The sequence below is a fragment of the Schistocerca cancellata genome, chromosome 2 (genome assembly GCF_023864275.1).
Source record: "Schistocerca cancellata isolate TAMUIC-IGC-003103 chromosome 2, iqSchCanc2.1, whole genome shotgun sequence".
In the NCBI taxonomy this organism is placed as follows: Eukaryota; Metazoa; Arthropoda; class Insecta; order Orthoptera; family Acrididae; genus Schistocerca; species Schistocerca cancellata.
The window spans coordinates 597,775,441-598,063,798 of record NC_064627.1 but is presented as its reverse complement, the minus strand read 5'-3'; the positions used below and the strand labels follow the sequence as shown (position 1 = coordinate 598,063,798).

General features: G+C 41.8%; 1 protein-coding gene across 1 annotated transcript; it reads left to right on the top strand.

Moving 5' to 3' along the window:
- The first annotated feature begins 135,424 nt into the window (after positions 1-135,424).
- Positions 135,425-263,064, top strand: LOC126147098 (cholinesterase 1-like). Its single transcript, XM_049915668.1, has 11 exons — positions 135,425-135,543; positions 163,123-163,263; positions 179,078-179,218; positions 182,324-182,486; positions 184,910-185,095; positions 202,619-202,821; positions 218,238-218,403; positions 229,990-230,177; positions 246,786-246,918; positions 256,940-257,072; positions 262,432-263,064. The coding sequence occupies exons 1-11, from the start codon at positions 135,436-135,438 to the stop codon at positions 262,598-262,600; spliced, it is 1,731 nt and encodes a 576-aa protein (XP_049771625.1). The 5' UTR covers positions 135,425-135,435; the 3' UTR covers positions 262,601-263,064.
- Positions 263,065-288,358: the final 25,294 nt, after the last annotated feature.

The window sequence follows — 288,358 nt, the reverse complement described above, 5'->3', positions numbered from 1 at the left end:
AGAGCCACGTGTTATAACACATCTTAAATGTAACATCCACTGTTCAAAGTACTGTCAGTGCGAACGAGAGGTGACCGAGACGTGTAACCAATGGCATCCCATACCATCACGCCGAGAGATACCCCAGTATGGCGATGACGAATACACGCTTCCAATGTGCGTTCACCGCGATGTCGCCAACCACGGATGCGACCATCATGATGCTGTAAACAGAACCTGGATACGTCCGAAAACATGACGTTTTGCCATTCGTGCACCCAGATTCGTCGTTGAGTACACCATCGCAGGCGCTCCTGTCTGTGATGCAGCGTCAAGGGTAACCGCAGCCATGGTCTCGGAGCTGATAGCCCAAGCTGCTGCAAACGTTGTCGAGCTGTTGGTGCAGATGGTCATTGTCTTGTGAACGTCCCCATCTGTTGACTCAGGGATCTAGAAGTGGCTGCACGATCCGTTAAGCCATGCGGATAAGATGCCTGTCATCTCGACTGCTAGTGATACCATGCTGTTGTGATCCAGCACGGCGTTCCGTATTACCCTCCTGAACCCACCGATTCCATATTCTGCTAACAGACATTGGATCTCGACCAACGCGAGCAGCAATGTCGCGATACGATAAACCGCTCCCACGCCCGGGTTCCCGGGATCGATTCCCGGCGGGGTCAGGGATTTTCTCTGCCTCGTGATGACTGGGTGTTGTGTGATGTCCTTAGGTTAGTTAGGTTTAAGTAGTTCTAAGTTCTAGGGCACTGATGACCATAGATTTTAAGTCCCATAGTGCTCAGAGCCATTTTGATAAACCGCAATCGCGATAGGCTACTATCCGACCTTTATCATCGTCGGAAACGTGAGGGTACGCATTTCTACTCCTTACAAGAGGCATCGCAACAACGTTTCACCAGGCAACGTCGGTCAACTGCTGTTTGTGTATGAGAAATTGGTTGAAAACTTCCCTCATATTAGCACGTTGTAGGTGTCGACACCGGCCCCAGCCTTGTGTGAATGCTCTGAAAATCTAATCATTTGCGTATCACAGCATCTTCTTCCTGTCGGTTAAATTTCGCGTCTGTAGCACATCATCATCGTGGTATAGCAGTTTTAATGGCCAGTAGTGTATCTTGATGGCACGATGACTGCCAAACGTACGTGAAGGTTTTCGAAGATAATTTCATCCTCATTATCCAAAGTGACCCCACCGAAGTAGGAGAGTGTTTGATGTCCTGCAGGAAAATTTAGCCGACCTCATTCTGGCTCTGGGGTACCCATAAGCCACTGGCATGGGCCTCGATTGGGCACCATATTCTGTGGATCTGAACACATGCGACTCCTTTTCTTGGGGCTATAGTGAAGGCAAGGTGTACAGCAATAACCCCAGAACCATTGCTGAGCTGAAAACAGCCATTCAGGAGGCCATCGACTGCATCGATGTTCCGACACTCCACCGCATTATACAGTATTTCGCTATTCGTCTGTGTCACATCATCGCCAATGATGGCAGGCACATCGCACATGTCATAACCGAAATCTGAATATACACTCCTGGAAATGGAAAAAAGAACACATTGACACCGGTGTGTCAGACCCACCATACTTGCTCCGTACACTGCGAGAGGGCTGTACAAGCAATGATCACACGCACGGCACAGCGGACACACCAGGAACCGCGGTGTTGGCCGTCGAATGGCGCTAGCTGCGCAGCATTTGTGCACCGCCGCCGTCAGTGTCAGCCAGTTTGCCGTGGCATACGGAGCTCCATCGCAGTCTTTAACACTGGTAGCATGCCGCGACAGCGTGGACGTGAACCGTATGTGCAGTTGACGGACTTTGAGCGAGGGCGTATAGTGGGCATGCGGGAGGCCGGGTGGACGTACCGCCGAATTGCTCAACACGTGGGGCGTGAGGTCTCCACAGTACATCGATGTTGTCGCCAGTGGTCGGCGGAAGGTGCACGTGCCCGTCGACCTGGGACCGGACCGCAGCAACGCACGGATGCACGCCAAGACCGTAGGATCCTACGCAGTGCCGTAGGGGACCGCACCGCCGCTTCCCAGCAAATTAGGGACACTGTTGCTCCTGGGGTATCGGCGAGGACCATTCGCAACCGTCTCCATGAAGCTGGGCTACGGTCCCGCACACCGTTAGGCCGTCTTCCGCTCACGCCCCAACATCGTGCAGCCCGCCTCCAGTGGTGTCGCGACAGGCGTGAATAGAGGGACGAATGGAGACGTGTCGTCTTCAGCGATGAGAGTCGCTTCTGCCTTGGTGCCAATGATGGTCGTATGCGTGTTTGGCGCCGTGCAGGTGAGCGCCACAATCAGGACTGCATACGACCGAGGCACACAGGGCCAACACCCGGCATCATGGTGTGGGGAGCGATCTCCTACACTGGCCGTACACCACTGGTGATCGTCGAGGGGACACTGAATAGTGCACGGTACATCCAAATCGTCATCGAACCCATCGTTCTACCATTCCTAGACCGGCAAGGGAACTTGCTGTTCCAACAGGACAATGCACGTCCGCATGTATCCCGTGCCACCCAACGTGCTCTAGAAGGTGTAAGTCAACTACCTTGGCCAGCAAGATCTCCGGGTCTGTCCCCCATTGAGCATGTTTGGGACTGGATGAAGCGTCGTCTCACGCGGTCTGCACCTCCAGCACGAACGCTGGTTCAATTGAGGCGCCAGGTGGAAATGGCATGGCAAGCCGTTCCACAGGACTACATCCAGCATCTCTACGATCGTCTCCATGGGAGAATAGCAGCCTGCATTGCTGCGAAAGGTGGATATGCACTGTACTAGTGCCGACATTGTGCATGCTCTGTTGCCTGTGTCTATGTGCCTGTGGTTCTGTCAGTGTGATCATGTGATGTATCTGACCCCAGGAATGTGACAATAAAGTTTCCCCTTCCTGGGACAATGAATTCACGGTGTTCTTATTTCAATTTCCAGGAGTGTATGTAGTGACGTTTACATGTTCAATAATGTGTGTGCACGCCGTAGTTAGTAACTAATTTATTCTTTTTTTATATATAACTCAACAACTGTCATCCAGTATATGTACCCCCATTTATGCTGTAGCGAATCATCAAAAAAATATTTCATTTAATTTGTGCCATGTTTGTTCGTAAGTTTGCAGGAAAATATGAAAAGAATAATGTTCTGTCCTTTTTTTTTTTAATCTCAGGAGTGAAGAGATTCTTCTGACATACTAGGTCAGCACTGTTTCTCAGATGACATCACGTTGTCAATGATACCATCAGTTAATTGATGTATCGTATTATAGATCGGACTGAGAAACTACATCGCCGTGTCGAGAAACATCATGGTATTAGGGACACTAAAATTTTAAAATTTTCGGTGCTTTCGCTAAGAATGCCATCCACCGTGGAACAAAGGAACCTCATTAAGATGTGCAGCAGCAGATGGGTACACTGAACAAAAATGCGTGACGCCTATCTTACTGTTATAGAGGAAGACATTATGTCGCTGCACTACCAGCATCCCAACACAAGCATGACACTCGTTTGCTATGTACCACAGAAAGTTCCTGGCACCATGTTCCACCTCCGCGATAATCACGGCCGGTTACAACTGCATCTCTATTGACTACAACTTACTGACTCACCCGTATGATACTGCGACACTGAGCAAGACCTCGACCATATTATTTTGGCTATCCACTGCGACATCATGGAACAATCTGTTTACTGCACTGCTTAGTCTCTCTTGGACAGCAGCTTCCCATCAGAATACAGACACTACTTACAAAGTATTACGTGGCACTATACAAAAACATGCAGAGTGTATCATAGTTATAGGCGTAAAAGCATACAGCACACGATATATGCGCCAAAGAAGTCCAGTAAACAGCGCTAAAAAATGTATAGCTGAAGTGTTATGGGCACTTATTCATCTTTGATACTATAAAACACATCATGATGAACGCTAGATATTTTGGATAGACACATCCTACTGTGACTGATGTAATGACAGTAGGCTATCATGCATCTTTTAGTAATCCGACTGTGATTCAGACACTGTGCGCAGCCCAAGTATGGACAAGGAGAACACGTCAGAGATACTCGGGCTACTTACTCTGGCCGCAGCTTACAAACATGCGCAGCGCTTACGCAGCCGCCAGCATGTCACATGGAGCCGGCAGGTGACTCGACTATGTCTCTAACTATCGCGGTCCGGCTCGGGCTAGCCGCTCTCTCGCTTGTCTTTGAAGCCTTTCATTCCACTCTGTTAAACAGTAGGGTCTGTTTGTGATTTAGAATACACCCTGGACTGTTGTATACGCTTAATACGTTTCTACTACGCTCTTAATTTGTTTCTGGTAATCCACTCACCTTGTGAACTCTTTCGTCACTTAAATAGGCGTCCGTATGTTTCTAATAGCCAGCCTAACTCAAAAAATTCATTAGAAGATGGATGCTCCATTAAGACACAAGCTGAATTACTGTGCACAAACGAATTAATTAACACGAAGAAATATTAAGGCTCTAACTGTGGTTCCTAAATTTGAAAACAGCGCAATATTAAAAAAAGATTAAGTCAACGTATGTACAGAAACAAGGTTTATACGAACACATTAATTTATTCAGTTAAAGAAACGGACATGAAACAGACTGTCCAGCATTACTAAATTAACATCATAAAACTACACAGTATGGTTTACGGTAAGTGAACCAGATAGTTATCAGAGTTATTTGAAAGAAGTTGTGATGTGCCCTATAGACGCAACTGACGTTCTAAAATGACAAGCATGTTTCTAACTAAACGAATCTAGCGAGTGTTTGTCTGAGTGTTAAGCTGAGAAACGCATGCATCTAAGAAAGCACTTATTGATATGGGAAAGCTAACTGCAATGATCTGACTATATTCTGACCAAGGATTGTCCTAGGCTGCCAGTGCTGCTCATAATACACTCCGCAAATGACTAGTATGAGACGTGGAGAGTGTTGCTGCCGCGACAGCCTTTCTGAAATGCCGCCAGCAATAACACTGGACCCCCAGCTGTCTTCTCGAGCAGAGAGCGCGGCCCACAGTGATGCATTCAACACCGAGACCCACGCTGAGCTCTCCCGATCTTCACACCATACCATCCCCGGACGAACTCTCAATTTTCTGTCTGCATCGTACAACCTGCTCTTTCCTTCTTGCCGAACACGAGATGCCCAAGAGTCGTCGTTTAGGAAGTCTCAGTCTGTCGATGGTGTAATTTCTTCTTCCGCAGAAATCCCTCCAAGGAAGAAGTGCTCCATTAAAATTCTAATGACAGTTCGATTCATCCCTCTTTTCCAAAAAACTTCTCCCTGCGATCAGTCTTCGTGACATTAAAAGTATTTTTCACATATTTTGATCCTCATCAGCTAGTCTTACATCACAGGTCCTAAGAAAGTAAGAGACTGTGTTTGAAACTAGGCTTAGAATCTCTGAGCGCTGGCCTCTCACTGTTACAGTTCTTTCCCTCAGCAGTGCTTGGCCTCTAGGCTGTAGACATAGACGAACAACAGCGCTAGCCTCCTGAGGACTGGCATGAGGTAACTTTCACGCACAAAAAGCATCACACTATCTGCCCTGTCCTCCGCGAATACTGCAGTCCTGACTGGGTAATCGGGCGTGCTTTTTTCCTTTACGCTGGAGTCTGCCTTGCCTCTTCCAAATCCATCAAGCGCCCTGATCCCAAGCTCTCTCAAAACCCAAATAAAAAGACGTTTCTTACCATATTAAATGAAATTAGGACAAGAAGTTACAAGTCAATACATACAGACACTGCACTCCAATTTTCATTTCTAATCTATTATTACTGTAATATTCCGCCTTCTCGTTATCCTCGTATTCGAATATAACTTTCAGATAAAATGGAGACACAAAATGGCCTGCGCTTTTCACATCGACCTCGCAAACTGTCACTTGTTCCACTGGTCTTTGCGTTGCCGACAGTGCGACTGATCGTAAACTTTGTTTTGTCATTGCGTGGTAGGATAGAAAATATCTCACTACTAAATTAATGCTGTATAGGAAGCAGAGATTTTACATGGCAGAAGCATTGAAGCGGCGCGATGATGCTTCCAGTCAGAAATGCTGGGACTCAGAGTCATTACATGCGTTTACTGCAAGACTGGACGCTCGCATGCTTTACTGAACCACCAGTGTAGTGTGAATCTCCAGGATCTCGCGGTCTACTGAATAATTCATTATATTCCATGGTTGCAGCCAGTCCTCATTACCAAACTTGAAATCTCATCCGAGTATCTCACAGCCGTCTTCAGGAAGAATATCAGATGAATTATCACGCTTGAGAGTGAACTTTGTCTGGCTTCAAGCCCTGATCGACAGTGAGTATTCAGTATGCCCGGAGAAATTCAAGGTTAACATCAAAGTATGCAGTAAAAGAGCAAGATTACTACGTTCCCTACTCATTCTAACGTAAATGTGTTTTCGTTAGAATTTTCAGAAGGGTGGAATTTTTCCTCCGAGATATTGGAGATGCTATTACGTCATGTCACAGTGTGCACATTGTTTGCTTACCTTAAACACTAGCAGCGTTTCCGCTTACCGCTCCAAGATAATTATGTGACAGTGCGGCGTACATTACAATAAACGGAATTAGAATAAAACAGCAGCGAAACCGTTCGCGTGAATAACTCATCATTTAACAGCTGTTCGCATTTTTACTCAAGTTCATTTTACCACGAATTTCCTCGGCTGTAGCTGCCCATTTTACAAAGTTGTATGTTCATTAAACTGTTAAGTTCATACTATTTCTCAGCAACAATCACCTACACTATCACGATGTTTTTTGGGCTTCATGATGTCTGAAGAAGGTGGCGAAGCAAGAAACGAGCGTATGTCTATCAGAAACAATGGGCAGATATCAGAAGCGCCATTTGGCTCTGTCTTACCAACAGCAACGAACGTTATAGTCGGGATAAATTCTCAGGCAATGACAGACGACTACAAGATGAAGCTCGATGCTGAAAAACGAAAAAGGAATAAAACACACGCCGCCAAAGTATCAGACGACAAGTGACATGATAAAATTACAACGAAGACTACAAGAGGAGACGCAGACAGGAAAATCTCTGCAACCGACAAGTGACTGCAGGGAAAAAAAATGATTGAGATAACACGCGGGATATGTTACAGTCAACTTTAAAATAACGACGAATTTGTCAGAAAAGATATAAGAAGATAGGTATGGGTCGATATGTAGTGTAGCTCTAAAGAATCGACAGAAATATTGCTCAACTGCACCCGGTGTCTATTGTAAGAAAATTAATTCACAAGTACTGAGGATGAATATTGATATTTTGAATTTATGTGCTAGCGACAAGAATTCTATTAACCGTATTGAAATAAAGTTTACGAAAAGTGAGACGATAAATCAGTTAGTACATGATGACAAAGCCTTGAAAGAAAATAATTCGTGTGTGTGTATTTCCAAACATATGATGTGCAAACAAAGTATGATGAACGATGTTGAAGTTTCAATAAGCGAATAAGAGATATTGGACGTAATTGTTTTTGAATATTAAATTACAGAGTCACACAAGTTTTCGAAGCGAGCTAAACAGATTAATCTTGACATGTTGTAGAAACAGAAAACTTGCTGAAATCTTAATAACCAACTGTATCGGTATTTGTGTGCATTCACATAATGAGATGTTCTGTACAACCATTCATACCTCCTATGAGATAGTGTTCCAATATGCAAAATAGTATAATGCCAAAATTTTTACAGTGGGATGCGCGTCAGAAATTCTCACTTAAAGAGACCATACCCTGACTACCTAACCCATGTTAATTTAGGCAAGTATTTCACCCGTTTCTGAAATAACTATTTGATGCAGGACCTTAATATTTTTCCTGTATGTTACGTGATGATCATAGAGTCAACAGTACTAAAGTCTACTTTATCCATTTTATAGTTTTTAAGAAATACTTTTTTTAAAATTTATTAAGAAAAAATATTAAGTTTTTTCTGCAGAAAATATTTTTTTGAACTTACTAATGGGGAATATTAATGAATGTAGTACCAGAGGTGGATTTTTATGTTATGCAGAGTATCTGAAAGTTTCATTCATTTATCTATAATAGTTTCTGATATAATGGGGCATACGTACGGTACTGTCAATTTTTGTTTGCAGAAATTAGACTATAAGAAAAAACAATTTGTTACTTACAGTTAATTAAAACTGTCCTGCTGCATATGATGGCCCTTCTCTGGCCTCTAGAAGGTCTTTCAGCTTCTTTTTCGCCTTCCTGGATATTTGTCTTGCTTTCCTGGCCATATTAGATGCAGAACCGTCTGCATCGGATATCCTCATTTTATCGCAGTGTTACAGCCCAGTGACCATATATTCACCAGAATTAATTCCCAGTTTTTCAGTACCCAACACTATCCAATATTACCACAATTGAATGCAATAACAGCATAATGAACTCCTAGTTTTATTGTATGCATGCCTACAAATACAATTTTAGGAAGGCGGTTCTAAATTATGCTGTTGAAACATTCATTTGCGTACTGTGCCTGCCAATACAGACATTTCCTTAGAAGGTCAGGATGAGCTTAGTCTCTGAAAATAGGTTTAGTTGCTGTAATACCAGCAGCAGGAAGAGAATTCTGGTGAGAATAAGATTCACCAGTTGCCTGAGCCCTATTGTATTTGTATCCCGGATTTTCTCCTGATGGACTCAATCCATGACATAGCTTATCATCAGTAGAGGACTTACAGAAGAAATGGCCCAAACATCTCTCTTCATTGCCTCCAGATTTTCTTTATTTCTCCTAATTGCCTGCCCAAAGTATACCTGCAAGTTTTCTATTTCCGTTTTAGTTAACCGACGCTGTCCGATCAACAATTTTCCATCTTCTAAATTTTTTCCTCTCATATCAACTGTTAGTTTGCTCAACCTTGTTCCCAAACGTTTTTGAACATGGCCTACACATTCTATTTTGCTAATAATGGCATCTCCATATGACTTAGAGTTCACCACATTGTTGTATGTCTTACTGACACCATCGCCCAAATATTTGGTGTTCCGTACGCCTCTTGTTTCTACGGAGCGATGAAATGTTTGTTGTACTCCATGAACTTCCATACGACCATTTGTTCCTCTAAAATTAGCCACACAGTTGTGTTCTTTATGTTCATTGACTTTACAACATTTGCAGACATTATCTCCACATCTAACACTTTACTGGTGTCTACACTCGTGGCAGTCACTACTCCATTCAGAGAAGCGTCTCTTCTTTTCTGCAAACTTCAATCAAGTGGAACTGCAATATCCGAATATCCATCATTTTCTTCCACTGCTTCCCAAGCAGCCAGTTTCATGCTTTCCTCACTGACCTCACATACAGCTTTCTCTAATATTGCAGTCAGTTTTTCAAATTTATTTGGTGGTTGATGTAAGTTCATCACTGAACGAAATGTTCTGCCTGCAGCCATGCCCTTGCCAATGGATCGTAAGGCATAAACTAATCTAGTATTGATTTCATAAGGGCCACTTGCATCTGGTTTTGAAAAATTCATACATGAAATCACAGCTGAGCATTTAGTGCAATTTAAATACAAAACAATTGCTAGGCCTTTTCTCCCACTGGCACTCTCACAAATTTTCCCACTCTGTGACTCACCACACTGTCTACATTGTACAAAATTAGAAATTACATCTGATAATTCTCAAATTTACAATAATGTTACTGCACCACTTGTCACTTACAGTAAATTCGCTGTAACTCTCTTGAAATGGTGAGAGCTTCTTTGCTGATGCACTTGTTGAAGAATTACAATTAGAAACATCGTTGCCAGGCGTCATACACCTTGTACAGAAACCTTTCTAAACTAATTTCCTCTAAATTGTCGTTTCTTGATATTGCCTTTACGTTTCGCCATCTTCAATAAACACAACAAAACACACATAAACAAGCACTACAAATGTAAGTACAACAACTACTCACAATCACACTTGAACAAATCTAACCGCGTGTTTGAAAGAGTGTTGTTTACAAACAGCAGAAACAAAATAATACCGACCGTTGCATTCCAAGGATAGCCAACACACTCGGGAGTAAAAAAAAATCCCTAACATGCAATGTAGGAGATGTTGTTGTGGTCTTCAGTCCTGAGACTGGTTTGATGCAGCTCTCCATGCTACTCTATCCTGTGCAAGCCTCTTCATCTCCCAGTATCTACTGCAACATACATCCTTCTGAATCTGCTTAGTGTATTCATCTCTTGGTCTCCCTCTACGATTTTTACCCTCCACACTGCCCTCCAATGCTAAATTTGTGATCCCTTGATGCCTCAAAACATGTCCTACCAGCCGATCCCTTCTTCTAGTCAAGTTGTGCCACAAACTTCTCTTCTCCCCAATCCTATTCAATACCTCCTCATTAGTTACGTGATCTACCCACCCTATCTTCAGCATTCTTCTGTAGCACCACATTTCGAAAGCTTCTATTCTCTTCTTGTCCAAACTAGTTATCGTCCATGTTTCACTTCCATACAGGGCTACACTCCAAACAAATACTTTCAGAAACGACTTCCTGACACTTAAATCTATACTCGATGTTAACAAATTCCTCTTCTTGAGAAAAGCTTTCCTTGCCATTGCCAGTCTACATTTTATATCCTCTCTACTTCGACCATCATCAGTTATTTTACTCCCTAAATAGCAAAACTCCTTTACTACTTTAAGTGTCTCATTTCCTAATCTAATTCTCTCAGCATCACCCGACTTAATTTGACTACATTCCATTATCCTCGTTTTGCTTTTGTTGATGTTCATCTTATATCCTCCTTTCAAGACACTGTCCATTCCGTTCAACTGCTCTTCCAAGTCCTTTGCTGTCTCTGACAGAATTACAATGTCATCAGCGAACCTCAAAGTTTTTACTTCTTCTCCATGAATTTTAATACCTACTCCGAATTTTTCTTTTGTTTCCTTTACTGCTTGCTCAATATACAGATTGAATAACATTGGGGAGAGGCTACAACCCTGTCTTACTCCTTTCCCAACCACTGCTTCCCTTTCATGCCCCTCGACTCTTATAACTGCCATCTGGTTTCTGTACAAACTGCAAATAGCCTTTCGCTCCCTGTATTTTACCCCTGCCACCTTTAGAATTTGAAAGAGAGTATTCCAGTTAACATTGTCAAAAGCTTTCTCTAAGTCTACAAATGCTAGAAACGTAGGTTTGCCTTTTCTTAATCTTTCTTCTAAGATAAGTCGTAAGGTCAGTATTGCCTCACGTGTTCCAACATTTCTACGGAATCCAAACTGATCTTCCCCGAGGTCGGCTTCTACCAGTTTTTCCATTCGTCTGTAAAGAATTCGCGTTAGTATTTTGCAGCTGTGACTTACTAAACTGATAGTTCGGTAATTTTCACATCTGTCAACACCTGCTTTCTTTGGGATTGGAATTATTATATTCTTCTTGAAGTCTGAGGGTATTTCGCCTGTCTCATACATCGTGATCACCAGATGGTAGAGTTTTGTCATGACTGGCTCTCCCGAGGCCATCAGTAGTTCAAATGGAATGTTGTCTACTCCCGGGGCCTTGTTTCGACTCAGGTCTTTCAGTGCTCTGTCAAACTCTTCACGCAGTATCTTATCTCCCATTTCGTCTTCATCTACATCCTCTTCCATTTCCATAATATTGTCCTCAAGTACATCGCCCTTGTATAAACCCTCTATATACTCCTTCCACCTTCCTGCCTTCCCTTCTTTGCTTAGAACTGGGTTGCCATCTGAGCTCTTGATATTCATACAAGTGGTTCTCTTCTCTCCAAAGGTCTCTTTAATTTTCCTGTAGGCAGTACCTATCTTACCCCTAGTGAGACAAGCCTCTACATCCTTACATTTGTCCTCTAGCCATCCCTGCTTAGCCATTTTGCACTTCCTGTCGATCTCATTTTTGAGACGTTTGTATTCCTTTTTGCCTGCTTCATTTACTGCATTTTTATATTTTCTCCTTTCATCAATTAAATTAAATATTTCTTCTGTTACCCAAGGATTTCTATTAGCCCTCGTCTTTTTACCTACTTGATCCTCTGCTGCCTTCACTACTTCATCCCTCAGAGCTACCCATTCTTCTTCTACTGTATTTCTTTCCCCCATTCCTGTCAATTGTTCCCTTATGCTCTTCCTGAAACTCTCTACAACCTCTGGTTCTTTCAGTTTATCCAGGTCCCATCTCCTTAAATTCCCACCTTTTTGCAGTTTCTTCAGTTTCAATCTGCAGTTCATAACCAATAGATTGTGGTCAGAATCCACATCTGCCCCAGGAAATGTCTTACAATTTAAAACCTGGTTCCTAAATCTCTGTCTTACCATTATATAATCTATCTGATACCTACTAGTATCTCCAGGATTCTTCCAGGTATACAACCTTCTTTTATGATTCTTGAACCAAGTGTTGGCTATGATTAAGTTATGCTCTGTGCAAAATTCTACAAGGCGGCTTCCTCTTTCATTCCTTCCCCCCAATCCATATTCACCTACTATGTTTCCTTCTCTCCCTTTTCCTACTGACGAATTCCAGTCACCCATGACTATTAAATTTTCGTCTCCTTTCACTACCTGAATAATTTCTTTTATCTCGTCATACATTTCATCTATTTCTTCATCATCTGCAGAGCTAGTTGGCATATAAACTTGTACTACTGTAGTAGGCATGGGCTTTGTGTCTATCTTGGCCACAATAATGCGTTCACTATGCTGTTTGTAGTAGCTAACCCGCACTCCTATTTTTTTATTCATTATTAAACCTACTCCTGCATTACCCCTATTTGATTTTGTATTTATAACCCTGTAATCACCTGACCAAAAGTCTTTTTCCTCCTGCCACCGAACTTCACTAATTCCCACTATATCTAGCTTTAACCTATCCATTTCCCTTTTTAAATTTTCTAACCTACCTGCCCGATTAAGGGATCTGACATTCCACGCTCCGATCCGTAGAACGCCAGTTTTCTTTCTCCTGATAACGACGTCCTCTTGAGTAGTCCCCGCCCGGAGATCCGAATGGGGGACTATTTTACCTCCGGAATATTTTACCCAAGAGGACGCCATCATCATTTAATCATACAGTAGAGCTGCATTTCCTCGGGAAAAATTACGGCTGTAGTTTCCCCTTGCTTTCAGCCGTTCGCAGTACCAGCACAGCAAGGCCGTTTTGGTTAATGTTACAAGGCCAGATCAGTCAATCATCCAGACTGTTGCCCCTGCAACTACTGAAAAGGCTGCTGCCCCTCTTCAGGAACCACATGTTTGTCTGGCCTCTCAACAGATACCCCTCCGTTGTGGTTGCACCTACGGTACGGCCATCTGTATCGCTGAGGCACGCAAGCCTCCCCACCAGCGGCAAGGGCCATGGTTCATGGGGGGGATGTAGGAGATATAAAGATCAAATATATATTTGCAGATAAGTGGGTGACAGAAAAATGGGCGTGTCACATAAACACACGTGTTAGGAAAATGTTATTTAAATGCTCGAAAAAATTATTTTTCAGCAAAAGCCTTTTAAGAGTACTTAAATAAAACCTTCTTCTATCGAAATATGACGAAAACCGAAAATCGATTTTTTTCGACCTGAACCACGGTGTGGTCCACTTAAGTAAGTTTGCTATAAGAATTCTACGAAAATGAGGTACACATCGAAGTACCAACGGGAACGTAGTTTAAGCCTCTTTCAGTTGCAATGTTTCGTGTGGACGATTTTATAAGAAATGGGAAGATGGATGGCAGCGAAGGAGCAGCGATTCTTGTCCTGAAGGGTACTTCAGCTAAATTTTCACTTTAAAACACCACATGGCAAAGAGCAACGATTTATAGAAGACAGAATTCTTTCACGTATAAAACATTTCTCCCTAATCTCTAGTTACTGCGCGTCCAGAACTATAATTCACGGTGGTATATGGAGAAATACTTTTACCCAGACGCAGACGCCGTACCTGGTGTATGGTGACTTTAATGTATGCAATGTTTTATGGAGATGTGGAGCTACATACAGCTATTGGACACAACTGGAAGAGTCAAATGACGACTACGGGTTAGAGTTACTTAACGACGATAAACCACAGTATCTAACCCATGTAACACACAGGGTAGAAAAAAATAAAACTGGGACGGAAAATATTCATAAAACTGACGCGGAACTGACACTTGTTAATGAAACCGCCAGCAAAGTCTGCGTTCCGAAACATAGTGGCAAAATGGAGCGAAACGGACTATGAATCGAATAAAATATGTAACTATCAGAGAAAATTTCGAAAACAAGAAAATAGGGCTCGTATCCAGGAAAGTCTGGAACAAAACCCGACGAAATCTCAACGCCGTTTACTTGTGCAAGTGTAAATCAGGAGACCGTCGTATCCAAACGTTATAAAAAGGACCTGCATGTTTATTCTTAGAAATTTACTGTTGTTTATGAATTAAAGCGTCCAGAAAAACTTAGGAATGTTGAATTCTGCCGGTGGTTTCTGAGTGAAGTGGAATCAGGACTTTCGGATCCTCGTCTTTCACTTCTCCATATTTCCTCTTGGATCAGCTTGTTAGGGTAAGTCAACTCATATGATATACGTAGATATGCATCAGAAAATCCCCATCACTTTGTGGAACGCTTGCATAAACTCAGTACTGGAGAGCAGTTTCTGGTGTCCACATTCTAACATAGCCCATTCGACAAACTGTTAATGCTAATCGGTATATCTAGAAACTTTTTAAACCATATTTCAAAGAACTCACAGAAGGTAAACTACTGTATAGACATTTTCTGCAAGACGGAGTAACAGTCTTACCAACTTCACAACTTTGTCACGAGAGTGTGGGGTGTTCGGTGAACAGAGGACCGTCTTTTCGCCACCTCGATCGCCTGCTCTCTCCTTCTGTGATTGTTATCTGTGGAGCAAACTAAAGAGTCAGGTGTACTCAGATAACCCTTATACGCAGGAAAAGTTAATTTTAACGGGTAGTAGAAGCTTGCTCGAATATAAGCACACGCCAGCCCTTCTGAAGGAAACTAATGTACCCGTAATTGTGATTACGGAAGCCACCAAGAACATAATATTGAAAAGAAGATGAAATTTAAATGGATCAAGGCATACGCTAACATTAAATGTAACGAAATAGTGTGTTACTTAGTGAACACCGCCGCTCAACATTCCCTACTCACATTCACCAAATACACGTTTGAGGAAACTCTCATCGTGGATGCGACGGAGTGAGAGTAACAAATATCATTTACTTTTTTAGTGTAAACTGTATGGAAACCAGCAAATTGACTTCATACAATAATTAAGTAGGTCTCATTAACTAATTTTAAAACTAATTATGAAATTTTTCTAATGAACGTACCTTATACTGTAAAATACTAGAAAATTCTTAAAACATTAAGAGATAGCGGTACTGACTTTAGACTAAACGCGAAAAACTAGAAATGAACAGTTCCATGTCATACTTCAACGCTCTCACACACATCTTTGCTTTGCTGCTCGTGCTACGAAACGTTGCGTTTTACAGTGTCGGGAGTTTTCAAGCAGCATGAAGCGACTAGTATGATGACACTCCTTCTGTCGCTGTAATTAATCTTAGTAGTGCTTAAATTTTTGAATATGTACAGTAAATGTATCATATTCTGGTAGGTATCTTTCACGGTAAGACAGACATTGCGAAATCATCAACTTACAGGGCAAAGCTTTCGGAATGTGGCTGTTAGTTTCATATAGCCATCTAAGAGGCACTAACAGGAAAATATGTATGCTGATCACACGACAGGGAAAGTGCGGAGTGGTGTTTTGGAGATGAGATTGAGAAGTTTAAAACATTATCAAAACTGTTATGATTTATTAGCAATTCTCACGTTAATTCTGATGGGCATTATCCTTTCCTTAACGAAAGTATGCTAGAACTAAGTAAACTAGAGCTGTTCGACGAAACCAAATAAAATTTGCACTTCACTTACATATGAGTGGTGCTCAAAAGAAAAGGTACAAAACAACACTGTGTGTGTAACTGAAGCCTTTATTCAAAAGTAATCACCAGAGGCCTGAGCGCAGCTATCCCACTGTTTCACGAGCCGAAGGACTCCCTGTTCCGAGAATTCCTGTGGCTCTGATAGCACCCATTCCTACACCGCCGTGTAATTCAGTTCGTCGTCCGAGTTGAAGAGCTGCCCTTTGCGATCTTGTTTTTGCAGCCCAAACACAGGGAAGTCTCAGGGCGATATGTGCTGGCTGTAGAGCAGATGCTCAGGCGGCTCCCCCTTGAACTTGGCCATTACAGTTCGTGTGACATTGGAGACATGTGGACCCGCATTATCGTGAAGCAGAATTGCTCTAACCGTGAGCAGCCCTCACCGATTGCTCCTGATAGACCAGGGTAGTCCATGGAGTGTCTCGCAGTACACGTCCCTCTCGCAGTGCACGTTTCCATGTTCGAGGAATTCGATGAGTATCGGACCTCGGACGTCAATAACGATGATGAACATCGACTTGTTTGCTCAGGGTACAGTTTTAGTTTTCAATTTCTTAGGTGAAGGTTGGTGCCGCTAGATGTCTCACTAAGTTATTCCAAAGTGTCATATGCAAATCCTTACCGGTTTGGTTTTCATAAGGTTTCATACCCTCTCATTTGAACACTATCTATTAATAAAAAAGACAGTTGTAATTATTGTTACAGCAGGAAATCAGACATATTTTTGGAAGCTGAGGGCAATCAAAATCTGCACCGGAAACAGATTCTCATCCTCTTCTGCGTGTGACTTGCTCCTACATGAGGTTGTAATTAATCGTACACAACTCAGTGTCGTCTTTTGTTTTTTGTACATTGCAATTTGCAATTTGTGCTGCATTAAATTTTACGAAGACTGTTTGTATAACATGATTCTGAAATACACTGTGACAACATGTCAACATGTACTAGCTTATTATTGTCAATATTTAGTATAAATTACAAAACTTTTTCATTGTTTTATTTATTTTTCTGTTACGAATGCACGTGTCTTGCTTATTCTCTTCGTTACTGTGAAGGAAACAGAGCATCACCAATGAAGTCAGATTTATTATTAATTACGGAAAGCATGTCATTCTGCAACGGCTACTTTTTGTTAAATAGTGCAACGATCGGAACTGAACAGGTTCTAGTGTCTCCTTTCATTACCACTAACAACTTGCATTTTAAAGCAGGTGCAGTTGCCATGTTATCGAATTTAAGATGGTATTTGGAGTATCGTCACTTCCTTACTTGGCATCAGATAAAGTCCTTCTGCAAACAGATTACTGCATTTACTTCAGTAGAGATATACAATAATTAAATGCTATATTGGAGCTGAAGATATAAGTGCATACTAAATTACGATAATGGCCAGTGGATGATATTATAAAGTAGTATTAAAGTGTCTTTATGTTATTTCTTCTGATTATATGCTTCACGGAAACTTTTACATAAAGTAGCAAGCACAAAATGAAGTTCATACGTTGGGTAAAATCAGCTAAACTAGACAGAAAGGGTAAGTTTAGATGGTACACTTAATGCCCTGGAGTATCACTACAGTTAACGTACTGAAACAGTATAATACGAGAAAGGAATGTGGGTATTTAGAATCTGTGTTATCCTGAAACTGTTGCCTGATGCGCTTCCGCACATAGGGCCACGCCTGGTAAAACACAGTGGCGTTCAAATCAACCTTTGGGTTGATGAAAAGTTTATCTTTTATTGCAGATTACTTCTCATCTTGGGAGTAGCACTCGACAGAAGTGGTCCATTGGCACTACGCTGACTCTGAATTAATTCTTGTTTCGAAGATATTAAATTTCTGGTAAGATACACAAGTGCGAACCAGCCCAGATCGTCGTGCATGTTAAGGAGCGGCTTCTGGGATGGAAAAGCGCGTCGGCTCTGGATCGAATCTGTCCGTCAGATTAACGACAAGGGCCGACATGGATGTAGTTTTTACTTGGTTTCCCAAGTCTCACTAGGCGAATCCCGGGCTGGGACCGACCTCTTGCCTCACTTACACGATTCGCCAGCATTCAGAAGACTTTCGTGCACTTTCACATGTGTAAAACGACATGCAGACAATTGGGATACACACACGTACTGAGGGATAACTATATGGTGACAGGAAGGGCATTCGTCTGCCGCGCGGAGTGGCCGAGCGGTTTGAGGCGCCGTGTCTCTCCCGCCGGAGGTTCGAGTCCTGCCTCGGGTGTGGGTGTGTGTGTTGTTCTTAGCATAAGTTAGTTTAAGTAGTATGTAAGTCTAGGGACCGATGACCTCAGCAGTTTTGTCCCTTAGGAATTCACACACATTTGAACATTTTTGGCATTCGGCTACCCCTTAAATTAACCACATCAAATCTGTTAACAACAATACCGACCCTGCTCTGATGCAGGACAATTGAACAAAGAGATAAGAAGTATCTAATGGTGTGTATTACAACAATAATAATTCCTAAGGTTGTCTTAGCTTTTGAACCAGAGTTTCCTGTACGAAATTTGCTTCTCGAATGACGTCCTTAGTCATGACTGTATACACAAATTACGAATATTGCTGATTTCCAGCCTATAACACTCCTAATGGCTATTGTTATACCATAACCTCAAAACTGGAGGCAATTTGCAAAACAGAATTATTTTGTTGGATTAATAATGGTATAAAGCAACAGAACAGTGTTACCCTCTGAGAGGAATTTTGCTAGTTGGACCGTGTTGTTCCTAACGGAGGTGGCTTATCGGAAATGAAAGTCAGAATTACGTAAATATTTGAATAGTAACAAACAAAATTTTGCCTAGCTATACTGTTTATAGAATAAGGGAAACGGTCGCCAGCCTAATTAGGCAAGAGAAAGATTAACGTTCTCGTTTAAGAAGTAGGTATAAGTAACTATAATGGACAAACACAACCTAGACTTAACCACACGCGAGTGCAATGAACTCTGACACACACATACGTTTTAATATTGAAGCTAACAGTTAGAGCAGCACAAACTATTTGCAAAATTATAAGAGATAGCGAAACACACTTTTACTTTCAGGGCTTACGCAAAGTGAATGGTCTTTATAACATTACTATTAATATGCCCTTCTAATACACACGAGAGACAAACACTTAGCAATCATGAACATATAGTTTTCTACTATTGCAGTTTCCCAATTTTACTACAGCGAAACACACTGTTGACAAAATTGCAAGAAACTAACTAACCTTTTAGAATTTACTACAGACAATAATGCGATCATTTGCCTTATAAGCCTCAGTCTTAAGAACTTTTAATATTGAAGTTAGCAACAGCACTTTAAATAGCAGTTTTAATAGGAAAATTATTTTGAGCAAATAACATTTACTTTAACTCACTCTATTGCCACATTAACTTTAACTTTCTTTTTACTAAGTTCAAGAGGCATTAATTAGCAAAACTCTAGGCTTTAATTTCTTTTAGTAAGGACACTCGGATATCACTTTAGCTCAAAACGGAGAGGAACCTGAGAGGTGTTATGATGAGGAGGAAAGTCAAGGTAGGTACATCAATTCAGATACAAATTACCTTATATTTCAGCACATTAGCACGTCCATTAAGCTGATCCTTCCCTGTACATCATTATAGTATTACGTTACAGTGATTGCGCAACGTGGTGGCAACTGCATGTTGGTAGGTGGATTCGCAGACAGAATTGCTGGACTCTGTCATTTCTTGGTGGCGACGACAGATACAAATTCCATAATAGTTCCAGCTATTTATCCATCCATCCGAGGCATTGGAAAGCGGCAGGAAAAGCCTCTCTCGGAAACATCACAATATGCATCTGTTACATGGCAGTGCTCCGACTCATAGCTCGTCTCCGACTGCTGGCTCGTCCCCGACTCGTAGCTCGTCTCCGACTGACTATCAGTTTTCTACCTAGGCCAACCACAATTTGCGCACGCTACATAGTTCCGTTCCTGAGGGGAACCATTACACCTTTTACATACAAATTAACTAAGAATAATAAGTGAGGATCAGCAGTTTACATAACAGCAAACAAATACATTAAATAAAACAGAACATTTGCACATATTGACATTTCTACAAAAAATTATTCACACAGAAATTACAATTATATATGGTAAGTTTTGTTCCTTCCAAATGGGACAAAGATTTTAAATTACAGATACACTACTTTGCATTGAAACAAACCACGACATCAAAGTTTTAACAAAGAAAAGAGTATACAATTTTGTGCTATCTATTCAATCAAAGACATTTACAGGAGCTTACCGATGTAATATTAAATGAAGAAAAAAGCAAAATAAGTAAGTACAGCATTAGAGCTATGGTGTTACAAGCCGTTCTCGGTATTCAACATGAGACACCATTAGGTCACCCCAGATTGAAGCACATGACAACTTCCTTGCTGTATGTATCGGCTGGTTTCCTGGACCCTCACGTTCTTGCCGTTTCTGTTAGGAGTGTCACTGGAGGGGTACTCTACACTCTGGTAGCCTTACAGTTGTTTATGCCCTCTCTGTTCACCTCAACACGACGGGTCGCTTCACAAACCTACTTACCGTGCTGGAACACAAGAGTTGTTGTGGTCTTCAGTCCTGAGACTGGTTATATGCAGCTCTCCATGCTACTCTATCCTGTGCAAGCTTCTTCATCTCCCAGTAACTACTGCAACCTACATCTTTCTGAATCTGCTTAGTGTATTCATCTCTTGGTCTCCCTCTACGATTTTTACCCTTCACGCTCCCCTCCAATACTAAACTGGTGATCCGTTGATGCCTCAGAACATGTCCTACCAACCGATCCCTCCTTCTAGTCAAGTTCTGCCACAAACTCCTCTTATCCCCAATTCTATTCAATACCTCCTCATTAGTTACGTGATCTACCCATATAATCTTCAGCATTCCTCTGTAGCACCACGTTTCGAAAGCTTCTATTCTCTTCTTGTCCAAACTATTTATCGTCCATGTTTCACTTCCATACATGGCTACACTCCATACAAATACTTTTAGAAACGACTTCCTGACACTTAAATCTATACTTGATGTTAACAAATTTCTCTTCTTCAGAAAGGCTTCCTTGCCATTGCCAGTACACATTTTATATCCTCTCTACTTCGACCATCATCAGTTATTTTCCTCCCTAAATAGCAAAACTCCTTTATCACTTTAAGTGTCTCACTTCCTAATCCAATTCCCTCAGCATCACCCGACTTAATTCGACTACATTTCATTATCCTCGTTTTGCTTTTGTTGATGTTCATCTTATATCCTCAAGAGAACGTATATAAAATGTAAGTTCGTAGGACGTCACGTTCAGTAAAATGCTTTTGTACATAACTTACTATCACATGTAATGAAGTAGTTAGAGATGAGCTTTTGACTGGCTTTCTATGTCCATCTTCCTGTGATCTCAGCAGCAGTTTCATTCCACAATATACCTGAATGCCATAAAAACTTAAGTTGAAATGAGATACAAAAACAACACAGTTGTGGTCTTTGAATCGCAGAATCGTCAAGTGGAAACAAATACCAACAACAGATTTCATCTCTAAACTGTTATCAATAAACTGAAAAAAAACTTCAGTGGCGTTACGCTAAATCTTTCGATGAACGACTGGGGATCTTAAAAGTCCTCTCAGTTTTCCGTTTCAGAACTTAGAGCTTCGGTCGTCGTCTTTTTCTTGTTACAAGGACAGTTAGTGTATTAGCGTGTAAAGCTTGAAAAAGAGTAATTCGGGTTTGGTGCTCGTTTAAGATATGAGAATATCTAACTGAGATTTGAAAATTAAAACCTCTTCGTGAACATAAAAGAGCTTTCGTTGTAGATGTCAGAGTCGAAACAGTGTGTCATGTAATTTAAACCAACTAAGTTATGACAACGAACTTGGAGACTAAATAACTGACGCCATCAGCGACCTGGTGTTGTATAGGGGAACTAACTGAGAAACCTGACATTGCCCTGATATCTCCTATTACGTCATCCCCTTCTGCCCCTCTCTCTTAGTCCATCTCCTCCTCTCCCCTCTCCCCTCTCCCCTCTCCCTCTCTTCATGTCCTCCTATCCCCTCTCTCTGTCCGCCTCCTCTTTCACCCTCCCTCTCTCTGTCCATTTCCTCTTACCTCCTCTCTCTACATCTCTTCCTAGCCCTTCTCAGATCCCTCTACTATCTCTCAACCCATCTCCTCCTCCTGTTCCTCTCTGTATCAATCTCCTTCCACCTTTCTCTCTCCATCTCTTGCTCCTTCTCTGTTTGCCGATCTCCACATCCCCCTCTCTCTGTCCACCTCCCCCTTTCCCCCTTCTCTGTCCATCAGCCGATTATCACCCTCATCCCCACCCCAGTGGCAGGTTGGCGATTTTTAGCTCCACAGTATTCCTTCCAAAATAGTAATAATATGTCTGTCAAGTTTGGCTGAAATCAGTCAAGTAGTTTATGAGATGTTGGACATAATACATAGAGATGAGATCGAACTGCTGTCAGCCGAACTGTTATGTTCAATTGTTATGAAATAAACGAAAAATTGTTTATCTCCATTTTTTTCGGTACATTCCTGATGAGCGGAGGCAGCAGCGTCGTAGTTGACCGATCGATTTCTGAACAGACAGTTGAACTTGAACAGACAGTTGCTAAGCGATGTGGTACGTATTTGTTAAGTTTCAAACATCGCTAAGTTTTACTAGCAGTTTGTCTCTGCTGTGTCAAACTTTCTCTTATTCTCCTACAGATACTTTGGTGCCATTGAGGGTATCAGTCACCAGGGTTCAGCAGCAATATTAGAAAGGTATTACACAAGCAGAACTGCACATCAGCTTTAAACGAAGTCGAGCCCTTATCGACCAACAAAATCTGAATGAACTCGAAAGAAGGTTAAGGACACCTATGCACAAAGCATTCATCGAATTCAAAACCGAAACCCTGGCAACTTACTGGTGAAAAGACACTAAATACTTTCGGTCTTATGTCAGATTAGTTAATGGTTCAAAGTCAGCTATATGAAACGATCTAGTGTCGTTATGATTGACGGGCATTTGGAGAAGTGACTTTGATATATCATGTCCTGCTAGGGTGCCCGTTTAGAGTTTATGTAGAACATGCGACGGACCTGACCTCTCTTATACCGACTGTTTACCGTAGGTTGCTGAAGCTACGGATCGTGCCACTTGACTGCAAAAGGATGCAGGTCGTTACGACCTATAACGTAAAGTACCCCCTAGACGGTCAATAATGCTGGCAATATTTCCTGATGCGTAATAATATTGAACATGCAGATGTGAGATAAAGAGATTGCGCAATCGTACTGAGAACATTAAAAACTTTTGAAATATATTGCGCTGCTCGGAACTATTGAGCCGCTTTTAGGCAGTATTGACAATATTCTTGTGACTCTCTCGCGTGCGTGCCCGAGTGATACAGACTGTTGCGTTCGCTAATCGTTGTTGCTGTACTGAAAATAAGCTCAAAACATGAATAAAAAACTTTATTATTAGAGTGTATCAAAATGTGTGACTCATTGCCGCCGTTTTGGGGTAGTTTCTTGGGCAGATGAGTACGACAACAGAAATGTTAAGAATGAATCGTGTGATTTGTTGCTCAGAAAATGAAGGGAATGGTACCTTTCACACACGAAGCACGATTTTTTTAAATTAATTAATGCAAAATTATGGATAAAATTATGGATATGTGTGCGTGTGTGTATGTGTGTGTGAGTGTGTGTGTGTTCAAATGGCTCTGAGCACTATGGGACTTAACATCTATGGTCATCAGTCCCCTAGAACTTAGAACTACTTAAACCTAGCTAACCTAAGGACATCACACACATCCATTCCCGAGGCAGGATTCGAACCTGCGACCGTAGCAGTCGCGCGGCTCCGCACTGAGCGCCTAGAACCGCTAGACCACCGCGGCCGGCTGTGTGAGTGTGTGTGTGTGTGTGTGTGTGTGTGTGTGTGTGTGTGTGTGTGTACACATTACGTACATAATCCTTTACTGCACGCATTGCTGCACTACACGTTTGCATCAATGTGCCTCAAATATTTTAAAATGAAACTGTACTTGCAAATTTCGAGTCTTCAAAATAATTGCCAGTTATAGGGTATATAAAAAAATATGCGCTGACTATGTGGAATTGCGTCTCTCATTGCAATACTTTGTGCTTTTATCGTGGGGATATGGTCGTTGCAGAAATTTATCCAGGGAGGGAGGAGGTTAAATTGCCATTTTTTTATGTAAATAAGTTGATCGCTTTCGATATGAGTCATATCATAGGAAATTCTGAGGCAACAAAAAAATTATAAAAAAAACTATAATCCCGAGAACTGATTATCCGCTCAAAATTTGTTATAGATGGATTAGTTTGATAACTAAAATGAAAAACCAAATAATATACAGTTATTTATAAATCCGTAGTATTGTCTCGCTGCCATCAGCCACTCAGCCATGTGGTGTCACATTTGGCAAAGCGAGACATTTATCACACTCAAGAAAAATCACTTCCGGAAATATGTGAGAGTTTCGTAACGAAACAAAATTCAGTACTCCGGATTCTAATGAAAGGGGTGGTGGAGGGGAATGACAAACGTATATGTTTAGGGACAACTAATTCCAACAATGCATCAAATGTTGGATCTTCAACACAAAATAATCCTATTTTTCCTTAACAAGTTCTCGTGAGTGATCTTCGACGCTTTTGTAACCATTTTTTCATCCGCATTTTCTTCGGCTTGCAACAAAGTAGCGCAATTATCACAGCAACAGCGTCTTTATCGTCCGACATTCCGAAGCACAATGTAATTGGGAATATTACTGAGCAATCTATAGAGCACTTCCGTAATACCGCACAATATTATTCTACATTATTATTGACCGTCTTGGGCGCTTAAGAACGGTCGCAAGGTAAGCGAGCAGAACTATTGAGGTATTTGTATATCACCGACACAGCTTTTTTGTAGAAATATGGAACTTGTTTTCCGATTGCGGATGGTGTTTTTCAGAAAATCGAGCAGTTCTTCAGAGGAATCAATGTGTTTTCCACAAGTGCCAGTCGTATGAAACTAAGCTTGCCGTGTTCCTTTATGACATCAAAAAGGCAGTGCATAGCTGCAGAGTTCAGGTTGGTTCCATCTTTGACGTCTTTCAACAAGCCTTCGACACGTTTCAGTCCTGTCGCCTGGTAAACGAAATTCAGGCATACGGACTATGTCGAAAAATGTCCAGTTGCATTAAGAGCTTGTTAGAAAATAGAACTGAATATGTCGTTCCCAATGAGAAGGCATATTGGTAGGCAAGGATACTATCCAGCGAACCTCACGGTAGTGTTACAGGATTTCTGATGTTTGGTATAGAGGGTGGGGGATTGATAGTGACCGGGTCAAATATCTCACGAAAAAAGCATCAAACGAAAAAACTACGAAGAACGAAACTCGTCTAGCTTGAAGGGGGAAACCAGTTGGCGCTATGGTTGTCCCGCTAGATCGAGCTGCCATAGGTAAAACAGTTATCAAATGCGTTGTTTTAAATAGGAACCCACATTTTTATTACATATTCGTGTAGTACGTAAAGAAATATGAATGTTTTAGTTGGACCACTTTTTCGCTTTGTGATAGATGGCGCTGTAATAATCACAAACCTATAAGTACGTGGTATCACGTAACATTCCACCAGCGCGGACGGTATTTGCTTCCTGATATTTTACCCGTGTTAACATGGACCGTTTACCAATTGCGGAAAAGGTCGATATCGTGTTGATGTATGGCTATTGTGATCAAAACGCCCAACGGGCATGTGCTATGTATGCTGCTCGGTATCCTGGACGACATCATCCAAGTGTCCGGGCCGTTTGCCGGATAGTTACGTTATTTAAGGAAACAGGAAGTGTTCAGCCACATGTGAAACGTCAACCACGACCTGCAACAAATGATGATGCCCAAGTAGGTGTTTTAGCTGCTGTCGCGACTAATCCGCACGTCAGGAGCAGACAAACTACGCGAGAATCGGTTATCTCAAAAACGTCGTTGTTGACAATGCTACATCAACATCGATTGCACCCGTACCATATTCCTATGCACCAGGAATTACATGGCGACGACTTTGAATGTCGTGTACAGTTCTGCCACTGGGCACATGAGAAATTACGGGACGATGACAGATATTTTGCACGCGTTCTAATTAGCGACGAAGCGTCTTTCACCGACAGCGGTAACGTAAACCGGCATAATATGCGCTATTGGGCAACGGAAAATCCACGATGGCTGCGACAAGTGGAACATCAGCGACCTTGGCGGGTTAGTGTATGGTGCGGCATTATGGGAGGAAGGATAATTGGCCCCCATTTTATAGATGGCAATCTGAATGGTGCAATGTATGCTGATTTCCTATGTAATTTTCTACCGATATTACTACAAGAGGTTTCACTGCATGACAGAATCGTGATGTACTTCCAACATGATGGATGTCCGGCACATAGCTCGCGTGCGGTTGAAGCGGTATTGAATAGCATATTTCATGACAGGTGGATTGGTCGTCGAAGCACCATAGCATGGCCCGCACGTTTACCGGATCTGACGTCCCCATATTTCTTTCTGTGGGGAAAGTTGAAGGATATTTGCCATCGTGATCCACCGACAACGCCTGACAACATGCGTCAGCGAATTGTCAATGCATCTGCGAACATTACAGAAGGCGAACTACTCGCTGTTGAGAGGAAAGTCGTTACACGTATTTCCAAATGGACTGAGGTTGACGGACATCATTTTGAGCATTTATTGCATTAATGTGGTATTTACAGGTAATTACGCAGTAATAGCATGCGTTCTCAGAAATTATAAGTTCACAAAGGTACATGTATCACTTTGGAACAACCGAAATAAAATGTTCAAATGTACCTACGTTCAGTACTTTAATTTAAAAAACCTACCTGTTACTAACTGTTCGTCTAAAATTGTGAGCCATCTGTTTGTGACTATTATAGCGCCATCTGTCATAAAGCGAAAAAAGTGGTCCAACTAAAAAATTCATATTTCTTTACGTACTACACGAATATATAATAAAAAATGGGGGTTCCTATTTAAAAAAAAACGCAGGTGACATCCGTTTGATCTATGGCAGCGCCATCTAGCGTGCCAACCATAGCTCCATCTGGTTTCCCCCTTCATGCTATACAAGTTTCGTTCTTTGTAGTTTTTTCGTTTGACGCTTATTTCGTGAGATACTTGGTCCGGTCACGATCAATGGACCATCCTGTATACAGTGTGAAAAGTTCAAGGTGTCGAAACGCGGTTCAATAATAAATGATGGTATAGAGTTTGCCACGTGATTTTGTTGTATGGTTAATAAACTCTAGTATAAACGGGGTTGTTGAAGCAAACACCTTAATGGTACTATGCACTTATTTTCAAGGAGTTGGCAGGTTCTTGGAATGACAAGTACAATGATGCAAGGCTTCATAATATCAGCGGTGATATTTTTCACAAAAGTATCCAAGAAATAAGCTCAAATTGTAAGGCGAGGTGACGGCATCGGCTGCTGCGCATGCAAATACTGCGAAGTGTGTCTGTCACACCACGCTACCCTTTGATATGCATCAGTAAGAAAGGCCAACGCTGCTGAGATCAAATGAATTTCTTTTTAACCCTACGTCATACAATATACATGCAGGGTCAGATATTTTTTTCTAAATGGCACTAGACAGCCAGGAAAACAATAAATAAATAAATAAATAAAGTCTCAAGCATCCAGAAGGTGGGTGAGGTGGGATAGGGAGGACCCAAAATGAAATTTGACTGGTAAGAGCGTATGTCATGTTGTATTATTGAGTACAAAATCTAGTCAGATTTACAAATAATTTTGCGCTATGGGCCAACTTATGAGTGTGAAGGTATGCCCCGTCTGGCCTGGATACATGGACTGCATCGATTGAGACGGTAGTAGCAAAGCTGTCGTATCTTCTCTTCTCCTGAGGCAAACTGGTCTACAGTTACAGTAACTGCTCCTTGATATCCTGAATACTGGTTCTAGGACAGAGTTGACGTCGACTGGTCCCCACACATGCTCTGTACGGAGCAGATCTGGAGATCCAGCTGGCCACGGGAGTTACTCAACCGTCACGCAGGTAGTTCAGACAGACACATACCATATGTGGAACAGTACTGTGCTGCTGAAAAATGGCGTCACGATACTGCCGCGTGAGAGGTAACACATGAGTAGCAGGGTGTCTGCGACCTATCGTTGCACCGCCACAGCTCCGTCAATCACTGCCAAATGCGACCTGAAGTCATACGTCATGGCTTTTACACCATCACTCCAGGAGTAAGACTGCTGACGATGGTCATCTGGCCTACTGTAAAACCGCGATTCATCGCTGAACAATGATACGCCATTCATCACGTGGCCATGCTTCCTGGTCACCCAACATGGAACGTTAATTCTAGCTACTAGCCTCCGAAAAACGAAATGTAAATGACGGAATGTTGCAAGGAACCTAATATTTGGTCTCGTATGGCACATGTAGATGCGAATGGTTGACGATGTGGTTGGTGCATAATACGGCGATTATCCCTCGTGTGATCAGATGTGGTCGACTAGGACCTTCATGACGAGGATGCTTGGTCTCGCTGTCCCATGCAGTCTAATGTCGGGCCACTGCCACATCCGAATACTCCACAATTTGTACGATTACACCAGCTGACAAAATGGAGACTCACGGTGAGCCCCTTTGCAAACTCTGTCAGGTGCTGATAATGTTGTCTCACACGCGTACTGGGCACCTCCGTGAATTTCACATTGATGACTAACCATCTGACGCTGTTCACGCCTCTTATAAGCCTTACCGGGCCTCATAGTTGCAATTATCGCCAATAACACTGATGCGCTTCGCTGGCCGTTCCAGCAGCCACGAAGAATTGAAACTCTTCATCATTTACCTACCCGTTGTTTTTGTACCCAATTACATTGAGATCCGTTCGTGTCCCCTGCGTGCTTCATTTTTTTTAGTCACTCAAAGCGTAGGCTTGCTTCTAGAGTACGGAATGGAAAATTGCTTCAAATGAGGGCAAGTTCTTATGTGTAAATGAACAGCTTTTGAGGAAACAAAACAAGATCATGACGATATTGTTACAGTGATGTAGCTTGGTACGAGGGCGCCACTTGGTGGTGATTACACTGCAACCGAAGTTAAGCGCTGCGTATCACCTGCTGAGTGGCTCGTGTCGGTATTCCTCAACTGCTCACGAAATGAGAGTGGCGTTCCAACTTACGCGACTTAACCAGAACTCGAGTGTCTTGTGGAACAATGCCTGTGGTCCTATAGGGCTGCTCGCTGACGACTAATTGGTGCGCGTGGAAATGACAACAATAGAAACTTGTTTTCGGAATACAATCACTTGTGGTGCAAAGATAGAATGATTCTTAACGTAAACATGTGTAATGTAATGCCCGTAATTAGGCGAAAAGACAAGAAACGTGTAATACCCAGGATTTTTTGTTAGAGCGATTTAATGTACGACGACCGCATAAATCTACACGAGAGATAGGTATATTGAAATAATTCAGGTGAAATTTAATTCAAGCGCGATACGTATTCTTTATACTTAAGTCCGTCTTTTGACCATTTCTGGAGTATTTCCATCAGTCTATGAAGTTGGATGAAAGAAACAGATAGAAAAATTGGAAGAACAGCTGCACCATTCGTCACGAATTTGTATCTTTCGCCTGAGAGTGTGAGGGAAACACACAATGAACTGCTGTGCCGCAGGCTGCAACAATGTCGATGAGCGTCGCGGGGAGCTTTATTCAAAAAATCCTGAGAATACATATCCTAAAAAACGAGCGAGGTGGCGCAGTGGTTAGACACTGGACTCGCATTCGGGAGGACGACGGTTCAATCCCGCGTCCGGCTAACCTGATTTAGGTTTTCCGTGATTTCCCTACATCGCTCGAGGCAAATGCCGGGATGGTTCCTTTCAAAGGGCACGGCCGACTTCCTTCCCCGTCCTTCCCTAATCCGATGAGACCGATGACCTCGCTGTCTGTTCTCCTTCCCCAACACAACCAACCAACCATATTCCAAAATAACTTGAAAAACGTGCTACTCCCTCCACATTTACCGTAACGATCCTTAAAATTATGTATATTCGAGCGTATACGGGGGCTTATTGGCCGTCTTCCAGAGCACCATCTCTGAATTCAGTAATAAACGGGAAAATGAGACTAAGGTACAATGTAAGCTCCACCACTCACAACACCACGGCACGTGGACTACAGACGTAAATATAGGTGTATATTGCAAGGAGCGGAATACTCAATAAAAGACAGAAGGATGAAAGTATCAGTGCTATGTTGATGGATCTCAGGAGTAATAGATGTCTACAAGAAAGCTCACGTGGCAGGTCGCTGAAAAATCGGAACCGACGTCCTTCCCCATTTTTTCCTGTTTGGGTATATGGTCTTAGTGCATTATTCATGCTAATCTTTTTGTATCAGGATAGTTGCGCATTGTTCCTGCAGCTTGCCTACACCGCTTAATTATAGTGCCACTGCTATTATATGGACAAATTTGTGGAAACACGGTGGTAAAGTACTGATGCAGCCACTGGCAACTTACTGGCCGACGTGAGGTGTTACCATTCTGATTGCATTACCAGGCACACAGTGAGATGATCCCGGTTCGGTTCAGTAGAACATTCCTACACAGCGTTAAGATACGATTCTTGGAGGACAGGGAAGGACCTTGTAATGGTCGCCTGGTCGTAGATATAGCTAATTGCTATAATCGCACTATTTCACTCCCATTTACGGATTTTGTTAGCACTTGATGTTAGGTTGGCGCCATTAAAATGCGTTGTGTTGTGGTAATCGCTGCTACTTACTGGATCGCTGCTGTGTCTCGATGCTGATGCTGGCTCTAAATCTGGTTGTCTAGGGTTAAAAACATGAGGTCCCGTGTTTTTTATGTGCTTTTGATGATAAAGAACGAGCGAAACCAACAAATATGTAAACTTCAAATATTTATTACTCTGGTGGCCATCTTAATTCCACTGTCCACAAAAGACCATGACACAACACAAAGTAGTATTTCCGTTACATGTTCTTTGCATTGTTTATCCACCTCAAACAATAACACACAAACACACTTTACCAAAGTGACATTCCGACTGCCTCCCGACCGTTCTTGCTGCTTGTATTTATAACATTGTCAAAGAACTACTAAAAAGAGATATAGTTTACAAGTCACATGTACATCTGTTATCATAATTTGTGCAGAAAAGTTATTAATTTGCATCGAGTGACATAATTTAACATGTTATTAAAATGACAGACAGATTTGTTGACTTGACAGAATAATTCTTTGTTACAAAAAGGCCGTTTTTTAGAAGTTTGTCAATTGACTTCTCTAATTTGCATAAATAAGTAAATAACATGAATTATTAAGAATTACATTGGTTTTCGTCTAAAATAGGATTGATTTCGTCTAAAATAGGATTGATTTTGATTGGCCACTATTTTTCGTACTTCATATTAATTATTTAAGATGAACTTAGTGTTTTTACATGCTGACATTTGCTGTATCAGTGATCAAGTGATATTAACTTTTGTGTGGGTCAGTTATTCAATATAATTTAATGGGTTGACTGTTTATGGAGACATGTTATGCAATCATTGTTAACATACACAATAACTTTTCTATAATCATAAATACTTGTTAAACTGGTTGAATTTGGAGGGTACCGCATACTTCAGTAAAGTAAAGCCTTTAATATGTTCTGTTACAATACCCCCCTCGGGTAGTATCATTTACAGAATGTTAATGATATTAGCCGACTAGGACAAATGTGTCAAATCGTTAAAATTTGGAAAGTACTACTTTAATAATTTTTTTTATTTTTCTATGCATAATGTGTATGTATACAAGGACTGTTACACCGTTTCAAAATGACTTTTTCCTGCAAATATTTTAGTTGTGTTGTTTCAAATGCACTTTGTGTTATGGCTCTCAGTATGACAGCATAATAAAAATATCTAGTAATATATGAAAGTAAAAAAAATGTTAATCTTTGCTCCCAGTGAGCCACATGGAAAATGATCAAAAACAGACACAAATATATCACATGCGATTTTAAGATATATAAAAAATATATGTAAATTATTTCAAAGTCAGTTCTCATTGAGTCACAGATTAATCAAGATAATAGAAGGAACATAAATATATTACATAGATGGACAGGTCATATGTCCATAGGAAAATATTGCAACTGTCTGTTCTTTTTGAGTCACATAAAAGAAATGAAAACAAAGAACATAATTATAAGTATGGACATGATATATAAACACAAACACTAGAGAAGCCACATGTATGAATATAATATGCATTTGGAAAAAAAGGAATTATTTAAAGAACTTGTCTCCCATTGAGACACATAGTCAAGACCGTACAAGAACATATTAATACTAAAATTGGACACTTAAATTGGTCACAACATAACACAAACATCAAACTTGGTGAACATCTGATTAGCTGTAGAAAATTGTACACAAATCTTATGCCTAAGAACACAATAGTAACAAAATGATGGGTCTTGCACAACAATTTTTTCATTGTCTTTTATTTGGTGCAAGTATGTCCCATATTCAACAATACAAAAGGAAAGTAATAAATGTTTGTCACCTTCTTGCCCATTGCAAGTAAAGAAGATGTCTCAGAATTTAATATTCAATACTGACAATAAAAATAGAAAACCATTCTCTCAGAGATCTGGAACTTTTCCAGGGTCTGTAGGATGAGTGGTAGTTGCTATTTGACACACCCCGTAAAATCTTTGCTGATAACATGCTTTACGGAAAATGGGTAACTGTATTCAAACAGGGAAATGTGCTTAATCATGTTTATATGGTTTCAATTCAGTGATGTTTCTTAATCCAAATAACCTTCTTGATCTGGGAAAGATAAGTCTATACGCATTAAGATGTGGGCTTTCTTTTATTTGAAATGGACCAATGTAAATATCAAAAAACTTTTTAAGTTCGGCTGACAATAATTTTGATTTCTCTTGTGTCTTGACGAGTACAAGGTCCCCTGGTTTGAACTGTGTAGCTTTTCCTTTGGCTGCATGTCGCCTTTTTCTCAATTCCCCTTGTTTTTTCATGGTTTCCCGTTCACAGTCTTCTCTTTCTTGGGGTGACATAATTTTGCACGGTGGATACTCTATGTTTTCAGTGAAGAAACTAGTGGGGTATTGGTTGTACATTATTTCGTGTGGGGAAAATCCAGTGGAAGAGTGCTGTAAGCTGTTCATTATTTCTTCAAAACTATTTATGTACTCTAACTAATTAGTGTGGTTCTGGCTACAGTAGGTTCTGCACAGTCTTCCAATCTCTCTCATGTATCTCTCAGCCGGGTTGCTTGATCGGTGGTAAGCAGATATTAAAATGTGTTTAATTCCCGTGTCTTCAATAAAAGTTTTCCAGTAATTAGAGGTGAACTGAGACCCATTGTCTGAAAGTATTGCCTTAGGTTTTCCCACAGTGTTGAAATAATTACTTGTAATTTTTGAAACTATCTGTTTGCTGCTAGCTTTCCTTAAGGGATAAAGCTTTATAAATTTGGAGAAGATGTCTACCATGACATAAATATAACTGTAACCCCCCCTTGTCTTGGGTAACGGTCCATAGATGTCAGTTGCAACGAGATCGAGTTTATTTGTGGGTAATATGTTCTGCATTATTCCCCTGGTGGTTTGGTTAGTCACTTTTACCCTCTGACATCTGTCACATGTTGATAACTTTTTCTTTACTCTTCTGCTAATGTTGTCAAAATAAATGTTCTCCTGTATTTTCTGAATACACTTAGTGGTGCCACAGTGGCCAAAGCTTTCATGTACATAAGTAATCAGCGTATCTATTTGTTGATCAGGCCAACACAGTTTCCAATAGTCTAAATCCGGTTTAGGTCTTCTGAATAGTATCCCCTTGTGTACTTTATAATATGCTTCTACCTTTTCTCCCCCAGTTTTTCCTATGTAACTTTTGACTAGTTTCCAGTTGTCATCGTGGTTCTGAAACCTCCTAATGTCGTTACAGATTTTTTGTATTTCCTTTTCCTCTTTAATGCCCTTTAGATACATAATTTTGAAAATTCTCTCATCCTCCCCACTACTTCCCTCCAAATCACTTCCCAAAGGTAGTCTTGATAAAGCGTCTGCTACCACATTTTGTTTTCCCTGAATGTACCTCACTTCATAATCAAACTGCTGGAGAAACATGGCCCATCTGGTGAGTCTGTTATGGTATAACCTGCACTCTTGGAGATAGCTTAATGCTTTGTGGTCTGTCTGTACTATTACTTTATGTCCCAAGAGGTAATTTCTAAATTTTGTAAAACCCCAATGTATAGCTAGTAATTCCTTTTCTGTCACTGTGTAGTGTTTTTCATGTTTTTGAAGAATTCTGCTGGCAAATGCGATTGTTCGGTGTTCCATTTTTCCATTTACTTCCTTTTCTTGAAATAAATGTACTCCTAACCCTGCATCGCTGCTGTCAGTAGCTAGCCAGAAAGGACTTGACATGTCTGTCTATGTTGAAGTTGGCTGTTACATAGTTGCGTTTTGATTTTGTTAAAAGCATCTTCACATTCTGGTGTCCAATCCCACACTACATTTTTCTTAAGTAAGTTGTACAAACAAACTGCATTTAATTCTTGATTACTGATGAATTTTCTGTAAAATCCTGTGAAGCCGAAAAATGATTTGAGTTGTTTCTTGTTTCTAGGTGTTGGAAAATTTTCTATTGCTTTTATTTTGTCTTTATGTGGCAAAATCCCTTGTCCTGTGATGATGTGTCCCAAAAATTTTAACTCCTCTAGCCCAAATTTACATTTTTTTTAATTTTAATGTCATTCCACCCTCTCTGAGTTTCATAAATACCTCCCTTAATAGTTCAAGGTGTTCTTCCCAAGTTTTCCCAGTGATTAAAATGTCATCTACATAAATGGTTAATTTTGAACTAGTTTCATGACCAAGTACAAAATCTAATGCTCTGATGAATTCTGCAACTGATACATTGAGACCAAATGGTACGACTGTATACTGATAACATTTACCATTATATAAAAAGTCTGTATATTTTCTCGAATCAGGACTAAGTTCAACTTGATGAAAACCAGCGGTGAGATCTAGGCTTGACATATGTTTGACACACTCAAATTTACCTAACAGCTCATCGATACTTTCTGGGTGGTCGTTTTCTCTGATGAGATACTTGTTCAGATGTCTGGAGTCTAATACAATCCTAACGCTATTGTCTCCCTTTTTTACGATGACCAACGGATTGTTGTAGGCACTGCGACTTCTTTCTATAACTTCCCAATTTTCCATTTTTTGTATTTATTTTTCCACAGCGTCTCTTTTTGCAAATGGTATTCCATATGGTTTTATAAAGAAAGGCTCATGAGGTTTTAACTGTAATTTACATTGATAATATTTCACTCTACCAGGTCTATCATCAAACACATCCTGGAATTCCCATAATAACTCTTTTAATTTTTCCTTCTGTGTACTATTTAGGCTTTCAGCTTCCCCCAGTTTTTTCTCTACTACCTTCTCAAACTCTTGACCCTCTGCATCTTCCTCTAAGTTCTCATCCAGGTAATAAACATCCTCATTTTCATGATACACTGATTGAATGTGGTTACAGCTGTCATCACAGTTTAAAATTAACAAATCCACTACACAGCTTTGTTGCGTAACAGGTTCTATAATACACATTTGTTTTGCTGTAAAATTAAACCCAGCATTCACTTTTAATATCCAATCCATACCTAAAATGAAATTTTCATTCAGGTCATCTACTACTAAGCATCCATGTTCAAAATTTAGGTTATCAATTTTAAAAGTAAGTAACACTTGTTTCTTAACTACCTTCCTGGCTCTGCCTGTAGCTCCTTTCACTTTTAATACAACAACTGGCATCAGGAAAATGTTGAGAATTTCTGAGCTTATCTCTAAGTCTAGAAGTGATGGCAGAAACAGGACTTCCTCTGTCTACTAACACTCTTCCTTCCCACTTGTCAATGTTTACTTTAACATATGGACAACCTAACTCAACATCTTTGTCTATTTCTGTATTTTCAAACAATAGATCATTTTCAATTTCTTTAGTTCCTAAGTCTAATGTCTCTTTCCTACACTTAGACACATCCCTCTCTGTTTGCAAAGCATTGACATTTAAACATAAACCTTTGTTTTCATCTGCTCCTTTTAACACTGTGTTGTCACTTAACAACCTACTGTTTTCACCCCATTTTTTATAAAGTCCACTACGGATTCTTGTCCACCATGTAGGATACAAGGTTGCACTTACCTTTGTTAATTCTTTCCAAAAGGCACCTTTGTTTATACAGTTTCCATAGTTGTTCCACAAAACTTCTAAAAACTTTTTCCCTTTTTCTTGAAAACACACATTTACATTCCATCCCTTTATATTTTCTTTCATATTATTATTATTACCATTCTCATAGATTAGTGTTTCATAGTTCCCAATAGGCAATAGCTTGTCCTCAGATACACATTCCCTAGTCTGCATTTCACTTACATTAACCTCATTATTACCCATGTTTGTCACATCACTTACCTTTACCTCATCATCACTTTTCAATTCTACAAATACTTTTATTTCTTCCTCCACACTCTCATCAATAACATCACTTGATTTAGGATCATTATTTAAATGTCCCTCTATTCCTTCTTCCTCCTCCTCCACAACAACCCCATCTTCAGTTTCCCCCCTATGTATCTGAATCTCAGCAATTGAGTCTTTGGCTCCATTAAACACTTCGTCATCCCCCTTCTTATCAAATAAACCCCCCAAAATAGATTCTATTTGTGGTGTGTCTGACTTGTTATTAACACCAGTATCTTTTTCAGCCCAACTATGGAACTCTGCAATACCTTCAACTTCTGCACTTTCACTAACTACCTGTGCTTGAACACATTTTTCATTAACTGTATCACTTTTACTCATAGTATCCCAAAACCTTTTATTAAATTCTAATTTATTCATTCTAACAACATCAGTATTTTCATGGTACTTACTCTTTATATTGTATCTTCTCCTTCTCCAGTTTTGGTTATGTGTTGTCCTGTCATAATATTGTCTAGCCCCAAAACTACGGACATCTAGTGGGACTGTCCACCGTTTCCTGGCTGGTTCCCTCGGTCTGTCTGTTTATAGTTGTCGTTTTGTTCACTAGTTTCAACAAACCCCCTTCTATCTTGTTCTCTTCCCCAATACCTATTTCTATCATTCCTGTTATCTCTCCTCCATCCTCCCTCATGTGTATTGTTTCTGAAATCATTTTCATATCTCCTATCTCCCCTATTTGGAGCATTATTTCCAGAATTTTCAAAGTCTCTCCTCCCATAATAATCTCTATTTACATTCCTGTTCCACCCCCCCATACTGGTTGTTGCCAGAGCCAAAACTTTGGTTATTTTCTCTTTCCAAGGCCCTATCTAATCTATCTACAAATTTCAGGAACTCTTCCATTGAATCGTCTGGTCCATGGACCAATTCGCACTGCAGTCTCTCTGGTAACCTTCTTTTTAAAACGTCAATTTGTGTCATAATATCAAAAGAGTTATTCAAGTGAGCAAGTTTTTTCAATTGATCTTTGCAAAATTTTTGCATTCCCCCTACTTTCCCTCTATACACTGGTCCATTTAGAAATTATGACTTTAATCTGGCTTGTATGGATTGTGACCAAAATTTGCAAATAAATTTAGCTTCAAACTCTTCAAAAGTATTCCAAGAATCATTATTCTCATTTGCTCAGGATAGGGCCTCCCCTTCTAGAAGCTGTTTTACTAACTTAATTTTTATGTTATCTGACATTCCTACAACAAACATATCCTTACATTGGTTAATAAAGTCAATAGGGTGCAGATTTTCACCAGGAAAGCATTTCACTTGGATGTGCCCATACATTGTATTTTGATTGTAAAACATTTGTTTTGACATCAATGCATCTTCCAATTGTGTATATTTAGTGTGTATATTTTCTACTTTTGTATCTACATTAGTGGTATACAGGTTGTATTCTTGTTTAAGGTTTTCTGATGTTTTGTCTATTCTCTGATCTAATCTTTCAACTTCAGTATCTACTCTGTTGTAGATGACAGCAATGCTGTCTGTGTTAGTTTGTATGTTTTCATTTAAACTTTCAACTTTAACTTGAAATTCTTTTCTGAAGTGTATCAACTGTTCTCTAGTGTCCTTACTGAGGGTAGTTTTAATTTCCTCACACTTCTCATTGAGATGAGTACTTAATAGATCAAAATCCAAACTTAACTTATCCAGTCTATCTGTGTTTTCTTTAAGTTTCAAACTTACTTGTTCACTTGATTGTTCAATTTGCGAGCTTATTTGAGTTGCAAACTCTGCTAGCCACTCTGTTAAGTTTAATTGTTCACCATCCCCTGGTTCAATTTTTACATTTCCTACGATCTCATCACTCTCAGGTAGAGACATGTTAACTATTAATTATTTTAAATGACAACAACAAAATACCTTGTTTATGTAGCTATGCTATGATGTCGTGATCGGTGTTCTTGCTGGCTTTCTTCACTTATATTCGGATTTATCGAAGCTGAAGTCTTGATTGATGAATTCCATTGACATAATCCAGATGTTAATCTTCCGAGCGGTGTGATGATGGTTTTTGGTAGTCGCACAAACACAATTTATTTATTTTTGACATATTTTCACTCTTGCCACACTGCACAAATAAACTTTTTTGGAATGCTAAGCACTTACGAAATTTATCACTGCACTATTGTCATCGATGCACTTAAAGATCCCGGCTGAGCCCCCACTTTTGTAATGGTCGCCTGGTCGTAGATATAGCTAATTGCTATAATCGCACTATTTCTCTCCTATTTACGGAGCTTGTTAGCACTTGATGTTAGGTTGGCGCCATTAAAATGCATTGTGTTGTGGTAATCGCTGCTACTTGCTGGATCGCTGCTGTGTCTCGATGCTGATGCTGGCTCTAAATCTGGTTGTCTAGGGTTAAAAACATGAGGTCCCGTGTTTTTTATGTGCTTTTGATGATAAAGGACGAGCGAAACCAACAAATATGTAAACTTCAAATATTTATTACTCTGTTGGCCATCTTAATTCCACTGTCCACCAAAGACCATGACACAACACAAAGTAGTATTTCCGTTACATGTTCTTTGCATTGTTTATCCACCTCAAACAATAACACACAAACACACTTTACCAAAGTGACATTCCGACTGCCTCCTGACCGTTCTTGCTGCTTGTATTTATAACATTGTCAAAGAACTACTAAAAAGAGATATAGTTTACAAGTCACATGTACATCTGTTATCATAATTTGTGCAGAAAAGTTATTAATTTGCATCGAGTGACATAATTTAACATGTTATTAAAATGACAGACAGATTTGTTGACTTGACAGAATAATTCTTTGTTACAAAAAGGCCGTTTTTTAGAAGTTTGTCAATTGACTTCTCTAATTTGCATAAATAAGTAAATAACATGAATTATTAAGAATTACATTGGTTTTCGTCTAAAATAGGATTGATTTCGTGAATACTGAGTGAAAACGCTCCTAGTGAACAAATAGGTTTCACTGGGTGATTTTTATTTAAGGAGATCCAAAATACCTAAGTTGGCCACTATTTTTCGTACTTCATATTAATTATTTAAGCTGAACTTAGTGTTTTTACATGCTGACATTTGCTGTATCAGTGATCAAGTGATATTAACTTTCGTGTGGGTCAGTTATTCAATATAATTTAATGGGTTGACTGTTTATGGAGACATGTTATGCAATCATTGTTAACATACACAATAACTTTTCTATAATCATAAATACTCGTTAAACTGGTTGAATTTGGAGGGTATCGCATACTTCGGTAAAGTAAAGCCTTTAATATGTTCCGTTACAACCTCTATCCAGTGACAAGTGTCCGTAATGTTATTGAAAATGTGACTGGAACCGGCGTATTAACGTAACAGATGCGCTGCTATCCTGTGTAAGTATTAGTCATCCTTGTGCCAGTGTCATTTGCAGCCTATCAGTTCGACCAGGACTCGGGGGCTCCGCCAGGTGAAAGCGCGCCATGTAGCCATCAGCAGAAGTCACAGGTTCGAGTCTCCATCTTCTGGACTCAGTGCCAAGGTGCGATGGGACCGCTCCAGGCCCACTCCATCAGCGAGCAGGACTTCTGCCCAGATGGCAGTGGGTCGTATCCTGCACACACCAGTCGTCTTCCGCCATCGCCGTTGGTTGCAGAGGCGCGGTCATCCTCTGCAGAGCTGGCAGCTGCTGACCTTGAAGCGCAGTCGACGCAGTGTGCTTCTGGCGCGACGGTAACCGGTTTGTGAGTAGTATACCGAGCGCTCTCATAAAAAAACCGGGTTGCCGAGTGCTGCAGCCAATCACCCGGAACATGTCCCGCCCATTCACCCCCCTCCACGCCTATCCATAGCGTAAGGTCCTCCCCTAAACAGTCGCCAGTTCCTCAAACTGGAAGCTACATCGAAGTTGTTACTGTCACAGTCAAACATATGTTACACTGTGATGAAATTCAGTAATGATAAGAAGTTTAAGTTTTTCTGGATAGAAATAAAATGTAAATGTGCATTATTAAAGAAATAAAAATATCTATAGAGAATTGAAAGCATCGCCAGCAATAGAAAACAAAAAATAATGTGATGTTATTTAAGGGCAATAAGGACAAAATTTCATTAACTAATTCACTTATTATAATGCGTTTATTTGACGGAAACAGCAGAGCAAACATACAATGCGAAAACAATGGCCTTGAATCTGCATTTCGGTAGTAAAGCCACGGATGCAGTCGACTAACTCTGTTGTCTAAAATCAACTTATATAAAAATAAGTGAAACTCGTTTTATTTATGTAGGCCCTAATAGTAGCTCACGAAAATTAAAGAATATAAGACTGCCATAAAGTAGAAATGCCTAATGAAAGCAGTAAGATATTTGCTTATATGACATATTTCATTAGTATTTGTACGGGTAATGGGTGAATTTTAACTTGTAAATTCTTCCAATGCCATACCTGCGCATTATAAACGAGGTTATAAAGAATTGTGGCTGTTTCTGTGCGATTAGTATCCTATACGCTGTTGCAAACGTCTCAGGAAATTAATCTGTCGTTATTCTTCGCCCTGTTTGTTTCTAAGCAAAAGATTTATTAATTTCGTAAATGTCATTCAAACCATTTAAGAAAAAATGATGATGTGTATTTTTGTCACAGAGCAGCTATGAAGGAAATAAATGCTGCTGTGTTTCACGGCTGTAAAACGTCTTTCATGCTGTACTAGTTCTTCTTCCACCCCTAAAACTTTTCAGCAAAACTATTCAGTGAGTAACACGCAAAAACAGGTTGGAGCCACCTAGCAAGAACAAGGTAATTTTGATGCCATCTGGATGTATAGTGAACAGTGGTGCTTGTTTCACATATTCTGTCTGAATTCTGAAACTTAAGTGTCAAGTATACCGTGGTTCCCATTTCTCTAAGCAAATTATTCTTTGAGGGTTTGAGGGTAGGTTTTTCCTGTTGTAGCTTTGGGTGGCTTTTCTCACATAGAAGTATGTTTCTTCATAGGCTATTCATCTGAATACTGAGTTCTCTATTTAAATAATTCAGTGCTAAATTGTTTTCTCTTATGTTTGCTGTGGAAGAGCCTGGCACAGCTGAGACCAATTGTGCACGTTTTTGTAACGTGTGTTTTAACTATCTGGCAAAATTTACCACCTAGCAAGATATTAAAATTCACTCGAAGTGCAGCCGAACGCGGTAAACCACATGGCCCAAATGAAATGATGCCCAGGCGCCGAACAAAGACAAGGAAAACCAGGGGTGAGTGGGCGATTCCTCACGTTGCCTTTTATCGCACTGGCCACACCTCCTGCTACAGCTTGGGGGGGGGGGGGGGACTCTGCGCTGACATGGCGCTCTATTTTGATTGGATAAAGTGTTATTCTTGACAGCCGACTATCATCCAGCCACTACTAGCCTGCAAGCCTTCATCTACTATCTGCTTCCGGCCATGCTACATCATGGCAGTCTCACCACCCCCAGTCTGCTACGTAATGGTTTTCCTCAAGTATGTGATGCCAACTGCGAGGCTACAAGTTATACACTCCTGGAAATTGAAATAAGAACAGCGTGAATTCATTGTCCCAGGAAGGGGGAACTTTATTGACACATTCCTGGGGTCAGATACATCACATGATCACACTGACAGAACCACAGGCACATAGACACAGGCAACAGAGCATGCACAATGTCGGCACTAGTACAGTGTATATCCACCTTTCGCAGCAATGCAGGCTGCTATTCTCCCATGGAGACGATCGTAGAGATGCTGGATGTAGTCCTGTGGAACGGCTTGCCATGCCATTTCCACCTGGTGCCTCAGTTGGACCAGCGTTCGTGCTGGACGTGCAGACCGCGTGAGACGACGCTTCATCCAGTCCCAAACATGCTCAATGGGGGACAGATCCGGAGATCTTGCTGGCCAGGGTAGTTGACTTACACCTTCTAGAGCACGTTGGGTGGCACGGGATACATGCGGACGTGCATTGTCCTGTTGGAACAGCAAGTTCCCTTGCCGGTCTAGGAATGGTAGAACGATGGGTTCGATGACGGTTTGGATGTACCGTGCACTATTCAGTGTCCCCTCGACGATCACCAGTGGTGTACGGCCAGTGTAGGAGATCGCTCCCCACACCATGATGCCGGGTGTTGGCCCTGTGTGCTTCGGTCGTATGCAGTTCTGATTGTGGCGCTCACCTGCACGGCGCCAAACACGCATACGACCATCATTGGCACCAAGGCAGAAGCGACTCTCATCGTTGAAGACGACACGTCTCCATTCGTCCCTCCATTCACGCCTGTCGCGACACCACTGGAGGCGGGCTGCACGATGTTGGGGCGTGAGCGGAAGACGGCCTAACGGTGTGCGGGACCGTAGCCCAGCTTCATGGAGACGGTTGCGAATGGTCCTCGCCGATACCCCAGGAGCAACAGTGTCCCTAATTTGCTGGGAAGTGGCGGTTCGGTCCCCTACGGCACTGCGTAGGATCCTACGGTCTTGGTGTGCATCCATGCGTCGCTGCGGTCCGGTCCGAGGTCGACGGGCACGTGCACCTTCCGCCGACCACTGGCGACAACATCGACGTACTGTGGAGACCTCACGCCCCACGTGTTGAGCAATTCGGCGGTACGTCCACCCGGTCTCCCGCATGCCCACTATACGTCCTCGCTCAAAGTCCGTCAACTGCACATACGGTTCACGTCCACGCTGTCGCGGCATGCTACCAGTGTTAAAGACTGCGATGGAGCTCCGTATGCCACGGCAAACTGGCTGACACTGACGGCGGCGGTTCACAAATACTGCGTAGCTAGCGCCATTCGACGTCCAACACCGTGGTTCCTGGTGTGTCCGCTGTGCCTTGCGTGTGATCATTGCTTGTACAGCCCTCTCGCAGTGTCCGGAGCAAGTATGGTGGGTCTGACACACCGGTGTCAATGTGTTCTTTTTTCCATTTCCAGGAGTGTATAACATGGAAGGCGGGGTAAATTCGACGTAGTAATTTCTTGTGACTATAAAACGCTTATCCTTTAAATTATAGGTAATATAAAGGAGCAACTGTTTTCAAAATATTTTGGTTATACCGTCAATAGTTTTGCTTATTTTAAGAAACGTGTTATTTTTGCCAATTTCAAAAATGATGGTGAAAATAGACCCCTATTTGTTTGGCTGATTTTGCACTTAATTAGTTCTAAATGAACGGTTTTTTGGGAAATAATTGTAAGCAATTATGTTTTCTTACATAAATGAGCAAAATGTATTAAAAAAAATAATATTTAGAGTACTAAATCTACTGAAAGTTAAATGAATGTAAATTTTAATTGGAAAAACATGAATTCATTGCACGACGGTGCAACAGCAATGTCGATCTCGGAATGTTAAAATCACAAGCGACAGCTCGTAAAGACATTCCCATTTGCATTGCAGCAACTGCTCAGCGAATATCGTTTTGATTGCGTTTTGTCGTTTTTCGTTTGTAATTTCGTACCATTTTCCTATAAATAAATAAACATTCACTTTGTTCACATAAATAAACAATTCCATACACATAAACGATAAAAAATATGCGGCCGGATTTACCCCACCATTTAGCGGTCGGATTTACCCCACCATGCCATTTTTCATTTAAACAATTGAAACGACATTTCCAACAAAAACGATACATACACTGTATAGTTCACTAAATACACTACAAAAATCACTTACCGTATGTTTTGCCTTCGTTTTATTTATTAAGGTAAATCTAGTGATGCAATTTGCACAAAACTTAAATTGAAACAATGGAAAACACACCTGTTGTCTTTTGGGTGTCTAAACGTCAAATGCGGCAAAGCTGTCAAGGCGACATTTTCGTTATTTCGAATTCTCTATATGGTAACACTAATGCGAAATCGCTCCGCTTTGCCGTTTCTCACAAATAGAAGGCGGTCGGGTTTACCCACCCAGTCGAATATACCCCACCTTACCCTACACTTTTAGGGAGACATTGATCATCTCTATTATGACAGCAGACCTTTAAAAACAACGAAATTGTGTAACAACTCACATTTTCGTAAAAATATCGACTCTTTATAGTGTCCATGATTTGTTGGCCTGAGTACCCCTTCCATAGCAGTATTACCCATAGTTGTAATAATTCTTTGTCATAACTTTCTTCAGCAGACGCTATGCTCTGTTTTTCTCTCCACACGCACATATCGTAATTTGTTTCCACAGAAACATATTGGCTTGATACAGGAGTATTTCACCGACTCTCAAATTGTTCCACGCATAAACTGGCCACCAGTAGTGATAATGTACTCTATCACCAAATTGTTACCTTTAAATTGACTCATAATTATTGAATTCAATAATAATAAAATATCTGCAAAAAGGCACGAGCCACATTGGGTAGCGAATGTGCATTATGACTGCAGAGTACTATTAGGAAATGTATTTACTTTGAACAGTAAGATAGGATATAATAACAGTTTAAATTTCTATCTGGAGGTGTAAAATCTCTGAGCTCTTGCTATGTCAGCAGTACATAGAAGAAAGTAACGGAAACATCTAATACTGCTGAATATATCTTAAGAGGTCATACAGAAGAAAGAAATCAGTCCCTCATGTTGGTATCCTTCAACTTACGTTTGTTGATACAATTTGTTCCCTGCTTGTCTGAAATTTTTCTGCTGCATATTTACGTTTTGGAGTAACGCACTATTTCTCAACGATAGGCGAGGGGGTGCGCAAATAGATCTTTTCGGTGTCTTGGATGCGCTGTATGGAAGTATGTGTTACGTTAGAAACTTGTATGTTTACACCATAACCTCATGCGAGGACAGGGTGAGAAAGTCCATCTTATTAATTGAGTCTCTTCGATTTTCTGTAATTAAGATCACCTACGTCCGATATAGTAAACGGAAGAAAGAATGTCACCCTTCTTGTCTATACCTCTATATGGCAATACAAATAAATGTCGAAACATATTGTAAAGTTTCCATATCGGTTTTCGCTTACACATATTTACTGCACGGAAACTCCCACAATTGTGTAAATACGTTCAAGCAATAGCTTTGGTGGAAACTTTACATAGTTCTTCAACAAGTATACAGCTGTGACACAGTAAGAAATGGTTAAACATAAAACTGTGCAAAATTGTAAACTTTACGTGTATCACACACACTGATTGAACAAATTATGATTTCATAGATACTGAAACTTGCAGGAGCTAATATGTCCCTCTGTTACATCTAACGACTCCTCATGGAAAACAGTTTGTAAGAACCCTACTAACCTCTGCGGTCTACATTTAAAGTGGTCTGCACAACGCTACTCTGTTTGTAACCCTTTTATTACGAGTGGCTAGTCGCGCCAGCAAAACTGTGTGACCTCGTGATGACTGGGTGTTGTGTGCTGTCCTTAGGTTAGTTAGGTTTAAGTAGTTCTAAGTTCTAGGGGACTGATGACCGTAGATGTTAAGTCCCATAGTGCTCAGAGCCAAAACTGTGTGACCATGCTGCAACCTTGAACGGATTTTGTAACATCTCACTGTGGACACATGAAGATTGGAAATGTAGAGTGTGATAATTGTGTAGGAGTAAACTGAACTCCCAATTATTCACCACTTGTGAACCTGTTTGAACGTTATTAGATTACATTACTTATTCCACGGCGTCCAGTGGGAATTAGGGGTTAGTTATAAGCAAAAACATAGTTAACACTTCACTAATTACCTCTAATTATCGATCTGATAATGTTTCTCGCTAAAACAAACTGCCTGTATTTACCACTCATCCCGGAATCATTGCCAACTCACTTTGGGAACTTTCCTTCTGAAAATTATGCCTTCTGGTACCGGTCGCCTGTCCAGATGAAAGGAATTTTGAAAGTAATTCTGTCCATCGAACTTGAAACAGTTAATAAACTTATTTTCGAATAATTGTACTTTCAGCTTTTCATACCACAATGAAACTTTTGATCTTTAACGACTTCTATTTTTACATCAACTTTCTGAAACAATTCAAATAAAAATGAAGTTGGTTATTATTTCCGGACGGAATTTAGTTCAGTCTTGAGAGACTACGCAAATTCATTTAATCAAGTACTGTTACAAAGAAAACGTTCGAAGTCGTCTGTCTCAATTTTCGTACTTATCTGTAACACGCAAACGTAGCATTAAATGCAATTACTGTTTCAGTTCACTAATAATAATTTGAAGATAGGATTTAAGCAAAGGAGAAATAAAGTGTTTGAAATGAGAGGGTAACACTTTTGAGAATTAACTATTACTCTATTGATCCAAAGGTACAATCATCACGGTTCCTGTAAAGAAAAATCTGTTTACCCGTTACATTAATAATTACAAAATAAACTGTCAGTAACTTTCCTAACTGAAAGCCGTGCAGCTGAGAGTATGATGCAAGCACCAACATAATTTTACCTGCAAATATCTTGCATCCATGGCAACGGTTTATATGAAACGACTCATTTCTGAAAAAGTACTAATTATCACTTTCCTCCATAAATTGTACCAATGTTAGCACAAAATATTAAAATATTGAAGAGTAGACCGTTACATGACCTCATTCGACCATTGGTAACTGCCTGCTTCGGCCTGTGTGCCGTACCCCTCATTCCAAAGAAAAGCTGTTCCAGGGAGAAGCTTTTCAGTTCATAATCCTAACTGCTTCTGATTTCGTTATCTCTATACCACTCTTTACACTATAATAAATTATTTCTTCCTCAGGAAAAGGCCAAACTTCACGAATGTGACTGTTAGGCATAACAATGAAATAAAATACTCAACTGCTAAGCGCAATATAAGTTTAAAAAAACCTTGAATTTTTTGTTATTTAGGAGCCCATTAATTAACTGGAAAGCAGGAATCAAAGGTCTCCAATATAGAATGATTCAGTTCAGCTATTAATCTCCGAGATCTTTCGAACCATAAAGGACACAGTAAACTGTGTTCGCCCATAAGAATTGTGAAAAACTCCTCATTAAACGGCCTTCAGTCTCGCTTTGTAGCCACATTAATTGCAGTGAAATCGGTATCATCTATGCTTTTCCAAATACAACTGTACTTATACTGCTGCTATCGTAAATCTGAAAAGAGAACACTCCAACTGTCTTTCATTATTCAAAATCAAAATACTAGTTCCAGAGAGATAGTAATATTTGGAACTTAAGACTTATTTTCTTGAACATGAAACCGATAGCTGTCTCTTGGGCAAAGTTTGTGACCTCATACCCAAGTAAGGAAATGTGTCACATCAGATAAGGAGAACTCAATGTGTTGCACTGCCCGAAAGGGGCTTAGAGGAAAGGTAGCTTTCATTCTGTTTGTGTCGTTCACGTGTGTCGACTGCTGGTTAGTTTGAAAAAAGAAAAAATGCCTTCTGAAACACTGAGCCAGTTCTGAAATCAAAATACAAATTTGGAAGTAAGGTATAGTTACTGGAATTAGCAACCCCTTCGCTGTTGAACCCTTTTAATACAAAAGTATTGATTCTAGGTGTCACCTTTATCTAGTTATCCTTTCTTCCACAGGTGTGTCATCAATTGAATTGAAAGGTGTCCGTCAGTTCCGGATCTGATATCTCCTTTTTATTCTATAACTTCCACTAATCACAATCATGTTTGTACCACTAAATGTTTACTGATTGCTAATTGTGGTACGTAATGATATTAGTGATTCTGAAGGTCATGCCATCGCCTCCTATCTATTGACCTTCTCCATTCTGATTGAGAACTCCTACATGCGGAATAGTAAACGTGACTTGTGAGCCTTGGTGCGGGGAACTAGCTGTATGCCATAGCAGTGGCTGTGGGCTCAGATGCCTACAGAGATACTTTCCAAAGGACAGCGGCTGGCATCTAGCGCCCTGTCGACAGGAGGCGCCTATGGTCATTCAGCACACTGGGTCTCATCCAGTCAACATCGTTGTGCTCAGCGCTCATTGGTCGTCCCTGCAAATTTTTTACGTGTGCCGTAGGTGGATAGTGCACGCAGCACGGATTCGGCTAAAACGCTAAGACTGATGAACCACGGAGAGAGTCGCTCGTAACAAGCACATGGCCGTTTTACATTCAGGCCCTGGTCGGACAAAGCAAGCTTTGCTGAAGGCGTTGTACTCAGCCCAGTGACTTCTCAGAAGGTATGTGGAGTAGGAAGAAGTTTGAACAAGACCCTCATCTGCCGATTTTCCAAAGGAAGCCACTCTATTTAGGTTTTTTAATGTGTTTTCGGTCCTCCGATGAAACTGACACTAGCCAAGACTGCTTTCTTCCACCAAAAGGCAGGAGATAGTTTTAGTGGACGTACTTAAAACATGCTTTGGAGTTGGAGACAACAAGCTGGCATTCAGGATATTTTGTACACAGGAAAATCACAGATCAGTTGCCTAAAAAATATATTGGTTAAGTAGGAAATCGACTTAGAATGCTTTAGAAACGCCGTCATTGGGAGAGCAATGATTGGAGGATTATTACACTGTTTCTTTGGCGGGAGAACAGACACCGCCTTAACAACTACGTCTTTCGCTAGGATTGGAAGATTTTGGCGTGGACTATGTACAGAAAGCGGTCTGGAGAGGAAGTTTTTTGTAGACTGGGAACAGACGGGGGAGCTCAGAGCTAAGACTGGAAATTTCCGACTTCAGTGGCAGGGTGCAGCAGTGAGCGGAACTTATGCTACGAGGGGCAGCGTGTGGGTTAAATGACACGTGGCACCACACGCTGCTTGCATTCCTACTTACAGGCTGTGGTGAGATTATGTGACAGCATCGGCTGGTTAGAAAGGTGTGAAAGTAGGTGTTTTTCGACGCTTCATTAAATTCGTGACGGGTCATACATGACCAGCCGAGCAGGAGCGGTTGTATGTACTTTCCCTTCACAATTCGCAACGATGTTACAATCACTGTGTGTTCACCAATACACATGTTTCTCTTGATTAAGTTGCTAGGATGTTAACTATTTCAGATGTCCACGGCTACTTTTCTTAAAATTTTGGCAAGTTAATCAGTGCATGTTGTATCTAACGTATGTCTTCTACTTACATGTTGCTTTTCCGTGTGATAAGTTATCGTCCATTTTAATGTTTTTTTACTCGTGCCCACTGAAAATTGTTATAATAAACTAAGATTAACTGGGGCCAAGATTTCAATTCATTCCCTGTCTCTCTGCCATGTATCTATAATGATTTTCTCGAGCCCGACACCTTGGACTCATTTACTAGGGCCGCCCCTATGGTATCGATACACGCATTACGAGCAGTTCGTACTTCAGCATCTGAGTTCCTTGGGGAGTAATCTGGCTCTCAGTAGCCCAGCTGATACAGAACCTTGTAGCAGCAGGAAGGCTCTTGTCCGTAACTCAGGTGCCGCTTAGCACAATGGATGTCTGATTCTTTCTTGGATAACAGCAGCCTATTGTGTAAGGAACAATGTATATTACTCTCGAACATATCATCACGAGTACATAACTGCATTGTATAGTTTTGATTTTCTCGTGACACCTAATACAGAGCACTACAAATGTAAATATACTGCGAACGACAGGGAAATTTGACAAAATACGTAGCTATGACAGTGTTAATGTCTTGTAGTAAGAGTTGAATAAGTACGAGAAAGATTACTTCACGGCGTAAGAATATACATATTAGATTCTTAAGAGTAATAAAACTATTCAGAAGAGGTGAAGGGCGAAACAGATATACAAAGTGGGTTCAAAGTAGATAGACGGATAGGTATATTTTTAGTTTCATAGATCCTGAGTAAATTAAAAATTTTATTTCGCTGCTCACTCGAGGCTACATCAAAGGCTGCATTAAACTGCACAGAATTCGTAACGAAAACATTAGACAAGAACTAAACATTTCTTAGTAAATGAGAAAACAGAAGAACATAAACAAAATTGGAAAAACAGTCTGGGAACTGTGGTAGAAACAACTACTCCAAAGACGACCTCACAGTGCAAATCGAAAGTAGAGTGACACTGACGGCGAGTTACAAGCCGAACTGGGGCCAGAACTGGTCTGTAGGACTCTTCTGTCAAAAGAAGAAGAAAAAGATCTGATGAGGAGGCCCGCCGAGAGGATACTTTCAGTGATGTAGAGCTTGTCCTACTGTCGACAATAAATAAAATACATTTACAGAGTTCTTTCTAACGCTTTTTGTCAAATGGTCCTCAAGACTTGAATAAGTATATAACTTGAAACACATTTTCATTTAACAATTAACACCAAACTCACAAAAACATGTAGATATGTAGTCATAAATAATGAATTGCAAAATGTTACAGCCAAGTGTCATTATACAGGAAACAAGTAGAAAATATGCGTGCCTCTTGGTACTTAAACGTTCAAGTAATTTTGAAGACGTAGCGGAATGACGTCTTCAACAACAGAAGAGAATGAGTAACAATCCCTGAGGAAAAGTTCCTTGTCACAGGAGACTATCAAGAGTCTTAATTCTTATTCTGCTGCGCCCCCCCCCCCCTAGATTATATGGCCTTCCAAGATCCAGAAGGAAGGATTACCTGTTACACTGATTGTGAGCAACACTGCTGCCCTGACATATTGTGTAGCTAAACATTTTGCTACTCTGCTGAAGCCTCTAGTAGGTTGGTGTGAGCATCTCATTAAGAACTTGGATTTCTTACGCCGATAAGAGGGATGTCGTTTCAATGACTGATATTTCAGTACGTTTCTCACTTCACTCACTTTCCACTGACTGATTCGTTATGTTAACGAAGAAAAGTTGACAAATGTTGACTACCACTTATTAATCAGTGACCAGTTCTATGACTGAGTTGCGATGGGGAGAACTTTGTCACTTATCATTGTCCACTTGTTTGTGGAAGACTTCAAGGAACGTTCCCTGGAATTGACGGCATTGCAACCTTGTAGGCGCTATTTTTATTGTTTGGCCTCATTTTACAATTTAAATGGCTTTGCAGTACGTCTGAATTCAATTCACCATAATTTTCGTTTCACGGCAGAAATAGAAAAGGATGGTTCTCTTCCTGTTCTTGATGTGATGGTCAGTAGGATGTTGATCGTACGTTGGGACATCTACAGGCTGACAGTTGTCACCTTCCGGCTTAGCGTGGATATGTGGATGACATCGGAAGTTCACGGACGCTTTTTGCGGATGATGCTGTGGTATATCGAGAGGTTGTAACATTGGAAAATTGTACTGAAATGCAGGAGGATCTGCAGCGAATTGACGCATGGTGTAGGGAATGGCAATTGAATCTCAATGTAGACAAGTGTAATGTGCTGCGAATACATAGAAAGAAAAGTACTTTATCATTTAGCTACAATATAGCAGGTCAGCAACTGGAAGCAGTTAATTCCATTAATTATCTGGGAGTACGCATTATGAGTGATTTAAAATGGAATGATCATATAAAGTTGATCGTTGGTAAAGCAGATGCCAGACTGAGATTCATTGGAAGAATCCTAAGGAAATGCAATCCGAAAACAAAGGAAGTAGGTTACAGTACACTTGTTCACCCACTGCTAGAATACTGCTCAGCAGTGTGGGATCCGTACCAGATAGGGTTGGTAGAAGAGATAGAGAAGATCCAACGGAGAGCAGCGCGCTTCGTTACAGGATCATTTAGTAATCGCGAAAGGGTTACGGAGATGATAGATAAACTCCAGTGCAAAAGTCTGCAGGACAGACGCTCAATAGCTCGGTAAGGGCTTTTGTTGAAGTTTCAAGAACATACCTTCACCGAAGATTCAAGCAGTATATTGCTCCCTCCAACGCATATCTCGCGAAGCGACCATGATGATAAAATCACAGAGATTAGAGCCCACACAGAAGCATACCGACAATCCTTCTTTCCACGAACAATACGAGACTGGAATAGAAGGGAGAACCGATAGAGGTACTCAAAGTACCCTCCACCACACACCGTCAGGTGGCTTGCAGAGTATGGATGTAGATGTAGATGTAGATGTAGACGTACTTCATAACTTGGTTCACAGGGCCCACGTCACCTCAGATCCTGAAAGTATGTTAGCTGAGACAGCGCGTCCCAAAGTCACCTTTCGTCAAAATGGTTTTAGTGGAAGACAGATCAGGAGTGGTTATGCTGCGACCAACAGAGCACAGGGTGAGTAATCATAATATCGATGTGTACCATACTTTACGGCTTTTTTGCCTTACGCAGGAAGCATTTCCAAAAGGATAGATCCTATTTTGCGGAAATATGATGCGAAATGTGTTTTAATGCCATTTAAGGTTACAGGCTGTTTAGGATCCTTAAATACTGATCTTTCTTTGTGTGGGGCGAGTGTCTATTGTAAACAATTGTGGCATGTCTTACACTGAAGAGCCAAAGAAAATGGTACACCTGCTTAATATCGTGTAGTGCCCCTGCGAGTACGCAGAACTGCCGCAACACGACGCGGCATGGACTCGACTAATGTCGGAAGTCGACGTTGACGGACCCAGACGAGGAGTAAAGCATTGTTTCGTGCAGTCATCAAGGGTACACGGGTGAGCCTTCGGCTCCGAAAGCCCATATCGATGCTCTTTCGTTGAATGGTTCGCACTCTGACCCTCGTTGATGGCCCAGCATTGAAATCTGCAGCAATCTGTTGAAGGGTTGCACTTCTGTCACGTGACCAGTTCTCTTCAGCCATCGGTGGTCCCCTTCTTGCAGAATCCTTTTCCAGTCACAGCGATTCGGAGATATGATGTTTTACCGGATTCCTCATATTCACGCTACACTCGTGAAATCGCTGTACGGGAAAATACCCACTTCATGGCTACTTCGGAGATGCTGTGTTCCATATCTGGTGCGCCGACTATAATACAACGTTCAGACCAACTTAAATCTTGATGACCTGCCATTATAGTAGTAGTAACCGATTTAACAATTGCGCCAGACACTTGTATTATATAGGCGTTACCGACCGCAGCGCCGTATTCTGCCTGTTTACATATCTCTGTAGCTGAATACGCATGCCTCTACCACTTTCTTTGGCGCTTCACTGTATATTGGTCAGACCACCAGCACTGTGGAGAACCGGTGCTGTCAACATAAGCGTCGCATTCCCTTACAATTGCGAACAAATCCGCTGTTGCGGAACATTGCCTTGGTCCCAATAATCTTGCAGAAGATAAGAACACGAAGATCCATGCATGCACCTCCTGTGTTATTGAGGAAACATAAATGAAAATGGAGGCTTTCGCTTCAATTCAGTGTGAATTCTGTTCCCTTCTCGGGCAAAAAAACCAGAGGGGAGAAGTTAATGTTACCTCCCCCATTACTTATTACACTCACTGTCAACAAGTGCTGAAGTCGACTGTCTTTGGTTGTGTGTTGAAGGTAGTGTTTACAGAGTAAGCGAGTGAGTGAATGAGTTAACATCTAGGATTACTGCGCTGAAGATATGCAGGTGTCAGATTTTTCATAACAATCTAGTTGTATGATGTTGTAGATGACATGTAAATTAACATCTCCCGTAGAAAATTGGGCTGTGAAGTGGAATCTGTCCACCAGTAACTCTTTAAGCCTTTCTTAAGTGGTAGTGTATTAGTACTTAAATTTTCATGGCTGTCGGGAGGATAGGAAAAATGTGTTCCTGATTGAAGAAACCTTTCTGGACGAAAGTATGTGACATTAAACTTCATATACATTATTATTTACAGTACCGATTTGATGAGCTGAGCTGTCATTTTGTTAAGAAAGCATATTACATTGGTGAGCAACAGTTAATGACAAAAACATCTTCGCATGATGTGTCACTGCTAAGTAACACAGCTGGGTGAAACTTGGACCGCACAACGAAAGAACTGCTGCTGTATGGTACAGAAGGCAACCGAAAGAAATACGCCATGAGAATAACAGAATGACACTTATCGAAAGACAGTAGTTTCACTGAAGTCAGAGGGACGGGTGATAATCCCATCGGACATTACGAATGGCTGGACAGCACAGTACATGTTCTATAACGTGCTTCCATGCTGGGCCGCGACATTGATAAGGAGTTTGTAACTTTTCTAGTGCTTCATTTTGTGCTCTCAAACCGGCGTAAACAGAGCTGCTGTTCTTTGTACCTGTGTCTCTGTATTGTTGTCCTGAAAATTACAAATAGTGTAATCACGGAACACTGTCTGATAAAGTAGTCACCAAAAGTGAAACAGAATAACGGCATTTTTTACTACCTTTAGCAATACTATTGGATAACTTACTGTATATTAAATGAGACTGTTCTGTGAAACTACGTATAGCGCAGGAGTGTACACTGCTACAACGCGTGACATCACGAATCAATACGTGGCTTGTAATTCCGCCCTTCCCCACACACACACGCACACACACACACACACACACACACACACACACTACATAAAATTACTAACTGAATTTTGAAAGAATGAATCACGCAAATGTTTCTCTGCAAATGTTCCCTAAATTTGCGTATGCAATCTAACTAAGAAATTTCTGAACTGTGAATAATGCACACGCAAATGTCCAACATTGCTCTGCGAAAACAAAACTGTCTGCTTACGAAAGCGAACTGAAATAAACTTTACCTATACTGACAGTGATAACGAATTCTCAAAAGCTCTCTGCAAATGATCTAACTGTAACCTGACTTTATCATTGCTCACAGATTTGATCGAGAAATACCTGTCTAAAGTGTATTTTATCGTTAGTCAAAATGCATTACCTAATGAATGTTTCATCACACGCAAGATGAATCTTTCAGTGATAGGTTTTTGTTAGATATATTAATTATAATATACGAGGTGATACAATTAATAAAATGTTCTGGGCTATTACGATGTGGTCGAATGGAATTCACCTTAAAACCCAACATTTCGTCCCCATCTGTAGAGGACATTTTCAACAAGGGACTGCAGCTTTTTCGACTTTCCGATTCACACCCGGGCTCACTAGGGTAAAATCCATTCGACTACAGCATAATAACCCGGAACATTTTATTAACTGTGACATTTCCAGCCGTGAAAGCTTACGTTTTACATGTGAGGTGGCATCCAAAAAAAATCCGAATTGTTTTTAGAGGGTATATATTTTGAAATTGTTTGCAAAACAATCTTAACACCTTCGAAATGCTCTCCATTACAACTAATACATTTGTCCCACCAGTGATTCCACAGTTGGAAACATTTTTTGTAGTCAACCTTAGAAATGGCTGACAGTTCCTCCCCCTCTTTTTTCTTGATTTCTTTAGTGTTGTCAAATCTGTGTGCTTTCATGCGAATTTTCATGCGTGGAAATAAGAAAAAGTAGCACGGAGCCAGGTCAGGCGAGTAAAGTGCGTGAGGCAGCGGAACCATACCATTCTCAGCAAAAAACTGTCTAACAGGGATGGCTGTGTTTGCAGATGCGTTGTAGTGGTAGAAGAACACTTTTCATTCATAAATCGTCCGTTAAAACTCTCTGAACCGAGCTCCAAGGTAAACCACTAATCTCTGAGAGTTGAACAACTGTCTGCTGACGCTCTGTGAGCCCACGCTCTCGAATTTTTTCACTACCTTCGCAGATTGGGCAGTTGATGGACGTTCAGAACGAGGTTTGTCATCAATTGACATGTCGTCATTTTTAAATCCAGCAAACCATTCACCACTCTTGCTAGGCTGTTTTCAACATTAAAAAGTTTCAGCAGAATTTTTACCTCGTAGAAAACAAAATTTCATAGCTGCACGTTATTCACTTAAACTTGCCATCAAAAAACGAAACAAAACATGAGTGAGCCACATGTCAGCCTCCCAACTTAAACTTGAAGACAATGGATTTATCTCTCCTTTTATTCGGTTTCCTGGGAACGTGTAGGAAATGAACCCTGCTATCAGAAACATTACATTCTCTTCAGACCACCCCACCACTAACGCAGCTCACATTGATAATGAAAGTTTCTCTCATAATATCAGCAACAGAGAATGACAAGTTTAGATTAAAACAGCATCAGTTCTCGTTTCGAAGGAATGTTCAATAGTTCACTTTTCAACTCCCTTTCATAGCCCGAATCAGTAAAATGTACAAAGCAGACACGAGCTATTTCAAATGAAAAAGACCCTGCACATCTACAAGTACTTAACTGTTTTTACTTTCGTTTCATTTTTTTTAGGAAATACATGAAACTGAATTCCTAACTTATTTAGTTGTTTGCTGTGATTTGTACAACTGGCTATCGTGGAGATAATTATTATTCTTTTCTTAAAAACTTGCTCTAAAAAATCCCTCAGTACACTGATAATTACGGCATAGGTCTGAAGTCAATTGCCAGTCATTAATAAAATTTCACTCTGCCATAAACAACGTTCTCTTCATTCGCAAATGCAATGACATGACAACACGTCATGAGAATTGCAGGCTGCCGAGCGCTGGTTAGGTTCGCTCTAACGTCGGCGAGGCGTCTTGCAACGTAGTTCCTTTGCTATTTACTTCAAATTTTCCCACTTTACTTTAACGAACATTCAGACGGACATAGGCTGCATACTTTTATTTAAAAAATAATGTACGGGTTTACTGTTACAACTAACTGTGAGAAAAAAATGCTGTGATGTGCTGGCAAAATGTACAGCTTATTTTTCTTTCTCGCACTCAGTCTTAGCTACGATATAAGAGTATTTAAATAATTAGAGAATTTATTACTCTTCTATATCCTTTGTTCTTGTTCATACTTTTAACCAGAGTTTGTATATACAACAATCTGCTGTTCCGTTTTATTGCTCGAATTCGGTATTAATAGAAAACAAGAAAGTTGTGTTTATGACTCATCAGCTTCTGATTAGAACACCACCGTGGAATCTAAATTGCTCGAAACTTTGTAATCCTACACTTTCACAGATTAAAACCATGCGAATGTTACTTAAGTTATCTTCAAAGATCCATCATCTGGAAAGGTATCTCTCATAACCCGTGTATCAACCATCTCAAGCGATTTACCTGTTCATTTTAAGCAACTTCAGTTCCTGATTAAGATTTCTACTGTAACATCAATAAACAAGACTCAAAGCCTGGAAGAGGGGGAAAGAAGACATGAATAGGGACGGAGGAGGAAATGAAAGTAGAGAGGGGAAATGAGATGGACATAGAGAGGGAGGAGGAGGAGGAGGAGATTAGGTTGTACAATCAATTTCCATACATATTTAGCAGTTTCGAAGCTTTGCTGGGTTTGCTAGTACAATATAAAAACGAAGTAGTGTGCGAACTCTGAAATGCAGTCAACTCCCTCACAGCGGCTTGCTTCGAAGTCCCTGTAAAGTTCCCTAAAGGAATCTCTTCCATATGGTTCTGCATGGTTCTGACTGTTCGCATAACTGGCTGATGCAGCTCATTTCGTCCGTCGAATTACTGAACAACAACTTTCGTAGCTGCTCCATACGGTCCCTTCTTCTCAAATTAGAAAACTACATACACATGACAAGAGTGATAAATGTACTTCGTATCACAAAGGTAAAGTGGAACGATAAAAGTGTCATGTCCGTTTGCTGCGAATTGTTAAACGAATGTTAACTGAAAAGACCTGTCACGTCAATTAATGTGGAATACGTAGCGGCTTTTTAGTTGTCAAGCCCACCACTTAGCTACGCTCCAAGGTTGATAAGAGTGGACTTTATCAGTGATGTGGTACATTATTAAATACCCTAGTCACTTTGGAATGCCAGCAACAACCACAGTCATTTTTCAAGAAGGTGGCAGTCGCGCAACGCTATCTGAGGAACGCCACATTTACGAGCTGTCAAACTAACTATGGATACGTACAGGAATTCTCTGTAAACATTTATGGACACCTACAATTACAGCACTGATTAGTGTCTAAACATTTACTGCATTTACACACATTCATTTGTAATATTCGGCGATACACTGACAGAATAGCAAATACTCAGTTTTAAGGAGGAAATAGCTGTTATCATAAAAGTGGGTCTGACATTTTTAATAAACATTAAATTTCATTTATTACGAGCCAAGTGTCGGTGTACTGAAGAAGTGTTTTATGTTCAGTGTTAATCGTTGAAACGATGTAAACATATTTGTTTTAAAACAGCTAAGAGAAATAACATATGGCCAAAGAAGTTCGGTAAATTTAGTTACTCTCTATTTATAAAAGCCCTTGTTTGATATGTCTTATGGAAGTTTTCCTTAAATTTGCCCTAGACTATCACAGAAAATATAGATTTAGTTTCACTATTGACTTACTTTTATGTGCGTCGTTTGTTCTACTACTTACGTGACAATATCACCTGCAGCAAGTAGTCACGTACAGTGCTGTAGGGTCATCACAAACGTTATTAGAGAGAGTAAATTATGCCATTTGGAGTCGTAGCTCTTCGATTATAAGATGCGCATTCACAGTGCCGGGGTGAGACATTGTCGAGCTCCATACGAATCCATTTCCAGTTAACTGTGCCTGTCTACTGCATCAGTCGCCCAAGCTGTCACATGTAATGGCATCAGTTCCCAGACCTTCCACCCCTCTGCAGAACAGCCACAAGGCACTGCTTTCTTCCGTTTCCTATGCAGTTTTTGTGTTGTCAGTTTGACTCAACACCCTCCTGCTGTCGAATGCAGACCGTACGATTATGATGTCACCATTTTCCTAGCCCGATATCCCACCTTCTTGAAGTAGCAACAGCTGTATACAAACAATTTCATCTTCAGGTGCTATCAAGAACAGTACATCAAAATGCGGTGCAGCATTTATGGAATGATCCACCTTCAGTTGCTGCCTCCATGGCAGTTAGCTAACGGTTTACAAATATCGTTCCAAGTACAATACACATTCCTTGGACTAACTCTCTTCCAGGGACTAACTTTTTAACCCTTCTGGTTATTCCCCAAACAGAATTATCAATAACCTCAAACAGCTAATTATCGAACATTAAGATTGCATTCTCCCACCATTCTGCACATCCACAAAGCTATAATACGACTTATCCGTATTTAAGTCAGTGGTGTTCGAAATCCTCTTCTTTCAAGTTCTATCACTCCTTTGATATCTTTTGGACAACATGCATTCAGTCTTCACTTTTCCACATACTTGTCATCTCTTTCACAAATCTACACTCCTGGAAATTGAAATAAGAACACAGTGAATTCATTGTCCCAGGAAGGGGAAACTTTATTGACACATTCCTGGGGTCAGACACATCACATGATCACACTGACAGAACCACAGGCACATAGACACAGGCAACAGAGCATGCACAATGTCGGCACTAGTACAGTGTATATCCACCTTTCGCAGCAATGCAGGCTGCTATTCTCCCATGGAGACGATCGTTGAGATGCTGGATGTAGTCCTGTGGAACGGCTTGCCATGCCATTTCCACCTGGCGCCTCAGTTGGACCAGCGTTCGTGCTGGACGTGCAGACCGCGTGAGACGACGCTTCATCCAGTCCCAAACATGCTCAATGGGGGACAGATCCGGAGATCTTGCTGGCCAGGGTAGTTGACTTACACCTTCTAGAGCACGTTGGGTGGCACGGGATACATGCGGACGTGCATTGTCCTGTTGGAACAGCAAGTTCCCTTGCCGGTCTAGGAATGGTAGAACGATGGGTTCGATAACGGTTTGGATGTACCGTGCACTATTCAGTGTCCCCTCGACGATCACCAGTGGTGTACGGCCAGTGTAGGAGATCGCTCCCCACACCATGATGCCGGGTGTTGGCCCTGCGTGCCTCGGTCGTATGCAGTCCTGATTGTGGCGCTCACCTGCACGGCGCCAAACACGCATACGACCATCATTGGCACCAAGGCAGAAGCGACTCTCATCGCTGAAGACGACACGTCTCCATTCGTCCCTCCATTCACGCCTGTCGCGACACCACTGGAGGCGGGCTGCACGATGTTGGGGCGTGAGCGGAAGACGGCCTAACGGTGTGCGGGACCGTAGCCCAGCTTCATGGAGACGGTTGCGAATGGTCCTCGCCGATACCCCAGGAGCAACAGTGTCCCTAATTTGCTGGGAAGTGGCGGTGCGGTCCCCTACGGCACTGCGTAGGATCCTACGGTCTTGGCGTGCATCCGTGCGTCGCTGCGGTCCGGTCCCAGGTCGACGGGCACGTGCACCTTCCGCCGACCACTGGCGACAACATCGATGTACTGTGGAGACCTCACGCCCCACGTGTTGAGCAATTCGGCGGTACGTCCACCCGGCCTCCCGCATGCCCACTATACGCCCTCGCTCAAAGTCCGTCAACTGCACATACGGTTCACGTCCACGCTGTCGCGGCATGCTACCAGTGTTAAAGACTGCGATGGAGCTCCGTATGCCACGGCAAACTGGCTGACACTGACGGCGGCGGTGCACAAATGCTGCGCAGCTAGCGCCATTCGACGGCCAACACCGCGGTTCCTGGTGTGTCCGCTGTGCCGTGCGTGTGATCATTGCTTGTACAGCCCTCTCGCAGTGTCCGGAGCAAGTATGGTGGGTCTGACACACCGGTGTCAATGTGTTCTTTTTTCCATTTCCAGGAGTGTATAATCAGCTCCGCACATCCTACACGTCCTGCGAGTTCGGCTCAGAACTCGCCATCTTGTCACCTCTGATTTCCAGTCCTGATATACCGCCACATTTGTAGCAACTCATCCGTCAGACGGTACACCTACGTACTGTTCATGTAGTTTTCTATCAGACCTTCACAGACTCCCACTCATCCCTTACAGGTTCAACTCCAATCACCGCATCTTTCTTTCGTCCTGTAATTTACAATTCTGCAGGCTGCCACGAGCGTAGAAACACTTCCTATCGACCCCATATATACACATTCTGATGATAAGAGCATCTACAGACTCCCACTCTAAGGCAACTGAATCCCCCCTGGCATTCAATACTTCTGCCAAATCTAACGTACTCCCTCCTTCCTTTTCCTCAAATAAGTACTCGCCTTTCTCATTTCCTGTTTCTTTTTGAACACACTGAAATAGCAACGTCGATTTACTTTTATAAAACTTGTTTATTGCCTTTCTCTGGGAGTAAAATATTTAATAATTTTGCGACACTGTTGTCTGCAGTTTTATATTTGACCGTTATATCCAGGCCAGGGCGTCGTATGTGTAATAGTTCAGTAAAACAGAAGCAGTGAATTCCAGTTCTATTTACCTTCTTCGAGAGCGGCTCCATCCAGCTGCACGAAGAGAAAAGTGCTGCCAGTAAAAGTATCTTCTCATTGTAATTACATATTCCTTTTATCACCAATGTGGCAAAAGACATGATTATTTAATCCGTGGGTTAATAAAGAATACGAAGATGGAAAAATGCTCTGTAATGCCACGATAAAATTTTCACAGTTAGCCAACTTAACTTTTAACTCTATTAATTTCTTGAAATTATGTCTGAAAGAACATTTAAGAAATTGAACTATTTCCTTCCTCTACAACGCCGACAATAGGCCAGAATTACTAAACAAGACTGAGTTTTATTTAAGAGGAAATAGTAATTATGCTTATCCATTACGTATATTTTAGAACCGTGACTGTATATTAATGTAAATAAGTTATACACAACTGCAACCAGTCACTTTTTTCAATAATAATGCTTTATTACATTAACCGGTTTTCGAACGCTTCAAGGTTCATCTTCAGATGATTTCGGGAGGATCCGGGAAGTTACATCATTACTGGTAGTAGCATAATGCTGGGTGCTGGTTTGTGACAGTATAGGCGGCTTTTTTCGTATCTGTCTGCCTCCATTTTGGTGTCCTGAACACTTTCACACGAACTATATTAGTTCACACTTTAACAGTGACACTTTACCAGCATCCAGCATGCGCTTTACATTTACGAAAAAAGCCGCCTATACTGTCACAAACCAGCACCCAGCATTATGCTACTACCAGTAATGATTTAACTTCCCGGATCCTCCCGAAATCATCTGAAGATGAACCTGAAAGGGTTCGAAAACCGGTTAATGTAATAAAGCATTATTATTGAAAAAAGTGACTGGTTGCAGTTGTGTATAACTTATTTACGGAAATAACAATGTTTTGATATTTTATATTTTCTTTGAAACACCATAAATAAAAAATCGATATACTACCTGTCTTACATTACATGAGAGAGAGAAGCAAAGATACTTCTTACACTACATATCTCTCCTATACTAACAATGTCCTCATGAGTTCTGTCTACATTCTTTTATTAAATGTCATTTTTTAACAGAATGATGCCACACAAAAGGTACCACTCCTTGTTGCACATTTTGTTCCTCTTATGTTATCATATTTATTTCGCTAGCTTACATTACTATTTACATACTGCCACCTGTCGGCCAAAGGCTACACTTAGTCCTAGCTTTCAATCGTAGTCACAATCTTTCCCAACACAAAGCGCCATCAAAAAGTCTCATTGTTTAGCCAGCACGAATCAGGCAGTTAATGAAGAAAGTTGAGGGTATCTGCGTATCAGAATCTGGCCTTGTAGGAGGGGACGGGGAACCATAGCCTGTTAGCACTAAAAAAAGTAAAATAATTATGGGCGGATAAAGTCCCTCAGACCATCCTTGTCTCTGCTTCTCTGTCACCACCAATGTCCCAACCACAATGCTGGTCAGTCACTTTGCGACATTAAACACATTACTACGTCCCAGCCAATCCAGCCCACTAGTTTCCCATATCCACTACATCAAAAATTTAGTCATTCTTCCATCCTTTCTCGGTGTAGATTTCTCCTGTGCAGTTTAGTGCTGCTTTTAATAATTTCACCCCTCACCACCCCACCGCCACACCATCCTTTCCCCAGAAGTCTCAGTTTAAATAATGCTGGGTCACTACACAGAGTATAAAGGGAAATTAATGTTAGACATTTTACTCTATAATCAGCATTAACGAATATATTATTCAATATTACACAGGAATATGCACATACAAACACTATGAGATAATGCTAAATCCCAAACAGATTATAATCTACACAAACAATGATATACATACTAAATTGAGGCTAGCCATTCATGTCCATTTTGATCATTACACTGAACGATTAAAATAGAAGAATTCAGAGCAGGGACAGAAGGACAAGTAACAAGTCAATAAGATGGTAGGCATTAATAAAATGTATCACTGAGGCGACAACAGAATGTACCATGACAAGAGAAACTGAATCGTATGATTCTATGAGAGACTACAAAGTATCCTAGTAGTCCCTGTACCTCTAGGTCAAAATGGTAATTGGAGTACTTATGTATAAAAACGGTGTGCCCACCGAATGTGTATGCCCTTCGTCATGGCTCACAAAGAGATTTACGTATCTAAACGGTCCTCGTTGACATCTTACAGGGCATCTCGGGAGTGATAACCTGGAAAACACTTCAATTCTTTTGCGCAGTTCTCTCTTAATAACGTGTAATGAGAACCTTCTGGTGTGGTAAGGTTTACGATTCGCAAAGGCCTTATTTGAACCATGCACATTTCAGTGGCCGCGAAACTATACATCAGTCAGCAGAACAGGGACGTGTGCGGAAGCTCCGTCCTACAGTAACCACTGATGATCCGTTATTCCTCTGTCTTCAATCTAAGATATTAATCACTTTTCCAGTGTGTCCCAATAAGAACTTCCGTTCAGGTACCGTGCCAAAATATACTCTATGGAAAAAAACCGACCTTACGGCAAGCTATCCTAGGCTTATATTTCAGCAAGATAATGCCAGCCCGCACACAGTGAAGAATTCATATTGCTTGTCTTCGTGTTCCCCAAACCCTACTATGGCCATCAAGGTAGCCTGATCTGTCTCCTAATGGACAACGTTTGGAGTATCGTGGGCGGGGTGTTCCAATTGTCTCGGAATTTTGACGATCTAATGGGCCAGTTGGACAGAATTTGGCATGATATCCATCGGGAAGACATCCAGCAACTCAGTTAAAGCCAAGCAAAATAACTGCTTGACTAATGTTAAGAGACGGACCAATGCGTTATTGACTTTTACTGAGAGTAGACCCTTCATTCTGTGTAGATTGCAGGCTAAAGTCTAGATCAGGGCCAGTGGCAGTTACGGTGCTGCGTATGTACTACTCATAGGTTGGCAACACGTCACTCTCGCGTAGCCAGTAGGATGATCTTTCGATGTAACCAATGAAAGAAGAGAACAGAGGTAATGTATTTCTAACGCCGAAATTGTTGTTTTTTGCTGTATTGGTGAGTTTAGAGATAAATATTATCTGGTTATGGCAGCGATTGCTATAAAATGGACTGATTTAAAAGATTTAATACTGCACGGCGATTTCGTCCTTCGTTGTATTTCTCATAGATTAACTGCAGAGACACGGACATGTATCAAATGTGGTGATAAAATGACTCTTAAAGTGACAAAGGTTTTTTGAAGATGGAATGGTCTGGAAGTGCAGTAAGAGCCGCCACTTTGAGTATGTACATCAATGTTTTTAATTTAATCATCGGAGAAGGTAGGTAGATCAATGTTTATTAATAACAGAGTACACGTTCGATACATTAATACACATTGATCCATCTACCTTCTTCTATGATTAATTAGGAAAACATTGATCCACCGACATTCTCCCTCGATTTGATTAAAAAAATTCATCCATTTATTCACTGTGCTGGAGCAAATCAATTGCATAGCAATACAGAACTGAGAAATACTTCACTACTTTTTCGAATACGTCATGGGCGGCGATGCTGCCCTGGGTCTGCAGATACTAGCACAGTTTAAGTAGCTGCGACTCAAACAAGGAGCAATTAAATTTATAGTCCTCGTTTACAACAATGTTTCACCCCGTCTTCCAAATTTATTATTTCAAAACGCGTGATCTGCCTCGTCTGCCTGTTACTGTGTCATCGGCACCGTAACACAAACAGCTGACACACCTTCGTTTGGTCCCATCATGCCTCTCTTCAAGCGCTGACAACATTCCTTTAGCAAACACATAAGTACGCCTATGACCTCATTCTAGACTTTTACCTGAACTGCGTTATCTCGTACATTCAAAACAAAATAACGCTTTCGTGTGCGACATTGCCAAAGAACGGCAGGCGGCAACTTACTGATCCACGTCTACGTACGACTGGCACCGGACTTAAACAGAGCTCGTTTTTTGTGCATGAGTGTGCAAGTCCGAGGTTAACGACTTTTCCCTGAAATTCAGCCTCAAATAATGACAATCGAATAATGTTAACCTGAATTGGATGTTGGTATGTTGCGACACCAAGTTTCTCGTAAATGTGCAAAAAAAGTGGGACAAAGATCTTTTGCAAAACTTGTACAAATAAAAAATCCTTCATATTAAAATACGTCACCGTCGAGATGAATGGATGCATGATTTAGTACTTCAAAACTGTTGTGATACAAAATACAGACTAATGTGTCGAAGTAACTCAAATTCACAACGGAAACAGTGCACGAATGTGACAGTCACACAGTCTAACTACAGCTCACAGCAGCTGAATCAGTTGCCGACGGCGCTCTGCGACAGAAACCGTACCACACCAGCTCAAAAACAGTAATTATCTGAAAAGAAAGCCGGTTTTCCAAAGGCACGAATTACATACACGTGCTTCCCCACACCACTACCCTTACACGCAAGTTAGCGTTTCCACACGCCAAAGTAGGTAACGCTACTCAAGCGACTCTCAAGATGGCGACAAATGAAACTGTTTGCAAGGACAAGTCAGGGTCACCTGAAACTTACTAGTAAGCTTTGGGTGAAATTCTCTTCTTCCCTTACGCATACGGGGGTTGATATGGTTGCTAAGCTGTTAGCAGAGGAGCTTACAGCAACGTTTACGACGAAACAACGTTCACAGATGTTTGATACGGAAATTCGTATCTTTGAGAAATCATCCAATATGCTAATAACCAATCTATCTTCCGGAAACCACTGTGATTTCCGAATGTGTAAGATCAAATCTGATTTCCTATTGAGGCACATCTCTGGTTCCATACAAAAATCTAGTTCGTAAATGTGAAATGCCATCCCAGCTCACATTAAATTACATCTAACATTGTAATATCGGGCAATTGGAGGAACTATTATCACCAGGCCACATATGTCATTCTGAAGAGCACGGTCTCTGAATCTTTGTTAAGTACTTGGATACTGTCTACCATACACTGAAGGTCACAGCAAAGTAACGATTTTGCCATAACAGTTTTACTTTGTTTTTATTTTTAGTTAATATCCAGGTACGCCACAGTTGCCATAAAAATAATGCTTCCTTTAGCGTTACAATACTTATCTTAGTAACCAAACTATGTGGACCAAACTATGCAGCTACGTGAAGAACAGTCACCACTCAGTGATTGCGACAATACGAACATTATTATGTGTAGAGAGTATTTTAATTAGGGTCAAGAGCAGCTTCCGATCTCTCCATGCAAAAAGAAATTTTAATTTCCAGTTCACTGTAATATTTATAGTTAATGACTAAAGCATAATATCATTACACTTATATAAAAATATATTCGTGATATTTTCTTGTTCCCAGTATTATGAAGCTCAATAAGTCCACATTCTCACTTACAATATTTATTGAATCCACACGTCACTTCAAACGATGCTGCGTCAGTTTGTTGCAAATGAATGATAAAGAATTGATGAATGCCAGAATAAGATTCCAATCATGCGTTTAATAAAATTTTGCCGCTTTACAAGGAAGTTATTTGTTTAGTTGTAGACTGAGATGGTTATTTTGTCACGGCGCTAACTATTCACCTACGTAAACAACGGACGAGAGCGGAATGAGATCAGAGCCACCCAGCGGAAACTGCTGAAGCTCGTAGACGATAATGGGGAAAGACACATCGTGGAATAAAGTTAAATGCCTTTTATCTTCTGTACTTACGTGTTTGTTGGCATGTTAGCATGCAATCAGGGCTTTTCCACATGCAGACTGACGTACGCGAGTCGTCGTTGTGACGTGCACCTGTAAGCAAATCGTGCCTTTGGAAACATGGCTTAATTATCGCTATCGCAAGGTTGAAGCTCGTATGTAGAATAAAAAAGTGAGGTAAAATTGCACTTACGGTGTCACCAGTTTTTGCTGTGCATGCTGCAGCTGATAGCCGTTTTCGCGGTGACTGATAGGAATATGGTTGAACCAAACAGAAGGTAGTGTTCGATAAAAGTCTTCATGATGTGGAGAGTATTAAATTAGGTGGTGGCATAATGGAATATGATGTGCGGAATGTTGTCATATACAACTGTTTCAACTGTATTCTCAGGTTCCTGCGCAACAACAGGCTTAGAAATCCACACGTTTCGTAAATTCCCCTGAACCATTGGGCTAAACTACAGATCACTCCGTCACCACGACCACATCTCCTCCTATCACATTCGATGGTTTCGCCAAATCACAACCAAGCTATGACACTGGAGTACCAAAAGTCACAAGAAATCCTCTCATACTCTGAGAAACATACAAGAAATACATAGGAAAACTAGTAACCAAGATGGTGGTAAAGAAAATGTATTGACCAGCGTTACTTTAGACTACAATGATTGTACATTTATTTTCCCAATACCAGTTACAGATAACTTTAAAAAATGAAAGTAAATGTGGAACTGTGACAACGACTGGACTTCTGTACAACATAACGACTTCAAAAGTGGGAATCTAAATCCACCTGAAGTAGCCATGAAATGAGTAAGTGGACTCCGTTTTTAAGCTCGCAAGCCAACATTCCCATTGATCAATAAATGATCTCGATGAAACTTCGTAGGTGTCTAGAGAGAGCAAAACAGTGCAACACTTAGTTTTTTGTTTGTGCCCAATTTCACTTTTAAGGGGTAAAACACACCCCTAAACTAATTTGGCATTTTAGGTTTACAGGAAATATCATCGAAACGATGATGTGTACGAAATGTTTTCATTTAAAAGTTGGTATGTAATTAAAGCTGTTAAAACAGTATAGAAAGCTTTTGTAATAATTATAAATTTTGCAAAATACCACACCACAATTAATTTTGGAAAATGAAAACTTTTATCACAACAAAAATCAAAGAAGCCTTCAGTCCACATACATCCCTGTATATGCTCATTTCTGAAACACCATTTTTGGAAAATAAGCTGTACACAGTGTGATGTCTGAGTATTTTTCAGCATACCTAATTAAAATATCTAAACATTCATTACTATTCTAATTATTTAGTTCACTTATATTTGTGTTATGTTTAAAATTGTCATTCAACGTTTTACATTCATGGCTTTTTGTGTTTTATTTTACCGTTTCACATACGTTTATTTTGTTAACCGAAAATAATAATTAACTCATTACTATGATAGAAAGTAATAACAACAATGATACTGTGTAAGCCAATGCTTAAAACTTTAAGTTTTTTTACACCATGCACATAAAATGGACGAAATTTCTTGACGTAGTAAACACGTTGGAGAAGACAATATAAAACAAAATTCAGCAGGATTTCGTATTAACATGGCTTATTTTTATCAAGCACGATTCAGTACATTGGTAATACTTGGCGAAGAGAATTGATTGTGTACTAGTGACTGCCGCTTGGTTGTATTGATTCCCAAGTGGAGATTGACATTGTAATCATTCAACAGAGTTAGATCTGACGATCTTCTCACCGAGTTCTTCCAACTTCGAAAGCCGTATACGTTCCACGGCTGTACCTGTGCCGTCGAGCTCTTTCGGATAACCAGATGTTTCCACGGGTACGACGCTCAGTCTTTTTTCCACACTGATCACCTGCCTTCTCATAGTTTTAATGGAAACTAATGGTGAGTTTATACCGAGAAATCGAAAATCTGTTTTTGAAGTCCTAAATGTCCTGGTGGCAGCATCAACATCTAGCAAACAAACGTCTGACCAGGTAAAATGAAATGAAATGAGCGTTTGGCGTCATTGGCCGGGAGGCCCCTTACGGGGCAGGTCCGGGCGCCTTCGTGCAGGTCTTATTACATTCGACGCCACATTGGGCGACCTTCGCACCGGGTGTGGATGAAATGATGATGAAGACCACACAACACCCAGTCCCTGAGCGGAGAAAATCCCCGACCTAGTCGGGAATCGAACCCGAGTCCCTTACGACAGCAGTCCGTCACGCTGCCCTTTTTTTATTTTTAATCTCATTTTGTTCGTTTTCGTTCGTTGCATCTGCTCGGGGCGGACGTCGCAAGACACCCGTTTCAGTTCGTCGTTGGTTCATTAACTCAGTTGTTTTTTTTTTTAATTACAGAGGTTAGCGAACCCTCTGACTGAACACGCTGAGTTACCGTGCTGGCATCATTCAGCTATCGGGGCGGGCGTCTCACCAGCTAAAAGGATGTTTAAAAGGTATTTTTGTTCCCAGTTATAGAGAAATATCTGTATTATTGTTAGATTCTTAGATTCTTGCTCAGAGTGAAAGAGCCATTTAGAACGTCGTACCTGAGGACAAGGAACTTCCTCATCTCGTTCAAAAATGGTTCAAATGGCTCTGAGCACTATGGGACTAAACTTCTGAGGTCATCAGTCCGCTAGAACTTAGAACTACGTAAACCTAACTAACCTAAGGACATCACACACATCCATGCCCGAGGCAGGATTCGAACCTGCGACCGTAGCGGTCTCAAGGTTCCAGACTGAAGTACCTAGAACCGCACGGCCACACCGGCCGGCCCTCAACTGGTGGTTTGGAAGGCCTCGATGGCCCAGGTATAGCCATGGGACGTACAAAGCTTCCCATGTTGGAGGAATTTTGTGAGAAGATCATCAGATCTAGTTCTGTTGACTAATTATGATATCAGTCTCCACATAAGAAACAATATAATCAAACTGCATTCATTAGCACATAATCAATACTCTTCGTCAAGGCTTACCAATGTACTCAAACATGCCTGATACAAATCAGGATATTTAGAAAATCACCCGTGTTAATATGAAATCCTGCTGAATTTTGTTTTGCATTGTCTTCTCCATCGTGTGTATAGAAATTTCGTTCATTTAATGTGCATGGTGCAAAGAACGTTGTGTTTTAAGCATTAGATTACACGTTACCAATATTGTAAGTATCTTCTTTCAAAATAATCAGTTTCATACTATTTTCAATTAACAAAATACACATGTGTGAAATGGTAAACTAAAACATACAAACAAACGTGACTCCCTAAAATATAAAATAACATTTCAAAACATAAAACAAGAACAAGTAAAATAAACAGAATAGCAATGAATGTTTAGATACATTAATTAGGTATTTTGAAAAATACTCCCATAGTACAATGTGAACAACTTGTCTTCCAAAAATGGTATTTCAGAAATCAGGTCTACTACACACAGAGATGTATGAAGCTCGAAAACTTCTTTAATTTATGTTCAAACAAAACTTTTCATTTTCAAATTTAATTAATAGTGGTGGGGTATTTCGTAAAAAGTTGACTTTACAGTTTTCAAGAACATTAATTACATATCGACTTTTATACGAAAACATTTTGTACATATCATTGTTTCGAAGATATTCCCTCTAAACCTAAAATGCTAAATTACCTTTCAAGGTGTGTTCTACCCTTAATACTGAAATTTGACACAAACAAACAAATGCGTATTCCGCTATTTCGTTCCATCTACACACCCGCCATGTTTTATCAAGATCGTTTATTGACACATAAGAATGTTCCCTTACTCACTGTTAGTAAATCATATCCGTTACCATTTAAGGTAGACCAGGAAATTCCCACATAAAGAGAGCTGAGGAATCACACATGCTGAAGTAATGTGTAAGCGAGCAGATCGATTCGCTACCATGAACTCACGAAAATGTTTTTAAACAGCATTAAGAGAAACTGCAGTCTCACGCGTATTGGAAACGATTGGAAGAATTGCGAGGTTCCTGCACCTTACCTTAATTTGACCTGATGGCAGCGGCACATAATCTTAGCACCAAACTTCCAGGCCAGAATTACAAAAAGCAGAACGCAGATCTTTCAGCTCACCGTTTGGTTCATGCTCACAACGAAAACGGTCGCTCACTGCTGATTGGCTGGTTATAAAAGTCTGTGGTAATCAACAATGCAAAGATGCTACGACTCATCCTCGTAACAGAGTATTTATATCCATGGAGTGAGCATCGTCGACTGCATATGTTCAAAACATCAAACCGGTCTACTCACGTGATTCTGGGACGACGCTGCTTGTCTACATTCTGCGATAATAGCGAAATTCGAATATTACACGTATTCGTCTGGTTTTATATACGCTTCTGCACATTTGAGTTCGATTAGCAGCTATGGTGCTGTATTTTCGTTACTACGTACGTAAAGAGAAGTGTGTGGGGAAGTGCAATCAATTAATTTTATAGGTATGTACAACAATTTGTAATTGTAAATGTCCCATTGCTCTGTTGAACAATATCAAGACTCGATATTATGAAATCTTGTATTATAGAGAAAGTCTTTAGGAGACAAGTGCTGCATAAATTTTCAAGTTTGTTTGAGAAATCTGCCAGTCAGTATATACATATTCGTGCTATTTTCATATGCAGGTAAAATTTATACCTGACAATCTGATCTACTCTCCCAGATTGTTCAAGTTGTCAAAACCCTGTCTGTATCTATTTATTGCCCCGTAAGACACTTTCCTATACAGTGTCATAGTAACGCAGTTAATTAAAACAGAATCGACACAATTCATTAGTGCAACTAAAAACCTAAAAAATATTATTGGCTGTTACTTCCTTTATGACTCTTAAATACGAGCATTGGTCTTGTAGTTCTTGTATTTTGTGGTTATTGTATGGTTTTATTTTCCTGGTGAGAGAGAGAATAAATGTTATGGATATTTTATTGATCTATGAAAAACAGAAGAGTAAATAAAGAAAAACTAAAAATAATAATGGACAGGCAGATGGTGCAAATCGCTTACGATATTTACTGCAACAATTTAATAATTCCGAATGCGTTGTTTCTTCGTGACACCTCGGCGCCGTCTACAGTGTCACTGTAGCGTGATTAACCAGAACAGAGATTCGACCGTATCAGTAAGTGCAATCGAAAACTTTAGAAAATGTTGTTGGCTATCTCTTCTTACCCCAAACGTGAACAAAGTTGAATCTGGATTGTGATACTGTGGCGTAAAAACACAGTACCATTGCTCTTCACATCTTTAAGCTAACCTCTGTTCCGGGGATCAGGTTGTTGAGATGCCTGTAAAACGCATGTACAATGTTTCATGGTTCTTCTGAAAGTGATCACTCAAAATACTGGCCAAAATGCGTCGTCCAAAATAACGTGACTTGAGCTACAGGAGATGTTGCGCGCCCGAATACTCACTCAAAGATGTTTATAATCCATGATTCCCCCTACAATGTCGTGGAAGGTGAGGTGGCGCTACAAACCTGCGCTGTACATTGCTTTGAAGGCGGCGCCGCCATGTTAGTATCCCCCAAACATTGGCAGAAAACTGTTTGCAACTTCTTCTTGTTCTTAATGTCTATTGTGTCCACGCAACAGTTGTTTTAAATTATAAACATCAAAGCTCTTTCGTGAATAACGTAGTTTTAGCAAGGTATTTTCAGCCTTTGTTCTGTTCTTAAAAGCACATTTGATTCACTAATACGGCGCATTTGGCCTCGTTAATGTAACTTTCTTTTTGGCACACGTTTCGAACAAACCAGAAGCGAAGTACGTGATGCGAAAAGGCTGCTTTCGTAATCCAACATTTTCCTTAATACAGCATAACGAAACTGTTTTTCCGTCTACGTTCTGTTCCCGAAAATGCTGCGTGTATATTTTATTATGGATGAACGGTTTGCAATATTTCCTTCTCACAGCGTTCAGCCAGACTGCTCTTCGAATCGTATTGAAAGGAAATATAAAATATAATTACAGAAATAAAACCACTACAATAGAAGTAACCAGCGGAACTAAGATTTCATGTACATAAAATAAAATATCGTTTGAACCAGTCCAGTTATGAAAGAAACGTGATTATTTTACACTTTAGACCAGTGGTCGTCAAATGTTTCTGCTCAAGAGCCAATACTGACATTGTGGTGTGGCACCTCGGGCTGCATATGTACTGATCTTGTTATTAATAGGTAAACTACAGAAATACGTTATGATTCACCAGTAGACTAGCCATGCTAAGTGCGAGATAAGTTCGCATTAGACACCCACGTACTGACCGCTAAACTTCACTTCGTGTCGACTGAGTCAGTTTCAGAGTTCTGCCACCTTCAGCGACCCCAAAGTTGTGATACTGTAATTGTCCGAGAAGCGTTGTTGAACTTTGTACGCGGGCAGTAATTGTACTCATACTTAAATGCGTTATGCTGTGTGAGACACGATCATAAATGTTTACTAAATGTCAGAATGTCATTTTTCGTCTACTTATTGCATCGTATTACAACAGGCTTAATTTAATTTCATATTTCTAACTACAGAGATGTACCGCATTTAAAAATGACCATCTCTGTAATGCTCATTCACTTGTCTACATTAGTTACGTAACGAAATTTATTCTGATCATCACGGGTCGAGCACGCCAGTTAATTGTCGGTATTCGAAGAGAAGCAATGAACCACGTTGTCTAACCCCGTAGTGACTGCATTACTCACCCCTCTGCCCTTGAGGAAAGCGGCCAACTGCACTTGGCTCAGGAGTAAATTGTCAAATGTCAACTAAAATTAAGCACGTCTTAAAATATTACCTTCTATCTATGTAATTTTACTCGCTACTTATCAAGTAACCTACACCCTTAAGAGACTCTTAACGTAATTTAACAGTTTTGGTTTCGGCTCACAATTGTCAAATGCATATTGTTGTAAAAAATGGCTGAGAACCACGGGCTGCGGGCTGCTTTTTGATGGTCGCTGCTTTTGACTCTTAATCAGAACAACTAATACACTTTTAAATGATGCATTATTTATTAGATCATTTCCACTAGGAGTTAATGCTTGTGACTTCTAACATGTCGGACGTCGTCTTCAAGTCAGCGACGTTATGACAACTCCCGGTAGCACATCTCCGTGAGAGAAGTGTACATTCGCGCTGGTATTGAGATTAATCCGGTGGATAACATCTAGTATTAAGGGCACCCATACGATAGTTCGCAGGGGGTATTTAGACCCGAAGGTATGGAAAATTCTAAATATTTTAGAAGACAATTGGTGACTTGTAAGTACCCATAAAAACGTTCCGGTCCCAAGTCTGTTAAAAACCTGTCTAATGCCGACTTTTAAATGATTTTCTTGAAAGAAAACCGCCTGACTTCACTATAGCTTTTCCTTTCCCTGAGACCTAAAGGGGCACCGCCCCTCCCCCCCCCCCCCACCGCCCCCCGGAGTGTGGGTGGACAGTGATTCGTCCCGCCTTGTCATAGTCCTCTACTTCTTCAAATCAAAACATGATTCAAGCAATCACGTAGGATTGTTCCACGAGCTGGCGTTTTGGCAAAGCGATCTCTAAACCGACTTACTGTCCTTAGCAATGTTTCTTCTGCCTGTGGACGTTCGTGCATCCATACACACGCTACAAATCGCTCTTCAGAAGTACAACTGTGTCCTCGCAGATCAGCCATGGCTTCATAACTGAAACACTACAGTCCTGGAACAACACAGTAGAATAATGGCCACAATACAGGATGTATCAAAAAGAATCATCCGATTGGAAATGTCTTTATATCTGAAACTAATAAACATATACAATGAATTTTGTTTCTTTCATGAACAGGAAGCTTAAAATGTTTTCTACTTTCATAACTTTCCAAAGGCGTTTCATATGCCCCCCTTGAGATGCACGGCATATGTCAGTGCGGTTTTCAAATTGTTCCCACACTGCAGTGAGCATGTCTTGAGTTACAACTTCCACAGCTGCTGAGATGCAATGTCTCACTTCCTTCACTGTTGTTGTTAACGGTGGCACATAAAGAGAGTCTTTTATAAACCCCTACAAGCCCCCCCATGAACCATGGACCTTGCCGTTGGTGGGGAGGCTTGCGTGCCTCAGCGATACAGATGGCCGTACCGTAGGTGCAACCACAACGGAGGGGTATCTGTTGAGAGGCCAGACAAACATGTGGTTCCTGAAGAGGGGCAGCAGCCTTTTCAGTAGTTGCAGGGGCAACAGTCTGGATGATTGACTGATCTGGCCTTGTAACATTAACCAAAACGGCCTTGCTGTGCTGGTACTGCGAACGGCTGAAAGCAAGGGGAAACTACGGCCATAATTTTTCCCGAGGACATGCAGCTCTACTGTATGATTAAATGATGATGGCGTCCTCTTGGGTAAAATATTCCGGAGGTAAAATAGTCCCCATTCGGATCTCCGGGCGGGGACTACTCAGGAGGACGTCGTTATCAGGAGAAAGAAAACTGGCGTTCTACGGATCGGAGCGTGGAATGTCAGATCCCTTAATCGGGCAGGTAGGTTAGAAAATTTAAAAAGGGAAATGGATAGGTTAAAGTTAGACATAGTGGGAATTAGTGAAGTTCGGTGGCAGGAGGAACAAGACTTTTGGTCAGGTGATTACAGGGTTATAAATACAAAATCAAATAGGGGTAATGCAGGAGTAGGTTTAATAATGAATAAAAAAATAGGAGTGCGGGTTAGCTACTACAGACAGCATAGTGAACGCATTATTGTGGCCAAGATAGACACAAAGCCCATGCCTACTACAGTAGTACAAGTTTATATGCCAACTACCTCTGCAGATGATGAAGAAATAGATGAAATGTATGACGAGATAAAAGAAATTATTCAGGTAGTGAAGGGAGACGAAAATTTAATAGTCATGGGTGACTGGAATTCGTCAGTAGGAAAAGGGCGAGAAGGAAACATAGTAGGTGAATATGGATTGGGGGGAAGGAATGAAAGAGGAAGCCGCCTTGTAGAATTTTGCACAGAGCATAACTTAATCATAGCCAACACTTGGTTCAAGAATCATAAAAGAAGGTTGTATACCTGGAAGAATCCTGGAGATACTAAAAGGTATCAGATAGATTATATAATGGTAAGACAGAGATTTAGGAATCAGGTTTTAAATTGTAAGACATTTCCTGGGGCAGATGTGGATTCTGACCACAATCTACTGGTTATGAACTGCAGATTGAAACTGAAGAAACTGCAAAAAGGTGGGAATTTAAGGAGCTGGGACCTGGACAAACTGAAAGAACCAGAGGTTGTAGAGACTTTCAGGGAGAGCATAAGGGAACAATTGATAGGAATGGGGGAAAGAAATACAGTAGAAGAAGAATGGGTAGCTCTGAGGGATGAAGTAGTGAAGGCAGCAGAGGATCAAGTAGGTAAAAAGACGAGGGCTAGTAGAAATCCTTGGGTAACAGATGAAATATTGAATTTAATTGATGAAAGGAGAAAATATAAAAATGCAGTAAATGAAGCGGGCAAAAAGGAATACAAACGTCTCAAAAATGATATCGACAGGAAGTGCAAAATGGCTAAGCAGGGATGGCTAGAGGACAAATGTAAGGATGTAGAGGCTTGTCTCACTAGGGGTAAGATAGATGCTGCCTACAGGAAAATTAAAGAGACCTTTGGAGAGAAGAGAATCAGATGGCAACCCAGTTCTAAGCAAAGAAGGGAAGGCAGAAAGGTGGAAGGAGTATATAGAGGGTTTATATAAGGGCAATGTACTTGAGGACAATATTATGGAAATGGAAGAGGATGTAGATGAAGACGAAATGGGAGATAAGATACTGCGTGAAGAGTTTGACAGAGCACTGAAAGACCTGAGTTGAAACAAGGCCCCGGGAGTAGACACCATTCCATTTGAACTACTGATGGCCTCGGGAGAGCCAGTCATGACAAAACTCTACCATCTGGTGAGCACGATGTATGAGACAGGCGAAATACCCTCAGACTTCAAGAAGAATATAATAATTCCAATCCCAAAGAAAGCAGGTGTTGACAGATGTGAAAATTACCGAACTATCAGTTTAATAAGTCACAGCTGCAAAATACTAACGCGAGTTCTTTCCAGACGAATGGAAAAACTGGTAGAAGCCGACCTCGGGGAAGATCAGTTGGGATTCCGTAGAAATGTTGGAACACGTGAGGCAATACTGACCTTACGACTTATCTTAGAAGAAAGATTAAGAAAAGGCAAACCTACGTTTCTAGCATTTGTAGACTTAGAGAAAGCTTTTCACAATGTTAACTGGAATACTCTCTTTCAAATTCTGAAGGTGGCAGGGGTAAAATACAGGGAGCGAAAGGCTATTTACAGTTTTTACAGAAACCAGATGGCAGTTATAAGAGTCGAGGGGCATGAAAGGGAAGCAGTGGTTGGGAAAGGAGTAAGACAGGGTTGTAGCCTCTCCCCGATGTTATTCAATCTGTATATTGAGCAAGCAGTAAAGGAAAGAAAAGAAAAATTCGGAGTAGGTATTAAAATTCATGGAGAAGAAGTAAAAACTTTGAGGTTCGCCGATGACATTGTAATTCTGTCAGAGACAGCAAAGGACTTGGAAGAGCAGTTGAACGGAATGGACAGTGTCTTGAAAGGAGGATATAAGATAAACATCAACAAAAGCAAAACGAGGATAATGGAATGTAGTCGAATTAAGTCGGGTGATGCTGAGGGAATTAGATTAGGAAATGAGACACTTAAAGTAGTAAAGGAGTTTTGCTATTTGGGGAGTAAAATAACCGATGATGGTCGAAGTAGAGAGGATATAAAATGTAGACTGGCAATGGCAAGGAAAGCGTTTCTCAAGAAGAGGAATTTGTTAACATTGAGTATAGATTTAAGTGTCAGGAAGTCGTTTCTGAAAGTATTTGTGTGGAGTGTAGCCATGTATGGAAGTGAAACATGGACGATAACTAGTTTGGACAAGAAGAGAATAGAAGCTTTCGAAATGTGGTGCTACAGAAGAATGCTGAAGATAAGGTGGGTAGATCACGTAACTAATGAGGAGGTATTGAATAGGATTGGGGAGAAGAGAAGTTTGTGGCACAACTTGACTAGAAGAAGGGCTCGGTTGGTAGGACATGTTTTGAGGCATCAAGGGATCACAAATTTAGCATTGGAGGGCAGTGTGGAGGGTAAAAATCGTAGAGGGAGACCAAGAGATGAATACACTAGGCAGATTCAGAAGGATGTAGGTTGCAGTAGATACTGGGAGATGAAGAAGCTTGCACAGGATAGAGTAGCATGGAGAGCTGCATCAAACCAGTCTCAGGACTGAAGACAACAACAACAACAACAAGAAATAATCACGTACAGTCAAGTCCGGTGATCTTGGAGGCCAGTAATGTGAGACTGAATCATTTGGTCCAGTGTGACCGATCCATCGCTCAGTAGTCCTTTGATTTAAAAATTCCCGCACTTCCAGATGCCAGTGCCTCGAGGTTCCATCCTGTTGGTAAGTGAATTCGTTCGAATCAGTCTCCAACCATGGGAAAAGAAAATTCTCATGCACATCGAGATGTGTGCTTCCTGTAACAGTGTTCTCGTCAAAGTAAAATGGGACATACGCCTTTTCCCGTGAAACTGCACAAAACACATTAAATATTGGACAGTCCCTCTCAAGTTGTACAACTTCATGTGATTGTTCCGTACCCCATATTCTCACATTATGACAGTTCACCTTCCCATTTGAATGGAATGTGGCATCGTCACTAATCACTAAGCTTGGAAGAAAACTTGCCAAGAACGAATGTGTTGTTTGTCACCTTCACGAAGAGCCTGAGGTAGCTGAATTTCGTATGGTTTCATGTGTAAACGTCGAAAAATTTTATAACTGTGATAATAGCATTAAAGAGGAAACACTTCGTCATTTTCTACAATATTACAGTTATTTGCTCACGACCAGTGTTCGGCTTGTTAGTACATCTCCAGGTGGCAACCGAATGGTGCAAACACACAAAACGACGTACGACTTTCACACATTCCGCAGATATTATCTTTATAGAAGACACCAAACACACATAAATGATGATATGTGGAGGAAACTATTACATTTTTTGTCACCGAGAAGTAGTTACATTAAGTAAAAAAGGAAACATAAAAATTTCTTAACAGTTGATAAAGAAATGAATTAATATTTTTAATCTTGTATTTGTAACAGAACTGTGACAATTGTGTTATCTGAACGTAACTGATCCTGGAGATTAAGAAAGAAAGATGTCTACCAGAAAAAATGGAAATCAAAAAACAGAACACCAGCTAAGAATTAAGTAGCAAAACTCTGTTTCCTTTTTCCCCTATGTTGAATTAAATTTTAGTTTGCAAAACCACTAGTGCAACTGTCTCTTTCCAAATCGCCCCTACCGATGCCAGTCTCACTGTTAATGAATCTGCCAGTCTCACTGTTAATGAATCGCTTGATTTCACTTTTTGTCGATATTCGCATAAATCTCGGCTTTTGCTGTAGTGCATATATCTTCTAAATAACGAGTCATAGAGTTATTTTTACGTTAAAATTCAACAAAAGCGGATAAAAATAATTATTAGTGTCAGTACAAATTATATTTTACAGCAATACATGAACCTATATTTTTCTAACGTACAAAGTAATGTCACGGAATCGGTTAGTGTAACTTCCTTGGAAAAATCATCTCTGACATAGGACACTCAAGGGTTGTATATTGTTTCCATGTGGTGAGTATGTGTTATATTACGGTTATGGAGCCACCCTGTTTCAGTTTCGTCTCTGCCTTGTGAAATAATGTCGAACATAAATTTGATTTGAAGAAACTACATGATGAAAGATTGAGAAGTATTGTGCTTGAATTCAAGGGCACCAGAGAAAAATATCAGTTCCAGTGAAAAAAAAATTGTGTTTCAGTTATTTAGTAAGAAAAAAAAACTGATCTCATTTACGGCATGTCTGAATGACGTTTAACTGCCCTTGGACACTGATGCCCCAACGACGTAAGCTGAAACGATCTTTATACGTATGTTTTCTACCACTGCTGCTGCTAGAACATCCGCGTTATTGCTGTCATAATGGGATACACGTACATTGAGGCGCCAAAGAAATTGGTATAGGCATTCATATTTAACAGAGATATGTAAACGGGCAGATTATCAAAATTTCAGTGAGTTTGATCGTGGTGTTATAGTCGGCGCACGGATGGGGGACATCTCTGAGGCAGCGATGAATTGGGGATTTTTCCATACGACCATTTCACGAGTGTACCATAAGTACACCAGTAAAACATCAAATCTCTAACATCGCTACGGCCTGAAAAAGATCCGGCAGCAAAGGTACCAACGACGACTGAAGAGAAGAGAATCGTTCAACGTGACGGAAGAGCAATCCTTCCGCAAATTTCTACAGACTTTAATGCTGGGCCATCAGCAAGTATCAGCGTGCGAACCATTCAAAGAGGCATCATAGAAATAGGCTTTCGGAACCGAAGGCCCACTCGTGTACCCTTGATGACTGCACGACACAAAGCTTTACGCCTCGCCTGGGCTCGTCAACATCGACAGTAGACTGTTGCTGACTGAAAACATGTTGCCTGGTCGGACGAGTCTCGTTTCAGATTGTATCGAGCTGATAGACTTGTACGGGTATGGAGACAATCTCATGAATCCATGGACCCTGAACGCCTGCACGTCAGCAGGGGACCGTTCAAGCTGGTGGAGGCTCTGTAATGGTGTGGAACGTGTGCAAATGGAGTGATGTGGGAGTCCTGATATAATTATATGCGATCTGAAAGGGGACACGCACGTAAGCACCCTATATGGACACCTGCTTCAATTTATGTCCATTGTGCGTTCCAACGGACTTGGGGAATTACAGCAGGACAATGCGACACCCCACACGTCCAGAATTGCTGCAGAATGGTTCCATGAACACTCATCTGAGTTTAAACACTTCCGCTGGCCACCAAACTCCACAGGCATTAACATTATTGAGCATATCGGGGATGAATTGCACAGAAGAGGTCTCCGTCTCCTCGTACGGATTCATGGACTGCTCTGCAGGATTCGTGGTGTCAGTTCCATCCAACACTACTTCAGACATTAATCGAGTCCACGCCACGTTGTGTTGCGGCCCTTCTGCTTGCTCGCGGGGGCGTTACACGACATTAAGCATGTGTAACAGTTTCTTTGGCTCGACAGTGTAGTATGCAGTGCTAATAATTCATCTTAAGAATTCAATATCAATAACAGCTCAACAGTAGTGGTGGCTTTAGAAGTTACAAATAGTAAATTAAACTTGAAAATTCAACATTATTTTTCATCAGTTGTTAAAAGTATCTCCACATAGAAACTTTGTTTCTGTTGTGGTTGGCAGGAGAGCCAACACCGTGTTACTAGAGGAGGCCGAAAGGCACGCGTTTTATCTCACGCAGGCTGGCGCGAGGTCTGGAACATGACAAGGAAATTAGAATTTAGAAAAACGGACGTAGCTGGTGGAATACTTAACTTTAATCCATTAATGATGAACGTCGGTCTTGACGGTACATGATTCACAATATCAATAGTAACTGATAATGGCGCCTTGCTAGGTCTTAGCAAATGACGTAGCTGAAGGCTATGCTAAACTATCGTTTCGGCAAATGAGAACGTAAGTAGGCAGTGAACCATCGCTAGCAAAGTCGGCTGTACAACTGGGGCGAGTGCTAGGAAGTCTCTCTAGACCTGCCGTGTGGCGGCGCTCGGTCTGCAATCACTGATAGTGGCGACACGCGGGTCCGACGTATACTACCGGGCCGCGGCCGATTTAAAGGCTACCACCTAGCAAGTGTGGTGTCTGTCGGTGACACCACAGTTTCCATTATTTCCGTTAATATTGCTATTTCTGCGAGACGGAAACTGTAATGTTTTGGTTCAAATGGCTCTGAGCACTATGGGACTTAACTTCTGACGTCATCAGTCCCCTAGAACTTAGAACTACTTAAACCTAACTAACTTAAGGACATCACACACATCCATGCCCGTGGCAGGATTCGAACCTTCGACCATAGCGGTCGCGCGGTTCCAGACTGTAGCGCCTACAACCGCTCGGCCACTCCGGCCGGCGTAATGTTTTCCTATGTAAACAATCTACATCACATAAGTTTTATATCTTTAATATCTTCTGTAAAAATTATATCTGTGTAAGTAGAATGTCATTTTATGTTTATTTTCGAGGTTCAGTTGGCACTTGAAGGTGGTCTAAAAAGCTGAAAGCCGGTTCGTGTCCAAATAAATACAATTCTGCAGAACATTAGGAAGTGCTTCTTATTTAATATTTAAAAAAATAATAGTTCTTCTCGGGTATAAGGTATTTTTTTATTAATATCATGAAAATTCGGTACATTTCGCTAGCTTCAGTTGTAAAGAGAATGCTCGGTGGCTTAGTGATTAACTGCCAAACACCGGATCGAAATGTCTTGAATTCGACCCCTGGTTGTTCCTTACAATTTTATTTGTCGATTGTCACTTCTGCCAGTCTTTCTGTGGCAGCCAACAAGTGAGGACATCTACATCTACATCTACGTGATTACTCTGCTGTTCGCCGAGGGTTCAATAAACCACCTTCAGACTGTCTCCCTACAGTTCCACTCTCGAAAGGAGAGCATGAAAAACGAGCGCTTAAAATTTTCTGTGCGCGCCCTGATTTCTCTTATTTTATCGTGATGATCATTTCTCCCTATGTAGGTGGGTGCCAACCGAATGTTTTCTCAATCGGAGGAGAAAATTGGTGATTGAAATTTCATGAGAAGATCCCGTCGCAACGAAAAACTCCTTTATTTTAATGATAGCCACTCCAATTCACGTATCATGTCTGTGGCACTATCTCCCCTACTTCGCGATAATACAAAACGAACTGCCTTCTTTGAACTTTTTCGATTTCATCCATCAGTCCCATCTGATGCGGGTCCCACAGCGCACAGCAATACTCCAGAATAGGGCGGACAAGCGTGGTGTAAGCAGTCCCTTTAATAGACCTTTTGCACCTTCTAAGTGTTCGGCCAATAAATCGCAGTCTTTGGTTTGCTCTAACCACAACATTATCTATGTGTTCGTTTCAATTTACGTTATTTGTAATTGTAATCCCTAAGTATTTAGTTGAATTTACAGCCTTCAGATTTGTGTGACTTATCGCGTAATCGAAATTTACCGGGTTTCTTTCAGTACTCATATGAATAACTTTACACTTTTCTTTATTCATGGTCAACTGCCACTTTTCGCACCATGCAGATATTTTATCTAAATCATTTTGCATTTCGATTTGGTCATCTGATGACTTTACAAGACGGTAAATGACAGCATCATCTGAAAACAATCTACGATGGCTACTGAGATGGTCTCCTATGTCGTTAATACAGATCAGGAACAACAGAGGGCCTGTAACACTTCCGTGGGGAGCGCCCGATATTATTTCTTTGTTTCTCGATGACTTACCGTCTATTACAACGAGCTGTGACCTTTCTGACAGGAAATCACTAATCCAGTGGCACAACTGAGGCGATATTCCACAGGCACGCAGTTTGGTTAGAAGACGCTTGTGAGGAACGGTGTCGAAAGCCTTCTCGAAATCTAAAATATATGGAATCAATTTGACATCGCCTGTCGAATAGCACTCATTACTTCATCAATATAAAGAGCTAGTTGTTTTTCGCAAGAACGATATTTTTCTGAATCCGTGCTGATTACGTGTGAATAAATCGTTTTCTTCCAGGTACTTCATAATGTTCGAATACAGTATATGTTCCAAAACCCTACTGCAAATCGACGTTAGTGATGTGGGCCTGTAAATCAATGGATTACTCCTACTTTCCTGTTTGGGTATTGGTGCGACTTGAGCAATTTTCCAGTCTTTAGGTACGGATCATTCTGTGAGCGAGAGGTTGTATAGAATTGCTAAATATGGAGCTTTTGTATCAGCATACTCTGAGACGGACCTGACTGGACCGGAAGCCTTTCTTTTATTAAGTGTTTTAAGCTGATTTGCTACATCGAGGATATCTATCCCATGTTTCTCACCTTGGCAGTTGTTCTTCATTGGAATTCAGGAAAATTTACTTCGTCTTCTTTGGTGAAGGACCTTCAAAAAATCGTGTTTAATAACTCTGGTTTAGTGGCACTGTCATCAGTGACTTCACCATTGTTAGAGTGCAGTGAAGGTATTGATTGCGTCTTGCCACTGGTGTGCTTTACGTATGACCAGAATCTCTTTGGGTTTTCTGCCAGATTTCGAGACAGAGTTTTGTTCTGGAATTTACTGAAATCATCTCGCATTGAAGGACGCGCTATATTTCGAACTTCTGCAAAACTTTGCCAATCTTGGGGATTTTGCGTTCTTTTAAATTTGGCCTGCTTATTTCGCTGCTTCTGCAACAGTGATCTGATCCGTTTTGTGTACCATGGGGAGTCAGTACTATCACTTATTAATTTATGTGGTATATATCTCTCAAATGCTGTCGATACTATCCCTTTGAAATCTTTCCACAATTTTTCTACGCTTGCATGATCAGATCGGAAGGGGTGTAGACTGTCTCTTAAAACGGTTTTAAGAGCATTTTTATCAGCTTTTTTAAGTAGATATACTTTGCGTTTCTTTTTTATGGTTGCAGGAGTTACGGTATTCAGCCTAGCAGCTACTGCCTTGTGGTCGCTAATCCCTGTATTCGTCACGATACTCGTGTCGTTTCGTGTACTTGACCACGAGTCGGCCTGGTAATCTAGTGGCAAACCTCGTGTCTGTCGTGGAATAGGACCCCAGACGGGCCTAGCCTAGGATTCGTTTGTCAGTGATGTTGATATTCGACGAGAATGATATGCAATTCGGTTTGCACTTTACACTGTAGGTCCCCTTTCGGCAGTACGATTACTGGGGTAAATTATGGACACGCAAGTCGCCTAAATGTCACCCGATTGAAAGACTTTCGACAGGCCGTTGAGGCACACTGAATTATTATTACGACTCCATCAGGTGCTAGTGACCGTCAAGTGAAAACGTCGATCACCATCTGGATTCCGCAGCGAGAAATATCAACCGCTTTGATTTTTCCTCACTATAACCTTACAGGCAATTGTGTGAAGAGCTTTGGATTTCTTTTGCGGGGGAGATGTGGGATTTTTCCATTGTTGGCCTTGCCGTTTGCCCTTGGGCTATAGAATGCTGTCGGAAGGAATCAACCTGTGGGCCGCCCACACACCGCCAATTGGACGATGGCTGTGCTATAGTGAATTGGACGGCAAACACTGCAACATCTCCGTAGAGGCCGGATCTACCACCGTGCGATTTTCACCTCTTTGGCGACCTGAAGAAAAACATGCGTGGGCATCAGTTAGACGAGGAAGTGCAAGAGTGGGTGCGGTTGCGGACCTGTCAGCGGCGACAGCGTTCTATGAAACAGGAATAGATCATGTCGTCTCCCAGTGGCATAAATCTTATAACGCGTGTCGTGATAACTTTTGAATGGAACCATTCTAGGTCTTGTGGTGGTGGGTCTTCGGGTTTCATATGTCCACTCTTAATAAGTCACAGTTTAACGGCGATGTGAGCTTTTCATCGTCCTCAGCCAAAATCTGTGAATTTTGAATTACTCATGTTCGTGTACGACCAAGCACTATAACAGTATATAATTTTCTTTTTGCGGTGGCGAACAACAGAATTCAGGGTGCGTCAGGCAAACATGGTATAGTATATCGGATACAGCAGAAAAACAGTAGCATAACTAGGCTCCTTTTAAAGTTCCTAATGGTGTACGAAATTTGAGAATGGACATCCCTAAACACATTCTCTCGTACGTACATGTGGGAGGGGGGGGGGATTCCGGGCTTTGACAGTGTACGAGGATCATCTCCATATGTGCGCCGATTGTGGAGTAGCAGATCGTCTTAGTGCAGTGTTCAATTAACGGCACGCGGAGGCAAAAAGCTGTTGCTACTAGAAGACGGGCATTCCTAGACAGGCACGCGGCAAGGGCATCGTTAAGGTAACACTTTGCTCATAGACCTAGCACAGCAAGGAGCGGGCATCAGTGGGATAATAAGTACTAAAAAATCCTTCACTACCTAGGAACTCAGGGCAGAAATTACCACCCGATAAGGAAACTGAGCATCCGCAGTAACAAGATACGCATTGTTTGGGGGTCTTTCTAGGAGACGATCTGAATGAGCCCTGGATAACTGCCCACTGAGCTATTCACCGTTCCCAGCCAGAGTCGAGATGCACAAACAGTGTACAAACAACTATGAGCGTAGAAGTTACAAATCCTGAAAGACCCAAAAAAATCACATATTCCAGCCGCATAACAAAGTCGTCCAAACGTGCTCTAAAGAAGAAACAAGTCAACGAGTACAAACCGAGGAAACTCACATTGGTCAAAATGAATAAAGGTCTGGACGAAGAGTCTTAGGAAAATTACGCTGTCGGAAGCACGTGCTTCAGGATAACGGCCGCCCTCAGACAGCTGGGTAAAATCTTGATTACAGCTACTGGAGTAGGTTCTAGGACCTGACGGAGCTTCACATGATTATCTTGTTTTAGGTCCGATGAAGCAGGTCCTGAGTGAATCTAAGTTTCCATAGGATGACACTGCAAGAGCGGATGTGAACGATGCCATAAAGATAAAATAGAAAGCTTGTCAAGAGGTGAACCAAATGCACTGAGCTCGAGAGACATGATGTAGAGGAAAGATTTTACCGGCAGCGTTGTTTTCTAAAGAAAGGTTTCTTTTAAAAAAGTGCCTTATTTTGTAAAAACTGTATTTACTGCTTTTCTTTTTACGCAGTTGTTGGGTTCACGAACTGCCAACAATCTTAGTTTCGAAGTATGGCTAAATTTTACTTTTATATCAAAGACGCTCTCTTAGGTACAAAATGTTTTAATATACACTCCTGGAAATTGAAATAAGAACACCGTGAATTCATTGTCCCAGGAAGGGGAAACTTTATTGACACATTCCTGGGGTCAGATACATCACATGATCACACTGACAGAACCACAGGCACATAGACACAGGCAACAGAGCATGCACAATGTCGGCACTAGTACAGTGTATATCCACCTTTCGCAGCAATGCAGGCTGCTATTCTCCCATGGAGACGATCGTAGAGATGCTGGATGTAGTCCTGTGGAACGGCTTGCCATGCCATTTCCACCTGGCACCTCAGTTGGACCAGCGTTCGTGCTGGACGTGCAGACCGCGTGAGACGACGCTTCATCCAGTCCCAAACATGTTCAATGGGGGACAGATCCGGAGATCTTGCTGGCCAGGGTAGTTGACTTACACCTTCTAGAGCACGTTGGGTGGCACGGGATACATGCGGACGTGCATTGTCCTGTTGGAACAGCAAGTTCCCTTGCCGGTCTAGGAATGGTAGAACGATGGGTTCGATGACGGTTTGGATGTACCGTGCACTATTCAGTGTCCCCTCGACGATCACCAGTGGTGTACGGCCAGTGTAGGAGATCGCTCCCCACACCATGATGCCGGGTGTTGGCCCTGTGTGCCTCGGTCGTATGCAGTCCTGATTGTGGCGCTCACCTGCACGGCGCCAAACACGCATACGACCATCATTGGCACCAAGGCAGAAGCGACTCTCATCGCTGAAGACGACACGTCTCCATTCGTCCCTCCATTCACGCCTGTCGCGACACCACTGGAGGCGGGCTGCACGATGTTGGGGCGTGAGCGGAAGACGGCCTAACGGTGTGCGGGACCGTAGCCCAGCTTCATGGAGACGGTTGCGAATGGTCCTCGCCGATACCCCAGGAGCAACAGTGTCCCTAATTTGCTGGGAAGTGGCGGTGCGGTCCCCTACGGCACTGCGTAGGATCCTACGGTCTTGGCGTGCATCCATGCGTCGCTGCGGTCCGGTCCCAGGTCGACGGGCACGTGCACCTTCCGCCGACCATTGGCGACAACATCGATGTACTGTGGAGACCTCACGCCCCACGTGTTGAGCAATTCGGCGGTACGTCCACCCGGCCTCCCGCATGCCCACTATACGCCCTCGCTCAAAGTCCGTCAGCTGCACATACGGTTCACGTCCACGCTGTCGTGGCATGCTACCAGTGTTAAAGACTGCGATGGAGCTCCGTATGCCACGGCAAACTGGCTGACACTGACGGTGGCGGTGCACAAATGCTGCGCAGCTAGCGCCATTCGACGGCCAACACCGCGGTTCCTGGTGTGTCCGCTGTGCCGTGCGTGTGATCATTGCCTGTACAGCCCTCTCACAGTGTCCGGAGCAAGTATGGTGGGTCTGACACACCGGTGTCAATGTGTTCTTTTTTCCGTTTCCAGGAGTGTATATCACACTCAGCTCAACGCTGTAAGTGAACTCTGAGTAACAGAAATGTGGTTGTAACACAAAGTACTTATGATGGCTTTTGTCCATTTTTGAAAATAATATTCTCATGCCTCTTTCATTTGCTTTTTTTCATGTGTTCCTTCGTACGTCTTTCACACAGCTGATCCAAACTATTTGTTTCATTCCTGTTAAGGTAATCAATAAGATGTAGCCCTTTTGTATTTCAGACCTCTGCAGTAAAAGGAATCGACTTCATCTTTTTAATAAAGTGTCACTCAGTGTTTGACGTATCATTTCTGGCTTATCAACTGCGCTTTTTAATTGTAGAACAATATTTGACTTTCTTTAAGTTTCAATAGTCACGTTCTCATAGAGTACCAAGCTCTCTCGTAGCTAACTGATCATCTAACGTGGGCAGTGCTCTTTCATCTGAAATATGTACGAAGGTTTTAAGTTAAATAATGGCAACTATTTATTCACAACTGATACAAAAGAGTTACATGTTTGCACCTGATACTGTCCTTCAAAGTAGCCACCAGCGTTGTGTAGAACCCGCTGACAACGATGAGGATGGCTTAGTATACCGTTAGCAGAGCCTGTTCTGTCGATAATGCGCATGGAGCGGTCTATTGCCTGTCGAATCTCTGGAACACTTCCGAAGCGAATGTTACGAAGTGGTTCCTTCATCTTCGGAATCAAATCAAAGGTGCAAGGACTTAAATCCGAAGAGTATGGTGGATGGTACAGTACTTCCCAGTCCCATCGACCGAACAGAGCAAGCACAGCTTGGCTGTATGTGCCCGCGCATTGTCGTGCAAAATGATGGATGGGTTACGTAGAAAGTTTTGCTGCTTCTTTCTCAAAGCTGGTCGCAGATGATACTCCAAAAACGAACAGTAATACTGTGCACTGACGGTCCACCGTGGAGGATCGTAATGCGTTAGGATAACACCATCACAGTCGTACACGAGAATCACCATAACTCTAGACCGCTCCATTCGCACCATGAACAGAATAGGCTCTGCTAACGGTATACTACGCCTTCCACATTGCTGGAAACGGGCTCTACGCTACGCTGGTGACTACTCTGAAGGACAGTACCAGGTGCAAACATGTAACTCTTTTGTATTGGTTGTGAATAAATAGTTGCCACTCTTTAAGTTCCAACCCTCGTGTAGAGGCAGCTATTTCATACGACTTTGCGCACCAATCATATGATACCACATTCTTCACTTTTTCGAATTTGCAGTGTCTGTGTTTTTACGGTGCACTATACAATACCCTTTAGACGCGCATGTATGCATGTATGCCTGTCTGAAGGACACCATAAGAACACAGAGAAGCAAAATAATATTACTTGCCTAAATCGACCGTGACAGCAATAGTAAGGATTATCCCTCTGCGGGAATCACAGCAACTGTGCGAGTGGAGGACGTGGACACACGGCGACATTTGGAGGTTTGGGCCGCTCCGGGAGGCATTTTTGGATATCCGAAGTGGTTAGAGCGACCACTCGTGTAAAGCAGGAAATCCGCGTTCGAGCCCCAGTCCGGTATATTTCATTTATTTCGTACGGCTGTAGATCTCATCAGTGTCTGTTTCTTCAAAAGTACATTCATATCTGAAGAACATTTCGTAATACGCCGTAGAAAAACAAAAAATGGTTCAAATGGCTCAAAGGACTATGGGACTCAATATCTGAGGTCATCAGTCCCCTAAACTTAGAACTACTTAAATCTGACTAACCGAAGGACATCACGCACATCCATGCCCTAGGCAGGATTCGAAACTGCGACCGTAGCAGCAGCGCCAGCGCCGTTCCGGTCTGAAGAGCCTAGACCCGCTCGGCAACAGCGGCCGGCTGTAGAAACACAAGCAGAGCAAAATAATATGTGTAGCAACTTTCTCAGCATTGAGTGTACGGCTCTATGGTGGTGGAATTTTAATTCGCGTAAAAGGGGATGAGTAAGTAATGAGTTAACATAAAATACAAATTTCGCAAATTAACACGTTTTGATGGTAAATTTCTAACTACAAGGTGAACAGAAACAATGTGAAAAGCTTTTACGGGGGTTGCACGGTAGACTGCGCTGAGAAATAATTGTTAGCGAAAAATTAGATATGTTGCGCCGTTTTCATGTTCCTTAGGACTGAAGTTAGCCAGTCAGGCATTTGCGCGCAAATTCAAGGGGCCCGGCAGAGACCGTGTCGCCAAAAGTGTGCATCATTTGGTTTCCTAAATCCGAAAAAGCGAGCGATACAAAAACTGGAAATGGAGCTGTATTAAGGACCGAATACGAGCCGAATACTGAGCAGTCTTGTGCACTGCCATCAAATATGAGACCAAGAGACATTAATTGTGTCTGGCGGACCACCCGGAGTGGCCGTATGGTTTGAGGCGCCATGTCACGGACTGCGCGGCGCCTCCCGCCGGAGTTTCGAGTCCTCCCTCAGGCATGGGTGTGTGTGTTGTTCTTAGCGTACGTTAACTTAAGTTGTGTGTAAGTCTATAGACCGATGACCTCAGAAATTTGGTCCCTTAGGAATTCACACACATTTGAACATTTTAACTGGTGGGCCGCTTGCATCTGTGAACACGTCAGCCCCATTGGCTAACTTCAGTGCTAATTAACTCGGAAATGGCGCGGTTTTATTGAACTTTTTTTTTAATAGTTATTTCTCTGCACAACGTGCGATGCAACACTCTTACAAGATTTTCACACTGTTTCTGACCATCCTGTATTCGACATTCGGAGATATTTGATTTTTAATTAGAGGTGTAGGCAGAGATGTATCAACAAGAATTCCTTGCATTAATAGGTAATTCAGCCAATTAAAATACATGGTTTATCTTTGTAGCTCAGAAATGAATGCTAAGTCCTAGTGAATATATTTAAATTGCACTGTCGGTAGCTAATGTGTTCAGCGGCGACGTAAAATTTGCTATCTCGTATTACATAGCTGTGCACAGTGTATAAGTTATTCACTTACTTTTGAATTCAAATTTGATGTTAGTGATTCCAGAAAAGTGAGTATTCGTACAGAAAATCTTCTAGAATAACGTGGAATATTTCCAATATCTCTATTTCACGGGTTGTTGCGTAGAAGATTACGTGTTTGTTTAATAAGTGTGAACATCGTATTTTAGCAGGCAGGGAAATATTTGCACGAGTGACAGGGTTTACTTTTCCCACCAGTCCAATGTCTCGGAATAAGGGAAGGATAAGAGGGACTCGCGCAGACGACGTAGGTTCTTGAAACTTTGCTAAACCGAATAGGGCGTCTGCAATACGTAAAAGCTAATTAACGCGGAATACGTAGAGGTTGACCGTTTTAGGCAATACTCTTCACTGGAAATATGATAACAAGAACAGTATCGCTGATGTGGTGTGCTATTTTCTTTCCTAGGGTCACTTAGAACCTGTGACTACAACTGCAAAACACATTTTTCACGAAATTGGCTTCTATTTTAGGCACTCTCACGTGCGATACGTTTCACAGTTGTTCAGCTGACAGTCACCATACACCAACGTAGCTCCACGCATTCTGACAGATACCTGCAATTAGTATATTGACTAAGATGTCAGGCACCATGTGATAAGACATGAGGTGCGTTGGCATTTTCCGCATGTGCACGTATTCATTTGTCAACGACACGGAGACTGTCGCAAGTCCGGCATTTAAGGAGGGAATACATTTGTATTCTAAGAGGGTTTCTAAGATCCACTGTGAAACTACCGTAATCTACTAAGACGTGCGTGATACGCTACAAGAGAAACGTGGTTGTTTTGAAGTTGGATATTAAAGATTTAAACGCTATAGACATATTTACGTAAAAACAGTTTTAATAAATGACTTTATGTTAATGAAAAATTTTAGAGTTTAGTTATTTTGTATACGACCCTTGAATAATACTTATCCTGGAAGCCAGTACAATGAAACTTGTAATTCCTTTAACTTATATTTGAAGATAAAAAATACTGAATTTAATTTCGTATTTGGCGAAGAGGAAGGACATCCTTAGCTTGTTCTATTAATCAATCAACTTTAATCTTATCGGCAGCTATGCCGTAATGTACCTCATGACACAATTATGAGTAATCTGCAGCAGCTCATCATAGGCGTTCCTATAAGGTAATGAGGAAAGAGTATGACTGGCCCACTGTGACCAGCAGCCTACAGAAAAACTCAAGTGATAGTAGGAACTCTCACTGCCAGGAAACCGCCTGTTCATGCTATAGACTGCAGGTCCATATGGTTATGCCATATTATTGCGTCGTTTTTAATCAGCCGTCTATGCAGTCACCCATATCAAAACCAGCCGCAGTACGTTCCACTACAGGCGTGCCACTAAAGCCTGACGTCCCTCCACACTCATATTCTTTTGCATAGTTAGCACGCCTAGGCCTGTAACGTCCCCTTAGAAAAATTAAGAATGACAGTGCTGGAAAAACTATTACTTAATTTGATACAGAAACAGCTGAGTAAAACTAAACGTACTCAGAAGTTTTCTCTTTACTTATTCTGATCATCACTAAAATGACACACAATATTTTAGCGCAACGAACTCTGACTTTCAATAATTCCTACAAAAGAATAGCCCTGACTAACAATAACCTATACCTTTCATGAATCACTTACCTCACATAAATCTTCCTTACTCGAACTACTGCAACACAGCGAGAGCCAATACTGCCAGATAAATAAAAGATTCTAACTATTGAGGGCACTAACTACTGATAGGCATAGTTATCAAATGAAAGATGTTGATAGAGACCAAAATAGTGTTCAAAAGTAATAATATATACATCAGTTCATGACATCCAGTCTTACAAATTTCCTTTTTCTGACGGACACCCGTCCAGATCGTCCGTTCTCAAAACTGTCGCATCTCCTCCTGACATCCACCACTGCTGGCGGCTCGCCTCCAACTGCGCAACGCTACGCGCTGCTCACATCCAACAGCCCAACACTATACAAGCGAAAATTCCAACAATGAGTCCAACCAGCCACAGTCTGCACACAGCGCAGTCAGCGACTTTCATACAGAGCACTACTTGGAGTTACCAACATAAAAACCAACAGCCTACTTACAAACACCCCCCCACGTATTCGTCTCTTCCAGTACAGCGTTGACGCCACTTACCTAGTTCTCTGCCGTACAGAGTTGCTCACAGTACCACCATCTCCATCTAAACCAGTAAACCTCCTGATGCTACTACTGGCTGTGCATCTACACATCTATATCTATATACAGACTCGAATCTACTGCGACGTTCGTGCGAGATTATACTACCCATTGTACCTTGCGCTAAGGTTTCCTTTTGTTTCAATTGCATTTGGAGCGCACGAAGAACAACATCTTAAATGCCCCTGTGCACATGGTAATTAGTTTCAGCTCATCTTTGTGGTTTTTACGGGAGCGATAGGGAACATGGGAAACGTATTTCTAGATTCATCAGTTAATACTTGTAACTGAAACTTTGGAAGAAGGACGTTGCGGGGTGGTTGACTTCTATCTACAAACAACTCCCAGTTACGGTTTTTCATAATCTCGTTGATGTTCTCCCACCCGTCAAATAGGCTCGAAACTATTTGTAACGAATTAAGCAGAGATTAAAATCCCTTTACGGTGTTATTCATGCTGCTTCTGTATGTTCACGTTCATTATCCGTGGTTAGTCCTATTCAGTATGAACCTCACGTACTTCGGTAACATTCTAATACGAGGTGCATTCAAGTTCTAAGGCCTCCGATTTTTTTTCTAATTAACTACTCACCCGAAATCGATGAAACTGGCGTTACTTCTCGACGTAATCGCCCTGCAGACGCACACATTTTTCACAACGCTGACGCCATGATTCCATGGCAGCGGCGAAGGCGTGTTTAGGAGTCTGTTTTGACCACTGGAAAATCGCTGAGGCAATAGCAGCGCGGCTGGTGAATATGCGGCCACGGAGAGGGTCTTTCATTGTTGGAAAAAGCCAAAAGTCATTAGGAGCTAGGTCAGGTGAGTAGGGAGCATGAGGAATCACTTCAAAGTTGTTATCACGAAGAAACTGTTGCGTAACGTTAGCTCGATGTGCGGGTGCGTTGTCTTGGTGAAACAGCACACGCGCAGCCCTTCCCAGACGTTTTGGTTGCAGTGCAGGAAGGAATTTGTTCTTCAAAACATTTTCGTAGGATGCACCTGTTACCGTAGTGCCCTTTGGAACGCAATGGGTAAGGATTCCGCCCTCGCTGTCCCTGAACATGGACACCATCATTTTTTCAGCATTGGCGGTTACCCGAAATTTTTTTGGTGGCGGTGAATCTGTGTGCTTCCATTGAGCTGACTGGCGCTTTGTTTCTGGATTGAAAAATGGCATCCACGTCTTATCCATTGTCACAACCGACGAAAAGAAAGTCCCATTCATGCTGTCGTTGCGCGTCAACATTGCTTGGCAACATGCCACACGGGCAGCCATGTGGTCGTCCGTCAGCATTCGTGGCACCCACCTGGATGACACTTTTCGCATTTTCAGGTCGTCATGCAGGATTGTGTGCACAGAACCCACAGAAATGGCAACTCTGGAGGTGATCTGTTCAACAGTCATTCGGAGATCCCCCAAAATAATTCTCTCCACTTTCTTGATCATGTCGTCAGACCGGCTTGTGCGAGCCCGAGGTTGTTTCGGTTTGTTGTCACATGATGTTCTGCCTTCATTAAACTGTCACACCCACGAACGCACTTTCGACACATCCATAACTCCATCACCACATGTCTCCTTCAACTGTCGATGAATTTCAATTGGTTTCACACCACGCAAATTCAGAAAACGAATGATTGCACGCTGTTCAAGTAAGGAAAACGTCGCCATTTTAAGTATTTAAAACAGTTCTCATTCTCGGCGCTGGCGGTAAAATTCCATCTGCCGTACGGTGCTGCCATCTCTGGGACGTATTGACAATGAACGAGGCCTCATTTTAAAACAATGCGTATGTTTCTATCTCTTTCCAGTCCGGAGAAAAAAATCGGAGGCCTTAGAACTTGAATGCACCTCGTATAAGCTGCACTTATGTCTTGTAAGCGATCTCCTCTGTGATTTACATTTTCGCAGTATCTTGCCAAAGAACCATAATCTGGCACCTGCTTTATCCACGATTGTGCCAACATGATCTTTACATTTCATATCCGCACAAACAGTTACACACAGGTATACGTAGGAGGTGACTGATGGCAATGGTGACTCAATGATCCTGTAGTCGCAAGGTATTAATTTCTGATTTTTATGAAGTGCACATTCTTAAATTTCTAAAAATTTAAGAATACTGGATCAGATTGGACGTCAATGTCCAGGATATCAAGGAACAGCTACAACAGTTGTGGGACAGCTTGCCTCGGGAGGGGTTACCACTGCATTATGACGTACTTTCCGACCGAAACAGTGTGGGCATCCACGCCAGACGGGTTGCAGTGTCGTACTTCCTAGTTCTTTGTAAATTTGACTCGATTTTGTAATCATTGAACTGATATCACATACCGTCTCAACCTGTTACGTTTGTTTTCTCCTCCCGTTTTCGGTCTTCACTTTATTGTCAGTCAGTGTATCACCTGAACCGAAATACCGAGGTTAATGCTGTTTATTTCACCAGTTACAGTGAGAGACCTACATTTATGTTTTGCACGTCACTATATTGAAAGTGACAGAGGGATAAGCACTGCCGGAAAAAAATCTGCACTCACATGGACTGTGTTCGGTAGCACCAGTGTGTAATATGTGCATGTTGACAGGTTGTAGTGTTAGTTACTGATTCGTCACAGCCATCGGTAATTAGATGGCGCTCAAGAGGCTCATTTGTGCTATATCCTCTCTTTTTACTCTACAGGCTGTAAGTGATGACTCTAGAAGTGAACTGTGTTTTGCACATCTATTCTAGGCTACGTCCAAGTCCCACAGACGAAAACGTACTCTTCTTGAACAGCTTCAGTCATTACGTACTCCTACTGAACAGCTTCACCGTTTGAACAGAGTTGTATTGTGGACCTGCAGGAAGCCGAATGAATATATTGAACGGTTTGACGGCAAAATAACATTCCTACACCTCTAGTACAGGTTCTGGACGTCCGCATAATACAGACCATGTCGAGATCGATGCATTATACGTGCAGCAGTGACCCACTGAACATCATCCTAGGACGAAATCTGGGCGTATGTTGCACCTGCTGTGTGATCAGTGACGACTGGGAAAAAAGTGGGTTCAAATGGGTCTGAGCGCTATGGGACTTAACTTCTGAGGTCATCAGTCTCCTAGAACTACTTAAACCTAACTAACCTAAGGGCATCACACACATCCATGCCCGAGGCATGATTCGAACCTGCGACCGTAGCGGTCGCGCGGTTCCAGACTGTAGCGCCTAGAACCGTTCGGCGACTCCGGCCGGCGACAACTGGGAACCGTCTACTTGTAGCAAGATTGAGATCACATGTGCCTCCGGCCTGGCTATCACCGAGAACGCGACACCGTCGAGCGTGGCTCTCTGGTATCGTCAAAGAGTTGACTGGAGAATGGAGGGGCGCTCTGTTGCTTTTAGTAATAAGAGTAGGTTCTGTCTGTACGCGAATGATGGGCCTAGACCCGTATGGCGTAGCCCTGGTGAGCTGCCTTAACTAGAGTGCATCTGACCACGACCCACAGACCCCATTCTACGCGTCATTGTGTGGGGTACCATCAATTACAACTCTCTGTCACATTTGGTATTGCTGCAGGGTAAAGCAGTTAGTAGAATGAATTTCTTTTATTTCCGCCAGTGATCACAAAACTTTTGATCCTTGACTAGTGTCCGCTATTTTGCAGAGGCCTTTTCTCAGTGCTACTGCCATCAATTCCATAAGAAGGTGATGAGCTTCTCCACCAGAATAATCGTCGTACACATACGTATCCTACGACACAACGAGCTCTTCATGGTGTACACGAATTGCTCTGGACAACAAGATCACCAGCTCTCTCGCAAACTGATCACATATGGCAGATAACGAAACAGGAACTAAATCGCTGTTCACGACCTGGGAGAACCATTGCCGAACTCCAACAAAAGGGACAATATACCTGGGACAGTCTATCACAGGGTGCCACGGGGCACCTTTATTGTCGTTTGTATCCGAGAAAACATTTCTACATTGCCGCCAGAGGAGGTACACTGTATATTGATACGACTGTTTAGGCACTCTTTACTGTGACGTGTGTCTTTAATTTGGTCTGGATTTGTTATCGTATACTCCTATACTAAACAACATGTACCTCGCTTGTCTGTTATATGACCGTGTCCTTGAGGATATTGCATTTTTTTTCGGCAGTGTAGTACAACGTAATCATTCCTCCCCCTCCTCTCAGAACTTTATGTCGTCAGTCATATGTGAAAGCTGGTAACATGTCTGATTCTGCCATCATAGCGATTTCGTAAGCAATATGTGAGAGGAAGTAGGGCCTAATACGTTCTTCTGATGCACTCTTTGTCAATTTTAATAATAAACCGCTCCACACAGCAAAACATCTGTCTTGTGGTGTTTATATATTGGTATGAATAACGAGTGTAATGGGTAGAGAATGGCAACTTCTGGTGGTGCATCTTGTACACGATGGATATCAACGAGCCTGATCTAGCATTTGCTACTTGATTTACGATCACTACTGCAAAAGATAAAAATTATTGTCTACATCGTCAGGAGATACGTTTATTTTATTTTCGTCATATGCCTTGGACCAACTACAACTTTAAAAAGTAACTCGTATTCCAACCGCCAACAATCCTGCCTCTTTCGACTATGTTTTCGACTATGTTTCTGGTATTGAATCTCTTTCGACTATGTTACTGGTTTCCAGAATGAGAACAATTTCATTCTGGAAACATCCCCCAGGCTGTGGCTAAGCCATGTCTCCGCAATACCCTTTCTTTCAGGAGTGCTAGTTCTGCAAGGTTCGCAGGAGAGCTTCTGTAAAGTTTGGAAGGTAGGAGACGAGGTACTGGCAGAAGTAAAGCTGTGAGTACCGGGCGTGAGTCGTGCTTCGGTAGTTCAGATGGTAGAGCACTTGCCTGCGAAAGGCAAAGGTCCAGAGTTCGAGTCTCGGTCGGGCACACAGTTTTAATCTGCCAGGAAGTTTCATATGTTACTGGTGTTCAACCGCCGAATAATTTCCTTCATATGGCAGTGGAACGAGAAATGCTATCAGCAGGGCCGCGTGTTTCAGCTGTAGGTACCACGTCCCATCATTCGCTTGTGGTTTACACTCAGTGAGGTGGACTTCACTACAATTTGAACCATGTCCGCGGCGCGTCAGTTGGGTTGGAAATTCTGGGCATCTGACATGCAGAGCTATGAGCTCCGAATGCGCGGATTTTCGGGAAACGGCAGCTCGTGAAGCAGTTGTAAAATCTCAATGTTTCGCACACTCCGATGCTTTCGTTACGCAGTTACGACAGATACCAGAGCAGTTACCGAGCTGTTGTTCGAAGCAGACGCACTAATAGTCTACGAAGCTATAATTTTTTGGGTGCTTCTCCGAACATTCGCAAAGCCTAGATATCATATTTCGTTAAGCATCAATCTTTGCCCAGTCTGCGGTCTCAGTCTGAATTTCAAGGTGTCTGAGGATTTCACCATTAAACAGGAAGTTTAAGTGAAGTATCCCGTCTTTGTGGTATTATATTGCAAACTACGCCAACAGACTGTATTCTGCTCAGAGCAAACTTGCGGAGGTGAATGAGACTTTAGCGGCCTTCTGAATAACTTGATTATTAACAGTTTTTGGAGAGCTCGTCACTACCGATTTCGTCAAAATTTGTGGTTTATGCAGGGTTTGGCCAGAAATTAATGTGACAGAATTGCAAGCTCGCACGGCAATATACTAAACTAAACTTCGCCCGAAGAAGCCATGAAGGCCCAACGGTACCGACCGGCCGCCGTGTCATCCTCGGCCCACAGGCGCCACTGGATGCGGATACGGTGGGGCATTTGGTGGGCACACCCGCTTTCCCGGCCCTATGTCAGTTTACGGGAACGTAAGACGGCAAAGCGTTAAAAAAAGTGGCGCAGGCCGGCTGAAGCATTAGTCACTTACGTTAGTGCTGTTTCGAATCACCGGTGGCGCAGCTGAAAGAGTACGAAATAGTGATCCAAAGATCGTGGGATCGTGTCCCACTCCAATACTTTTTTATACTCTCGGTTTTTACATTACTAACACTCCAAAATTAACCGAAATAATGCTCATCATATTGTATTTATTGGTATTTTCATAAAAGGTATGAAAAGGAAAGGCAAGGAAACTCTGACATTGTAAATAAATTTCGAGGAAGGGATTGTAAAGAGTTCACCGTACATAAAATTAGATACTTTTATTATTTTACAGTTGATTATTTACACATACTGTGGTAATATTCATCGTAAAACCAGGGAATAAGAAATTTTCCCTAAATCTTGCACATTTAAACGCCGCATTTTCACAGTTATGTGGTTTCCGTTCATAAAAAATTCTCTCTCACCGCACAGTTTGGCAGAAAATCACGCACGACTCATTTCGCCAGATATGGACGAGGACAGATTGTGATGAAGAATGGAATGTGTTTTGATCCGGTCTTTTCGAGAGGTGATTTATTTTTCTCTGTCAGTGAGAAAAGAGCAGAACTGAAGGATTTTTATCAATGGACGGCCATAAAAACAAAAGTCGCTGGGTTGCACTAGCGGTAAGCATTTGTGGGGTATCGCTTTAAAAGTGTAAGATAGCAGTCCTTTTTCATCTCGAAAAACATTGTCGTACACTTGTGGATTCGTTTGTCGTATCCACGAGTCAATTAACGGAAGAAATTTATTCTCCAGCACATCTTGTTTTATCATATCAGATACAATGAAGCCTACTGAGCATTACCTCCGTTTATTTACACTGTAAGTCACTCAAAAACCGACAATAAAAAAATGTTTCTGCAGTGGGATAGGAGCCTACGACCCGCGGATCAGTGGTCCGTGTTCTTTCACCTGCACCAGCCGCTGCCCTGAAACGGGGCTAATACGAATGACTTATGTCTTGGCCATCCCTATCCAAAACCGCTATTTGTTGTAAAGCCTTGGTCAACTGGATCTCCCACTTGTGTCATTTAGATTTCTGGAAAATCACTGCATATACAATATTATTATCATTTTGAGCTTTTCCTCATTACAGAGGCTTATCTCCAAAATAATAATTTACTTGGAAATTACAATACAAACAATAAACGTTCTTAAACTATACTCTCAAAATATTTCTCCAGGTGTTTCGATCTTGCGTGTCCTCTTCCTCTGCGCCCATTCTCCTCATTGTGTGCTGTACATTTTGGAGCCAGGTGGTCACAGGTCGTCCTCTTCTTCTTCTCCCCTCCGGTTCCCACTCCAGTATCAATTTTGGTATTCTGGCTTCCTCCATTCGTCGTACATGCCCGTACCACTGTAATTTCTTCCTATCCATTACGTCATATATTCTATCTTTTATTTCCATTCTCCTTATTACTTCGGTGTTCCTTATCTTTTCTTTCCTGGAGATTCTTGCCGATCTTCTCCAAAAGTCCATCTCTAGAGCTTGTAATTTTTTTAATGTGCTTCATGTTAATTGTCCAGATCTCCGTTCCATACAGAAAGAACCACACTCTCTAATATGGATCTGTATATTAATTTTTTAGTTCTGCTCATTACATTCCTGCTCCATAAGACTGAGTTAAGCATCCCAATACCCTCAACCGCTACTAATTCTTTTATTAATTTCTGACTCTGATTTTCCCTCGGTTTCTAAAATGGATCCCAAATAACAGAAAGTGTTTATCTTTTTGATTTTCTTTCCTTCAATGTATAGCTCATCTGAATCATTAGTCAAGTATTCTGTTTTTTGCTAATTAATCTTCAAACCCCAAGTTTTGTATGCTACTGCTTGTTGATTGCACATATAGTAAGCATCCTCCCCATCTTGTGCTACGACTACTTGATCATCAGCAAACAATAAATGATGTAGGTAAACTCCATCTCTTATTTCTAATCACATACTATTACATTTACGAGACCATGTTCTAAGGCTAATATCTATATAGATTTTAAATAATGATGGTGACATGGGACAGCCCTGTAAAAGGCCTTTGCTTGTTCTAAATTTCTGTGGAAGTTTATTACCAACATTCACTTGGCAAATGTTATCTGTATACATCTGTTGTATTATTTTAATCAAGGAAGGGTTTATGTTTGCCATATGTAGTGCCCTCCAAAGTAATTTTCTCGGAACAGTATCATACGCTTTTTCTAGATCTATGAAAATTAATCCCATACTTTTTGATTTTTCCCTATGTTTCTCCAAAATCTGTCGTAATGTGAAAATATTGTCTACACATGATCTCCCAGCCGTGAATCCACATTGTTCTTCTTGGTTTCTAAAATACAATACAATAAATGTAGTATAAATCGGTGATGACGAGTATCCGTGGTCACTTGTCAAAGACGGTTCACCACCTCAATCTGCGACCGAAAAAAATAATAAAAAAAACAGAAAATCTTATGCAATTGTGGATTCTAGTTTCTCAGCTTCAGGTTTCATTAATCTAATAATGAAAGTCATTCCCAAATAACTATTTCATGGAGTGAAATATATGGTAGATCACACTTCTCTTCAACTAACATGTATCAGAGCTTGTTCTCATTCCATTCGAGTATGGATCGAGGGAATAATTACTTCGTAAGTGCCTCTGTGTGTGTTGCAATCAATCTAATCTTGTCTACTCGGTCAATACGAATACGATAGATATGGATACATACAAGATCACATTCGTCAGTTAATACGAATTGCTGAAACTTTGAGTGCAGGCTTTCCCATTATAATTAAAATCTACCTTCAAGGGTCTGACAGTCAATGTTTTTCATGAAACGTACTGGCAGATTAAAACTGTGTCGGACCGAGACTCGAACTTGGGACCTTTGCCTTTCGCGGGCAAGTGCTCTACCAACTGAGCTACCCAAGCACGACTGACACCCCGTCCTCACAGATTTACTTCTGCCAGTACCTCGTCTCCTACCTTCCAAACTTTACAGAAGCTCTCCTGCGAACCTTGCAGAACTAGCACTCCTGAAAGAAAGGATATTGCGGAGATATGGCTTAGCCACAGCCTGGGGGATGTTTCCAGAATGAGATTTTCACTCTCCAGCGGAGTTTGCGCTGATATGAAACTTACTAGCAGATTAAGACTGTGTGCCGGACCGAGACTCGAACTCGGGACCTTTGCCTTTCGCGGGCAAGTGCTCTACCAACTGAGCTACCCAGGTATCAGTCTCGATCCGGCACACAGTTTTAATATGCCAGTAAGTTTCATTTCAGCGCACACTCCGCTGGAGAGTGAAAATCTCATTCTGGAAACATCCCCCAGGCTGTGGCTAAGCCATGTCTCCGCAATATTCTTTCTTTCAGCCGGCACGATAGCTCAGCGTGTTCGGTCAGAGGGCCAGCTGCCCTCTGTAATAAAAAAACTGAGTTAATGGATCAACAACGAACTGAAACGGGTGTCTTTCGACATCCGCCTAGAGCAGAGCCGGCCGCGGTGGCCGTGCGATTCTAGGCACTTCAGTCCGGAAACGCGTCACTGCTACGGTCGCAGGTTCGAATCCTGCCACGGGGATGGATGTGTGTGATGTCCTTAGGTTCGTTAGGTTTAAGTAGTTCTAAGTTCTAGGGGACTGATGACCTCAGATGTTCAGTCCCATAGTACTCAGAGCCATTTGAACCAACCTAGAGCAGAGACAACGAACGAAAACGAACAAAATGAGATTAAAAATAAATAAATTAATTAATTAATTAATAAAAAGTTGGTCGAGCACTTGCCCGCGAAAGGCAAAGGTCCCGAGTTCGAGTCTCGGTCCAGCACACAGTTTTAATATCCCAGTAAGTTTCATATCAGCACACACTACGCTGGAGAGTGAAAATCTCATTCATAATGTTTTTCATCATTGCCACAATGCTTTTCCGTGGTTCGCACTTGTGAATATTTGTACTGCTGTTCTTAGTACGCATCTAGTAATCCCGGTGGTTGATAGACAATTTATCTTCCTAGACAGGAAGGCAAGTTTTGAATATCAAGCAATTTGTATTTGATTTATGAGCACGGTTTGCCCATCACCAGCATCGAAACACTATTATCTGCCGAAGTCGTACAGAATTCACTGGATAACAGGAGTCGTGTTAGAATACTTTTGTTGCAGAAAAAATGGTTTGTGACTCAAAATGATGTCATAACGGTTTAAATGAGGACCAGAGAGAGAAAAATTCTAAAATAAAGCTTATTTAAGCTTGCTAGGGAAGGAAGACCAAATATGGTCCCAGACACTAACGTAGATGAACTCGTCTTTGTACGATGGAAGTAGTACAGAGTATCTGATTATTTAACTTGCAGTACAGCACGAGAAATATCAGTATGGATTTTACCAGGCTAGCTTCGTTTCTTATCCATCGCTTTCGGCACATTAACGGAATTATTTCGTTACAGCGTCGTTCTCCCGTAAGGAGAGTGCCTTACCATAAGAAAAAATAGATAAGCAAATAAAGTGCTATCAAACTTAAACTGCCACCGCAGCAAGTGATTACAGGAAATTCACAGTCTTTCATTTAACTGGTAAGCAATATCAGCAGAGTGAAATGTTAAAGTGAAGCACGGTAAAAAAGTGCAAACGGATGTGGAAACATTGAAACAGTGATATTGGTTTATCGCCAAGAAACAACGTAACAGAAATGTCAGAAAAAACAGTGCTATACATTTTTCACGAAGATTGCTTCGTGAGCCATTGGTGCTGCATTACAAGTTGACTAAGAACAAGTTTGTAAGAGAACTTCTCGGCAATATTTGGCTAATTTCAAGGAACGCAACAGATAATCTCACTGCGGACGAGAGGTTGGTTCGCCACTTAATAGCAGAAACGAAACAGCAATAAAAGCAGTTGGTGGATGCTAGAGGCGCTGACACCGATGTCATCTGTTGCAAAGGTTTTGGTGTGTTTTCTGGGACGCAAAATATTAAAACATGAGTCAAGAAGGTCGTACCTGGAAAAAAGTTTTGAGACGCCTGAAGAAGTTATTATAGTCTAGATGAGTATATTATGCGTTTTCCAAAATAGCTCTTCAGTTATTTTGCATACGCAATGGGAAACTTTGACAACATACTTCTCCTGGAAGGAGACCTCATCGAAAGCCAAGTCCATGTTCATCTTGTAAGAAAAATTTATTGTGTAACGGGCCAAAAGTTTTTACCAAACTTTCACATTTACCGTCACATGTCGTACGCCTGTCGGATGATGTATCCATAATGTGTTTTCTAATCAGTTTTTGAAATTTATTGTCTATTTATTTCCCCGTAATAGTTTTTTGCATGTATTGGTCAACCACACCAACCACACGCAGCTGCAACATTACAAACGAAAATGTAATAACTTCAAACGTAATCATTAGATACATTTTTTTGTAACCAGCAGCTGATTAATATGTTATTACAGAGGTACTGGTTAACACTCCGTTGTGTAAGACTTAAGGACGAAAACAGCAAGATGTGCCATTGTGAACTGACATTGCTCGATGAAACTTGGATCCTACAGGTAAAGAAACGCTACAATATAGTACAGAACGTAAATGAAAGAAATACACCAGGAGACGAACACAGACGACACTTTTATTCAGAGATAACAACTACACTGTAGTCAGCGCTATCTATGGTGGTCCCCTAGGCTTTACGAAATGCAGGACTTGGTTCTTAGGGTGTGTAATCACCACAAATGGCAATGCATGCTCTGGAACATGCTCCGATGTTGGCCAGGAGGTTGGTAAGGAGTTCTTCTGATAGGGAGTTTCACGCCTCCAGCGCGGTTGCAACAAATGAACGCACTGCAGTACGTCTCCCCAACGGAGTTCACACGTGCTCGGTGATTTAAATTGGGCGACCAGACAGGCGCTTCCATTCACCGAGTATCCTCTCGTTCCGAGTGCTTATATACCTATCTGCGCTGACTGACGGGGTCGCGCACTGTCATCCATAAAAACGAAGTCAGGTCCGAATGCGCCCCTGAAAAGACGCATGTGGGGTTGGAGTAGACTGTTACAATAACCTGAGTTTCTCCTGGCCTATACAACTTTCAAATAACTTCCGGGAATTCAGCCAGGTAACACTTTCAGCGACCGCCGATATTTCGTGCTAGGGAAGGGTTTAAATTTTGCACCCACTCCGAAGAATTTGCCGGTAGTTGATTTTATTAGTTCAATTGAACAGGCAGTTTGCAAACTACCTCCTGACGCTGCAGAGGAAGTTAGGAGGGAGGCATGCCGTGTTTTGACTAGGGCTCGTCCACCCAAGAGTAATGTAACAGCGGCAGAGAGGGCTGCTTTACGCTCTCTCAAAGTTGATCCCAGTATTGTTATTTTACCTGCTGACAAGGGCAATGCCACCGTTGTTTTAAATAAACATGATTATGTACAAAAGATGCAACGTTTACTATCTGATTCAACGTATCGCAGAATCGATGCTGACCCCACGAAAAGTGTTGAGAGAAAGACCAACAGCCTCCTGAAGAAAAGTGGTTTGTCGCAGGACACAATCAAGAGGCTTAACACCTATAGTGCGGTTCCCCCTAGGTTATATGGCCTTCCAAAGGTTCATAAGGAAGGAGTTCCTTTACGTCCTATAGTGAGTAACATCGGCGCCCCGACATATCGTGTATCCAAGCATCTTGCTTCTCTGTTGAGTCCACAAGTAGGACGGTGTGAACATCGTATCAGGAACTCAGCTGATTTTTTACGTCGTTTGGAGGGACTGAGGCTGAATGACTCCGATATTTTAGTGAGTTTCGATGTGGTCTCTCTCTTCACTCGTTTTCCTCTGTCTGACTCGTTGCGGTTAATTGAAGCCAGGTTTGGTGCTGATTTAACTAATCTCTTTAAACATGTGTTGACATCCACTTACTTTTTATTTAATGACCAGTATTACGAGCAGACAGATGGAGTTGCGATGGGTAGTCCGTTGTCTCCTGTGATCGCAAATATGTTTATGGAAGACTTCGAGGAACGTGCATTGGAGTCGGCGCCTTTAAAACCCGCCTGTTTCTATAGATACGTTGACGATACCTTCGTTGTTTGGCCTCACGGTAGGGAGAATTTGAATGTCTTTCTAGAACGTCTGAACTCGATCCACCCGAACATTCGTTTTACGATGGAGGTGGAAGAGGATGGTTGCCTTCCCTTTCTCGACGTGTTGGTTAGGAGGAAGGATGATGGATCATTGGGACATGCAGTCTACAGGAAACGTACTCACACCGACTTGTACTTACAAGCTAATAGTTGTCACCATTCGGCTCAGCGTGAAGGGGTACTTCGTACCTTGGTACACAGGGCACATGTCGTTTCTGACGCTGAGACTTTGCCAGCTGAGCTGTCCCATCTTGAAGTTACATTTCGTCAAAATGGTTACAGTGATAGACAGATTGAACGTGCGTTGCGCTATCGACCAACTGTACATCAGGTGATTGATGATAATTCTGAGTCAACACCTAAGTCTACTGCCTTCTTGCCTTACGTAGGAAACACGTCCAATAAGATCGGTCGTATTTTACGGAAATACGATGTGAAATGTGTTTTCCGACCTCCATCTAAAATTAGAGCACTTTTGAGTTCCGTTAAGGATGATCTTGGACTGCGTAAGGCGGGTGTATATCGTGTCCCTTGTAGCTGCGGCATGGCATATATTGGTCAAACTATCAGGACCGTGGAGGACAGATGTACTGAGCATAAACGGCACACACGATTACAGCAGCCAAATAGATCTGCTATTGCCGAACATTGCTTGGATACTGGTCACCCCATGTTATATAATAACACCGAGATATTGGCATGCACGTCCAGCTATTGTGACAGTGTGATTCGGGAGGCAGTTGAGATTAAATTAGCGAGCAACCTCGTTAACAGGGATGGAGGTTTCTGTTTAAACTCTGTTTGGAATCGGGCTCTCTCCCTTGTCAAAAAACAGAGGAACAGAGTCAATGCTGCCTTACCTGCGAATTCATAGTCTCACTATCGATAGCTCTGACTTTGGTCATCTTTGGTGGCACTAGTGTTCAGTGTGTGTGTGTGTGTGTGTGTGTGTGTGTGTGTGTGTTATCTTTCCTGCTTCGGTCCGAGAACCGAGGTATTAAATTTGCATGTACGCCGCCTGTCCGTTGCAGTTTGCCTTGAAAATGGCGGGGTGTTCTCCCGCCGAAATATCGGCGGTCGCTGAAAGTGTTACCTGGCTGAATTCCCGGAAGTTATTTGAATGTTACAATAACGTTGATCGGTGAATGTACCGTGTTCAAAGCTCTGGAGGTCAGTAAGCCCACGCAATACTATGCCCGGACCACTGAAACGATCGTGTTCGACAATGTTCTTTGGTGCATTACGTTCTCTCACTTCCCGACATTGATGAAAATTATCGTTTTGGTGGCCCAGGTGTCGTGGTGATAGAGGTATAATGTTGGATGCGTGTCCTGAGCTACAAACCTTTGAACACGGTGCAGTCGCCGGTCAATGTTACGGTCAATGTTACTCGCTCCCGACGTGCGTCTTGTCAGGGGTGCATTCCGTCCTGACTTCCTTTTTATGAATGATATGCATCGAACTGCACTCGTGGAGGACCTCATGGAATCAGAGGATATTAGACGAATGGACTAACCTGCCCATTCTCGCGAATTAAATCATATTTAGGACGTGTAGAACGCGTTTGTAAGGTGGGCATGTCATTTCGATTTTTGTAAGTTATTGGTGTACACGTCGGAGACAGGGCAAGTTATGTTACTGTTAAACAATTTTTGGTCTTGTTGTGACATTGTCTTTGCCTCTCCGCAGTCTGACACATTCTTAGTTTTAATGTGGTAAGTGACTGACGTATTCAGCAGTTCTGTGTTGACTTGTGATTGTATCTGTTAGATAAAGAAAGATTCATTGTAAGGGCTAGCAAGGATGAATATGAAGTATATATTGAATGGTGGAAAGAATATAAATTCTGAATGATTTTTTTAAAGAGTAGAAGCTTGAGGTAAGAGTGTAGCACTGCGTAGCTAGTTTGTCGGAATGATTATTGCCAGCTAGTTAACTTTGTTCAATGCTGTTCGCTTTCTCAGAGCTGAGAGAAAGACCACTCCACTTCCCTGAGTGACGCATTTGCATATTAACTGATTGAGCTGTTTGGTTTTCATAAAAAGTCTGTGTTTACACTGTTCCCTGTTTAAATTATTGTTGTTACGCATAGTAGAGCCTACTGTTCAGACCATTGTTGTGTGTGAAGATCACGCGAAGATTTACTCTGCCCTTTTGAATACATACTACATTCTAAAACCGTTGTCTAGGAATGCCATTTCATATGAGTAGTTTCTCTCCCCATCCCATTGTTTAAAGGTTTACTATTACGCATCAGTGTTTTCCATATGTTTGTTCCCTCGCCGACTCTGCGGAGAACCACCTTATTCCTTACCTTATCAGTGGACATAATTTTCAACAGTCTTCTGTAGCATTACTTCTCAAACGCTTCGATTCTTTTCTGTTCACGTTTTCCCACAGTCCATGTATCACTACCATACAATGGTGTGCTCAAAACGTTCATTTTCAAAAATTTCCTCCTCAGATGAAGACCTGTATTTGGTACTGACAGACTTGTCTTGGCCAGGAATACCCTCTTCTCCATAGCTATTAAGCTTTCCATGCCCTCCTTGCTTCGTCCGTCCTGGTTTATTATGCTACCTAAGTAGCAGAGTTCTTTAGCTTTGTCTACTTCTTGATCTCCACTTCTGATGTTAAGTTTCTCGCTGTTCTGATTTCTGTTACTCCACATTAATTTCGTCTTTCTTCGATTTATTCTTAGTCCATATTCTGTACTCAGACTGTTCATTACATTCAAGAAATCTTGTCATTCTTCTCACTTTTACTGATGAAAGCAATCCCATAAGCGAATCTTATCACTGATACCCTTTCACCTTGAATTTTAATCGCGCTGTTGAACCCTTCTTCAATTTCCGTCATTGCTTTTTCTCTGTGCAGATTGAAGAGTAGGGACGAAAGAGTGCACCCTGCCCTGCACCCGTTTAAATACGAGCACTTCTTTCTTGGTCTTCCACTTTTATTTTTCCCTCTTGGTATTGTGTATTAGCCGTCTATCCCTATAGCTTATCCCATTTTTTCTGAGAATTTCGAACGTCGTGCACCATTTGACATTGTTGAAAGGTTTGTCCACATCGACAAATCCAGTGGACGTGCATTGATTTTTCTTCAGTCTTCCCCTAATTTGGCAGAAGTGAGGTGCTCTGAAGCGACCCCCCAATGTTTTGAAAGGCTTGTGGTGGTGTTGACAGCTTTTGGGAACAAAATGCTTGAAATGTTAGCAGGCAGCAGCATCTTAGAGCGATACTATTCCAACAGGAAGTGGCCAATCGGAATGCCTACTCTCTGGCCTGGGGGCTGATTGGTCCAAAGGCCAGAACGTTAAGACAATTTTGTGGAGCGTCTTGGAGCTGGCAAAGTCGAGGTGGCGGCCGGCAGCCCTTATGGGGTATAGGAGGCAAGGTTTGATTCCTCTGGAGAGGAGTTGGCGTGGAGATGTGTATTTCGAAAGTCGGTCGTCAGGGATCAATAAAGCTGTCCTCTCTCTGTTGAAAGTCTGGAAAGTGCTCGGAAGTGTGTTTCCTCGCACGGGTCAGCGAATTGGCTGAGTCAGTTACCTGATTTTAAGGTCAATGTTGTTGCTGAGCGAACGTATACCGTATGTTTAGGAAAAGGTCGCGTGGCAGAGCGTGCAGCAATCAGCTTCCTTGAAGTATTAATTAAAGAACGAAGCGAACTTGGAGGGTGGTTGTTGGTGATAATAAATTCAGTTTTGCTGCAACGGAAATCTGAAGTGTGGAGTTCTTGTGCATTTCCTTATCCTTTATGCCTTTGTGATCCTATGCTATTTACAGACGTTAAATCTGGTCGGTGACGGCGTGGTGACTGATTCAGCTGTTCGTTCGCCGGTCCAGTGGTTGGATCTGGGAGTTCTTGGAAAGTAGTCAGATTGCTACGGAGTACTAATTACTGGATTAGTGGTTACCACCTCCGTAGCTGGGTGGTCAGCGCGGCTGACTGTCATATGGAGGACTCATGTTCTCGACTCCCGATACTGCCAGGGGAATTTCCTTGGAGGGAGTTCGGGAACGAGGTGCACCCTCCCCTCGCAATATTCGGTGGCGTCGATGTGGTATGGTTGGTACCGACGAGCAAGCCAGGAACTGTGGAACGAGTTACTTATTAATGGTACAGAGGACTATCTTAACCCTACATCGCAGGTCAGAGAGAGGGTGGTGAACCTTATTTAGTTTAATAGTATATAAACAGAGGTGACAAAAGTAATGGAACACCTCCCAATATGATGTCAGATCTCCTTTTGGCCGGTGTAGTGCAGCAACTGACGTGGCATGGACTCAACGCGTCGTTGGGTGTCCCCTGCAGAAATACTGAGCCATGCTTCCTCTATAGCCGTCCGTAATTGCGAAAGTGTTGCCGGTGCACGAATTTCTAGACGAACTGATCTCTCGATTATGTCCCATAAGCGTTCGGTAGGATACATGTCGAGTGATCTGTGTGGCAAAATAATTCGCTCGAATTGTCCAGAATATTCTTGAAACCAACTGGTAAAAATTGTGGTCCGGAGGTGTGGCACATTGTTATGGAAACATTAAGTCCTTGAATGGTGGTAAATGGTAGCAAAAGTAGCCGAACATAACCATTTCGAGTCAATGGTCGGTTCAGTTGGACCAGGGGACTAAGTCCATTCCAAATGACCACATCCCACACCACTATGGAGCCAACACCAGCTTGCACAGTGCCTTGTTGACAGCTTGGGTCAAAGGCTTCGTGGGGTTTGCGCCTCACTGTAATCCTACCATCATGTCGTACGAACTGAAATCAGGACTCATTTGACCAGGTCAATGAGCCGTTTAGCGTCTAACCGATATGTTCACGGGACCAGGAGAGGCGCTGCAGGCGATGTCGTGCTGTTAGCAAAGGCACTCGCTTCGGTCGTCTTCCGCCATAGCTCATTAACGCCAAATTTTGCCGCACTGTCCTAACGGATAGGTTCGTTGTACGTCCCACATTTATTTCTGTAGTCATTTCACGCAGTGCTGCTTGTATATTAGCACTGAGAAGTCTAAGGAAACGTCGCTGCTCTAGGTCGTTAAGTGGAGGCGTCGGCAACAGCGTCTTGGTTGGCCTGGCACAGATGAGATATTCCGCTGCTTCCAGAAACGACCTGACATTGCTCCACTTTGATTCGGAATCTCTAGCGACGTGCTACGCTAATATGGTGGGAGGATTTAAGTGTGTTCCAGGATACACACATACATCTGCAAAAAATTAAAAAATAAATATATAAAAAGATAATTACTGACAGGGATTCGATAAAAATATGCACACACCGCGAGAAATGCATGCTTCAACATTAATGCAAATGCTAGCCCAGCTTGCAAGCTGTACTGCCGTACTTGACCATTAACGTCAGTAGACCTATTTCTTCAATACGTCGCAAGTGTCAGTCACGCTCAGAACAATGTTCTGTGTAGGGGTGTGAAAATCCGACTGGTTTAAACCGCCGATACTGGTATTTTAGTTCTGAATGTTGTTGTTGTAGTGGTCTTCAGTCCTGAGACTGGTTTGATGCAGCTCTCCATGCTACCCTGTCCTGTGCAAGTTTCTTCATCTCCCAGTACCTACTGCAACCTACATCCTTCTGAATCTGCTTAGTGCATTCATCTCTTGGTCTCCCTCTACGATTTTTACCCTCCACGCTGCCCTCCAATGCTAAATTTGTGATCCCTTGATGCCTCAGAACATGTCCTACCAACCCGTCCCTTCTTCACGTCAAGTTGTGCCACAAACTCCTCTTCTCCCCAATTCTATTCAATACCTCCTCATTAGTTATGTGATCTACCCATCTAATCTTCAGCATTCTTCTGTAGCACCACATATCGAAAGCTTCTATTCTATTCCTGTCCAAACTATTTATCGTCCACGTTTCACTTCCATACATGGCTACACTCCATAAAAAATACTTTCAGAAAAGACTTCTTGACCCTTAAATCTATACTCGATGTTAACTATATTCTCTGCCTCAGAAACGCTTTCCTTGCCATTGCCAGTCTGCATTTTATATCCTCCTTATTTTGACCATCATCAGTTATTTTGCTCCTCAAATAGCAAAACTCCTTTACTACTTGCAGTGTCTCATTTCCTAATCTAATTCCCTCAGCATCACCCAACTTAATTCGACTACATTCCATTAATCTCGTTTTCCTTTTGTTGATGTTCATCTTATATCCTCCTTTCAAAACACTGTCCATTCAGTTCAACTGCTCTTCCAAGTCCTTTGCTGTCTCTGACAGAATTACAATGTCATCTACGAACCTCAAAGTCTTTATTTCTTCTCCATGGATTTTAATACCTACTCCGAATTTTTCTTTTGTTTCCTTTACTGCTTGCTCAATATACAGATTGAATAACATTGGGGAGAGGCTACAGCCCTGTCTCAGTCCCTTCCCAAACACTACTTCCCTTTCATGTCCCGCGACTCTTATAACTGCCATCTGGTTTCTGTACAAATTGTAAATAGCCTTTCGCTCTCTGTATTTTACCCCTGCCACCTTCAGAATTTGAAAGAGAGTATTCCAGTCAACATTGCAAAAGATTTCTCTAAGTCTACAAATGCTAGAAACGTAGGTTTGCCTTTCCATAATCTTTCTTCTAACATAAGTCGTAAGGTCAGTATTGGCACAAGTGTTCGAATATTTCTACGGAATCCAAACTCATCTTCCCCGAGGTCGGCTTCTACCAGTTTTTCCATTCGTCTGTAAAGAATTCGTGTTAGCATTTTGCAGCCGTGGCTTATTAAACGGATAGTTCGGTAATTTTCACATCTGTCGACACCTGCTTTCTTTGGGATTGGAATTATTATATTCTTGTTGAAGTCTGAGGGTATTTCGCCTGTCTCATACATCTTGCTCACCAGATGGTAGAGTTTTGTCAGGACTGGCTCTCCCAAGGCCGCCAGTAGTTCTAATGGAATGTTGTCTACTCCCGGGGCCTTGTTTCGGCTCAGGTTCTGAATACCCGATATTATTCGGTTATAACAGGTGTTTTTTACATTTTACTAATAACTGAGTAAAATAACGATATATCAATTGGCCATGTCGACCTTGCTAAAATTTTTTTTTTTAAAAAACGAGTAATTATTGTTCAGAAAATTTCTATTGCTTTGAAATATTGCGTTATTATAGAAAATGGGAAAAGCGATCAGTGCTATTTTAACAATACTGCCGACAGGAAAGAGCAACAAACACATGGTATAAGAACTGGTAAAGCATTGCTGATATCCAACCTGTTATCACGTGACGTCGGTCATTGTGTGGTATGCGTGTAGATAAAGTGTGCGAGGCTTACCCCGTCTGGTATAATGGTAGTTTCACTTTGTCGGCGTCGGACATTAGTTAGAACCTCACCATCCCCAGTATGGAAATATTTTTCTGTGTCGGTACAAGTGAAGTACAATGCTCCATTTCCTATAGATAGTTAAGAATGGAAGGAGCCACAACAACATAATATAACCTAAAAGATCATTCATAGTTTCCAATAAAAGTTGGAAGCAGCTGATCCGTTGCCTTTGCCTTCGTAATATTCCTTTATCTGCTTGTATCCCTTGAAAATGGACGAACTAACTTCAAAAACATTGTGCAACCTCGGTTTTCACCCTCGTTATTCAGAATGCCCAAACAGTGGTATGGCCATCGATGACAACAGGTTTCTGAGCATAGTTTCGAAAAGTTAGGAGAATACCGGTGATTTTTTTGTTATATGCAGCCACTTACAACTTTACATGAAAAGCAGCGAATGGTGGACGAATTAAGTTTTCTTGCATTTGTCTTTTTAATTAAGCATTATGATTTTATGTATCTCAAGAATCAGTGAGTCAAAATTTCTCAATCTTTGTTCGATTTCTACATTTATTACAGGAAATAATCAGAAAGTAATCGGAATAAAAAATGAAAAATGGGTTATTTCAGAAATCGGTTATTTTCAGCGGTTTTAACAATCATGTGAAACAAGCTTTGAAAAAAAAAACGATATAACCGAAAATCGGTTGCTTCAGCGATAATTGCCTTCCATAGTTCTGTATAGATGTGACTGCATTATGTCGGAGCGAAGTCAATACGAGCGTGGGCAAACTGTTGGTGCTTGTATCGTGCGTACTTCCACAACCGAGGGGGGACGAGTGTTTGGTGTTTCAAGAGACACCGTATAGAAGTTTTGTCGCATACAGAGAAATCAGGAAAATATCATCCGCTAAATCACAACGCGGATGAAAAGGCGTGCTGAGTGATGGTAAAGCACGGTCATTGAAGAGAACTGTGACGAAAGATAGGAGGACGACAGCTGCAAAAGCCATACAGAACTGAATGTCACACTCCCGAGCCCTGTCTCTACCAAAACAAAACGACGGGAGCTCCGTTCCGTTAACAGGGAATCGCAGGGCGAATTGGAATTCCAAAATCACTAATCAGTGATGCAAATTCTAGTAGCAGGAAAATGTGGTAACGAAGACATAAAAAGAACGAAACATGGCGGCGCTTCGGTGATGATTTGAGCAGCTACATCCAATAATCCGCTTTCCCATGGTTACTCTGCACCGTAGCATTATTGCCAAGGATTATGAGACCAGTTTGGTTTTGTGAGCACGAGGATAACTTGTCGCACATTCCCTGGCCACTACAGTCAGCACATATCATTATTACTGGGCATTGTGAGGTGTGTTTTGGAGAGTATGGTGCGAGATCGTTGTCCACCTCCATCATCATTTACCTCAATTTGCTACTATTTAGCAGGAAGAATGTATAAGATTCCTTGCGAACCATACAGCATCTGTACTTATCCATTCCGAGATATCTCACCGAGCGAGGTGGCGCAGTGGTTAGCACACTGGACTCGCATTCGGGAGGACGACGGTTCAATCCCGTCTCCGGCCATCCTGATTTAGGTTTTCCGTGATTTCCCTAAATCGCTTCAGGCAAATGCCGGGATGGTTCCTTTGAAAGGGCACGGCCGATTTCCTTCCCCATCCTTCCCTCACCCGAGCTTGCGCTCCGTCTCTAATGACCTCGTTGTCGACGGGACGTTAAACACTAATCTCCTCCTCCTCCTCCGAGATATCTGGAAGCTGTTTTGAGTGCCAAACTGTTTTCTACACTGAATCAGGCGTGCTAACGTATTGTGTTTGTGATGTTTTCGTGTTTTTGTCTAACTCCCTTAACTTTGTTATATTCAGTGATAGTTAAAACTTCCTGAAACCGTTCGTGGAAGACAGAGATTTAAACTGGCTAGAGAATGTTTGTAACTATTTAACATTACGAAACAAACATAAAAATTGGCGTAGGAGGCATCATAGAGTCAGCCAAAAAAATAGTTGCAATTATCGATCAAGAATCAATGAAAGTCTTCAAATCAATGAGCAGTATCGCAAGTCAGGATTACCGTTAATCTTACTAATCTTAACCTATAATACTAAATAAAGACAAATTGTAGTTTAGAGAATATCTTGCCCAATTCATTCCAGATGTTTACATGATACTCCAATGTACGTTCGGAGGACATAGGCAACACTTTTTTTAATGTATATGGTAAATGATACATATAAACTGTAGAGATGGGGAAGCTTAATAGCAAAACTCCCGGAAAGTTCTTGACCGATTCGCTTTAGATTTTTACATGAAATTCTCATAAACGTTTGGTCAGACATAGGTCACATAGTTTTTCGCATGAGACTCTAAAACTCACACAGACGCATATATACTACCTTTTTTAAGTATTTATGGCGTATAAAAACATTGATAGTACATAAAAGCGAGACGCTGTTAGAAAAATTCTCTAAAAGCTTTTGACCGATTCGCTTCACATTTTCACACGATATTCCAAAAACGTTCAGCTACTTATTTTTTTAAATACATGATCCACAAATATACACTATAGAAAGGGGGAACGTAGTTACCAAAAAACTCTCTAAAAGTACTTGATCGATTTACTTAAAATTTTTCACGAGTGTATAAAAGGGAATCGTTCTTAGCAAAACTCTCGAAGAGTATTTTACCGGTTTAATAGAAATTTTAACACCATACTCTAATATACTTTCGGACGGGCATTTGCTACGTTTTTCTTTAGTATATGTTGTATATAAATATATATAATACAGGGCGCGGCTCTTAAATCCATCCAAATTTCAATCTGAATTTCCCGCCATATCGTAGTTCCGCCGAAGGTTGAGATTGGCGTTCTTGTAAGCCATATGCATCTAGTTAAGTCTGAACCTCAGAGTGGCCAAGATGTGCGGAGTACAACGAAGAGCCGCGATTATGGGAAGTCTTCGAGCTGGATGTTCGCCTACTGCAATAGTTCGATTCTTCGGGTACCCGAGATATTGTGGACAAGTATAATGCTTCGCAGAAGATTCTGGAACGTTCCGATAACCCGGCGAGGAAACCTCATTCGAGTAAATGCGTGTCACGAACTACGTCATTCATCGAAAAGGCTTCGGTGGGCCCGGGAAAATCGCTGAGGAAATTGGCGTCAGTATTGAATGTTAGTGAGCGAGCAGTGCTTCGGATGGCAGAGGAGGACCTCATACGAACCATTTAGTCCAAAACTGGCTCTCGAATAACATTGACACGATCTGGTCAAAGAAGTTCTGACCCCCGAGTAGCCCGGGATTGAACCCCTTCGACTACTATGTTTGGAGCGTAGTGGAAAGTGTTACCAGTAAGACGAGGCACCCTAATTTCGCATCTCTGCGCACGGCTATTGAAGCAGCACTCGTGAATATTAACAGCGCTGTTTTAAAGAGTGGGTGCGATCTCTTTACGATAAGATTGGAGGCTGACATTGTGGCTGAAGGGGGGTTACATCGAGAAATGTTACTCTTTAAAGATATCACTACTAACATGTAAAAGGATTTTCATTTTCTTTTGTATTCTGTTTTAATACATTTGTTTTTAATAAGAGGATACATTTGTCCAGATTTAAGCATCGCATCCTGCACACAAAGCGGAAACGTTGTTAGCAAGAAGTTAAAAAAGTTCTTAACCGATCTACTTCATATGTTTACACGATACTCTAAGAAAGGTTCTGATTGACATGGGCTTCATATTTTTAATATATACATCAACACATATCTTCTGCACAAAGGGAAAACACTGTTAATAAATATCACGAAAAGTTCTTGACCAATGTATTTGAAATTTTTACGCAGTGCTCCAAGAAAAATTAGGACAGACATAGGCTACATACAAGGAGGAAACGTTGGCTACCAACATTCCTGAAAAGTTCTAGACTGATATAATTCAGATGTCTTTACTGTACAAAGATCGTGAGAACATCCAACAGACATGGGAAGATTATTTAAAAGAGCTATATGACACAGATCACAAACCAATAACTTTTGCAGCTGAATCCGTGAACAGTGTAAATGACAATGAGGAAGCACCAACAATCAGAACGGAAGAAGTAATGAGCGCAATAGCTGCAACGAAAAATTGGAAAACAGTAGGTATCAATAGAATATCAGGAAGTTACAGATTGAATATCAGGAGAAATGTGAGCAATATTGAGGTGGTTATTGTTGTTGTTGTTGAGGTCTTCAGTCCAGAAACTGATCTGATGCAGCTCTCCATGTGTAAGTAGGCTGTTTAGGCTTTCTTTATGTAAGTTTGCTGTTTATGTTTTTTATTGGCAACGTTACATAGCACTCTGTATGAAAATCACTGGCTGTGCTGTGTGCAGTATGTGGCTAGTTTGCATTGTTGTCTGCCATTATTGTCATGAACTGCTATAGCTGGATGCGAACAGCGCGTAGCGCTGGGCAGTTGGAGGTGAGCCGCCAGCAGTGGTGGACGTGGGGAGAGAGATGGCGGAGTTTTGATAATCTGTAAGACTGAATGTCAATTATGAATATTAAGGTAAATACATTGTTTGTTCTCTATTAATATCTTTCATTTGCTAACTATCCCTATCAGTAGTTAGTGCCTTCAGTAGTTTGAATCTTTTATTTAGCTGGCAGTAGTGGCGCTCGCTGTTTTGCAGTAGCTTGAGTAGCGAAGATTTTTGTGAGGTAAGTGATTTGTAAAAGGTATAGGTTAAAGTTAGTCAGGGCCATTGTTTTGTAGGGGTTATTGAAAGTCAGATTGCGTTGCGCTAAATAATATTGTGTGTCAGGTTAAGCACAGGCTTGTATAATTGTTCTAAGTGGACGTTTCATATGCATAATTTGTTCTAAGGGGACGTTTCATATGTCGACCCTTAGCCTAGGATACCTCACTGGAATCTTCTGATTTTTTCTTGTAGTTTGTGTATTTAGTGTAGCTTTTGTTTATTGCTAGCGCGTAATTGTAGAGAGAATCTCCTTTGTAGTTGCAGTCTTTCATTGTTGTAATGTAAAACAGTTGTGGCATGCATGTAGATTTGCAACAAGTATTTCGCAGCTGCGCTTGTAATTAACTACATATTATTTTCAGTGCTATGTTAATGTGTTCTCTTATTTTTGCTATTCAAATTGTGCTTTTCTGTGTTATCGTGTGAAATATTGTCACAATAATGGCGTGTGAAAAACGTAACACTCGGCTCCAAAGTAAAATGAGAAACGACAGTGAAGACGAAAGCAATGTGTTAGCGCCACTGTGTAATGAGTTAACTAATGTTCAAAGTAGTAATTTGGTAACTGTGCATAGGGAAATGGAGCGGGCGTCAAACAATGGCGTAGACAGTCAAACAGGTAGTGAACAGGGAAGCATTATCGATCGATCGGTCGGCAACAGCTCGCCTCAGGAATCCGAAATGATAGGACACAATTTTGCAAATACTGTAGATTCAGGTTTTGCGTCCTCACCGCTTTCTCAAATGAGTCAAGACACATTTCCTGCTTGTCAAAATGTGAATGTTGCTGGTGCAAATGCACTGCCGAAAAGCGTAGAGGAACAGATTCCAGACACTAATGCATTGTTATTACAATTAATGCAACAAATGGGACAAAATCTTCAAAAGTTAGACACAATGGAACAACACCAGAAACAAACACAGCAACAGTTACACACAATGGAACAAAATCAGAGACAAACACAGCAAAAGCATCAAAAGTTAGACACCACACTTGAACAAACACGTGAAGATTTAACTACTGAATTACATAACATTGAATCGAAATGTCAAAAAGTCTGTAATGACGTAAAAACACAAATTTGTGAGCATTTTCAGCCTATTTTTTCGCGGCATGAAAATGCATTACAGAATCACGAAGCAGCCATAAAAGAACTGCAAACCATTGTTCATGAAAATCATGAGACCTTGTGGGCTAAAATTGACTCAGTTGCATCTACCGATTCGGTTACGCAACTGGCAAAAACTCAGGAAAACTTAAAGAACACAGTAGATTCGATTTCAACACAATTGGACACTCTGAAACTTGGTTCAGAAAAACACACTGAGGAAATGTGTTCACTATCGGAGAAAGTAGCTGAACTTTCGGATCAGGTCACTAACTTATCTACAAAGGTAGATGATGATCTGAATGACACAAGACCCGTAGCCTTCACTGACACAGAAGAGTATGAACAAATAAGAAAATTCAAACAAAATCAGAATCAAATTAATACGCAATACAAAAGAGAAATGCGGGAAGTACAAGATCAGCTGACACAGGTAATACAAGAATTACGTATTTCAGAGGACACTCGCGCCCCAATAAGGGAAGAGGGACATAGAAATACGGAACAGCCACAAAATAATAACACAGGGCTTTTCGGTAATTATGAAAGAAATTGGCAAGGTACACCGAATTTTGAGATGGAATCGCCGACACGACGTAACAATGACCGATATGTGACTCGCCGACATGATGATTTTGACTATAAGCTGTTCATTACTACACGTAAATTCAAAACATTTAAGAATTCTGCCAACGACATTCATCCACAAGCGTGGCTCCATCAATTCTCTCATTGTTTTCCTCCCAACTGGTCATTGGAGCACAGGTTAGAATTTATGTGTGGCTACTTAGAGAATGAACCAGCTGTAAGAATGCGATCGGTCATTCACGATTGTCACAGTGAAGGAGAATTTTACCATGCGTTCCTCTCAGCATATTGGTCACAAGCTACACAAGATCGTGTAAAACATAGCATCATGATGATGAAACACTTTGAACAATCTGAATTTTCCAGTCTTGTGAAATATTTTGAAGACATGTTGCACAAGAATCAGTACCTATCAAACCCATACAGCCCCTCAGAACTCATCCGCATTTGCTTAATCAAATTACCTGAACACTTACGGCATATTATTTTAGCAGGACGTTGCAAAGACGACATTGAAGCTTTTCAGGGACTGTTACAAGAACTGGAAATTGACACAGACAGTCGCGGGATGCGAAATCAGGAAAACAATCACTACAGGGCACATCCGTCACAATTCCGTGACGACAGAAATAATAACTGGACACGACAAGTCTATTCTTACAACGCAAATCGTGACCAAAACAGACACCACCCGTATGACAACCGTTGGCAGAGTAGTAATAATTACAGGGAAAGATCACCTCTCCGCAGTAATGACTATCACAGAGACAATCAGAGAAACAGACAATATGGGAACCAAAATAACTATTATCAAGGGAGACAGAATAACTTTAGACGCAACGGTCCAGCGCGTAGTTACGATTCAAGGAGAAATTCTCCACCATGTGACCGACAAGAAAGAAACTATGGAAACTACCGACATGACGACAGACGATATGATCGTAACGACAGACCTGAATTGCATCAGAACTGGCGAAATTTAAACAGAGCTGGGCCCTCTGGGCAAGGCGAATTTGTGGAAGTTAGGCCTCCTAATCCCAGTAACGGCGCGCGCCAACAAAGAAACAGACAATGACTCACACCGCAGGCAGCCGCGTGCGCCCGCTGGCTCAGGGAAAAATAACATTGACGCTAACCTTGAGCAAAATTCCCGTATTCTTTACGGACGAATACCGCATGATACTTGCATTCAAGTTGAAACTCTGCGTACTGAGAAGAGCAAAGGGTAAAAGATTACACCACATTTCTCATGTAAAACCATTTATTGACAGATAATCTGCTTTTTAACTTAGTCTTTGCAATTTTCACTTCACGCTACTTGTACAATTTGTCCCACTGAGAAACTGTTAACATGCAACTATGTTTTTAAAGTTAACTAACCATCCAGTCAAGAACATAGGTAACTTAGACAAGTAATTGCGAATGCATTGTTATTGCGAACAGACGACACAGTGTTGTTATTTATACATTCTTCCTTGTTAGTTGCACGATTACATAACGAATATACGGCTTACATACTTAGAACATAACCAGCACTGCTAATGAAATTTTCATGCAACATTTTGGTTTGCTTACGAGTGGATTCTGGATTTGAGGTGCTTTCTGTGAAATGCCAGATGACACAGTGGTTAGTTTGTGTGACAGCTACACGATTTTATCACGATGTTACTAATGAGTGACAATTTACAATGTTGCTTTTGCGGTGTATCTGTTTTATATCTGCACAGTTTTTTCTGAATTCTTCTATAAAGTGAGACATGTTTTAGTAGTAACTTTTGTGCTATCGCTACAAGGAGACAGCCTTTTCCGTAGGACAACAATACGTTACAGCACAGTACTTTCCTCATCACGGCAATAAGCGTAATAAGTATGATATCTATACGCAAAGCATTTCACTTTTGTGTATCATGAGGTAAGTACATTGACTTCTGCAGAACTTAGCTTTCGGAGGACAATAACTACGACACTCCCCAGAGATTATCTTAGAGCAAGACGCACATTTAGCGCTACTGGACACGTATTTGAGTGATTAATTTTGTACTTAAGACATTTATTTTTAGAGATTTTTGAATTACAAAGAAAGTTTTTCGTGACACATTTCATTTCATTGCTGTAAGCTGTAATACCTGAGGATACAATTACAATAAACCTCAGGGGGGTACACGCCTACTTTGTGTACCATGTGTTTGGCAAGCACAAGGAGCCCTAGCTAATATGGTATTTGCTTATACAATTTAACACATCGGTACCATATTTCTCTAACACATAAATTACACACCTATCTGATCATTTAACAGAGAAACAAACATCCTTTTACTACGTCAGTGACACATGTTTACGCCATTACAGAGTTGGATTACTTCACACTTAAGAAATTGTACTTTGTCTGTACTTTGTGCACTGTTCATATTTTTTTGGAACCATTGTGATACTATGAGAACTTTGAATGATGTATTTGGTAAGGGAGTATGATTTTAAAGTACGTTGGAGGCAGATGACACTTTTGACATGAGCAGAGAATTTTGTTAGGTTTTGAAATTATTGGAGGAAGCTACGACGATTTTGACATTTGACTGAGGTGTTATGATGTTATTTTTACGACGACGATGTGTATTATGCTGTTGAGGTATGTTTATGTCAATAAGATGATGCTACCATATATGAGGAATGTGTTTACGTGTTTATATGTATATGAATAATGAATAGAAGTTAGGGACTCTTGACTTGTGAAAAAGGATGTTGGAAACCAAGAATCGTACTTTGAGAGTTATGAAATGTGTGTGTAAATGCGTGAAAGTATCACAATGCAAGCGAATATATTTTGGACACTGTCATATCAATAGCATTTTGTTCCTACAGATTTGCAACGCTAATTCTTGACCTGTGAAATTTTGTATATGAGACTGTCACTGTAGCGAAAACTGCTGTCGTAAATATTTCCGGAAGAAAGTTAAGTGACCACCTGCACATAATGCGACGTGGGCACCCAGGTGTGTCAGACACCTGGAGAACAAGCCTTTTCAGACGCTCAGGTAGAAAAGAAAGCCATTAGGATGTGCCTTTCATCGCTAATGCGACACGCTCGTTACTTGAAAACATATGATTTTTGTAATGCGTTGTGGACACACAGCTGTGTCAAACACCTGGAGAATAAACCATTAGGATGTGCCTTTCATCGCTAATGCGACACCCTCGTTACTTAAAAATTTATGATATTTACTGAAATGCCTAACAAAATGACAAGAAATATTTTTACATCTGCACACCTGATTATGACAAGAGTCTTTGTACGAGAGTTGAGAGCAATTAACTTATGAAATGAAATGTCACATGACTACTGAATGACATTTTTATGCTTTGGTTTGTGTAATTGCTTATTTCATTTGATGTCTGGTTTCCAGCTGTGTTGCAGCATTGCTTTTATAAAATGAGATGCATTTGCTAATGTGAACTCTTTCTGTCAACAGATCTATTAAATGATAATTTTGTAATCCACATTCTTTAAAAAAGGAGCACTTGGAAAGGAAAGAACAATAAGAAGTAACTCGTAACAGTAACACTTAATTTTCTTTTCAGGTACATGGTAATATTTTTTTTACAATAAGTTGTTATGGTGCACCACTTTAATTACATAGACATTAAGATGACCACTTTAATTACATAGACATTAAGATGTGAATATGCATTTCCCTTGTCTGCATTGTTGTTTTTACTGATATATTTTTTCTGCTTGCGCTATGTCATGTTTAGGTATAAGTTGCTGCTGTTTGCAAGGCATAGTGTTATTGAATTTGACTTTTGCTAATTTATGCTGCTAGCTTTGCCAATTTGCATTTCTTTGTCATTTCTGTTTGTGTTGATTTGTTGTGATGCTGCATTGCCTCGTCCTTTGGTATATATATCTGAGCTCAGTAGATTTAAGTTAGCTTAAGAGGGGGTAGACTATATAAGAAACTGACTATGGAGAATAGGTAAAGAATGCATTGCGAAGAAAGATTTGGGCCCCAATGAGTATTGTACAATCAGAAATAATTATTTTGAAAGAAATATGGATAGAATACAGGAACGAGGTATAGGTAGGATTTTCTTGGAAATAAATGATGAGGTAAGCAATGTGTGAACATATAAATACAGAAAGCATGCTTGGATAGGATTTTTTTGGTGGAAACAAATGTTGAAATAAGACGAAAGATCTATCGAATGAAGTTGTGGGGTGGACTGCAGTACCAAATGTTACACTGAAAACAAACCCTGTCCTTTCCTTTTGTGTTATCCCACTATGTGTTTGGGTACCCTTGTGTATTTGTGTTTTTCCTGTCTTTATGTGTTTAGCTGATGAGAGCTCTGTTGTAGACTTTTTCTAATAATATGTTATTTACTTTGTAAAGATGCTTAGACATTATTTATTCTGTGTTGTTTTAATGCTCATGTGTGAAGTTGAATTTTTAAAAGTGATTCTGATCTTTTATGTATGTACTTATGTCATCATTCCTGTAACACTGATGTATATGTTTATTTCTATTGTTTTGTAAAGCCTGCACTACAAATATTATCTGTATTGTTATGTTTTTAATGATGTATTTTGTATCTTTGTAATTGTATTCTTATGTTATATAATTGTAATTGACACCAGTTACTCAAATTAAGTAACTTGTAAGCATTCATTTCACTGCACACATTTCTGTTGGTCATAGTATATGGACAATATGTGAGAAGTAGGGACTGTTAGTGTTTGCACGTGTGTTAATAATTCAGCAAGGGACTGGATAACAGCATTGCTGGTTCTAAGGACAATTCCAAAAACTTTGTGAGTGCACAAGTGGTGGTTATGGACTTGCTCTATTATCCGCAAGACTCTTCAATGGTGATTGTGCACCTGCACAGTTGCAACAGATGGCTGCTGGCCATCTCTACAAGGACAACAGTGGGTCTGCTCCTCTGGTGGCCCACCAATACCATACTCTCTACCAGGACTACAGTGGGTCTGCTCTGTGATGACCTACCTACCAATCTTCTTCAAAACGCCGAATGACTCTGCTGTGGGTTTGCTCTGTTGTGGCCCATTACCTGTCAGCATGTCAAGAGTCAGCAGTGTCTTTCCGTTGTAAGGACAACACTACTTCTTCAAGACTGCATGGAAATCCACTACTTCTGTGTGCAATTTTTTTTACTAATGAGACTTTGTGAACAAACACCTGTAATTACTATTATGATGAACAATCTGGACTGTCTTTATGGACTGTGAGAAAATTTTAGCTTTTGACCAACATTGTATCAATAAGTGTGTGCATTGGATATCTTTGTTAGTGTAATTATGAAAAATTTTATCAAATCATTATTGGCCACCGGCCAAAAACATTTTGTAAAATTTTTTGTGGGGAGCATGGGGGCTATGTAAGTAGGCTGTTTAGGCTTTCTTTATGTAAGTTTGCTGTTTATGTTTTTTATTGGCAACGTTACATAGCACTCTGTATGAAAATCACTGGCTGTGCTGTGTGCAGTATGTGGCTAGTTTGCATTGTTGTCTGCCATTATTGTCATGAACTGCTATAGCTGGATGCGAACAGCGCGTAGCGCTGGGCAGTTGGAGGTGAGCCGCCAGCAGTGGTGGACGTGGGGAGAGAGATGGCGGAGTTTTGATAATCTGTAAGACTGAATGTCAATTATGAATATTAAGGTAAATACATTGTTTGTTCTCTATTAATATCTTTCATTTGCTAACTATCCCTATCAGTAGTTAGTGCCTTCAGTAGTTTGAATCTTTTATTTAGCTGGCAGTAGTGGCGCTCGCTGTTTTGCAGTAGCTTGAGTAGCGAAGATTTTTGTGAGGTAAGTGATTTGTAAAAGGTATAGGTTAAAGTTAGTCAGGGCCATTGTTTTGTAGGGGTTATTGAAAGTCAGATTGCGTTGCGCTAAATAATATTGTGTGTCAGGTTAAGCACAGGCTTGTATAATTGTTCTAAGTGGACGTTTCACATGTAAAATTGTTCTAAGGGGACGTTTCACATGCTACTCTATCCTGTGCAAGCTTCGTCATCTTCGAGTAACTACGGCAACCTACATCGTTCTGAATCTGCTTAGTGTATTCATTCCTTGCGATCCCTCTACGATTTTTATCCTCCACCCTTCCCTCCAATACTAAATTGGTGATCCGTTAATGCCTCAGAACGTGTCCTACCAAACTAATCCTCTTTCTAGTCACGTTGTGCCACAAATTCGTCTTGTCCCCAATTCTGTTCACTACCTCCTTATTAGTTACGTGATCTATCCATCTAGTCTTCAACATTCTTCTGTAGCAACGCCTTTTGAAAGCTTCTATTCTCTTCTTGTCTAAACTATAAGTATTTATCTTTCAAGCTTCACTTCCATACATGGCTACACTCCATAAAAATACTTTCAGAAAAGGCTTCCTGACACTTAAATGTGTACGCGATGTTAATAAATTTCTCTTACTCAGAAAGGCTTTTCTTGCCGTTGCCAGTCTACATTTTATATCCTCTCCACTTCGACCATCATCAGTTATTTTCCTCCCCAAATAGTAAAACACTTTAAGTGTCTCATCTCCTAATCTAATTCCCTCAGCATCACCTGATTTAATTCGACTACATTCCATTATCATCGTTTTGCTTTTGTTAATGTTCATCTTATATCCTCCTTTCAAGACACTGTCCATTCCATTCAAATGTTCTTTCAGGTCCTTTGCTGTGTCAGACAGAATTACAGTGTCATTGGCCATCTCGATGTTTTTAATTCCTACTCCAAATTTTTCTTTCTTTTCCTTTACTGCTTGCTCAATATACAGATTGAATAATATCGGAGATAGACTACAACCCTGTTTCACTCCCTTCCCAACCACTGCTTCTCTTTCATGCCCCTCGACTCATATAACTGCCATCTGGTTTTGTACAAATTGTAAATCGCCTTTCGCTCCTTGTAATGGACCCCTGCCACCTTCAGAATTTGAAAGAGAGTTTTCCAGTTAACACTGTCAAAAGCTTTCCCTAAGTCTACAAATGCCATAAGCGTAGGTTTGCCTTTCCTTAATCTATCTTCTAAGATAAGTCGAAGGTCAATATTGCCTCGCGTGTTCCAACATTTCTACGGAATCCAAACTGATCTTCACCGAGGTCGGCTTCTACCAGTTTTTCCATTCGTCTGTAAACAATTCGAGTTAGTACCTTGCAGTCTTTACTTATTAAACTGATAGTTCGGTAATTTTCACATCTGTCAACATCTGCTTTTTTTGTGATTGGAATTATTGCATTCTTCTTGAAGTCTGAGGATATTTCGCGTGTCTCATACATGTTGCTCATCAGATGGTAGAATTTTGACGTGTCTGGTTCTCCCAAGGCTATCAGTAGCTCTAAAGGAATGTTTACTCCCGGGGCCTTGTATCGAGTCGGTCTTTCAGTGGTGTGTCAAATTTTTCACGCAGTTATTTCATCCTCACCTACGTGCTCTTCCATTACCATAACATTTCCCGCAAGTACGTCGCCCCTGTGTAGACCCTCTATATACTCCGTCCACCTTTCTGCTTTCCCTTCTTTTCTTAGGTTTTCCATCTGAGCCCTTGATATTCACACAGATGTTTATCTTTTCTCCAAAGGGCTCTTTAATTTAGCTGTAGGCAGTATGTCTCCTACCCCAAGTGATATATACCTCTACATCCTTTCATTTGTTCTCTAGCCATCCCTGCTTAGCCATTTTGCACTTCCTTTCGATCTCAATTTTGAGACGTTTGTATTCCTTTTTGCCTGCTTCATTTACTGCGTTTCTATATTTTCTCCTCCCATCAATGAAATTCAATATCTCTTCTGTTACCCAAGGATTTTTACTAGCCCTCGTCTTTTTATCTACTTGATCATGTTCTGCCTTCACTATTTGATCTCTCAAAGCCACCCATTCTTCTGTATTTCTTGCCCCCATTCTTTTCAATCGTTCCCTAATGCTCTCTCTGAAACTCTCTACAACCTACGGTTCTTTCAGCTTATCCACTTCCCATATCCTTACATTCCCAACTTTTTGCAGCTTCTTCAGTTTTAATCTACAGTTCATAAACAATATATTGTGGTCAGAGTCCACATCTACCTCTGGAAATGTCTTACAATTTAAAACCTGTTTCCTGAATCTCTGTCTTGAGGCTATGTAACAAAATATATGACAGTGGTGAATGTCCAAAGGACCAGTAATGATTCCATTGCCGAAGAAACAAAAACCAAGAAATTCAGTTTGCACAGGACGAAGGCTCATTTGAAATGCAGTAAAAATTATGTTAAGAATCACTATGAAGTACTGGAAAAAGTAATGGAAGAGGTTGTGGCTGAAGAACAATTTGGTATTAGACGTAATGGAGATACAAGAAAGACGATGGGACTCTTGCGAAATCTGGAAGAGATGTTTATTGAAAAGGGAAGATATGTATTTATGTGTTTTATTGACTTGGAAAGGCTTTGGATAATGTGGCTTAGGATAAGCTTACAACTATAATGATGGAAATGAGAGTGTACTGCAAACCCAGACGACTTATAACCTTAGTACACTTAAATCAAAAGTCATCAGTGAAAGTGAGAGGAAAAAGTACCAATAGGACATAACTAGAAAAAGGAGTAAAACAAGTCTGTTGTCCGTCTCCCATCCTTTTCAATCTATACTTACAAAATATGACTGACCCCTGTCGGCAAGATGACAAGGGGGGAAAATTGGAGGAAGATGAATATATTGTCTGAGACGACATGGTCCTCCTAGCAACCAGTCAAAAGGATTAGAGAATGTTATGGAGGCCTTTGAAACTAAAAGAAAGAGTTATGGAATGAAAATAAATACAAAGAAACCAAAACTAGTGGTTCTGGGAGGAAGTAAAAAAGTAAAGATAATGCTGAATGGAGAAGTATTAGAAGGTGTTGAAAGCTTTAAATACCTCCGAAGCTGGACAGAAACTAAAACCAGAATAGCAAAGCCGAAAGAGGCATTTATAAGACATTTTCTTGCTGAATACGGCAGAGATTTAAGGAGAAGGTTAATAAAATCTTTTGTATGGGTTGTCCGCTGGTATGGTGCTGCCACGTGGACACTGATGAAGGAGGCAGAGCAAAACTGAAGGCTTTTGAAGTGTGGTCATGGCTAAGTTGGATAGAATGAGTTGGATGCATAGAGTGGAAAATGAAGAAGAACAGAGAGGAGTGGGAGAGCAAAGACAATTAGTTGTTGTAAGAAAAAGAAGGAAACTAACTTGGATTGGACACACATTAAGAAAGAATGAGGGGCTTACAAAAACAGCCTTAGAGGGGTATGTGGAAGGGAAGAGGAGGCAAGAGAGGAACGGATTTCTGATTATTACGCAGGAAGCAATGGATTGCGGGAGACACAAAGGTCCTGCTGTTTCTCCTGTAACTGATGATGATGATGTTGATGGTTAGAGGATATACGTTTGGATGGACATACGCAACATATTACGTTAACCCTGTAACTGCTCTGAATGTGTTAGCGCGCACGCCTTTGTACCTGTCCAGAGCAGCTAAAGGGTTAATACAGTATATGTGGTGTGTACAAATATATATATTACATAAAGGAAAATGTCGGCAGCAAAAATCTCAAAAAGTTCTTGGCCAATTTGTTTCAATTTTTTACAGCTGCTCTAATAAATGTTTGGACGGATATAGGCTACATAGTTTTTTAATATAAGGATACGTAAATATGACTGACATACATCAAAAGGAAACAATGTTATCAAAAATCTTGAAAAGTTCTTGACCAATGTTATCAAAAATCTTGAAAAGTTCTTGACCAATGTATTTCAAATTTTTATATGATGCTCTAATAAACATTCAGACATACAGTGTGCTTATGATTAAACTTTGAAACAACTGTAGAAATAACACTACCGGCCAGAATGACGTCCAATTGTAATGGAATATTATCGGAGAAGGGGGAAAACGTATGGCAGAAGAAAAATCAATAGTTATCAAATGTAGCAATAGATGGCGCTGTAAGCATAATAATTTAATAGTGGTCGACTACAAATGACAAAAGAATCATACAACAATGACTAAGATGTATGTTTGACGTTAAACAAGCTGTACTACTCAGTGTGCATGCGGGCACAGGTGTGATACTATTAGATACGTAAGCCCATCCACCACGACAAGGTCATATCACATCGTATGGGAAAAATGGGTTTTTAATTGTCCTGAAGCCAAAAACCGCATAAAAAGCATCACACACATAGGTTTTTAATTGTCCTGAGGCCAAAAACCGCGTAAAAAGCATCAATCACATCGGCTTTTAACTGTCCAGAGGCCAAAAAACGCATAAATAGCATCAATCCAAATCAAATCGGATTATTAATTTCCGCGTGACTGGCGCAAAACATGTTCAATATGCTGTCCACCGTTCTCTGCAACAAGTTGAAATCGAGAAACAGCATGTTCCACAGCTGATCGAAGTGTCTTCAAAGCTGCTAAGCTTACAGTCTGAACACTGAACACAACATCTCTGAGATAGCCCCACAGCCAGGAGTCATACGGATTAAGATCAGGTGATCGGGACGGCCAGGCTGTACGGAAATGGCGGCTGATAACTCCAGCATTTCCGAAAGGACGCTTAAGCAGCTGCTTCACTGGTTTTGCAGTGTGCTGAGGCGCGCCATCTTGCATGAAAATGATCCCATCCACACATCCACGCTGTTGGAGAGCTGAAATGAAGTGGTTGGGCAAGACATTCAAAGCGCTTACTAATGACGGCACAGGTAACAGGACCGGATGCACTTGTCTCTTCGAAAAATATGGCCCTATGATAAAAGAAGGCCTTAAACCCGCACCACACAGAGACCTTTTCAGGATGAAGTGGTTCTGGTTGGATTGCGTGTGGATTTTCCGTTGCCCATATTCGACAATTCTGTGTGTTGGCACATCCTGTCAGATGGAAGTGGGCCTCGTTTGTCCACAAAATCTTCCACAGCTCATCATTGTCCACCTCCATGCGAGCAAGGAATTGTAAATCAAAGGTCTCTTTTGTCGGCACGAAAAAAGGAAGCAACCCGTGCATATGGGTAATTTTGAATGGATAGCAAAGAAGGACGTTCCGCAGGATTTTGCGCACCGTGCTCACGGGTATGTCCAATGTTCGTGCAGTTCTCCGTGCACTACACGTTTGCACACCACCACTCGTCTCCTCCTGCATTGCTGTGGCCACTGCTTCCAATGACGAATCAATTCGTTTCGTCTCTCTACCACGATGCACACGAAAAGAACCCCTATTATGTAATTTCTGAATTATTTTCTCCAGAACTACCGCAGTCATCGGGCCAACGCCTTTTTTCAAACCATTCAGTGTCTGGAACTGTTGCAGAGTGTGGTGTGCACAGTCATCATTCTTGAAATACAGCTTTCTAAGTAGAGCGCGATCCTGCATTGAGGTAATCATGGCGAACGTCGTAGACGCGAAAGGAACAGAAGCCGTGTGCCGGCCGTACTGGCCGTGCGGTTCTAGGAACTACAGTCTGGAACCGAGCGACCGCTACGGTCGCAGGTTCGAATCCTGCCTCGGGCATGGATGTATGTGATGTCCTTAGGTTAGTTAGGTTTAATTAGTTCTAAGTTCTAGGTGACTGATGACCTCAGAAGTTAAGTCGCATAGTGCTCAAAGCCGTTTGAACCAAGAAGCCGTGTACCCGGCGTGTTTATACCAACTATAATGTGTCGTGCACATGACAGGTGTTTTCCTTTACGTATTCTGACACATACAGCGCCATCTGTTGATCAATTTCCACACTATTTTTTTCTACTGCCATAGGTTTTCCCCCCTCTCCGATAATATTCCGTTGCAGTTTGACGTCATTCTGATCAGTGGTGTTATTTCTACAGCGTTTTGAAAGTTTAATTACAATCACCCTGTACATTGGCCGTATATTTCTTTAAATACGTATAATATGTGAATATCCAATTAATATATAAAGTGGACACGTTGCCAGGAAAAACTTATAAAAGCTCTTGACTGTTTTACTTCAACTGTGCACGATACTCTACTAATATAGCATATATTACATAAACTGTATATATTATATAAACTGTATATATATTGAAATAATAGTGTACAGATTTCCTATTAAAACCAACTGTAAGAAAGAAAATGCTGTGCTGTGAAATGATGTTTCGTTCTCTTCCTTTGAATCAGTTTTAACTTACATATCAGGGCATTTAAAACACTAGGCAAAATGTTTCTACCACACATGTATTTTGTCTCCTTATACATAACATTGAACAAAATTTCTGTACACAACAGTGTGCTGTATTGTTCCCTTCGTCGTAGTCAGTTCTAAGAGGAAAGAGGAATGGTGGTTCATTGAACCCTCTATCAGGCACTTTATTGTGAATAGCAGAGTAATCACGTAGATGTAGATGAGGTGTATGTATGGCTTATCGGTTGATAATTAGAATACGCCTAGGGAATTTGAATCTTCCGATCTTCAGATTACGCTGATAAAATAGCTCCCCACTTAGCAATCATATACAACTGCTCGCTCACCGATAGACCTGTACCTACAGATTGGAAAATTGCGCAGGGCGCACCAGTGTTTAAGAAGGGTAGTAGGAGTAATCCACCGATCTACAGACCTATATCATTGACGTCGGTTTGCAGTAGGGTTTTGGAGCATATGTTGTATTTAAACATTATGAATCACCTCGAAGGGAACGATCTATTGAGACGTAATCAGCATGGTTTCAGAAAACATCGTTCTTGTGCAACGCAGCTAGTTCTTTATTCGCACGAAGTAATGGCCGCTATCGACAGGGGATCTCAAGTTGATTCCGTATTTCTAGATTTCCGGAAAGCTTTTGACACCGTTCCTCACAAGCGACTTCTAATCAAGCTGCGGGCCTATGGAGTATCGCCTCAGTTGTGCGACTGGATTCGTGATTTCCTGACAGGAAGGTCGCAGTTCGTAGTAATAGACGACAAATCATCGAGTAAAATTGAGGTGATATCAGGTGTTCCCCAGGGAAGCGTCCTGGGACCTCTGCTGTTCCTGATCTATATAAATGACCTGGGTGACAATCTGAGCAGTTCTCTTAGGTTGTTCGCAGATGATGCTGTAATTTACCGTCTAGTAAGGTCATCCGAACACCAGTATCACTTGCAAAGCGATTTAGAAAAGATTGCTGTATGGTGTGGCAGGTGGCAGTTGACGCTAAATAACGAAAAGTGTGAGGTGATCCACATGAGTTCCAAAAGAAATCCGTTGGAATTCGATTACTCGATAAATAGTACAATTATCGGGCTGTCAATTCAACTAAGTACCTGGGTGTTAAAATTACGAACAACTTCAGTTGGAAAGATCACGTAGATAATATTATGGGGAAGGCGAGCCAAAGGTTGCGTTTCATTGGCAGGACACTTAGAAGATGCAACAAGCCCACTAAAGAGACAGCTTACACTACACTCGTTCGTCCTCTAGAATATTGCTGCGCGGTGTGGGATCCTTGCCAGGAGGGATTGACGGAGGACATCGAAAGGGTGCAAAAAAGGGCAGCTCGTTTTTGTATTATCACGTAATAGGGGAGAGAGTGTGGCAGATATGATACGCGAATTGGGATGGAAGTCATTGAGCAAAGACGTTTTTCGTCACGGCGAGATCTATTTACGAAATTTCAGTCACCAACTTTCTCTTCCGAATGCGAAAATATTTTGTTGAGCCCCATCTACATAGGTAGGAATGATCATCAAAATAAAATAAGAGATATCAGAGCTCGAACAGAAAGGTTTAGATGTTTGTTTTCCCCGCGCGTTGTTCGGGAGTGGAATGGTAGAGAGAAAGTATGATCGTGGTTCGATGAACCCTCTGCCAAGCACTTAAATGTGAATTGCAGAGTAATCATGTAGATGTAGATGAAACTTTCACTGAAACTTCTGTCCTTACAGTTCCAGAAATTGGAGAGGTCTCTCCTGTATCCCTTATATCAACGATCTCAGCCGATTTACCCATTCATTGACTGTGTCTTCATTTCCCACTCGAGGTCTCGTTTACAAAAACAGTAAACAGCGCTTAGGCTCAGCGAGAGAGGCGCAGAGGAGGTGGACAGAGAGATATACATAGAGAGAGAGGGGGAGGGGAGGAGGAGATAGAGACAGGTAGGTTTGAGGAGGGGATGTACTGAGATTGGTGGGGAGGAGGAGATCGACAGAGAGAGCGGGAGGAGGAGGAGGAGAAGGAGGAGATAGACAAAGAGACGGGGTGGGGGGTAAGAGGAAGTGATGGGCCAAAGAGGGGCGGAGGAGGGGATGAACAGAGACAGGAAGAAGAAGAAGATTACACGTGTGCTGAGCTCCCAATCGTATTTGGAAAATGTGAAGCATCGTCGAATTAGCTAGTAATTAACAATTACTGGTATTTGTGAGAAATCTGCTTTCGATAGTAACAATGAAAATTAGCGGCACTAACCATAAAGTATGTGGAATCCGCCAGAAGGTCTCCTTAGAAGACCGATGTGAGAGTTGTAGAGCATAGTCTCAGGCACGAACGACGCCGCCGAAGGTCTTATCAACTTGACGTTATTTTTACTGTGACGGCAGTGGCGGTAACTAAGATGTCAGGGTGTTTTCAAGTGTAAGGGGAGAGGGAAGGGAAGGGGAGGGTGACGTCGTCGACTGCGACAAGAGGGGGGACGAGAGGAGGAAGAGTAGATAAAAGAGCCGCGGCGCTGCTGCAGACGTCACAGTACGGCTCTTTCCAGCAGCATGGAGTCCGGGCGTCGGAGAACCACTCGAACCCTGATACCGCTGGTGCAACTATTGTTTACCACGGCGCTTACTTTCCTGTTTGTAGAAGACGCCGCCGCCAAGACAGTGAGTCATTTCGAGCACTGAATTCGTTTACTTAGTTAAGAACTGACCGTGGTAACCTAAGAGAAAACATGTTTCAATTCGCTGAAGAAAAGGGGGGCCATACAAAAATAAATAATATTGGTCTGACCAAAACCTAAATTCGGTTCCTCTGAAATATGAACGTAGTGTCCCACTGCAGTGTCACAGAGTCCAAATCTGAAGAAATTTCGTCTGACAAGTCGTCAATTACGTTTTGTTATCTGAGGTATCAAAGATATTTTGCCTGGTGGTGCTCTTCACATCGGCTGCGGATACAACTGGAGTAGCACAGAAACTGGGTCTAGTTTCATAACAGTGGTTTGAGCGACAGCATACCGCTTACCATAAATTAAGGGGTACTGTTACAATGTAGTTCAAACGTTTCTTGCAAATAGTTATTTTGTATCCTTACGTGATACAGACACAGTTATACTGCTGTGAACATGAATTCTGGATCCCTTTGAGAGTTCATTCCAGCATCGTTAGTAGGAAAGAAATTATGAATAGCTATTAGATTGAGATAAACTTCTATCATGTAGCATAGACAAGATCATGTATCAACTTTCACCATTGTCGTGAATTTTTTTTGTTTGCAACTGTTCGTTTCGTTTTTAGCGTTGACAAACGCAGAACTTTCTGACTACATCTTTTTCTGCTTTATTTTTCATAGCCGAGATGTTTAAAGACATGGACAAAGAATATTTAAGAAATATAGAAAACACCTCAGCTATCCAACACAATTGTACCCATCTTTTTCTAATTGCAGTACTTCAGAACATTTCAGTGTCCAGCTTTTAAAGCAACACCATACGGTACCATAGGAGGATCTTGAAAATAAAGTCCTCTTATAAAATCTGGAGAGAATATATGAGTGCCGAAATCCACAACTAGTCATACCAGCATAAGAGAAAGGCAAATATCTCGTTTGAGGAAGATATTTATTCTAAAACAAATTAAATGAGTTGCAGTTGATAACTGATCGAGTCTACCGTAGCCGCATCAAACAGAGTTGAGATACTGACCGTGTACAAATGAGACTGGTATTTGAGACGAATAGGTAAGCTGTAAGCAACTGAAGAAAGTCATGTAAAATCGCGCAGAAATTAACTCATCAAATCCGAAGAGTGTTTCTTCGAAACAAAAAACACAAGTATTGCCATGTTACTTGCATGTTACTATGGTGACATTGTGAGAATAGTATAGTAATACGAGTTCCTTATACACATGTGTGTAGGTTCATCCTACTCACTTTCCATCCATAAATGGTATTGTTTATATGTTAATATGCGATACAAAAGAAATCACCCCTCGATATGCAGTTTACATTGATTTTAGGAAAATTAGTGAAGTGTAATTTCGTGGTACGTACGTTGAGACAAATGGTTCAAATGGCTCTGAGCACTATGGGACTCAACTTCTGAGGTCATACGTTGTGACATTCAGGAGTAACTATTATAAAGTGGAAAAAGATAGATAAGGAAAACATTAGAGATGTGGATAAAGATTAGAATACGTAAACTGAGTGTTGAGGAATTTATGTGTGCTAGCATGCAGATATGAAGTTACTTGCGCAAAACAGGAATAAACGGTCAAAATGATTTCATAAACCAATCAATCATTTTTTATCGGCAAATCCATCATTCCAGAGTGAGATTTTCACTCTGCAGCGGAGTGTGTGCTGATATGAAATTTCCTGGCACATTAAAACTATGTGCCGGAACGAGACTCGAACTCGGAACCTTTGCTTTTAGCGGGCAAGTCCTCTACCATCCTTTTTTTTTAATAGCTGGGTTTGGTCGTTGCGGACGTCACATGACATCTGTTAAAGTTCGTTTGTTGATCCTTCCCCTCAGTTTTTTATTACAGAGGCCAACCGCTCTCTGACCGAACAAAGCCATCTGAGCTACCCAAGCACTACTCACGCCCCGTCCCCACAGACAGAAGTAAAGCTGCGGGGACGGCGCCTTAGTCGTGCTTCAGTAGCTGAGATGGTAGAGCACTTACCCTCGAAAGGCAAAGGTCCCGAGTTCGAGTCTTGGTCGGGCACTTAGTTTCAATCTGCCAGGAAGTTTCAAATCCATCATTTCAGGCGATCAGTTCGTCGACTACACTTTTCGTTGGTGCACCATGGCACTGCGAACTGAGTTAGGCAGGAGTGCAAACTCGTTGGCAGCGGCCTGCCTCGCTGTCCTGGCTACTTTCTCGTGACCAGAGCAATACTCACACGTGTCTCTCTCACTCCATCTGATAACTCAGCAGAAAAAGGCACCTCACAGTAACCTTCACTTCCACGTTCCCAGTTGGTTGACATGTAAGTCATGATTATCGGTTTCCTTCATATTTTCGAGATATTTAATTGTCTTCTCCACTTGTTATCGCTAAAACATTTTCTTATCGCTGATGCCGTTAAGTGTTTACCACGCAAGACAAAAGTAAATGACGCGTGGATAGATAGCGTAAGTGGTATCCTTATTTGCATCAACTATGATCACTGACGGGTATACTTTCAAGATGATTCACACCTCCATAGGTGGTATGTAATGCTTAATTCAAAGTAATTAATTAGTTAGTGAGTTAGTTACATGTTCCGTAGATCATATTCACGATAAATTTTATGATGTGTGAAGTATCAAAAAAAGTTACATAGAACTCGTATTCACATTTTAAAAAGTATGAAAACACCATTTAATATATACATGTGATCTTTATAAGTTTTTTTCTGTGTAATTAACTAAAGATTTATATTCAACAATTTCTCTATGCTATAGATTGTTTTAGGAGAAACATCTTTCACCTACATTTGAAAACATTTCTGTAGCGGTCAGACATTTTATTTCCGTGGGTAGATTGTCACAGAGTTTTGTACCTGCCTATTTCACTCCTTCCTGTGCAAAAAGTAGACTCATTTAAGCATCAGGCAGGCCTTTCTTCCTTCTAGTGTTGTACAGGTGGCTGTAAAATTAATCTTTCGCTGCTTCAGCCATTGCAGACGGAAAGCTTTTTACCGTACGGCTAGGCAATTTTATTGGACAGATGTTCAGACTGTCTTCTGCGGGATTTGCGTTGGTAGTAGTGTTAGTGTCCTAATTTACTGTTAGGAGCCGGTACTGGTACGGCGATGTAGCGCTGAAACACAAGCGTCAGTGTGAATTACAGCTGCAGACAGTTTACAGGGATGTGAACAAGATGAGCAGGTCTTTACTCGTCTTACAAAAATACAACAACAGTGTTGTTCCTCTTTGCTAGAACCGAAGCATTAAACGAATACGGATAGGTTCTCTTTTAAAATCGGGGCTGAAGAACGTGATTCGGAAGTTCGAATTAACTGACGATTTGGGAATTGCTCTGGGGAGAGGCTGACGAACAGTTGCGCCACACATTTTTGAGGAAGTTACTGTTGCCAAGGCTGAGAACGCTCTACGGAGTGCGCGATCTTTAAGCGTTTAACGAGCTGTGTTACGACAGAACAACATTCGACGGTCCATCGTTCGAAAAGTGCTGCGAACAATTGTGAAATGGAATCTGTACAAACTTCCAAGCCGTCATGGATGCAGATGGTCGTCACGTTTGTAACATGGAATGAAAACATGGTACTCAATTAACAAATTTTACTCTCTCAAATGGAAACTGAAATATGCGTCTTGCATTGATTTAATCGTTATTTCTCGTCCGCACGACCTGACAAATGTTTCCGTAGTGTTTCGTTGATCGACGATCATTCGTTTTCCCTGTGGGCTCTCTGAAGTTGCGAAACTTTAGTTATAACCACACTGTACTTGTAAATATTTCTCTTATTTTTAAATCCAGATGAATTCTTAACATCAAATTTCGTAAGTGGATAAATGTACTGTGAGACAGTGTTTAGTATTCCAACTGCTTAAAGATGTGTTTGAAAGATGTACCTGTATGTATCCCACATATAATTCTACTTGCTTTCATTCGAGCGATGTATATTTCTTGTCTAAGTGCGATGTTACCCCACAATACCACAAGACATCAGTTACTGAAATAATGTTACCTTACTGACTTCTATATCCCCAAAATTGGCACTCGTGGCAAAAGTTGCCGACCTTAAACGCTTTAGTGGGTCAATATACACGATTTCAGTTTATATTTTCATTGATATGCACACCTAAGAACTTAGGACTTTCTCCATCGTTTATTGTTTCTTGTCGGTTTACTAGGTTAGTAGTCACATTTGCACAAATTTAGGCTCTAACTTTCGCAAAAAAAAAGCATTTACTGTTTTCCTTGCTCAAGCTCCTTTACTCAATCAAATGGTTCCAATGTCTCTAAGCACTATGGCACTTAACATCGGAGGTGTTTAGTCCCCTAGACTTAGAACTACTTAAACCTAACTACATCTACATCTACATGGATACTCTGCAAATCACATTCAAGTGCCTGGCAGACGGTTCATCTAACCACCTTCACAATTCCCTATTATTCCAGTCTGGTACAGCGCGTGGAAAGAATGAACACCTATATCGTTCTGTACGAACTCTGATTTCCCTTATTTTATCGAGGTGATCGTTCCTCCCTATGTAGGTCGGTGTCAACAAAATATTTTCGCATTCGGAGGAGAAGTTTGGTGACTGGAATTTCGTGAGAAGATTCCGTCGGAACGAAAAACGCCTTTCTTTTAATTATTTCCAGCCCAAATCATGTATCATTTCTGTGGGACACTCTCCCATATTTCACGATAATACAAAACGTACTGCCTCTCTTTGAACTTTTTCGATTTACTCCGTCACTCCTACCTGGTAAGGATCGCACACCGCGCAGCAGTATTCTATAAGAGGACGGACAAGCGTAGTGTAGGCAATCTCCTTAGTAGACCTGTTACATTTTCTAAGTGTCCTGCCAATAAAACGCAGTCTTTGGTTAGCCTTCCCCACAACATTTTCTATGTGTTCCTTTCAATTTAAGTTGTTCGTAATTTTAATACCTAGGTATTTAGTTAAATTTGCGGCTTTTAGATTAGACTAATTTATCGTGTAACCGAAGTTTAACAAATTCCTTTTAGCACTCACATGGATGACCTCACACTTTTCTTTATTTAGGTTCAACCTATGAACATCATACACATCCATGCCCGAGGCAGGATTCGAACCTGCGACCATACCAGCAGCGCGGTTCCGGATTGGAGCGCCTAGAACCGCTCGGATACAAAGTCCGGCTGCTTTACTAGGCCGGTTTGAAGCCACGTTGCGGAAAACGTATTCGTTTTACTTCTGTCCTTCACGCGTATCCATGTCGTCACTTACGAGGGAACCTATATCCGCAAATGTATCGTTTTGATATAAAATAATTGTTGGAGACCAAATCACCTTCAAATCTCCCGCTTCACGGCACATACACAAGCTGGGAAGAGGGCGCTGACGTCACTTCCTGTTCTAATTATATCATCACATACTGTTTTAACCTGACTACAATAACGGATGCGACAAACTGGTAGTTCGCAACTGGGGGATACTTACTGTGGTATTAAACGGACGCACCGCATTTTCGACGTTCATTATAACGTAGAAGAGAACCCGACGACGAGTTCTGAAAACGTCCACGATACGGGCTCCCGGTGGGGCACACAGGTCAAAACCGATGTCACTGCGCCAGTGATTTCAATGTTATCCGATTATTTAAAATGCAAACGGTACATTTCCAGACTAGGGTTTCTTTTGAAATCTGTGTCTACTAAGTCCCTTCTACAACACCTACAAGCCTTGTAATAGAGACGACCTACAAATGGCCAGAAAGGAAGAACGAATAGGAAGATTAACAATAAGGTACTATCATGCCCCATCCTTTCTTTTGTCTGAAGAAGTGACCAATACTGGTATCGCCTCGACTGGTTTACTCCGTAGGCAGACTCACATTTCAGCGCAATGTATGGTCCTTGTGATCCAGGTCGCTAAGCCAATATCCCAGCTCCCGAAAAACACAACGCACCTCTGTCTTGATCACCTGTAGTCGTTGTACTCGACTGAAGTAGTTGGCGGCATTAAGCACCCCGGGTACGGATGGCGGCGTTATAGTGTTGTACACACCTGCAAAATATTTGAGAAGTACGGCCCAGATAATTAAGGTGGAATTTACAATGTTTATGCAGCAGAGCAGCATCACTGACAGTGTGTTAAATAGCAGGATAATGTTTCTACATTTTTATCGTGGTGTCTAGCGACTTTTGTATCGGTGGGGTGACCTTTCTTCGTCTCATTCACAACGCACTACCCTCGACATGTTTGGAACCCGGGTTCGATTCCAGGCCAGATACACAATTTCACATTGTCATGTACGTATTTACATATCAGTCATTCTCCTTTTGAATGTCGGTTACGCTGTTTCAAAAACGTACTTCTAGCTTTTCCAAACAACTCTTGGATCGATACGTCGTGGAGAGTACTTCTTCAGAACTCGAACAATATCACGCTGCCAACCCTTCCTCTGACAGTAAGAGTTTACGTCGCCGCATAAACGCCAGGAGAAGAGCCTTGACTCCATGCAGTCATAGCAGTCCCATCCTTCCAGTCATTTCGTTCGTCTTAAAAGTTTTTACCGCCACGTAACCAGCAAGAAACGACCAGTTGTTCTATGGACTCGGCAAATATTCTTCCGCACCCATTGGAGGATGACAAAATCTTCTCAGCGACCGCCGTTGAGATAAACTCTGTATGACGATAAGGTTCTCGTAAAATGAAAACGAGACATCTACATGACAATGTGCGGAAGGCCAGTAAACACGAATTTTTTGTAGAAGTCACGTCTACTACAAACTCTGACGTCATGTTTGCGAGTAAGCGGTTTCAAATCTCGGTCGTCCTTCTTCAGCGTATTTGAGGCTGTCCCGTTTTGCAGAATACCTTGTACAGAGGATATGATTCCTATTAAAACAACATGGATATTTCTTTTCCCAGTTTCCTACATGAAGCACGTGGTGCTTTAAACCGCAATGCTTGCACCAGTGGGGATCCAGAATATCACCACGAGATCGCTACGGTACAGAAGCTCGTTAACTATAATATTCCTTCACATTACGAGCTGACAGCTTACGATAATTACGAATACATATTTTAGTATGGCAAGTTACAGATAACCCTCGATTAGTTCAGTATAAATGTTTTTGGGGTTAGCTGCCTCACAGTTTAATACAACCATGAGATGGCTCAGTTGAACAGCAGATGTGTGCTTGTAGTGTACGCGTCAATCTCGATATAAAGATTAAGCATACAAACACTAGTCTCTCATTTTAGTCTGTTTGTCATATCTTCTTAGAGTCTCACTTTGTAACATAATTCGTCCAGCACCGGCTGATATAAGTTACCGTCACTTTATACCAGTGCATCCATGTTTCTGTAGATAATTCATGTTATTAATCTCGTCGAACAAAATGTTAATCAGCCCATTAAAAAAGTGCACTGGTCGCTTCGAAGTACTTTTGATGACACATCATCTTCCACCGGTGACGGACGTCATGACTGTATACCGGTGTGTATGTGGTATACGGCGGGCATCGTCGCAGTAACATGGGTCAACGTGGATATGTTATAGAATTGCAGAAAGCATCTGTCGTGTTTAAACATGTCTACGACCACAATGAAAATGAAGTTACGGGATTTGTTGGCGTATCAAATCGAACAGTACACCATGTGTACAAGCAGTGTTGTATTACTCGTCGTCATGCTGTATGGTTTACGACCTGTGGTCGCAGGAAGGTCCTAACCGACAGGGACCGATGCCGATAGCTATGTCTGAATGCTGACTTCAAACCCAACAGGAACGGCAGCTCTCAGTAAAGGCAGGTACAAGCAACCTTTCTGGGGAGGCCAACCATAGCTCACAGACATTGTGAATAACATAAAAAACGCTCAATACCCAATTATCGTTCGAATTATCATAAAATTATAACGCTCAAGAGAATCAAGAATGATGAGGTGTTACCTAAAGCCGCATAGCTATCTGAACAGGCTCTATTCGCGACTACCGATTTCACATGAATATAGACACAACTTTAGGTTTATAACGATTACATTTTTATAATGTAGATGGGCAATTACGGAGCCCAGCGTTCGGGAAGTTATCCACGTTAAGTGTCAAACAACACCGATGGGAACTCACTGCTCACTTTCATGATGATACCTCACCATAGTGAACTGACCCTTTGCGTGAATTCGGATTCCGTAACTGACCCGCTACATTTTGAAAATATAACCATTATAAAGCTAAAAATGAAACCGTCAGTTGCCAGTAAGTATCTTCATGGAGCTTTGCTGCTTCTGGAAACACCACGTCATCTGGCCACAAAACACAGGAACAGGACTGTAACTAACTGAAGGTGTGTGGTTGGACTTCGTAATTTTGATTCCTTTCGTATGAGGCTTTTCATATCAGGCGTTTAATTCGCAGAATGTACTGGATGAAAGTCAGGCCAGATGTGGGTCTACGATATTTTGGATGTGTTAATCGTACCGTTACTTAGGTGCACTGATTCGGATTGCAGCGAACATGAGCCAGGGTGTTTATTTCAAAATTCACAGCCTTTCTGTTATATCTTCAAGGTGAATATGCTGTGAAACTCCGGTCTACCTACATTAAATAGTGGCGTTCACATGCCTGCATGCAGTCGATCACGATCCCAGCAGTCCGTTAGCTGTAACGGCTCCGACCATCAGTGAATGGCTTCAGCAGTATGTGGCACGCCTGAAGAAACCTGTGGACTCTCATCGTCGCCAAGACTAGGACGTTTTCAAGCACAGAGGCAGTTTACACGTTAACAGTTTTATACGTTACATGTATTCGAAACTGTGAACATGGAGAACCATCAGTTGTAGAATGGAATGACGACTGTGAAAATTTGTGCCAGACTGGCACTGGAACCCAAATTACCCGAATTACCCGCTTACCGCGAGCGGGAGCTGTATCGATTGGCTATCCGTGCACGACTCACATCCACATCTCGTCTACATCCTGTACTCGTACAGGTGAGACATTATACTTGAAAGTCACTTGCCCGGTGTCGGTGGATAAATAGGACGATCCGGTGTGTAATGGAATGACGACAGTGAAAATTGGTGCCAGAACGGGACGCGAACTCGGATATCCTATTTATCGTGAGCGTGCGCTATATCATATTTTTCCTTTTCTTTCTTTTTTTTAATATATTAATTCCGGGACACGATGGCGGATGTCCTACTTATCGTGATCGCCTAACATTTTTTTTTCTTTTTCTTTCTTTTTTTTTAGTACATTAATTCCGGTTACCAGTAAATGTACCGGTTCTAAGAATGGAGGAGGCGGCGGGAATCAGCTCCTCATGGCAGGAACACCCCAGCTCTGGGGTGGTTTAAGGAAGACACTACACAGGAAACTGGAGAAAAATTGTCTGCATTTGGGATACCGGACATCTGCACAACGGCGTTCTTTAAGGAAGTGCCAAAAATCAAAGATATTTCTCTCGCCATCAACAAACAACTAGTAACTGGATGTCCACAAATCCAGTTCAGAGAGTTCGCCTCCACTTGCGGAAAATATCCCGCGTCTGGAAAAAGGAGCAGTTGAGTAGGTATCTGATGAGTAGTCGTACGCGTAATTAGGACCAGACACCTCTTGCCTATCCGGCCCCAGACGATGCTCGTCGTTGTCCAAAACATCACAGGCGACACATAACGGAATGTCACCGTAGTGAATCCCGTGAAGGCCTGACTGGCACATTTGCTTCCCGTTGACAGTAAGGTACCAAGCAGACTGGACGTCAGTCGACGTGGGGATGCTTCCTCTCAACCACATTCGGTGACTTGTGCTGCTGAAGAAAGCTATAATTGGCCTTCGTGGATGTCAAGTACGTTGGCAGTGTTGCAGTACGGACGTAGCTCAGTTGCAGGAAAAAGTGGTGGAAGTAAAAGAAGGGCGACGTTTAGCTGGATAGGTGCGGAGAGAGAGTGCGGTGTAAGTGCCTCCAGCAATAGATTAGTAAGGCACGAAGGACGACGAAGCCACAGCGTCATGTGAGTGCCGACGAAAAGGACTATCGCTCTGTCAGACACGTGATACACACCTAAACCGCAGCGGGAGAGTGAGTGTCTCGTACTTTATTTTGAACAGCAAGCCGTGGGAAACATATGAAAGCAATGCCGCTAGCGTGCGGCGAGACATGGACGGAGCAGCAGGAAGTGTCTGTGCCACGTGGAGGATACGTCACTCCCAACATCGTTGACGTATTGTGCCCGTTGCAGAAGATAGAGTGCTAGTAAACTGTGATCTAAGAGCCAAGCTCGCAGTTGGAACTGTAGGCGCAGGCAGTTGGGGGCAGTCGTGCACCGCGCGTCACTTGCCAAATCGAGTCCTCAGCATCGGATAGTATTAGCTACACGCAATGGAGCAGTGCAGTCCGCAGGAAGCCCCGCACCTATAGACATGGCGCTCGAATTTCAGATGTTAAGACGGCTATCAGAAGCTTCACTGTAGGTGGGAACCCATGCCAGAGACTCCATGTCCTCAGCACCGCTACGAATAATGATGAGCTCCTCCGCATAGGCATTGCAGCTGGATACATGGTCACCAAACAGACATCCCTGAAAAACGTTAATGTGGGTCGCAGAGTAACGGTTCCATAGTGAAAGCATACAACAGTGCAGAGAGCTGACAGCGTTGACCCACCGATCGACGTATGGTGTTGGAAGGAGTGAGACGGCCATTGTAGAGTCTCCAAGAGGGAGACGCATTACGACGTCGACGGTAGTAACAGGTTATCCCATATTGGAGATCACCCCTTCCAGGTAGTCGTGATCGACTAGATTGAACGCCTGGCTGAAGTCAAGAGCTATCAAATGCCCAGGCATACGACCAGTGTGAGCAAGAGCGATTATGTCCCGATAGCCGCAGAGGACAGTAATAATGACATTGGAACCTCCCAAAGAAGTTTGATCAGGAGAAATCGCGTACGGCGCCGTCCTTTTAAGCCGTGCAGCCAACATCCGGGTAAAGATCTTTGTGTCGCTGTTGAACAACGTCAAGGGACGGTAATCAAAAATGGTTGGCTCTGAGCACTATGCGACTTAACTTCTGAGGTCATCAGTCCCCTAGAACTTAGACTAATTAAACCTAACTAACCTAAGGACATCACACACATCCATGCCCGAGGCAGGATTCGAACCTGCGACCGTAGCGGTCGCTCGGTTCCAGACTGTAGCTCCTAGAACCGCACGACCATTCCGGCCGGCCTCAAAAATGGTTCAAATGGCTCTGAGCACTAGGGGACTTTACTTCTGAGGTCATCAGTCCCCTAGAACTTAGAACTACTTAAATCTAACTAACCTAAGGACATCACACACATCCATGCCCGAAGCGGGATTCGAACCTGCGACCTCAGCGGTCGCGCAATTCCAAACTTTGACGCCTAGAACCGCTCGGCCACGTCGGCCGGCGGACGGTAATCGCATATCCGTGAGGTTCACCGAGGCTTCGTGGGTGGGAATGAGAAGATCGTCGAGGAAACCCTCTGGGGTCTGCACAAGAGTTGATGTAAGGTCATGACAAATATCCGTCCACACTGGCGCCAGAAAGGTCGAAATGTCCGGTAAAACTCCAGTGGGAGGCCGTCAGGCGACCTGTTTGAAGAACCGGCCTGGATAGATTCGAGGACTTTGTCCTCCGCGACGTTAGCAAGCAGATCCAGCGTTGCATCCACGGGAACCGAGTCAAAATAGAGTCTGGAGACTGCCGTAATGTTGGTGGAATGGTGACGTTGTTCAGAGTACAGCGGAACGTAATGTGCATGGAGGGCTGACCTTACATTGCATTGGGTATCTAAACGCCCCCTGCACCGTTCATGAGGACATTAATCGAAGTCCTCCAACAGTGACGCTGTTCCGCTCTCACATGATACATAAGTGGACGCTCCTGCACTAAGTCGTCGTGTCTGTGCGGCCTGATCATCGCCGCTTCAAGGTGGCGGCGAGAGAGGGATGTGAGATGTGTCTTGGCACGTTTCTTCATCGGCTGGCACTCTGGAAAATACAGTATCTCATTACATTGCCGGAGAATGATGAAAGACAATTCCTGAGTTCGTCGCAGCCACGTCGCGACACTCTTTCCATAACCAATCAATGCCTTGCCGAGGGCAGGCTTTGGACAGGGCTCCCACCATGACAGGGCAGACTGATGTGCATCTCGGCGTCTACGACAAGCTGTCCACTTGGTTTCGACGAGCTGCCAGCAGTCGGGTGAGGTCAGGTGGATCGTGTTCAGTTTCCATGGTCCACGGCCGCGCCACACACTTTGGCGGCAGAGATTGATGGCACAGATCTGCGCGTCGTAGTCAGAGAACGCAATGGGCCCGACTTCAGCAGCTCGCACTCCATTAAAAATATCGCGGGAGACGTAAACACCATCGAGACGGCTGGAAGAATGCCTTAGTGAAATGTGTAAACCTGGGATGGTCACTATGAACATGCTCTCAAGAATCCTCAAGGCTGAGGTGCTGGAGAAGTTTCGCTAGCACTGTGAATGGAGAGTAACGTCGTATTAGGTTTTTGCGTGCCTTGCTACAGCTTAAAACCCATGATCAGTACGTCCTGCCGACGCAGGTAAAGAGGCTTGAATGTCGTGGAGAAGAAAGTGGAACGTTCACGACGGCGATCCGAACCAGATGGCGCATAGACGTTGACTTATCCTGACCACTAAACGTAAGATCCATACCACTGGCATGAGGGAGATAGGCAACTGAATCAGCGAGCATACCGTCATGTAGGAGGATCGCCACCCTATACCAGCAGGGGAAACATGAGAGACATGCGCTGTAAAACCATACGGAGCACATAAAGTTAATACATGCACCTCCTGAAGGGAGCGTCCGTGGCTTACACCATGCCATGTTTGTGGCGTACACGAATGGTATTCCCATTGAACGTGGCTGTGAGATAAGTCAGGAAATCAGCCTTCGGCAGGAGGATGGGGGATTTAAACACGGGGAAGCACAGGGAGTTCCCTGTTAGGTCCACGTGGAAGCGCACATCACTGTGACAGGGAGGGAGCCGACCCCACCAGGGCCGGTTCATCATTCTGTACACCTCCAGAATGTCCAGCCTCAGCATCGGCCCAGGAGAAAGACGTCTCTCTGGTCCAGTTCAGCGGAACACTATCATAGGGGAGCCCACAGGTAGCGTCAGATACAGAAAGGGAGGCACCGCATCAGAGACAGCATGGGCAACGTCGATTTGCGGAGGTGGATGCTTACTGGAGACAGAGGCGGGGAAAGACGTTGCGTCGTCAGATGCCAGAGTGTCAGAGCACAGTGCATCATCACCACGTGGTCGTCATCCTGTACACACATCCGATGGAAGCCTTCTGATTACGAAGGGGTACGGCATTGTCTCTTCCGTTTCCTCGGTGACCGTTGCTTCCCAACACATTGGTCTATCCTCCGACATGTGGCCAGACGGCAGAAAAGCGGAGGTCGGTACAGCCCCATGATCAACAATGAGATCGGGACGGACGGCTTGCATCGGCTGACGGCCATATTCCGTTGGTACTGCCTCCAGCGGCAGTGTAGGGAAAATAGGCAAAACGTCCATCGCGTTGTCGAGAGGAGTCGACGCCGGTGCCAAATGATTCAGAGTGGGCGTAGCAGGCACTCCCGCCGCAGACGCATAAAATAGAGGCAACACAATACGTCTCCGATCGGCATCTGAACCGGTCTACGTCGGAGAAATTCAGAATGAACGTAGCCTTTCTGGCCACAACATGCACTAGTGCGCGGCTGACCATCGTACATGACGAGAGCTCGGCAGCTGGCAATTACCGAGTAGGAAGGCAAGTGCTTCGTCAGTCCGTTTTTATCTGCCGGATACCGTTGACAACACGATATGTTTCGAACGTCTTCGACCTTTCAGCAACGTGACCGACCATGTTGCCGTAAGACTTAAAGGCGGCCACCACAACGTCCGACGGCTCCACAAATGGGAGCTCGCAAACTCGCAATCACTACAGCTCCTGATATGGCCGTCAGAGTATCTGAACTTGAGATCGTTAGTAGCATGGCGCCGCACAACGTCGGCGCACAGTTCTTCATAGGCAGTTTTATGTACTTGCAGCGGAAGACGCATTTCGTCTTTTATAAATCATTCAACCTCATACGCCTTGGGTCGTTCATGATCCAAAGGAAACGTTAATTTGATCCTGGCTTGGAGATAGGAAAACGCCATGATGGTCGGTGAATTCGGCCACACAAACAAGGCGTCCTCGTCTCGCCATTGCCGAAAGCAGACTGCGCCATTACCCTATCCGAGCACGACTCACGGCCAAACCCAAACATCCATAGGTCGCCAATCACTGGTCTACAACCTGCTCTCGTACTTTCATATGTATATTCTCGTACAGGGGAGACACTTTTAATTGAATGTCGCCTACATATTGTCGGCAGACAAAAACGATATTGCAGTGCCTGTGTTATTCTGAAATATGATGCAGTGTTCCTTCGGACATGCATACATGTGCATACAGGCACTGCGGCGACAGCAGTCGTTATGAAATACACTAAATGCACTCACAGTTTGGGTCTGACCGTGAGTTGTGCTCGGATAGCCTAATAGTATGGGGACCGCTCGCGATAAGCGGGAAATCCGAGTCCCGGCCCGACACAAATTTGCATTGTCATCATTCCATTATACAACTGATAGCAACTACGAATACATTCAATGTATTTCGTAACACCTGCAGTAGCTGCAATGTTTATTACTTCGGACATGAGTGCATGTTCGGATGAACATCGCATTGTATTTCTGAATTACACAGGCACTTCAGTATCCTATAAATGTGAACTCCGTGCGAATAGGCGTTGGAAGGCCCAATGGTACCTATTATCAGCTTATAGGTGTCACTGGATGCAGATATGGAGGCGTATGTAGTCAGAACACTATTGCACCCGCCAGGGTAGCCGAGAGCGCTAACGAGCTGCTTCCTGGACTCGGGTAGGCGTGCTGGCCCCGGATCGAATCCGCCTGGCGGATTAACGACGACGGCCGGTGTGCCGGCCAGCCTGGATGTGGTTTTTAGGCGGTTTTCCACATGCTACTAGTTGAATACCGGCTGGTCCCGACGTCCGGCCTCAGTTACACGATTCGCAGACATCTGAAACACATTCACGCTATTTCATGATTTACACTAGACGTAGACAGCTGGGGTACACTAATTCCGTCCCGGGGGATATGGGGTGGCGGCAGGAAGGGCATCCGGCCACCCCTTACACTTAACATGCCAAATCCGGTTAACCATGGCCGACCCTGCGTCACCGCGGGACGAGACGCAAGCGATAGCGATAGACAGTAGTTAGATCACTGTTGTCCAGGCCGCTATGAGTTTTCATGACCACTTCTCAGCACAAATTTTAAGTCTAAAAGATTTTTGTGCTGCAACGTAGGTTAAATATAGTTACCAACGTTTTAGGAAAGCTGATCCAGTTGCTGTAGAGACTTTTGTAAACCTTATCAAGGAACAAGAGTGGCAAGATGTTTATAGTGCTGATACAGTAGACGATAAATATAATGCTTTCCTCAAGACTTTTCTCGTGCTCTTTGAAAGTTGCTTTCCGTTAGAACGTTCAAAACAGGGTACTAGCACAAACAGGCAGCCTGGGTGGCTGACTAAAGGTATAAGAATATCTTGTAGAACAAAGTGGCAATTATATCAAAACGTTAGAAACAGTCACAATCTAAATGCAGTAGCCCATTACAAACAGTATTGTAAGGTGCTTAAAAAAGTTATTAGGAAGGCAAAAAGTATGTGGTATGCAGATAGAATAGCTAAGTCTCAGGATAAAATTAAAACCATATGGTCAGTCGTAAAGGAAGTGGCTGGTCTGCAGAGACAGGTCGAGGATATAGAATCAGTGCGTAGTGGGAATGTCCGTGTTACTGATAAGTCGCATATATGTACAGTATTTAATAATCACTTTCTGAATATAGCAGGTGAACTAAATAGAAACCTAGTCCCAACAGGGAATCATATAGCGCTCGTAGAAAAAAGTGTTCCGAGGCTGTTACCTGAAATGCTCCTCCATGATACTGACAAGAGGGAGATTGAGTTGATAATTAAATCACTAAAGACCAAGAACTCTCATGGATATGACGGGGTCATATGGTCAGTCGTAAAGGAAGTGGCTGGTCTGCAGAGACAGGTCGAGGATATAGAATCAGTGCGTAGTGGGAATGTCCGTGTTACTGATAAGTCGCATATATGTACAGCATTTAATAATCACTTTCTGAAATAGCAGGTGAACTAAATAGAAACCTAGTCCCAACAGGGAATCATATAGCGCTCGTAGAAAAAAGTGTTCCGAGACTGTTACCTGAAATGCTCCTCCATGATACTGACAAGAGGGAGATTGAGTTAATAATTAAATCACTAAAGACCAAGAACTCTCATGGATATGACGGGGTATCTAGCAGAATACTGAAGTATTGTTCCATGTATGTTAGCCCAGTACTTAGCCATATCTGTAACTTTTCCTTTAGGAGTGGTCGGTTTCCTGACCGATGAAAGTACTCGGTAGTGAAGCCACTTTATAAAAAGGGAGACAGGGATAATGTTGATAATTATTGACCTATTTCTATACCATCGGTGTTTGCTAAAGTTATTGAGAGGGTTGTATATACAAGGTTACTGCAGCATTTAAATTCACATAATTTGCTGTCAAATGTACAGTTTGGTTTTATAAATGGCTTAACAACTGAAAATGCTATAGTCTCTTTTCTCTGTGAGGTTTTGGACGGATTAAATAAAAGGTTGCGAACGTTAGGTGTTTTCTTTGATTTAACGAAGGCTTTTGACTGTGTTGACCACAAGATATTACTGCAGAAGTTGGAACATTATGGAGTAAGGGGACTAGCTTACAATTGGTTCGCCTCTTACTTTAAGAATAGAAAGCAGAAGGTAATTCTCCGCAATATTGAGAGTGGTAATGATGTTCAGTCCCAATGGGGCACTGTTAAATGGGGCGTTCCCCAAGGATCGGTGCTGGGGCCACTGCTGTTTCTTATTTATATAAATGATATGCCTTCTAGTATTACAGGTGATTCAAAAATATTTCTGTTTGCTGATGACACCAGCTTGGTAGTGAAGGATCTTGTGTGTAATATTGAAACATTATCAAATAATGTAGTTCATGAAATAAGTTCGTGGCTTGTGGAAAATAATTTGATGCTAAATCACAGTTTTTACAGTTTCTAACTCACAATTCAACGAGAACTGATATTTTAATCAGACAGAATGGGCATGTTATAAGCGAGACGGAACAGTTCAAGTTCCTAGGCGTGCGGATAGATAGTAAGCTGTTGTGGAAAGCCCATGTTCAGGATCTTGTTCAGAAACTAAATGCCGCTTAATTTACCATTACAACAGTATCTGAAATAAGTGACATTTCAACACCAAAAGTAGTCTACTTCGCATATTTTCATACGCTTATGTCATATGGTATTATTTTTTGGGGTAATTCTTCTGATTCAAAAAGGGTATTTTTGGCTCAAAAACGGGCTGTTTGAGCTATGTGTGGTGTAAGTTCTAGAACCTCTTGTCGACCCCTATTCAATAGTCTGGGAATTCTGACATTGCCCTCACAGTATAGATTTTCTTTAATGTCGTTTGCTGTTAGCAATATTAGCTTATTCCCAAGAGTTAGCAGCTTTCACTCAGTTAATACTAGGCAGAATTCAAATCTGCATGTGGAATGCACTTCCTTGACTCTTGTGCAGAAAGGAGTGCAGTATTCTGCTGCATCCATTTTCAATAAGCTACCACAAGAACTCAAAAATCTTAGCAGTAGCCCAAACGCTTTTAAGTCTAAACTGAAGAGTTTCCTCATGGCTCACTCCTTCTATTCTGCCGAGGAGCTCCTGGAAGAGCTAAAAAATTAAGCAAATTCCAGTGTTACATTCTTGATTTTCTTTATTTAAACTAATGACGTGTCGCCTGAATATGTTTCTTATATTTCATTTTATCTGTTTCTTCAATCGTGTTATAATTTCATGTATTGACTCGTTCCATGACCATGGAGACTTCTCCTTAATGTGGTCCCACGGAACAATAAATAAATAAATAAATAAAATAAACAAAGCTGCTTAATTAGACTCAAGAGGGCTGAGAGCGCCGCGGTTGCCAATAGTGCTCCGCAGATCTTGACGGTCGCTCATCCAAGTCCTAATCAAACCCGACAGCGGGTCACTTTGGTGATCTGACGAAAAGCGGTACTACAGCTGCGGCTAGGCCCTTGTCCAGATGTCTGGAATGGTGTGCTTACTTTGGAATCATGATTTGTGAAAGCGACATTTCGAAAATATGCGCAATTGTCAACACTTCCCTTCTTCCGTGTTTCAAGTTTACATTTTTCTTGACGTCTACATGTATTTCGCTAGTTTTATATCTCCTACACACCAGTTGGCATAGTTCGATTATAGTTGGTTCTTCCACAGATCTTAATAACTGTGAGGGAATATCCTCGACTCTTTAATACCTAAAATGTTTGAGTTGTAAGTTGCCGAAAATTATATTTCTTAATAGACAATTTGCGCCAGGTACCTCGGCGACGCCAAGCTACATCTTCCAATGTATTACTTTCTATTGTCCAAAGAAAACTGTTACACATTGTTTCGTAAGAAACACCTTTGTAAGACATTGTGAAGTGATTTCCATGCATCGTTTACTGCTGAAATTGGTTTATGCGATGTTATTTTGAAGAAAAGTGGTTGTGAGCAAACAAATATTTATTGTCACGCTAATCTAGCGCCACCTAGGAGTTTCGTGCATTTGCTTTCTAATTTGTTCCGTGCCAGCAGTTCCCACTTGTCTCTTCGTTAAGAATTTTGACAAGCTTGAATCTTTCTGTAGGAGAATTTTCTAGGATTCACATAATATTCGTAAGCTAAAACACAATTTTCGGCTCACTTACAATATCTCTAATCAGTAGTGAAACTAACATTTTTTCGATTTTTTCGCCTTGAAAGTCTCTTAGGGTTTGCTGCCGGATCCTAAAATCAACTTGACTCGATATTCCGGCGATCCAACTGGTTTCCATCTTCAGGAAATGCTGCTTCTGCTGATGAGTCCCGCTGCAAACCCGAAGAGACTTTCAAGACTTATTACGCCGGGAAAGCCTACGTACTCACAACATTTTTTCGCATTTTTTGATACCAGTTGTATATTTCATTTTATAACCTTTGACAATGATGGAGTGTCGAAACGCGTAAATCGATTTTGGAAATAATATAAATGTATTCAAGAAATCTGAAAGTTATTGCAGTGCACTCAAATGGCCGCCTCGTCTCAGCATTTTTCATGCAAGATGCATGCTGTGACTTATGTCTCCCTCTGCTGTGTGGCGCACGCCCAGTCTCATCTTCATCCATACCATCTTCCCTTTCCATATCTGTCTCTCTAAGTTTCTCTCCTTTCTACAGCGCAAATGTATATTTCTTCCCTATTTAACTTAGTACTGTTTTATCATCTGAGCCCTTCGTGTTCACACTGCTGCTTCGCATTTCTCGCAGAGTTTCTAGTTTCCGCTATTCTTTTTAGAACCTTCCAGAGATAGATTTTTGATTATTTGAATGCATGGTCTCTCATTCTTCGAAAGAACAGACACCTCGCAGGTCCCGCAGCTGTGAAACACTATTTGTAAATGAAAGGGAGATCACTGCTGTCAGCTGCAGCGGGATATTAAGCATAATGAGCGGCGACTAGCGAAAATGTGTACGGGACCAGAATTGTAACCCGGTATCTCCAACTTACTTGGCAAGTAAGTAGCGAACAGCAGTGTAATGGACAAGGACTGCGGGTAGGTGGCGCTCGGTGAGCGGGTGGATCGTCCGCGAGGCGTACCGACACTGCCCGTGCAGTTTCGCTAACGCAGTGTCTCGGATGGCGCAGTGGTTGCCGCACCTACATATTAAGCGCCGGCACGGTAGCTCAGCGTGGTCGGTCAGAGGCTTTGCTGCCCTCTGTAATAAAAAAGCTGAGTTAATCGATCAATGGTGAACTTGAACAAGCGTCATGGGACGTCCACCCCGAACGCACAGAACGAACAATAACGAACAAAATTACATCAACAAAAAAAAGAAAACGTAAGCAGAAGTCCTGGGTTCGAATCCCGGTCCGGTACACATTTGCGCTCGTCGCCGCTGATTCCCCTTAACGTCCCGCTGCAACTGATAGCAGTGATCTTCCTTCAATTTACATACATTCATTTTTGAATTTGTTTTTCATCAGAATACAACACCTGTGGTACGTGCAACAATATTTTGTGCACTCAGTCGATGTATTTCACCCTGATGTGAAGAACGGTGTATCTTCGTGGCACTTCTAGCAACTATTGAAAATTATACTCATTCAGTAATTTTAAATTAAATTTTATCATCCATAACCCGATGAATTGTCCAAAACAAAGGACATCATGATGATGTCACCGGCAAGCTTTCAAATAGAATATTTTATGGAAGACCTAGAGAATCTATATAGAGTGATTTTTTTCCACCAGGCAAACACTCTACGGACTGATCGATAAGAGGATACGGAAAAAAAAGATGTAATGCACCTGTGTCAGGACACGCATGCTAGAGACCATTTATTCTGTTATACATTGTTACAGAGACTGCGGTCTGATACGCGCTGTACCACGCAGCCACAGTTAGAGTACGTGTTGAAAACGGTTTCCACGTTTCTCAAGATACGCGCCGTAGCGTATTCTGTCTCACATTTGCACATCAGCCGGGCTGCATCACAACAGTGGCAAAGGCAGTGTGAATACGCTGCTCCAGTGTCTCATATGGAATGAGCTCTGCATACACTGTACTTTTGAGATGGCCCAAAAACTAGAAATCGCACTGGTTGAGATCCAGTGAACGAGCAGACCATGCAATTGGTCTCCCTCGTCTGATCCATCGACCAGGGTATACACGATTGAGATGCATCCGGACGTTAATGGCGAAGTGGGCTGGAGCACCATCATGTAGCAGTCACATGATCCAATCACTTCTTCCAGCAGGGGACGCAATGTCACCCGCATGAAACCGCGATAATTTCAGCCTATTAGGCGACGTGGAAGGGAGGTTGGTCCCAAAATACCGTCGCCAACTATCCCGGCCCACACATTCCGGTTGCACAGATGCTAATGATTCGCTGTCACCATAGCATGGGGGTTCTGTATTCTGTCCCACAGAAGACTCTTGTGAAAGTTTAAGATACCACTCTGCGTAAAGGTAGGCTCATCTGCGAATGGGATGGATGACACAAATCCCGGAATCGTGGTTGGCTGGTGAAGAAACCAGTCACAAAACTGCTCCCGGTCTGGGAAGTCTGTCGCCATCTGCAACGTTGTACGTGATAAGGCTAGTAACAATTGTCATGGAGACTGTTCTACGTGGTCGTTTGGCTTACCCTGTACTGGCGGGCCAACTTCCTGGTATTGACACGGCGGTCGCCTTCCACAGTGTTAATCACTTTTCCCTCCAAGTCAGGTGTCCGAACATTTCGGGTACGTTCTTCGCGATTTTCTGCTTCCTGAAACGACCTTATCTCAAACGGCGAAATACTGTTGCAAACATTGAATGCTGTGGTTGTTCTCGGCGGGGACAGGCCTCCTGGTACAACCTTGCTGCTCGCCGCCCATTGTCATTTGCCTTTCCGTAAGAAAACACCATGTCAGCAAGCTCTCGATTCGAATACGGAACCAGGATGTAAAACGCTGTATCACATCCACTACAAGGTGAGTCGGCAAGAGAAGAGAATCGGACACAACATTACCAATTACTATGACAGGAGAGCACGCTAGGACATGACGTATGAGGAAACCAAGCATACTGTAGCTGTGGATGCATGGTACAGCGCATATTAGACCGCAGTTTCTGTAACAAAGTTTGATTGAATAAATGGTCTCTAGCATGGAAACCACGCATTTCCGGACATACGTTCATTAGACCATTTTGTTCCGTATCCTCTCATTGATCAATTCCTGGAATTTGTACACGGTGGAGTAAATCACCCCGTAGAATACAAAAAGTCATTAGGGAGAGCCCTCCCATGAGCCATGGAGTTTCCCGTTGGAGGGTTGGCTCAGGGCTCTCAGCGATACACGTAGGCCTAGCATATGTGCATCCACAACGGAGGGTTATCAGTTAAGAGACTTGATAAACATGTGGTTCCAGGAGAGGGCAGCAGACTTTCATTAATTGCACGGCCAACAATCTGGATGATTAACTGATTTGGCCATGTAACATCAACCGAAATGGCCTTGCTGTGCTGGAATTACGAACAGTTGAAAGCAAGCGGAAGCAATTGCTGTAATTTTTTCCTAGGGCTTGCAGCTCTACTGTATGGTTAAATGATGACAGTATCCTCTTGGATAAAGTACGCCGGAGGTAAAATAGTCCCCCGTTTGGATTTTCGGGGGTGAAAGAGGGGGGGGGGGGATCTGCTCAGTAGGATGCTTTTATCAGGAGGAACAAAGCTGACGTTCTATGGATCTGAGCGTAGAATGTTAGATGACTTAATCGGGCTGGTATGCTAGAAAATTTATAAACCGAAATGGAGAGACTGAAGTTAGAAAGCGGGAATTAGTTAAGTTCGGTGGTCAGGAGAATACAGGGTTACAAATTCGAAGTCAAATCGGGTGATGCAGGGGTAGGTTTCATACTGAATAAGACAACAGGAATGTGGGTAAGCTACCATGAACAGCATAGTGAATTCATTATTGTAGCTAAGATAGACATTAAGCCCACATCCTGATAGTAGTAAAAGTTATATGCCAACAAGCTCTGCAGATGATAAAGAGACTAATCAAATGTGTGATGACATAAAAGAAATTATTCAGATACATAAGGGAGACGAAAATGTAATTGTGATGGCGGGCTGGAATTCGATAGTAGGAAAAGGAAGAAAAGGAAAAGCAGTGGGTGAATACGGACTGAAAGAGAAAGCTGCTTGGTAGATTTTCCACAGAGCATAATTTAATCATCGCTAACATCTGGTATAAGGATTGACAAAGAAGGCTGTATACATGAAAGAGACCTGGAGACAATGGAAGGTTTGACGTTGATTGTATTATGGTAACACACCGATTTCGTAATCAGATTTTAAATTGTAAGATATTTCCAGAGGCAGATGAGGACTCTGACCTCGATTTATTATTTTCTAACTATATATTAAAACCAAAGAAACGGAAAAGAATGTAGGAATTAATTAGATGAGACCTGGATGAGTTGAGGGAACCTGACGTTTTTGAGAGTTTCAGAAGGAGCACATTGAAACTATTCACTAGAAAAGGGGAAATAAACACAGTAGAAGGCGAATAAGTAGCTTTGAGAGATGAAATAGCTAAGGCAGCAGAGGATCAGAAGGTGAAAGGTCAAGGCTAAGTAGAAATCTTTCGAGGTATTTAATTTAATTGGTGAATGGAGAAAATTTAAAAATTCAGCAAATGAACGAGGGGAAAAGGAATACAAACGTCTAAAATATGAAACCGACTGGAAGATAAATGTTGGGACTTAGAAGCATACATCACTAGGTCAAAGATAGATACCGCCTACGGGAAAATTGAAGAGTCCTTGGGAGAAGAAAGAAGCAGCTGTATGAATATAAAGAACTCAGATGAAAAACGAGTCCTAAGCAGAGAAGATAGTGAAGTTGGATGTTGGTGTCTGGAGCGAAGTCGACGTTGTCACTCATCGCAAAAGTGTGCCATTGGGTTCACATCTGGACTCGGGGTAGGACAGTCCATTTCAGGAATGTTATTGTCCACATCTATTGCCTTATAAATGAAGCTTTAAAGCAGGATGTATTGTCATGTTGATACAAATAATCATCGTCTATGAAGCGTTCCTCTGCTATAATCGGTACGTAATGTCCAAAAATGTGGTCATATGCTTTCATTTATAGCGTTTTCTCAAGTGCAATAAGTGGACCACAATTTAACCGCGAAAATCACGCCCATACCTTATCATCTCGTCCCCCGTGCTTCACCGTTGGTACTACACAATATGGCAGATAAGGTGCTCAACACATTCGTCAGACCGTTGGATTTACACAGGGTGTAGGGTAATTCATCAGTCCAAATCACTCGCTTCCACTCAGCCAGTGTCCAGTAGTTTCGCCCTTGTCACCTTCTTAGTGCACACTACGGAAATGTGTAATTCATGTGCAGCTGCTCGACCATACTACCCCATTCTTTTCAACCACCTACACACAGTCACGGTGCTGCTTGGACTGCTGGTAGCTCTTTGGAATTCAAGATTCATTCCTTCCACTGATTTCATGCGATTTTGTACAACCGCCGTCAGCCATGCTCGACAGTCTCTGTACGTCAGCACGTGATGTGTACCTGGTCTTGTTTCATCAGTGTTTGTTCATTCTCCTTTGCTCTTCACAATTACATCACCAACAGCTGACTTAGTCAGCTTTACAAGTGTTGAAAGGATCCTGATGGGTGTGTTACTCAGGTGACATCCAGTGACTAGTCAACGTTCGAAATCGCATATCTCTCCTGATCGACCAATCCTGCTGTTCCTGCTTCTCTGTTTCACATAGTATTCCACCCCGCCTTTTGTATTCGGTACGATATTGCAGTGCCTGTGTTTTTCACGAGTACGGTGCGATGTTCCTTCCGGCATGCATGCATATCCGAAGAAGACTGCATCGTACTTCTGATCAACACAGGAACCGCTATATACTATACAGCGAACAAACGACTTGCTATTAAAATGTCTTTTCTGTTCGGGAATATACATAACGGATGTTCGGGTACAAATAGTAGACGCATGGGTGAGGACAAGTTTGGGTCTGTCCGCGCCTCGCCGCCGGGAGCCTAACGGTGAGGCGACCGCTCGCGATAAGCGGGAAATCCGTGTCTTGAGTCCTGGGCCGGCACAGATTTCCATTGTCGTCATTCATTACCCAGCCAGTGGTAGTCCAACTCCGAATATATTTCATGTTCGTCTTTTTATATTGGTGGGTCCGCCTCTCTTCACATCTAGTGTCAGTTTCGCATTACATACGGGTGTCCAGATGGTTTTGTTCGGATAGTCTACCTCATATCTCATTGGCCGTACGATCTAGCAGCGAAATAACTTGTTGCCCTGCACTGCACTAAGCGCCACTCATTACAGCAGAGTGAACTAGTATGAGCTAGTAGAGTGAGCCAGTAGAGTGAGCTAGTATGATTGCTGAGATATAATAAAATAAAGTACGTCGTTTTTCGCGTCAAACTGTACAACGTAGATCCTTACTTTGTAGCGCCTCTGTGTGCTATGAGTGAGTGTTGAAACACGTTATGTTCGTGTGAGATAATATAACACGTGAGCTGCAAATTAGTGCCAAGTATGAAACTCGCCTGAAAGCCAGCGTTACTCTCTGGGAAGAATTTTGAAATGTTTGACCGTGTGTTTGCCAAATGAGTACACGATATCGAACATTAATTTCGTAACTATGGCAATAAATAGAAAACTGAAAGGCTTTATTTAGGTGATAATGAACTAGTAAATGCATACAAATGAAATAACAAACGGTCGCCAGCCTAATTAGGCATCATAATTTGAAACATTATGTTTCAAGAAACATGAATATGAGTTACTAAAAGGACATTCATTAATACTCCTTTTAAATAGTGCAATGAATACACACGACTACCGGACGAACTGAATAGTGGGGAGCAGTAGTTACTATTTACACAAACCAGCAATCATAGGAAATTTAAAAGTTATTTCACTCATACTAATATTAGTTACTGTTGCAATCAATAGCTAACTCAGGACTAATATTTTACTAAAGACCTCACAAGACTAAAATTGGGCATGGCACGAGTTCTAGTTTAACTAGAATACAGACACCACAAATGATAATAAATAACATTACACAGATACTTCTTATATTCACACTTTTATGGAAATGCTTCAGATTTCATTAGCGAAAGCAGTATTTAGTTTATCTTTTTTATAATAGAAAAAAATATAGTGGGAACCCATAAACTCAAAATGTATTTACAGGCAAATTCAGTGACTATTTCAGAAACAAATTGCAATTTGCCAGTATTGATTTCTAACCCCACTTGAAATAATTTAGATGTTCATATTTTAAAGCAAGTAACTCAAATATTAAGTTCAATTAACCTCAGGAATTAGTTCATGGAATAATCAAAGCAAAATTACTTTTCATCTAGGTTCAATTTGTGTGCCTTATCCATTACTTGTGAAGCAGATACTTTTGCGGTAACACTACATACTTTGGCACTGAACTTTAGCACATTTAGTACAGAGGCAAACCATTCATTAATTAGAAACAGTATAATCGGTTTCTGCACATTTAGGATGGAACCCTGTATTGGTTTCATGATCAGGACAATTTTAAGGTTCAAACATGTCCTCGTATCACTGGAATTATTATTGTAAAAAACACTCACACAAACATACTGGTCCATAATATGACACATATCTGAGTTCCTGAAGTAGGCGGAGCAATAGCGCAATAGTGGTGGCAATCTCGTGGCAGCTGTCTAGTCTCATACTCTTGATGTTGAATGCTTTTTATAAATCCTTCTTGGCGACGTATCATCCTCGTTTTAGAGCCATTCCATGATAACAAGAGCACCACACGACAGCCGAAACCACATCCGAGGCAATTTCAATATAAATTGGCTTTCAAATGCCTCGCTTGGCACCCTCGATATTAACCATACAACGGCTAGCCACTGATTGCGTAGCGTGCTCACCCAGTAGCCACTAAGACTGACCGACCGCCAAAACCACCTTTTAGCGCGCGCAAGGCGACTTCCATAGCGGAGTGGGTTCCCTACACCTTTTATACTATACAATACAAATTCCCTAAGCATGAAGCAGCATTCAAAGTACAGTTCCTATTTTATGAGCAGACATATATTATAAAATTCCATTATTTTTAAATATCATTTAGTTGTTGCAATACATATATTACAAACTTAAACTTTCTCTCTGACAATTCAATGACCTTCATTAGTAAAGAACAAGTACTTCATAGTTACATACACACAGTTGCATAGTATAATCAACTTACTGTCAATATTGTTGTTACAAAGAATATTGTTTGTACAAATGCAAATGATGACTACTCTCTGAACATTAGTGATCAATCTGTCAAAAGAATACACTGCAACCATAACTGTATTCACTCCAAAACTCTGGTCACATAGCTAAAGTAAGTCCGATACATTTAATTTAACGTGGTACCTCCACTTTGTTCTATATAATTCATAGTATTTCACAGTTCAAAATTATTTTCCATTCCAGGGCATATGGCACAGTGAATAATCAAGGAATAACTGATTGTTCTTCCAGTCGATACCAGACAGTCATCTGATAACGAACATAATGTTTGAAACCAGCAATGGCCACAGAGAATGAAACGTTTAATATGTTACCCCTTTTGCTATTTTGAGATGTATAACCAATGAACCTTTCAAATGTCGTCTGCTGTATATAGGCCGAAGTTTCATATTGTATGGTTATTTGTAAGTCCAGGTTTAATGTGTCTGACGAGATGCACATTTTCCTTGCACAGCATGTGAGCAGACACCTGGCGGTGCACGTGGAGCAGGGCTGGGTTCGAGGCCGCTACCAGCACACGGTGTACGGCTACCCCTACGTCAGTTTCAGCGGCATCCCCTATGCTGAGCCCCCGGTCGGCTCGCTCAGATACAAGGTACGTACTCAGTTCACTATGTACAACGCCCACTCGCCGTCGTCTCACTATTATTATTCAGTCACATCTAACAGATTAGTTTATATCCTAGTGAGGGTGAACCTCTCATAAACGACGTGAACACGGCATCTTAGTGAATGAAATGTAAGAAACTGGAGAAGTTTCACAAAATTAATTAGAAGAAGGAAATAAAGGATCGTATGGCTTTATTGATTAGAAACCCGTTAGGATATTTCATCCTCCGAATAGGAAACAGGTTTCTTCCTCTGGACGTAACAGAGGAAAGTCCACTGGACCTGACGGGATACCAGTTCGATTCTACACAGAGTACGCGAAAGAACTTGCCCCCCTTCTAACAGCCGTGTACCGCAAGTCTCTAGAGGAACGGAAGGTTCCAAATGATTGGAAAAGAGCACAGGTAGTCCCAGTCTTCAAGAAGGGTCGTCGAGCGGATGCGCAAAACTATAGACCTATATCTCTGACGTCGATCTGTTGTAGAATTTTAGAACATGTTTTTTGCTCGAGTATCATGTTGTTTTTGGAAACCCAGAATCTACTATGTAGGAATCAACATGGATTCCGGAAACAGCGATCGTGTGAGACCCAACTCGCTTTATTTGTTCATGAGACCCAGAAAATATTAGATACAGACTACCAGGTAGATGCTATTTTTCTTGACTTCCGGAAGGCATTCGATACAGTTCCGCACTGTCGCCTGATAAACAAAATAAGAGCCTACGGAATATTAGACCAGCTGTGTGGCTGGATTGAAGAGTTTTTAGCAAACAGAACACAGCATATTGTTATCAATGGAGACAGACGTTAAAGTAACCTCTGGCGTGCCACAGGGGAGTGTTATGGGACCATTGCTTTTCACAATATATATAAATGACCTAGTAGATAGTGTCGGAAGTTCCATGCGGCTTTTCGCAGATGATGCTGTAGTATACAGAGAAGTTGCAGCATTAGAAAATTGTAGCGAAATGCAGGAAGATCTGCAGCGATAGGCACTTGGTGCAGGGAGTGGCAACTGACCCTTAACACAGACAAATGTAATGTATTGCGAATACATAGAAAGAAGGATCCTTTATTGTATGATTATATGATAGCGGAACAAACACTGGTAGCTGTTACTTCTGTAAAATATCTGGGAGTATGCGTGCGGAACGATTTGAAGTGGAATGATCATATAAAATTAATTGTTGGTAAGGCGGGTACCAGGTTGAGTTTCATTGGGAGAGTCCTTAAAAAATGTAGTCCATCAACAAAGGAGGTGGCTTACAAAACACTCGTTCGACCTATACTTGAGTATTGCTCATCAGTGTGGGATCCGTACCAGATCGGGTTGACGGAGGAGATAGAGAAGATCCAAAGAAGAGCAGCGCGTTTCGTCACAGGGTTATTTGGTAACCGTGATAGCGTTACGGAGATGTTTAACAAACTCAAGTGGCAGACTCTGCAAGAGAGGCGCCCTGCATCGCGGTGTAGCTTCCTCGTCAGGTTTCGAGAGGGTGCGTTTCTGGATGAGGTATTGAATATATTGCTTCCCCCTACTTATACCTCCCGAGGATATCACGAATGTAGAATTAGAGAGATTAGAGCGCGCACGGAGGGTTTCAGACAATCGTTCTTCCCACGAACCATAAGCGACTGGAACAGGAAAGGGAGGTTATGACAGTGGCACGTAAAGTGCCCTCCGCCACACACCGTTGGGTGGCTTGTGGAGTATAAATGTAGATGTAGATGTAGACACACTTGCGATAGCTGTATGGTAAGAGTATGTGTTAGGTGTTGGTGGCTGTAACAGAAATGAGTAAATTGTAACGACATGGATGTATTGCACAAGGGGCATTCAGAAGTAATGCAACACATTATTTTTCTCGGGCACTTGAAAAGACGCGTAATTTGTTGCGAGTCACTACGCAACATGCCAGCTTCTGCACCAGAAGTTTCATGAACTGCCGACAGATGACGGCGCTATACGTAGCCTGCAAAATGGCGTCTGTAGCGGAGGTGCGTTCCAAACAGAGAGCTGCGATTGAGTTCCTTTTGCCGGAAAACTAGAGCATCTCAGATATTCATAGTCGCTTGCAGTATGCCTGAAGAGACATAGTGTTGAACAAAAGCACGGTGAGTCGTTGGGCGAGGCGTCTGCCGTCGTCGTAACTAGGGTGCGCAAATCTGTCCGCTCTCTCGAGTGCCTGACAGCCGCACACAGCTGCGACTCCGGCAATGTTGGAACATGCGGAGACTCTTATCCGGATTGATCGACGGATCACAATGAAACACCTCGCTGCCTTGTTCTAACGAATACATTAGTAGTACATACCATATTGATTTCTGCGGCTATTTCACGCAGCGCTGCTTGTGTTTTAGCACTGACAACTCCACGCAAACGCTGCTGCTCTCGGTCGTTACGTGGCGGTCCACGGCCGCTGCGTTGTCCGTGGTGAGAGTTGATGCCTGAAATTTGGTATTCTTGGCACGCCTTTGACACTGCGGATCTTTGATGATTTCCGAGATCGTACATCCCATGTGTCTAGCTACAACTACTATTTCGCCTTCAGAGTCTGTTAATTCACGTCGCGTGACCATAATCACGTCGGCAACCTTTTCACATGAATCACCTGAGTACAAATGACAGCTCTACCATACACTGTCCTTTTATACCTCGTGTACGCGATACTACCGCTATCGGTATATGTGCATATCGCTATCCAGTGGCAATTGTCACCTCAGTGTAAACAGCTTAAGAGAAGACCAGTTCGGTATTTGGGATGCAGGAGCACTCCAGGAACTACTTTAACACTTCATTAACGAGAAGACTGATTTCTGAAAAATTACGGAATGCAGGAAATTAGCACAGGTCACACCAATATTCAAGAAAGGAAAGAGGAGTAACCCACTGAATTACAGACTCATATCACTGACCTGAATTTGCAGTAGGATTTTGGAGCATAACTGTACTCGAACATTATGAGACATCTTCAAGAAAATGGCTTATTGACACATAACCAACGCGGATTCAGAAAATATCGTTCTTGTGCAATACAGCTAGTCCTTTATTCCCATGAAGTAATTAGTGCTGTCGACAAGGGATCTCGGATCGATTCCATGTTTCTAGATATCCAGAAGGCTTTTGATACCGTTCCTCAAAAGCGACTATTAATCAAATTGCGTGCATATGGAGTATCGTCTCAGTTGTGTGGCTGGATTCGTGATTTCCTCTCAGAGATGTCACAGTTCGTAGTGACAGACGGTAAATCATCGAGTAGAACAGAAGTGATATCTGGCGTTCCGAAAGGTAGTGCCATAGGTCCTATGCTGTTCCTGTTCCTTTCGGACATATCCGAAAGAACAGATGCCATCTTCATATCGTTTAAGGCTAACCGGCTGAGGACCTTTTCCCTGGCGGATGCACACGATTTGCTTGAACTCTTACGGGACTCGGTGAATTGTCTGCCGCGAGCAATGGGTATAATGGCAGGGGCACTGTTAATGTAGTGTGTGGACTATAATTTGAGAATGTGGGTCTTACGGGGAGCGTGCCAGCGATAAATCCCTGCAGTCGCACTATCCTCTGTGCCCTCGGTGGCTCAGATGGGTAGAGCGTCTGTCATGTAAGCAGGCGATCCCGGGCTCGAGTCCCGGTCGGGGCACACATTTGCAACTGTCCCCGTTGATGTATAGCAATTCCCATCAGCAGCTAATCGTATTGATTTAATTGTAATTAAACAAGGAGAAGTGCGAGGTCATCCACATGGGTACTAAAAGAAATCCGATAAATTTAGGGTATACGATAAATCGCGCAAATCTAAGGGCTGTCAATTCGACTAAATACCTAGGAATTACAATTACGAGCAACCTAAATTGGAAAGACCACATATATAACGTTGTGGGGAAGGCGAAACATAAATTGTGCTTTGTTAGCAGAACACTTAGAAGATGCGACAAACCCACTAAAGAGCCAGCCTACATTACACTTGTCCGTCCTCTGCTGGAATACTGCTGAGCGGTGTGGGATCCTCACCAGGTAGGATTGACGGCAGACATCGAAAAAGTGCAAACAAGGGCAGCTCGTTTTGCATTATCGCGCAATAGGAGTGAGAGTGTCACTGATATGATACGCGAGTTAGGGTGGCAGCCATTGAAACAAAGGTGGTTTTCTTTGCGGCGAGATCTGTTTACGAAATTTCAGTCACCAATTTTCTCTTCCGAGTGAGTAAATATTTTGTTGACACCCACCTACGTAGGAAGAAATGATCATCATAATAAAATAAGAGAAATCAGAGCTCGAACGGAAAGATTTAGGTGTTCTTTTTCCCCATGCGCCTTTCGAGAGTGGAATGGTAGAGACGTAGTACGAAAATGGTTCGATGAACCGTCTGCCAGGAACTTAAGTGTGAATTGCCGAGTAACCATGTAGATGTAGGTGTACATAACTATTTTTTTTTAATTCTTAGATTGTATGGTATCAACGACAGAGATAGAAACGTAATGTGTTCACTTTATGTGCAGAAGACTCGAGTACCAACATAAGCACCATCAGTTTGACCACAGAGGGGCAAGTGGCCATGATCGACCGTTGTGTCATTCATCAACCAATGGCATTAGGCAGACACGGTTTAGAGTGGTGGGAATCAGCACACAGCACTCCAGGATGCTGTAGCGTTAGCTGACCTGGTGACGCTACTAGTCAGTCAAGTATCCCTTCAATTCCCACTACGAGGCTGAGTGCGCCTCATTCCTATGTCTGACCAAAATCCTTGCCAGTACCGGGAATGGAACCAAGACCCTCTGCACGGCAGTCAGAAGAAGGCTGCAGTAGTCAGCACTAAATAAATTCCGCAGGGTATTGCCGTCTGGGAAATACGACATTGTGTCTTCAGCCATCTGTCGGAAAGGGTGTTCATCCTCTGTGAACATTGCCCCAGTCTTTGTGTGTATACGACTGCTGTGTTGTATGTGTAGGTTATTGAGAGAAGGTGAGTGTAAGTTAACAGATTCATGTATAGTGTGGTATGATGATGATGATGATAATGATGATGATGGAGGAGCAGGGAGAGGATCTGAGCCAGTGTGGCACAAAGCCTACTCTTCTCGAACAGTTCCAAGGAGCAACCAAGCTTAAAGTTCCCACCCAGCGGACAGATCATCAGCACTGTCACATGCCCTCAGTTCGTAAAACACTGTGGAGAAGTTTGGAATTTAATCTACGGCATTGGCACAGAAACTGGTGATCAGGACTTTACGCCATCGCCTAATCTCCTGTTTCCAGAAAAAGATTATTAGTGAACATTTCATCCACCATCTCGATTCAAACCGGCTTATTTCCGAGTCGAGAGCCACTGCACAGGTGTGTCTCAGATACATCGGCTACGGAGAAGGGTCAGCACTGACGAAATGGTAAAAGAGGCCAAAATCAGGAATGGGTACTCGTTCTGTTGCAACCACTGATATTTAATTTCTATGTTGAAGATTCGATGATGGGAGTGAAGGACTATTATAATGAGGAACTTGTTTGCCACTACGAGATAACTGTGGTTCGCTGATTGTATAGAAATAGGTGCCGAATACGAATGGAAACTGAATTGAATCCATAATGAAATAGCCGACTGCTATAATATGACCATAAACAAAAAGAAAACCTAGGTATTTATGTACACAGCTTGTGTATATGCCAGATGGCTAAATAGCATTTGGACAAGAGACTATTTACAAGTAAATTAATTTTATTGGCTTGGAAGTCTAATCTATAAAGATGGAAGATGCAACGTAGATACACTAGCAAGAATTGTGCAAGGTGAAACGGCTCCCTATAAAAAGAAACAGTAACTGACATGAAAAATGGGGAGGAGGGAAATGCTACGATTAGAAGAATACGAGATTGTTGGAGGCAAGACAGATTGATCCAGTGGGCTGCAACCTAGTGATGGGTAGATATTTCTAATAAGAAACATAATTCGTCGAAAATATAGAATAGTTGGACACTTATTATGACGTAAGCCGTCATCGAAACCCGTAGTTGGAGGAATGATGGAAGGAAAGAATCCCAGGGGCAGACCTCGATGTGTGTGTGTAGAGCACATTTTCGATGGTGTTGGATGGAACATTTATGGTGAAATTAACAGTACCTGTGGCAACCGACGGGAATCAAGGACTGCTTCAAGCCAACTTTAACAGTGATGAGCAAAACAATTTCACGGTGACTGCCAGACAGTCCATGGCCGCCGCATGTTACACGACCGTCATGGGCTGGGTCTTAATCTTTTGAGCACTGCTACTGAGTGCTGAGTAAGTGTCATTAGTCTCCTATTCACTCCCAGGACAGGAGCAGTTTACCGAAACTGTCTGTGTGTAAAGTAAATTCTGTTTAGCAAGTGTGAGATAGTGTACTAATTGCTTGCCTAGCGTGAATATGACTTGGGACATGGGAATCGGCCCGGTATTCACCTACTGGAATGTCAGAAAAACCACATCCAGGCTGGCCGGCACACCGACACCGCGTCATTTATCTGCTGCTTGAATTCGATCTTGGGCCGGCATACCGCCCCGTCTCGGAAGGGGACGCGTTAAGACACGCGTCTGTCCGGACGGGTTTGTCACCACAGTATAAAGAAGTGACTGCATTTGATACTTTTAAGCCTGATCTGCCCGTCGGTTGGAGATGCTGTGATAGAGAGGCTCTGCTGGTGCCTTTGAGAGAAATGTAGTTGACGGCGGAATCGATCTTCAGCCTTCCTGATGTCCCTTCATTCTACACTAATCCACGACACCGCATACCACTGAATGAGCACCTCATTTTTACGTTTATTTTAATTCAATCGCCAAACATCGGCAAATGTCAGATTTTTGAACGGGACAAAAAGTACTGTGTAACAATGATTGAATGAAATATCTCACAATTCACAGCATTTTATACGCTACGTTACTTTCCCCAAAAATATTTTCAGTGTCATAAGCGAAGAAGTATCGTACGAGGTCATAGTCCTTTCACTCGATAGTAAGGTCGACAGGAAATGTATTTGATTGAATGAGAGGACTACATGCTACTGAATTCAAGTTAACGATGACCATATCAACGTCAAAAGTACGGAATGATAATTCAGTAAGAGACGGATATAAACATCCGAATTTGGACAGAAATAGCAGAAGAAGAGGAATAATCCACTATCTAAAAGCCGGTAGCGCAAAACGGTCGACCGAAGGGAATTAGGAGAAGTATTGGTACTTTATTTCGCGAAATACGGTGTAAGAAAAAAAGAAAGAAAGATGCACCAAGAGTGAGTTATCTGAATGGGACGGAAATCGGTAGATGTGATCTACATGTACAGGAGACCAAGTGGATGATTTATTGAATAGACAGGGCTCCGAAAATTGAGCAAGTCAGTAACGAGTTGTCCACCTCTGGCCATTATGCAAGCATTTATTCGGCTTGGCATTGATTGACAGAGTTGTTGGATGTCACCATGAGAGATATTGTGGTAAATTCTGTCCAGATGGGACGCTAGGTCGTCAGAATCCCGAGCTGCTTAGAGGGCCCTGTCCGTAATTCTCCAAACGTTCTCAATTGCGGAGATATCCGGTGACCTTGCTGGCCAAAGTAGAGTTTGGTAAGCGTGAAGACAAGCAATAAAAACCCTCGCCGTGTGCGGGCGAGCATTACCTTGGTGAAATGTGAACCCAGAAAAGCTTACCGTGAAGTGCCACAGAACGGGTCGTAGAATATCGTCGACGTACCGCCTTACCATAAGGGTGCGCGGATGACAACAGACCACTTATAGTTGTTGGGCCGTACGGTGGGCGACAGTCAGGTTGGTATCCCACCACTGTCTTTGGCATATCCAGAAACGCCTTCGCTGGTTTTCGGGGCTCAGTTCGAAGCGCGTCTCATCACCGAAGACAATTCTGCACCACACAGTTAGATTCCAGGTCGAAGACGTGTCTGAACGCGCCCCGAACAACGGTCCGACGACCTAAAGCAGCAGTTTGACAGAATTTGGCACGATATGCCTCAGGAGGACATTTAATTACATTGTCAGTCAATATCAAGACGAATAATTGGTTGCCTAAAGGCCGGAAGTGGATCAATAAGTCATTGACTTACTCAGTCTGTCAAGCACTTTCTATTGCTTCTATCATCATGAAGTTGTAATAATTTGTTTGTCGGTACATTTAGAGCACATCAACCGGTTCCCATCCCATTCGGATAATTCCTTTCTTCAGTGTTAGAGAGTAACTTCACTAGAATCACGCATCGACGTGGGACTGAGAAACATATATGTATAAATGTACATACCTGGATAGCTCTTTTGATAAGAAGTATTTGTACGAAAGATAAAGCTCTGGTGCCCGTTTGAAATAAAGCTTCAGTATGTGAATATTTGGTAGCTAATTGATATTTTTATTTACTTATCTGGCTAATTTTCCATCCTTCCTTTCTTTGACTGTATGGTAAAATGTTAATCTCCTCGCACTATGAATAAAGTGTTTCGCCCTAGTACTAGCCTACTAGCGTGTTACCACATAGTCAACGAAGGAAGGAAAAAAGATTAAGGTTTATTGTCCCGTCAGGGCGACCTCATTACAGACAGAGCACAAGCACGGATTGTTTCGGTATGGAGAAAGAAATCGGGGCGGTCCTCTTCGAAAGACCTATTCTCTTATTTAACATAAGCGATTTAGGCTAAACCTAAGTCTGGACTGCGAGACGATATTTTGAATCTCTGTTCTTCTGAATACGTCAGCTGTGTCGTACCACTGTGCAACATAACTCGAAGCTATATAATCATACGTACTAAATGAAATCCGTCCGAACAGGCTTTGGAAGGCCCGGCGGTACCTACCGGCCGCCGTGTCATCCTCAGTCCACAGGCGTCACTGGATGCGGATTAAAGGAGCATGTGGTCAGCACACCGGTCTCCCGGCCGCATGTCAATTTACGAGACCGGAGTCGCTACTCCTCAATCAAGTAGCTCCTCAGTTAGCCTCACAAGGGCTGAGTGCACCCCGCAAGCCAACAGCGCTTGGCAAACCGGATGGTCACCCATCGAACTGCTAGCCCAGCCCGACAGCGCTTAACTTCCGTGATCTGACGGTACTCGGTGTTACCACTGCGGCAAGGCCGTTGACTATAATCGTGCATACATGTACAAAAAAATTAATGGCAATAAATCCTAGTACATAACTGTGATAAAAATTATCCTTTCGCTCACAATAATTTAAAAATATAACCATGAAAAGCAAAGGGGTAGTGATAAACAAAGCCGAAGAATTGGTTGCCCTCTACGGTATTCCATCATATGAAAACTTCTCCATTTCTCAATAAATACTGTCTCCTACATCTAATACAACGTTATTAACATAATCAAGTCTTCATACCCTTGTACAGTTTCAGTACCTCACAGTTCTCTCCATAATCTGGCTGACTACTCCTTGATGCCCTAGGATGTGTCCCACCGACCTGTTCCTTCATTTAGTCAAATTGTTTGCCGCGTGTGTTAGCCGGCGGTTTAGGGCGTCTTGTCACGGTTCGCGGGTCCACCCTTCGGAGGTTCGAGTCCTCTCTCGTGCATGAGTGTGTGTGTTGTCCTTAGAGTAAGTTAGTTGAAGTTAGATTAAGTAGTGTGTAAGCTTAGGGACGATCATTTCAGCAGTTTGGTCCCATAAGACCTTACCACAAATTTTCAAATTGTTTAATAATGCTCTTTTCTCCCCAAGTCAGTTCAGTACCTCTTCATTTGTTGTTCGATCTACCAATCTAACCTTCAATATTCTTCTCTAGTCTCACATTTCACATGCTTCACTTCTCTGCTATACTTTTTACAGTCAACGTTTCACTTCCTTTAGGGCTACACTCCAGACAAGAACTTCAGTTAATAATTCCTAAAATTTACATTTGCATTCTTTATGAACAATTTTCTCATGCCATTGTTAGTCAGCAACATATGTCATCCATACCTCGGTTATCGTCAGTAATATTGCTTCCCAAATAGCAAAACCCTTCTACACGTTTTAGTTTTTCATTTCCAAAACAAATTCTCTCATCGTCAAGTGCCTTGATTTTACTAACCTTCCTTACCCGCGTTTTACTATTGTTGATATTCATTCCTTTTTGGAGTCATCATCCTTCCGACTGTTTCGTTCCGGCCCGCCACGAATTCCTCTTTTGAACCAACCTCTTCATCTCAGAATATGACTTGTACCTAACGTCCTCCATTATTACTTGGAAGTGCTCCAGTCTCTTTCTTCCCCAACATTTTGCATCCCTTGCAGCTCCCTCTAGTACCATAGAAGTTACTTACTGGTGTCTTACACATATCCCATCAGTAAATCTTCTTACACATGTCCCATCAGTAAGTTTCTTCTTCTTCTCATAGTTTTCCGTGTGTCCCCTTCCTCGCCGATTCTGCGGAGAACCTCCTCCTTCCTTGTCTTAGCAGCCCACCTAACTTTCAACATCCTTCTATAGCGCCAGATTTCAAACGGTTAGATTCACTTCCATTCCGATCTTCCCATAGTTCATACTTCATAACCATGCAATGCTGTGCTCCATATGTACATTTTCAGAAACATCTTCCTCAAATCAAGGCCTATGTTTCATTCTAATAGAATTCTTTAGGCCGCGCTGGGTAGCCGCGCTGTCTGGGGCGCCTTGTCACGGTCCGTGCGGCTCCCCAGTAGGAGGTTCGAGTCCTCCCTTAGGAATGGGTGTGTGTGTTGTCCATAGTGTAAGTTAGATTAAGTAATGTGTAGGCTTAGGGACCGATGATCTAAGTAGTTTGGTCCCATAAGACCTTACTATAAATTTCCAAGAATTTTAGGCCAGGTATTCCCTCTTTCCACATGCTAGTCAGCTGTTAATGCCCTTCTTGCCTCGTTCATCTTGTGTTAGTTAGCTTCCAAGGTTGCAGAATCCCTTGAGCTTGCTAACATTGTGGTCCCTAAATTTGAAGGACGTCTATCACTAATTTTGTTTCTGTTACTTCTCATTACTTTTGGTTTACTATCAGCCCATATTTTGTACTCGTTATACTGTTTATTGCATTCAACACAACCTCTAATTGCTCCTCACTTTCACTGAGGATAGCAATGCCGTCAGCGAATCTTATCATTGACACCTTTTCACCCTGAGTTTTATTCGCGCTCTTCATCCTTTCTTTTATATCCGTCATTGCTACTTCGATGTAAAAATTGAACAGTATGGGTGAAATAGAACTTCCCTCTTTTATTCTCTTTTTAGTCCGCGTTCTTAGTTTTTGGATTTCTTTACTTATTATTTCTCTTGATCCTTGTACTTATTGTCTATTACCATCTTTCCCTACAGCTTACTCCCGCTGGCCCAACATTTAGAACATCTTCACCATTTTACAATGTCGAACGCTTGTTCTAGCTCGACGAATTTTGTGAACGTGACATGATTTTTCTTATGTCTAGCCTCCATCATCAATCCCAACATAACAGTGCCTTCCCGGTGGCCAAATGGATTAACATTTAACAGATCCTCAATTTTCTTTTCCATTTTTCTATATATTTTTCTTGTCATTAACCTGAATGTGTAAGCCGTTCATTTGACCCTGCAATGGTTCGCGCTCTTACCTATCCTTGATGACCTTGGTATTGTGTGAATTATATTCATCCGAATGTTTGTTGGTACGTCTTCAGGCACATAGATTCTACTCAGCAACGCGAACAGTTGCTTCATTGGTACTTCGTCAATGATATCAGAAATTCCAAGGACATATCCAACCTTCCTGCCATATTTAATCGGAAGTCTTCCATAGCTCTACTAAAGTCTGGCTTTAATAGTGGACGCACAATTTCGTTCTCATCGAATGCCATTCCGTTATCAGTCACGTTATCAGAGAAGTCCTCCCACTCATAGAGACTTGCAATGTCCCCTTTTCACCTATCCGCTATCTCCTCTGCTCCTAAAAGTGAAATTTCCGTTGCGCTTTTTATAGTGAAGCCCCTGCTTTTAGTTTCACCTTATAAGAAGTTTCCTAAATATTATCCATACCATTCATCTGCTCTTCCAAGCCGTATCAACATGTAGTAAGCTATAATTTTACACACCGGTGTGCGAAACTTAAGGACGGCAGTAACCTCCGCAGCATGTATCGTAGCCAAGTAGAATAGCTCAATGAAACTCGGACCTTACAAAGAAATAATTTCTAGAATATGGAACACAAGGATTCTGAAAGAAATACGCAATGAGATGAACAGTAACGGCATTTTAATTCAAAGACAGTGATTACACTGAATTCACCGTGATTTATGATGATTCGCTGGACATTACGAAGTGCGCACACGACCTTACTGAAGCTTTACCCAGAGCGAAGCTGATTTCTTGGCAACACTATTATGACCCAACGTGAATCGTAACACGTTACCATTAAACGAAACGGTGTAGTGCTCTAGTTGACAGGCTTATTTCCCAGATTTGGTGTAACACCGCTGTTTTTCATAGTTTCGCTTAATGATGTGATTGGACACCTTAATCAGATTTTTCCCGCTGTTATGGTGGAGCTCACATCCTCGTACTTAAATTACAACGAGCATGTATCATTGCCATGGAGACCGTTTAAATCTGATGGTAGCAATTTTCTTTATGTGAAATATTCGAAGAGGCTTTACCAGAAGCTACCAAAATACCGACTTGTCAGCAACTTGTTATTTCCATTTCTTTTATGTTTTGTGTGTCTTCTTCTTCCTCCTCCTCATATTCTTCTTTTTCTTCTCTTTTTCCGGCGTTGCAGCTCGTGATTCCTCCTGTTCCATTCATGTATGGAATGCAGACAATTAAACGCCTCTGTGCGCTCTGCAATTAATCTAGTCTTGTCCTAGAGATAAGCGACACATGCTCTTCTCTTTGTATAATATTATCCTCAAGTTTGTTGTCCTTAATAGGCCCCTGCATATTACCTCCTCCTTTCAGCTTTCCCTTCTTTGCGAAGTACTGGCTTGTTATCTGAGCTCTAATATTCATACAGTTGCTCGACTTTTCTCCAAAAGTCTGACTTTCCTATTGGTGGCATTTATCTTTCCTGTAGATATGTAGTTGTGCATGCTTCTGCAGCCTTGCGTGTGTCCTACAGCGGTTTCTGATACAATTCTCCTATTTTCTGTCAGCCTCCCTGTCTGTACTTCTGTAATTCCTTTCATATGCTTGATTTGCTGTATTTTTATATGTTTTCTTTTCATCATTTAATTCACTATCAAGGGACTTCCAGTAGGTTTTGTCTTTCTACGTGATCCTCTGCTGCGTTTCCTATTTTATCTCGCACCTCCACCAATGCAGCTCATAGCTGCTGAATGATCGCTGGTGCACGTGGACGTACTGCCAAACGTCTCCCCAGCATAATCTACACGTTTCCGATGGGATTTAAGTCGAGGCAACGGGGAGGCGAAACCATTCACCAAATACGTTCTCGTTGTAACAATTCTCCACCTGCTCTGTTCGATGCGGCCTCACATTGCCATTCTTAGAAATAAAGCAAACGCCGAATGCACACCTGAGAAGACACACTTGGGGAAGACGTACAGTATCACAATTACGTTGACTGGCGAGTTTGCTGTGTTCAAAGATTTGGAGGTCAATACACCCATGCAATATCATACTTACCCATGCCATTGCACCTGGACCACCAAAACGTACGGAAATATTCCAAAATGTTCCTTGCAGCATTACGTGTTAACACCTCTCGCCACATGAGGGTATATTCAGAGTCACTGCTCAGACTGAATCAGCACTCGTCCGAGACCCCATTTTTCCTTGCTCCAGTTCCTATCACCTTGGCACCATCTCAAAAGCTACCGCCGATGTGCGGGTATCAATGGAAGACGCCGTGTTGGTCGACGGGAAAAGGAGCCCACTCCCAAGCAATCGCCTTTCCACTTTGGACCATGATATTGCTTTCCTTTTAATCCTCTATAATGTGGTTGTAATTGCACGATGCACAACGTAGCGGTCATGTAGCAGCAGTAGTTGGCTGTGCTCGACCACTCCCTCTTTTTCGAGCAGCAGTGCCTGTGGATCGGATCGATCCCCATGCCCGTCAAACAACCCTGTGGGCGAAACCAAACTCCTGGGCTACACTCGTCACATTTCGTCCTCCCAGGTTCACAATGATTCTTTCCCATGTGAAGCCGTCCATGTCTCCTATCCATGTTGTAATGAAGAAAACCACAACAGTGCATGAGAACTGTTAGCAAATTGACACACACTGTCATTTGCGTTCCTACAACTGCCTCGTGTTGCGAGGCCAGCTCCATATGGCGCTACAGTGACCTCTATTTCGCTCTTAAGTTTTGCAAAGCAGTGTATTGCAGTATTCAGCCTGGAGACATGACGGCTCCACAGTACGTCACCGTTAATTCTCATCTACATCTACATCTACATCCATACTCCCCAAGCCACCCGAAGGTGTGCGGCGGAGGGCACTTTGAGTACCTTTATCGGTTCTCCCTACTATTTCAGTCTCGTTTTGTTCGTGGAAAGAAAGGTTATCGGTATGCATCTGTGTGGGCTCTAATCTCTCTGATTTTATCCTCATGGTCTCTTCGCGAGATATACGTAGGAGGGAGCAACATACTGCTTGACTCCTCGGTGAAGGTATGTTATCGAAACTTCAACAAAAGCCCGTACCAAGCTACTGAGCGTCTCTCCTGCAGAGTATTTCACTGGAAGTTTATCTATCATATCCGTAATGCTTTGGCGATTACTAAATGATCCTGTTACGAAGCGCGCTGCTCTCCGTTAGATCTTCTCTATCCCTTCTATCAACCCTATCTGGTACGGATCCTACACTGGTGAGCAGTATTCAAGCAGTGGGCGAACAATCGTACTGTAACCTACTTCCTTTCTTGTAGGGTTGCGTTTCCTTAGGATAAGGGATCTTTCTTTCTATGTATTCGCAACACATTACACTTGTCTACATTGAGATTCAATTGCCATTCCCTGCACCATGCGTCAATTCGTTGCAGATCCTCCTGCATTTCAGTACAATTTTCCATTGTTACAACCTCTCGGTATACCACAGCATCATCCGCAAATAGCCTCAGTGAACTTCCGATGTTATCCACAAGGTCATTTATGTATATTGTGAATAGCAACCGTCCTACGACACTCCCCTGCCGCACACCTGAAATCATTCTTACTTCGGAAGACTTCTCTCCACTGAGAATGACATGCTGAGCTCTGTTATCAAGGAACTCTTCAATCCAATCACACAATTGGTCTGCTAGTCCATATGCTCTTACTTTGTTCGTTAAACTACTGTGGGGAACTGTATCGAACGCCTTGTGGTAGTCAAGAAACACGGCATCTACCGGGGAACTTGTGTCTATGGCCCTCTGAGTCTCGTGGACGAATAGCGCGAGCTGGGTTTCACACGATCCTCTTTTTCGAAACACATGCTGATTCCTACTGAGTAGATTTCTAGTCTCCAGAAAAGTATTATACTCGAACATAATACGTGTTTCAAAATTCTACAACTGATCGACGTTAGAGACATAGGTCTGTAGTTCTGCACATCTGTTCGACGTCCATTCTTGAAAACGGGGATGACCTGTGCCCTTTTCCAATCCTTTGGAACGCGACGCTCTTCTAGAGACCTACGGTACACCGCTGCAAGAAGGTACTGCAATAATGTAAATTTCTGTAACACAGAAAGATGTTTACCAATATGTATGAGTATATCAAACCGTAAGACATTAAATTGTGTAAAATTCTTCAGCCCATCTTCCATATAATGTCCTTGCACTGGATTACTCGTTATCAAGATAACAATTGCCTATTTCGTTTTGGTTCCAGGCTCCAGTACCAAAAGCCAGTTGGATTGGCGAGCTCGACGCGACCGTTGAAGGATCTCCTTGCCCCCAGGTCAATGACTCCGGTGCATACCTTGGCAAGGAAGATTGTCTTTATCTCAACGTGTATGTTCCACATGCGCTGGTAAGTGCAGATTTTCACTCTCACAAGAACGTCTTTACAAACATGAGAGCTTTCGTATGCAACAAATAATTGTCATTGATTTATGTTGAAACTTTGCCTACATGGAAACTAGCGCAGTTAATCTTGTGCAAAACATAAGCATCGAACAGTATAAAAGTATATCCTATGAATAATATTCAGCAGATCCGATATGTAAATTAAGTTGCCGCCTTCAGCACAGTTTCAAGGTGTTTTTTTCTGTTGGTCTTTTACTTGTTAGTTGCATCCCACCAGATGTTTTTCAGCCCCTTTCCACGATGTTATCGCTCGAATAACATACGTCTACAAATTTTCGAATACATTACATTCAGACATTTCAATTATTCGATAGTCGTCATCTGTTTTTCTAGTGGAGCAGATGTTGGAGCTCTCCTACAGAATTTAGCAGCAGAGATGATATGATTAATGGTTTGGAGTGGTGATTACACTCTGCATCTATTAAAACACTGCCGGCAAAGATATTCGCACCATCGAGAAGGAGTTGTGCGCCATAAACTAAAGTCGGTAGGCGTGCTTCTACATCTTAAAGGGTATGTCTATTTAAATTTCGCGCTAGTCGCATACGAATGGCGCTAGCACAGCCACTATGACGATTCAAATCAGGTTCGCTTTAAATACATGCTGTAACGGTCGTCAGCGTTAGTTACCTTTGAGAATCGACGCAGTGAGCTGACGTTAGTCAAGAATGCCCTTAAGACGACAAAGACGCCATTGTCAACACATCATTCAATTTGAACGAGGTCGTGTATCAGGGTTATGAGAAGCTGGATGTTTCTTCTGCGATATTACAGAAAGACTTAGCTGGACTTTAGTCACTGTACATGATTGATGGCAGAGGTGGTCACGAGAATGCAAGGTCGCAAACTGACCGGTCCCCGGACGGCCACGTGGCACTACCGCGAGGAAATACTATCTTGTTCGACGTATAGCTCTGGCGCATCATACTTCATCTCCAGCAGCAATTTGAGCAGCCGTTGGCATCACAGCGACACAATGAACTGTTATCAAACGTCTGTTCAAATGGTGCAAATGGCTCTAAGCACTATAGGACTTAACAGTGGAGGTCATCAGTCCACTTAAACCTAACGAACCTAAGGCCATCACACACATCCATGCCAGAGACAGGATTTGTACCTGCGACCGTAACAGCCGCGTTGTTCCGGACTGAAGCGCCTAGAACCGCTCGGCCACAGCGGCCGGCAAAATGTCTGTTATTATAGGTTATTTGTCTTGGGCTGACTGCAATGTAATGACTGCTGCAGAAGATGGCCACACAAAGAACCGTGTTATCAAACTGTTACTTCAAGGACAGCTCTAAGACAGACGCCATGTAGCGTGCGTTCCACTGACCCAAACCACCGCCATTTGTGACTTCAGTGGTGTTACGCGAGAGCTCGTTGGAGAACGAGATGGAGGTTTGCTGTGTTTTCTGATGAAAGTAGGTTCCGCCTCGGCGCCATTGATGGCTGTGTGTTGGTTAGGGGGCCAGTTGAAGGACTGTAACTAACCTGAATGAATGAGATTTTCACTCTGCAGCGGAGAGTGTGCTTCATAAAGTTGCTTTATTTTTCTCAAAAGGTCTCTAACTTTTTTATAGGTAGTATCTATCTTTCTTTAGTTATACGTTCTCACACAGTCGTACATTTGTACTCAGCCATTCCCGCTTAGCCGAGTTTCACTCCCTGTCAGTATATTCTTTTTCGCCTGGTCCATTTTCTGCATTTTCAATTTTCTCTTTTCGTCAGTTAAATTCTGTACCTCCTTTTCTATCTAAGGATCTCTGCTAAGCCATGCTTTTTAGCGTATTTTATTCTCTGCTGCGTTCATCGTTTCATCTCTTAAAGCTACCCATTCGTTCGATACTGTATTTTATTCCCTTATTTCCAGTCAAATGATGTTAAAAGCTTCCTCTGAAACTCTCAATGATCTCTTATCTAGGTCACATCTCCTTTATTTATAAATTATTTGGAATTTCTTCTTTTTTACTTGGACTTACTAATCCATAAGTTATTATCTTAATGATATCCGCTCCTGTAAACTTCTTACAGTTTAAAATATCGTTTCGAAATCTCTACCTTACCATCACATAATCAGTCCGAAATCTTCTTTGTTTCCAGGTCTCTTCCACACATTCACTATGCTGTTCATAGTACCTTACACGCATTCCTATTTACTCATTCATTATTAGATCTACTCCTGCAGTGCCCCTATTTGATTTTGTATTTATAACCCTGAACTCAAACTATGAGGTCCTATGGGGGCCGAAACGCACAGTAACCCTGAGTTCAGCGCGGGACGGCGGTGGGGTGGATGGACTGCTGTGGCATGCTGTGGGGTTGTGGACCACTGCGGTCTACGGCGGGACCAAGTCTCTCTGTCGTTTTTAGGTCCCCAGTTCAATACACAATACACAATTGTGACAAAAATTGCCTTCCAGTAGGCCCAGCTCAGCTGACAAACTCTCAGGGTCCGGGATGACATGGGCCCTGTGAAGCAAGGTACCAAGTACCACTTCACGTTGAACCGGATGGTGACAGCTGTCAGCCTGCAGACACAAATCAGTGCGTGTCGGCTTCCTATAAACGGCATGTTCCAATGTACCACCCATTGTCCTTATGATCAACACATGAAGGAAGGAAAGACAGCCACCCTTCTCCACCTCAATAATGAAACAAATATTTGAGTGGATTGAAGCCAGGTGTTGTAAGAATTCATCAAAATTCTCAATTCCATGAGGCCAAACAGCATCGGCGGTTGTCGATGGCCTCATCCGGTTTCATTCCTGTTAGCTATTTGAACACTGTACACGCAGGAAGAAACTAACGCCTCAGAATGACTGCCTGTTTTCCACGTCCCCCCCGAACCACTTTGTATACCCTCCGCTACAGTGCTGTCACCTGCCGTCCATGAGTGGATATTGCAAGCTGACGTCGAAAATAGGCGGTGCTCACATTAATGCGACAGGACCATGTACGCTGCATCTGTGGCTATTCCCCGTTTTAATGACCAACGATGAATAATATATACAATGTTGTATTGTTGACTTCCACCGTCTTCTGTCCACAGAGGAGAACGTTCGGAAGCAGGAACGACCTGCTCAAGGTGATGGTGTGGATACACGGCGGTGGATTCGTGCAGGGTGAGGGCGGCCGCGCCCAGTTCGGACCCGACTTTCTCATCGAACGTGGCATCATACTGGTCACGTTCAATTACCGGCTCGGTGTGCTCGGTGAGTTGCTGTTATTTACCGTTTATTTACATTTCCGATGAAAAGGGCAGAGATTTGATTATATCTATCTTCCCCCATTCAGCCATTGTCTGGCAGAAATCTAAATGATATAAAAATATATTTTAAATTAAAAAATCTGCTATAAATGTATGAATGCAGAGAGTGGAAATGGTGTACACAACAGAAAAATATTTACAGTAAAAGTGCATATAAGAAAACGGAAAAAGAATGCATTACAAGTGAATCCCCGGTACTGAGTTACAAGGAAGATTAGCTAAAATTGTTAGAGAGAAGAATGACTAGGAAATGGTTAGGTGGAATAAGAAAAACAGCAACAAGAATAGAATATAGATGACAGAAGCAACAATGAAAATAAGACTGACATTTTAGGACATTTATATCGGATTAATGACAATAAGATGGCAGAACAAATTTTCAGCTATGTCTGTGAAAAGAAATTAAGAACAAGCTTGATCCCAGAGGCAGAAAGAGATGATTTTGAAGAAAATTGTCACGTTTAGAAGGATAACAAGAGAAATGCAGTAGAACAACAGCTGTGAAGTGCAAATGGTTCAAATGGCTCTAACCACTATGGGACTCAACATCTGAGGTCATCAGTCCCCTAGACTTAGAACTACTTACACCTAACTAACCTAAGGACATCACACACATCCACGCTCGAGGCAGGATTCGAACCTCCGACCGTAGCAGCAGCGCGGTTCCAGACTGAAGCGCCTATAACCGCTCGGCCACAGCGGCCGGCTGTGAAGTGCACTGAAGAAAAAAAAAAAAAAAGGGGAAATGGTGAAAATATGAAAGAATATTGGAGGAGATGAAAAGAGCAGCCGGAAAGGAATTAAAATTTTCACATGGTCTCTGGTTGACCAAATAGCAAAGAAAAAACTATTAGGATACAATGATAATGATTCTAGGGCTTGTGTTGTTTTCACCAAAAATAGTCTCGCAACCAACACACAAGGTACCGGAAAGCAAAGCCGCAACCACAGACACATAGTTGCTACACGTGATAGCTGGGCCACTTGCTGGCAACAATTAGACATTCGGCGTTTAATGTTCCACGACCACTCGTACACAGCGGCTGGCTATAACGGAACAATTGATGATTTGCATCGCTTGTCGTTAACTGTAGACTTCAACAATTTCTGCAGACGTACTGCAGGTGATGAAACGTGACAGGAATGCCCGAGTGTGGCTGCGCATCCACATTTAGCTGCGGAAGGCGGTTAGATGTCGATCTGCGATCTTTCCAGTGGAAGCAGAAAGCGGTTCCTGGTCAGTACCCTCAGTGCAGCTGTCATAATCAGTGGCAGATGTAAAGGACTCTGCCTAGATATCATGTTGGAAACATAAGTAGGTTCCAGTTCATTAGAGTGATCTGTGTGCCGACAAATCGTGAATGGCGCCTTGCGTGGAGAATGGCTGGTGGCACCCTCTGCAGGCTTCGCAATGTGCCATGTGTATTTGCGTACACAGCAACCTGATAATGGAGCGCAAACACCTCTCTTCTGAGGAGTGACTCCTCGCTGCTATAGGTAAGGAATGTGGATGAGGAAAATGTTGGAGTGGTTGTTGTACGAAACAGGGTGTCCGATGTTTAAACATATATGCGTTTTAGTATTGCTCCTTGTGATTGAGCTAATGTGATCTGAACTATTTACATGCTTCTTTTGTACCCTATTTGCATCACATGCACAAAAGGATCAAATACCAAAGGAAACTTTGCTCCATACGTAAGAGGAGGAATTGGGCCCGTAGCAGATGGGTGGAAAGCACATTAGCAAATGTTTATTAGGTTTTTATACAAGCATTGTATGTAGCACTGAGTTATGCATTATAAGGCCAGATGGCTGTACTAGAAAAAATATCAAGAAAAATGCATGGGAATTACGTGACAATGAATGGGAATTGGCACAAATGGCCTGTTGTTACAGTGGCCTACTGATTTCTTGCTTAACCATCTGCGAATGAATAGCCCATACAATTGAAACCCTCTTGCAAGTAAGGGGATAACTCCATTTTTTCAGTGTAAACCAAATTTTTAATTTTGTGTAAAGGAAAAACATTTGCGATTCTTGCTTTTGTGCCTACAAAATAAGTCTTAGACCATAAGCCTGTATAAATAATGGCATGAAATACCAGTTTAGAATACTTTAAATTAGTTTTTTGTGCCTCCTGAAATATGCGAGTTATCCCATTCTCGCAACGAGGTCTTCAATTTTGATACTTTATAGTGATTGTATATGAGTGAAGAAAGTCTAGATGATAAAGACAGTCGTCAAATAAACTAATCGAATATCTTTTTGGCTGTAGATCACTTTGACCTCAGTTTCGTCCTCAGCTGATGTTTTATAGAAAGAAGCGTCCTGCCGCAAAAGGAGGCCACAGAACACGTTGCCTTGCAGGGTTCCTGAGCATGGAGTCTGAGGCGGCGCCGGGCAACTACGGCCTGAAGGACCAGGCCCTGGCTCTCCAGTGGGTGCAGCGCAACATCCGCTCGTTCGGCGGAGACCCTGATGACGTCACGCTGTTCGGCGAGAGCGCGGGTGCGGCCTCGGTGCACTACCACCTGCTGTCCAACTCCTCCCGGGGTAAGCCACCGGCACAGTTACTGGCACCCAGGCTGCTGCCGCCGCGTGCTCTGAGGCGCCTTGTCACGGTCCGCGCGACTTCCCCCCGTGGGAGGTTTGATCCTCCCTCGGGCATCGATGTGTGTGTTGTCCTCAGTATAAGTTAGTTTAAGTTAGATTAAGAAGTGTTTAAGCTTAGCGACCTTTCACCTCAGCACTTTGGTCCCACAAGACCTTACCACTAATATCCAAAAATTTTCAGGCTCCCACATGAGCACAATGTGCTCCCTACAATTTTCAGGCTGCTGTTAACAAGCTGCCGGATGATAGCACCTGCACAAACTGATCAGGAGACGCACAGAAAATCTCATTTTAGTCACAAATCCTTTACATTGTTTTGAAACTATCAAAACTCTCAATGTCTGCATTCTGTACTAACCTAGAACATAAATCCTTCGATGTATACGATACATGCACCCCTGTCAGGCGAAATTCAGAGACTGCAATTTCCATTTCAAAGTAGTCAATTTTACGTGCTATACATTTGGTTACAACTACATTCTTACCTTGGCGAGACCTCGTATTACACTTAAATTACAAACATAAAAAAAAATTGCATCACCCCGGTTCCGAGAGTTCCTGAACCAGTACAGAAAATTGGAACAAAGGTCAACATAAACATCATTTCCGCCCTTTCTATTGCTCATGAAAACCACACACTGCATGTTGTACCACCTTCAGAGGTGGTGGTCAGGATTGCTGTGCATACCGGTACCTCTGATACCAAGTAGCACGTCCTCTTGCATTGATGCATGCCTTATTCGTCGTGGAATACTACCCACAAGTTCATCAAGGCACTGTTGGTCCAGACTGTCCCACTTGTCAACGGCGATTTGGGACAGATCCCTCAGAGGGTCACGTCATCCATAAACAGCCACTTTCAATCTATCACAGGCATGTTCGATAGTGTTCATGTTAGGAGAACATGCTGGCCACTCTAGTCGAGCGACGTCGTTATCCTGAAGGCAGTCAGTCACAAGATGTGCACAATGGGGGCGCGAATTGTCGACTATGAAGAGGAATGCCTCGTCAATATGCTGCCGATATGGTTGCACTACCGGTCTGAGGATGGCATTCATGTATCGTACAGCCGTTACGGCGTCTTCCATGACCCCCAGCGGCGTACGTCGGCCCCAGATAATGTCGCCCCAAAACAGTAGGGAACCTCCTCCTTGCTACACTCGCTGGACAGAGTGTCTAAGGCTTTCAGCCTGACCGGGTTGCCTCCAAACACGTCTCCGACGATTATCTGGTTGAAGGCATATGCGACACTCACCGATGAAGAGAACATGATGCCAATCCTGAGCAGTCCATTCGGCACGTTGTTGGGCCCATCTGTACCGCACTGCGCGGTGTCGTGGTGGGTACCTCGCCATGAATGTCGGGAGTGAAGTTGCGCATCATGCAGCCTATTGTGCACAGTTTGGGTCGTAAAACGACGTCCTGTGCCTACACGAAAAGCTTTATTCAACATGGTGGCGTTGCTGTCAGGGTTCCTCCGAGCCATAGTTCGTAGTTAGCGGTCATCCACTGCAGTAGTAGCCCTTAGGCGGCCTGAGTGAGGCAAGTCATCGACAGTTCCTGTCTCCTTGTATCTCCTCCATGTCCGAACAACATTTATTTGGTTCACTCCGAGACGCCTGGACACTTCCCTTGTTGAGAGCCCTACCTGGGACAAAGCAACAATGCGAACGCGATCGAACTACGGTACTGACCGTCTAGGCATGGCTGAACTACAGACAACACGAGCAGTGTACCACCTTCCTGGTGGAACGACTGGAACTGATCGGCTGTCGGACCCCCTCCGTCTAATAGGGGTGCTCATGTATGGTTGTTTACATCTTTGGGCGGGTTTAGTGACATCAAAGTCAAAGGGACTGTGTCTGTAATACAATATCCACAGTCAACGTCTATCTTCAGGAGTTCTGGGAACCGGAGTGATGCAAAACGTTTTTTGATTGTGTATTTCATGGTTCATACCTGAGTGATCATTACATCGAAGCTCATATGTAGGACACTACTGCTGAGATTTTCAAATTATATAAAATACCCAGCAGCTATTCGTAACCTAACTGCACATATATCTTGTGGTGTCACCGCCAGACACCACACTTGCTAGGTGGTAGCTTAAATCGGCCGCGGTCCATTAGTACATGTTGGACCCGTGTGTCGCCACTGTCAGTACTTGCAGACCTAGCGCCACCACATGGCAGGTCTAGAAAGACGTACTAGCACTCGCCCCAGTTGTACGACGACTTTGCTAGCGACTACACTGACGAAGCATCGCTCATTAGTCGAGCAGATAGTTAGAATAGCCTTCAGCTAAGTCCATGACTACGACCTAGCAAGGTGCCCTTAACCGTATCTGAAGATAGTCTAATTTGTATAGTCAAGAGCGATGTACACAAGAATGCAATAAAGTTAAGTATCCGAGGAACTGCATATTTTTCTCTATAGCATTCACCAAGTATCCTGTTCCAGAACTCACGCCAGCCGGCGTGTGTGTACGCGTGCCTTTCGGCTACCTCCGAGTGGCGTGGCTGTCTTGCTACGCCACAACATATCTATAATTGACTTTTTCATACTGTCCATCTCTTTTCTACAGCTAGCGTCAGTTATCGTATAACATCTTTTTTTTAAGAAAAGAAACGTTGCTATGAAAATGTGTTACAACCAGCATAATGGTGCATTTTGTATTGACTATCGTAGCAGATACTGTAGCATGATACATCATTGTAACGAGGTTTTATTAATAACGACTCTGGCCCCTCTGTTTAACATGAATATACCAGAATGTACCTCATATCTGCTGTCGTGAAGAACGTCCTTGTACAGGGAACTTCCTTATTGTCTTGTTGGAGAAAGGATGGATTGTGAAATATATGGGACGGAAATGTGTCATTTGGTAAACAACATCATCACACCTACTTCCCGCACTGAGGGCTTCTTGGAGCTTGCTCCTGAAACTGTTTAAGAAAAAATTTAAAATACCGTATAAATGTGTGCAGGTAGTTGTAACCAGATATAGTTATGTTGTGACAATTTTTGATAGGCTAATAACGTCAGCCTTTGTGGGCCTTTTACCGGATCACTTTGTGAAACTGTGGAAACGGTTCGGAAACAAACACATATTCTCTTACAATGCTTAATTATGACCGCGATAAACAGAGATACGACGTTAAATCATTCGTATCTGTACTACTGCATAACACGCAAGAGGAACTCAGTTTCAGCACCGGATTATTCAGTGGGTCTGAGCAGTATGGGGCTTAACATCTGAGGTCACCAGTCCCCTAGAACTTAGAACTACTTAACCTATCGCCGGCCGCGGTGGTCTAGCGGTTCTAGGCGCTCAGTCCGGAACCGCGCGACTGCTACGGTCGCAGGTTCGAATCTTGCCTCGGGCATGGCTGTGTGTGATGTCCTTAGGTTGGTTAGGTTTAAGTAGTTCTAAGTTCTAGGGGACTGATGACCACGGATGTTAAGTCCCATAGTGCTCAGAGCCATTTGAACCATTTTTTAACCTAACTATCCTAAGGACATCACACACATCCATGCCCGAGGCAGGATTCGAACCTGTGACAGTAGCGGTCGCGTGGTTCCAGACTGAAGCGCCTAGAACCGCTCGGCCACAACGGCCGGCCTATACAGTGGTTTTCGGCTACCTAATCTAGGTTACTCAGGTAGTTAACAAGTGAAATGCGTAGTGTAGCGGACTGATTTGACAAGACGTTTTCGAACAGTACTCCTTCATTTTTTTATGTATGCGTCCACAGCTTATGCGAATATCTTAAAAGAAGTCACTTTTTGTGTATTTTTTAATTTTCGAATGACCCCTGAATATCATTATGAGGAGTAGCCAATTTCGTCCCCTTCGGCGTTACCGGGTTGTATCACACAAAAAGTTACGTTGTCCTTGGGGCATGATATGATTCCATAAAGCGCGTTCATAGTAAAACGTGAGCACGACCACACCGTGTCCGTGTGCAACTATCACACAGTTGGATAATCTCATGTGTGTTTCCAGTTAAATACTTACTCTGAAATTCTTTATCGTGTTATGAATTCTGGTATGGAAAAAAATCACGCATATGCGCTGTACTTTTTATTTCATTTATTTATTTGTTTTTTTTTCATATTTACGTCACATTTATAATACACGGTCGAGTTACATTAATGTAACTACCGCCTGTGTTCGACGTTAACGAGCAATAACCGCTCACAAACGGCAGGTGGCAGTACTAGCAGCGGAGAGTATATGAAGCGTGTCCGGGGGGGATGTGGAAAACAGTGCAGTCGTTATCGTAATACGGAAACGGGGTGATTTATCTGACGTTCAACAGTGGATGATCGTTGGTTTTCGGTCCAGGAACGGTAGCATTTCCAGCATTTCCGGAACGGCTATGTTTGTAAACGGTTCTCGCTCCGCCATTGTTAAAGCAGACTATAATGGCGAAATGGCCCTATGCAGAATGGGCGCCGAGGCAATTGTGGCGCACCACGGGCCATAGATGAAAGGGGTGAACGGAGACTGCGGAGATGTGTGCGGGAGAACAGACGCGAAGTTGTCGAGGAGGTGGCCACCCATTTGAACCAGATGGCTGCCAGCAGTGCCTCGTCAAAGACAGTCCAGGGAACATTGCGGCATATGGGTCACCACTGCAAGCTCCTGTTTCATACACTCATGTTGAGTGCTATTCATAGGCGACGAAGACTCGAATTTGCACGCCAGTAACACAAGTGGACGTCCACTCAGTGGCGACAGGTGGCCTTTTCAGATGAATGTTTCATGATCCATCGGAATGACAGCCGTTGGCGTGGGCGGCATTGCAATAATTGTCGGTATGGTCCAGACCGCAGGATGGAGCGTTGTGGTCTGAGGAATGTTTTCGTTGCAGGCCCTGAATGACATCGTCATTCTGGAAGCTACAGTGGACCAACATAACTACGCATCTATCCTTGGGTACCATGTCAACTCCTACGTGAAGTTTGTTTTTTCCTTGACACAATGGCATCTACCAGCAGGACAATGAAACGTACGTGTGCGGTTCGAAGAGCACCAGGAGTTAACGGAACTGCTCCGGCCACCAAATGTCCCAGATTTAAACCAATCGAAGATCTGTGAGAACGCTTCTATAGGGGAGTTCGCACAATGGACCCTCAGCTGAGAAACGTAGCGCAGCTGTCCACGACACTGGAGTCGCTATGGCTTCACATCCCTGTTGCTGTCTTCGGAACCACAATGAGTCCCTTCCTACACGTCCGCGCTGCAAAAAGTGGTTTTTGACAGTGGTTTTTGAGTTGACCGTGTAGTTATGCCAGTACCTGCTCTATTTGTCTGCTTAGGGATGACAGTGTGGATGATAACATGTAGCACTTATAACATAATTTATGGGGTGATGTAGCTATATAATGGGCAATGGGGCAAAATTAGCTAATTCCTGATAATGGAACGAAGTGTTTGTTTGAAAACAAAGTAGAGACAGCCTATCCAGAAATATTGCTTAGTTGCCAATAAAGGTGTTTTATTGTGAAACATTATAAGGTTACAGTTGTGTTAAAAGAGTGGCGAGTGAAATTAATTTTTGTCTCTAGCGAATAAAAAACCTTCGTTTTTCGCTTGTTGATTGTAAGCAACTCTCGGCACTCGTATTTGGATGAATTCCGAAGGAAGTAAGTCATTTCAAGTGTTAGCTGTCAAAGAGAACAACAGAAGTTAAGTGTCAGGCACTATTTTTTAATTACAGTGTGAGTTAGCTCTCGACCCATAGAGAAATGGCAGTCGATGGGATGCTGCATTGTAACTTTAATTCTAGTATTTTGTTGGAAATGATCGATTAGTGCAATTGCGAAGAAGTCTGCAGGGACAATTTTCTAAATTACATTACTGCCCTGTGCATTGGTTTTCCGTGATTTGTAGCATAAATTGTTGAATTCCATGCACAAGTGTCATCCAGAGATAAGACTGTGATGAATATTGTCCTATAGTCTACAGCTATTATCAAGTTGAATAACTGGAAGCGACACTACTTAATTCACCTTACGTTTGCTCGGAAAAAGACAGTACGTTGCAGACACGCGCAGTGCAGACCAAGCTCCAGTGCGAAACCTACAAGAAAGCATTAGGCAACACGGTAAGTCTGGAAAGCTGTGTATTCTACATTTTTTCATCATCGTTTCTTCACCCCTTTTGTAGTTATGATTGTTCGTTTGTCTACTTCACTTCTGTATAAAATATACCTCTGCTGTTGTGATCGACTGTAGACTTCATCGCATATGTGAAGGTTGGCAGTGGCAATCGAGGTGGAGTGAAAATGTTTTTTTTTTTTTTCGGCTGGGCGTGACGCCACGGATCTTCCACTATCAGAGTAGAGAGAGGGTTTACAACAGTGGTTCCCAGCCTGGGAGTTAATTAACCCCTGAGGGGTAAAACTAAATTTTCCCGGGGTAAAGACACAAAGGGTTAGATTACGGTTGTGTCACGTAACTAAATTGCTTCAAAAATTCTACTTCAGTACCTCATTAGACTAATACCTTTAAGATAGGTTGCTAATTCTAAAAGTGTCAAAAATGAGCATTAACGCATGACGTTACATGGCGGAGGCCACAGCCAGTGCATTAACGACAGACATTATTGGGGCTTCGCGAGCTGTAGGCGACGACAGCTTGCTGCAGCTCTCTACTTGGCTGTATTGTTGCGGTAGTGCATTATTTACTCCACCGAGTTGTCGGACAGCTCATTATTCTTCTTTCGTTACTCAGTTGTTAGCTCGCCAACCATATCGAAGTACACGAAGTGGAGTGCCTTCTCAACGTATATTGAAATGAGGCGAGAAAAAGAAACAGGTGTGTGAAATGTTTCCTGTTCGAGAGCTAACTGTTGGGTGATAAATTCCTTATTACCGGCACTGCCTTTTGTTTACTACTGGACATAAATAGCTGAGTCGTTAAGATACAAGTAGGTGTGTAAGTTTCTTTTTTATTTGTAGTTCTGTTGTCACTGAACAGTAATCGTACACAGTTATCATCTAAAAAGTACTTCACAGAAAGGACGGAAATGGATTCAGCATGTGCCTCAAACCGACATTTTCACTACAGAATAAACGTTGGAGACACAGGTGTATGATTTCAGACGTAGGGGTAATCGTGGTTACAGGCTTGTGAGTAGAGGAAATATAGGGCGAGAAAAATATTTACAGAAGTCTGTGAGACATATTTTGTTACAATATTCCCATTAACATAAAAAGGGAAAGTATTCACTTTCATCACAGTTTGGTGAATGGCTTGACTTGTTATTAAGACTACACCACATTTAACATCTGGTCATGCTTCGAAAGAAAGCGCACACTTTGCGCTACATATGACTGTCTGCTCTCCCCATTTAATCACAACACTCGCGCTCGCCAAGCTGCCTCCTGAAAATGCCTGATTTAGGCACGTATAAAAAAGGTGATAGCATTGCTCATGTAAATCGCAGTACGCAATGATTCACCTTTCACACTCATTGTCACTATTCTTTGTGGTAGACGTTTTCACCCTGCCAACCAAAGATTCTTGCACACATCTATATTTGATTCAAGGAAAACATAAAGCTGGAAGATGAGTCACCTGCTGCCCCGCCAAAAAAGTTCCTAGTATAAAAAAACAAAAGCTGCACTCCCCGATGAAGTACTTTTATTCTGGAAAATAATTTACTTTTTGTATAAAAAGTTAAAAACTACAGATTTTTCATTCGTATTTTTTTTTTTCGCTCCGCAGTCGTTGTCAATCTATTGCACGAAAACTATTCGGTAAAAATTTCATTCTTTGCATCTTAGTTTCATATGGCAGTCTGATGACGAAGTAGCTATGTTTTCATAACAGGTAATATTTATTACGATTCTTCGAAGCTAAGAACTCACTTCTTTGCTGCGCCGCCAAAAAAATTCCTTGTGTAAAAGAACAAAAGCTGCGCTACTCGATGAAGTACTTTTCTTTTGGAAAATGATTTACTTTTTGTATTAAAAGTTAAAAATGACAGATTTTGCATTCGCATATTTTTTTGCTCCGCAGTCGTTGTTATACTACTGCATGAAAACTATTCGGTAAAAATTTCATTCTTTGCATCTTAGTTTCATATGGCAGTCTGATGACGAAGTAGCTATGTTTTCATAACTGGTAATATTTATTACGATTCTTCGAAGCTAAGAACTCACTTCTTTGCTGCGCCGCCACAATAATTCCTTGTGTGAAAGAACAAAAGCTGCGCTACTCGATGAAGTACTTTTCTTTTGGAAAATGATTTACTTTTTGTATTAAAAGTTAAAAATGACAGATTTTGCATTCGCATATTTTTTTGCTCCGCAGTCGTTGCCATACTACTGCATGAAAACTATTCGGTAAAAATTTCATTCTTTTCATCTTAGTTTCATATGGCAGTCTGATGACGATTCATAATTGGTAATAGTTACTGCGATTCTTCGAAGCTAAGGACACTTCGTGTTATCCGAAAAATGTGCTGTGAATTATGAGTGCGAAGTGCGACTGCTGATCCAAGGGAGGCAGAAATTGGAATTCTGAAAATGTCTTTTTTTTCGAAATGCGTTCCCCTAATATCTCTACAAGTCTTCCAAAAACTTTTCTACTCATCCGCAAGTAATTTCTGAATCCCATTCCTTCCTCCATTTTTCAGGTATGTAGAAGGTTATGCCTCATGCGTCCATCAGCGTTTATAAGAAATGCTGCTGGTTTTCGATTGTTGCACTTTAGGTCATATATTTCTGCAAACGAAAGTAGCTAACACATCGAAGTAATTTTTTATGTTCATAATATACCAACATCTATTTCTCGTCAGAGGAGAATAGTTTAGCAGTCTTATGCATAATTTCAACGTGTCTTAAAAAGATCTGAATGCGTTAAGGCGCGGCCACACAGAGCGCTCTGCGTTGAATACGTTCCATATGTCATCGGTACGTCAGAGGAACGCGAAGGTTCATGCACATTCAGTTTGGGCGGAACTGCGCCGCGCCGTACTTCGTGCTTCAAGTTGGGGCACCGCAATCTCGCAGCTGGAGCAAGATAAGATTTGCAAGAGCCTCGTTTATTGTACTGTACCCTCATCTGGAAAAGAGCTGTTGTCAGTGGTTAACACCAGCGTTAAAAAGTACAGTGGAAGGAGTCTTTTCATTACACTACTTGTTGGCAAGATTGAACAGTTTGAATATTTTTATCGAATGTCTTTCAAAAACTTGGCACCTATTGTACATGAATCATGAACAATCCACACAGCCTGCACAACTGCAGTATCAAGAGAACTCTTTGGCAACGGCAGAATCCTTTATGACTTCCACGTACTTATTCTAGATATCCAAAATATATCTGCTATTGTCTACATCTACATCTACATCCATACACCGCAAGCCACCTGACGATGTGTGGCGGAGGGTACCCTGAGTACCTCTATCGGTTCTCCCTTCTATTCAAGTCTCGTATTGTTCGTGGAAAGAAGGATTGTCGGTATGCTTCTGTGTGGGCTCTAATCTCTCTAATTTTATCCTCATGGTCTCTTCGCGAGATATACGTAGGAGGGAGCAATATACTGCTTGACTCTTCGGTGAAGGTATGTTCTCGAAACTTTAACAAAAGCCCGTACCGAGATACTGAGCGTCTCTCCTGGAGAGTCTTCCACTGGAGTTTATCTATCATCTCCGTAACGCTTTCGCGATTACTAAATGATCCTGTAACGAAGCGCGCCGCTCTCCGTTGGATCTTCTCTATCTCTTCTAACAACCCTATCTGGTACGGATCCCACACTGATGAGCAGTATTCACACAGTGGGCGAACAAGCGTACTGTAACCTACTTCCTTTGTTTTCGGATTGCATTTCCTTAGGATTCTTCCAATGAATCTCAGTCTGGCATCTGCTTTACCGACGATCAACTTTATATGATCATTCCATTTTAAATCATTCCTAATGCGTACTCCCAGATAATTTATGGAATTAACTGATTCCAGTTGCTGACGTGCTATTTTGTAGCTAAATGATAAGGGATCTATCTTTCTATGTATTCGCAGCACTTTACACTTGTTTACATTGAGATTGAATTGCCATTCCCTGCACCATGCGTCAATTCGCTGCAGATCCTCCTGCATTTCAGTACAATTTTCCATTGTTACAACCTCTCGATACACCACAGCATCATCTGCAAAATGCCTCATTGAACTTCCGATGTCATCCACAAGGTCATTTATGTATATTGTGAATAGCAACGGTCCTATGACACTCCCCTGTGGCACACGTGAAATCACTCTTACTTCGGAAGACTTCTCTCCACTGAGAATAACATACTGCGTTCTGTTATCTAGGAACTTTTCAATCCAATCACACAATTGGTCTGATAGTCCATATGCTCTCACTTTGTTCATTAAACGACTGTGGGGAACTGTATCGAACGCCTTGCGGAAGTCAAGAAACGCGGCATCTACCTGTGAACCCGTGTCTATGGCCCTCTGAGTCTCGTGGACGAATAGCGCGAGCTGGGTTTCACACGACCGTCTTTTGCGAAACCCATGCATTTTGTTATTCGCTTCATCGATTTCGCATGCGACATCACTGGCGACCCGCTGTCAATCATAAATTAGTTTTGTTTTTGTGTGTTATTTATTGTGTTTAGGATCTCACAATTCCTGCTTTTCTCTACAAAGAGCTGTAAGTTGTTCAGTTTCCTGAGGTTACACTCCATAGTTAGCGAGAACACACTGCTGCAAGGCGAATATAAACACTCACTGGGCCACTGCACCTGCTAACATTAAGCCATTTATGCAGTATATGGAATGCTGTAATTCGTCAGAGTGTACACTGCGTGACGGCCCTTTGCGGTGTTCACTTGAAGCTTGTCTCTGACTCACGTCCGCACTGGCAATCTTCCAGAATGCTGAGTCTGAGAATCCAGTTTCGGGTATCGGGTGTAATTCAAAATGCGTAGGAAATACTGTTCTGCAAGCACCGGATTCGAGATGTATTGCCAAGAACTCACTTGAGTTGCCGTCTTGAAGCAGCCTTGAGACAGAGAAGCGCAGTTATGCGTTTCAGAACGCTCCACGCTGAACACCGCTGCAGCGTACGCTTTGATTCTCTCCGTCTCTTTCTCAGGCGTAAACGTGGCGCTGTTACTCTGGTCAACTCTTCTCTTTCATTTACCAGCTAATCTAGAGAGCTCACTGGTAAACAACAAATCTAAAAGCCTGGTGTTCGATCCCTGGTAGGTCATAGGATTGTTGTCTCTTACTCATTACTTCTTTCCTCTCTGAATGTTTGTTGATGTGAAAAATGCCGAGTTACACCGTGGTTCGAATTTCACGTTAGACAGTAGTTCTCTCTGTAACAGGTTGGGTAAGTCAGTTCAAAAGTCCGAGAAAGGCAAGGAGATACCCCCCCCCCCCCCACCCCAAAACGACCATCCGCAGTACACACTGTGGTGTTGAAAACAATCTTAGGATCGATGAAGCTTTACTTTACTTACATTGAGGAATGCTAACAGTCGTGTTAAACTTACAATGAATAAAATTCAGCGAAAGTAATGCTGACACCCATGTTAAACTTACGATGACCAAAGTATAGCAACACTGTAGTAGATAATTCCGTCCTCCATGTCGTAAAATACTGAGAAACGTTAACACAAATAAGCTTTTCCTTGTAACAGCATGACGTAAAACGAATACTTGAGTCCAACTTCTGTATGCGCATAACATAATTCCATTATAACTGCACAAGCCGGCCTGTGTGGCCGAGCGGTTCTAGGCGCTTCACTCTTGAACCGTGCGACCGCTACGGACGCAGGTTCGAATCCTGTCTCGGGCATGGATTTGTGTGATGTCCGTAGGTTAGTTAGGTTTAAGTAATTCTAAGTTCTAGGGTACTGATGACCTCAGATGTTAAGTCCCATAGAGCTCAGAGCCATTTCATAACTGCACAAGATAACAACCTCTCAGAAGTTTCGGTGTGAGTAAATCGCAGCTTTACAAAAATACCAGCTTCCACACTCAACGACGTAACCAACGTAAACACCACTGCGGGCGCTGGTGTAGATTTACACGTGAAGTATATCGTGTAACAGGGCTTAGGACGTCAGCATATGGGACAAGTTACCTAACGTTGACGTGGTGCTCTACTAATTTTATGACATCACTTCCTCCTATTTCACGCTGAGGAGCCATTTCCTCAAGCGAAACACAAACTAAGTTCTGCGATATTTCAGCGGCGTGCCACGTAAAGAAGAACAAATTTAAAGAAATAACGCTCCCTGCGTCACAAGCAGAAAGCCTCGAAGAAAGTTTTAGGCCCACAGAAAGAAAGCTGCCATATTGTACCTGTCTTGTTCGACAGGAGCCCATATTCGGAAGATTTTATGTTATGAATATATGCTGTTTCATAGCACCAGAACATTGAAAGTCTCGCGAACGAATCATTATTTGTACGATCTATTGTAATAATATACGGGAAACGTAGCATTGATGTTTAAAGAATTTTCGTGTTTGGTTATTATCGCGTTAAAGTTCGCGTGTTATCAGAGTAAGCCGTTTTAAGGCAATGACGTATTAAAAATTCATGAAAAACTTTCCTTTCTTGTTACTAGTTGTTATAATTAAATGTAAGTTAATAACATATCTGCAATTTAACACCTGTAGAAGACTACAGTCTGTTGTTATGTTGTTGTTGTTGTGGTCTTCAATCCTGAGACTGGTTTGATGCAGCTCTCCATGCTACTCTATCCTGTGCAAGCATCTTCGTCTCCCAGTACCTACTGCAACCTACATCCTTCTGAATCTGCTTAGTGTATTCATCTCTTGGTCTCCCTCTACGATTTTTACCCTCCACGCTGCCCTCAAATACTAAATTGGTGATCTCTTGATGCCTCAGAATATGTCCTACCAACCGATCCCTTCTTCTGGTCAAGTTGTGCCACAAACTTCTCTTCTCCCCAATCCTATTCAATACTTCCTCATTAGTTATGTGATCTACCCATCTAATCTTCAGCATTCTTCTGTAGCACCATATTTCGAAAGCTTCTATTCTCTTCTTGTCTAAACTATTTATGGTCCATGTTTCACTTCCATACACTTCCATACAAATACTTTCAGAAATGACTTCCTGACACTTAAACCTATACTCGATGTTAACAAATTTCTCTTCTTCAGAAACGCTTTGCTTGCCATTGTCAGTCTACATTTTATATCCTCTCTACTTCGACCATCATCAGTTATTTTGCTCCCCAAATATCAAAATTGCTTTACTACTTTAAGTGTCTCATTTCCTAATCTAATTCCCTCAGCATCACCCGACTTAGTACGACTACATTCCATTATCCTCGTTCTGCTTTTGTTGATGTTCATCTTATACCCTTCATTCAAGACACTATCCATTCCATTCAACTGCTCTTCCAAGTCCTTTGCTAGACTACAGTCTAGCGTACTGTACAGAGGCATCAGGTTACAATGCAGACTTTAGGGCGGTTTCGGATTCGAGTCCTGGTGAATTTATTCATTTATTTTCTTCATCTTCGCGTTTTCCTAAAGATTCAGGGACATTCTTGCGAAATTAATAGAAATAATGTCTGTAATATTTAATTTTGTGTAAATATAAGTACGTTCTCTTTCAGGACTGAGTTTGTCCCATTCGTTGAAATTTTATAACCTGATTTCCTTCCTGACAGGGACATGTAACTCAAAATGGTTCAAATGGCTCTGAGCACTATGGGACTCAACTGCTGTGGTCATAAGTCCCCTAGAACTTAGAACTACTTAAACCTAACTAACCTAAGGACAGCACACAACACCCAGCCATCACGAGGCAGAGAAAATTCCTGACCCCGCCGGGAATCGAACCCGGGAACCCGTGCGTTGGAAGCGAGAACGCTACCGCACGACCACGAGATGCGGGCGGACATGTAACTCTCATTTTTGTTTTATTACGAGGACTATTCCGATAGTAAGGTCCAATGGATCGGGAAATGGAAAGCACTGTGAGAATCAAGAACGTTTTGTTTGCTACAGTTACCCATACCTTCCACCTACTTCTCTACATAGTCGCCGCTACGACTTCCACATTTGTCCTAGCGCTATACCACGTTTCCAGTACCCTCGTCACAGAAGGCAGCCGCCTGTGCTTTCCGCCGATTCTCTGCGCTTGTCTACAGCTCGTCGACTGTGCCAGAAAGTTGGCTGAAAAGCCAGCGGTTCGTGTAAGCAGAGATGAAACTCAGAGACATCCTGTTACGGGCTGTGTTGTGGGTGATCAAACACTTCCCATTGAAAACACTGCAGGAGCATCTTCATTGCCCCTGCAGACGCGGCCGAGAATTGTCATGAAGAAGGAACTGCGTGACAGTTGTGTTATGTGGGCTGCATGACATCAGGCGGAGTCTTTCACTTGGTCCTCAAACTACACGGGAGACATTCTTTAGACAAGCATCTTTATGTGCTCACTGTGTACTCAAAACTGAAAAGAGCACCGTGACGCGATCGACAGGCATAATAGAAACACTGTCCAATACATCTGTCCAAAGATTTATCGGATTTTCGCTGTGGTGTCCTTTTCACACCCACTCGGTCCTTACTTTCCCAACAGCCCTCGTACATGTTCACTGGTATTGAATTTTTTATTTATGTATAACACAGATAGAACAAAAAGACTAGCGTATTTCCAAGGGAGCAAATCTGCGTTTTAATAGAGCTAATGTAGGAATTTTACGCGAGTCCGTTTTCGTTAACAAACTCTACTGTTTGCGTTGCAAATAAAGCAGACAACTGCTGCTGGAAAGTACTGGGAGCGGAAAATCACATTAACCAACTTTCACGTATGCCGACGGTGCTGTTTATCGTGACGTTGCATATCCCATCCGAGTGCACGTCGATGTTAGCTGCCCCATCCCGTGTGCCGACGACTTAGCGCAGAAGTTGGCAGTTCCAGACTTGTACTCTTGGAATGTTTGTGCAGACTTCTATACGACGGATGAGTCGTGGAATACCGACTTTAGTGTAGCTGGCGATGCTTTGCTTGTGATGGTTACCCAACTGACTTCCGCCTGCTCCATAGTTCGTGAGGCAGCCGGAGAGCATCGTCGGCAGTTATGCGACCAACTAACCACCTCTTGTGGGTGAACCACTAAACACGCGATATCCACGTTCTGCACTATCGAAGCGTCTTCGTCCACCGATGGCAAAGATACACTGAAGAGCCAAAGAAACTGATATACCTGCCTAATATCGTGTAGATAGGTCCACGCAAACACTCAGAGGTGCCGCAACATGACGTGACATGGACTCAACTAATGTCTGAAGTAGTGGTGGAAGGAACAGAAACCATGAATCCTGTACGGCTGTCCACAAATCATCTCTTCTCAACAGCACGTTGCAAGGCATCCTAGATATGCTCAATAATGTTCTGGTCTGGGGAGTTTGATGGCCAGCTGAAGTGTTTAAACTCGCACGTATGTTCCTGGAGCCACTCACGAGCAATTCTGGGCGTGTGGGGTATCGCATTGTCCTGCTAGAATTCCCCAAGTCAGTCGGAATGGAGAATGGACATGAATGGATGCAGGTGATCAGACATACGTGTGACCTATCAGAGTCATATCTAGACTCATCAAGGGTCACATATCATTCCAACTGCACACGCCCCACACCGTTACAGAGCCTCCATTATCTTCAACAGTTCCCTGCTGGCACGAGGGGTCAATGATTCAAATGGTTCAAATTGCTCTGAGCACTATTGGACTTAATATCTGATGTCATCAGTCCCCTACAACTTAGAACTACTTAAACGTAACTAAGAACCCTACCTCAACAAAGGTCAGCATTTAATAACAATTGTGGTGTTGCTCACGCTGCTAAATACTGCATTTTCGGGCAACAACAGTCATATTATGTGGCAGGTGTCATTAGAGCACAGTTAATAAAGTCATTTCATGTAATAATAAAAAAACTAGGCACTCATCTTTTTGTGTTTCCCACGCTGGTCTCGTTGTATTATCATGGCTCAATCGTTGAAAGCCTAGGTGGTTATAATTCCAAGCTCGGATGCAAAGAGGCCTAGGTTTTATTCTGCTATATTCAAAAGTTTTGTAGATGCCCTTCACAAACCATTCTTGAAGATTACACTTTTACTGGACAATGGTGATGTAAAAAAATAATCAGCACTCCGAAATTAAGTTACAATTCCTTTTAATTGCTTTTATTGCAATATCACGTAACACACAAAACATCACTTCACAATACAAAACATACTTGAAAACATCTTCCTCGCATTTTACAAGCCAACTAGAATATGCATCTTTCCAACATGATGTCCAAGACTTGACTTTCTCAACGCCCGACTCTCTAACAACTGAACAACCAACTACCTATCGCTTACGCACGCAAAAATCAGAGTTACAAATACGTCAAAGATCATAGTGACAAAAGAAAGAATACACATAAGAATAATATCATTTCAATATAAACATGTCGATGTATCACAAATGAAATCAAATTTGAATGTTGTCTGAGAAATATGTTACGTAGTTAACAGAAACACAGTAGAATATTACTGGTATCGAGAGGTTCAGGTGAGGTGCCGTAATTCAAGTACCATTACACTAAGGACATCACACACATCCATGGCCAAGGTAGGATTCGAACCTGCGACCGTAGTGGTCGCGCGGTTCCAGACTGAAGCGCCTAGAATCGCTCGGCCATAGCGGCTAGCCAAGATTCCATGGAATCATGAGGTTGTCTCCATACTCGTACACGTCCATCCGCCCGATTGAAACGAGACTCGTCCGACCAGGCAACATGTTTCCAGTGATCAACAACCCATTGTCGGTGTTGACAGGCCCAGGCGAGGCATAATGCTTTGTATCGTGCAGTCATCAAGGCTACACGAGCGGGCCTTTGGCTCCGAAAGCCCATATCGATGATGTTTCTTTGAATGATTCCCACACTGACACTTCTTAATGGCCCAACATTGAAATCTCCAGCAACTTGCGGAAGGGGGTGCGCTTCTGTCATGGTGAACGATTCTCTTTAGTCGTCATTGGTCCTATTCTTGCAGGATCTTTTACCAGCCTCAGTGATGTGGGAGATTTGATGTTTTACCGGATTCCTGATATTCATGGTACACTCGTGAAATATTCGTACGGGAAAATCCTCACATCATCGCTACCACGGAGGTGCTGTGTCCCATCGCTCGTCCGCTGACTAAAACACCACGTTCCAACTCACTTTAATCTTGACAGCCTGCCATTTTATCAGTAGCAACCGATCTAACAACTGCGCCAGATACTAGTGTTATATAGGCGTTGCAGACCGCAGCGCCGTATTCTGCCTGTTTACATATCTCCGTATTTGAATACTCATGCCTACAGCAGCTTCCTTGGCGATACGGTGTATAAGACATGTATGTATAAATTAGCGAGCTGGCGTTTCCGCCTGTACGCGGGGCTGAGTGTGGCGGGCGCCTCGTTGCAGGGCTGTTCTCGCGCGCCATCGCGGCCAGCGCCTCCGCGCTCAGCCCATGGGCCTTCACCAGGAGTCCCCGGCAGCGCGCCCGCTCGCTGGCCGCCGCCCTGGGACTGCCGACCAACGCCTCGGACCAGCAGGCGCTCCAACTGCTGTCCCGCGTGCCGCCGTGGCTGCTGCTCACTCATACCAGAGCCGCACTCTCCCAACGGGTACGTCCTACAACCTACACCTACTTCTCAAACATAAAAGCCACACTCTTCCATCAGGTACTCTATGAAATCTATACAGATACTTACTTGTTCGTGGACATCAATAGGGGATGGGTCCACCCTCCACCTTTTTAACAGCTTTGCTGCGAACGCTTTCAGTAAGATGTCTGAATGTGTTTGGATGAAAGACAGCCCAGTCTTGCTCAAGAGCCGAAACCAGAGAAAGCAATGACGTCAGACGACTGTAGTCCACCTTCTGACTCATCCAAAAGGCGTTAGACCCATGCTGGAAGTCTCTGTAGGCCACTCCATTTCAGAAATACGTGGTGTATCAAAAACAATCTGATCTGGCACGTCTATATTTCTGAAACTAATAAACATATACAATGAGTTTTATTTTTTGATAAAACTCAAAAGGTTTTTTCCATGCTTTTTCATAGGTGTTCAATATGTCCCCCTTGAGATACACAGCAAATGCCAATGCGGTATTCAAATTGTTCCCACACTGCAGCCAGTATGTCATGAGTTACAACTTCCACAGCTGCTGTTATGCGATGTCTCAGTTCATTCATTGCTGCTGGTAACGAAGACACATTAACACAGTGTTTTATAAACCCCCACAAGAAATAATCACATAGTCAGTTCCGGTGACCTTGGAGACCAGTAATGTAAGACTGTATCATTTGGTCCAGTGTGACCGATCCATCATTCAGTAATCCTTTAATTTAAAAATTCCCACACTTCCAGATGCCACTGTGGCGGTGCCCCATCCTGTTGGTACATGAATTCGTTCGAATCAGTCTCCAACTGTGGGAAAACGAAGTTTTGAAGCTTATCTACGTATGTGCTGGCTGTAACACTGTTCTCCGCAAAGAAAAATTGACTATAGACCTTTTCCCATGAAACTGCACAAAACACATTAAATTTTGGAGAGTCCCTCTCATGACGTACATCTTCATGTGATTGTTCCGTACACCATATTTTCGTATTATGACGGTTCACCTTTCCGTTTAAATGGAATGTTCCCTCGTTACTAACCACTAAGAGTGGAAGAAAATTGTCATCCCCCATCTTGGCGAAAACGAAACTGCAGAACTCCACACATTGTTGTTTGTCAACTTCACGAAGAGCTTGCAGTAGCTGAATTTAGTATGGTTTCATGTCTAAACGTCGACGCAACACACAGCCAACGGACATCGGGGGCCTGTTGAGCTGTCGAGCTGCACGACGAACATATTTCTGCGGACTCCATGTGAAACTAGGGCGGAGGCATTCGACGTCGGCGTCAGACTCTGAGGGACGGCCCAGCGATTTGCTTTTACACAAACAACCTGTTTCTCGGAATTGTTCATGTAATCGTCTCATGCTCTGTGTTGTAGAAGGACTCACACCATACCTAGTACGAAAGTCACGCTGAACAGTTATTACTGATCCGCACTGTGCAAAACGTAGAACACACCAGGTTATCTGTTGTGCCGATACCATTTTTACTAGGACTGATATGGGCGCTCAGTCCCGGTACCATTTTTACTAGGACTGATGTCGGCGCTCACTTCTGCTACCCAGCGGGAACCTTGTAAAACATGAGAGTTTGCTCTTTTCAATAGTACGTTGTTCACGCACATATCTCAAATATCATAATAGTTATGATGTTTTGAAAATCGGATGATTCTTTTTTATACACCCAGAATTCTCATCAATTTACGTAATTTAGTAAGTTTTTCGCGATTTTACGTATTTCGTCGTATTTCCCTCAATTTTAGGTAACTCCAATGAATTTTTCGTAACTGTACCAGGCTTCTCTCAGTTTTTACCGATTTTATGTCATTTTTTATATAGTCTTCCATACGTATATGGTCATATTGTTGGCATACTCATGCGTTGTTTGATTTTACGCAAGGATATTTGCGTGTCCTATACACCAGCCTACCGAAAAATTCTAAAAATTCCTCTCTTTCCGATGAGTTAGATGTATGCATTTTGGACATTAAGGTCATGAAAAGTATAGTAACACTCTTCTCTTTCCCAGATAAGGCTCAACGAGTGGTGCAGATTGTAAATTATTGTCCACAAACCATTACAACACAAATGCTTTCTGATGACAGGGTACATGGGCTCTGAAGTGCTTACCTGAGCACTTGTTCATCATCACTACTGTGAAACACATATCTTTTAGTGAGTAAGCTCTTAAGGTATACTTTTAAGGTACGTATCCAAGAATCTATGTACAGTAGACAATTTTTCTTTGGGCGACACTGCCTATTCCCAAAATATGGAAAGCAAAGAGCTTGCAATTCAAGAGATATTTTTCACAGTACAGTAGAAGAAGAAGGTGAAGACGAAGAAGTGCTCATAGTTCTTAAGGGATGGTTTTTGGACCTCATGCTTATTAGACCTTTTTGCTTCGAATGATCGTCCTTGTCACATTTCTGAATAGTGACCATTGGTCCTGGGAACCCTGTATAACAAATAGGAGTAGACCAAACACTGATAGAAGTGAAACTCACTTTTTTGTGATTTCTCCCCAGTCATTCCAATTTTCTACCATTTTCACATTATTTGAACTATTCAGCACAACTTTTTACATTCTGTTTGTTACTTATGATTCAAACCAGTTGTGTATAAAGCCATCAGTTCCATAAAAACTGATTTTTTCTCTGAGTATAACATGTTTTACTCAATTAAACCCCTTGGGCATATCACAAAAATTATTTAATGCTTTTAATACTTGGTGAGTGAATGTATAAATAGCATTCTCAGTCAGGTAGTTGTTCTGGAATCGAAAATGTGATATGGTAAATAAACTGTTTCGAATATTTTGGAAAACACGTCAGTAATGGATGGTATTTATTTAACCACTTCTTGTAACCTTTCTTATGAAGAGGTCAAACAATTCCATATTTTAGCCTGTCTGGAAAAATTACCTATGGCAGTGCTGCATTACATGTATCACTGAGAAAATTACTAGTTAAGTTAGAAAAATTTTTCACAGTTCTGTTTGAATTTCCATGAACACCATAAAGACATTTGTTTTTCAGTATTTTTTTAATTCTCTTAGTTTAAGTGAGGAAGCTTTGTGCTAAATCTAGTTGCTAAAATTTTATGGACTGATATTAGTACAGTCTTTTTCTGCTTCAACTGAACCACGTGATCATATTTTTGCTGCTATGAATAGGGAGTTACAGGTGCTCACATCTTGTGAATTGTAGCTCACAATGCTGTTATTTGGTTTAATTGTTATGGTATCTCGTACGCTGACTGGCTCTCATGTCTCCCTTTTTACGATATTCGATGTAGTTTTAATCTTATGATGCACATTATTCATTTGGGTCAGGCTATATATACTTCTTGTCGTTCCCATTACTTTTCTTAAAATATTACAGTATCGTTGTAGTATCAACACATACTTGGTGTTTTTAATGGGTTTTCTGGATAACATTTTTGGAAAGCGACCTTCATGTGTTGACACAAATTTTAATATGGAGTAAATTGAATTTAACATTAGCATCTCTTTCTGTATATATCTAACCAATTACCACCCCTTCTAACTTACTCTTGATACTGCACCGGTATCCTGTCCTCATCAGTATGCCTCACAGTTTTGTATAAAGCTACGTCAGGGCTGCAAGGTGCTATATTATTTATTTGCATTAATTTTGGCTCATGATCAAATAGTCCGTTAACAACAGGGTACACATTAACTGTTTCAGGCACTGTCTATAAAAATACTACCACGCTGCATATGAATCGGCAAAGTAACTAAATGACATTGAATTGAAGCATTCAGATAATAATTTCAGTTAATTATTCCTGTCTTTATTTCTTCAGATGTCTACATTGAAATCTTCGCAAAACCACTAAATGTTTCTTATTGTTTGACAGGTAGCTCCACAGTTTATCTGCATTTTTAATGAACAGCAGAAAATTCCCTACAGCGGATCTGTAGACTACTACAATACCTAGATTCTTATTTACACATTTACACATTTACACTACAATACCTAGATTCTTATTTACACATTTACATATTACAAACATCTTTTACACTCCTTCTTTTCGTTTGTTAGTTCGCCAGGAAACATTCTTGTCTAAAGCCCCTGACGTTTGACATCTCCATCCCTGTGGTTCCACGGTATTCAGAGAGACACAGAACATCCGTCACTTCGGGATTTTCCACATCTTCTAGGCACACAACCCCCTAATGTTCTGATAAAACAAGTTAATTTTATTTTCTTGCAAACTGTGCTTACATTATAGTCCTGTTCTGTCCAAATTCCTCTAAATACTGTCTCTTTACAACGTAACACTAACGTAAAAGATTGTACTCCACTGCCGCGCGGGGTAGCCGTGCGGTCTTGGGCGCCTTGCCACGGTTCGCGCGGCTGCCTCCGTCGGAGGTTCGAGTCCTCCCTTGGGCATGGGTGTTTGTGTGTCCTTAGCGCAGGTTAGTTTAAGCTAGACTGAGTAGTGTGTAAGCCTTGGGACCGATGACCTCAGCAGTTTTGTCCTATAGAACTTACCACAAATTTCCAATTGTGCCCCACTGACTCCAGTAATTACAGTAATTTTGTCTTGTGTTTTTGTGGCACCCTCTACACTTTCTACAACGTGCTCAGCTAATTTGTCCTTCATGTTCTCCAAGCTTCCACTGTCTGTTTCGGCCTTCAACCTATGTAATACAAAATACGCTGTTCCTAACTGTACCAGAGGGGTGCAAATATTAGTTCCCTGTTCCATGTCACCATTGTCTCAACTGCGTAATACACGATTCCATGGGAAGGCATCATGGAACACTTTAAGGGCTTTCTCACTACACTGAAACGTCAACCCATAGTCCTGACAAATTTCTCTGATACTAACTAACCTAAGGCAACACAACATTTGTCACGCATGACTTCCCTTTTACAGATAACTAAAAATACAAAAACGCACTTAAACTGTAACAAAGTAATAATTAATGAAAACTCATCTTTCAGTGAGTTATACAGGTAATTTGTCCTAGGCGACAGCCGGACATAAGAAACAACTACACACATGTTGGTTGCACATACGTTTTAGGTAGCAGAAGACGTAAAACGAATGATAAATGAAAAGCACGATATTTTTAACACTAGTCTTAAAGCGATACTATCGGGAAGTTGTGAAAAGCAGTGTAACATACCCATACAGTACGTAACGAGTAGACGGTGCGCCGACGTTAACACTAGAATGTAAGCATCCCACAGATATTAACTGGCCCTAAGTTTTAAACCAGACAAGACGTGAAACGAATGAGAACTAGAAAAAGCACGACATTTTTAATAACAGTATTAAAGAGACGCTATTTGGAAATTATGAAAAGCACTGAAGTGTACCCAAAACAACACGTAGCATTCTGCAACTACTGGTGCTGATGTCTAGCCGCTTGGAGAGAGCGACTGCCAACTGCCAACTTGTTGGTATAAACAGCCTTTCTCTCCAAACTATTCCACTACTGTACGCAGTACACAAAGTTGTAAAATGAGTACAGATGCTTCGGTTTTCATCGGTTTCTAAAACGCAAATAAGAGGATGACAATTTCACCCGCACTGTAACACCACCTCCTCCGCACTCGTGTTGCCACTACATATGATGGCAGGCAACGTTCTCCAGACATTAACCAAATCAAAATTCTTCCATCTGATAGCGTGATTCATGGTTCCAAATCACTTCTTTCCAGTCATCCACCGTCCAGTGATGTCGCTCTTTACACCACCTCAAACGTCTCTTCGCATGAACAGCATAAATGAGTGTCTTATGAGAAGGTACTCGGTCATTGCTCCCCCATCCAAACTTTGGAACTCAGGAGTGATACCTTCTGTCATTTCTTGCCTTTTTGTACAAAGAACTTTCGTAATGGTTGACAGATCCTGTCCGCCACTACATGAGGCTTTCCTTGTCTTAGTTTAGCTGTGGTTTTTTCTTCGCGTTCCACTTCATCATTACATCCCTAACAATAGGTCTAAGCAGCTGAAGAGTGGTTGAAATGTCACGCTGACGGAAAAAAATCACAACACCATGAAAGAGTTGTGAGACATAAACGAAAGTTGGTAAGCGTGTTCTATATCTGAAAGATGATGACCATTCAGATTTCATGCCAATAGCATGACGCTACTGAGATTGGAAGTCAATTTGCTTCAAATACACGCTCTAACGGGGCCCATGAGTGCTCGTTACCTTTGAAATTGGACGTGGTTATTTGATGTTAGTCACGAATGCCTTCAAGGCGATGAAAGGGCCATTGTCAAAACCTCACAGAGTTTGAAGGAGGTCGTGTAAATAGGGCGGCTGGATTCTCCTTTTGCGATATTGCAGAAAGACCTGGCAAAATTGTAGCAGCTGTAAACGATTGCAGGCATGATCACGAGAATGCACGGTCGCAAGAAGACTGGGCTCCGGACGGCCACTTAGCACTATTGAGAGAGAAGACCATCGTGTTCTGCGTATGACTCTGGGGCATCATATCGAATCTGCAGCAGTAATTTGAGCAGTAGTTGGCACCACAGTGACACAACAGACTGTTACAAATAGGCTACTTCAAAGACAGCTCTGACGCCATACTATCGCCATTTGCGACTTCAGTGGTGTCAAGCAAGATCTCATTGCAGGGCGGAGTGATGATCTGTCGTGTTTTCTGATGAAAAATGGTTCTGCGTCGGCGCGAATGATGGCAGTGTGTTGGTTAGAAGGAGGCCAATTGAAGTCCTGAAACCAACTTGTCTGCATTCTAGACACTGTTGGACTACACCTGGAGTTATAGTCTGGGGTGCGATTTCGTACGACAGGAGCACTCTCGTAGCCATCCCACGCACCCTGATTGCAAATTTGTACGTCTGTCTGGTGATTCGACCTGTTGTGCTGCCATTCATGAACAGCATTCCAAGGGGCGTTTTCCAACAGGACAACTCTGGCCCACATACCGCTGTTGCAACCCAACATGGTCTACAGATTTTCGACATTTTGCCTCTCTTCTATTGATCACATATGGGACATCATCGAAGTCATCTCCAGCGTCATCCACAACCAGCATTAAGCGTCCCTGTAATGACAGATCAAGTGCAAGAGACTTGGAGCTCAATCCCACAAACTGGCGTCCGGCACCTGTACAACACAATACATGGACGTTTGCTTGCTTGCACTCAACATTCTGGCGGTTACACCTGATATTAAGGTACCAGCATTTCACATGTACAGTGCCTTATATCGCATTTACATTAACCAGTGCTCTTGCAATATTAATCACTTAAGTATGTTACCTAGACAAATGTATTCCCAGAATTTACTTACTCTATGTTAATTATTTTTTGGTGTTGCGATTTTCTTTTCCATCACTGACGACGAATAACTAGCCCACGTTCTAAGCCACTACGCCCTCCTAACCGACACATTCCGCTGTTCCTGGTTCTCTACTGAAAACACTATACTCACCGCCAAGTTTCATATTGGCGCATTCGTCTCTCGTGAAATATAGTCATCAATTCCGAATACTCTTGATCTGAAAGTGTAGTTCCTTAGTACTCCCTACGCGCAGTTACTATGCTAGCTGGACTGCTGATAACACTTTGTAACTTATGATTGATTCATTCTGCTGATTTCATGCGATTTTTTACAACCAGTTCCGTAATGCTCTAAGGTTCCTCCCCGTAAGAATATGAGGTCTGACTGGTTTATCTGTCGTTGTTTCTTCGCGTTTCCGCTTCACAGTCGCATTATCAACAGACGACTTGGAAAGCTTTACAGTGGTTGAAATGTCCCTGACTGGTTTGTTTACTCAGGTGACACCCAATGACTAGTCCACGTTCAAAGTCACTGAACTATTCTGACCGAAGCATTCTGCTGTCACTGCCCCTCTACTGATAAGACAACACTCCCCGCCTCCTTTTGTCCAGGTGAGTCCACCACCCGTCACATCCAATGCTCACTTCTGCATGTATTACAACGTTTTGCTGCTGCCTATAGAAAGGATTCAACTACAGAAGATTCTAGGTAAATACAATAAGACCTACTGAGGATTGATGATCGTTGCAGGGTCTGGCAGTTGACCTTGAGCGTAAATAAATTTAACGTCTTGTGCATAAATAAAGGAAGAAAATTGTGATAAATGTGGATACAGTAACCACCGTAAAACAGCTATGAGTAACTATACGGCACGACTCAGAATGGAATGGGTACAAAAAACAGATAACAGTAAAAGCGGATACCAAATTGAGATTCGTTGGGAGCGACTAAAGGAAGCGTAATCCGTCCACGGAAGACGTTTCTTAAAAAACTCTTGTTCGACTAATTATTGAGGACATTCTGAATCCCTTGCCAAGTATGACTAACAGAAAACAAAAAGAAAATTCAAAGAAGAACCGCACGTTTCGCCTCGGCATAGGTTAGTCGGCGCAAGAGAGTTACGGAGACGGTAAACAAACCTCAGTGGCAGATGTTACAACATAGGCGTTATGTATCACGGATTGGGTTACTACTGAAATTTCGCTTTCCGGGGTGGCCGAACGGTTCTAGGCGCTACAGTTTGGAACCGCGCGACCGCTACGGTTTCAGGTTCGAATCCTGCCTCGGGCATGGATGTGTGTGATGTCCTTAGATTAGTTACGCGTAGGTTTAAGTAGTTTAAGTTTTAGGGGACAGATGGTCTCAGAACGTAAGTCCCATAGTGCTCAGAGCCATTTGAACTATTTTGAACTACTGAAATTTCGAACGAGTACTTTACGGGAAGAGTCAGGTCACATATTATTTTCTCCCACGATCGCGATAAGAAAGTTAGAGAAATTATATGTCATAAGAAGCTTTACCGACAGTCAATCTTCTGGAGCGCCACAGATGAATGGAACAGGAAACGGCGGGAAAAAATAGTACTATCAGAAGAACCCTCTGGCAAACCCCGCAAAGCTGATTTGCGGTGTACAGATGTACATGTAGTACGTGTACACAAGTGCTCCTAAACAACACAGAGGCCGCACTTCTAAATTGCCTGTGCGTGCTTTACTTATTCTTATTACGAAATTCGTGTAGCCGTCCTAAATTTACAGTTTAGTCACGGTAAATAGCGATTATGTATGAACTCAAAAATGGTTCAAATGGCTCTGAGCACTATGGGACTTAACAGCTGAGGTCATCAGTCCCCTAGAACTTAGAACTACTTAAACCTAACTAACCTAAGGACATCACTCACACCCATTGCCCGAGGCAGGATTCGAACCTGCGACCGTAGCGGTCGCGCGGTTACAGACTGAAGCGCCTAGAACCGCTCGCCCACACCGGCCGGCGTATGAACTCACTGTCCTAATTTACAATTAGGTGAAAAAACTCATAGAATATCTCCTAATATCGTGATGACCCTCCTTTTTCCCAGCTTAGTCCAGCAACTCGACGTGGCATTCACGTAAACACGGCCCGCAACATCATGGCTACGCCACCAGGTTGCACAGTACCTTGTTCACAACTTGGGTTCACGGCTTGGTGTGATCTGCAACATACTCGATGCCTACCATTACTTCTTACCAACTGAAATAGGGGCTCATCTCACCACGACACAGTTTTACGGTCGTCTGGAGCCCAGGAGATGCGATGCAGGCGATGTCGTGCTGTCAGCTAAGGCACTCACATCGGTCGTCTGCTCCCATAGCCCATTAACGCCAGATTTCGTCGTACTTTCCTATGGGATACATTCGTCGTAGATCCCACATTAATTTCTGCAGTTATTTCACGCAGCCTTGCTTGTCTGTTAGCACTGACAACTCTACGCAAACTACGCTGCCCTTGGTGGTTAAGATAAGTATGTCGACCATCGGGTTGTCTCAGATTTGATGTTAGTGGCACATACTTGACACAGTGGATTTCGAAATACTGAATTCCCTAACGATATCCGAATGCGTCTAGCTCTAACTACCATTCCTATTAATTACCGTCGTGCGGTTATAATAACGTGGGAAATCTTTTCAAATGGATCACCTGAGCACAAATGACAAGTGCGCAAATGCACTGCCCTTCTATACCTTGTGTCCGTGATACCACAGCCTGCTTATAGCTATCCCATAGATTTGTCACCTCTGTTTGTATATTTCCGGAGTCGCTGCTAAATTAGTTTTACGCAGATTATGACTATAGTGACCAGTTCCGGCAGGTCTTTAGCCTTCTTTTGAAATATGTGTCGGGAACGCCAAAAGTGCCGGAAAGTCCATTTGCACAATAGTAGAAAATACCCATTGTGTACTTGGTTGTGTAGTGCGTAGCAGAAAGTCCACGCTCTTACTGGCTGAAAAACACAGATGTTAGACGTGTCACTTCACTCGTTCTGAAGGAATAATTTCTACTTATCAAGTACTCGATGATGTTTGGGAATGCAGCCGTGAGTCGTCGAAGAGTGACATCGCCTATCCTTGTCACACCATTTATTAGCACTATGTATGCGGTTTTGCGCATATGTCATGATCGTAAGAGCATGACCAACCACACTGCCAGACCGCAGCGCCCCCCAGTGGAGGAAATGCGAATTCATTTGGTAGCAGCTGTCCGGGAGATTAAAGTTTCCGGAAGCATGTATCTCAACAAATTCTTTATTGATGGAATCCTAAAATGAATTTTGGCTTCTACGCACCCGTCTCGAGCATAGATACAATTGATTTGTGTTTAGGAGAAAGAGGTATAAGGCTCGAGTTTTAATTCTGCTAGCGTGGGCAGCATTTTATGACGCATCTCCGGCGTATCTCTTAAAGAGTGTTAATTTATGCGAACTTTTGCTTGTCTCTTACCATTATTTTTTCTTTTTCTAGATAACAGCGGACAATTACATTTCTGTAAACACGTAAGTAAGGATACACGGAATTACATAAAGGGACAACAATCATAGCATACACATTCGAAGTTAGTCATTTACAACCACCACGATAAAAACAAAGAGATTCACTGTTATGACTCTCTACAGTCGGTATCACTCTCTGAAGACAGCTTTAACTGGCAAGGATCGGATGTATGTTGCAATAGATTAACTGTATTTTTCTGCTCTGCTACAGCAGACCACACCTACTGCATTGTACAAACATACCTCATTTTGAAAAAGAGGAAACAGACATTTTAATCTTCAAAATACTTAACAGACGACCAAATAAATTGGTGAATAACAGGGTTAAGAGGGTGTGGTCTTTGGTGCATACATTCGCGCTCGATATTGCACATTATGTATAAGTTATGAATGCAGTTACAAGTAAACTAAGTAGCGGAAAATTAACGGAGAGCCCCAGAGAGGAGGACCGTTGTAACTATACTGAATTAAGTAACGATATTCAATAAGTATTTCTAATTTTGAGAAGGAGATAATTTTACGTAATTGCTTTATATAAAGGTATATACAAGGCGTTTGCAAATTCCTGTTACAGACTTCTAGGACTAGTAGAGAAGAGTGAGTATATTTGAAAACACAATGGTGATGCGACCACGTTTACATGTAACTGACTACGTGTCAAGCAGTACGTCACTTTTTTTACAGTCCCACTATTTGATTGCCAAAGAAATTACTAGTGCACTCGTTAACGGGTTCCTTTCAACGTGATGCAATACGGCCTCTTCCAATTATGGTGTGCGGCGTCTCTATGGAGCTCCACAGTCACGCTTGCTGTCGGTCAGGGTTCCCTTCTCGAAGCTGCTGCGTAATCGTGGCGAAAAGGGTACGCGACGGAGTCGGATGTTGTGGAGAACGCTCTTGATAAAGGTGACGAACATTCTTCCAATACCGTAACCTTTTCCTTTCAGAAGGATCACATCGTTTATACTACAAACGTGTACTCAACCATGTTGCTCTAACGCTTACAGACGCGTGAATTAGGCTCGAACCAGGTGGGAGGGGTAGGATAGGCATCAAATGACACCTGCCGATCCGACTTAACCACCCCCGCCCCCATCATTACTACTATACCATTGTTGTATAACTACCTAGCAAATATGTTTTCAAACGGTTGTTCCTATTCAAGACATTATGTTCTCGCTCCCCTCTGCAAGTCTTAGAAACTTGTAACGAGAATCTCCGAACACCCTGTACGATAGGCATTCTTCAGTTGTGAGTCAGCAGCAGAGGTGAAACAGGAATAGACAGAAAGAGTAAGGGGAGAGGGGCAGTTAAACAATCATGCAAAATTAAACATATACAGAGATTATGGCTAGGCAGAATAAGGAGCTAACTGTACAATATCACAAAGTTCTATGAGAGTGCGTATGTCATCAGTTACTGTTTCAAGATGCCTTTAAAATTTTGGAAGAAAAAGACTGGTACTGGTTCACTGAAGTCAGGGAGGCTTTAAGGCATGACGTTAATATAAAGTGCAAACATCAAATTTTCCTGAAGACCTAACTTCAGACCTTTAGAAGCAACACGTACGACAGAAAGTTTATCGTTAATAGTACCAAAAGGATGCTCATAAACTGCCACGCGCGAAATCAAGCCGGTTTTGTTCCAGTTCTTAAGGCGGAGGATATGCACGAGTCCTTTATAGTGGATAGAAAAGTTTCTATCCATACGTCCCACAAAAAAGCAGGAACAGAAGCAAATTGGACATACACATACCAGAAAATTGATATCATTGACCAGTGAATTTATCACTACACATCATTTTAGTTTGTACCTATTTATTGGTGTGAAAGGATATTTTGAATAGATTTCCAAACTGATATGATATCTTGCTGACAAACGAGAAGCTAACAAATTAGGGCATTTCTTTTGAAAAAAACAGTGCTGATGTTGGTTCACTCACTTGTCTTTGCATTTGTTCACGCAAATTATTTATTGTGGACAGATTATATGCATCATTGTGACTAACTGATTTAAGACTAGAAATTTCTTTACATGAATCTGTGCTATAATTGAAATCTAAAGGTGTGCAACTGAACTAAAGAATGACATATTATGTTGATTTGTGTACCATGATGTGTGCTACCATTAACGGATGTAAGCGCTGGTATTTCTTTTGAAAAAAACAGTGCTGATGTTGGTTCACTCACTTGTCTTTGCATTTGTTCACGCAAATTATTTATTGTGGACAGATTATATGCATCATTGTGACTAACTGATTTAAGACTAGAAATTTCTTTACATGAATCTGTGCTATAATTGAAATCTAAAGGTGTGCAACTGAACTAAAGAATGACATATTATGTTGATTTGTGTACCATGATGTGTGCTACCATTAACGGATGTAAGCGCTGTGTTTCCAGCGATGGTGGGTAATTTAGTGGTTTACTGTGCCATACTCATAAATTCAGGATTTAAAGATCATGGCAGCAAGAGAGTACCACTACTTTCTTTCATACGGGCATAAAGCGATAAGATCTATGTAAAGCTGTTTTCACCACTGCCAAGATCCCATCGAGTAGATGAGCCTTTCGTTACATTTTCTGTTTTATATCTGTTTTCAGATTGTTTTGATGTAGTTCGCCTGGAAAAACTTTCCTTTCTCGACCTCTTAAACTCAAAGTCCTCGATTATTTGTTAGATATATACATCCTCTGTCTTCCCCTGCAGTTTTCATATCTGCTGATCCCAGAAGCACCATAGATATTATTTACTGATGTAGTAACTTTTTCTAAGTAGTGTTTTCCAAATAGTCCATTCCTAACCAATTCTTTGGAGAGAAAGCTCACTTCTTAATTTATCAATTCCCACAGGTTTCAGCATACTTCTGTAAAATCACATCTCAGTCGCCTCATTTCTCTTCTTTTCTTGGTTTCCCACATTTCGTTACTAAGTTCCATATGGTGCTACACTCCTGAAATGCAGACTCGAAAATCCCCAAGCCCTTTCCAAGCATACCACCTTCTCTTCTGATTCTCGAATATACAATTGCTATTATTAGTTGAAATCTATGAAACTCAAATAGTCTTTCTCCTATCTCGATCCTATTACAGCGACCATCTTCTTCTGTACTATTGCTTCCTCCACTGTATCTTTCCACCTTTACATACTGAGTCACCCATGCAGTACTCGTCTGTACTCTGTGTAGCTTCTGATTGTGATGCGGCCAGCACATGAACTGTTGTTGTTTGCATTGATTTGCTGTCGATTCACATAAGAAGAATCCTGTTAGTAAACTGCCTACGGCACTTCACTCTTTGCCCTGCCTTTCTTTTTATGGCGAATCCCGCCCACGTCCCACCGTTTTCTACTGCTGTTGATAGTCCCTAAATTAGTCTGATCAAAAATATTTATCTTCTTTCCATTTCACTTTGCTGACCGTCTCACTATCTAGATTGAGAGTTTCTCAAATTTCTGGCTTCCTTACCACATTGATATTTCTGACACTCTACTGTTCTACGCGTAAATATTTTTTCGTCCGTTTTTCAGTCTTTTTTATCATGGTAACGTTACCCTTGGTAGACCCTTCCCGATTTTCCAGTTGTGAACAATTTTGAAATTTTTTGCCAATTTTTCATTGGCAAAAAATTTACATCATGTAACTTCTTCGATTACAGGCCTCGCCTGCTGTGGGTCAAATGGTTCAAATGGCTCTGAGCACTATGGACCTTAACTTCTGAGGGCATCAGTCCCCTAGAACTTAGAACTACTTAAACCTAACTAACCTGGGGACATCACACACATCCATGCCCGAGGCAGGATTCGAACCTGCCACCGTAGTGGTCGCGCGGTTCCTGACTGTAGCGCCTGGTATGGGTTCACATCATGTACATGTAGTGCAGTGGTTTCCATTGTCTTTTGCATCCTCATACTGTTGTTGATCGCTGGTAATTCCACCTTTTGGTGGTAGTTTCCCACCCCAGTCACAAGAGTGTGGGCTGATCCTCTGTCCACTCCTGCTCTTTGACAAGGTCGTTGGTGGAATGAGGGTGACTTCCTAACCGGAGGTCTTAGGCTGACATTTCTGATGATTTTCATTTAAAATTCAAGCTGTCTTTGGACTCGTACACGGGAGTTAGAACATTTTTACTAGGATCCAAAGACACTAAACTTAAGCCACAGTACCACTTGGCATAAAACACAAAGTATACTATACAATTTAAGAAAAGAAAAATGAAACAACGCGTTATAAACTGACAAATTGCGGCATTTATTCTAAGTATCTGCTATTCTGACGTCACAGATTCAACGTCCAATTGGTAAGATAAAGTTATTTAAATTCACCAAAACATAACTTTCCTAGGCTGTATTTCGCTAAGTATACACTAGAGTGAAAAGAATGACAGACTTAACGTTCCACAACGTGTACGCCTACAGTTTATCTGATCAGTGTTCATTATTTACAGCTCTTTTAACTTTTAGTGAGAAACTTAAATACCACAAGCCAAAACTAGGTGTACACTGAAACACATAGTTCTTGCATCACTATTGTCGATAATCGGAAAACTTGTAATATCTTACAGTGCGGTTGTGGTGTGTTGTGTTTTACAGGACAATGCGAGTCTCTTCACGTTTGTGTTCGTTCCGAGCGTGGAGCCCATCCACGACGGAGCTTTCCTGACCGAAGAACCCTCCCTTCTACTGCTCAAAGGCCAATTCCTGCACGTACCGTACATTACGGGAGTCAACTCCAAGGAGGGCAATTTCTTTGTTTCTGGTAATGTGAAGCCACTTCGTGCACTTTCTAGTATTAACTTAGTTTACTCCATTGCACTAAAGAGGGCAGGGTACACCCAACGTATCACCGTTTTGTTCAACTTTCGTACATTGTTTTACACACTTACTTCTTAGATGAAAATATACGATACGCTTTTCAAGCATCTTCGAGAATTCCAGATTATAAGTTCTATGAGCACGCTGAATACCATCCGAGAAATCCGTAATACTAATATATTGCGAATTGTCTTGAAGTCAGTCTCTAGTACGCGGCATTTACAACGATCAGGAGATGTTCAGAATTAAATTGGCCGTCTCAAAAATGTGTCAGAATATTTTTGATTCAGAGCATTCTCCTCAGATCTCAGCTGACCACCAGAGGACTTTCACAGCAGTGTGATGGAGACAGAAACGCTTGTCTATGTGAAGCTGAGGACAATTTAAACTTAGAAATCGACAGAAATGAAGCTACGACGAGCACGAAATATTTCACATTCTTATATTTTTGTAAAAATAGTGGTTACTGCTTAAAAATGACATCGTGACGTGATTTCTTCTTAATGTTATTTCACTGTCGTGCACTAATGGTGTAATGAGTAAACACGTATTACAAAAATGACGCTACACGTTCAAAGAATGTTAATCAATCTTCGTGTATTGACCCGTCGTAACAGTTGATTGGTGAGATTAATACTGCAGTCAGGTCGGTAGTAGGGAAGGTGAATTGTCCACATTTTTCTATTGGCAGAATTTTGGGAAAGTGTAGCTCAGCTGTAAAGGAAACGGCGTATAGAAAACTAGTGCGACCCAATCATGAGCACTGGTCGTGTGTTTAGAATCCTCACCGTGCTGGATTAAAGGAAGACATCGAAGCAATTCAGAGGCGTGCTGCTGGATTTGTTAGCGGTAGTTTCAGTCAGACCGGAGATATTACGGAAGTAACTTCAGTTGCGTTTCTTTCTAAGGTACAAGAAAGTTTCCATCTTTTGAAGCTGAAGTTTACTCTTGAGTGCTAGACATGTTTCGCCTATTCATGTCAGGCATCTTCAGTGGTCCATACATATAAAATTATTTAATTATACATATTTTGATATGAAATTTGTATTGATTGTTGGCGGTTTGCTTGTATCTAGCTACTTCTGTTTACAATGATATGTTCGTGTTTTTTACTTACAATCATTTGTGTGACCTGTTCATCCAGCCATTCGTTGTTCTACATGTGCTAAATGCAGGGAGTATAGGTTTCTTCCAGTAAGTACGTCTACTGTAGGAAACTGCACATGTTTGCACTGCTCTTGGTAACATGCTATGTAACTGACTGAAGGATCATGGGAGCTGACTGCATTTTTCAGGATACATGAACATGCAGAACGGTCGACGTTGCAGTTCAGAGAATCCTCAGCAGCGTTTCCACGACACGGTAATAGGAACGTGTTATGCAACACGAATTCCTGGACCGATTGTTTTCCACAAAACCATCACTTCAGATACATAGATGAACAATATATTCCTACTATTTTTAGAGAGCTATTAACAGTACTTCCCAACACTAAAACCACCTCTTAATAGTGTCACCGACGCATAGACAATTGTGACATAATGTACTACTGCGCTGCAGTGATTGGTTTTGGCTTAGTGCGGCGTTTGAATTACATGTGCTGTGGCGCACATCTATGGTTGGCACGCCTCTGCCGGATGGCTGGAGGACATGGTGGCCCATGGAGCAGCTTGAGTACTGCGCGCTACCCGAATGTGATGTCATCTCCATCCGGCTGTGGTCACAAATGGATGAATACCCTTGTAAATGTTTGCGCACATGCAGTGGAAATTATTGTAATTACAGTAAAGCACGATACACCTTTAAAAGAGGAGAAAAAGACTTATCAGCGGGCATATACATATACTGTGGAAATAATGTGTGAAAGAAATTACAGTGCCGAAAAGGTTCCTCTAAGGGAAATTTAGTAAATAATTATTAACTATCGTAATTTTAATTGCAGAAAAGAGATCGACCTTCCAGTGAAAAGCGACTTCACTAGTTACATGTTCTATTACTTAACTAATTAAACTGCAAGTGACATTTTAATTCGACATTTGATCAAAATCAGAATTAACTTTAAATGCGAAAATTTTAGGCTAGAATTTTCCGTGACTGATGTAGATATCGAATGAAACAACAAGTTTACTGTTACCAGTCACTGTTTATTTATAACCACAATACGTTTCGAAGGTTTGAACGTCCATCATCAAGTAGATTTACATGTGCTAGTAAGATATGTGTGTGTTGTGTTACGACTTTGCACTGTCTGCAGTGGTTACAGGCTCATTTCCCTCATGTAACACATCATATGTAACTTTTCCTACTTTGTGAACAAAGATGTTTTCCAGACACCGTCTTTGTCTACAAGTAAGACATTCTACATGTGTCGTATTACCATAGAAAAAAGGAGCCTATGATCACCGGAGATAACGCTACGGCCGGCCGGAGTGGCCGTGCGGTTCTCGGCGCTACAGTCTGGAAGCGCGAGACCACTACGGTAGCAGGTTCGAATCCTGCCTCGGGCATGGATGTGTGTGATGTAATTCTAAATAGAACTTATAACATAGTTAAGGTAACACAGTTATGCAATCAACACTTGGTTACCATAGAGATAACTAACGGGAACGTCACATGGGTTATTGCATCCATGTACGCCCAATACAGCCATCAAATACAGCCGTATGCAGACTACATCAGAGACCTAGTAATGTATGCCAGAGGCAAAAAATTAGTGATAAGTACTGACATTAATTCCAGATCGACCCTCTGGAACTCAGACAGAACAGATGACAGAGGACGCATGATCACCGATCTAATACAAGAAACACAATTACATGTAATGAATACGGAAGGACCTATACCAACATATGCAGGGTTCGATGGTACGAGCAGTAATATCGACTTCACGCTAGCAAATAATGCAGCAATGGCATACGTAACAAACTGGACTGTACACGACAACATAACCAGTAGTGATCATAATGTCATAACATACACACTAACTCACACTCAGAACACCATGACCAAATCACACACGAGACACTTGCTGTTGCACAAAGCAGACTGGAACAAATTAACGGAAATTATCCAACGACACGATCTACAAAACATCAATGGAAGTACCGATTATAGAGCACACAAGTTAACACAGGTGATACAACATGCACAAAACACATCAATACCGACAGCAAAGAACACAAATTGCTCACCAGTACCATGGACCAACGAACTTACGAGACTCAAACAAGACGCAAGACGCAAACGAAAATTATATCAAAGGGCGATAGCAGATAGGGACCGACGAATAAGACTTGAAGCATATAGGCATGCACAAGACTTATACAGACAGACCCTATACAACACGCGTAGACAACAATGGGAGCTATTTGTAACAACACAAACAGAGCAAAATATATGGGGGGAACCATACAAAATACTAACAGAGAAGATAAAAACCCCACTAGTTCTGGGAACGCTAAGGCAGGATCACGGCACGATGACGAGGGGATGGAGGAATACAGCGGAGTTTCTGCTGTATAAACTGCTCCCTGACGACGTTATCGATACAGACACACAATATCATGCAACACTAAGAGATAACCTACACACACCATACAACACTGCAACTGTCACCTGTCCTTTTGCGCAAGAAGAGGTTGCGCTAGCAATCTCAGAGCTCAAAAACAAAAAAGCACCTGTACCAGATGGTATCCACTCAGAAACACTGAAAAAACTAGCACCGCAGATCACCCCGTTCCCAACAACGTTACTGAACGATGCCTTACGGCTGGGCAGGGTACCTACAGTATGAAAAACCTCCAAAGCAGTCATTATTACGAAATCAGCGGATAGGGATCCTTCAGATCCAAAGACTTACAGGCCAATATGCCTAATAAACTCCCTAGCAAAGATTCAGGAGAAGCTACTGTGTAAGCGCCTGCAAACACACAGAGCTCTCAGGGGTAGGAGCCAACACCAGTTCGGCTTCAGGTCTGGCAGATCAATAGATGATGCCATCAACCAGGCCCTGCACATAGTTAACACCACAAAACAGAAATACGCCATGGCAATAATGATTGACATTGCCGGAGCATTTGATAATCTTTGGTGGCCAGCACTGTTTCAGAGGCTAAGACATCTGTAGGTACCGCAATCACTGTACAACAGTTTTCTGGACTACTGTAAAGACCGAGTAGTCGAATGGCAGATGGACAGCCGGAAAGTAATTAAAAGAATTACCAAAGGCTGTCCTCAAGGGTCGATCTGCGGCCCCATCTCCTGGGATCTAACAATCGAACCCCTCCTACAACTTCTGAATGGGGATGACAGGTCAGACGGAATTGTCGCCTACGCAGATGACCTATTAGTTGTAGTCACTGCAAACAACAGAGCCCAGTTAGAAGAGAAAGCCAGTGGATTATTACAAACAATTACTCAGTGGTGTCACAACAACAAACTCAGGATAGCCGAAAACAAAATAACATACACTTTACTGAAAGGATCACTCCAAAGGAATCCTTCGGTTAAAATTGGGGACACAAACATCAAACGAGCACGCATTACGCGCTATCTTGGGGTACACATAGATGAAAAATTGAATTTCCACGAACACATAAGGCTAACAACAGACAAAGCAGAAAAAATACTCCACAAACTGGTGAGGCTTAAGTCAAAACAGTATAGACTACCTCTATCAGTCATGCGTACATCCCACTGTGCGCTCTTCGAATCAGTACTAAGCTTTGCAGCTAGCACGTGGGCACATAGACTGAACGTGGTCACCAACAAAGCATCCGTCAGACGAGGGCAGACAAGTGTCCTACTTAGGCTATCTGGAGCCTTCGGTACCACCTCAGCGGATGCACTGTGTGTGGTGCTCGGAATATGCCCCATAGATATCACGACCAAATACAGAGCTGCAAGGTACTGGTTAAAGGTGGGGAGACTAGATAAGGCACACACAATAACCGGTGTGCCCATAGAGACGATACGTCACTTTAAAAGTTAGCGTTTGGATACATGGCAAGGTGAGTGGGATGTAAATGATAAGGGACGTAGACTGCACGACTTCCTCCCTGACATAAGGGAGCGGTTGAGAATGAGACATATCGATCCCAGCCGCGGTATGGTACATTTCTTAACCGGACACGGACCTTATCCCACGCACTTAAACCGCGGGAGTCTGAGGCAGACACCTACATGCACATGAGGGGCAATACGCGAACAATAGACATACACTACACTTAGATTACACAAATACAGACATAGATACATACACAGCAATAAGAGACGAAGAACAATGGGCACAATTAAACGCACTGACAAACAGTATTTCAAAAATAACACATGAAGAGTATATGCGGACACGACATCACAGACATGCCTATGTGCAGCGTAACAGAAATCTCCAGAGGATGGACAGCGATACCCACAGTGACAGCGAAAATAGTGACAATGAGGAGGAACAGGAGGAGGAAGCTGAGATGTGACAGTAAATAAGCAAATTGCTGGCAATCTAGCCAAGAAAACACCAAAAGCTGTACATGGATGCGCACCTAATGTAGTTAATACATAGGATTAGTAACAAATAGGATAAGAAACATTATTTCTCTACTAATAACCATTTGTGTGTGTGTGTGTGACTGGCGGTCAACGGCTCGATGAAACCATTCCTAGGTATTCACCGTCAGTCACACTCGGTGATGGTGCTAACAAATCTCTCATCTATTCTATCTTCTTTTTATAATCTTCTTAAAAACAACAAAATGTTATTTATATTTCAACCTCAAATTATTGTTATTTTGAATCATTCTTTGTAAATGTTGTAGATAAAACAAAAGGAAAGAAAACTGTAAAAAGATGAAAAACGAAAATTGTAAGATGTACGACCTGTTTTAAACATCAGGTAACAGGTCTATAATTTGGCAATAAATAAATAAAAAAAATAATGTGTGTGATGTCCTTAGGTTAGTTAGGTTTAAGTAGTTGTAAGTTCTAGGGGACTGATGACCTCAGAAGTTGAGTCCCATAGTGCTCAGAGACATTTGAACCATTTTTGAAGATAACGCTACATGTCGAAGTAATACATATAAATCCACCTGATGATGGAGACTTAGACGTTCGAAACGTTTTGTGGGTACAAACAATGAAAGGTAACGGTAAACTTGTTTCATTCTATAAATTCAGCGTATTTTATAAACCAGAACAGCAAGGCAGTTTGTGTTGACACGTGTAGCTAAACACAGCGACGTCATTTACTTTATAAGATTCGTGTTTTCAGTTTTATCTTATTTATTATTTTACATAGTTATGCTCATGTTCCGAGCTGCATTGATTCTAATAGCAGCAGTGAAAATAATAAGTCAATTCCTGTGACGAAGAGATGCCATAATTGTTTGTACATCAGCTATTCAAGGCATAGATAGCATAAACTGAATTTGATCATTGTACTTTAAATATCCATCTGTTTAACTTTAGTTTGCGAACAAACTATTTTACGAAGAATCAAGTGTGGTATGTCATTTTATGCAGATTTTAAGCAGGTACCTATTGGCGCTGCCACATAAGGTTACGTTATTGCATAAAGAATTGCAGACAAGGCTAGTGATTGCTTTAATTCGTTAAGTGACGTAGATCCTCGGAATTTCCAGGGAAAGGTGCGCTATATTCCTAAACCGTGGGGGTCATTTAGGCTCAGGAGCGCTATTCTGCATTCAGTTATAGCGGCAAGACTTACGTCAGTTTGTATGACGGTCTAGCCACTCGTTTTTAAGACTTAAAATCTTTCTTCGAAAAAGGTCACGATAAGTGGAAATGATTCAGCGATAGTTCGGGTGTGAACGTAGCGAAATCCGCAGTGGTTAAGACTCTGTTTTATTCTGCTAGTAGTTCAGTGGAACTTGTATTTTTGGCGAGTTAAGTTGGACCACTCTTGCAGTCATTTGCTCTGAGTGTGACTTAGTATCTTAGTGGGGTCCCTTCTTATCTGAACGCTGATCGACATTCAGGTTCCCTATATCCTGAGTCTATCAGGCTTGTATGTTATTGTGTTAATGTTGATTTGACTATGAACAATTTGAGCTATGAACATCTTCTGCGCTTCCCAGTTATTTTAATTGTGTAGTGTGTTTGCTAACCACTATATTGAGGGTTGTAGCTATTTACCGTTCGTTTAAATTCGTAGATCAGTTCAGCCACCAGTGTGTTTGGCATATGTGATAAACGACGATAAACTGTGTTATTGAACTTCAGCATTTTGTAGTTTGGAAACTTTAGATTGCTGCATCTACATTCAGCCTAACATTATTTAAATCTCATTAATTCTTCAGAATTAATTCTTCTGCTGAGCGAGGTATTCGCGTGGTCTGAAGCGCCTTGCACGGTTCGCGCGGCTCCTCCCGTCGGAGGTTCGATTCCTCACTAGGGCATGGATGTGTGTGTTGTCCTCAGCGTAAGTTAGATTAAGTACAGTGTAAGACTAGGGACCGATTACCTCCGCAGTTTGGACCCATAGTACCTAAACACAGATTTCCAATAAATTTTAAAAAATAATTTATTTATTATTATTAATTAAAGCGACAGTAACTTCTTATAGTTATCACACCCTAGAACACAAGACCATCATCAACTTCACAGGTTTATTAGTTTATGTCTCACAATGTGTGCTCTTTCATTGACGTGAATTATATAACCGTTACGTTAGATCTAAGATCTCTACAAAAAAAATGGATATATTTTCGACACGTGTCTCAGTTGTGTTACAGTTTGGTGGAAAAAGAACGGTCCTAGAATTCGAGTTGCGCCAACTGCACATCCCGCTTTTGTTTTTACATCACATGGAGACTCTTCATGTAACTAATGAGAATTTCCAGAACTTTGGCACCCATTGTGCAGTAGATTCATGTACCCCAATAAATGCAGCATCTTCATCAAACAATAACAGAATTTGAGGACCAATCTCTCCATCATCCCCAGACTCCAGAAGTCAGCGGCAGTACTGGTGTCGGGCAACAGTCACTGAACTAAACTTGTGCACTACCGTTACCTTGTACATCTCAGTCTACACTCCTTAAGCCATCTTACGGTGTGTGGCGCAGAGTGCTTTGTGTATCTCTGTCACATCACCCTCTTCCTGTTCCTGCAGTGAATAGTTGGCGGGAAGAAATATTGTCGGTAAACCTCTGTGTGAGCTCGAATCTCTCTAATTTTACCTTTATGACATTTTCGCCAGATATCCGTAGCAAGAAGCAACATATTCACTGGATCTCCGAGGAATGTACTCTCTCGGAACTTTAACAGTGAACACACCGTGGCGCAGGACGCCTCTCTTGCAGCGGTTGCCACTGGAGTTGGTTGTGCATCTCCGTGACGCTTTTGCATTACTAAATTAACATGCGACAAAACGCGCTGCTCTTCTTTGGATTTTCTGGATTATCTGCGATGGACCCCATACTGACGAGCAACATTCCATTATTAGTCGAATCTATCTCCTTTGTGTGTGGACTACATTTTCTGATAATTCCTCCAGTAAATCTGTCCTGCATCTGACTAGCATGTGATTAGTTTTATGTGGTCAGTCCCCTTTCATTCACTCTGAACGCATACTGCTTGATATGTTGTCGATGTCATTGCTTCCAGTGATTCTTGTGCTTGCGGGTAACTTTGAATGAATTATAATAAGGGTGTGTTTTAGGTTCCTAATTCCTTATATATATATATATATATATATATATATATATATATATATATATATATATATATATATATATATATATATTCGCCGAATACGGCACATCCATCTAACGTGCCACTTACATGTAAACACCATTCGACGGTTTCAAAAATGGTTCAAATGGCTCTGAGCACTATGGGACTTAACATCTATGGTCATCAGTCCCCTAGAATTTAGGGCTACTTAAACCTAACTAACCTAAGGACATCACACAACGGCCAGTCATCACGAGGCTGAGAAAATCCCTGACCCCGCGGGGAATCGAATCCAGGAACCCGGGCGCGGGAAGCGAGAACGCTACCCCACGACCATGAGCTGCGGACTCGACGGTTTCACAATACAACGCTAATAGTAACGGTAAGACTACTCTCGTCGGATCAAGCGAATGTGAATGACGTATTCCTTCAAAGGACAAGTCGATATGCTTCTCATTTACAGAGAATACCAACGAAATTCGGTGAGAGCTAGAGACTTATAAGCTGAAAGATATCCTCAACGTACTCACCGTGCACGTCGTACATTTAAATATGTGTATGATAAATTGAGAACAACTGGATCTTTAACGCATCGGGAATATATCCGGCAAAGTAAAGTTACTAACGACGAATCGGGAATTGTTACTCTTGCCACTGTGGTTCGAGTTCTTTGTGGTGGCTCGCGTCGGATCTCAAGGGGATCTTGCAAGACCCAGAGTAGTGTTGTTCGTGTTCTGAATCGCCATAAATATCATCCTTACCATATCAGTCTCCACCAAGAATTAACTGGTGTGGATTGTATGCGTTGCATTGAATTCTGCCGATGGGCTCAAAGTCAGAGGTATGACACGTTTATTAATTTGATTTTATCTACTGACGAGCCTACATTCACGAACCATGGAAATATTAATTTGTATAACATGCATTATTGGGCAACTGAAGATCCATGTTGGCTGCGGCAAGTTGCACACCAAAAACCGTGGTCGGTGAATGTATGGTGTGGGATTCTGGAGGACAGAATTATAGGTCCCTATTGCATCGAAGCAAATCTTAATGGTAGGAAGTACACCACATTCCTGCAAGAAACACTAGGTCTGTTACTGGAAGAAAAACCTTTAGGAACAAGGAACAGAATGTGGTATCAACATGATGGGTGTCCAGCACATTTTTCGCTGACGGCTAGAAATGAGTTGCAGAGACAATTCCCACATCGTTGGATTGTACGCGGAGGAGATGTGTCGTGGCTGGCTCGTTCGCCAGACTTGACGCCTCTGGATTTTTTTCTTGTGGGGATTCGTAAAAGACATGTTTATAAAGTCGTTCCGACTACACGGCTATACTTGAAGATATGCGAGAGAGAATTGTCAGTGCATGGGCTTCGATAAGTGCCGATGTGATAAAGATTACCACTCAGTTCATGATAAGAAGATTGCAGCACTGCACTGATACCAATGGTCGTCACTTCGAACACCTTCTGTAAATGGACGTTCATGCCATCTTTGTGACTGACCTTCGTTGACCTTAAGGACCTTACTGTTACATATCATTGGATTCGTCACGATAGCCGCTACCAGAAAATAAGTACCAAACTATAGCATCCCATTTAAAAAAACCGAAGCTGACATTCATATTTCTGAAGCGACCCCACCTAGCAACAAAGAAACAACGTATATTATGGCCTCCGTTGTCCCATGCAACTTTTGTCCAACAGACGTTTCAACTACTACCATACTTTCGGAGTTATTCTTTGTGGCGATAGTTTGTCACTCACCCTGTATAGTTAAACGTTGATAGCAAATAGGAAAGTAGCATTTAGGTCTTACTGACTTATGATTATAATACTGCTACAGAATATGAATTTGCAGTAACAATAAACACGGCTCAGGGTCAGAGAGAGAGGGGGAGAAGAAATATGCAGAGACGGGGGGGGGGGAGAGGGGGAGGAGAAGAACATAGAAAACGGGAAGGAGATCGCCAGGGAGAAAGGTGGGACAAGGAGATGGACAGAGAGAGGGGAAGGAGGAGGAGGTGATGGATGAAGAAAGGGGGAGGGAGAGATGGGCAGACACAGTGGAAAGAAGGAGATTGCGACGTGTATCCATTTCCCAGGGATATGACGAATGTGTGCTTTCTCTTTTCTTTCTTTTCCATTTAAGCAGACTGAGCCACAGGAAAGCGTGGCCGACTACATCTAGTACGCTACATGCTTGTACAACAATAATTGAAGTAGTCACATCCATAAAATATCTAGACGCAATTTAAAGTTGATCGATTACTTAAAAGTAATCGCAAGTAAGGCAGATGCTAGATGGAGATTCATTGGTAGGATTCTCAGAAAATGTAGTCCACCAGCAAAGGTGATTCCCATTTGAGATGGTATCTCTGTCGTTAGATGCTAGTGACTCAAAACTAGTCTAACACTTGTTCCTTTTTCTATGACTCAGTCTGTCTACCACTCCGCAATTAATTCACATTTAAGTGCTATCCAAATATAAAAATATAAAAATATAAAAATAAAAATACCAACTCATCTGACAACCCGAACGTACCCCTTGGGGAAGATACGTTACACGCTTATTAATAACAGGTTCTTCTAAAGTAACCACAGTGGTAATGCTTACTCACAAGAGACTACCGTAAATTTTGTTGCTCTCAGAATAGGTGTAGAATCATGTAACTCTACTGATTCATCATAGTACTTCTCTAATATACGAGTGTTATAACGATATAAGTACTTTGCCAATATCAACAACTTTTGTCTAACGTTGTACATTATGTGTTAATGTATTTTCCGCAAAACGCACATGATCCTTCATTAATTGACTGATTTTTATGTTACAGCTGCTGCAGGTGGTTCTTTATCAACAAACGAAAGCTTGGCGAACTTTAACAAGAACTTTGTTCGTATTATTGGCCCTGATATTCGTGACAACGTGGAATTCAATCAAAACACAATTGCCGAAATGGCTCGTGGTCACTACTACGGAAATAGTCCAATAACAAGGAAGAAAGATTTGAATACTTCAAACGTAAGTACTGAATACTGTTCTTGATGTCACTTAATGCTTACCTGTGCGTATTCTAAGCGATATTTAGCAACTGAAAGAGGAAAAGACTTTTTTCATCTGCATAGATGGTGGGCGGTAGTGGGATTACTCAGGAAAAATTCCTGTAGTAGTTGGTGTTAAAGCTGCACCTTTTTTAGATTGAAGTCAGCTGATACGTATACCGGCTTAAAGAAAGTCCCTTTCACAGGAGGTCACTCTCAGAGGAGGTATTTGAATGTTGTGCAGGGTCACTTCAATCTGGGGAAACTAGACTATTAACTGTTGTTATTTAAAGGTCCCCAAACTCTGACTTCAGAACATTTCTGCTCAACCTAGAGAGGGTTCTTGGTTCATGTTATAGGAAGTATCAAAAATTAGTTATATGTGCTGACTTCAATATTAATTTTGTGTGTGTCTGTGCAAGGAAGAGGATGTTGGAAAATTTAAATTCATGTGACCTGGTGCAGACTTCCTTTTTTCCAACCAGGTCACAGGGAAACAGTAACACAGCTATAGACAATATTTTTATTCATTCTTCATTCCTAGATGGGCGTTCTATTAGTAAAAGGGAGAATGGTCTTTCAAATCATGACGCACCAATTTTAACACTAAAAGGTTTTTATACTCAAACAAATTTTTATATAATTACAATCTATGTAGGAAAGCTGATCCAACTTCAATAGAGAGTTTTTAAACCTCGTTAAGGAACAAGAGTGGCAGGATGCTTATAGCGCTGATAACATAAATGACAAATATAATGCTTTCCTTAACACATTTTTGAAGCTCTTTGAAAGTTGCTTTCCATAGAGAGTTCTAAACAGGGTACTAGAAGTAAAAGGCAGCATGGATGGCTGACTAGTGGGATAAGGATATCAACAAAGTGGGAATTATATCAAAATGTTAGAAGTGGTCAGAATCAAGCTACTGTAGGCAATTACATAAAGCATTGTAAAGTGCTTGAAAACGTTATTCCTAAGGCAAAGAGTATGTGGTATGGAAATAGAATAGCTAATTCACAGGATGAGATTGAAACCATATGGTAAGTTATGAAGGAAGCGTCTGGTCAGCAGCACACTGTTAAGTCTGATATTTAGAAATCATTTTCTGAATATCGCTGGAATGCTTATCAGAATAATAAAGTATTGTGCTGCACTTGATAGCCCCGTTCTTAGCCATGTTTGCAATTTTTCCTTTAAGAATGGTCAGTTTCCTGAACGATTAACATAGTAGCAAAACCACTTTGTAAGAATGGAGAAAGAGTTAATGTAGACAATTTTACACCTATTTCTACGCCATCAGTGTTTGTTAAAGTTATTGGAAAGGCGATGTGTGTAAGGATAACTAATCATTTTATTCCACATAATTTGCTATCAAATGTACAGTTCAGTTTTAGAAGTGGCTTATAATCTTAGAATGCTATATTATCTTTTCTCTGTGAGGGACTGGATGCATTAAACAAAAGGTTTCGAACGGTAGGCATCTTTTTTTTATTTAACTAAGACATTTGATTGTTCTGCTCACAAAATATTTCTCCAGGAGCTTTACCATTATAGCAGCTCACAATTGGTTCACATCTTACTTGAACAACAGACACCAAAAGGTCATTCATCACAGTGTTGAGATTGGCTATGATGTGGGGTCTGAGTTGGGCACAGTCAAAAGGGGTTCTGCCACAGGGATCTGTGCAGGAACTACTCCTGTTCCTTATTTACATAAATGATATGCCCTTTAATATTACAGGTAATTCTAAAATACGAGTATTTCTGTTTTCTGATGACTCTAGCTTGGTAGTAACGGATGTTGTGTGCAACATTGCCTCTGTTTCAAATGCTGCAGTTCATGACATACGTTCATGGTGTGTAGAAAATAAACTAACGGTAACTCACAGTCAGACTCAGCTTTTAGACTTTCTAACACAAAATTCAACAAAACCTACGTTTTAATTTCACAGAATGGGCGTATAGATTAGTGAAAGTGAGCAGTTCTTATTTCTTCGTGTTCAGATAGATAGTAAACCGTCGTGGAAAACCGACAATCAGGATCTTGTTCGAAGACTTAGTGCTGCCATTTTTACTGTTCGAACGGTATTGAAGTAAGTGATAGTTCAACACTAAAAGTAGTCTACTTTGCTTATTTTCATTCGCTTATAACGTATGGTACTATATTCTGAGGTAACTCTTTCCATTCTCGAAAGATATTTTTGGCTCAGAAACTAGTGGTTCGAGCAATAAGGGGTGTAAGTTCGCGAACGTCTTGTCGACCACTGTTCATTATTCTCGGTATTCTGACATTGGCCTCTCAATATATACGTTCTTTACTGTCGTTTCTTATTAACAGTATCATTCCCAAAAATTTGCAGCTCTCACTGAATTAATACTAGTCAGAAATCCAATCTGCGTTTGGGTCGCACTTCCTTGACTATAGTGCAGAGAGGTGCGCAGTGTACTGCTGCATCCATTTTCAATAAGCCAGCACAAGAATTCAAAAATCTTAGCAGTAATCCACGCGCTTTCAAATCGAAACTGAAGAGTTACTTCATGGGCCACTCCATCTACTCTGTCGAGGAGTTCCTTGAAAAATTAAGCTCATTCCTGTGTTACGGTGTTGTTTGCGTTTTCATAAACTTATGGATTTTCTTTTTAGGGGTTCATAAACATTTTATTTTATTTGTTGTTACTTTTATGTCGTAATTTCATGTACCGACTCGTCCCATGGCCTTGGAGATTACCTTCTCACTTTGGTCCTACGGAACTAGACGTGTAAAATAAAAAAATAAAAAAGAATGGATCTGGAAGTGTCCCTGGCTAACATGATGCGGACTGCAGCAAATATTTCAAGGACCGCTAAGCAGTGAAGATATCACTTTATTCAACGATGAAGTTCGGAATATTTTTCCTTAACATGAAATCATAAATTTTACAGGAAATAAATGTACCACAGCTACATTTTATTTATTTGAAGGATGCTCAAATAAATAAAGAAGTAAAATATAGCTGTGGAAGATTTACTGTCTGATATGTTTTGTTTTGTTTTGGTTTTAAACAAAACATATCAGACAGTAAATCTGTCTGATATGTTATTAGCTAAGGGCACTAACCAGTTTTTTCTGATAACAATGAGAATATTTTGAAAAAAGAGGAGAAATATGAACTCGTTTATCGTACAAAATGAAGCAGTATCATATATATTCGGTTACAGAATCACGTGATATACGTTTAGCAATTTCCCTGTGAACAACTGACATGATTTTAGTTTATATACCTTGTTACAGTAGGTCATACGTACGAGGATACCTATAAATTTGTGCTGGCCGATCCAAACATAGTAAGCATGTAAATGGACAGCCGCGGAAGCAGATAACTAAGTAACAAAACTGTTAATGTCAAACAGTTATCAAGGATTTAGCAAATAGGCGAGAAAAATAAACAGCCGCAGTCGTAAGTAGACACGAGTAATAACGCAGACTGTACGCAAAACCCTTAGTCACGCGACATAACACGCTATCTAGGAGGGGTGGACAGATTGTCATCAAAGAACGTCCACTTTCATAAAATGAAGGCAGTGGAACAGGTATATGTGAATGCTGGACGCCGGTAACTAAATTAAGGGTAGTAACAACAATGCATATTTGAGATACGTATCAAGTGATAGTACATATTTGCTTGCTGCATGGTTTCCGTATACTATACTGATTCCCTTGTTCTGCTCGTAGGTCTACAACAGTGTGTTTGGTAACTCAGATACTTTAACAGTGATAGTACCACTCAGTGTTTCGCTGATGAACTATAAAAAGAACTATTCATCAATGAAACGAAAAAAAATTGAAGTTTGCCACTTTGGCTATTTCATTGTCAAAAGTACAAAGAACAACATATGGCGTCTACCAAAGTAATTATAGCGCCGTTAGTAAAATAAACACCATGAGTGTAATATGGTAAAGATGAATTGTGTTAGTGGATATATGTGAGTAGACATCTTTCTAAAGCCACCAATTTATCCTCCTGATCGTCCATGATAAGAGTCTTGTTACTTGACTGCGGATTATGGTGTGCAGTTATCTATATTCATTACATACTTATACTGATAGGATTTAAGCTGTCCTATATCTGTCGAAAGAATCTATTTTTTGGTCAAGATGGCTTTAAAGTGCTTGATTCTATCAACTAGTTGATGAAAAAGCTCTTTGGTACATTATAATGGAACTCGATGTTGATAAAGTTGTTTTCTTTTTGCTTTTAAGCAGACGTTTGCAACTTTGATTTATCTGTGTCGACACAACCGTTAATACGACCGGATAGTCTGTTCTGTAACGAATGTGTTTACTAGTTGCTGGCTGTGGTGATGTAATTCCACGGAGCTTGACTGCTTGACTTTTGCGTCAGTGGAATATATAACGTGGTGAAATATGGGAGAGATATTTTAGGTGACCTGCTCCTGATATGTAAATGATTGTGGGTAAAGGTGCACTTCACGCGACTCCCACTGTTGTGATAGTCTCTGTTAGCAACGTAATATTTTGTAGCAGAGAATGGCTGTAACTCGGAAGTCACTTTTGCGAGCATACACACAAAATGCTGAGGTCACCTCTGGGCACTGATAATCCACAGTAAATTTGAAAACAAGTCAATTTAAATGAAGTTTTTTTTTTTTCAGCGATGTAATACGCGTATTCTACGTGCTGGGTCTAGATTACTAATTTAGTCTTACATCAAATCACGATCAATTGTAAGTACATACCCTCTGTACCAACTCCGATAGTTTTATTTGTTATTTGTTTATATACTAATTTATTTTTTTGTGTTCTGTGGGTCGTATTTGCGACAAAAATGATGTAGCGCGTGTTACTAGGCTTACAAATGAGATATATTTCCTCTGTTACAACGTGGCTACATATATATAATTAAAGTTTTTAAAAATATTCATCTGCAACAAAATGTGATAAATTTAACACAAGGATCTGCAGATACTATCTGTTCAGAAGTTCATTTGGCAAGCAAGGATCGCCAGGCATAGATGATTTCATTTTTTTTAAATTTTCATTATCCGTTACGTCCTTTATTCAGAAGGGAGGTGAACGAAGGTTTTTGGGACTGTATTCGTTGCAGGTTCAAAGTGGAATTAAAATTCAAGGTGAAAATAGATCAGTGATAAGACTCGCTGATGAAATTGTTATCCTCAGTCAAAGTGAAGAAGAATTACAGGATCTGCTGAATAGGACGAACATTGTAATGAGTACGGAACATGTTCCGTGCTCATTACAATGTTCATCTTATTCAGCAGCTATAATTACTTTGGTAGATGCCCTATTTTGTTCTTTGTACTTTTGACACTGAAACAGCCAAAGCTGCAAACTTCAATTTTTTTTTTTTCGTTTCACTGATGACTAGTTCTTTGTACAGTTCATCAGCGAAACACTTGAGTGGTACTATCACTGTTCCGTGTCTTCAGCTTCTTCCTTCAGTATGTTGTATCTCCTTCCATCTATTATGTCGTCCAGATGTTGAATTCTTCTTCTTCCTCGTCCGTCGTTTCCTCTGAGTTTCCCTTCGATGACATCATGTAACGTTACTGAACTAAACCATTTGAGAAGATCTGTTGTATGTCATTTCCAATTCAAGATGTGATCAGTGTTAGACCATTAACCTAGACTCCATAAATAATACTTCTGAGTAAGTAATTTGTTGGTCCTTGCGACTCTTCATGCCAGATTAAAGGACAAGAAGGAAAACAAAGAAGGAAGACTGGGATTTACACTTCGCCAAGGACAAGATCTAGATCATAGCAGATGGAGAACAGGACAAAGGCGGGAATGGTATTCAGATGCATCCTTTCCAAAGGAACTCCCCTGGTATTTGCGGAAATTAATTGATAGAAACTGCATGAAATCTAAACATACGTGACGGGATATGAATTTGTGCTGCTTCTCTCCCACATACAAATACAATGAAGTGACAAAAGTCGTGGCTTGGTAATATGCACGCATACAGGTGCCGGTAGTATCAAGTCCAAAAGGTACAAAAGGGCTGTGCATTAGCGGATATGTCATTTACGCTCAGATGATCCAAGCGAAATGGTCTACGACGTGATAGTGGCAGCACGATGGGAAATAATAGACTTTGAACACGGAATGGTAGTTGGAGCTAGGCGCATGCGACATTCCATTTCGGAAATCGTTAGGAAAATCAATATTCCGTAATCGACAGTGTCAATAGTATACAGAGAATACCAAATTTCAGGCATTGCCTCTCACCACGGACAAAGTAGTGGCCGAGAGCGTTCACGTAACGACCATGATCAGCGGCGTTTACGTAGAGTTGTCAGTGCTAAGAGACAAGCAACACTGCTTGAAACAATCTCAGAAACGAACGTGCGGCGAAATCTGATGTTATGGGCAGTGTCAGAAGATGACCCACGCAAGTGCCTTTGCTAACACCACGGCATCGTCTGCAGCGCCTCTCCCTGACTCGTGATTATGTCGGTTGGACGCTAGACGACTAGAAAACCGTGGCCTGGTGAGCTGGTAAGAGATGATGGTAGCCGCGAAGCCATAGACCCAAGTTGTCAGGAAGGCACCTTGCAAGGTGGTGGCGGCTCCATAAGAGTGTATAATCCGTTTACAGGGAATGGGCTGAGTCCTCTAGTCCAACTGAATTGATCATTGACTGAAAGTTGTCATATTCGACTACGCGGAGGTGATCTGCAGTCATTCGTGGACTTCATATTCCCAAACAACGATGAAATTTTTATGGATGAAAATGCGCCATGTCAGTGTGCCACAATCGTTCACAATTGGTTTGACGAACATTCTGGGCAGTTCGAGCGAATGATTTGGCCACCCGGATCGCCAGCATGATTCCCATCGAACATTTATGGGATGTCATTGCACCGACTACAGCTTCGCGACGACGTGTGGCAATGGAGGCAGCATAGCTCATTATTTCTGCACTTCCAGCGACTTGTTGAGACGATTCCTCGTCCACTACGCCAGGTAAAAGCTCGTTGGACACGATATTAGGAGATATCCCAAGGCTCCTGTCACCTCAGTCTTTAGTTTCTTAACTGCAGCGTCACCTCGCTCGGTAGAAAATCAATGCAGTTCAGGAAATATACTCTGTAAACCAATAGTATAGGTAGAGTGGATCACAATTCTTTTGGCCCCATCGCATCAACGGTAGTACCATAGTTATAAAGTAACAGACTCGAACTCGAACGGGGGCTACATACTTTCCTTCCATATAATTTGTGTGTGATGCAGAAAGAGGAATGATTAAGAACTATGCAAAGTACCTTCTGTTATGTGTGTACTGTAGCTTGTAGAGGAATATATTTTGATATAAAAAGAAATGAAAATTAGTAAACAGCTGAGCTCCTTCCTTAACGACGATGTAAATTACGCGACGTCTCGCTTCGAATAAGCGAGTAAACCAGCCTCTGCTGACTCTTGTTTTAGAAAATGATTCGTGTCACGTCTTAAGTTTAACAATACTGAGTTATTCATTACCGTCCACCACTACCGCAGCAGAAAACAGTACTACCAGCAACAACGCAGTTTAGTAACTAAGTACCTATAAAATCGACGAGAGTTTGTGACTTGCTTTATGCGCTTTTATATCATCCGCAAGAATACTGCCTTCCACGAGTTTCGTTTCCGAGAACCGGAAGGCGAATTTCTCTTCAACAAATTTTATAGAATCGGCTGTCTTTGACGTATACCATGCGCTTAAAAAAGTGTTAAATACTTCTACAGGAAGTAGTATTGGTAAAAACTAGAATAAAACTTCTTATAATTGTACTTCCGGAAACCAAAACCCTGTTGAGAAAAGGGTCGTTTTACATGTGTCAAGTAATGTGTAGTATTTGGAGGAGCAGGCTGTCACAAGAGGTAGCACATTGAATTACCACAACACGCACGTATGGCTAGACGAAAATCCTCGAGTAATAATGGAGACGAGACATCAAAATCGCCTATCAGGATACTGTCAGGAATCATCGGTGACTGATTCATAGGGCTATATACTTTATCAGGCAGATTAACAGGTGCTGTGTATCACCGATTTCTGAGCGATGAATTACATGCGTTATTGAAAAGCGATACCTCTGCCGAAAGACATCGATTGTGGTTTACAGGAGACGGGACACCACCCCATATTCTGCGGCACGTGCGACAGTAGCAACGTGCCATGCGCGCTGAATTGCTCGTCGACATCCGATATCCTGACCTCTCCGTTCACCGAACCTGAATACGCTGAATATCTGGCTAGGGGAACATTAAAAAATTTAATACATTAATTGATGTACACCCAACGCGAAAATGTGCGGACGTTACAGGAGCGTGTGCCAGTGCATGTGACGCAATCCGAATGGAGCCAAGTGTTTCGGAAAGTGTGCTTGGTTCACTGCGGAGACGATCTGAAGAGTGTGTCAGGATGCGTGGTAACCAAATGCGGTACTGGCTATAGTGTCTGCTTCTAAGTAATAGACAAGTGCGAATGAGAGGACAGGTTTGTTCCATATCTCCACAAGTATACCTTCCGACCATATTACCGGAACTCATTTTCTAGTTTTCAGCAGTACTCCTTCCAGTAGGAATGTGCGACACTTTTCTTAAACAGCCTTGCATAGCGCCATGTGTAAGAAATTTACCGTCGAAACTGTGACTTTCACAGCGCAATCTGTCAGTCTCCGATTGCAACACCTGTTAGACAATCGGCATAACTGTGAGGTTCCAGATTCTCCACTCGAGTTAAGACGTGCACGTCCTTGGTGAGGAGGAGACTTCACGAGCAATATTGGCTGTCCTGTTGGGTGTGAAGATAGTTCCCCTGTGGCCTGTCGTACACTCAGAAGCAGCAAATATAACCAAGAAAACGCAGCAGATAGCACATTTCGCTTTCCAGCATTCTAAATTCGAACTCCACCTACACTTTCTTATAAATGCAGATGCAATTCAGATGTAAACATCTCATTGTCATCTTTTTCCCTTCAGTGAATTCCGGTCCTACGCCTCCGTAAGGAGAAGACTTCCCTATCGTACTAGAGAAAGCAGCTTATTAAAGGTCGTCAGTAAATTTTCATCCACTATGTTCCCTGACAACATAATGAGGTTAGTCCCGGCTATCATGCTTCGAAACAGACGATCCTAGCTGTCCACGTAGTCGACATAGCAATGCTTCAATTCTCCCACGCATTCTGAACACGTCGATGTACATTACTTAGTTATGACGTAAGTAGGTCAACAATGATGGTCTGTAATTGGCTTACTCCTTTAAAGATAAGACCATTTGACGTAACACGTCACTTGTTAGATATCAATTACGTCACGTTATACGTTTGATACCGCACTTTTCTTCCGCCGTCTTAACCTTACCGTTGATAGGTTCAGGTATGACAGATCACATAATTGGCTACGCTATGTGTTCAGTTGTGACTGTATTTTTTGAAATCGATTGTTAACCTATTACGGCCACAGTAAACCTTTTGTTTGTTACTTCCGTAGCATGAAAATGTACGTTTCACTTTGCTTTAACCCACTGCCGTTCTCATGTGTCTGCTTATCACTGTCGTGCTAGCGTCAGCTGCCTCATGTGAATCTATCGCTGCAACCGGGGAACATCCTAACATAGCCCATTCCGGAACACGTTAGCCATGAATGTGTCGTCCGTGACGTATATGCGGCGGGTCGTATTATTTTTTAAGCAAATGTTCTGTCTCCGGCGCTCAATCCTCGTGAAAGCTGTTCTTTGCAGTCATTCAGTGGTTTGTAATTGTGCGGACCATTGTTATTGTATTAGTTTAATTTATGTACGCTGCCGTACGTACATCATTCACCCTTTCAGTGATCTCCTCTTCTTATCAGCTGATATCTTATCAGGCTCTTTGCACCGTTTGGTTCTCCCAAACGACCGCTGCAAGCACACAGTAACTGGTAGTTACAATATCGATCAGCAAGAACGTTTTGTCCCTCTGGCTATTGCCCCAAACCTCTGACATCCGCACGGTCCGCGCGGCTCCCCCCGTCGGAGGTTCGACTCCTCCCTATGGTATGGCTGTGTGTGTGTGTGTGTGTGTGTGTTGTCTGTAGCATAAGTTAGTTTAAGTTAGATAAAGTAGTATGTAAGCTTAGGGACCGATGACCTAACCAGTTTGGTCCCATAAGGTCTTACCCCAAAAATTTTAAAATTTGACTACTTTTGTGATAGGCTCTCTATTCGTAGTCGCCAACGTATTATATACTCAGTAATAATTTAGGATTTCTCTGTCGTTACTACTCATATTTACTTATAATTACATAAATTTGTTTGTTCACTTATTTCACGATGCTTGTTTCTCGATAATATTTTCTGAATACCTTACTTTCTTAAGCGATTGTCGTTTGGTTCGCTTGCTATGCAACGAGCAACTTCTGGGGATTCTTTTTTGAATGTAATGCACATGGTTGTCTGAATATATTATGTTACTTTCCGACATTGTAAATACTTGTATGAGCTAGTCCTATATAAGTTTTTCTATTCGAAAAATATTACCCAGGAGCTGTACAATTTATAGCCGCGTTACACAATGCTGGTTCGTTTTGTGAGATGAAACACACTGCCACTATTTGTACGTTTTGATCTGTACCTTTAATATATAGTAACACTGTCTTCAATGACATAGCATTAGGAATAATATTTCCACGCAGCTGTACATTCGAAAATGGTAGCATTGCATAACCAGTCATGCAGTAAGGAAAATACTTTACTGATTAAATTGTTTGTTTCGTTGCATGATATTTACTGAGAGTTGTTGTTAGTAAGTTTACATAAATTCCTAAAGAAGTGGACGTCAGAGAAATTGTAGCATTCGTGATGGAAATGGGAAACGCTTGAGCCTAGAAATCGGCATGCGTTAATTTAAAGAAAAGCTTTTGTATATTGCTAGCATTAATAACAATGACGAGATTCAGAAACTGATATAATAAGATTAATTTATCATAGTGTCTTTTTAAAAACGTCATAACTGACTTGGAAGACCTTTTGCATGTACACCAATAAAGTAACGACTGCTCTTAGTGAGAAAAGGCAAAATCATCCTTAGAATCTCGATAACTGCACTGAATGTAAAGCAGTATTCGCTAATAACCACACACCGCATAAGAAGACAGTAATTACAGTATCCTCACCCTCCTTCAGAGCTATATCACTCATACTGGTATTATCCCCTCATTCATATAAAGTAGAATTATACTGCACCGGCCCGTTAAATCGTGCACATACCACGAACATTCCTGATTAGTCTGTGCCGACGTGTTACCCGTATCGAAACAAGGATGAAATTGTAGCCAAGTATTCGTCTGGCAATGTACCTTTGTTATTGACAGAACTTCTATAGTTATGAAGTTACACATAAACGTCAACTAACAATATGCTTTCTGACACTAGAAAGTGCAGCAGGCGAAGAGAAGATTGTTGGAGCTACGTTGTTAGAGACGTATTCGCCAAACTAGATGTATGGCCGGCCTTTCACCCGATTTTAAGCTTCTGGATTACTAACCTTTGGCCATATAAAATAGTAGCCTAGGTACAGCGTTTTTGAATGCCAATCAAAACGTCCTGCAATCAGGTATTAGTCCCAGACACTGCTTAATTAAAAACAAAATAATCAGCAATGGCGGCGGAAGGTGTCCAGTAAAAGGAGATACCCGCATTCTGCCAACGGCCTTGCAAAGAGGGTGGAGCAACGGGCAGAGGTTCATGGCCTCCAGTGCGAGGAAAATATTTAATAGCCAACGAAATCTTAAATTCTACAAGGAGGGACGTGGAGTTTCTAAAGTCTGAATGTGGTAGAGGAAATACTAAATCTAAAAATTTTCAGTCTATGCGTCATTGAAGTGAAATTGAAAGAACGGAAAAGAGACGCTGCTTTCAGGTCAGATGAATATAGGATAATGTTAACAATAGCGGAAAATGGAATAGTATTCCTAATGGATAAGATGGCCAGGTAAAGAGTGGATCATTGAAAGCGGTTTAGTGACAGGATTATACTTATCAGAATCAATAGCAAACCAACTCAAGCAACAATAGATCAGGTATAGATGCCAATGTCAGAGGCAGAGTATGAGGAGAGAAAGACAGTGAAGGAGGATGCTCAATAGGTAAGTCAGTATGTAAATGGAAAAGAAAATCTACTAATCCTGAGGGACTAACGCTGTGGAAGGTAAAGGAGCCATTTGTTAGAATGGGAGAGGGGAACGACTGAGTTCTGCAGTAAATTCCAGTTAGTAATAGCAAATAAATAGAGCGGAAGAGGTATGCTGGGAAAATACCTGGAATACGTGGAGATATCAGCTTGATTACATCATGGTGAGATAGAAATTGCAAAATCAGATACTGGATTGTAAGGACAACACAGGAAAAGGAACAGGCTTACAACATAATTTAGTGATGAAGAGTTGGCTGAAGTTTAAGAGAACGCGTAAAGAAGTGAGCTATATAATTACTAAGAACTCATCTATTTGAAGTTCTGTGAGGTTTTAGATACTGCAGTTCAGCTAAAACATTCTGCAATATGGAAAGGACACATACAGAAGTTGGACGGACAAATACTACACTATAGAACTTCAAAAAGTAAGTTACACATTATTAAGGCAGGCCAAGGAACTTTTACTGAATGCTGCCCTACAATCCAAAGTGACACAGAGACATGGCAGTACTTTTCCATTATAGACACCAAGTCTCTGTACACAACAGTCGGAATGCTCTACCAATTATTGAGTTGATTGCCAACAGAAATCAGCGCGTTGGTAACGGAGTCATTAAAGAACCTCTGTGTGAACGTCAACATCTCTTCCCCCTATTCCCACCCATCCCTTCCCCCTCCCCCAAGATGTTCTTACAGATGGCCGAAAATACGAAAATCAAATGGCGCAATATCTGGACTTACCGATTAGCATCTCCCGGTCAATTTGTTGGTACCATTTCATTACAACTAGACGCAACATTGCATTTGGTCCCCCTATCGCCATAATTTCAGAGTGAGTCTATATGCGATTCAGATGGTATACCCACATGAATCGTACTGTCCTGCTTGCTACAACTCTGAAGTAGTTTCCAGTTGTCACGCTATTTCCCTCCCACGCTGTGATACACCTTTATCCTTACCCCTGCAGCACTGTATCTGCAGGAATCCCAAAACATGTTATTTTTTGACAATGCTGTGGAAATGTCTCAGGGTGGGACGACACGTGTAATTTACTTTCTAAAGCCCATGTGAAGGTATAAGGGAGGTAGTAACGAATAAGTCTTGGCTAATAGAAGAATTACTTCAGTTGATCAACGAAAGAATGAAATACAAAAACATTCAGGGAAAGACAGGAATATAACGTTATAAGCCAGTTAGAAAGTATATTAACTTGAAGCAAAGGAAAGCTAAAGTAAAATATTTGCAGGAAAAATGTTGAGAAATCGAAAAAAATGATTTACCATACAGAAACGTCAACTTTCGTTGGAATCAAAAGCAAAGCTGTCAATATGACAAGTTCAAAATGAATTCTGCTGCTAAACGCAGATGAAAGAGTGGACATACAGAAAGAGTCGAGTGAAGTAGCCAACGAGGAACTGTCTCATGACGTAATAGAAGAACGAACTGGAAGTCTGTTTAGAAAATGTAGAAGATCCAGTATTACAGTCAGAGTTTAACAGAGTATTCGAGGATTTACGATCACATATGGCAGCAAGGACGATAATATATCTTCGGAGTTTCTAAAACCTTGCGTAAACAGACAACTCTTGGTGTCTAGATTCTATGACACTAGAACATACCAGCAAACTTTAGGAGGAACATCAGCCACACGATCCTGAAACCATCAAGGGCAAATATATTAAAGAACGATGGCACCGTAAGCTTAGCGACTAAGTTTCTTACAAAAATAATATATGGAAGAATGAAAAAGAAGATTGAGAATCTAGTAAATGACAATCAGTTTGGCTCCTGGAAAGGTAAAGAAATCAAGGAGGCAGTTCTGACGTTGCACCTGCAACTTAAGGGAAAATGAGACATTTTCACAGGATCTGACGACCTAGAAAAAGTGGTCATTATCGAAAAATGGTGCACAATGTTTGAAATTCTCGGTAAAGTAGATATAAGCTATAGAGGAAGACTGGTACTATACACTATGATAAGAAACAAGAGCAAAAAATATGAATGTAAGACCAAGAACGTACAGGAATAAAAAGTGGGCGAGGCAGCGATACAATATTTCTTCATACGTTGGTGAAATAATGACGGAAAGAAAGGGAAAGTAGAGAAATGAAGTTAAAATTCAGGGTGAAAGGATATGATTCGCTATGACACTGCTTTTATCGTGGAAACAGAGGAAGAAATAGGACCTGTTCAAAAGAATGAACAGTGCAATGCTCCCAGAATGAGGATTGAAAGTAAACCAAAGGTAGAGAAAGTAATAGGGAGCAGCAGAAATAACAGAGATAAACGTAATATCCAGGTTATGGACAAAGAGATTGATGTAGTTATGGAATCCTGCTGCCTTGAAACGAAAATTCCACTAAATGAGCGAAATAACGTTATCATAAGAATCAGACTAGCACAGGCAAAGAGGGCATGACTGGGAAAAGTAAATTTTCTTGTATCAAATATAGGCATTAATTTGATGAACAAATTTCTGAAAACGAATGTTTCGATCATAGGACCGTATAGAAGTGAACCATGGACTGTGGAAAGACCGGAAAAAAATAGACTCCAAGCGTTTCAGAAGAGATGCGTTTGAGAGGCAGGATGTTGAAAACAGGGTGCACTGACAAGGTGGTAAATGAAGTTTTCTGCAGGACATATATCAAGAACCAGGAGATAGATTTCATGGTACCAAATAGAGCTGTAGATGGTAGATTCTGTGAGGCAAGACACAGATCTGAGCATTTTCAAAATATCCGACAAATAATTTAGGACACTGAGGGCAGTTGCAATTCTGAGAGAAAGTTGTTAACGAAAGAGAGAAAGTGAAATTAATCGGAGTACAAATGAAAAAAAAGTAATTCTATTTGAAAACACACGACAAACTGATGTAAACTTAATTTGGGATGTTTGTGAGAGAAAGTAAACCTTACCTTTTTGTGGAAGCCAGACGAAGTAGTTTTGAAAGTACTTATTTAATTCTGACTTAACAATTTATTCACATAATAACGCGTCCAGTATTAGTAAAAATGAGATCCAACTAGGTAATATGCGCCTTAACTCTTACTGTTTCAATCCGTCACCCGGACCAGCCTTGTTACACATTATATCGACGTTTACACTATTTCCATAAAATTAACTGTCAATAGTCTCCGGCGTAACTTAATTTCTGTCATTCGAGCCCATTAGCTGCAGAACATCGCATAATAATTTACTCAGTCTTATGTCCACGAAACGTATCCATAACTTTTTTTTTTTTTTTTTTTTTTTTTGTTTACGCACTGCTGTTATCGTAGCAGGAGAAAAACTTAGTCACTTGCTGTTCTGAAACTCATCTTTATTTAGGCGTTGCGAGGAATTTCATCTTCATAATATATGCAATAAGGTGACAAAAGTCATGTGCAGCACGCCGATTTAAATTAGTTAACAGTTAATAAATTGACAATAGTTTAAAAGAACAGGAATGAAACGAGGTAGAGGGCGTCATACATACGTTATGGCGTCATGTTCAAGTAACCAATGTCAGAACAAAACTGAGTGAGCTAACTTGACGTTACGTGGAAGGTAACACAATAGTCACGTGGTAGCGTAGGTTATAGCAAAAGGTAGCTCCACAGATCTAATTCACATATGAAAATGGATATTAAAAGGAAATAATACAACAAAAACCATAAAATCTATCGTTACAAGTATCCAAAGCAGGAGGACTACAATAAGCATAAAAATGAAAGCCGGAGGATGCCGGAAGGCGCAGTAGTGATGTCGTATTACATATAACTGAAAATCATTATGCATTACATTTCACAAGTATTAATCTAGTACAACAGAGTACATGTAGCTAAAACTAAGCGTTTGAAAACAGGAGGCGAAGGTGCACATTCACAATGTTTATTTCTTACATGTACTATAATGGAAATAAATACTGGTTTTTTTTTTTACAGTGAGTAGGGAGAAGCATAAATAAATCAGCATATGTAACTGTGTTGCGAAACTTAAAGACACAGAAACCGTTTACATTAGCGTTTGTGTATACCAAAATTTGAACGAAGGTAAAATGTTGACAAGGTGCAGATGAACATGTAACACTGCAAAATGCATATATATATATATATATATAAACAAAAAGATAATAAAAATGTAATCTAGATTAGATTTACATGGTCATATATAAATCATTTATGAATGCTAAGCATCTCAATAAGTAAAAAGAAAAGGTCGGAGTACGACAGATGGAAAATCAAGAGTAAAAAGGGTGAATAAAAAAATTCTGATTTATAATACGGTCGCATGCCTCTTACGTGACTTTCTGTCGCACATCAAATTCTTTTGATAACTCTTGATATCTTTATCAGTCGTCTCACACATCATTATATAAACGATAAAGGAAATAAGTGTAGTGTTTTTCTCATTTGTGTATTTTAATTTCAGCTACTGTCAGACCTGTTTTTTGAAGAACCAGTGGACACTGTAGTTAGGGTAATGGCTGAGGTATCCCATGAACCTGTTCGATATTACCGGTTCTCATTCAAAGGACCCAACAGCGCAGTGCCAGACGAACCAGGTAGTATCAGCTACAAAGTTTCAAATAATGCCAATTACAAATTATTTATACGTGATTCACATTCGTTAACAATGGACGAAATAGGTAAATTTCGTCTGTATAATTAGCTAAACGCTAACATCCACGGATGTTTACGTTGTAAACAAACAATTATAAACAAAGGATTCAATGTTAAACATATCAGTTTTAGACAGTAATAGTATGCTCATTGTGAATTGTTTATATACAAATTGGCCCCAAGTTGTTACTATCTGCTGCAAGGGAGGGGACGAAAACCAATGTACACTCCGTGTGCATACCGGGGGGAGTCATTTCAGATATGGAAAGGGTCCTTCCGGATGCCTTGAAGGGTACAGGGTGCACCCATCTGCAGGCGGTAGCTCATGTCGGCACCAATGATGTGTGTCGCTATGGATCGGAGGAAATCCTTTCTGGCTTCCGGCGGCTATCTGATTTGGTGAAGACTGCCAGTCTCGCTAGCGGGATGAAAGAAGAGCTCACTATCTGCAGCATCGTCGACAGGACTGACTGCGGACCTTTGGTACAGAGCCGAGTGGAGGGTCTAATCAGAGGCTGAGACGGTTCTGCGACCGTGTGAGCTGCAGATTCCTCGACTTGCGCCATAGGGTGGTGGGGTTTCGGATTCCGCTGGATAGGTCAGGAGTCCACTACACACAGCAGGTGGCTACACGGGTAGCAGGGGTTGTGTGGAGTGGACAGGGCGGTTTTTTAGGTTAAATGGCCTCGGGCAAGTACAGAAAGGGCAACACCCTCAAAATGTGCGGGGCAAAGTCAGGACATGCGGGGACCAAGCAGCAATCGGTACTGTAATTGTAAACTGTCGAAGCTGCGTTGGTAAAGTACCGGAACTTCAAGCGCTGACAGAAAGCACCGAAGCTGAAATCGTTACAGGTACGGAAAGCTGGCTGAAGGTAGAGGTAAATTCTGCCGAAATTTTTACAAAGGCACAGACAGTGTTTAGAAAGGATAGATTGCATGCAACCGGTGGTGGCGTGTTTCTCGCTGTTAGTAGTAGTTTGTCCTGTAGTGAAATAGAAGTGGATAGTTCCTGTGAATTATTATGGGTGGAGGTTATACTGAACAACCGAGCTAGGTTAATAATTGGCTCCCTTTAACTATAGACTGGGATACTCAGTTGTTTAGGACGGGTGGTAGGGACAGAGCATCGAGTGACATTATACTGAGTGCACTATCCGAAAATTTCCTGGAGCAATTAAACAGAGAACCGATTCGTGGAGATGACATCTTGGACCTACTGATAACAAACAGACCCGAACTTTCCGACTAAGCGCAGAACACGGAATCAGTGATCATAAGGCCGTTGCAACATCCCTGAATATGGAAGTAAATAGGAATACAAAAAAGGGAGGACAGTTTATCTGTTTAGCAAGAGTAATAGTAGGCAGATTTCAAACTACCTAACAGATCAAAACGAAAATTTCTGTTCCGACAGTGTTCAGTGTTTATGGAAAAAGTTCAAGGCAATCGTAAAATGCTATTAGACAGGTACGTGCCGAGTAAAAGTGCGAGGGACGGGAAAAACTCACCGTGGTTCAACAACAAAGTTAGGAAACTACTGCGAAAGCAAAGTGAGCTTCACTATAAATTTAAACGCAGCCAAAACCTCTCAGAAAAACAGAAGCTAAACGATGTCAAAATTAACCTAAGGAAGGCTATGCGTGAAGCGTTCAGTGAATTCGAAAGTAAAATTCTATGTGCCGACTTGATAGAAATCCTAGGAAGTTCTGGTCTTACGTTAAATCAGTAAGTGGGTCGGAACAGTATACCCAGACACTCTGGGATAATGGCATTGAAACAGAGAATGACACGCGTAAAGCTGAAATATTAAACACCTTTTTCCAAAGCTGCTTCACAGACGAGGACAGCACTGCAGTTCCTTCTCTAAATCCTCGCACGAACGAAAAAAAGGCTGACATCGAAATAAGTGTCCAAGGAATAGAAAACCAACTGAAATCACTCAACAGAGGAAAGTCCTCTGGACCTGACTGGATACCAGTTCTATTCTACACACAGTACGTGAAAGAACTTGCCCCCCTTCTAACAGCCGTGTACCGCAAGTCTCTAGAGGAACGGAAGGTTCCAGATGGTTGGGAAAGAGCACAGGTAGTTCCAGTTTTCAAGAAGGGTCGTCGAGCAAATGCGCAAAACTATAGGCCTATATCTCTGACGTCGATCTGTTGTAGAATTTTAGAACATGTTTTCTGATCGCGTATCATGTCATTTCTGGAAACCCAGAATCTACTCTGTAGGAATCAACATGGATTCCGGAAACAGCGATCATGTGAGAAACTACTGACCTTATTTGTTCATGAGACCCAGAAAATATTAGATACAGGCTCCCAGATAGATGCCATTTTCATTGACTTCCGGAAGAAGTTCGATAAAGTTCCGCACTGTCGCCAGATAAAGTAAGAGCCTACGGATTATCAGACCAGCTGTGTGGCTGGATTGAAGAGTTTTTAGCAAACAGAAGACAGCATGTTCTTCTCAATGGAGAGACGTCTACAGACGTTAAAGTAACCTCTGGCGTGCCACAGCGGATTGCTATGGGATCATTGATTTTCACAATATATATATAAATGACCTAGTAGATAGTGTCTAAAGTTCCATGCGGCTTTTCGTGGATGATTATGTAGTATACAGAGAAGTTGCAGCATTAGAAAATTGCAGTGAAATGCAGCGGATAAGCAACTGACCCTTAAGATAGACAAATGTAATGTATTGCGAATACATAGAAAGAAGGATCCTTTATTGTATGATTATATGATAGCGGAACAAACACTGCTAGCAGTTACTTCTGTAAAATATCTGGGAGTATGCGTACGGATCTATTTGAAGTGGAATGATCATATAAAATTGTTGATAAGGCGGGTGCCAGGTTGAGATTCATTGGGAGAGTCCTTAGAAAATGTAGTCCATCAACAAAGGAGGTGGCTTACGAAACACTCGTTCGACCTATACTTGAGTATTGCTCATCAGTGTGGGATCCGTACCAGATCGGGTTGACGGACGAGATAGAGAAGATGCAAAGACGAGCGGCGCGATTCGTCACAGCGTTAGTTGGTAACCGTGATAGCGTTACGGAGATGTTTATCAAACTCAAGTGGCAGACTCTGCAAGAGAGGCGCTCTGCATCGCGATGTAGCTTGCTGTCCAGGTTTCGAGAGGGTGCGTTTCTGGATGAGGTATCGAATATATTGCTTCCCCCTACTTATACCTCCCGAGGTGATCACGAATGTAAAATTAGAGAGATTCGAGCGCGCACGGAGGCTTTGCGGCAGTCATTCTTCCCGCGAAACATACGCGACTGGAACAGGAAAGGGAGGTAATGACAGTGGCACGTAAAGTGTCCTCCGCCACACACCGTTGGGTGGCTTGCGGAGTATAAATGTAGATGTAGATATCTACGATGATGTTGAAAGGATGGTTCATACAGTATAAGGCACGATCAAAAAATTTTTCCTCTGGGTCGTTGCTGCAGCGTATATGCAATTTAGCTCCACTCCGCTGTCACCAAGGGATTAGAGTGGCATTCTTGACTTTTCGAGTGCCTGCAGTAAATGCGAAAACGAACTACGAGTATGACTATGTTATTAGCAAATGCGTCCAAACTGGACCAACGTGCTGTTATTCTTATGCCAGCCACTGTGGCCGAGCGGTTCTAGGCGATTCAGTCCGGAACCGCGTGACAGCTACGGTCGCAGGTTCTAATCCTGCCTCGGGCATGGATGTGAGTGATGTCCTTAGGTTAGTTAAGTTTAAGTAGTTCTAAGTCTAGGGGACTGATGACCTCAGATGTTAAGTCCCATAGTTCGTAGAGCCATTTGAACCATTTGAGTGATGTCCTTAGGTTAGTTAAGTTTAAGTAGTTCTAAGTCTAGGGGACTGATGACCTCAGATGTTAAGTCCCATAGTTCGTAGAGCCATTTGAACCATTTTGTTATTCTTATCTTGGCTGCCGATAAACAAACTCCGGTAGACAGTCATCGGGGAATGAAGAATTCGTGTGTCGAAAACTTCAAGAAGCGTTGCTGTTCCATGATACCGCACATCCGCATTTTGCAAATGTCGCAACGCAGAAGCTACGCCAACTCAAGTGGGACACTGGAGCACCCGCGCTGTAGTCCTGACCCCTTCCAATGCAATTATGATACCTTCGGGTTGTTAAAAAGGCCTTGAAGAGTTGACGATTCCTGTCGGACGAGGACGTGTTGCAGGCACTTAATGGACTTCGTCACGCAGCTGAACGCCGTGCTCTGCCAAACGGTTATCTTCACTCTGGTGCGTCTGTGGGAAGATTTCCTCAATGCTCACGGCGATTTTGCCTGTTTGCCATATCGACTCTGTACTTCCTTTTATGTGTTGTGTGTTAGAGCGAAGGAAGATTATATAACGAAAGAGTGAAAGACATTAGCTTCCAGTGAGCACTGAATGGGGCAAGTTAAAAATTTGTGACGGGCCACGGTTCACTGGGGCAGGTGGGTTGAGCACTGCGCCTTCCAGACAAAGTGGTCACCAGAAGCGCACGGACTACCCTAGTTCACCTCCCGTCAGACCCAAATTCTCAACTGATACCGCACATTACTGATAGCGCCCGTGCTCCTTGGCCTCATTACTCACAGCATCTCGCCGATTCCCGTAAGAGTTGGAGCTTGGTGTGCGTCTACACTAAAGGAATCAGTGACTGTCTTCAGATTAATTGATTATAGGTAGTGTCGTTTCCCAGATATCATTTTGATCCTGCAGTCATTACGATTTAAGACACAGAGGAACTAAATTTATTAGCTATCAGTGGGCACTGATTTATATCAATGGCGCAAATTGAAACTAAATTCACGATACTTCCGCCATCTACATATGGGCATATCGCTATCCCATCACTTTTTTTCACCTCCGTCTACATTCCAGACACCGTTTTGGTAATCTAATAGTGTGTGGTATACGTAGCTAATACGATATGCTTTTATTTTTTTGTAAATTTGTACGAAGTCTAAATCCTTTCCTTATGTGTCCAGGTACAACGTTGGGCTTTGCGACAGGAAACAAAACTGTTTGGGGGATAGAGTTAATATCAGAACCATTACAGAGAACACAGAACTCCAGTGGGTACGAAGGCAAAGTGTACATACGAAATATTTTTGTCTTATTTTCTATATGGAAATGTCGAAACGGAAATTATAACTACACACAAATAACATTAACAAGTAAGTGGAGTGCAAAAAGAAGCCTCTGAAGAAGAGGAAAAATGAGCTTGCTTGGAATCCTGTGATCGAAGCAGTAATCAGCAGGCGTTATCAAATAATACATCTTCAAATGAAAAACGCTTGACAGCTATTATTTTAGCGTCACAGCAAAAGTCAAACATATTTTGGAATGGGTCCTTATAATACAGGGTTATGTCAGGTCCTTTTTTTCGGAAAAAATGAATTTAGTTGAGGTAGAAAGTGTTTGTCCGTTAATGTACTCGCATGTAGAAATGCTATCAGTTTATAACTGAAGAAAAACACACCACTTAACTAGTAACATTTTCTGAGTACATGCCTGACCAGTTCTCTTCCACACGTCCTGCGAAACTTAACTGATAAAAAATGTCTTAGTTATTCCCATTCACACACCCGAGATCACAATTCAGGTACCCAGGTTTTATACGATCTAGCGTTCTTCACTGTAGCATTACATGTAATGCAACGTTGCCGTTCTGTATTTGCACAGTTATCAGTTTTGTGTAGGAAATAACAGAAACGGAAGTTGTGAATGAATGTTTCCAATGTCAACAACCAAATGTCCTTGCCAGATCAGTGAGTTTAGTTTGAGTCAGTCTCAAATACTTACAGCAAAATCACATATATAAACCTCCAAAAGGTGTTCGTGAAAATATTGTTTATATTTCATAAGACAATTATTTACAATAGACTGCATGGCAACATTCGTACTGTGGCTTCGAATAAAACTCAGTTAATCTTTTTACGCAGCAGTAATCCGCTTCCATCCTTCTACACTCTAATACAAAGAAAGAGAGACGCACAACGAAGGAATCTTCCGAATGGACAGAAATCGGTAGATGTGATAGACATTTACAGACAAACGATTACAATTTCAGAAGAACTGGATGCTTTATTCAAGAAAAAGAGCTTGGCAAATTGAGGAAGCCGTAACGCGTTGGTCCACCTATGGCCCTTAATCAAGCCCATATTCGGCTCGCATTGACTGATAGAGCTGTTGTACATCCTCTTGAGGGATACTATGCCAAAGTCTGTCCAAATGATGAGTGTTGTTGTTGTGGTCTTCAGTCCTGAGACTGGTTTCATGCAGCTCTCCATGCTACTCTATCCTGTGCAAGCTTGTTCATCTCCCAGTACCTACTGCAACCTACATCCTTCTGAATCTGCTTAGTGTATTCATCTCTTGGTCTCCCCCTACGATTTTTACCCTCCACGCTGCCCTCCAATACTAAATTGGTGATCCCTTGATGCCTCAGAACATGTCCTACCAACCGATCCCTTCTTCTGGTCAAGTTGTGCCACAAACTTCTCTTCTCCCCAATCCTATTCAATACTTCCTCATTAGTTACATGATCTACCCATCAAATCTTCAGCATTCTTCTGTAGCACCACATTTCGAAAGCTTCTATTCTCTTCTTCTCCAAACTATTTACCGTCCATGTTTCGCTTCCATACATGGCTACACTCCATAAAAATACTTTCAGAAATGACTTCCTGAAACTTAAATCTATGCTCGATGTTAACAAATTTCTCTTCTTCAGAAACGCTTTCCTTGCCATTGCCAGTCTACATTTTATATCCTCTCTACTTCGACCATCATCAGTTATTTTGCTCCCCAAATAGCAAAACTCCTTTAGTACTTTAAGTGTCTCATTTCCTAATCTAATACCCTCAACATCACCCGACTTAATTCGACTACATTCCATTATCCTCGTTTTGCTTTTGTTGATGTTCATCTTATATCCTTTCAAGACACTGTCCATTCCGTTCAACTGCTCTTCCAAGTCCTTTGCTGTTTCTGACAGAATTACAATGTCATCGGCGAACCTCGAAGTTTTTATTTCTTCTCCATGGATTTTAATACCTACTCCAAATTTTTCTTTTGTTTCCTTTACTGCTTGCTCAATATACAGATTGAATAACATCGGGGAGAGGCTACAACCCTGTCTTACTCCCTTCCCAACCACTGTTTCCCTTTCATGTGCCTCGACTCTTATAACTGCCATCTGGTTTCTGTACAAATTGTAAATAGCCTTTCGCTCCCTGTATTTTACCCTTGCCACCTTTTAGAATTTGAAAGAGAATTTTCCAGTCAACATTGTCAAAAGCTTTCTCTAAGTCTACAAATGCTAGAAACGTAGGTTTGCCTTTCCTTAATCTTTCTTCTAAGATAAGTCGTAAGGTGAGTATTGCCTCTCGTGTTCCAGTATTTCTACGGAATCCAAACTGATCTTCCCCGAGGTCGGCTTCTACTAGTTTTTCCATTCGTCTGTAAAGAATTCGTGTTAGTATTTTGCAGCTGTGGCTTATTAAACTGATTGTTCGGTAATTTTCACATCTGTCAACACCTGCTTTCTTTGGGATTGGAATTATTATATTCTTCTTGAAGTCTGAGGGTATTTCGCCTGTTTCATACATTTTTCGTGATGCGTTAGATCGTCAAAATTCCAACTGGTTGGAAGACGCTGTCCATAATGCTCCAAACTCTCACGGTTTGGGAGAGATGCAGCGACCTTGCTGCCGAAGGTAGGGTTTGGCAACCATGAAGACAAGAAATAAATACTTTCGCCATGTATCTGCGGGCATTCTCTTGCTGAAATGTAAACCCAGGGTGGTGATACGCCCGCTAAACCCGCTGGCCAGAACAGGTGATTAGGATCACTAAAAGTTTAACTTATTGCAATTTAACAACACCTTTAAACCAAAACGGCACATACGAACATTTACAACTACGAGTTTCAAAAAGGCAATTATTCTCAAGTAGTAAAAACATGCAGTTAAAATTGCGTTGCTGAGAGCCTCAAGGCAAAGGTGAATAGACAGACATAAACAAGATGCAATACAAACGGCTGGAGGCCCACAACAATTTTCAAGATTTTAAAATAAATTACCATAACCTTTCAAAGGTTTAGAATAAGGATTTAAGTGGCTGAACGCTCACAATTTCTTTTCCAAAATTCAAAAATACATAAAATCCAGTAAAAGCAAGAATCTCTTAAATCATTGGCTATCACAGATTATAAACAGACGAACACCGTTGAGGAGGACAATAATGAAAACGGCACTCAGAAGCGTCCAGGGAGGTCGGTCTGCCCTCGTTCACTTAGGTGAGACAGGTGGTGAGCCCAACTACACTTGATCCGTCGGAACCCAACCACGGGACAGCCACGGACCGACTGACAAAACGACTTGCTTACCACCAGTCGGTACATGAGAACTCAAACACAAAAATTAAGAACGAAGTTATCCACAATGAAATATGTATTCAGCTGTCAAAACTACACACTATGTTGGACAGCGACAACAGAAAGGACGCTACCTGAAATTACGTTAGTGGCCAGAGCAGGCAGCCGGCCGGAGTAGCCGTGCGGTTCTGGGCACTACAGTCTGGAACCGAGCGACCGCTACGGTCGCAGGTTCGAATCCTGCCTCGGGCATGGATATGTGTGATGTCCTTAGGTTAGTTAGGTTTAATTAGTCCTAAGTTCTAGGCGACTGATGACCTCAGACGTTAAGTCGCATAGTGCTCAGAGCCATTTTGAACCAGAGCAGGCAACCGGAATACTAACGGCCACAAGGCAGAAAATTCCGCTGTTGCACTTGAATTTTAGTCAACAAATGTAGTTAACTGCACCGCATGGCGGCTAAATTTCAGCAATAGAAACACTCAGTGCTGCTCACAGGAAAACCTCCCAACAGCGAACCACCGAAACGAACCGCACGACATGAATGGATGTGGATTAGTTAGTTGAAACGACTACTCAACTCTGACGTCCTGGGTCGGTGAACCACGAAGCTCCTAGCAATCGGACAGCTCCATAGACGCTCCAACACTGCGCAGGGACCGCCAGCGGACCGCTACGGTCGCAGGTTCGAATCCTGCTTCGGGCATGGATGTGTGTGCTGTCCTTAGGTTAGTTCGGTTTAAGTAGTTCTAAGTTCTAGGGGACTGATGACCTTAGAAGTTAAGTCCCATAGTGCTCAGAGCCATTAGAGGAAGACAGTCAGGTTGGTATCCCACCGCTATCTGAGGCGTCTCCAGACTACGCCTTCGCCCTGCCATGTCATTGACTGAAGTAGACTTGTTTTCAGTGACGAGTCCTGCTTCGAATTGAGCCCCTATGACCAAAGAAGACTTTTCTGGAGATGCCCCAGACAGTGGTGGTATACCAACCTGACTGTCTCCCTCTATACGGCCTGACAACCAGGAGTGATTGTCTGGAGTGCCATTTCATTTCACAGCAGGAACACTTTGGTTGTCAAGCGCGGCATTCGGAAAAGACCTTCGTGGTGATCACTAGTAAGGCAGTGATCCAGAATGACTAATAATTTATTTGATGCACAATAGAAACGTTACTATGCAGGCTAGGGTAAATAATTTTGTGATGCTGGAAGATGATCAGGTGATCTAAACTGATATTCAATGAATATTAGTTTTAAAAAGTGCTTACGAGTTGTGGGACAAATTCTGCACAAAATATATTCAGTGTAAGTGCGATTTCAGTGCGATGGACAGTTACTAACTACATACATTCTTATATACCCAGAGAAGTTTCCACATAGAAGCATTGGTGTAGAATATAACGAATATATCAACTAACTGGATTGGAAGTCACAGTACATGAACGAAGTCAGCCTGTGTTTCTGATGTGTAAATATTGTGTAGTACTTAAGTATATTTTAGGTTACATACACTTCTTTATGAGTGCAGATTGGTATATTAATAGAATCCAACTTTCTTTTTTTATTCCCTCTAGGAGTTGCGCATGGAGAAGACCTGAAATATCTTTTCCGCACGACCTTAAGCAAACAAAATTTGGATCGGGATTCTGATGAAGGTAAAACGAGGGATCGAATGGTTGGAATGTGGACAAATTTTGCGAAATATGGGTAAGTTGCACTTCTGTATCGTACTGTCAGTGACATAATGTTACCAGAAAGAATCTATTCCCCTGCCATTTCTAAGTCAAGGTTTTCTCTTCAAGAGATAACATCATTAATAGCTCTAAATGTATCATCGGGTCTTAACGCGCCATTTCCTTAAAAAGACTGAAACTAAAGAATTCCAAGTCTTGTATGAATGCTATTACGGATCGACCGGTGTTGTAAACGATCACTGTTTCAAGAAAGAAATTCCAGGACTAAATACAACTTGTGTGAAGACTGTATGGGTATTACACTGGATAAAAAGGTATCAGATACCTGGGTACATTCGTTTTCAACCATTTTCCAGAACATGCTGGAGGTAATTTTGCGAAGTTTCAGAGAAAAATACCAAACACAGAGCTATTACGTTCTCGGTAATTCGCAAAACTATTCCACATATAATGCATATAAGTGCTTTAAAATAATTCATTCCATTCATACAGTCTCTTGTATCCTACTAAAAAAGCATGTCTGACACCTTTCCACATCTCGGAGGATCCATGGGATATCATTATTTACCACTGGAACGTCCCTTTAGTACGTCCTCGAAGTTTCTGTGGCGTGCGTCACGTCACAACCACGCTATCCAATACAAATAAAGAACGGTCGCTGGCCTCGCTTTGACCATGCGACTGGTTTATTCTTCTCCGAACTCCACTGTCAGTAATTAAAAGCCCTGTTGCTACTTAACTAATTTTAGGTAAGATTACTAGATCCGACTAATGGATTGGGAAGATTCATTGCTAACAGTTCAGTGAAACACGTTCAACTGCCTATTAGCAGTAGCTGTTGATAATTACCCCCATAACCAGACGAGAACACCATTCAGAATCTAGAGGGATTAAAATTACTCAAAAACGCCGCTCTCCGATATGCCCAGAAAACAGTGATATTTATTGACCAGAATTAACACTAGGGAAGTCTGTCTCGTTTGCTAAACCCGTACTATACAGCTAACTACTGGCTACACTTTTCCTCTGAACTCTTAACTTATTGGTCGGCAGCTCGTGGTCGTGCGGTAGCGTTCTCGCTTCCCACGCCCGGGTTCCCGGGTTCGATTCCCGGCGGGGTCAGGGATTTTCTCTGCCTCGTGATGACTGGGTGTTGTGTGATGTTCTTAGGTTGGTTAGGTTCAAGTAGTTCTAAGTTCTAGGGGACTGATGACCATAGATGTTAAGTCCCATAGTGCTCAGAGCCATTTGAACCATTTGAATCTTAACTTATTACTCCGCAACACACACAGAGAACAACAGAAAAAGCCTAAGCGGTAATCGACCCCCATGCATGGTATCGAATATGTTGTCGGTTTTCCATACCGGATACGTAGTTCCGTTGATCACGAAGGATCAATGACTCCAAGACTCCGAACTCCTAACTACTCTAGACACAAATTCCGCCCATGTCTTAGCACCCCTGAAGGCCGACATCCAACTTTTCGTGACCAGAAATGATTATAAAGAAAAACGTCCTATACGCTGCGATGTTTCCGAGTTAATTAGCGCTGAAGTCAGCCATTCTGGCCGTTGCACGCTCAAGTACAGGGGGACCGCCAGAGAGGGGTCGCAACACCTGTGTTTCGTTTGGTTTCCTAAAACCGAATAAGAGAGCGATACAAAAGCTGGACATGTGACGATGGTAAGGATCGAACCCGAGGAAAAGACTGAGCATTCGCGCGCGCTATCATCTGCGGTATGAAATAAAAAAAACTGACTCTAATCATTCTGGCGGGCAGCTTGAATTTGCGTGCGAAGGCCTGACTGACTATCTTTAATGCTAATTACCTCGGAAACGGCGTAACATAGCGAATTTTTTTCTTAACAATTATTTCTCAGAATAACCTACTCTGCAACACTTACATCCTTTCAGACTGTTTCTGATCGTCCTGTATAAGTCTTTCAGCAAATCAGAAAAGAGAAGCAAAAGAAGGAATTGTCCGTGGTCATTCCCCCGCTATTTCTTCCAGCGACCCTGAGAGATGTTGCAGTCCAACAGGACGCTTAGAGCGCTTTCTTCAACGGATGTAAAGGGGAAATTACTCTCCATGAGAGAGCAGCCGTTTAGAAGGATTAAAGAAAATCTAGCCCTTCCTTTTCAGGTAAAATAAATCCCTTTCACCCGGCCGCCGGAAACTGGCTGAATCGACTACCAAACTGGAGGACGGCTGCAACACCAAGGCGGCTTTGCACACCGTGTGTTACAATGTGAAACAAAACGTTATGTATGCAAAGATGCCAGTTATCGTTAGTTCATATTGTCAAACGTCATTGCCAGCAGCGTACGGCTATGGCGTGAACTTCACAAATGCATTTTAGGTAACCGTTATTCTTGCTTCCCTTCCGTAAAGTCTCCCTTTCAAGCGCATCCATAAATAAATATAGAACGGCATCAGACGTTGCTGGCGCTATGCACAGACTGCCTTCGAAATACAACAGACTATTCTGGATGAAGCGTAATCTACAAACACAGAAGTAAGATACAGTGATTAACAGATAAGTGTGATAGCGTTATTATTATTCATATTACTCAGCCATGATTTAGCGAATAGTTGTAATCTTAATCATTATGTAGGTGAGTGTAACGGCGAGGAATATTTACCCAAAACATTGCAGTAATATCTGGTTTGATACAGGCAGAACACCACGCAGGTTCAAAGACTGTGAACAAGTAGTGATGGGTGAAATATATTCGCATTTGCGGATATGTACAGCCTTCAGCTGTATAATGGAATGATGGCATTGAAAATTTGTGCTCAACCGGAACTCGAACCCGAATTTCCCACTTGTCACGAGCAGTCGCCTTCTACTTCAGCTGCCGGAGCATACTTTACGGCCAGGACCAGGCTTCCATGTGTCGTCGTCCATGTGTCTACAAGCTTCCTCCATACTTTCATTATGTACATTCCCGTGCAGGGGAGACATTTTAATTGAAAGTCGCTTGTCTTATATTGTCGGAGAAATACGATATTGCCATGCATTCATTTCTGATACTGATCAAGCGACTATGAATTAAAATGTCGCTTCTGTACGGGAATATAAATAATGAATCCACGGGTGCAGACTGTAGACGCATGGGTGACGAGATATGGATGTTTGCGTCTGGCTGTGAAGCGTGCTCGGGTAGCCGAAGTGGTTAAGGCAACTAGTAGTGTCAAAGATTTCCAGTGTCCCAGACCGACACAAGTTTCCAGTGCCGTCATTTCATTGCACAGCTGAAGGTTGTCCTTATTCGCAACTGCAAGTACCTCTCATGTTCTTGATGGCAGCTGGAGTCACCGCAGCGATTGTTCCTTCGGACGTACATGCACTGCAACAAACATTGTATTTATCTGCAGACACTGGGCAAGCGAATTTCCAATAAAATGCCTCCCGGACGGGAATATACATAATGAGCGTACGAGTGCAAGTTGTAGACACATGGACGATAATATATGGAAGTTTGGGTTTCGCCATGAAGCGTGCGCGGATAGCTGAAGTGGTTGAGGCGATTACTAGAGACAAGCGGAATATCTGAGCTCGAGTTCCAGTCGTCATTTGAAAAGAAAGTTGAAGACTGTCCTTATTCGCAACCGTGAATACATTTCATGTATTTCATAGCAGCTGTAGACGACGTAATGCCTGTTCCTTCAGACGTAGCAGCCTTTGAATACACGACTGAGTCCCTATCACTCAGTTATTTCCTACAAACGCTTTGGAAGTACGAGATACGATGTGGAGCAATCAGTAGGCTTAATTGTTCGAGAAGCAACTTCTACAGGCTTAGACATATTTATAGGTTTCTGAGAAACTGCAGTTTGCCTCCATGAAAGATTGTTTGAAATATAATTGCGGCGTAGGTGCTGGAATTTTACTCATGTTTCTCGGACTCATAGAGTATGAAACTGAGAGCAGACACAGTGCATTCGAGGAAGGGAAGCGCGAATGGTCACAGACTTCTTTCGACTGGCAGCAAAATATGACAGATATGCTCATAAGTCTCAGATGGCAGAACAGTGAAGAAAGATCCTAAATATCCGTTGTATATCTGTGCCAAGAGAGTTCGAACAACTGACTTTCAGACAGCACCTGTGAAAATCCACAGCCCATGAAGTATCGACGTCTTAGAGATCGAAAAAATAAAATTAGACTAGGCATAAAAAGAAATCAAGACATCTTTCTACCCACGATTCACATACAAATGTAACCGAATAAACCTTAATATAATTTGCAATAAATGGTACCTTTGGAACGTGTCACAGGACAAAGATGTAGATGTCTTTCGAGAATGAACACATATTTATGAAATAGAGATCTCTTATTCCTGGTATAGCTATTGAAGAAGATGTGGAAGTAGATATTGTGATAACTGTGTAAATGAAGTAGCTATTACGTACCTCAAGGGCTTACAAAGTGAAATACTAGTATTTACGTAATGGAGCTGTTCTTCATGTATCTTACTAGTTTCCGAACTTTGTCCAATATGGCACTGCCGAGAAGTAAAATTTCTCTGTCGGTGACAACATACAATGTCTGTATGGGTATTCTCCAGAGAGAATGTCAGAAACCGTCAACAACTGAAAACACTTATCGTGCTGTTAAACTCTTCAAAGTCACAAGTAGCTGTTGTACTAAACGCATAATGTTTCGTTTTCTTCATGGAATGTAGCTGAGTGCTCCTATCCCACACTTATTTTTGTGAAAGTCAGCGATATGGTCTCTCTGTAGTGGTATGAGTCATTTAGTACTATACAAATCGTTTCCTCTCAGTATTTATCACTAACAGTATCTCCGTGATAAAATCTGCCTTATCCTCAACGTTTCCCACCAGACACCAACGCCTGGCGTACTTATTAAAAGTCTGGATCATGACTTTTACATCGATTGTCGTCCGTGTATGTATGCTCAATGCCATACTTTCTGTTACCTAATTATTCCATGTTCATTAACTTCAGACTGCAGGTAATCTGGCACTCACAAACACCTCCGACCAAACGCGAGAAATGAAATGGCACTGGTGAAGCCAAATGATGTTATATGTAACCCACTACCCTGTACTTGTTTATATGGATTCTTGCTGTGATTGACATAAAACGTGTAATTAACTGTTTAGACTTCAGCTCTAAAAAATAGCTTACGTGTTCCTATATTTGTGTGAATATTATCCTTCACACTGGCGCTCATGAAGATCAATACATCATCCCAATCAGTTACAACAGTTAATTACCCTATGAAACATACTAGTAGTGTTTGAGTAAGTGGGAAGTCCACACACTCCTACTTCAGTCAATGTGTGACAAATCTCAAGCTAATAGCTTTTTTAGGTGACAAAAGTTGTGCTTCTGTTACAGAGATCCAACGCCTATTACGACAATGCAGCTTACAACGACGTGGAAGCCGTACACGGAGTCAGACCAGTACTACCTGGACATAGACACTGATCTCAAGCTGGACAGCTCACTTGACGAGGAGCGCATGGATTTCTGGCACCAAGTGCTTCCACCTCTCCGTCATATATAGTATTTACAAATACAGGGAAACTGCAAGGCACATTTTCGACTAGCAGTATTTGAATGTTGATGCTCATGTTAATACGGCAGCAACCACGAAAGAATTTCAACTAATAACAAAATAACACTTTTTGTTTGCATTATGTTATAGCCGTAATCACGAATACATCCTTGCTGTTTTGTACAGAGCAATTTGCTTTGTCTTCTTATTTTACTCCCACAGTTTCAAAGCAATAATGGTTTGATCACTGTCTTATTGTCAGATGTCTAAAAATTCCAATAAACGCTAACGTTTCTCAGTTAGCGAGATTTGTTGTCATGTTCTTGGATAAACAGAGTATTTATTATTACACACCTGTCACATGATGCAGTATGTATTTCCCTGATGTAATTAGACGTATATTTTGTGTAAATATCGAGAAGGTTTCTATTTTAAAGCCTTAAAAAGTAAAATAAAAAATCTCTTCAAACAAATGTTTCTAATACATGATTACAAAAGTTTATCTTGAAGTGAATCTGTCACACGAATATTTCACTCTATAGTTGGAAGTGGGGCGAAACGAAATTGAATGCGACACGGATATTCGAACACAGGTACGTGCTTTTGTCGAGCAGTGTTCTCCATGTGAACACACGTGACGCTCCAGCTCACAGCTTCGGTTGATCAGTGATCCTACTCTGCTTTCCCGCATCGTGTCAAGTTTTATTGACTAACACTGATGGTAAAAAGGTTTTTGGCAAGAATGGCTTAGTCATAGCAAAGATTGTTGTATCAAGTAGGAAAGGCTTGTCGATGACTATATCTACAAACTTGAGGTGATAAGCTACATCCCAATATACAGCCATATTTCATTTGTTGGGAAGCTTCACCGACTTCGTTGATTTCATTTAAAGAACAGCATTCAAAGTCTGAATGCATGTACTAAGAAAATGGCAACAGCAAGCATCCTGTTTCCAATTGGTAATGACGACCCCCCCAGAAGGCCTGTTGAAGTGTTGAGGTTATAAACCATAGAGCGCTGACTCAAGTACTTAGAGAGCAGAAACTGAACATCTCTTTTTTGAATACAGCCACTGAAGCTCGGAAACTTATTTTCAACCAGAACTGAATGTTTTTCTTTTTTTTTCCTTTAGTGCCCGGAAGTGATGCGTTTCGTTCCTAAGCAACTAAATGGGCACTACTTAGTTTGTTTAAATATCCCTCAGCGTGTTAACAAACCTCTAGTACTTACTTCGTAGGACAATCTTGTTAACTAGCATCAACATCCTTCACTGAAATTCGCAGAATTATAAAAATTCTAAACAACGAAAGCTCACACGCTGCTGATTCAAATTCAGAGTTCTGAAAATTTATTCAAACTTAATAAGTTATGTCCTTCGAAAAAAATACTTCACTGTAACAAGAGTTTTATCCACATGCGATTGTTAAACTGCTCTATAAGAAACCTCACAAAGAATATTATAGTAATTATCGTCAAATTTCGTTACTGACGTCTCTTTCTGAAATACTAGAAAAATTAGTGCATTCAGAAGTAGTCTCACATTCTAGTAGAAACAATTTACTTAGCAGATCACTGTTTGGATTCCAGAAGGTTGACTCGACTGAGAATGGTTAAAATGCCTCTGAGCACTGTGGGACTTAACATCTGTGGTCATCAGTCCCATAGAACTTAGAACTACTTAAATCTAACTAATTTACAGACATCACACACACCCATGCCCGCGGCAGGATTCGAACCTGCGACCGTAGAAGTCGCGCGGTTCCGGACTGAATCGCCTAGAACCGCTCGGTCACTACGGTCGGCACGACTTAGAATGCTATAGATACATTCACTCAGCAAGTAACAATAAAATTTCACGAGTTGGTATTGATGTCTTTACTTACAAGTGGTTTGAATCATACTTATTCCCACGCTCGGGTTCCTGGGTTCGATTCCCGGCGGGGTCAGGGATTTTCTCTGCCTCATGATGACTGGGTGTTGTGTGCTGTCCTTAGGTTAGTTAGGTTTAAGTAGTTCTAAGTTCTAAGGAACTGATGACCACAGATGTTAAGTCCCATAGTGTTCAGAGCCATTTGAACCATTTTTGAATCATACTTAACAAACACAATGCAAAAGTAGTACTGTGAGCATCTTCAATTAGGGAATTCCTGCCATGAGCTTAGTTTACCGACGAGGCATTCTTTGCCAGAACTGGCACTGCGTCCCATGGAGGCCACTTTGAACGTCTGTTGTGACGTCGATGCGGTGCAGCTCTGTACTGCGTTCCGGAACCATTTGCTGTCCTTGCTCGCACACTGTCCATTTCCGGACACATATTTATAGGACCTTTTTTCCTCAATGTCCAACCAGGAATCCTTCCCTGGAGTTTGGTGGTTTTATTAATGTTTACTCTGTATAGAAGCTGTAGTTACTGCAAATCTGGAAGACCTAACTTGATATGGCAATAATGAAGAATCTGCAGAAAACTTAACAAGGAATGAAATATGCAGGTAATCTAAGACTTCTAGGGCGAGTGCTGCGGTTGCCGTTCATCTGGAAATAATTCGTATCATTAATTGTAACCATGATTTAGTTAACTGATGGTTCGATAATACTGTCACCTGCCCGTAGATGCTGGCTTTAGAGCTGGTATTATTATGTTATGCTTGATGTCTGACGGTATTTTGCATGTCTTATTTATCTTGGCCTTCCCCCTCCCCCCCAATAAACAATGGTCGCGACCTTGCCGTCCGTGGAATGGTTTGCGTGTCTCAGCGACAGAGTCAGCTGTACCATAGGTGCAACAATGGAGGGGTAGCTGTTGAGAGGCCAGATAAACGTATGGTTGCTGAAGAAGGGCAACAGCCTTTTCAGTAGTTTCAGGACCAACAGTCTCTATGATTGACTGATCTGTGATCTGGCCTTCTAACATCAACTAAACAGCTTTGCTGTGCTGGTCCTGCGAACTTCAGAAAGCAAGGGAAAACCACAGCCGTAATTCTTCCCGAGGGCTGCAGCTCTACAGTAAGATTAAATGATGACGGTATCCTTTTGGGTAAAATATTCCGGAGGCAAACTAGTCCCCCATTCGGATATTCGTGCGGGACTACTCAGGAATATTTCGTCATTAGGAGAAACAAAACCGGCGTTCTAAGGAACGAAGTGTAGTACGTTGTTTCCCTTAATTGGGCAGTTGGGTTACAAGACTTAATAAGGGAAAAGGATTAGCTGTTATCTGTTGTGGGAAGTAGTGAATTTCGGTGGCAGGAGGACCAGGAGTTCTAGTCAGATGAATACAGACTTAAAAATACAAAGTCATGAATAAGAAAATCGGAATGCGAGTAATCTAGTATGAATAGCTTAGTGAACCCATTGTCGTAGCGAAGACAAACACGAATCTCACGCTTGCCACAGCAGTACAGGTTTATACGCCTACTAGTTCCGCCGATGATAAAGAGCTTGAAGAAATGTGTGATGAACCAAAAAAAATTACTCAGATAGTTAAGGGACATGAAAATCTAACTGTGACAGGGGACTGGAATTCGATAGTATTACAAGCTTAAATGCCTACTAGCTTCGCAGACGATAAGGAAGCTGAAGAAAGGTACGATGAGATAAAGGAAATTATTCAGATAGTACAAGGATATGAAGATCTAATTGTGATAGGACACTCGAATTCGATAGTCGGAAAAGGAAGAGAAGGAAAAATAGTGGGTGATTCTAGACTGGGGGAAAGGAATGGAAGAGGAAACCGCCTGAAGAATTTTGCACAGAACATAATTTAATCATCGCTAACACTTGGTATGAGAATCATGAAAGAAGGTTGTATACGTGGAAGAGACCTGGCGACACCAAAAGGTCCAGATTGATATTATAATGGTAAGACAGGATTAAGAACGCAGATTTTAAATTGTAAGACATTTTCACGGGCAGATGTGCACTCTGACCACAATTTATTGGTTGTGAACTGTAGATTAGAACTGAACAAACTGCAAGAAGGTAGACTGTGCGGCTGGTCCCGGCGGAGATTCGAGTCCTCCCTCGTGCATGGGTGTGTTTGTCCTCCCATAAGATTTCACACACATTTGAACTTTTTTTTTTTTTTGCAAAACGGTAGGAAATTAAGGATATGGGATTAAGGATATGGGACGAGGATAAGCCGAAAGAACCCAAAGTTCCTGAGAGTTTCATAGGGAGTATTAGGGAAATATTGACTAGAAAAGGGGAACGGAATACATTAGAAGACGAATGGGTAGCTTTGAGAGATGAAATAGGGAAGGCAGCGGGGATCAAATAAGAAAAAGACAAGACCTGGTAGAAATCCTTGGATGCGACAAGGGATACTGAATTCAATTGATGAATGGAGAAAGTATAAAAATGCAGTAAATGAATCAGGCGAAAGGGAATACAAACGCCTAAAAATGAGACTGGGTAAACTGGAATGGCTAGAGGAAAAAATGCAAGGATTTACAAGCATATTTCACTCGGGGAAAAATATATACGCCCTGCAGGAAAATTAAAGAGACTTTTTGGGAAAAGACAAGCAGCTATATGAATATCAAGATCTCAGATAGGAAACCATTCCTGGAAAAGAAGGGAAAGCTGAAAGGTTGAAAAAAAATGTAGAGGGTCTATACACGGGAAATTAACTTACTGGCAGTATTTTAGAAATGGAAGAGGACATAAATGTAGATGACATGCGAGACATGATACTGCGAATATTATTTGACTCAAAGATCAACTAGGTCCCTGGAGAAGACATCACATCAGAACTACTGATTGCCTTGGAAGAGTCAGCCTGTGACAAAGCTATACCATCTACTGTGCAAGATGCGTGAGACAGACGAAATACCCCCAGACTTCAAGAATAATGTAATAATTTCTATTCCAAAGTAAGCAGTTGTTGACAGGTGTGAAAATTACAGAACTATCAGTTTAGTAAGTCATGGTTGCAAAATACTAACGCGAGTTCTTCACAGAAGAATGGAAAAACTGGTAGAAGTTGACCTCAGGGAAGACGCGTTTGGATTTAAAGAAATGTGCGAACATGCGAGGCAATACTGATCCCACAACTTATCTTACAAGGGAAGCTCCCCATCGCACCTCCCTTAGATTTAGTGGTAAAATGGCTCAGTGGACGGCCCGTCACAAATTGAACACAAATCAAGCATGAAAACAGGAAGAAAGTGTAGTGAACTGATAAAAAAAAAGAGGAAACACAGGAGCTGTGAACGGTCCAAGTTCAACATATGAAACATCGAGCTAGCATCAACACCCGTAGCGTCGTGGTTGTGTAGTCACGGTGTTGGACTGCGAATTGAGGGATCTGTATTCACATCTCATTCGTGCGTCATTTCATTTTTTTTCTCAAAATTATGAACTTTCCGTCAGGTCACTGACGTGACTGGTTTCCATCTGTGGTCTTAGCAATTGTTACTACACATTGGTTACAGAATATGGTTCATGTGGTACGAATATATTACTATCGCAAACATATGTGTTGAATAGTAAGAGCAGGCGATATGCCGCATAGACCGCTCACAGCCGGCCGGAGTGGCCGTGCGGTGCTGGGTGCTGCAGTCTGGAACCGAGCGAGCGCTACGGTCGCAGGCTCGAATCCTGCCTCGGGAATGGATGTGTGTGATGTCCTTAGGCTAGTTAGGTTTAATTAGTTCTAAGTGACTGATGACCTCAGAAGTTAAGTCGCATAGTGCTCAGAGCCATTTGAACCAAGACCGCTCACAGAAATGAAAACAATAAACAAACGGGTGTGAACTATGCTACAACAATGGAATTCAAGAGCCAAAATTTCCTAAACGTAGTGCAAGAGTCAGAACATGTGGTGTATAACAAATAGGAGGCACGTGCTTCTGAAGGTTCCTTCTTTACACCTGGCTGTTGCAAACGGACATTAAACCACGACACGGATACAGATTTGAATACAGCGAACAGATACGTCAGTGACGACAATGACCGGACGGGCAGTTCATAATTTTGTAAAAAAAAAAAAAAAAAAAAGAAGAAGAAGAAGAAGTGGGGCCCACCCACCACCGTGACCACGTAACCATGACGCTGCAGCTCCGCAGATGGGCTAAATGTTTCAAATCTATAAGCTTAGACTGTTCACGCTCTCGATTTTCCTTCCTTTTTTCACATTCAGTACACCTTCTCTCTGTTTCCATGCTTGATCTCCGTTCATTTTCGACAGGCTATCCACTGGGCCATCTTACCACTAAATCTGAGGGAGATGTGATGGGGAGTTTCCCTTATTGGAAGATAGGTTAAGGAAAGGCGAACCTACATTTACAGCATATTAGAGGCAGCTTTTGACAACGTTGAGAAATACTCTCTTTGAAATGCTCAAGGTAGCAGGGACAAAATACAGGGAGTGAAAGACTATTTACAATTTCTACATCACTTATAAGAGTCGAGGGACATGAAAGGGAGTGGGACAATGTTGTATCCTATCCCCAATGTTACTCAGTCAGTCAGTTGAGCAAGCAGTAAAGGAAATCAAAGACAAATTTGGAGTAGGAATCAACTTTCAATAAGAAGGAACCTTGATGTTTGCCGATGACATTGTATTTCTATCAGAGACAGCAAAAGACTTGGAAGAGCAGCTGAACGGAACGGAGAGTGTCGTAAAAGCAGGATAGAAGGTGAACATCAACAAAAGCCACACAAGCATAATGGAATGTAGCCGAATTAAATCAGGTAATGCTGAGGGAATCTGATTAGGAAACGAGACACTTGAATCAGTATTTATTTGGAAAATAAAATAACTGATCATGGCCGAAATAGAGTGGATACAAAATGTAGACTGGCTATGGCAAGAAAAGCGTTTCTTAAGAAGAGAAGTTTGCTAACATCGAATGTAGATTTAAGTATTAGGAAGTCTTTTATGTAAGGTATTTGCTTGGAGTGTAGGCATGTATGAAAGTGAAGCATGGACGATAAACAGTTTAAACAAGAAGAGAACAGAAGCTTTTGAAATGTGGCGTTACATAAAAATGCTGAAGGTTAGATGGGTAGAACACTTAATTAATGAGTAAACACTGAATAGAATTGGGGAGACAAGGAATTTGTTGCTCACCTTGACTAAGTAGAGTATCGGTTGATGGGACACACTCTGAAATATCAAGAGGTCGCCAATTTAGAGTTGGAGGTAAGTGTGGGGGAAATAATTGAAGAGGAAGACCAAGGGATGAAGACAGTAAGGAGATTCATAAGGATGTAGTTTGCATTTGTTACTCGTAAATGAAGAGGTCTGCACAGGATAGAGTAGCATGGAGAGCTGCATCAAATCAGTCTTTGGGCTGAAGACCACTACAACAACATTTATGATGCATAAATTTTGACACAGGGCTGGCACGGAGTGTTCTCTCACGGATTTCAAAAATTCTGGGGGAATATCGTATATTCCAGGTGCCTTGTTTTGACTTAGGTCTTTATGTGCTCTCGCAGTGTCTTATCTTCCACCTCAGTTTCACCTACTTCTTCTTCACTTTCTACAGCTCAGTTCTCATTTTATTTCTTATGTACAGTCTTTCATTTCTCCAGCAAGCCACTTCTTGCATAGTTAGCTCTAGCTTGTCACCCGATCTGCAGGATATGCGTATTCACAAGTGAGCTCCAAGGCCCGAAATATACTATATTGGTCACTTTGTTCACAAGAGGACACCAGTTCTTGCATAATTTTACCACAGGATGTAGCAGTAGATATAGGTTAACTTATCGGTGAGAGTACTAGCTGCATTCGGTTTGACTTCCTGTACAAAATCAATTTGTACCTTTTGGCACAGTATTGTATTAGTAGTTACAGTAAATAACAAGGAGTGTTGTTTGAAAGCGGGCGTGTCGACCCGAAACCGGTAACCACTCCAGCAAACATTGTGTATTCATGCAACTGAGACAGACAAAATAAAACATTATCAGATTTCCATAATAAAGTATGGCTGTGCGCGCGATGTAGGCTCCACCTCTAGGCAGGTCTGCTGTCTCGCCATGCTGCTACATTTACTTGATTTAAGTCACTATATGCTCTTGTCTTAGAACGCTATTCCACAGGTGATTCACCTGCAGGACATATTATCTTTGATTCATGTTTCTCAAGGAGTAGCTCCTCGGGTCAAGTGTTCAAATGGTTCAAATCTCTCTGATCACTATGGGAGTTAACTTCTGAGGTCATCAGTCCCCTAGATCTGAGAACTACTTGAACCTAACTAACGTAAGGACATCACACACGTCCATGCCCGAGACAGGATTCGAACCTGCGACCGTAGCGATCGCGCGGTTCCGTGCTGTAGCGCCTAGAACCGCTCGGCCACTTCGGCCGGCTCAAGTGTTCATTTCCGTTATATAGACCACAGTATTCATTTGTGTTAGGTTTGGAAACGTGGACAGATATGGATAAAAAAAAAACAATTGTGCTTCTCACGTGTGTGAACGCTTGTGCAAACCAGTCCTCTCCCTCTTAACTATCAGTAAGCAGGTTATGTTGATCATAGTACGTCTTTACTTATGCAGCAAAACTAGGAATTTCATGGCTCTTGTGTAACTTTCGAGACGAGTTTCTGTTGTTCATTTAGGGCTGCCTATCATGTAACCAATGTAACCAAAGTACTTGAATATTAGATCGACTTTATAAAAAAATACATTAGAATTCGACTTTTTACTACATTGAAATATCCCTTTGTGTAGTCATGAAACACTTGGCCTTGTCTGATTCATGTTCAGTACTGGTTTTCAAATAACTCTTTCTCCCAATTAGCGGCACCTCTCATACATGTAATCATGTAATGCACACACTTTGCACCGCCACTCACTACATATCATCTTAGCGTAATACTCTCATCTCCAAGGTAACTGCTGTTGCAGTTTATCGCTGAATTCATTTTTCGCCGGCAGTCAAAGGTCTTACCAATCTTCTACACAGTGGAGTTGTGCTTAAATTCAAATTGCATGTTAGAACGGAGAACTATTAGCTTTCACTACATCGCAAAACAGTCCTAGTTCAAAAATATTGTATTAACTAAAGTGTCATATTAGAGGATTGCCTTCCGTAAACCTAAAGTTAACGTGATTGCCGTGCCGAGGAATCACTTCTTTATCAACATCATCATCTATCCTCTATCGGTTCTCCCCTCTATTCCAGTCGCGTATTGTTCGTGGAAAGAAAGATTGTCGGTATGCCTCTGTGTGGGTTCTAATCTCCCTGATTGTATCCTCATGGTCTCTTCGCGAGATATACCTAGGAGGGAGCAATATACTGCTTGACTCCTCGGTGAAGGTATGTTCTCGAAACTTCAACAAAAGCCCGTACCGAGCTACTGAGCGTCTCTCCTGCAGAGTCTTCCACTGGAGTTTATCTATCATCTCCGTAACGCTTTCCCGATTACTAAATGATCCTGTAACGAAGCGCGCTGCTCTCCGTTTGATCTTCTCTATCGCTAACTCTATCTGGTACGGACCCCACACTGGTGAGCAATATTCAAGCAGTGGGTGAACAAGTGTACTGTAACCTATTTCCTTTGTTTTCGGATTGCATTTCCTTAGGATTCTTCCAGTGAATCTCAGCCTGGCGTATGCTTTACCGACGATCAACTTTATATGGTCATTCCATTTTAAATCACTCCTAATGCCTATTCCCAGATAATTTATGGAATTAACTGCTTCCAGTTGCTGGCCTGCTACACTGTAGCTAAATGATAAAGGATCTTACTCTCTATTTATTCGCAGCACATTACACTTGCCTAAATTGAGATTCAATTGCCATTCCCTGCACCATGCATCTATTCGTTGCAGATCATCCTGCATTTCAGTACAATTTTCAATTGTTACAACCTCTCGATATGCTATAGCATCATCCGTAAAAATCCTCAGTGAACTTCCGATGTTATCCACAAGGTCATTTATGTATATTGCGAAGAGCAACGGTCCTACAACACTCCCCTGTGGCATACCTGAAACCACTCTTACTTCAGAAGACTTCTCTCCATTGAGAATGACATGCTGCGTTCTGTTATCTAGGTTCAATCCAATCACACAATTGGTCTGATAGTGCATATGCTCTTACTTCGTTCATTAAACGACTGTGGGGAACTGTATCGAACTCCTTGCGGAAGCGAAGAAACACTGCATCTACCTGCGACCCGTGTCTATGGCCTTCTGAGTCTCGTGGACGAATAGCGCGAGCAGGGTTTCACACGATCGTCTTTTTCGAAACCCATGCTGATTGCTACAGAGTAGATTTCTAGTCTCCAGGAAAGTCATTATACTCGAACATAATACGTGTTCCAAAATTCTACAACTGATCGACGTTAGAGATATTGGCCTGTAGTTCTGCACATCCATTCGACGTCCCATTTTGAAAAGGGGGATGACCTGTGCCCTTTTACAATCCTTTGCAACGCTACGCTCTTCTAGAGACCTACGGTACACCGCTGTAAGAAGGGGGGCAAGTTCCTTCGCGTACTCTGTGTAAAATCGAACTGGTATCCTATAAGGTCCAGCTGCCTTTGCTCTTTTGAGCGATTTTAGTTGTTTTTCTATCCCCCTGCCATCTATTTCGGTACCTACCATTTTGTCATCTGTGCGACAATCTAGAGAAGGAACTACAGTGCAGTCTTCCTCCGTGAAACAGCTTTGGAGAAAGACATCTAGTATTTCGGCCTTTAGTCTGTCATCCTCTGTTTCAGTACCATTTTGGTCACAGAGTGTCTGGACGTTTTGTTTTGATCCACCTACTGCTTTGACATAAGACCAAAATTTCTTAGGATTTTCTGCCAAGTTAGTACATAGAACTTTACTTTCGAATTCATGGAAGGCCTCTCGCATAGCCCTCCTCACACTACATTTCGCTTCACGTAATTTTTGTTTGTCTGCAAGGCTTTGGCTATGTTTATGTTTGCTGTGAAGTTCCCTTTGCTTCCGCAGCAGTTTTCTAACTCGGTTGTTGTACCACGGTGGCTCTTTTCCATCTCTTACGATCTGCTTGGCACATACTCATCTAATGCATATTGTACAATGGTTTTGAAATTTGTTCACTGATCCTCATCACTATCTGTACTTGAGACAAAACTTTTGTGTTGAGCCGTCAAGTATTCTGAAATCTGCTTTTTGTCACTTTTTCTAAACAGAAAAATCTTCTTACCTTTTTTAATATTTCTATTTACGGCTGAAATCATCGATGCAGTAACCGCTTTATGATCGCTGATTCTCTGTTCTGCGTTAACTGTTTCAAATAGTTCGGGTCTGTTTGTCACCAGAAGGTCTAATATGTTATTGCCACGAGTCGGTTGTCTGTTTAACTGCTCAATGTAGTTTTCAGATAACGCACTTTAAAAAAAATATCACTGGATTCTTTGTCCCTGCCACCCGTTATGAACGTTTGAGTCTCCCAGTCTACATCCGGCAAATTAAAATCTACATCCAGAACTATAACATGTTGGGGAAATCTACTGGAAATATTTTCCAAATTATCCTTCAGGTGCTCAGCCACAACAGCTGCTGAGCCAGGGGGCCTATAGAGACATCCAATTACCATGTCTGAGCCTGCATTAACCGTGACCTTTACCCAAATTATTTCACATTTCGGATCTCCATCAATTTCCTTCGATACTATTGCACTTTTTATTGCTATAAACACGCCTCCCCCTTCACTGTCCAGCCTGTCTCTGCGGTATACATTCCAGTCTGAGTTTAGAATTTTATTACTCTTTACATCTGGTTTCAGCCAACTTTGTGTCCCTCGTACTACGTGGGCATTGTGACCATTTATTAACGAGAGCAGTTCTGAGACCTTTCTATAGACGCTCCTGCAGTTTACTATTACCACATTAATACTGTTATTCCCCGTTGCGTTTTGCCTACTACTACCGTGTCGCGTCTGAGGAGGCGTCTTGTCGGGCCTAGGGAGGGAATTCTCTAACCTAAAAAACCCACATGCACCCCACACGTACAACTTTACCCTTGTAGCCGCTTCCTGCACACCACAACATCCAAGTAGATTTTTCATATGATGAGTTATTTTTTAGCTTTCTAATCAGTTGATCTTTTCTTTAGTAATCATCAATATTATCATACCTGACAACGGCGTAGTGCAAAGAAATTCCATACAGAGAGGGTATTAAATTACGTCGCAATAAAATGCAATAAGGCATAAGACATTCTAATGGTTTCACAAGCATCATTGGTGGTTTCTTAATCCTCAGAACACTTTCGATGGCTTATTCTTCCTTAACCTTTTATAGTGTTTGAGCGAGAGACGTAACTAGACCGAAAGACGTAGACATTGTATAAAATTTGCGAGGTAAAAAGCTAATTGCTGTTGTAGATTTTTAACATAGAGGACGAGTAAGGTATATTTATTGACGGCACGTTCCCCATTTAGTCTTACTGAGACTGCCATAATGAATAACCGATCGAAGTAGTGCATCTGTTTGGTTCGAAAGTAGTTGTGCCATTTTTGAACGCACCACTGCGGAATTCACTTGAAGAGTTAGAGAAATCTACGTCTGAGTGGTCAGATGTGGATTTAAAACCGTTTCTACCAGAATTGAGAGAAGTCAACGTAGAGGTACAATGAAGGCTTTCACGACCGGATGGTACTGTTGTTGATAATTCTTCCGGGTTATATTTTGCTGAAACATAAAGTGAAACCGGTATTCAGACCTACCAGAAAAATAGGACAAGTACTTCTTTCTGTTAAAGATAGAAGACCACCATTATCATCTAGCGGTGTGTATAAAATTCCTTGTACTTGTGGCAAGGTCTACATTGGTACTACGAAAAGAAGTGTGAATACGAAGGTAAAGGAGCATAAAAGTCTTTGCCGACTGGGAAAAATAGATAAATCAGCTGTTGCGGAACATGCACTTCAGTCAGGTGACCACGTAGTTAACTTTTCTGAAACTACACTTTTAAGTGCTACCACAAACTATTATCCATGACTGTATAGGGAGGCTATTGAAATTTATAAACATGAAGATAATTTTAATAGAAAAGAAGAGGCCTTGAAATTAAGCGAGATATGGACAGTGGCGTTACAGAATCGATAAGTGATTTTTATCTATGACCGACTATTATCGATAGTTACATTTTATCTTCGACTAGTTTTCTCTCTGCTACTATGTGCAAGCTAGACCACGCCCACTTTCCTCGGTATTTACGCCGCTCTCCGAGGCCCGATTCGTCAGTCGGCAGGACTCAGCAGGACCAGCCATACTCCAGAAGATGTCCAACGTAGTACTGGACGAAACGTTGGGAATAGAAGAATTCTATGGACCACGGCCATATAACCCGGAAGAATTATCAACAACAACGTAGAGGTCACTAGGAACAGAACATAAACTTAGATTTGACAAGAACGGGGAAGGAAATGAGCTGTACCCTTTCCGGGGGAATCCCACAACGATTACCTTAAGTGATTAAAGGAAATTATGTAGAAATCTGTCAACATGTATTGGTTTTAACACCATTGCTTCAGGATACGAGTCCTTTACTGTCTGGATACCGAACCACGGAAAAAGACAAATATCGTCTTTTCCGTCTGTTTTGGTTGCGTTGTTTCTCTCGTGGACAGCATATTGACGAAGGACTGGTGACCCAATTAAGGTATGTGTCTCAAATTTATTTCCTTCTATATCGCAGAAGAGATTTAGTTACTTATTATGTGACAATGATTATTCACGCTTTGCTTACCATATGTCTTATCGTGACAATAAAGAAAAGTTAGTGAGGAATGTATCCGACTGGGAAATCGGTAACCTTTTCTTCATGTTTCACCAGGCATCTGTCCTATGTTTGGATCTTACGTACTCTGAGAGCTGTTATTATCGTGCCGCATGTCCATTAAGACCAACAACACTTCTCGCAGATAACGAGTTTCTTAATGTCTGAACTGAAAGTAAATATCTGTTTTGAAAGAAATCATTATTTTCTTTCCTTGCTTTTCTATTTTCCTAACAGTTTCTTGTAACTAAGAAGTGATGACACACACAGACAGCATGTATGCTGTAAATTTAGGGAACCGCAACCAGTACAACTAAAAATATGTTCTTTACTCTTTCTTGCATTTTGATTAAAAACCGGCAATTCAAATCACTTATTCTAACCTTTCACATAGTTTCATTATAAAATATCTTAAACCGTCTATCGGAGACGGCAGCTGTTCCAGCAGTAAATTTGATTATTCAGAAGTTATACTATCCTAAACAAAACACTTCATGCCTGATACCAAGCCTAAATGATACTTCTGATACACAAATAAATTAATATGACATTAATAATAATAATAAAACTTTTGATAACTGACGAGGTGAAAAGATTCCACCGATCTGTCACTAACAAAAGGAAGAAAACGTTTCCTCTATGTCATATTCTTTCCTTTCGTGTACGTTTGTATTTTGGTCTCCAGCTGTTTTCTTCCTTTCAGTTTCGTTTCATTGTCGCTCTGTCTTACCATGCTACTCATACCAGATAAAATCTTTATGTAGCGTAAGTGTTGCTGAAGGACCTAGCTACAGATTATATTTTAACTTTATTTCATCTTGGTACTTGTAAAAAGAATGTGATTATGAGTACACTTATCATAATGCTGCCGTACAACTTATTTATAATACAAGTATAAACCTAATTTGAATCCCGTGCATTATAACAAAGGCGCGCTGAAATACATCCTCAAACGCGATCTAGTCTTCGAGGGCCAAGTTAATATGTGGCGTGCTCATCGGCGTTGATCACAACTAGTGATTACTCATGACTCCAGCCACTAACAAATTCTACGTATGCGCAGAAGCACTTTAACAATTCGCAAACTTGCTATATATTGGAAGTCTGTGGACACAGGAAATGACAGCAATAAACACAAATATACACTCTAAAGGAATCAGTGAGCGTATCATGCTCACATTCTCATTAACCGTCGTTGTCCAGCATTTAATTCATGAGTGATATTTCTGTCTCTGACTGGTATTAACAATAATCGATTAGTGGATCTACATCGATATCACTACATCTACATCATTTCGCTGCAGTCCACACTTAAGCACCCGGTAGAGGGTTCTTCGGACCACCTTCAGATTATTTCTCTGCCGTTGCACACTCTAATAGCGCGTAGGGAAAATAAACACTTGTATCTTCCTGTACGAGCTATGATTTCTCTTATTTCATTACGACGATCATATCTCCCTATGTAGGGTGGTGACAATAAAATGTTTCACATTCAGAAGAGAAAGTTGATGGTTGAAATTTCGTCAGAAGCTGTCGCCACAACGTTTTTTCCTTTAATAATTGCCATACCAACTCGCTTGTCATACCCGTGGCACCCTCTCCAATATTTGACGATGATACAGTGTGATTAATATTGAACTACACGAAATAAAATCGTCATAACATCTGAACGATTTGCGTTAAGACGGTCAAACTGCCCAGTTGACCGCGGTGCATGATGGGAATTAGCATGAGCTGTATGGTTTGGCTTAGCGACGAATCCCACATTCATTTGAATGAGTTCATCAGTGAGGCAAATTGGCCCATTTGGTGGACTGAGAACCCGTATTTCGCGATCGAGAAGTCTCCTCACCCACAACGGGTGACTGTGTTGTGTGCAATGTCGAGTCACGGAATAATCCGTGCGGTATTCCTTGATAGTACGGTAACTACTGAACGGTATATGAAGGTTTTGGAAGATTATGTCATCATCATCATCCAAAGGGACCCTGATTTCGACAAGATGCGCTTCATACGAGACAGAGCTTGACCCCATCGAAGCATGTGAGTGTTTGATGTCCTGGACGAACACTTTGGGGATCTCATTCTGATTCTGGGATACCGAGAGGACATTGGTATAGGCCTAAATTGGCAGCCATATTCTCGGGATCTCAACACATGAGATTCCTTTTTGTGGAACTGTATTTAAAGACAAGGTGTACAGCAATAGCACCAAAACCAGTGCTGAGCTGAAAACAGCCATTCAGGAGGTTATCGACAGTATCGATGTTCCAACACTTCAGCAGGTCATGCAGAATTTCGCAATTCGTCTGCGTCGCATCATCACCATTAATGGCAGGCACATCGAACATGTCATAAGATAAATTCGAATATCTGTAGTGACGTTTACATGTTGAGGAAAGTGTGTACACGCCGTAGTTTGTAAGTAATTGACGTTTTCTTTTTGTATATAGTTCAGTAACTGTTTTCCTGTATAAACGAGCTGCACGTGTTTAAACTTTTTCTATGCCCTCCGCAATCCTGTCTGTTAAGGATCCTACACACCACAGTAGTTCTCTAGCAGAAGACGAACAAGCGTAATGTAGGCAGTCTCTTTAGTAGACCTGTTACATTTTCAAAGTTTCTGCGAATAAAACATAGTCTTTAGTCTGCCTTTTCCACAACATTATCTATGTCATTGTCCAAATTTAAGCTATTTTAACTGTAATTACTAGGTATTTTTTTAATTATCAGCTGTTAAATTTATGTAATTTATCGTGTAACCGATTTTCACTTTTCGTACCGCCCGGATATAGCCTCTAAGTCATTTTACAGTTGGTTTTTATCTTCTGATGGCTTTACTAGATGGAAATGACACCATGAGAGGGAAAAAAATCTAAGAGGGTTGCTCAGCTTGCCTTCTAAATTGCTTATATAGATTAGGAACAGAAAAGGGTCTATAACATTTCCCTGGGGGATCTCCGGGTATCACTTCCCTTTTACTCGAGGACTTTCCTTCGATTACTAACAAGTGTGACGTTTCCGACAAGAAATCATTAATCCAGTAGCACAACTAGAGCGATACTCCCACTGCAGATCGACGTCAGTGATACGTGGCTGGTAAATAATCTGGACTGGCGGCCTTGGTTTTATTAAGTGCTTTAAGCCGTTTCGCTGCACCGACGGTATCTGCTTCTAAGTTCCTTATGTTGACAGTTGTTCTTGGTTTGAATTCTGGTATATTTATTTCGTCCTCCATGGTGAAGGTATTTCGGGAAACTTTTTAATTAATAAGCTTTTGTAGTGCTGCTATCGGTAATAGCACTGCCATCTCACAATCACGATATTGATTGTGTACTGCCGCTGTTGTAAATTACATACGGCCAGACTCTATTTGGATTTTCTGTCGTATTTCGAGACAGAGTTTCCTTGTGGAAGTCATTAAAATCTTCAAGTCCACGCCAAGTTTCGAGTTTCAGCAAACATCAACAATCTTTTAGACTTTTTGTTCTTTTAAATTTGGAACGCTTTTATCGTTGCTTCTGCTACAGTATTCTGAACTGTTTTGCGTGCCACGAGATATCAGTAACATCTTTTATTAATTTGTTCGGTATAAATCCCTCGACCGCCTTAGATACTATTTCTTTAAATTTAGGCCACATCTGGTCTACACTTTCATAGTTAGCTGAGAAGGAGTGGAAACAGGCTCTTAGGAAGGCATCAATCGAATTTTTACTTGCTTTTTTGAGTAGATGTATTTTGCGTTTAATTTTGCTAGATTTGAATACTGCGGTGGTCAGTCTTGCTGTAAGACGACGGTACTGGTACTGGACACAAATATGTCGTCGCCCACTGTAATTGACTCTTTTGACAGCAGTATTTCCTGGGTGAAGGTATTCAGAATACATCACTGTTAAGATGGAAGGTGAAATCCCATTGCCTTCACGGCTTCTGACATGGGGTACCCCATGAGCTGTACGCGCTCTCTGTTGTGTGTTCTCATCATCCCGCGCTAGACCGTCAGGCCGTCGTCCAGTGCTAGACCTGGTTACGCCGCAGTGACGTCACACCTCTAGTTGTTGTATTAGCCGTACTGACAGGTTACTGCTGCACCTCCCCCCCCCCCTCCAGTTAGTCTCTTTATCTCTCCAACTCAGCCGGCCTGAGTGGCCGTGCGGTTCTAGGCGCTACAGCCTGGATCCGAGCGACCGCTACGGTCGCAGGTTCGAATCCTGCCTCGGGCATGGATGTGTGTGATGTCCTTAGGTTAGTTAGGTTTAATTAGTTCTAAGTTCTAGGCGACTGATGACCTCAGAAATTAAGTCGCATAGTGCTCAGAGCCATTTTTTTTCTCCAACTAAGCAGTGATTTCCTGTTTCACTAAGTTCTTGACCTTCCGAGTCCAGAGTGGACTGTGTATTTCGTTGATAAATATCTACAAACCCCCAATACATTATGCAAGGTATGATAAAACTTCAAATGGGATGATTCCCAGAGCTGACTTAATGGCACAGAACAAATTCTTTGCCTGCTGCTTATAACGAAACTTTGAACAGATATGTACCAGTTAGTAAGGACGAACTTAACGGTTCCTATCCTCAGAAACTAAAACTTTGTTCCCTAGCCCAAAAACACACTTATTTGTCGCTGTAGACTCACTTTATCGTCATACACTTCATCTAATGTTTCTCGAGTTATTAGATTCTACTCTGCAAGTAATTATACCTGTATATGTTTACGGAATATAATTTCACTGGGTTAAAGCCATCTAATTTGGAATGCGCATACTCTCTGTGACCTTTTATGACTAGTTTCGAATGTATGTCCATTATCAGTTGGGAATATAGTGTAGGAAAAGCATGCATTAGCTACGAAAAAATGTTTTCGTATGCTGAAGAAATAAAACATACTACATTCGTGTCACTTTATTTGGATTTATATGATCTGCTATAATACAGCATCACTTGAAAGAGAAAAAACTTTTCTACATATCAACGTCTCCCATATCCTTTTCAGTGAGCTCCAATCACAAGTTTCTTTAGATTCGTGAACAGGTGTAAGATACAGGATGCAAAGGCTGTTTGATATACCTTATTGACAATAGTTTTCCCTTCAAAGGACTTAGTTTCTTCCACTTCAAAACCATTTTTGCCGATATTTGCGTTGCCTTGATGTAAAATGCAGTTTATTTTTGATTTTTTAGTTCAGGCCTACATTGCACTCGTTTTCATCCACATTATGCCGTTCTTGGAATGAAACCAGTTTCTCTTAGAACATCAGCCAGCATTCATGAAGAACCAATAGTTTGGAACGCAGCTTACAATATTTACACGCACCTTGCAGGAAATTCCGTAGCTCAGTGGTCAGCATGTCTGGCTATTATGTGGAGACCCGGGTCCTATATCTGATACTGACAGGGATTTTTTCTTCGTGGGAGGACTAGAACAGGTTGTACCCAGCCTTGTAATGTCAAACGAGGAGCTACTTGAACGAGAAGCTCAAAGGTCGAGAAAATCGACTGTTGTTGGCAGAGCGTTGTGCTGACCCCGCGCCCCTTCATAAGGCAACCGAATGACGCGGATAGTAACGGATTAGACGGAGGTCGATCGGTCCCCATTGGCCGTCTGGACCAGAATGCGGGGATCTGTCCGTTCTTCTTGTAGACAAGAGGTACTGCCGAAGAGGTAGATTCTTCTTTCCGACATTTCCTAATGGCGTTCGCCACTGTGCTGCATCGTCCACAACCAACCAAGACCAGTATACAGGGCTAGGCAGCTAATACAGTCGACCCCAAATACATAAAGAATGTAATGAATACATCGGGGTGCTGTTTTCGCCAAGTTATAGCGGACAATACGGCGAATTTCCTGGCATTCGCAAGTAATTTTTCTCGTTTGTAGCCAGCGAATTACGAGACTGACTTTGTTTTTCCCTAACGGAACAATATTCTGCTTTCTGCGTCAATTGAAAGTAGCCTCTAAGAGAACTTCAACGACATAACTCGTGTGAGGCTAGATCAAGTATTATCTAGATGACAGTGCCCAGAGCCACTGAGAAGAGGTTCTACAAACGCCTGTCCTATCAAACCAAATGTAAGAAAACACGTAATCCGCGTACCATTCGTGTGTTTACCATCACAGCTCTCATACCAAGTGCTCAAAAAGTCGACTTTGTGCATTTCTGCAAGCTATAAAGTGATTCTGAAGAAACATTACTTCAAGAGTGAACTTCGTCTTGAGTTAACGGCAGCACAAATCCGTGTTTAAGGCATTTCGTGCCTCCGGGAGCCGTTAGTTTTTCCTAATAATGGTTCAAATGGCTCTGAGCACCATGGGACTTAACTTCTGAGGTCATCAGTCTCCTAGAACTCAGAGCTACTTATACCTAACTAACCTAAGGACATCACACACATCTATGCCCGAGGCAGGATTCGAACCTGCGACCGTAGCAGCAGTGCGGTTCCAGACTGTAGCGCTACAGTTAAAAGTATCGAAGAAATAAGTTTGATGAGTGTGCCATTTTACGTTTCCTGAACGACCGTTTCAGTGCTCTCCAAATATTCTTCTAAGATGGTCTGTCGTTACATGTGCGGAATGGGAGGGATATCCGTCCTCCAATAACTATGACAGGAGCTTGTCTTAGGAACTCGAGACACTTTTGTGTACAGTAACCGAAAAAAATCACAACATTAAAAAATAATTATTGCACAGTTATGAAAGTTCAGGAACATATTTGTCTAGTTAACATATTGCAACGATTGATATTCCACGATGACAGGCTAATGTAAGCGCGAGATTAGCCACCGCAAATGCGAAATGCTGACGCATTAATAACAGGTTACGGCCAGAATTTTGAATGCAACCATGCAGACGTGTACACACTGTGTTTTACAGATGCCGGATGTAGTTTGTGTCATCAAGTTTTGTCCTGTTGCACTTAGTCGATTAATGCGGGGACAGTTAATAATCGTTGTGGATGACGCTGCAGTTGTCGTCCGTCCGGTGATCTCTCTTACGTGCTCGACTGAAGACAGATGTGGTGATCGAGCAGACCAAAGTAACAGTCGACACATTGCAGAGCACGTTGGGTTACAACATCGGTATGCTGCTCATGAATGGCAACACAACAGGTCGAAACACCATATCGCCGTACGAATTTACAATCATGGTGCGTATGATGACTACGAGAATGCTCCAGGTGTAGGCCTTCAAGCACACAGGTTGGCTGCAGGCCCTCAACTGGCGTACTTATAACCAACACACGAGCATCACTGGCACCGATGCAGAACCAACTTTCATCAGAAAACGCAACAAACCTCCACCCTTCCCTCCAGTGAGTTCTCGCTCAACACCACTGAAGTCGCAAATGACGGTCGTTTGTGGTCAGCGAAATGCACACTACAGACCATCTGGCCCGGATGTGTCGTTGAAGTAACCGATTTGTAACAGTTAGTTGTGTCACTGTGGTGCCAACTGCTGCTTAGATTGCTGCTGCAGATGCAGTACGACGCATTGGAGCCTTATGCCGAGGATGATGGTCTTCCCTGTTGTTGATAATGACGAATTTGTCGCCTTTAAGGTATTCTTCACTATCGTCAACTCACGATGTCCAGTCTCAAAGTTAACTAGCGCTCGCGACCGTTAGAGCAAACATTTAAGGCAAACTTGTTCTGAATCCTCATAGTGGCGCTTATAGCGCCACTCTTAGGGAACTGACGCAAATTCTAAATAGGGCTCATCTTTCAGACGTAGAAACACGCCCACCAACTTTCGTTTATGGTCGCACAACTCCTTCTTGGAATTAAGATTTTTTTTTCCTTCAGTGTATTTAGATTCTTTATCAACAAAACACGGTACAATGTTGCGGGTCTTGAAAAACAAGCACCAAATGTTGATACACGAAATGCGTTGTTTAAAATAGAAAGTACAGGTATACGTGTGTCTTACTTCAATAAATCATCTACCTACAAAAGTTACTGCCAGAAAGGTTCGACGCCCTATACTGCAGCGCCACCACATATGAAGGTATAAAGAACGAAATACTACTGCATGAGAGTAGAACTGTTTGGCAAACAAGAAAACATTGAAGTATTACTGGTTTTCATTTCGGAGAGTGTTAAATAACTTTCCTTGCAGACAGTTTCCAATAGTAAACGAAGTCAGATTATAAAATATCGATAGACATACAGGTTCCACTCCTCATAAAACATAAGCATCCAATAGACAGGTAACAATAGTCACCATATACTTGGCTCATTTACAGCGTGAACGTTTATAAAACCGCAGACTGCAGGGACAGATTCCTGGATGGAAATGGAGGTAAAAAGGTGTTACGACATGTTTCCAGAAATGCATCGTTGCGACGGTAAACAGAACTGACGAATGATAGTTCCTCTGACCGGGTGACGTTTCTTATTTGTGTGATAGACGCAGCGTACTGTAAGCAGCAGAGTGGTCTGGCATTCATGTCGGGAACAAGCCGAGATGGTGTTTGTGTACTACCAAGCCGACGGAAACGGTTGATAGGCAGCACGGCTATACCAAAACAAGTACCCTCACAGACACCAAACACATCACACAACATTTCAAGCGGTTTTTGGGCGTCTTTGTAAACAACGATCATTTCGCACAGACGAACGTTCAGGGAGGAGATGTATTGTGCCTACACCAGATTTGGAGAACCAGATTCTATTTTGCGGTCTATCACGTGATCAGAGGAACTTACTTTCGTCAGCACCATCCACTGTGGCAACGATGCATTTCGGACACACGTTAATATCATCTTTTTTCCTCCATTTACAGTCAGCAACCCTTCCCTGCAGGTTATTTGTTTTATTAATGTTCACCCTGTATAACTTCAGTCTATTTACACTTAGTTTGACGAGGAAGAATAAAAAGTCACCCTGCCTAGATAACTGCAGTTAGATAAATTATAGGTGTAATGAGTAAATTAAAATTAAGAATATGACTTCTATGAATGAACAAGTTCACTGCAAACGTCACATGATTAATTTCTGTAATTCCCTCACATTATAACTCGACGAATTAAATGCGGCAAGCGTCCAAACTGGTAATCGTGGGATAACCGCGAACTCGCCAATTGACGCCTTGCGCCTACTGCCCACAAGGCTTTATTCGTGCGCCATCTCGCAGAGCTGCTCTGCGCTGAACCCGAGGGCCTTGTGTGGCAGCAGCGCCATCCAGTCGGCAGGTGCTGCACTTGCTGGCTCAGCATGCACCACGAATGGTTGTCGAGAACACGACTGCTGCCCTCTCCCACGAGGTAAGTAAGTGCGACAGACTTCTCACTCAGTGGCTATACCTTTCAAATGGTTCAAATGCCTCTGAGCACTATGGGACTTAACATCTGAGGTCATCAGTCCCCTAGATCTTAGAACTACTTAAAGCTAACCAACCTAAGGACATCACACAAATCCATGCCCGAGGCAGGATTCGAACCTGCGACCGTAGCAGTCACGCGATTCCAGATTGAAACGCCTAGAACCGCTCGGTCACCGCGGCCGGCTGCCATACCGTAGAAAGAGAAATGGCTGCATGGAAAATGTGAAGAAATCGGGAAGACATGACCGTCGGAAGGATTGGCTCAGTGCATAGAAAAGTTAAAATAATCTTCGGTGAAATTTAAAGCAAGACTAATAACATTAAGAGTGCAACAGTAATTCCACTATTAAATGCAGAGGATAGAGCGCAGCGCACAAGAGGAAAGTATACATTGGAGGCCTCTACGATTGTGAAGGCTTGTCTGATGACGCGATAGGAGACGAAACAGGAATCGGTATAGAAGAGTTAGGGAATCCAGTATTAGATGCAGACTTTAAAAGAGGTTTCGAAGATCTTAAATCAAATAAAGTAGGCGGGAGAGAAATCATTCCTTTAAAATTTCTAAAATCATTGGGGAAAGTGGCAACAAAACGATTTTTCACGTTGGTGTGCATAATGTATTAGTCTGGTGGTATGCCATCTGACTTCGGGAAAAACATCATCCACACAATTCTCAAGGTTGCAAGTACTGACAAGTGCGAGAATTATCGCACATTCAGATTAACAGCTCGTGCATTCAAATACTGACAAGAATAATGTACAAAAGAAAGGAAAAGAAAATTGAGGATGTTTTGGATGGCGATCAGTTTGGCAACAGGAAAGGTAAAGGCACCACAATGGGAAATCTGGCGTTGAAGCCGAAAAGGGAAGCAAGACTATAGAAAAATCGAGACACATTCATGGGATTTGTTGGCCTCGAAAAAGCGATCGACGATGTAAAATGGTGCAAGATGTTCGAAAATCTTGAAAAATACGAGTAAGCCATAGGAAAAGATGGTTAAATTGCAGTAAGCACGAGAGCCAAGAAGGAACAATAAGACTGGAAGACCCAGAATGAAGCGGTCCGATTAAAAAGGGTGTAACACAGAGACCCAGTTTTCGCCCTTACTATACAATCTGTACATCTCAGAAACAAAGATGAAAATATAAGAAATGTTCAAGAGCACAATTAAAATACAATACGAATCGATTTCAATGACAAGATTCGCTGATCACATTGCTATCCTCAGAGAAAGTTAAGAAGAATTATAGGATATGCCGAATGGAATGAACAGTCTAATGAATACAGAATATGGATTAAAAGTAAATCGGAGAAAGACGAAAGTAATAAGAAGTAGTAGAAATGAGAACAGCGAGATTCTTAACTTCAGAATTGGTGATCACAAAGTAGATGACGGACGGAGCAAGGAGGACACAGAAAGCAGACTAGTAGAGGCAAAGTGGATATTGCTGGAAAAGAGAAGTCTGATAGTATCCAACATAGGTCTTAATTTGAAGAAGAAATTTCTGAGAATTTTCTTTTGTAGCAAAGCATTGTATGGTAATGAGACATGGAATGTAGGAAAACCAGAACAGAAGGGAATCGATGCATCTGGGATGAGTTGTTACAGAAGAATGTTGAAAATTAGGTGGACTGATAAGGTAAGGAATAAGAAGGTTCTCCTCATAATCGGTGAGGAAAGGAATATATGCGAAACCCTGACAAGAAGAAGCGTCAGGATGCTCGTAGGACAAGTGTTAAGAAATCAGGAAATAATTTCTTTGATACTAGAAGGAACTGTAGAGGGTAGAAACTGTGTAGGAGGACAGAGATTGGAATACATCCAGAATATGATTGAGGTCATAGCTTGCAAGTGCTAGTCTGATATGGAAAGGTTGGCACAGGAGAGGAATTCATGGAGGGTTGTATCAGACTAGCCAAAAGACTGAAAAATCTATTAAAGAAAGTGCACTTTAGTGATTGGATGAAATACTCTCTGTGTACCAGTGACTGCCGGTGATGTAGTACTATAGCACAATGTAAATGTCACACCTAAATTGTACCACTTCGCTTCGGATGCGAGCTGGTAATAGTAGCAAAATTACGCCACTTGTCTTTGAATGCGAGCTCGAAGTCTCACTAAAATCACGCAGTTTCTCTTCGAATGCATGCTGGTATGCAAATAAAATGGACGAAAACATGTTTTGTACCACTCTTTCTGCGATAATTAGAAACAATTGTTGAGTGCTGGAATGAGGGTAGCTACGCTACAATCAACTCATAGAAACGGCGCAGGTGTCTGTTTTCTACTGCCCACACTCTATCGTGACGTCATCCGTTCCGACAGTATGACTGTTACGTTAATCACAGCGCCAGGTCAATGCTTTTCTTTGAAACTGTGTGTAATGTACGATGCAAACGTAGAATATGAGGATATCTTAAAACATCTTTATGGATGTGTGATATCAATAACAGACTGTGTAACTGGTGGACCTGTTGCCAATTCCCACTGACGCCAAAACATTTTTTCGTTTTATTTGATTCTTTACGGTGATAATTTATTACCTATAAAATTTAAAAATAACGGTTGAATTGATAAATATACTAGTAAAATTAATATATTCAGTTTATTTACGATTACTACCTTCGTCAGTCAAAAGACTATAGGCTGTTAAAACTATAAATTATACGAGGATATGTAGTACGAATGTGTTTCTCGCGGATTATCTGTAGATAATCTGCTTAAGTGGCCCAGA

Coding starts and splice junctions, on each gene's coding strand:
- LOC126147098 (XM_049915668.1), top strand. CDS start 135,436: ATGGAGTCCGGGCGTCGGAGAACCACTCGAACCCTGATACCGCTGGTG. Junction 185,096..202,618: donor GCTGTCCAACTCCTCCCGGG/GTAAGCCACCGG, acceptor GCCTCGTTGCAG/GGCTGTTCTCGCGCGCCATC. Junction 257,073..262,431: donor ACAAATTTTGCGAAATATGG/GTAAGTTGCACT, acceptor CTTCTGTTACAG/AGATCCAACGCCTATTACGA.